The sequence below is a fragment of the Rhinoderma darwinii genome, chromosome 8 (genome assembly GCF_050947455.1).
Source record: "Rhinoderma darwinii isolate aRhiDar2 chromosome 8, aRhiDar2.hap1, whole genome shotgun sequence".
Lineage (NCBI taxonomy): Eukaryota > Metazoa > Chordata > Amphibia > Anura > Rhinodermatidae > Rhinoderma > Rhinoderma darwinii.
Window position 1 is genome coordinate 17273347 of NC_134694.1, and position 288358 is coordinate 17561704.

At 42.5% G+C, this 288358-nt stretch overlaps 3 protein-coding genes across 8 annotated transcripts; 2 read left to right on the forward strand and 1 right to left on the reverse strand.

Annotated features, from left to right (window-relative positions):
• The first annotated feature begins 28761 nt into the window (after positions 1-28761).
• ATP2B3 (ATPase plasma membrane Ca2+ transporting 3) lies at positions 28762-200800 on the forward strand. 5 transcript variants are annotated; one of them, XM_075835358.1, is made up of 23 exons: positions 28762-28957; positions 80920-81139; positions 83757-84092; positions 120842-121039; positions 127934-128191; positions 128471-128596; positions 131202-131327; positions 134797-134838; positions 140325-140489; positions 146207-146421; positions 147723-147965; positions 149027-149268; positions 151533-151767; positions 162226-162405; positions 162737-162824; positions 164191-164297; positions 166300-166491; positions 182581-182794; positions 182880-183091; positions 183814-183921; positions 184983-185165; positions 190464-190577; positions 198423-200800. In XM_075835358.1, exons 3-23 carry the CDS (start codon positions 83891-83893, stop codon positions 198741-198743), a joined length of 3771 nt encoding a protein of 1256 aa, XP_075691473.1. In that variant the 5' UTR covers positions 28762-28957; positions 80920-81139; positions 83757-83890; the 3' UTR covers positions 198744-200800. The 5 variants fall into 5 exon arrangements, with proteins under 5 accessions (XP_075691473.1, XP_075691471.1, XP_075691469.1 ...); XM_075835356.1 differs by having other exon boundaries at positions 28763-28957; positions 190464-190617; positions 198423-198549; XM_075835354.1 differs by lacking the exon at positions 190464-190577 and having other exon boundaries at positions 28763-28957.
• A 10747-nt stretch (positions 200801-211547) lies between these two features.
• On the reverse strand, positions 211548-219739 carry CCNQ (cyclin Q). 2 transcript variants are annotated; one of them, XM_075835359.1, is made up of 6 exons: positions 219660-219739; positions 218889-218986; positions 218083-218266; positions 215130-215262; positions 214042-214269; positions 211548-212129 (listed from the first exon to the last, which is right to left on the reverse strand). In XM_075835359.1, exons 2-6 carry the CDS (start codon positions 218974-218976, stop codon positions 212040-212042), a joined length of 723 nt encoding a protein of 240 aa, XP_075691474.1. In that variant the 5' UTR covers positions 218977-218986; positions 219660-219739; the 3' UTR covers positions 211548-212039. The 2 variants fall into 2 exon arrangements, with proteins under 2 accessions (XP_075691474.1, XP_075691475.1); XM_075835360.1 differs by lacking the exon at positions 219660-219739 and adding an exon at positions 219458-219631.
• A 22591-nt stretch (positions 219740-242330) lies between these two features.
• DUSP9 (dual specificity phosphatase 9) lies at positions 242331-272205 on the forward strand. Its single transcript, XM_075835362.1, has 5 exons — positions 242331-242692; positions 254735-255292; positions 263135-263646; positions 267528-267971; positions 269649-272205. Exons 3-5 carry the CDS (start codon positions 263289-263291, stop codon positions 269951-269953), a joined length of 1107 nt encoding a protein of 368 aa, XP_075691477.1. The 5' UTR covers positions 242331-242692; positions 254735-255292; positions 263135-263288; the 3' UTR covers positions 269954-272205.
• Positions 272206-288358: the final 16153 nt, after the last annotated feature.

Genomic DNA, 288358 nt, shown 5'->3' on the forward strand with positions numbered 1-288358 from the left:
ATCAACCCCAATGTCATGTCAAATCCAATGAGAAAGCGTTCTGATATTTTTTCGGAAATATTTGCCCATTTTATACTGGAAAAGACTCAATAGCTTCAGGCTTCTGACAGTACAAAGACAAGTATTGTCTGCCACTTAGTAGTGTTCAAAGCCTTCAAACCTCAGCCTCGGGCTAACCTCGTATATTCTCTAAATATAGAAGGTATATTATACTACTACATACAAACTATGTTACTGCGGCCAACATTTTCTTTTTCCCGTGCAGGTCTGTTACGGATGAGTGAACTGCTACTCTGAAACAATAAAAAGAGAGATGTTTATGTACTTGGACCAATAAAAAGTAATGGAGTCTCCTCTTGTGCTGCACATAGGCATTAGGTAGTGCCCTACAATGCAACACTGTGTGTGTTTGTACCGTTCCAAAAATAAGCTCAGGAGTGTAGCCGCAGGCGTAATGTATGACAAGGGGAGGTATAGGAGCTAGACAGTTAGGAGAAGTTAGCAGCTAGTGGCCGGTTCAGATGGAGTGAAGAGCAGTTGATAAAAGGCAGGGGAAAATTGAGGAAGGGCCTTTTTCTTACAGGAGCTGTGGAAGACAAGTTAGTAAATACTTGTATACCCCATGAAAAAACTATTCTGTTACATATTTTCTTAGAACTCTGCATTGTGTTGCCCCTCTGTTATTCCTCCTAGAAATGTATGACTAAATTGATTATTGGGTATCAAAGGAGTGTGATGTACACAGTCTCACTCTGTCAGCACTGATTGGACAGTGTCAGACTGTGTAGGGACACACCCCCAACTGGTAACACCCAGTTGTCAATTTATTCATATATTCTGTTGGAGGAATGACAGAGGAACAGTATAACGTAAAGTTCTAAGGAAAGATGCTCCCAAATTATTATTTTACGTGGAATATAATTACTAAAACAGGCATGTCATGACAGGTGACCGGTGATCTTTCAATTGACAAAAGTTTCTGAATTAGGTCTTAACATTGAGAGTAAAAGGGTCTTTAAAGGCAGGTGGTGCCTTTGGTTTATGGTAATTTATGGGCTTGGGTGGTTTCCCAGCCTCATTGTTTAATTTCCTGATGGGCAGGGTCCCCAGGAATGGTAACAGGTCTGAAAGAAGTTTGTATCATCAGGTCAGGTGCAGCTCGGCTGGGGCCAAGGTTGTAGACCTGTTGATATAACAGATGAGGCAAGTGTATATTGGAATGTCTTTAAAGACCCTCCTCCTTTTACAGGGAAATGCCTCTATTAGGGTCTCAGTTTACAGGATTATTCATGAAAATGTTTGTAATCTTCAAAGGTTATATTTTTATTTGGTAGTGTGTAATTCTTAACGTGTTCATTTAATAAAAGGGCTGCTGTGGCCTTTCCACCAATCCTTGGTGTTCATGTGTTTATTTAAGGGGTTGCTTGGTGGGAGAGGGTTCCTCTATCAACTATCCCTAAAGGCCCTTATACAAGGGACAATGATCAGTACGAGCGCTCCTTTCCAATAATCGCCCTGTGTAAGTAGTGCAGGGATCAGCCAATCAATGAGCAAATATTGTATTGATCGGTGTTCGTTTTCACGGCCAGTATCGGCCCATCTATAAGGACCTTTAGTCAGGAGAGAAGCATAAGCCGGGCATGTGCCTTGTCCAGATTTGACCTTCAGATTCTGAATAATTTCTAATTACTGTGTGCTTTAACCCACTCCAGCAGACACTTGGCATTGAGTATCATTATCTATCTCAGGCTTGTGTGCAGATGCCTGGCAATAAAAATCTATTTTATGATGTTCATGGTGAACAGGTCTTGTCTTGGCATTGCTTCCAGAGACAATCTGGAATTTGGTAGTCAATATTTTTATGCGCTAGTGTGGGAATAATCACTTGGTGGTCTTCTTTGGTGAGGTTGTGTGACATCTTATGACAGGGTTCTGAGCTCTTTCAGTTTGACCCACGCTGCCAATGTTTGATTATGGAAATTTCATGGTGAAATCCACTAATTCAAAGAGGCGTTCACATATTTTGGGCATGTTTTTCTATACATATACACTAAGCATGCACATAGTCACACTAATAGGATTAGATATGTAACTGACTTTGGAGTCTTACATCAAAAACAGTTACAACTAGGAGATAAATGAGGAAAACCACATGCACATAACACAATATTTCTGCATTAGTGGGAAGCAGATAAAGTGATATTTAGAAGAAAGGAACTAGAATATCCTATGCCAGTTGTAGTCACGTATAATTGGTCTTCCAGAAAACCAGAGGCCTTGTGACTTGTCTCTGTCGTCTACAAAAGTCGAGATTTGAAAAGTCAATATTCCATGCACAGAAATTTAGGATTCCAGTAAAACGCCCGATAATGACATTTTATTACTCTGTTTAACCATTAAACCCCTGAAGAAAATGAGCTAGGAGGAGAAAAAGGAATGAAAGACTGAAAGTGTCTATAGACATGACTGAAAACATACTTAAAGTGGATATATTTACCTCTATTACATGTCACCCAGCTTTCCCAGATACCTGAGTGGCAAATCTGACGGGCAGGAAGCAGGGGATGTATTACCACATATCTGGGCAGATTGCTGGGAAAGTAATGGAAATTTGCTGTGAAGTTGTGGAGGGCAATACATTGTAGTAGTTCATGCCAGTCATTCATGCTTTTGGTTAGTGCCTCTCCACTTTGGCTAATAGAGGGGGATCCAAGCTGGGGGCTCCCCTTTATGACATTCATATGCCTTAGGCCTCATGCACACGACCGTAATGGTTTTTACTGTAGGCAAATACGGATCGGGACACACATCCGTAAATATATTGAAAGGTGTCCGTGACCAATATAAATGAATGGGCTCGCAATTGCATCCGTAGTTACGGATGAAAACTACGGTCGTATGCTTGGGGCCTTAAAGGATACCTGTCACCTATCCTGACATGTCTATTTTAGTAAATACTTGTATTCCCCATGAAATAACAATTCTGGAACAAAGTTTCTTAGAACCCTGCATTGTGACATTCCTCTATTATTCCTCCTAGAAATGTATAAATAAATTGACAACTGGGTGTTACCATTCCTCTTTTCAAAGCGGCGTGTCCCTACACATCCTCACACTGATTGGACATTGTCAGGACACGCCTCCAACTGATAACACCCACTTGTCAATTTATTTATACATTTCTAGGAGGAATAACAGAGGAACGGCCCCACGTACAGTTCTAACAAAAGATGCCCTAGAATTTAAAGCAGAATTAAATTATTTACTAAAAAAAAAAGACCAGTCAGGAGAGGTGAAATGTCCCTTTTAAAGAGGTTGTGTCATGTAGACAATCCCTTTCTATAAAAAGTCAGAAAAGCAATTTAAGGCATTAATGAGCCAACTAGATCCACCACTCAATCACAGCAGGACACATTTATTCACTCAAAGTACTAGAGACATGTAATAAGAATGGCAGGTCAGTCAACAGCAGCCTGCTGACGGTTTCTATGTACCTACAGGATAATTATATTGAAGCCGTCCCCCCGTCCCCTTCTTGTGACGTCTTCCTGCAGTTATGAATGCTCTGAGACCACATTGATGCCTCCTGGGAAAAAGACATACTGACTAAGAGAAAGAAAATATGTTTTGGACCTCCAGTCCCTCCACAATTATTGGTTTCTTATTATATTATCACCTGGTAAATTATGTATAAAGCAGTTTAACATCCAATGAAATATTCAGCACGAGCGACAAATACAATGTACTTATGTTCTTTTCATGGGCGGTATTTCTTTATCTGCTGTATGTGTTCAGAGCATATTGAAAATGTACTTTGTTGGCGAGACACTCGCATTATCTCTCGCTATGACACAGGATTGTGCAGATAAAACTGAATGAATCCCTAACTTCATTTGCTCGGATAAATATAACGCAGCAGGTATCTAAAATTAGATCCTGAACTGTATCAAGCATATAATTACTTCCACTTTTTTAGCTGGGTAACTTAATCAAAAGAGATGAATACTCAGTGTGTTCCTATACTGGGTGGCAAGCCTTTGCTCAATGCCCCAAAGATCACCCATCAACGTGTGAAGCACCCAAACAATATTATTCTACTCTTATGTGAACCCCAAGTCATTCATAAAGATAGAGCAAATGGTGTAAATTACTAATACAGAGAGGTTATAGCCACGTTATTTATTAAAGGGGTAGTACAGAATTAGAAAAACATGGTTACTCGCTTGCAAACAGTGCCACAACTGTTGACAGGTTATGTGGGGTATTGCAGCTAAACCTTATTCACATCAATGGATGTCATATTGCACACAACCCATAGACAGGGGCTGTTTCTGGACAATACAAGTTTATTCCAGAAAACACTTTGTCAAACAGAAATGTCCTATAAGTAAAATCTATAGGGGTCAAGCAGCTGGGATGATCCGGTCACATAAATGTAGTAACACAATGCCCATTAACAAGAATGGCTGACTATGTAATATATAGCTGACCGAGTCCGTGAGAGTGGGATTTGCTCTTTGTTGGCATATCTCCATTTTGGCTAATGTGGACTCCTATCTATGACTTCCATTTGCCATAATAAGACATATGGACAGGTGATTATTTTTCCGAGTCAACCCTTTTAAGTGGAGAGACTCATATGGCAGGTTCCTCTCTTGATGGAGAGTGATCTCCCATGTGCTACCATCTTTCCATCTAAACCTTGTCAAGACCTGGAGATATAAGCCACTGAGATGTCCTCTTATATGAAGTCTTTAAATATTCTGTGCAGCCATCTCCTAGTTATCTTGGTCTAACAGATACTAGATGACCACTAATAGTTCGGCTTTCCTTCATGCAGAGAAAAGATTCAGTTCGCTGCCCTAGCCCTGTATTTAAATACCTAGGACAAGGTAGCGTGGCTTGTTTCCACCCCCAGTACCAAGGTTACGTGCACCACAACCCCCCCCATCTACACCTCTGATGGTTGTCATATATCCTTCCGCAGACAGATAAATAAATTTACCTTATTAAATGTAATTACTGTCCACCTTTTTCTTACTGCCCTACCTGCTAAAGTGAGGCCTTTGTACTAGAACTAATGTAGCTCCAGCTTATCATAGACCATGAAGTTCGGGATGAACATTGCTGTAGTGGATTACTGCACCTAATCTGGTGGTAGTACACAGATGAAATTAGCATCAGTAAGCAATGCTACATCTACAGCTCCAATGTCTAGGGCTCTTTTCGAGTAGCTCTTTAACATTGTCTATCTGAGCATCCTGGATGAAAGATTGCATTCATTTACTTAGGTGGCGGTGAAAGGGAGATGCTGCTCTAGACTGAAGTTTTTATATATTTTTTTTTTATGTAGTACTTCCATCTGGGTGACCACCAATGAAAACTCACATTAGGATGCACTTCTCTGTGCAATCTCGAACTGGGTGGATGATTTGATTAAGCTTTCACTGTCTGCTGTAGTCTATACTATGAATGTGATGTGGAAATTGGATGTAGTATACGAATCTAAGAGCTGTATTGTACTGCAGATGACAGCAAATGATCTAGCAGCAGTGAAGAAATACAATATAGACACTTGGTAGAGTAAGAATGAAAGATTTAGAATTGGTAGAGTAAGGATGAAAGATCTAGAATTGGTAGAGCTAGGATGAAAGATCTAGAATTGGTAGAGTAAGGATGAAAGATCTAGAATTGGTAGAGAAAGGATGAAAGATCTAGAATTGGTAGAGTAAGGATGAAAGATCTAGAATTGTTAGAGCAAGGATGAAAGATCTAGAATTGGTAGCGTAAGGATGAAAGATCTAGAGTTGGTAGAGTAAGGATGAAAGATCTAGAATTGGTAGAGCTAGGATGAAAGATCTAGAATTGTTAGAGCAAGGATGAAAGATCTAGAATTGGTAGAGAAAGGATGAAAAATCTAGAATTGGTAAAGTAAGGATGAAAGATCTAGAATTGGTAGAGTAAGGATGAAAGATCTAGAATTGGTAGAGAAAGGATGAAAAATCTAGAATTGGTAAAGTAAGGATGAAAGATCTAGAATTGGTAGAGTAAGGGCATGACCACACATGGCGGAATTCCTCCGCAACTGTCCGCATCAATGCCGCACAGAATCTGCGTTGCAGATTCTGCAGCGGATCTGCACAAAATGTGCAGAAAATTGATGCGGACTGGCCGCTGCGGACTGCAGGAAAAGTGCTTCTCTTCTCCCTATTCAGTGCAGGATAGAGAGAAGGGACAGCACTTTCCCTAGTGAAAGTCAAAGAAATTCATACTTACCGCCCGTTGTCTTGGTGACGCGTCCTTCTTTCGGCATCCGGCCCGACCTCCCTGGATGACGCTCCAGTCCATGTGACCGCTGCAGCCTGTGCTTGGCCTGTGATTGGCTGCAGCTGTCACTTACACTGAAACGTCATCCTGGGAGGCCGGACTGGAGACAGACGCAGGGAGTTCTCGGTAAGTATGAACTTATATGTTTTTTTACAGATACATGTATATTGAGATCGGTAGTCACTGTCCCGGGTGCAGAAACAGTTACTGCCGATCGCGTAACTCTTTCAGCACCCTGGACAGTGACTATTTACAGACGTCTCCTAGCAACGCTCCCGTCATTACGGGAGCCCCATTGACTTCCTCAGTCTGGCTGTAGACCTAGAAATACATAGGTCCAGCCAGAATGAAGAAATGTCATGGTAGTAAAAACAATACGCTCCGCAGCACACATAAGATCTGCGGACTTCATTGCGGAATTTTGACTCTCCATTGAAGTCAATGGAGAAATTCCGCCATGAGTCCGCAACCAGTCCGCCACTGCTCCGCAACAGACAGAGCATGCTGCGGACAACAAATTCCGCTCCGCAGCCTATGCTCCGCAGCGGAATTGTACGCATCGTGTAAACGAACACTGCTAAATTAAAGTGAAAGTCAATGGAGAAACGGCTCCGCTGCGGATTAACGCTGCGGAGTGTCCGCAGCGGAATTTAAGTGAAATTCCGCTATGTGTGAACCCGCCCTAAGGATGAAAGATCTAGAATTGGTAGAGTTAGGATGAAAGATCTAGAATTGGTACAGTAGGGATGAAAGATACAGAAATGGTAAAGGATGAAAGACCTAGAAAAGATCTTCACGTAGGTTTGTTATATACCTAGGCTTGCCTGGTTTTTATGCAAACTGGTAGAAGTTTGCATAAAAACCAGGCAAGCCTAGGTATATAACAAACCTACAAAGAAATTGATGCAACAACAGGTAGAAAAAATCAGAATACACAATTATTAAAACAAAGAATCTAGAACCCACAGATGGAAACAGGACCGGTCGCTGAGTGACACAGTAAGGTGAGTAAATATAAGTATATAAGACAGAACAAATGGTAATGGTAATTCAGAGATGCATAACTCCTCTTGTTGAGATCAATGTGAATATGCAGAGTACAAAATTCAGAAGTCATAAAAGTAACAGGGGACACAACATACCCATATTAGAGTTTACTTGAAATAACACCACAGCGAGCGTCCACCCCAATGCGTGTTTTGGCGCTTAATGCCTTCGTCTGGGGGTGGCGTTGGTAATGTGCTGAAGATATTTAAATGAACGCTAGCCGAAGACCATACAGCCTTACAAGGTGGGTAAATTGCCCAATAAATATTTTGAAACTACTCACTGCTTGCGTATACTCTGGATACTATCATAGGACTCCGAAAACGATGACCCCGAGGTGCCGAGGCCGGAGACACACAAGCCTAGCTATATGTCACCACTCACTGAGATTTTGCGGCCTACAGCGGTCTGTATGAACATGTTCTGCACTTCTCAAAACAAGCGAGGGGTAGACAATGGGCCCACATATACCTGAACCCGGCCTGATGTCTACCCTCAAAGAACAGAAAGTGATGTTGAGGACTTGGTATTTTCTGTGTCTCTCTATCGATGTGGAAGTTGGAGAAAAAAGGAATAGAACATGAGCATTGATGTCTGTGACCATTTTGGTCGGTGATACTTTTGAGAATACCATGTGGTTTCTTGACTTGATGAGCCGTAACCTTCCAATAGAAACACATATGACCAGACTTAAGCTTTATCATATCTTCAAGTTATAATTATAAGATGATCCAACTCAATAGAAAAGAACATTATGTTCATAAATGCTGAGGAGAAAACAGGAAACGGATGACCAACGACAAGACGCATGGATTCATGGTTGGATTCATGGATTGATGGTTACAATCCCACCATTACAGCCTGAGGCCTCAAACAGAAGATAAGACATTCCTGAGAAAGACGATCCATTTAGTTATCACGTCCTCTATGTCTTGTTACAACATGCTGAGCCAGGGGTGTAACTAGTGGGTGTTTTTTTTTGGGGGGGGGGGGCATTTGCCCTAGGTACTTGTATGGTTCTGGTAACCCTTTTTAATATGTCCTATTATGAGATACTGAGCCAGGGGTGTAGGGGTGAAGCTCCGACCTGTGGGTCTCCAATGAAAACTGGCAGATAGATAGTCCTGCTAGAGCAGTCAGACCTGATGCCCTTTCCCCAGGTAAAAGAGTGCCTAGGTTACGGGGACCATGATCAGAACCCCAATGTATTAGCTGAACCTGAGTGCTACAGCACAGGCACCCAAATAAATCAATGGCACTAAAATAGGGGCGTTAGCAGTGCCGTATGTCAGAGATATATAAATACTTAGTAACATATATATATATAAAAGCAATAGCAAACTACTAAATGAGCACCGATCATATTACAATACACATAATAATCCTTAGATGTAACTGCTACATTTACAGCCATCAGAGCTACTATATGCCGCATTTACCGTCTGATTATAAAGGAATATTTTCCGCACGCTAGATGCTCTTTGTAGTTGTTTCACCCTTTAACAGACATTCACATTTGCAAAAGCATTATACTAAAAATACACCGTACGTTGAGATGTCTTCGCTACATCCCCTCCCCCGCTGATATACATACTGCACTATTACTTACCCGAACTCCATTCCCTTTACAAACCAGTTACATGACATTAAAGTATATTTTTCGCCTTTCTGCCATCAGTTCGGAAAGTTTAGTTTCCATAACAACCAATCGCAACTTTTTTCTAGTGGACTCCATTTGTAAGAAAGCTTTAAATATAGCAATGTTGCTTTTATGATCTTTCGCACTTTTAGGAGTCGTAGGGAACCGATAAAAAACACAAAATAGAAAGTGAAAGTGCTGTGAAAAATATGCCACCCTATGGAGCTTACATGAAATGGTTTAAGATGATGGGAATAGTAGTCCCTTTTATATCCAGATTAGGTAAATAGGAAACCCGTTTTCTGCTTTTATAGCATTGCTTAAAAGGTTTGTCCACTTTTGACAATTTCTTTTTGTTAGAGAGATACATTAAAAATAAGCCGATCACTGGTGCTGGTACCTCCAGCGATCATCTGATCTAAAGGGGAATCGGACAGCAAGTGTTCAGTTTCCCTGCAGCACCACCACAGGAGAAATGAAGCATTACATGGTACTTATTGAAATCAATGTCCTGTCTTTGTAATGCATGGACATGTTGGGTCCTCCAGAGTAAGTGATTCTCTTATTAGCTGCTCCCCACTCCATCTGGAGATACCCAATGAGGGGCTCCCCTTTAGGAACGCAGAATGCCCAAAATAGGGTATCAACAAATGTGTTTTCTAAACCAGACAACCCCTTTAACTAGCAATTCCCCTATATATAGTAACAATATAGTATTCATACCGTAAAATTCCTTTAATCTGACATCAAGGGATTATTGGAAAGTTTTAGAAAATTAAAGAAAATTTACTTGTAAGGGTTAAGAGCCTTGAAGAAGAAGGACCAAAATAAAATGCTAATGCAAAATGTGTGACAATCTTCTCATTCTGGTCATGCAAGATTCAAGATTATTATGCAGTTCTGTGTGGATTATTGGATGTCGGATTAAAGGAATTTTTCTGTAATATCAATGACATTTAGGGCTGCAGAGAATTATATTTCCTGTTTGGATATACAATATGTTTGGTGAATTTTCTGGGGTCACCAGTTCAGGACCACCCTTTTTAACCAGAGTAGAGAGTCTGTCAATAGTGTTTCTCATTTTGGAGGACCCAACACATTTGTTCATTACATGGACAGTCCATTGGTTTCAATCGCAACTGTGTAATGTTTCGTTTCCCCTGTGGTGGCGCTGCAGGAAAATGTAACACACTGATTGCTGGGACACTCTTTGATCAGCTTATGGTTAAGGGATCATTCTAACAAAAAGGCACTCTCCAAAATTGACACCCCTTTAAGCAAATTGAATCTACACTAAGATATAGAACATGACTCCAAACCATAATCGGATGCATATAAAGAGTTACAATTGTAGACTCAGATCCCTGGTGTTTGTGAAGTGCTGTCCATTTGAACAGGACATGTGGGCGGCGTTCCTCCAGTCAATGTTGGGCATCTGAGGCCATGAGTTTTATGGGCAATGATTGACCTATCCTACTCCATTCATTCCTTCGTAGCCAGCTTGTAGGACTTCCTAGTGCTCACTTCTCCATTGAATGTTATCGAGCAGGAGCTTTTAGTTTTGGCCTCCTGTATTCTACTTTTGCCACAGATCAATGTTCTATTCCCAGAGCAATCTCTCAGCCAGCTACTATTAAAGAGAAGAAGAAAGATGCAGTTCTCCATTGTAATATCTTATTAGGAGACCTTCTTCAAGCCCTGAGCTTGTGAGGCAGTCACCGAATGTGCTTGGGTGGCCGCCTACCAAGCCGGTCCAGCCACCAGAATTGACCATGTTGGATCTTGACCCTCTAATGGGGACTATCATGGTCACCTCCTGTAGTACAGAAGTACTTTCAGAGCATTTGGCTGACATTCCGCCAGCACTAGTGTCCCCCGAATTTTGAATTAGAGGGCTGCCAGTTCCCAACACTGGATCTGTGAGTATAAAGAAAGAATTTGTTGCCATAGGTTTTCTCTAATAGCAAAAAACATTGAGATAGTAGCGGGTGTCTATAAAATACAGGTGTGGAACTAGAGATGAAAAAATTCTATATTCTAATAGATAATTCTACACTGGGTGGCATTTTCAGAAAGACAGGTCAGGCTACATAACAACTTCATAGGATGCAGAGTTCATGTTTGTTTCTTCTCTCCTGTTGAGTTAAAAGGGTCATATCGGTGCGTAGATATAGGGGGTGCAGTTTCTCCCGGTCTTTTTACCACATGAGAAGACACCAGTATCATAAATGGCACATGGTAGGTGGGCGGCCTATCACAGATTTTGCTTGGTGGGTCATTCCACCATCTGGACAGCCTCCTTTCTAAATGCTGCATCCCCGATAGGGTTGGGGAAAGTTGTAGGTGGCCACACGTTTGTAGTATGAATGAACGCACCAAGATCACCATTCTTCTTTGTAATGCCTCTCTTCTTTGTTAATATTAACTAAGAACCTCAGGGTTTGTCTTTAAAAGAGGAGTCCCATGGTAGACATATTGACCCTATCCATAAAGAAAATAATATAAATGCCTTTCATGGTCCAAAAATTGAGAACCATGATGCAAGTTGAGACATTAAAACTTCTCCTAGTCATGCCTTCTGTCTGAGTGAGATAACATGGGGACAATCTGAATAGCCCAGGGGGCCAATCATATGATGTGACTCTTCTGTTAAGGTGGAATTGCACTTAAAGGTATACCGTGACAATAATTTTTTAAGGTGGAACTGATTAATTAGGTAATAAAGCAGAAATGAGGACAGGGCCACCGTTACACATCAGGGGTAAAAACTTTTTAAAGGGATATCTTAATGTTGGTTGCTTTTCCTCTGCCATTCTTAAACTATTAAATTCTACAGCAAGAATTTACTAAGCATCAACTGAACTCCCAAAAGTGCACTCAGGGGTTATTTACTTTTGCAAAACAGCATTTATTTCAGAGTAAGCCTGAGCGCTATAGCATTCAATTCATCCATAACACTTTAGTGGAAATGTCTGCCTCACTTCAGTCGATCCCTAGACATGTATTGCCATAAGTGTCTTTGCTGGGAAAGCATATTTGTGCAAGCAAGACAGATAGATGCTGCATAGGATGCTGGCTTTAAGAAAATACCAAAGCCCTAAAGAAATTAGAAAGGTAGAAGGCAATGATATTAAATCAGATTTTTTTCTACAGATTGAACTGTTGGCAGTTCTTATGACCTGAAACAAGAAGTTTTCTAATAGGAGCTTCTAAAAAGGGTTAAAATTAGTTGCCTTCTAATATATAAGCTTTTTCTAATGTTAGAACAGTAAGTTTTACGTGTATACACAACTAATCTGAAGAAGCAGAACTGCAGTTTAAAGCATGGTGGAGAAAAAAGAGCAATATTAACTATGAACTAATAGAAAGAAGCTAAAAAGCTGCCACCTGCAAAGAAAATTGTATTACCCCAAGAGAGTGGCTTACATATTAAAATCTGGACATCCACTTTAAGAACAGATCTACTCACATTATATTGAATTGGATCCTAAGAACAAACCTAATAGATGTATTAATGGGATTGTCTCGTGAAAACAACCTCTGTCCATAAGACCTATTTGGGCATATGGGCATTATAAAGACCCCCCTCTATTAGCAAGAGTGAAGAGCCACTATGCAAGTACTACTTCCACCATGGCAGAGCCCAGCCATGAATTGCTGAAGGCAATCAGTGATCATGGGAGCGGATGTTTTAAGGGAAGGGTTCTCATGGTGAAACAAAGAATGTTTTATGGTGTAATTGGATAACTTACCTCCACCCCCAGGACTTTTTGACCCCTTTAAAGGGAACCTGCCATGATAAACTTATAAGACACCCTAAAAGAATTTACTGAACCAACGGGAAGTGGTGGTGGTGGTGGGGGGTTCATGCAAATGATGTATCTCAATAGCCAGTGTTCCTGAACATACATATATTGTGGTTAAGGTTCAATTAAATCAATAAAGTCCTGAACGCAAATACTGTGGCAGAATGATGCAAAAAACATGAAACCGGTCGCCGTCATGAGATCTGGAGAGTGTATATTTGTAGCAGTCAATATATAAGGACAATCTTGGACCTCAATGCCCTTTTCGTAATTGTGTTTTTCTCAGGGGAACGTATAGACTAGCAATACTGTCATTTTATTGATGACCTTCTATGTACGTTACAGGCTTTGATGGGTTTAGTACGTTCGACCTTGGATATATGCAGCATCTACAGTATACATGCCACAGAATATTTTTCCATTATGGTCCTTAGCTTATAAAAAGTTAAGATGTCCAATAGGGACTGAGCAGGATGAGTGTAACTCCATTATTTTACAATCTGTATGTATGTATACTAAAAATACACAGTGTGGCCCTGGGCAAAGTTAAAAGTGGGGCCCCAAATGCTGAATTACTGTGTCAATAATGTAGTCAATTAAATCCCGATACTGTTAGGGTATGTTCACACGATAGCGTCCATAACGGCTGAAATTACGGGGATGTTTTCAGGAGAAAACATCCCCGTAATTTCAGCCGTAACGGCATGTGCAGGCGCTTGAACGCCGCGTCCATTACGGACGTAATTGGCGCTGCTTTTCATTGGAGTCAATGAATAACGGCTCCAATTACGCCCAAAGAAGTGACAGGTCACTTCTTTCACGCGGGCGTCTATTTACTCGCGGTCATTTGACAGCGGCGGGTAAATATACGCCTCGTGTGAACAGACAAACGTCAGCCCATTGCTTTCAATGGGCAGATGTTTGTCAACGCTATCGAGGCGCATTTTTCGTATGTAATTCGGGGCAAAAACGCCCGAATTACGTCCGTAATTAGTGTGTGTGAACATACCCTTATTACTGAATAATACCGCCACACCATAACCACATAGTGACTGAATAATATCCCCATACTGTTACTGAATAATACCGCCACACCATAACCACATAGTGACTGAATAATACCCCCATACTGTTACTGAATAATACCACCACACCATAACCACATAGTGACTGAATAATATCCCCATACTGTTACTGAATAATACCGCCATACTGTTACTGAAAAATACCATCACACCATAACCACATAGTGACTGAATAATACCCCCATACTGTTACTGAATAATACCTACACACCATAACCACATTGTGACTGAATAATACCCCCATACTATTACTGAATAATACCTCCACACTATAACCACATAGTAACTAAATAATACCCCACACCATAACCACATAGTGACTGAATAATACCCCCGTACTATTACTGAATAATACGACCACACCATAACCACAGAGTGACTGAATAATTCTCCCATACTGTTACTGAATAATACCACCACACCATAACCACATAGTGACTGAATAATACCCCCGTACTATTACTGAATAATACGACCACACCATAACCATATAGTGACTGAGTAATACCCCCATACTGTTACTGAATAATACCAATACACCATAACCACATAGGGACTGAATAATACCCCCATACTGATACTGAATTATAATACCACCACACCATAACCACATAGTGACTGAAAAATACCCCCATACTGTTACTGAATAATACCACCACACCATAACCACATAGTATACTGAATAATACGACCACACCATAACCATAACCATATAGTGACTGAGTAATACCCCCATACTGTTACTGAATAATACCAATACACCATAACCACATAGGGACTGAATAATACCCCCATACTGATACTGAATTATAATACCACCACACCATAACCACATAGTGACTGAAAAATACCCCCATACTGTTACTGAATAATACCACCACACCATAACCACATAGTGACTGAATAATGCCCCCGTACTATTACTGAATAATACGACCACACCATAACCATATAGTGACTGAATAATACCCCCGTACTATTACTGAATAATACTACCACACCATAACCACAAAGTGACTAAATAGTACCCCTGTACTGTTACTGAATAATACCACCACACCATTACCACAGTGACTGAATAATACCCCCATACTGTTACTAAATAATACCAATAAACCTTAACCACATTGTGACTGAAAAATACCCCCATACTGTTACTGAATAATACCACCACACCATAACCACATAGTGACTGAATAATACCCCCATACTGTTACTGAATAATACCTCCACACCATAACCACATAGTGACTGAATAATACCCCCATACACTTACTGAATAATACCACCACACCATCACCACAAAGTGACTGAATTAAACCTGCATACTATTACTGAATAATAGCGCCACACCATAACCACATAGTGACTGAAAAATACCCCATACTGTTACTGAATAATACCACCACACTATAACCACAAAGTGACTGAATTAAACCCCCATACTGTTACTGAATAATACCACCACACCATAACCCCATAGTGACTGAATAATACCCCCATACACTTATTGAATAATACCACCACACCATAACCACATAGTGACTGAATAATACCCCTATACACTTACTGAATAATACCGTCACACCATAACCACATAGTGAGTGAATAATACCCACATATTGTTTGTGAATAAAAAACACTATACAAAGACCAATATTACCACCATATAGTGACAGATGGCAGTTATACACAGGAGCTCTGCAGACCATATAAGTGATTACAGCATATTTACAGTATATCTAGTGACTCACAGGTGATGTTTCCTCTGATTAGAGTCGTTCACTTTCCCTTTTCTTCTCCATCTGGCCCAGACAACTGTGACGACTTATTCCAGCCATGACTTGTCCCTGCAGAATTTGACACACAGACATGTTGGTTTCCGCTTTTCCAGCATCCCCCCAACCAATACCCCATCCTCTAAACAAACTGGTAAACCACAGTGCCCCAGATGGTAATAATGATCCCTCAGTGCTTGAGACAATAAAATTGCCCCATCAGTAACCGTGCCCCCTTTGTGCCCCCACAGTAATAATACCCTCTTTGTGCCCCCCTTGTATATAGCGCAAAAGCATCCTCTTTCGATAGCGCCACACAGCCCTCCCCCTTGTATGTTGTGCCATATTGCGCCCCCCTTTTGTATATAGTGCCACCCAGCCCTCCTTGTATATAGTGCCACACAGCCCCACTTTGTATATAGTGGCACACAACTCCCCCCTTTCATATAGTGACACACAGCTCCCCCTCCCCTTGTATATAGTGTTACACTGCTCCCGCCTTGTGTATAGTGCCACACAGCTCCCCCTCCCCTTGTATATAGTGCCACACAGCTCCCCCTCCCCTTGTACAGTCCCCCACAGCTCCCCTTTCCCCTTGTATATAGTGCCACACATCTCCCCCTTCCCTTTGTATATAGTGCCCACAGCTCCCCTCCCCTTGTATATAGTGCCCCACAGCTCCCCCTCCCCTTTTATATAGTGCCACACGGCTCCCCATCCCATTGTATATAGTGTCACACAGCTCCCTGCCCCTCTTTTACATAGTGCCACACAGCGATACCCCCCCCCTGTTTCAGGTAGTGCCACACAGCTTCTCCCCCTCCCCTTGTAAAAAAAAATAATTCTATTTACTTTGCCCCTTTCCCGCGACCGTCGGAGCGCTGCATAGACTTCGGGAGGGACGCTTGCACAGTCCAGCGTGATGCAGTGATGTCATCACGCCGGCCTGCGCAAGTAGTCTTCCCAGTGCCTTATAGGCTGCAGGCCTAACGTGGCCTGTAGCCTAAAGTATTCAATTGTAACTCCGTCCTGAGGAGGCAGATACAAGTGAATGTGGCTGTCGCTTGCACCTGGGCCCCCTCCGGCACTAGCGACACCACCTGGCATGAGGGGGCCCGTGCTTCCCGGCCCATAAATGTTATATGACGGGCGGCGCAAGCCTCCTTATTCCTCTGACATGGGGGCCCAGAGAGGAAGGGGGCCCTGTGCCAATCTATGCGCACAGCGTTTAGAGCAGCTGAGCGGGCCCCTGTGCAGCCGAACCGTCTATCTGTCTATTGTCTATAAATCTCATATCTAATCTATCTATCTATCTATCTATCTATCTATCTATCTATCTATCTATCTATCTATCTATCTATCTATCTATCAATCTATCTTTATCCAAATCAATATATCTATTTCTGGCCTTTTGCTCAGGAATTCCCTTTAAAGGAAAGCATCTCAGTGATTTGCATTGATGGAGTAAAGTATTATACATTTAGCAAATGCTTTCTTCCTCGTTCGTAAATCAATGTTTGCAGATATATAGGCCATTAGCTTTATGTTTAAAAGCTCCATTAAAGAGTCTAGGACGTCTCGAATCCTTCACAGTCACCTTTATTACTCCAGTGGAAATTCTAAGAGCAGGAAACACACCTATTACTTAACAAAGCAACACAGCGCAGATTCTCTTCCTTAAATCTGCAATTCTACTATCTCTCCCTTTCTCCAATATGGCTAAAGGGCTAAAGTGGTGTCCGTCCAGCGGTGATCAGGATGCTTCAATATCAATCATGGAGCTGAGTCCCTCCAGGGCCATAATGAGTCCAATGATCAGAGCTCGGCCACTAACTAAGCCTTATATACGCAAGCACAGGCTCCATGTATCCGCCCCGGGGATGATCCTGGAGTCTGTGTTCATTAAGCATCTTCCTTATCTTACATTTCAAGGTGATTGGCGCCTTTTACTCCAATAAGATATGACATGAAGGAATCATGGACATCAGCGGGGGCTATATACAGCAGGAAATCCTCTGCTATATACTGTACATGACGATGTGTATACTAATGATTATAGAGGCTTGTAAAAAGGATATACAGGAGAATATACCTGCACAGCTGATATTATATATTAAAAGCATGTCCGGCGTCACCGGAGTGAGACCTGATGAAGAAGGCGTCATGGATGGCCTGGGACAATACACCAAGCTGGTGACCACCATGAATTTTAATATTATTTATATTGCAGTATATTTAGACATTGTATAACACTATTATTAAATTACTTTATGTATGGAGCTGTAATGAGGTCACTGTATGGGGGTATTATTTGAGCACTATATGGCAGTATTTACTTATTACTTTATCTATCTATCCATCTATCTATCTATCTATCTATCTAATATCTATCTATCTCATATCTATCTATTTATCTATCTAATATCTTCATACCTATCTATCTATCTATCTATCTATCTATCTATCTATCTATCTATCTATCTATCTATCTATCTATCATCTATCTATCTCAAATCTGACTTCATAATACCCCCATTCCGTTACTGAATAATACCACCCCACCATAACCACATAGAGACTGAATAATACCCCCAATACGGTTACTGAATAACACCGCCACACCATAACCACATAGTGACTAAATAATCCCCCATACTGTTACTGAATAATACCAATACACCATAACCACATAGTGACTGAATAATCCCCCATACTGTTACTGAATAATACTAATACACCATAACCACATAGTGACTGAATAATACCGCCACACCATAACCACATAGTGACTGAATAATACCCCCATACTGTTACTGAATAATACCAATACACCATAACCACATAGTGACTGAATAATACCCCCATACACTTACTGAAAAATACCACCACACCATAACCACATAGTGACTGAATAATCCCCCATACTGTTACTGAATAATACCATCACACCATAACCACATAGTGACTGAATAATACCCTCATACTGTTACTGAATAATACTGCCACACCATAACCACATAGTGACTGAATAATACCCCCATAATGTTACTGAATAATATCACCACACGATAACCACATAGTGACTGAATAATACCCCATACGCTTACTGAATAATACCGCCACACCATAACCACAGTGACTGAATAATACCCCCATACTGTTATTGGAAAAATACCTTAACACCATAACCACATAGTGACTGAATAATATTTCCATAAACTTACTGAATAATACCGCCACACCATAACCACATAGAGACTGAATAATACCCCCATACTGTTACTGAATAATACCTCCACACCATAACCACATAGTGACTGAATAATACCCCCATACTGTTACTGAATAATACCGCCACACCATAACCACATAGTGACAGAATAAAACCCCCATACTGTTACTGAATAATACTACCACACCATAACCATATAGTGACTGAATAAAACCCCTATATTGTTACTGAATAATACCCCCACATCATAACTACATAGCGACTGAATAATACCCCATACTGTTACTGAATAATACCACCACACCATAACCACATAGTGACTGAATAATACCCCCATACTGTTACTGAATAATACTGCCACACCATAACCACAGTGACTGAAAAATACCCCAATACTGTTACTGAATTATACCGCCACACCATAACCATAGTGACTGAATAATACCCCCATACTGTTACTGAATAATACCACTACACCATAACCATATAGTGACAGAATAAAACCCTTATATTGTTACTGAATAATACCACCACACCATAACCAAAAAGTGACTGAATAATACCCCCATACTGTTACTGAATAATACCACCACACCATAACCACATAGTGACTGAATAATACCCCCGTACTATTACTGAATAATACCACCACACCATAACCACATAGTGACTGAATAATACCCCCATACTGTTACTGAATAATACCACTACACCATAACCGCATAGTGACTGTACAATACCCCATACTGTTATTGAATAATACCATCACACCATAACCACATAGTGAATGAATAATACCCCCATACTGTTACTAAATAATACCGCCACACCATAACCACATAGTGACAGAATAATGCCCCCATAATGTTACTGAATAATATCACCACACGATAACCACATAGTGACTGAATAATACCCCATACGCTTACTGAATAATACCGCCACACCATAACCACAGTGACTGAATAATATCCCCATACTGTTATTGGAAAAATACCTTCACACCATAACCACATAGTGACTGAATAATATCTCCATAAACTTACTGAATAATACCGCCACACCATAACCACATAGAGACTGAATAATACCCCCATACTGTTACTGAATAATACCTCCACACCATAACCATATAGTGACTGAATAATACCCCGATACTGTTACTGAATAATACCGCCACACCATAACCACAAAGGGACTGAATAATACCCCTGTACGGTTATTGAATAATACCTCCACACTACAACCACATAGTGACTGAATAATACCCCCATACTTTTACTGAATAATACTACCACACCATAACCACATAGTGACTGAATAATACCCCATACTGATACTGAATAATGCCACCAGACCATAACCACACAGTGACTGAATAATGCCCCCATACTGTTACTGAATATTACCGCCACACCATAACCACATAGTGACTGAATAATACCCCCATAATGTTACTGAATAATACTGCCACACCATAACCATATAGTGACTGAATAATACCCCCATACTGTTACTGAATACCACCACATCATAACCACATAGTGACTGAATAATACCCCCAAAAACAACCTAGAAGCACTGAAGCACAGGGGACAAAAGCACCATAACCATATAGTGACTGAATAATACCCCCATACTGTTACTGAATAATACCACTACACCATAACCGCATAGTGACTGAACAATACCCCCCATACTGTTACTGAATAATACCATCACACCATAACCACATAGTGAATGAATAATACCCCCCATACTGTTTCTGAATAATACCGCCACACCATAACCACATAGTGACTGAATAATACCCCCATAATGTTACTGAATAATATCACCACACCATAACCACATAGTGACTGAATAATACCCCATACTGTTACTGAATAATACCAATACACCATAACCACATAGTGACTGAATAATACCCCATACCATTACTGAATAATACCGCCACACCATAACCACAGTGACTGAATAATACCCCCACACTGTTATTGGAAAAATACCTTCACACCATAACCACATAGTGACTGAATAATACCTCCACAAACTTACTGAATAATACCGCCACACCATAACCACAGTGACTGAATAATACCCCCATACTGTTACTGAATAATACCTCCACACCATAACCACATAGAGACTGAATAATACCCCCATACTGTTACTGAATAATTCTTCCACACCGTAACCAAATAGTGACTGAATAATACACCCATACAGTTACTGAATCATACCGCCACACCATAACCACATAGTGACTGAATAATACCACCATACTGTTACTGAATAATATCGCCACACCATAACCATAGTGACTGAATAATACCTACTGTGCTGGTTTACTTCCATAGGCTTTCTTATATATGTCCAGTGTTTTGCCCTATATACATTATGCAGTTTCTGTAGCGTTCTCTTTGGCATATTTACCTTTGTAACTTATACTTTATTATCTATTTATTCCATATTTGGTGGTATCTGATATTGGACGTCAGACTCTGAGATGGGTCAGGTCTGTTAACCTTTTGGTATACTTATCGGTATACAAGTAAAATGTATAATTTTTATTTCATAGCTATCTAAAAACAGGGGTACAATCACCACTGGCAATTCCAGGCAATTGAATTGGTACGTCCTCCAAAACGGGGAGGGGATTGGGACAACCTCATTTTGCGTAAAGAGGCCCAATGGATTTACAGACTGGCTTGCGTACAGCCTGAAGGTTTAAACGAGCAAACAAATTATACCTGTTTTATTTAAATTACTATCCGGACTAAGGTACAGGGTTTTGTTGGTCCTCCAGGTAGGGGTATCCCTTTCCAGGTACAGTCACTTGTAGTATACCATTTAATAGTAACAGGCATGCAAATATAGTCCAGAAGTGTTTCAAATGTCCTAAGTGTGGCTGACATTAATATCGTCTTTCCATCCATAAAATATGTATTTTTAGGGTAGGTGCTTTTATCATGGCAGTCCAATTGCGGTCTTGAGCTGATCCGCAATATATATCCAACTCAACATTGTTATACTCCATCCTTGAAGAGTAGGAGGCTCTGTGCAGCAAGTAGATACTTTTATAGCCTCCCATTTAGTCTGCACGTGGTATGTCTTCCGGGTATGTCAGCTGACGGCCGGGAGTCGCGTTGTTGAGCGTCACGGATGCGGTGGACTGGTGTGATTGGCTGTTTCGTAGTATGCCGCCGAGGCCAGTGGGAGGAGTATACAGTTCATAGTAACTCAGAGTCCCGTAGTGAAGCATGCCGCTGACATCTATGCGTGCATGCTTCCGTGTTGTGCAGTAGAATATCTGCTGCTGAAGAAATATCGCTGGCATCCTGGCCAGACTGATAGACCCCTGATGATAATTATTGAAACGCGTAGGGTCGGGTGTAGTGAGGGAATCTTGCGTAGGGGGCAGTGGCATTGTTGTGTATCCATACATCGTGAGATCTGGATGCGGTTAACGCAGGCTCCGGTGTGCATTAGGGCCATAACCACTGTTATACCAATGTTCAAACGCTGATTCCATATTTTGATATCTTTGTATATATACCCAGTCATAGAGGGTTCGCAAACGAATTAGGACTTGGAGTATCTTGTTTAATACATTTTTAAATACACGGTTGGGCTTTTCACAGTGGTGATTGTACCCCTGTTTTTAGATAGCTATAAAATAAAAATTATACATTTTACTCATTTATCACTTCAGTGAATTTACAACCTTTCATATTTGTGGGAGCACAATATATATAGTTAAAATACAGTGAATTATACCTATCGGTATACCTTTGCTATTGCTCTCCATGTGTCTATTTGTATGTTTATTACATTTTATGTGATACCATGTATTGTTGTTTATAAATAAAGATATATATATTATTTTACAATGCGTGGCTGCTATATGTGCTATACTATTTATTAGGGTGCTTTTGTCCCCTGTGCTTCAGTGCTTCTAGGTTGTTTCTATAGTTGTTGGGGACCCCCTGTTTCTTCCCCTTTGAGGTTTTTTGTAGGTTTACTATGAATAATACCCCCATACTGTTACTGAATAATACTGCCACACCATAGCCACATAGAGACTGAATAATACCCCCATACTGTTACTGAATAATACCCCCATACTGATACTGAATAATACCACCAGACCATAACCACATAGTGACTGAATAATACCCCCATACTGATACTGAATAATACCCCCATACTGATACTGAATAATACCACCAGACCATAACCACATAGTGACTGAATAATACCCCCATACTGATACTGAATAATACCACCAGACCATAACCGCATAGTGACTGAATAATACCCCCATACTGTTACTGAATAATACCACCACACCATAACCACATTGTGACTGAATAATACCCCCATACTGTTACTGAATAATACCACCACATCATAACCACATAGGGACTGAATAATACCCCCATACTGTTACTGAATAATACCACCACACCATAACCACATAGTGACTGAATAATACCCCCATACTGTTACTGAATAGTACAGCCACACCATAACCACATAGTGACTGAATAATACCCCCATAATGTTACTGAATAATACCACCACATCATAACCACATAGGGACTGAATAATACCCCCATACTGTTACTGAATACCACCACATCATAACCATATAGTGACTGAATAATATCCCCATACTGTTACTGAATAATACTGCCACACCATAACCACATAGTGACTGAATAATACCCCCATACTGTTACTGAATAATACTGCCACACCATAGCCACATAGAGACTCAATAACACCCCCATAATGTTACTGAATAATACCGCCATACTGATACTGAATAATACCCCCATACTGTTACTGAATAATACCACCAGACCATAACCACATAGTGACTGAATAATACTCCCATACTGTTACTGATTGATACTAATAATGATGTGTATACTAATAATTATAGAGGCTTGTAAAAGAGGATATACAGGAGAATATACCTGCACAGCTGATATTATATCTATCTATCTATCTATCTATTATCTATCTATCCATCTATCTATCTATCTATCTATCTATCTATCTATCTATCTAATATCTATCTATCTATCTATCTATCTATCTATCTATCTATCTATCTATCTATCTATCTATCTATCTATCTCATATCTATCTATCTATCTATCTATCTATCTATCTATCTATCTATCTATCTATCTATCTATCTATCTATCTATCTATCTATCTGTCTATTATCTATCTATCCATCTATCTATCTATCTATCTAATATCTATCTCTATCTATCTATCTATCTATCTATCTATCTATCTATCTATCTATCTATCTCATATCTATCTATCTATCTATCTATCTATCTATCTATCTATCTATCTATCTATCTATCTATCTATCTATCTATCTATCTATCTATCTATCTATCATTAGAACTGTGAATACATCTATCATTTCATTAGACTTTTGATCCAGATCATAGCAGCTCTCTTGGCCAAGAAAAATAAATAAATCAATGCTCTGTATATCAATATACATTAACAGCTGGTATAAACATTCCCACGCACATAGCATGTTTATTATATAGCTGTCTTTATAAATGGCGTTCAGGTGGGTACTGATGACTACACGCGCCATGCAGTAAGATGTAATATTACTGGATGGTGCCACAACCTCCTGGTGAGAAGCAGAATTGCATCCATTGACCAGAACCAATGCTACTGCTGGAGCCTCAACTGCCCCTGGAGCTTAGTTTGTCCAATATCTATCTCCCCTGACTCCACCACAAATTTATCTGAGGTCTTTATACTTATTAGATCATGAGCCGATCTTACAATTGGTTTGCTTAAAGGTTCCCATATATATTAATTGAAAATCGACTGACTATCTAATGTGTATGGGGATGCACTGACTCTCCCCTGATGGTTGATGTCTGGGGAAAGAAGGATTGGGCATGTTGGATTTCTAGAGGGGGCTTTCACCTCTACCCGTTGAAAACACATGTACACATGGATGTGCATGTATATATGGGAGAGAGGAGGAATATCTGTCGGCTGAACGAGTCAGTATAATCAGCTTCAAACTGACCATAGACATAAGATATTTGTTGGTTCCAGGCAATATTGATAGGATCTGGCAGAAAAGTTGTGCCCCATAGACCATTAGATTGTCTTCAGATCCCACCAAAGTTGTTTGGCACACAAATATCTTATGTCTATGGCCAACTTTAAGGTGCCCATACACTTTATATAGCTGCCTCCGGCACCGGGAGTTATGCAGTTCTCGGAGCCGGAAGCAGAAGTATAGTGGCCATGCTGGGTTACTGCAGCACTGCTCCTATTTACTTGAATAGGAGAGGACCTGCAGTACTGCAACACGGCCACTATACTGTGACCAGAGCCTTCTGCTTCCGGCTCCGAGCACTGCATAACTCCCGATGCTGGAGGCAGCCGGAACAGCTGATCAGTGCAGGGTTCAGGTGTCGGACCCCCACGAATCATATACTGATAACCTATCCTGTGGATAAGTCATCACTATAAAAAACCGCCCCATGACCAGAGAACCATGAGCACTGGAGATCATAATTGTCCCTAAAGAGGGCCATTGAATCCACACTTAAGTAGCGTAGTACCCATCAAACGATGGTGAAGACAGGTCCCCTTTAAATGCGCCATTCTTTACTCACCACTTTTCCTTGAAGACTGACAGACTAATCACTTTGTGAGTGGTAAAAGGGCCATTGAATACTGAATGTCTCAAACATATACATGTAAGAAATTATACAGTGCCCCACAGTGACCCCTTTATTGTTTCCATGGGTGTCTAGAAATAGCAAAATAAATCAACTCCAGTCATCCCTAACAGGGTGATGGCGGTTTTTATCTGTATAGTCAGTAGAGGGCGCTAGAGAGCGTTTTCCATGTGTCAATATGTCTAGGCTGTTGAAGCAATGCTTCTAGCGGAGAATACCTCCATAATACGACCTCCGATGGAGCAGGCCAACATGTTTGTTTAGAGCCACACGGAGGTATAATATGGGCCCATAGCAGGATATTATAGATCCTTTCAACTTCGATCTGTGGACATTATTCTGCGGCCCACATTATACCCAGCAGCCATGGGATGGCGTGGTCATATGACCCTAAAAACATACCAATAGGGAATTTAGATTGTGAGCCCTGATGGGGACAGTAAGTGAGGACCTCTGTACAGTGCTGTGGAATATGTTGGTGCTATATAAGTAACAGAAATAAATAATATGTCGTTACATCACTATTAACACAACACCGCTGCAGGCCGCCTAGGAACACATGGAGCCACACAGTATACAGAAGGGCAGGGTCAGCAAACTTTGGCACTCCAGCTGTTGTGAAACTACAATTCCCGCATGTTCACACAGACTTTTGCTGGAATAATAAAGCCATCGGTAGTCAGGGGATGCTGGGAGTTATAGTTTCAAAATAGCTAGAGTGCCGAAGATTGCTGACCCCTGCAGTATCGGATTGATATCTCAGGAGCCTGTAGGCATAGATTATCTGGCTCATTAGACTCCGCCCATCAAGTAGGCCACGCCTTAAGTCATGTAAGGCTTCAAAATGTTTGTATTCTCTTACAAAACAAAGCAGAACATTGTGGTATGCCTCCTACAACATCTAGCGCCCTCTGCAGGCTTCCCTCTTCCTCTCCCTAAGTGTACTCCTCTCATTCCCACAGGACTGTGATCACCTAATTAACATAAACATCTACATATAATTGACATATTAATACACACTGTACAGTATATTCATGTATTATAAATTTTCGCTTTAGCAGGTGCCCTCCCCCAGGGCTGTCTATAGGCACAAGCCTACTGTGCCTGAAGGGAAATCCAGCCCTGCCAGTGTATTACAGTGACCAGTATCTCACAATTTTTTAACAACGCCCCAATTTTTTTTAAAAGAGTTTTATAAAAAAAAAAATATATGAAAAAAGAGGTCCATCTTGTCAGAGAAGGTATATATTCTGCTTTCTTTTTGCCTTTCTGCTTTGTACCGTCTGTATCCGTTACACCTCTGCAACCAAGTAAAGGTGTAACTTGAAGCTCCGGGGCCACAATATAATGGGGCCCACGTCTATGACATGTCAGTGACAGCGCTGGTGTCCTCTTATAGGCCGAATAAGCAGAGGAACCAGGGTCCAGGTGCGACCGCAACCTCTGCACCCCCTATAGTTAGGCCCCTGCAACCAAGGTGTTTTATCTGTATCTGGCAAAGCTGGGTGACAAGCAATATGGTCCCTATTACAGCTCCAACTTTTCTAACGTTTTGAGATGCAGGGCAAATCTCACATAGCACATCCATTCAGATACCCGGGAAAGCGGCGTGACAACCAGAGGTGACTCAAGGATGTACGTTCTCTGGGGGGAGTAATATATAACTCTGAATATTGCTCGGATTTCATGCTATTTGGGGGGTTAGATGTTGGACCCCATTTTCTATGGGCCTCGAGCTGTGATTATATCTGACTCTTTATTAATCTTGACCTGTTACTATGGAAACGAGCTGCTAGTAATTTGTCAAGATTTAATCGCCCCCCATTATTAAATCCATATGTATAAAACATATTATATCATACGTATTAATGCAGTGTGAACGCGCCTGGGAAACCGCCCGCATATGACATAATTTGTGTAGATTCAACCCTAATAAAAACCCACATGACGCTGCCATCTGCTCCACGTAACAGGCGTTTCGGCACATCAATTGTTAGGCAAATGAGTGGCCTGACACCGCATCACACATGTAAGGTAATGAAGGACGTCTTGGGCGCAGTGTATATATTATGTCGGCCTGTTCTACTACTTGTGTCAGCTGTAATCCTGCAATTCTCTTTATGAATGAATCCCGTGTTCACGTATAGTACGGCTGAAAATTTTGAAGGACATTGTCAAGGGCATTACTGCAGGTTCTGATAAGGTACTTTCGTACACATCATCTGGAATAAGAGATATGCCATTAATAGGTGTTGGGTAAAAAGTCGACTCAATTTAAAAAAAATAAAAAAGACATTAAAAAAAATTCAAAAATACAGATTTGATTTTGAAATGAACACATGGACGGACGGGAATCCATGTAGTGTAGGAGGAGGTGGCGGAGAGGCGATGACCTGGGCAAGGTTACGTAGCTTCTGGTAATGACATAAATGTCTTACGTGACATCGACATGACATCTTTGTGTCTCCCGTAAACTGCCCTGTTGTCCTTATGGCATGGTAGGGTCTTCTTCCACTCCTAAGCCCTGCCTGAATTTCTCCAGGTTCCAGCGGTGGGAGGGTTAATTTGTCCTTCTAAGTCACCTTCCGCTAAGATGTCTCATTTATCACAATAAGGAGCCTCCCGTCATGCCCTCTTTAGATGAAACCCTCCAAGTTGCATGGTGATGCCCTCCTTTTTGGTCCTTCATCGCTTGTTATTTTTTTTGCTTATTTTATAATGGTCGTGATAGAGGGGATTAAAGGGGGGCTGCTGGAGGGGGACGTAGTCTGGGGGATGCTAATGCTATCAGCGTGAGCTTTGCAGAACACAGAAAAGCTATTGCAGGTAGAATCAGTGATAACACTGTGCCATCACCAATGAAGTGGGCTTGGATTGTACCATTAACCCATATAGGGGGTGACAAAAACAAAAATATTTTTTTTTCCTTACCGCAAACAAATAATATTTTTTTCCTTGCTGCCGTGCTCGGTGTTAACCCTTCACGTCCCCCGTGGTGATCTTGAATGGTGTTTATCTAGCGTAACCTCCTGTTTTGCTTTTAATAGCCCTCCTTGGACCTCCCCCCATCCCTCTCGCTTTCTGCTCTCCTGGGATGCTGAAGTCTGCAGATGGACTACAGCACAGAGTTCTGGCTCCATCCATGAGGCATGTAGTTCTCCAGTATCAGCTGCTGGAACCAATTTTACATCATTTTCCAGCTTTTTCATTTTCTTCCTTTGATTCAGACAAAAGAATAATAAGAAAAGCCTACCCTGGATTCCGGTCTTCCCTCCCTCCTCCTATCATGGCCTGGTAAGATGTTCTATTTATTTATTTTTATTTATTTATTATTATGATTTATTTTTGGATACATTGTTGCCTGTGAGTGTCAATAGAATTACAATGTATCATTTGTGGTAAGCAATGGGGATAGACAAAGTATCTGCTACCTATGAAGGTGCTGGGAGATGTCATTGCTGATGGTTCGCCACTTCTGCATGGTAAATGGCATCTATTACGTAGGCATTATGGAAAGGGCACAAGGGGTATGAGGGTTTCCCAGGTTTGGAGGGTTCTCCACCTGTCTTGGTCACTATAAGGTTTCATTTTCCAGTCCTGACAGAGGTTTCCAGGAGGAGGGAGGGAGGGAGGTTGTGAGAACATGAAACACTTCATCTGCAATGGAGAGAAGAACTTGCAGTCACCAGAGAAGATCATTGTGAGATCTTGTAGTAAGGATGGATGTGTGAGGGAAGAGGGACAATGTGAAGAGTCTCGTACCTGCAGTGCCCTCTCCTCCTGACTCAATAAAGGATGGAGAGGAGGTCACACAACACCCATCCCAATGCAGGGACTGAGGGATGATGATGATGATGCCACACTACTGGCTCACTGCAGATGAACATGGGCTGGAGGAGGCAATGAAGTGTTGGGTGCAGAGAAGAAGGGCACAGGGTACTATATGGAATTGGTGGATTTACCAGGTCCGTGCCCCCCACTCCATGTACCACAGATGATCTATAGCTGCATTGCAATGTCGTGTTTTTTTGTTTTTTTTTCCTTTTTATTCAACTGCAGGGTAGGGGGAGGGATCCTGCTCCAACACTGAAAGCTGCCTGTCCCTAATCCTGATTGGACGGATTGCCCGGAGTGACAGAGGGGTATCTCAGGAAGATGGTGGGAGGGGGCACATGTCTTATTGCACTGATCCAAGGCCTGGTGATTGGGCAGGGCTGGATGTTCTCCTCGCTTCTGGAGACAGGTTGGGATTTGGGGATGTCAACCTGATGTCTGATCCCTTTGACTTTAAAATCTCCTCTATGATATGAGGCCTTATATTTAGTAGGGTCAGCGGCAGATACGCCTGGTCGAGGTCTGTCATAATCTGAAGTCGTCTCCTCTATGGAGATTCACCCCAGAATGACCTTCCCCAGAAACGGATAAGTCCTAGTAAACAACATGAAGGGGCACAGGTGGTGCTGATCTGAACTCTGCATTGCTGGGTTATGGAATCTGCGCCATCTGCATCATCCACCTTTTCACCTTTTTCATGTTCCTTATGAGAGGGGGTGTGACATAGTAGGGTGAAGCTGCCTCTTTATACCACCAGTACCTGTGTGCCAACTTATATATATATTATGCTGTGCCCTATCGTGGCATCATTTGCATGAACACCCTATTGATACATGTACCCCAGTATTTTTAGATTCTCAATGAGTATACAATAATGCCCCCCAAAATACTGGTAGTAGCCTGTCAAGCCCACCGGTTAAGGGACTGGCACATGTATGGAATATACTGTGTAACTTGAAGCATCAGGGTGCCAATGCAGAACCAGGGTCCTCCCCAACCATTGTGTGCTATTTATAATACTGGTGTCCTCCTATGTGGTATGGAGGCATTGGGCCCCATCAGGCACCAGAGCCGGGTGTGACCTCCGCACCCCGTATATTTATGTCCCTGTCCATGTATGTGTGAGAAATTGAATGATTTTGATAAAGATGAAAATTTACTGAGTGGTGCCAGTTTCTATGGTCCATCCTTCTATGGTGCCAGCCCTCTTATGTGCCCTTTCTGCTGATGTGTGGGCATCCATGCATGCTGATTTACAAAGGTATCTAATGGAGTGGCATTGTATCTAATGAAGATCTCTTATAAATAAAGCGGTTTAGACTTTTTGTCCATTAGTTCCATCCGTTAATCCTAATATAAATCCTTATTCTCTTCTGTCAAGGAGCTGAAAATTCTATTTGGTCATTTCTTTGTTGTATCTGTTTCTGGGAAAGCTGGGTGACAACCAATATAGCCATGTTATAGGGCCCACAGGGAATGTCACCCAGCTTTCCTAGACTCATAAATTTGCAATGAATTCCCAACAGGCTTTAGGACCCTAAGAAAGTTTTGTTAGAACCTCATCGGAGCTGCCATGGTGGCCACATTGGTTATCACCCAGCTTTCCTAGAAACAGATTTTACTCAGAAATTGGGATTTTGACATAAGGGCGAACTCATAGCTGTAATTTATTGGCATTTTATGGTGAAATGCTTTGTTAGTACTTCCTTCCATGACATAAAGGGGCAGTCTGTGCCAAAATTGCTGTAGAACTACAGAACCCAGCATGGTCAGATGACTTGTTGGAAGAATAGATTGTATTTGGGTAAAGCTGTTGCCTGTACTGGCCCTAAAAAAATCAATCATTTTCAATTATTAGAAGCCCTTTAATAGTTTTCTGAGAGGCTGTGGACCTGAACTTACTAGAGCTCACAACCACTGGGAGACTCCATTTCTTGCACTGTGGAGGGTGGGGGTGGGGTAGGGGGGTATTAATGAGCGCACTGATGCAGCTTCTATTTGGTGCTGTAAAAATACCTAATTTCTATTATTCACCATCTGGACCATCACTTGCATTCCGTTCATTAATAATGTATAGTTTAGCTACAGAAAAGGACATAGCTAATTTGATCTATCTATCTATCTATCTATCTATTATCTATCTATCTATCTATCTATCTATCTATCTATCTATCTATCTATCTATCTATCTATCTATCTATCTATCTATCTGTCTATCTATCTCTATCTATCTATCTATCTATCTATCTATCTATCTATCTATCTATCTATCTATCTATCTATCTATCTATCTATCTATCTATCTATCTCATATCTATCTATCTATCTCATATCTATCTATCTCATATCTATCTATCTCATATCTATCTATCTATCTATCTATCTATCTATCTATCTATCTATCTATCTATCTATCTATCTATCTATCTATCTATCTATCTATCTATCTATCTATCTATCTATCTATCTATCTATCTCATATCTATCTATCTAATATCTATCTATCTATCTCATATCTATCTATCTATCTATCTATCTATCTATCTATCTATCTATCTATCTATCTATCTATCTATCTATCTATCTATCTATCTAATATCTATCTATCTATCTCATATCTATCTATCTATCTATCTATCTATCTATCTATCTATCTATCTATCTATCTATCTATCTATCTATCTATCTATCTATCTATCTCATATCTATCTATCTCATATCTATCTATCTATCTATCTATCTATCTATCTATCTATCTATCTATCTATCTATCTATCTATCTATCTATCTATCTATCTATCTATCTATCTATCTATCTATCTATCTATCTATCTATCTCATATCTATCCATCTCATATCTATCTATCTCATATCTATCTATCTATCTATCTATCTATCTATCTATCTATCTATCTATCTATCTATCTATCTATCTATCTATCTATCTATCTATCTATCTATCTATCTATCTCATATCTATCCATCTCATATCTATCTATCTATCTATCTATCTATCTATCTATCTATCTATCTATCTATCTATCTATCTATCTATCTATCTATCTATCTATCTATCTATCTATCTATCTATCTATCTACTAACATAGATATCCATAAATGCTGTGGGTCCATACTTTTAACCCATGTGCCTCTGGTTCTATACAAAGCCACACAGAGGTTTCATTGCATGGAGATATTTCCACTAGGAGAATACGGTGCTTCACAAAGGCATCATACAGCGGCACACAGAATGCCTACATCTCTGTACAGGGTCAAAGCACCTTCAAACTTGAAAAACATGCAGTTTTCTATATTACAGTGGACATCATTGCGATTATAAATCTGCCTGAGATAAAAAATAGTAATAAATAAATATATATATATATATATATATATATATATATATATATATATATATATATATATCCTACAAATCTTGCCAGAGGTGGAGATATAGTAAATGTATAAATAATAGTAAAAGAAAACATAAGACACAACAAAAAACACATACTATAGAGAAAAATATAACACAAAACACATAAAACAGGAGAAAATATAAAGTAAAGCAAAACACAAAACGAATAAGTCACACCAGATATCTTACACTTTAGAGAAAAACATTTAAAAAAACAACAAAAAACGCAACAAATACTATAGAGAAACACAAAACACTACAAAAAGCACACAACAAAAAATAGATAAAACACAACAAAATAACTTAGGCCTCATGCATACCACCGTAGCCATGTGCACATGGCCGCGTGCATTATTTTCTATGAGCCTGGACCGCAGAACACGGCCGTAATAAGACATGTCCGTTCTTTTTGCCGTCCAGGCTCCTGGGCCATGCACGGAACGTGGAAACCACGGTCGTGCGCATGGACCCATAGAAATGAATTAGCAGATTTGCGGGTGAATTGCGGCCGCAAAAATACGTTCGTGTGCATGGGGCCTTATAGAGAAAAACGTAACAAAAAGTTGAAGACCACATGGACCTATCGATCTTTTTATGCCATTAATATTCCACGTTTCTATGAGCATGATTGCCACCACGATACCATGCTGCGACTATAGAAATGTAAATGACTATTCAGAAATTCCCATTGACTAACATTAAACATTCGGCTACTGCGGTAACAGTAATGCGTAAAAATGACCCGTGCTTACGTGAACAGATGGCGGCTGCTCGGACTTATGGCCATGATGAAGGCCTCACTGCTGTAAGTTTGTTAACGCTCAGTCTATGGGTAGCCGCGCAGTGACCTGTAGTGAACAGTAAGTGGGCAGTGAGATATTACGTCTCGGCCTGCACTGACTAACAACCGGCTGTCAGCCATGTGTATTTTTTCTTATTATTGACCTTTGACTTTTAACTTCATTTAATTTAACCACAATTGATTACTACTGTCTGATTCTCACTACTGGGAAGGTTCTGTACATACAGTAAAAGTCCTTTAATCCAGCACCAATGGGAATTCATAGCTGCCGGATTATCAAATATTTGGGATTATTGTCCTAAACTACTGATTTTGTGAAATGCCACATTATATGTCAATTTTATACTAGAAACAAATGCCTGATTATCAGACTTTTTGGATTATCGCATGCTGGATAATTGGAATTGTACTCTATATGTCCTTGAGCTGTCCTCTACCCAATAAAAAGTGTATTCAGATGTCTTTAGGTTATATCTGTTTTTCAACACATTACTGCTAATGGCGGCTATTACAGATTGTATTATATTACTAATACTGGTCATTATAGCGATAGGGTTGTCACACGGCTTTCCCAGACTCCTGAATGGCAAATGTACCTAGTTATGAAGGAATAATGGAGCAGGGGATGCAATGTATTATAACGAAGCAAATGTTTACATTCAGGAGTCTGGAAAAGCTGTGTGACTAACCCTATAGGTGCTGTATTAAAGGCCATATTGGATGCCATCCAGACAAGTTAATTAGGGTGAGCTGCAATACCAGACACAGCCTATGGACAGGGGTGGCAGCGCTTCCGGAAGAAAGCAGCCATGTCTTTCTAATCTCATTCGACCCCTGAATGATTTTTGATCTGCAATACCCGATACAGCCTGTGCACAAGAGTGGCGCTGTTTCTGGACAGAAAGCAAGATACATGGTTTATACTCAATTCTCTTGCAGTAAAACTATTGTTTTCTTCATAGGCTATTGTTTTTCAAAAGCGTCTCAGGTATTATGGAGGAGGGGTCATAATACTTGTTTTGCTTAATATACTTAATGAATGGGAGTATTTTCCCCCATATATAACGTATTTAGTTACAGTTATGTATTAGAGTTGAACTATTGGTGGAGGCAATTCATTTTTATGACACAAAAAACTCTAAGCTTTATATATATATATATATATATATATATAAAGGTTGGGGGATAATACTGGGAGAGGAAACTATAGGTCAGGCTCACGTGGGTTCTTATGACTGTAAATTACAATGATATAAAGGGGAAATATCATCAATGTTCATATATCTATGAGCTCAGGGGAAATCGACACTATAGGGGGCGATCACTCATCAACTGAGCCCTCATAGGGCTATTAAGGGAATCATCTATAGAAGACGATTTTAAATAAAGTTTTTGAAGGCAGAACCGGGCTATTTACAGTTATCAGTTCAAATCATTTTAACTTTTTATTGTTTCAAGTTTTTGACTAAATATTAAATACATTTTTATTTGTGTTTTTGATGGCATCAATTGTTAATGATGAAGTGGTGATCTGGATTCTCAATAATAGTCGGTTTTCCGTACAATTAGATTCATAAATTCCATTACTCTTCTTAAAGAAACAGTACACAAAAAAATGTTACAGCTTCTAAATGTGACCCTAAAAGGAGCTTATCATATCATGCCCCTGGATGTCCCCTGGCGTAGTTGAGCATGCATGTGTATGGGGAGTATTCGGGAGATATAGCTGTCGGCCGAATGAGTGTTCAGCCGACAGCTATCTAAGGTGTGTGGCCGCCTTAAAACATGATTTATAGGAAATAAATAACCTTATTAACCTTAGTGTTATCTGCCCTGCCCCTGCTTATTATGGAGGTGTTACCTGTCATTGTAACTCCACCCTCTGATTATAATGAGGTGATTGCTGCCCCTGCCTACAATGCACATAGAACAAGCTGAAAAGTGATCTCTAGAGAACAGGAAGTGTCAGTGCTTAGTGGCCAGTGTGAAAACTACAATATAACTACATTATAAGTACAATATTTCAAGATATTGTTAAATATGGATAGTGATATGGAAGATTGAAAAAACACCACCAAATTGATATTTTATTTTTTTTAAAGTTGATTTAAAGCGATATTCCCACCTTAGACATTTAAAGCATATCCACTGGATATGCCACAGTTTTCTGATATATGTTGGTTCCAGCTCTTAGACCCATACCTATCCTCAGAACGGGGTTAACCTGAGGTGCAGAACGAATAGAGAGATATACAAATGAACAAACCTGGAGTAGATTTATTTTATTTTTGCTGTATTCATTATTTAGCCAAAATGTCTGTCATCACTAAGCTTTGTAATGTGGAACAAGTGACTTGTACTCTATCATTGGGAGACGGTGGTTTACAATAAGGTTTTGGGACTAAAGAAGTTAACGCACTAGTCGCAAACTAGGTTTCAGAAACCCCTGGCGATCATCTATCTCTGGGGAAAGCTCCCTCTGGCCGTTCATTTCCCTTGCACTGGCCATTCAAATAAATGGGCCAGGTATAAATTCTGCAAAATGCATGAGTCAAAAATAAATTCTTTGATTCTGCAAAGCCACTAGATTGTTAAGGAAAGAATCTCATCAGTGATCACCTTCTTTCCACTATGTCATAATCAGGTACAAGTAGATTTGAACACTACTTTTTTTTTGTTTATTTGCTTCCCAAATGCGAAACTAAACAACTTTTATTAAAAATGTCCAACTTATTTTGCTGCTGTACAGTCTGTGTAACTCCTGTACACAGCTGGAGGTACTGATGATTCTGACATATCTGACAGCACACTGCTCATGGCTATGTGGCTCTCTCTGCTCTTCCCCTCCCTTCTCTTAGTGTTAGAGATATTAGCAGGCAGGGGAGGAGGTTGTACATGGCAGATCAGAGTGTGGAGAGTGGGAAAGCATCCAAATGTTCAGTATCAGTGTAGATTGGGAGGAAAGCACACAGGGGGTGAATCACACAGGCTGTGTATCAAAAGAGGAGAGCATCCATGGCAGAATGTTCAGAGATGGAGAATACGTACACTTCTCAGCTTCAGTGTCTGTCAGCACAAGTAATTAGAGATCCCTCATGGGCAGTAGAAGAAGAAAGCAGTACAGGGATGTAGCTGTGCTGATTAATGAGAGATAGTAAAGGCAGCAGCATCCTGGACACACAGACCTCACATCTAGCATGTATTGTTGGGAGGGACACGCCCACATGAGAAAATTCTGAAACTAGGAGCAGGCTGCAAACTGCATATCAGCGGCTCTGAAAATGAATAGAGGAATATAAATTGTAGCCTGAAACCTAGTGCAACTTTTTTTAAATTAAATTCACTCCTTACATATGTAAAAAAAACAAACATTTTTCCATGTCAAAGGTGTCCATAGCCTTTCATTAAGCTATTTAATATGAGAACCCCCAGTTCCCATTTCTATACCCCCGTGAGTGTGACATTGGTGTTCACTGCAGTCAGTGGAGTTGTATGAAGTTAAAAAAGGGTCTGCTTGTTATCCGGAAACAGTGCCACTCTTGTCTGGTATTGCAGCCCAGGCCCTGTCACTTAAACTGACCTATTTTTCAATACATCCCTTTTAATATATTTAATGCCTTTTATGTTTTTTTTCCCCATATGGGTTGTACCATATAGGCTATATGTACCATAGAGGTAGTCTGTAGCCCTTCCCCTTTGGAGGTATTTACCTGCGCAGACCATCCCTCTCTACAGACAGGATTGTAATGGACTAACTTGAGTCCAACATAGGAAATGATGCTGAGAGCCTGCCATCCATCTATACAGTCCTGGTGTCTGCCCCTTTAATTGCATCCTAATCTCTGCTGGACCTCAAAGACCCTGTTGTAGCTAAGGCTTATTACCATGTCCAAGCCAGAGCCTACCAGAGTATCTTCCTGTCATCTGATGGGCCATCTTGATCCTGTCCATAGGCATTGTAGAGCCAAAGGGTCATGTTAACCCTCTCTCTCCTACAAGTGCTGGGAATTGAGACATAATGTACTCATGTGGTGTGTCTATGGAGTATGGTGATATCAACCATCACCAGCAGGGGAGCTATTTTGATTTTCTCCAGGAAGACCTCTCTCCCTCTCCTTTATGAATACCGGCAATATTTTTTATGTACATTCAGGCCCTGGATATGTCTGCTCAGCCCTCTTTTGCATTCTTCTAGCAACTGCAGTAAAGGGAATCATTAACACCAAGTACAATAGGGACAAATGAGAAAGAAAAGGTTCTTTAACAGATATATATTTGAGAAGTGATGACATTGATCAATACACGATGACATCAATGACATTGTACCAAGAGAAGATACGCTGGAAAGCAGAGGATGCAGGTATCAAGTCTTACAAGACCAAAGAGAACATGTTATATCACATCCCAGTAGGATATTACTAAAAGGAAGCAAGCCTCACAAGAATAAGGGTCTAATTCAGACATATCGGAGCGGGCAACGCTCAAATTAGACCTTGTCTGTAGACTCCATTTCCTTTTAGAGGTAGTCTATTGGGATGCTATTTAATCAATGTCTATGTGACTGTGTTATAAGATGATTTAATTATTAAACCTCCCAATGACTTGTCCCTGACACAGAATATCTCAGCTACTAAGTATAATGTAACCACAAAAGCTTTATCGGGGTCACAACAGTCGCACAAAGTGACACTGCAGAGCCCAATGTGTCTAGAGACAGTACATCAAGATTGGTGATCTGAAGGTTTGGCACGGAGCTCTCTTCTCCTCTCAGATTAAGTTGAAATTCCACCTTGAAATTACTTTAACGCTTTGACCAGTACCCACCTGCAATTTTTACTAAATAATAAATTGCCTTGAAGGGATATACCAAAGAAAATTAAAACTTTTTAATCAGCTTTGAACATCAGGGGTGGACACAGATAGCAGACGTTTCTTGTGTAAGAACAGTATATTGGCCCCTTGGTCCTTAAAGGAATTTTCCAACGAGGGACATTTATGACATATCCACAGGATATGTCAAAGATGTCAGATAGATGCAGGTCCCACCTCTGGGATCCCACCTATCTCTAGAACGGGGCCCCCTAAACCCCGTTCTAGCTTTGTCTGCTATCACTGACTCCTTGCCACTTCCTGACTTTATGGTCGGGAGTTAGGAAAACAGCGTAGCTCTCATAGTAGTGAATAGCAGTTATGGAAGCAGCGTTGGATGCGAGCTACACTGTTTCCGTAACTACCATTCAGTTCTATCGGGCTTACGAAGACAGCGTAGCTCTGCGAGCTTATCACCTTCATGGTCGGAAATCAGCCGACACACAAAGAGGTAGAACGGAGGTTTAGGGGATTCTGTTCTAGAGATAGGTGGGATCTCAGAGATGGGGCCCACATCTATCTGACATTTATGACATATCCTGTGGATTTGTCATAAATGTCCCTCGTGGGAAAACCCCTTTAACAGTTCAGCATAGAGCACCCCCCCTATATTTCTCCAACAATCCCCCATTAGTTGTGAGCTATGGAAGTCATGACGCTCGAGCCCTTAAATGAAATCCAATAGATAGTATGAAACTGCTACCTGTTTTTAAAGTGGTAGTGGGCCCCTTACCTACTGGGCCCTTGTTCAGCTGCATAGGTCTTCCCCTGGTTAACATACAGTATTATTTGGGAATATTTTCATATATTTGTCTATAACCATTGTCTACCAGGACATGCTGGAAATTGTAGTTTTGCAATGGCTGGAGAGCCACAGTTTGGAGACCACTGTTCTAATGCAAAATACACAATATTAGTAGATGCTACTAGTTGCACTGTCATGTACAAATCACTTTTCACTCAACGTGGTGGCTGTATATGGGTTTTCCAGGAAAATAACTTTGTTCACTTCCCATACTCTAAAGCCGCTGCCGCCGTGCCCAGGACTAAGCACAGCCCAGTGTATGCATTGACAAGCTGCCAATGGTTGGGGGATAATCCCTCAGTGTCATGATTACTGCAAATGTGTCCTTGCTTATAACTGAGGCTATGAGACTTGGGATTAATCCACGGCTTAGATCATGTGGCTTCTTAGCTCAGCTAGTTATTCACTTATTTAGAGGAAAATAACATTTCCTATATAGCTATATATCGTACTGACAACATTGCCAGTGGCGTACACAGAGAGGGGCCTTATAGCAATGATCAAAATGGGCCCCGCATTAGGGTTTTGTCACCCAGGACAGAAGGGCTTTGTATTCCCCCTTCACAACCTTTCCATGATCCTTGGGCCAAATCCCGACACCCCATTGCTTCAAAACAACACTGTTCCTCTGGGGATGGGAGTCCTGTGTAAGTTCTCACCCAATGGGGCTGATGCAAACCAGAACTGGCCCCTTTCTTCAGGGGCCCCATAGCAGCCACATGGTCTTCCCCTATGGTATGTACAGTCTTACTAATAGAACTCAGAAATACAGGTCCGGATTATATGTAGTGGGCACTGTTACCTTATAGCAATGGGGTCCTGGGTACGAATTCAACCATGGGCAACTTCTACATTTCTATGTTCTCGCTGTGTTTAGGTGGCTTTTCTGATTTCCTGCCATACTCTAGACCAGACATGGGCAAACTACGGCCCGCGGGCCACATACGGCCCGTTAGGCTTTTTAATCCGGCCCGCCGAACTTGTCCAAATCATAGTAAAAGCCTCCTTTTTTTTCCCCTTTCCCTGCAATGCCCACGTTTTCCCAATAGATGGCGCACTCAAAACACATTGACCGTTGTTAACTCCTTAACGCCGAAGGACGGATATATCCGTCCTCAGCAGCTGCTAGTTCGCGCAGGAGGACGGATATATCCGTCCTGTGATGGTGCGGGTACTGCCAGTGTACCCACGCGATCAGCGGCAGGAGCACGGCTGTTATACACAGCCTGGCTCCTGCTGCAACTGCCGGAATCGAAGCGCGCTCCGATTCCGGCAGTTTAACCCATTAAATGCCGCTGTCAATAGTGACAGCGGCATCTAATGTGTTTGACAGAGGGAGGGAGCTCCCTCTGTCACCCGATCGGCGCCCCCGCAAACAAATCGCGGGTCGCCGTCGGGTTTCCATGACAGCCGGGGGTCTAACAAAGACCCCCAGGTCTGTCTTCCGCAACTGCCTGTTTGGCGATGCCGGAGGCATGACCTAACAGGTTGCCTGTCAGTTTTACACTGACAGGCAATAATGCTTTGGTATACTAAGTATACCAAAGCATTATATATGCGATCGGCACATCGCATAGTGAAGTCCCCTGGTGGGACTTAAAAAAAAAATGTCAATCAGTTAAATAAAGTTTGTTGAAAAAAAATAAAATAATTACAGTCAAAATCAAATAAAACTACTTTTTTTGCCCAAAAAGTGGTTTTATTCAGTAAAAGTGTCAAAACAAATAACACATACACATATATGGTATCCCCGCGATCATAACAACTTGACCAATAAAATGAACACATTAATGAAACCGCCGGATGTACGGCGTCCAAAAAACCCGCAAAAAACAACGGCAAAATTCTCTCTTTTCTCCCATTCCCCCCATAAAAAATAAAATAAAAGTTAATCTATAAGTCCTATGTACCCCAAAATAGTACTAATGAAAAGTACGCATTGGCCCGCAAAAATCAAGCCCACATACGGTCACATCGACGGAAAAATAAAAAAATGACGGCTCTTGGAACGCGGCGATGCAAAAACAAGTAATTTTTTTCTAAAAGGCTTTTTATTGTGCAAACGTAGGAAAACATATAAAACCTTTACATATTTGGTATCCTCGTAATCGTGCCGACCCATAGAATAAAGGTAACATGTTATTTATGCTGCATAGTAAAGGGCATAAATTTATAACGTGAAAATTAATGCTGGAATAGCTGCTTATTTTCAATTCTCTCCTAAAATAAAGTTAATAAAAGTTAATCAATATATTGTAAGCATCTAAAAATGGTACAATTACAAAATACAACTTGTCCCGCAAAAAACAAGCCCTTATACGGCTATGTCGACGTAATAAAAAAAAAGTTACGACTCTTGGAATGCGACCATGAAAAAACAAAAAATAATCCTTGGTCATTAACGTGCAAAATGGCCCGGTCATTAAGGGGTTAATGTGGCGCGTATTTCTCTTTATTTCACTTTAATTTTCACTTCGTTTCACGTCACCATTAAGCCCTTCGGTTTTCAAAGAGTACAATATCAGCCGTCACTTTGCCACGAAGCATGCAAACTATGCTAGCAAGCAGTCAACACAAGAACGGGCGGCTACTGCTCAGAGGTTGGCAGCTAATTTACAGAGTCAACAGAACTTTTTTCTTGATAAATCACAGTGCGTATGTTATTTTAATCTATTTACATTTCCTCCTCCCAGTATCTGCGAAATAGTATGTAAATGCCATATCTTGCATATTCCTTGAGACAAATTTATTAACTGATAAGGGCTATTTTTCACATTTGAAAGACAGTTAATAAATTGGGTTGTAGTGTTCTTACTGTGCTATGAGGTTTGCACACACTACATTTAATACTTTAGTATATCCGGCCCAAACACTCCCTCCAAATGCTCCTGGCCCGACCCCTCTGTCAAATTTTAGAACCCATTGTGGCCCGCGAGTCAAAAAGTTTGCCCACCCCTGCTCTAGACACAAACTGACTGCGTAATCGGCCTCATAAGATATTGTCCCTCATTTCTACGTGATATACAGAAATTAAATTGTGAGCCCCACTAGGTACAGGGACTTATGTTAGTGGTTTATACCGGTGTAGAAAACTGTGTAATATGTTGAGTAAATACATATCATAGGGCATTTTATACCTCAATACACAATGTTTCTTATATAGCGCCAAAATATTCCGCGGCACTGTGCAAAGATTGGTATTACTCCATGTCCCTAATTTCCTTATCTCATACGGTAGGGCCAATATAGCTATTAGTTTGTTTTTGGAGTGTAAGAGAAACCAGAGCACCCAGAGTAGGAATATACAAACACCATGAAGATTGTGCTCTTGGATGGATTTGAACCTATGATAACAGTGCCAACCACTGAACCATCCTGCTACCCCAAGCTTTAGGTATGTGTATGTTTCGCACTTCCTGTGTGTAATTGGGATCAAGAATATACAATCATAGTCAGACATATTGTAACGCTGTGGATAGTTATTTTGGTCACCCGGACACCAAACCTGTATGCAAATATACACAGACACTTGCTCATGCCTACTCCTCTCTTCATGCCTATCAATCTTCTGAGCCTTCATAGATCACTAGGCACTTGTATACAGAGTTATTAATGTGATGGTCCACATCTCTAGGTGGTAGGAAATCCAACATCTCCGGTAAGACAATTTTTTATCAAAAATTAACATCTCTGTGGGCGTATTTATCATAGAAGCCCATGAGGCTCCTGGCTACATTCTCTTATTTAGTGGGTGTTAAGTACCTGTGCAGGGAGCCCCGTCATAAAACATTAGCAAGCAAAGAAGTGGGGAGTCAACCCAAGTATCATGGTGCTTGTTCACACCAAATTCTTCACTGCCAAGTGGTTATGGGTCTGGTGATATTAACCAGCACCTGAAAGGGACAACATTTTTGCTCTGCCCCCCCCCCCCCCCCCCCTCATCTCAATGTAATTTTGGAGAAACACCTAGAAATATGCTTTCAATGCCCATAAATATCAATAAAAGGAAAAAAGAAATGGCAGCGCCATATAAGCACCTCTTCGGGAATGGACCCCAATGGTTAAATATTGAAATTCCTCTAAAAAGATGAGTCGTCGTGCCTCACAGAAGTAATATATGCTAATAATTTGTACATATATCTGTACATGGCTTGAGATTGTGAAAAGCACTTCTAGCCAGTAAACCAAATTTACTTCTTGCTTCCACTGTTACCATAGTGAGGCGTACTCGGTGTTGCCATATCAACGCTTTAATAGGGGGATGCTTATAAAAAAAAGTGCATAGTTGAAGCCTGCATTGGTTAAAATGCAGTCCTGCAGTGAGTCTTTTACATAAGTCTACTCATACGTGTAGAAATCTCCTAGGAGATGTGAATTGGAGTGGAACATTAGCCAGCAACAATAATAAATGCCAGTGAGACGGCTCGAATACTCCATGTACTGGCTACGGAGCCTCACAGACCTTCTTGAGTTGAAGAACCCTCTTGTGTGGTCTAGAACTTCATGACTTGCATCATCTAGAACATAATTGTAACTTCTTTCCTTGTATCATTTTAATCTTCTGGATTATGTCTCTCATCATTTCAGAGTTCTTACCTAGTAGACCAGGGAATTCTGCCCAATTAAAATGACTCACATTTAGTCTTAAATATACTAATATATCTACTGGCAATCAGGATTTGCTAGGGTTAGACAACAACTTGTAAAATTACCTTTTAAAGGGACAGTACGAGACGAAAAAATTGCTGCTTTCTTCCAGAAATAGCGCCACTTTTGTCCATGGGCTGTGTCTGGTATTGCAGCTCAGCCCCTGAATGAGCATGAGCTGTAATACCAGACACAGTCAATGGACTATTTTTGAAATCCTATACAATCCCTTTAAGGTACAGTATTTTACAACAATGGAGGGGTCCCTATAGGTCAGGACAAGCTCTGTTGGTGCCCAAGTTGGTCTCCAGTAGGCCCCCCTTCCCCCACTTGGTCTTTGAAGTTCATCATGATAGTTATCATATGTACAATTATTCATTTAACTGTCCTGTTTTGCATCTTTCCCCACCAGTCCCTAGGTTTTTTTTTATACTTACAAAATCACTAATTGGTAAAAAAATATTATTAATTGTTTTTATACATAAATTGCGCCCTCCACTCCTTAATGGAGCCCTAGGCAACTACCTACTCTGCCTGCCTCTCGTCCCGCCCTGGGTCCCACAACTTATGTGCATTGAAATCAATAATGTAATTCTTCACTTTCCCCGTAGTGACATTTCGTGAAAAGTTAGCAGTCAAGGATTGTCAGGGGTCCCAGCATCGACTTTACATAGGGGAACCCCCAATCTGATGCTGTGTTGTCTGAACCAGACTATGTGTTATGTTATCTATGCCGTATCTATGTTGTCTATGCCGTGTCTATGTTGTCTATGCCGTGTCTATGTTGTCTATGACGTGTCTATGTTGTCTATGACGTGTCTATGCTGTCTATGCCATGTCTATGCTGTCTATGCCGTGTCTTTGTTGTCTATGACGTGTCTATGCTGTCTATGACGTGTCTATGTTGTCTATGACGTGTCTATGACGTGTCTATGACGTGTCTATGTTGTCTATGTTGTCTGTGCCGTGTCTATGTTGTCTATGCCGTGTCTATGTTGTCTATGCCGTGTCTATGTTGTCTATGCCGTGTCTATGTTGTCTATGCCGTGTCTATGTTGTCTATCCGTGTCTATGTTGTCTATGACGTGTCTATGTTGTCTATACCGTGACTATGTTGTCTATGAATTGTCCATGTTGTCTATGCCGTGTCTATGTTGTCTATGCCGCATCTATGTTGTCTATGCTGTGTCTATGTTGTCTATTCTCTGTCTATGTTGTCTATGCCGTGTCTATGTTGTCTGTGACGTGTCTATGTTGTCTATGCCGTGTCTATGTTGTCTATGCCGTGTCTATGTTGTCTATGTTGTCAATGCCGTGTCAATGTTGTCAATGCCGTGTCAATGTTGTCAATGCCGTGTCTATGTTGTCTATGCCGTGTCTATGTTGTCTATGCAGTGTCTATGTTGTCAATGCCGTGTCTATGTTGTCTATGCCGTGTCAATGTTGTCAATGCCGTGTCTATGTTGTCTATGCCGTGTCTATGTTGTCTATGCCGTGTCTATGTTGTCTATGCCGTGTCTATGTTGTCTATGCCGTGTCTATGTTGTCAATGCCGTGTCTATGTTGTCAATGCCGTGTCTACGTTGTCTATAATAATAATAATCTTTATTTTTATAGCGCCAACATATTACGCAGCACTTTACAATTTAGAGGGGACATGAAACAAACAATATCAGACATTACATAGTGACAAAGTTCATTTACAATTCAAACCTGGGGAGTGAGGACCCTGCTCGCAAGAGCTTACAATCTATGATGACATAAGGGAGACACAAAGTGTAACAGTGTTTGTTCTGTACAATGGTCCGGCCATTTTTATACACATGCGGTGGTAACATAAAGCTGCATGAGCCGGTCACCAGCCAGTATCCGTGTATGACGGACATGAAGAGAATGAGTGTGAGGGAATCTTATTCTGATGACTAATCTAAAAGGAGGGCCATGGAAAGGAGTCAGATTAGGGAATGTTATAGGCCTGTCTAAATAGATGTGTTTTCAGGGCACGTTTAAAACTGTGGATATTGGGAATTAATCTGATTGTCTGGGGTAGCACATTCCAGAGGACGGGTGCAGTACGAGAGAAATCCTGGAGACGGTAGTGGGAGGTTCGGATTATGGAGGATTTTAATCTAAGGTCGTTGGCAGAACGTAGAGCCCGAGTAGGGTGGTAAACAGAGATGAGGGAGGAGATGTAAGGAGGTGCAGCACTGTGGAGAGCTTTATGGGTGAGAGTAATAAGTTTGAATTTTATTCGGAAGGGGATGGGCAACCAGTGCAGTGACTGGCACAGATTAGAGGCGTTGGTGTAGCGGTTGGTCATAAAGATGAGCCTGGCTGCTGTATTGAGGATGGATTGGAGAGGGGAGAGTTTAGTGAGGGGAAGACCGACTAGTAATGAGTTACAGTAGTCAAGACGAGAGTGAATCAGAGCAACAATGAGAGTTTTGGCGGTTTCCTCCGTAAGAAAAGGGCGGATTCTGGAGATGTTTTTGAGGTGAAAATGACAGGAGCGTGAAAGTGATTGTATGTGAGGAGTAAAGGAAAGATCTGAGTCAAAAATAACCCAGAGACAGCGGGCGTTCTGCTTAGGAGTGATGGTAGTGCCCCACACAGAGATGGAGACATCAGGTTTAGGGAGGTTAGTAGATGGTGGGAACACAAGGAGCTCAGTTTTAGAAAGTTTCAGATAGAGAGAGGACATGATGTTGTCTATGCCGTGTCTATGTTGTCTATGACGCGTCTATGTTGTCTATGACGTGTCTATGTTGTCTATGCCGTGTCTATGTTGTCTATGCAGGGGGGGGGGGGGGGCTTCAGACTATTATATGGATATGTCCCTCGACCTCCACATAAACATGCATGGTTGGCTCAGATGAGCATGCATGTTTTTATTTCATATTCAAAGTTTTTTATTTTTTTTTTTTTTTTTGAAAAACATTTTTTATTGAATATCATATAAACATTTTACAAACAATACAAAACTTTGTATTAACAGAAAGACAGTTACATTTTTCCACTCTCGCAGGAGCATTTATAATGTTACATTTGAGATAATTTCACATATTATCCTTGCAATATTTTGCATATTTTGTCCATCTGCCATGGCCATACTGTGAACGTTGTCAGCCACACCGGTTACATATTTGTTACAGTTCTCCTTTACCCCTGACAAGAGCACAGTGTCCTTTAGCTATGTCTATACACAATTACTACCATCACATCATCATCCAACTTCTATTCTTCTAGTCTGGTCCCCTTCGTTTTTTATTGGTTTTAATACAAACAGCTACAAACACAGTTAGGGAAAATGTGTCCCCACAATAGAGAGAACATGACAAATGAGGGCACCGCCCAAACATGAGGGTGAACATCACATCCTATAGAAAGCGCAAAGCAAAGTACCATAGTAGTCTAAGGAAGCATAAGAGAAAGGAGCATTGCTTAAGAAAGAAAATAAAAGTACAACAGTTCAGCTTCTCATACGTCCTAAAATCCAATGGCAATAGTGGGCGAGCGCAATCACAGGAAGCCGATGACCACATAAGACAGACACAAGAAGGGAAGAAGAAGAAAGAATGGGAAACAAACAAGGGCAAGGGGGAGGGAGGGGTTCATGGTGAACCTGGACTCCGGTTCCGGATTATCATGAGTAAATAAGAAGCAGCTATGCACCTTGCAGAGACATGATTGGAGTAAGCAAATCCCTACACATCTGTATGTAGTCCCCACCCCGAGGAAGTCCCATGGGGGAGGATATGCAGTCTAGCTCAAGTCACCGCATTCGGGTAGGTGGAGGAAGAAAGGAACATAAGCCATGGAGACCAAGTGTCCCTGTATCTGGTAGAAGCAGCCGCAGAATGGGCCAGAAGGTGCTCCATTCGCTGCAATAAGGCAACCTCCTGGAACCACTCATCCAGCAGTGGAGGGACCGCCATTCGCCACCTAAGGGGAATAACTGATTTGGCAGCTTGGAGGGGGTGTCTAAGTAGAGAGCGTTTGTAAATGGGTAATGGCATAGGGAACATGAACAGAAGGATCGCCTCGGGTGAGCTAGGGACCGAGACCCCAGTGACATCTAATATAATTTGTACAAAAACCGCCTCCCAGAAACTCTGTAAGGAGGGACAACTCCACCAAATATGAGACATGTTTCCCCCCCGTTGCCCCACAGCGCCAGCACGTGTCGGGTACAGACGGGTACCATTTATGCTGGGCAGTAGGAACCTAATACCACCTAGAAATATTTTATAGCTAGTTTCCTGAGCTCGTATGGCTATCGAAGCTTTCTGGGAAAGGGAAAAACATTGTCTCCATTGTGCATCGGAGAATGTTGCATTCAATTCTGTCTCCCAAGCCCTGCAGAAGGATGGGAGATGAGGGGATCACTGGGAGAGGAGTATTTTATAGAGCATGGAAATGGCTTGCGCAGGGGACAGGGTGGAGACACATAAGCATTCTAAGTCAGTAAGCGGCCGGTGAAGGTGAGCCTGGCGATTAACAACACTATAGAAATGGGCGTATTCGAATATGTGACGTGGTGAAGGCGTATCAGCTGGGCAGATAGTGGCTAAGGGGAGTAGAGAGGAATCGGAGAGGACCTGAGTGAATTATATGGGATTGGTGGGAGACCTACCCAGGAAGGAAAGACGCACCTCCCCAGCAGGAAAGGCAGGGTTTTCAGTAATAGGGGTCAGTGGACCCAGTGGGTCAACCATTGAGCCCCCCACGCATGTTTTTATTTCAACGGGAAGAGGAAGACAAGCTGCTGCTGGACACTTCTGGTAGTGGTTATCTCCTTGCAGAATAAAGAATACAACATGCCCGATTCTCGTTTCCCCTCAAATCTGCCATCAGGGGGCATTAGAGAGGCCACCATACACATTAACTGATGTGTCTGATATTGGTGGGATTGACCCACATAAATCTAATGAGTATGGGCAGCATTAGATACGCCACAAGTTTTAATATGTGCCATTTGTCAGTGCAGCAGAGCTGAGTTTGTCATCTGGTGCAATATGCTGTACTGGGCTTCCATAGGACTGTGTTTTAAAGAACTGTCCTCATTATTACTATCATTTGCATCTACTCTGACATGATATTGACATGTGGGAAATATAATTCTTCTCCGCTATGTGTTTTTGGATTCCTCGTTATGAATGACTAATTCACTCACTCATGAGTAATAGAAGTCATTTACAGTGAGCATTTGGCCTTGGGAGATAGCACACTACATGCACAAGACATCACCGGATAAATGCTCTATTCCTGGATTCTGTGCATAATACTGAATGTGGAGGATAAAAATGTACGTGAAGCCCGTGATACCCTGAAAAAGACAACTGTCCCCCTATATTACATTCTTGTGAATAGTCGATTTCCTTATTATCTCTCTGTTCATATGGTATTAGGATGAGGGTTTATGTTGTACATACTCAGTGCCTGTAGACAGTGGTTAAAGTATATTAAAGGAGATACACCTTTAAATGAAAGCGTCTCTGACATAGCCTACTATAGGTAAGATAGTGGGAGCATCCCTCCCCCGCCATCAAAATGTCAAACGAGGTGTCAAAATGAGGTGCAATGACACACGCCTCCTCACGGTTCTCCTAGAGGTGCCAAAACGGCTCATGTGAGATCCAAATTTCAGATTGATGCATGTCCTCCTTAGGTCTAGGTAAAGGAGTAACATAAAGTGACCAAGAGAGGTCACTGAAAGGCAGGAGGCATGATTTATACATAGTACTACAGCGGGATATGCATTGAGTTCAAATGCACCTAATAGCCTATTTTTATTACGGTATTTATAGGTACAGTAATAAAAAAAAGGGGGTATCTCACACTGTACAGATAGTTGAAAGAATACATTTCTTTAATTTAAACGGACCAGTTTAGACAATTCCTTTTTATTACAAAGTTCCCATAAATCTTATATGATCACAGTGATCATCTGTGAGCCTGGGAATAAATGTTTTATTTCCCTGCAGTGCCACCACAGGGGAAATTAAGAACTACATGGTACCTAATTGAATTATTGTTGTCTGTGTAATGCAGGACGGTTCTCCAGAGTGAGAGACAATCTTTGTAACCGCTCTCCATTCTGATGATCCTGAACAGCGGATCCCTTTCTATTAATTTAGAGTAAGTATAGGTTTTCTAAATTAGGCAAACCATTTAAATATCATATTTTCCTTCTTGTTACCTCTGATAGTGTCCACAGTTGCCCATCAAATGTACATAATGTATTACCAGATGGCTGGAGGATGGAAGATGTAGGATATAGCCCAGGGGGCCCTGACCATTTTACTGTATCGGGGCCAGATATTTTAATTTGTGGCCTTGATGGCTATATAACTGCTTGTCCACATGGTCAAATCTCGCTACTTATCCACCTTGGTTCCACAATGGACAACAACTGCTATTCCTGTATATCTATGACGTATATTATACCTACATTTATTGGTGTATAGAGACGTGTGCGTGTTTCTCAACTCATCAAAGTTACAATATGAGTCATATGAAATATATGCACAGAACACATAAGCCACGTGAAAATGAGAATAAAGAACAAAATCGCAACAAAGGTCCACAATAAAGTTCTTCACACACAGCCATGCCTCTAATAAGAATAAGCAATTACACAGTAAAAGATTCAAAGACTTCCGCCCACACAACAATTCATTTATATATATAAAAATAGAGGGTGAAAGGACGGAAACGGCATTCGTCTAGTCTCTACACATCTCCACCAAGGAAACCAGGGCCATGAGTGACAATGTTCTGCAGGTACTATGGTGCCTTATACAGCAACGGTGCCTAAAGCTACAATAATCATATTGGGAATCAACTAATAAGCAAACTCCCCAATATTACCTTCATTATTTTAGACATTCCAAGAGGGAATTTATAATAATCATACAGGCTGAGGGTTATTCTGCGAATGCAATGCCGAGATGGGAGCATCATGTTTTTCTTAAATTATGGTTATATTATAGACAGTGGTTTATATTAAAACATATTAAAACTTTTTCTTTACAAATTTTTTGTTTTGGCATGATAGTAATACAGCTTTCAAACACCAGGAGCGGCTGCTAGGGATGAGCAATGTGTGTCCTGTGTGCAGTGAGTGTCCGGATACCTCACAACTTTCAAGTATCGCGAAGAGGGAGAGCCGATGCGGCACGTGTAGCCATGCCTCTAATCCCGCCCAATCACCGCCCATACACACCCGGTTTAGCCCACACAGTATCATGCTCCCATAGTGCCTCCCACACAGCATAATGCCAAATAGCTGCCCCCACGCAGTATAATGCCCTCTAGCTGCCACCATACAGTATAATGCCCCCATAGCTGCCACCATAATGTATAATGCCCCCATAGCTGCCCCCATACAGTATAATGCCCCCATAGCTGCCCCCATACAGTATAATGCCCGTTTAGCTGCCACCATACAGTATTATGCCCCCACAGTTGCCCCAAACAGTATAATGCCCCCATACAGTATAATGCCCCATAGCTGCCCCCATACACTATAATGCCACCTTAGCTGCCCCTATACACTATAATGCCACCTTAGCTGCCACCATACACTATAATGCCCCCTTAGCTGTCACCATACAGTATTATGCCCCTATAGCTGCCCCATACAGCATAATTCCCCTATAGTTTCCCTCATACAGTATAATGCCCCCACTGCTGCCCCATACCAAAGAATGCCCCTATAGCTTCCCCCATACAGTATAATGCCCCCACAGTTGCCCCATACAGAATAATGCCCCTATAGCTTTCCCATACAGTATAATGCCCTCATAGCTGCCACCATACAGTATAATGCACCCTTAGCTGCCCCCATACATTATAATGCCCCACAGCTGCCCCCATACAATATGCCGCCTTAGCTGTCCCTTGTAATGACGGGGTAGGGAGACAGACAGGTGAGCCCTAATCTACCCGCCACTCAGTCCCTGTCTACTTGCAACGACCCGTCCTAGGCGACGGGGTACAACTTGGCGACGGTCCCTACGCTCAGTAAGTGCACGACAGACAAACAGACAAGGGTACACAGAAGCTAGGGAAACGGGGCAGCTGCCTACGGAGACACCGTGAGCAACGAGAGTAGTGAACGAGCCGAGTCAAACCAAGAGTGTACGAGGTACCAAACGCTGAGCAGGAGAGTGGTCAGTAAGCCAAGGTCAATAACAAGCAGAGGATCAGTAGTTCAAGCAGCAGCAGAGCCAGGAAACAAGCAGAGCAGAAAAGAAAACAAAAAGGCAGGTATAAATAGACAGTGGGCGGGAGCTAGCTCCGTCTGGCCAGGCTGTGATAGGCTCTCCCACTCCTAAGCCTGCCATCCTGAGTGGTGGAAGATGGAGTCAGTCTCACAGACATAGGAGCAGGTGCACACTGATTACCCACGGGTGTCGACACAGAAGCTGTGTCTGGCAGATCCTTTACATCCCTAGTGCCAGTGCCCACATATAAAGTGCGAGTGCATACATAGAAAGTGCCACAGTGCCCAAGTATATAGTGCCACACACAGTGCCAATGTACATGGCGCCACAGTCTCCACTGTAGATAGTGCCACAGTGCCCATGTAGATAGTGCCACACACCCCTTGAAGTTAGTGCCACACCCCCCTTGAAGTTAGCACCATTCGGACTCCCTCTAAGGGGTGGCACTCCAGACGGAAACCCTAACGTCACTGTCCATATATGGACAATGATGTCAGGGATTCCCTCTGGGAGCGGAATCCCCGGCCAGAGCATTGCCGACGTGTGCAGAGAGAGTGCAGTGTGACATCAGCATATGAGCAGTTTGAGTGACATATGCAGTGTGACATCACCGAGTGAAGTGTTTGATATGTGTGCAGTGTGAGTGAAAGTGTCATCAGTGTGCGTACAATGTGAGTGACGTGCAGTGAGATTGCACTATGACATCAGTATGTGCAGTGTGAGTGATATGTGAGCAGTTTTAGGCTATGTTCACACAGAGTATTTTGGGGGAGGAATATCTGCCTCAAAATTCCGTTTGGAACTTTGAGGCAGATATTCCTCTCCCTGCACGCCGATTTTCGCGGCAATTATCGCGCCGTTTTTCACCCGCGGCCATTGAGCGCTGCGGGCATAAAACAGCGAGAAATACGCTTTCTCCTGCCTCCCATTGAAGTCAATGGGAGGTCGGAGGCGGAAGCGCCCGAAGATAGGGCATGTCGCTTCTTTTTCCCGCGAGGCAGTTTTACTGCTCGTGGGAAAAAGACGCCGACGCCTCCCATTGAAATCAATGGGAGGCGTTCTCGGGCCGTTTCTGCCGAGTTTTGCGACGCGGTTTCCGCGGCAAAAAACTCGGCAAAATACCCCGTGTGAACATAGCCCAATTGTGACATCAATGTGTGTTAATTGTGAGTGACATGCGCAGCGCGATTGCACTGTGACATCAGTGTGTGCAGTGTAAATGACATAAGTACCGTGTGAGTGACATCAGTGTTATTACAGCTCAGTCATTTGAAACGGAATAGACCGTTTTTTGCTTTAGAACTTGTGTCTAATTATATTTAGTACCGAACGAGTGATTTATTTTAGATGGGTGGTGGTCAATGACCATGGCCTGTCCACCCCATCTCACCACTATCTCCACTGTTCATCTATGTGTTAAAGGGGCTTGTAATAGAATATGAACCTGTAAATGATAAGGTTTAGAAACATGTTGCTGCCACTGCACCGGGACCTCTGGAATTAATTCTAACAAAATAAGTGTTGTAATAATGAGAAAATAAGCAGTGTAGTATGTGACTACAGGAACACGTGTCTCACAACCCTGTTTATCCAGCTCCCCTGGCAGACATCTATAATCTGTTACTTGATAATTAGGGACTAATGATTAGTTATTGTGCTATGATTAGTTTATGCATAATTGCATACATGATGTACCCACTTTTTTCCTCCCACGTATCTTAATTGTTTTACCGTCATGTCTTTGGCAGTTGTGTAAAATTCAAGAACAAATAGTTAAATCTCTCCCCAGATACAAACACCGTCAACACCATGTGACCCCTCTGGGCTCTGCTGAATGGTTGAGAAAGTTCACAGAGGACATTTGGAATCCCCTTTTTTCAAAACTCTAATCTAGTGAGAGGCTGCGGTACCTTCGGCCCACCAGAGCAAATGACTACAAGGGGCCGTCCATCTATATAGAACATGTGCTCATTCACTTGTATTGTATTGTTAAATCACATTTCATCAATAGGGAGCTATGAGTTATTTTCTAAAACAACTATAAAAATAGATCCTAGGGGCAATGACTTGGCTTCATTGTCCGCTTCAATCTGAGTTGACCTTTTCTGGACCTTTTCCTTCTGTTATACAGTATTAGGATTCTATTTTTTGTATCAGCAGGGGCATTACTATAGAGGATGCAGAGGTTGCAGTCACACCAAGACCTTGGAGCTTGGGGCCCATAGTGCTCCTCTTCCCCATATGAGATGACCATTACTTTAAAATAGACATTATAGTTGGGGGCCCTATTACAGATTTTGCATTGGAGCCTAGGAGGTTCAAGTTGAGAAGATCCCCTAGTACGCTGGTGGGCGCATTCAATCCTTCCCTAATTCCCACTCTGGGGAGTGTTTAGTGGGTGCAATTAAGAGCATCTTTAAGACGAAAGAAAAGGGAACAGGTTCACTTTAATTACAATTCTGGAAAAATTTTGACATTATTAATGATTACAGAAGAAAATCAAAAACAAGTTGAAGACTTGGATCTTCAAAGCTCAGTTGCAAAGGATAATTAAAAACTTTTTTGTACTCAAATATGTGTTTTGGAGAGAGCATCAGCATCACAATATACAATAAGTGAACATTAAAAAATCAAGCAACATGGTTAACTAAAGGCCCTATTACACCGGTGCAACGATCGCCGATCAACGAGACAGCTCGTTGATTGGCGCTCCTTTGCTCCTGTCCCAAGAAGCTATGTATGGGGACGAGCGGTCGTTACTCCTTTAGTCTATGAACAGGGAAAAGGGGCAAATGCCCAGGAGCCTTCAACATCCCAGCATCTTGGGCCTTCCACCAAATTCCTACCAGTCTCTGATGATTGGCTTGATAACCCAAGTTCATGTATTAACTCCAGCATGGTTTTCCTGAGCTAGTCCCCCTTCCCTACTTTAAAAAAAAGAAAGTGTTTTCCACACAATGTTTTACACAAGGGCCTCGACAGTCTTTAATCTGGCTCTGGCTGGATTTGTTCCCATTACAGCCCCTCTTTTAATTTTATAAAGTGTCAATCAGACAGGTCAAAAAGTAAGGCTGTCAATTTATATTAGATAACTGTCGCCCGAACGAAAGCTGTTCCTGCCAATCCCCCCAAATGCATATACGTTCAGCTTGTATTCTGAATGGGGAGGAGGCCTAAGAACAAAATAATTGGGCAGTTAGATTTCAACATCTGCAATCTGGGGAGAGTCGGGAGGCCATCATCGGAGGGTTGACTGATCCTGACAAAACTGGCAGATTCGGCCGACATTAATCTAATGTGTTTGGCCACCATTAAGGTGGAGAGAAGGATCGGGCAGTTGGATTTCAACATGTCTGATCTTTTTGTTTTTAGGGAACATAAGCTGCCGCAGAGCTGTCTGGCAGCGGCTTGCTCTCCTCAGCTGAGCGTGTATGGGAGAAACGGGAGGAAAAGCTGATGGCTGAACGAGCGCTCCGCTGACAGTATATAATGTGTATGGCTAGCGTAAATTACACGATGGTCAGACCTCTGTCACCCCCACCATTGGGAAGAACAAAGGGCTCCAAATCTCTGTTCTCAGCTCATCTTTGTTCTCTAGAGAGAAGATAGGGAGCGTTAGGGTAGCTCCTATTCACTGCGAACGGAATCATCGGAAATAGAAAATCAAGGGGGCGGCTGTTTCCGACTGCCATATTTTGACAGCGAAAGGACATGTTTGACCTGCTCTTGGATAAGTCCCCTCTTTTTTTAGCAGTGATGCGGGTCAGGATGCCTAGCAACAATCACTTGAATTCCTTTCTACGATAGCAAATTTTGATTACATGTAACTACATCTACAGAAGTGACCAATGTCAGTTCTGTCTTCTATACAATAGAATGCCTTTCCCTGTTACACAGACTTGTTTTAGGTTCCTCCCCCACAGGCAACAGGAATCATGCAGCCTTCTGAGGATATAAAACTTGCAAGGCAAGGTTAAGGAAAGAGGATCGGGAAAGATTGTAAATGAAATACAGCCAAATCCTCCTTCCTGTCTAGAAGGGTTAATAGCGCAATTGTAATCCAGCCACTTAAGCTTGTGTTAAAAAAAAAAAAAGTATTTTTCTGTGAAGGTACCTGTAAGAGGAAAGTACGAAAAATCAATTTGGTGGGTGGGGACCTCATGCAGGCAATCTTGGATCTAGCAATAGGGTTTGAATAAACCTAGCAAAACATCTCGTTATTTTTTTTTCGCCCACTACTGTTCAGGAGCGGCGCAGGGAACACGCTCTTCTTATCACGCTGCTTCCCGTGTTACCATTACTGCCGCACATGTCCCCAGATGAGTCTGAAAGAGAATGGGAGAAGGATCCTAAAAGTAATCTCTACTCTTCATTGTCTTACCAAGATTCGGCGAAAGCGACTTTAGAACCTAATGGAAGTTATTGTGATACTGATTTAGATGGAAGACGCAAGACTCGGACTATGTTGTCTGTGATTACCGGGGCAGTAGTCTTCTCATGTCTCAGTGGGTGTCTATAGATTGAGTAGTAACTGTTCGCTTATATGGTAGAGCAGTGATCTCCAACCTGTGGCTCTCTAGCAGTTGCAAAACCACAACCCTTAGCATACCCTGACAGCCTGCGGCTACTTGCAGTTGTAGTTTCGCAACAACTGGAAAGCAACAGTGGCTCCGTGGTTCTTACTGCTGCCTGTATTGAGAAGGACATCCAAAAAATCTAGTGAAACCACATATCAAAAATGTTTTCCCACTATATCCCAGTAAGGATGAATTCCCATAAAAAAATAAATAGGGACCAAAACGTGCACTGCTGTTGACGGATCTGTAATGCATTCAAATGAATGGGGTGACCATGTAGAACATGGCCAAGCTGAGTCCAACTGAGCGGTAACCGCTCTTTCTTCAGCTCTCCCCCCTCTATGACTTTCATGTGTCCTAGTAGGGTATATAGACAGGGGTTGTCTTGTTGACACAGCCCCAAAATATTTGTGTAGCCTCTTTTAGACTGGAGCTACTGCAGGCATAGGGAACAATTAGTATTACATGGCAGCCATTCACATGAATGGCTGCCATTTAATACACGGATGGCTGGAGTCCATCTGAGTCGGTTCCCTGCTCTAGCACAAAGATCAGGGTCCCGAACAGGTAACCCCCCCCCCCCTCTATGATGTCTAAATGCTCATTAAAGATATATGAATAGGGTTTGTCTTCATGCAAGGTATAGATATTCATAAGGTAATCAGACTGTTCAGATCACGTGTTCTAGAAACAGCACCACTGTTGCATATAGGCTGTGTCTGGTATTACGGCTCAGGCACATTCAAGTAAAGGAGGTTGTGCTGCAATACCAGGCACAATCCCATTAATGATAAGCTGGAGGACAAACTAGACTTTGTAGCCATAGTTAGAATACAGAATCAGATCCATCAACTGCTTGTTGATGGTTTTCAAGTAGCAACAATTGTTATCTACACTACAAAGAGTGAAAATGTACAGAGAAATAAATGAGAACAGAAAAAAGTTAATGAAGATCTATTACAAATGCTAGAATTTACATGTGCTGAAAATAGAGGTTAACGGAGGATCTTTCCTTTAAGTACAGGATAAATGGGGCATCCTTTCATTTTTTATGAAAGAGGTTGTGTGAGTTTAGAAAAAAAGTTGTGCGTTTTCTTCCCAGAAACTGTGCAACTCTTGCACATGGGCTGTGCCCAGTTTTAGAGCTCAGCCTTAACTGCAATACCGGACACAGCCATAAAGAAGAGTGGCGCTGTTTCTGGGGGGAAAAAAACAGGACCTTTTCCAATATGCCAGCCCCTCCTATATGACAGGTTCCATGATTTCCACAGTACTGCTTTGTATTTTAGGACTTTATTACTTAGGGCCTGTTCACATCAGCGTTGCCCTTCCGTTGATGGGTTCCATCTGAGGGTTCCGTCTGAGGTTTCCGTCGGGTTAACCCCTCAACGAAAAGGCAAACGGAAACCATAGCTTCCGTTTGCATCACCATTGATCTCAATGGTGACGGAAACTTTGCTAAAGGTTTCCGTTTGTCACCGTTGTGAACGGGTTCCGTTGTTTTGACGGAATTAATAGCGCAGTCGACTACGCTATTGATTCGTCAAAACAACGGAACCCTGTCACAAAGCTTGACAAACGAAAACCTTTAGCAACGTTTTAGTTACCATGGAGATCAATGGTGAGGGAAACGGAAGCTGAGGTTTCAGTTTCCCTTTCCGTTGGGGGGTTAACCCGACGGAAACCTCAGACGGAAGGGCAGCGGTGATGTGAACAGGCCCTTACTCTGGTTTTTTTTGTGTTTGTCTGTTTTTTTAAAGGTTCGGCCGTTGGACTACGTCAGATTCGAGGACTGCTTCGATGACGGCTTTTTTTTTATCAATAAAATGGTTAATGAGGGTTGTGTGGGGGGTTTTCTATTTCAATAAACCTGTTTTTTCAGTCCTTGTATTTTTTTTAAACTTTATTACCACCACCTTATTAGTAGTTGCTGGCTGATTGACAACGTCCATTACTAAGGTGGGGCTTAGTGTGAACCGGTGCAGAGGCAAACTCTAACCCCCGTTATTACCCCGGTACCCACCGCCACCAGGAGTGCCGAGAAGAGCCAGGTACGATCCGATACCCGACCATCTGTAGTGATGGCCGGGCACTGGGGCGGCCGCGGGCTTGTATTATTAGGCTGGGAAACCCCAAAAACAGTGGCCCTTCCCACCCTGATAATCCTAGCTTGCTGCTGCTATGTTGTATCTGGCTGGTTATAAAAAATGGGGGGGACCCCACGTAATTTAAAAAAATAAATAAATGGAATGAACGATGTGGGGTTCCCCCATTTTTATAACCAGCCAGATACAACATAGCAGCAGCAGGCTAGCATTACCAGGGTGGGAAGGGCCACTGTTTTTGGTCTTTCCCAGCCTAATGCTACAAGCCCGCAGCCATGCCAGTGCCCAAACATCACTACAGATGGTCGGGTACTGGATTGTACCCAGCTCTTCCCAGTGCCCCTGGTGGCGGTGGGTCTCGGGGTAATAATGGGGGTTAGTGTTAGCCTCTTCATGTCTAACATTATGCCTCACCTTAGTAATGGACGTTGTCAATCAGCCAGCATCTATTAATAAGGTGGTAGTAATAAAGATTAGAAAAATACAAGCACATCGAAAAAATATTTTATTGAAATAAAAATCCCACACAACCCTCGTTAACAATTTTATTGAGAATAAAAAAAACGCTGTCATCGAAGTAGTCCTCGAATCCGAAGTAGACCAACAACCTAACCTATAAAAAATCCCAAACACAGAAATAATTAGTAACATAAAAAAGCAAAACAATTATTATTCTTACCTTTCCTGGGTCCAACGCTGGAGCCGCAAAGTCAGCGAGCTGGGCCCTATATCTAATCCAATCATGTGTGATACTGTCTGCTAAGCCACTGTATCTAATCCCATCATGTGTGATACTCTTATGCTGTGCCACTGTATCTAATCCTATCATGTGTGATACTGTCTGCTGAGCCACTGTATCTAATCCCATCATGTGTGATACTGTCTGCTGAGCCAATGTATCTAATCCTATCATGTGTGATACTGTCTGCTGAGCCACTGTATCTAATCCCATCATGTGTGATACTGTCTGCTGAGCCAATGTATCTAATCCTATCATGTGTGATACTGTCTGCTGAGCCACAGTATCTAATCCCATCATGTGTGATACTCTTCTGCTGAGCCACTGTATCTAATCATATCATGTGTGATACTGTCTGCTGAGCCACTGTATCTAATCCCATCATGTGTGATACTGTCTGCTGAGCCACTGTATCTAATCCTATAATGTGTGATACTGTCTGCTGAGCGGCCACTGTATCTAATCCCATCATGTGTGATACTCTTATGCTGAGCCACTGTATCTAATCCTATCATGTGTGATACTGTCTGCTGAGCCACTGTATCTAATCCTATCATGTGTGATACTGTCTGCTGAGACACTGTATATAATCCTACCCATAGCTAATGGGTCATAGTGCTATAGATATGCTGTCTCCTATATACATATATACATACACCCACACACATTTTTTTGGGGGATATGTATTGGGGTTATTTCCCCTGATGTTTCAAGACCTTCGTGACGCCCCTGTCTACTAGGGCTGCATTATTGGGTCACTTAGGAGACTCAGCGATGCAGCTAAAAGCTGCGGGCCGTCGGCCATGAGAAGTTTGGTGGGGGGCCCAAGAAGAACTTTTGCATCGGGGCCCATGAGCCTTTAGCTACGCCCCTGGTTGAGGGGTTAACCCGACGGAACCCCTCAACGGAAGGGCAACGCTGATGTGAACAGGGCCTTACGGAATAATCATGGATACAGATCCAAATGTTGAGGCTCAGGCAAATACATGTCAAATGTTGCTGAGGTTTGCCTGATGCAATTTGATAAATTATTCTTGTCATTTGTACTAGTAAATTCCGTGTCAGCAGATTCTTATCTGAATGTAAATAGTCATAAGTGGGTGAATTTTATGCAGTATTAAATGTCGCTCGTCTCTATGTTTATTTATAGGAGCCGCATATATTTTCCAGCTTATTATACTCAGGCTACTTGAAGGATTATTTTGTGTCAACTGGAACGAGGTGTCTAGAAAGTAGAACATACATCATGGGCCATTAACCAAAAATTCTTGCATAGGTAACCTCTTTAGGACTAAGAAATATAAGGGATTTACTTGAAAATTTTCTTAGGAATATTTAAAGGAGAACTGGATTTCATGAATCATTCAAGGGGTTCTCCATTTTGGATAATCCCTTTTAGTTAGAAGGTCCCAACAACAATAAGTGGTACACAAGTTCTCCTGCTGCTGGGACCCCCAGCAATCAGCTGCAATCTATGGGGGAACGCGGCAGGAAGTCTTTAATTCCACTACAGCACCACCACAGGGGAAATAAGGCATTACACAGTTCCCAGTGAAGTCAGTGGACTCTGTGAAATGCAAAAACATACGGAGTCCTTCAGAGCGTGACATGGTTTGTGTAGCCACTCTGGTTAATAGATTAATCTCCAGACAGAGTGGATATTTAGGATCCATTATGATCAGTATAATTGATCCATTATGGTCCTTTGGGATTCGTTCTCTTAGTTGCTTATGTTGGTATAAGAAGTGGGGGGACCTCCACACATATGGCATTTATTTGTTTATTCGTATGCATATGTGTGTGTATATATATATATATATATATATATATATATATATATATATATTACATACGTATATGAATGAACATATATTATATATATATATATATATATATATGCATACGAATTAACAAATAAATGGCATATGTATGGAGGTCCCCCACTTCTTATACCCACATAAGCAACTAAGAGAACGGATCCCAAAGGATCATAATGGATCAAATATATATATATATATATATATATATATATATATATATACACTGCATGTACAGTAAAATTCCCTTAAAGGGAACTTGTCAGTAGTTTTGAGGCCTCAAAGCTGCTGACAGGGGGAGGGCATTGTGGACCTTTTGTCTTTTTTTCTCGGTCATGGAAGTTGCATGACTGAGAAACCGACGCATGATTTCCCCGATACAGCGGTCGCAAGTGACACTCTCTGCTCTGAGTGACGGCTCTAGCGGTCAATCAGGAGATCGCTAGAGCCATCATTTAGAGCAGAGGGGTGGGGCTGTGCAGAAGCTCTTGCACATCAAGTGCCCGCCTTAATGGCACTTGCTATTGGCGCACTGGGGAATTAAACATAATTTTGTCATTCATGCAGCTTGCATGACCAAGACAAAAGGTTTGAAAATGTTTAAAAGGTCCTTCCCCCTCCTCTATATCTCTCCCTTTAAACCAATGTCCGATAATCCAGAAAATGTAGAAAATCTGATAATCCAGTATAGAAAGCTAATATAATAAGTATAAAGAACCAATTAGGAAACAAAATCTGTTTTATTTTTGTGTTGGGCTTTTTATTATCACCGTACAAGCATAATTGATATACTTTTCTATGACCGTCTGATAATCCGGCATCTCACACGGACCATTAATGGCGGATTACATTTGTATTGTATATATTTATATACGTATACTGCTTTTATATATATATAAATATATATATATATAGTTCTGACACAAGAGATATAATAATCAGTATAATTCAGCATAACAATATTATTTCCCATTTAGAAACAAATGGATCAGACATAAGTTCATAAACTGGCAATGGCCTCATGGTCTTTACACAGGAGTGACAAATGATCTCCATGCCCGATGCTGAAGGACTTGTTACAGGCATCTCCCGCGGGTTCTGTTTGATTTGATCAGCCATAAGGTCAAGCAGAGAGAGTCATCTTCTATCCAGATCCCAGTCGTTTTCTGGCTAGCGGAATTTTCTCCATGGGAAAGTCATTGTTTAGCAATCTGCTGCGATATTCTCTGTTCGTCTTTTTTTTTTCCGTATCCCCTTGCCATGCTTCTAATTCTGGAAGGATATGAAGGTGGCAGCAAGGGAAATGGGGTTATAAAATCAATATATTGATATTTCTACGGCAAGTACAACAATACACATATCCACACCCTGACTCGCTTTTTATGCTCAGCTCCATTGACGCTTCACATTCATTTTTAGGTTCTTTTCATGGAGATGGTTCCTGCAGTCACATGTATTTGGGCAATTAATTTATTAAGACTTCCTTGCTGTTATGGCATGTCGAACACATAGGCCCACCTTTGGTGAAAGTGAACTGCATGTACAGCTATTCCCAAATAAACTCCTATTAGAAGCGGGGGGCAAAGTATTAGAGCAGACCAACAGGAGTCCCCGCAATTGTCCTTCAGCAGAATACAGACTGCTGTTCACGACATCTTGCCTTTTACCTATGGTTATCATTATTCATCCTATTTTTCCTGACAGGCTGAATATATCTAACTCCGTTATATAGGAAGAGGTAAATCTACACTTTTAAGATCACTGCAGGCAAACGGATAGACTATGTAATGCTTAGTGCAGGGTCAGAGGGGGCGGAGCATGACACAGGGGTTCTCTCTTTGGTGCTTTTTGAATCCCTGTGTCATGCACCGCCCCCTCAGGCCCTGCACTAAGCCTGCCTTTGGCTCTACGGTCATTTTTTAATTACAAAATCTAGCTGGCCCTGATATCTAGGGGCCATCAGAGCATAATGGATAGGGGTGTAAGTACCATACAGCCGCTATGGGGCCTTTGAAGAGAGTGGACCAATAGTGGACGGTAGGTCCCATCCTCTTTGCTATTGGGTAGTGAGATACTTTGTAAGATTTCCTTTTACTGAGGAACTCCATTTCTAGCAAATAAGTTGGTGCGGAATTGGTCAAAGTGTAATGGAAAGGCCATGGACACTGAAACAAACACCAGGTCCTTCTGTCGTAGGTGGCCAAACCTGCCACCGTAATCGGGATCCAGTAGCTTCAAGTTATGTTTTCTGTGACCAGGTCACTGTCACCACTGAGGGACGCCTCTACTAGTCAATTTTTATTGAATTATTATCCAAGTAATATGTTTGTAGACCTTCATCCACTAGACTGATGCTAAGAAGGTATTGATTGGCCATAAAACGATGACAGAATTACTGCCGGCCTTGAAACGAATCTCATTGTGAAATCTTTCTGACCTTGCATTAAACATTCCTTCTTTTTTTAATAGCCTAGATTGTGAGCTCATCTGTACAACGCAACAGAGGATTTATATCTGGTGGGAAATGTCATGCCAAGTCATATGTTTTATATGGAAAATAGTACATAAGATGAAGGTCAACACCTGGCTATAAAATGTTTTTGTTTTTTCGAAATCCGTATAGTCCATGGACCTGATGTATCAACATAAAAAAGGCCCAGGTTGCCCAGAGTAACTAAACTTCACTACAAATGGTGGTCAGCTATTGGTTTTTATGGGCAACAAGGCCACTCTTTCTCTGAGACACTTTTGATACATCAGGTCCATTGTCCATCATTTTTGAAGGGAGGACACCAAGCGCATGGGACATGTAGCAGACCTACTTAAGTCTGGATATTTCAGTAGAGAATCTGGATTTTTTCATAGGCTTTAAACTCATTTAATCTGTATTCTGGTCTTCATAATATAAGGAGGAACCAGCACCGCCTTCCTATTATTACGTTTGAAGCCTTATCTAAGGGGCTATTATTCCGTTCCATAAAATGTACATTGGTTAATTATCTTGTCTGCTGGTGTCTGGTGGAAGTAACCCCTCCATCATGAATTCCCAGATGCTGCATGTTTATCCATCATGAGCTCCATGAGTGTTGAAAATATATTCAATATATTGTGTTTCTAGCTGGAAATAATATGTAATGCATAATAAATACATCACATGTCTAGGATTACGATTTATGATGTCTATTTATTTATGGACTAAAGTAGTCACTTTCTTAAATGCAGTAAATGATTTCACTTTAATATCGCAAACAGAAGTTCTTACTGTGTTTTAGTCCTTGGAGACATCTCCAGAGCTTGTAGGAGATTGCAGCTAGCAGGCAGCTGCTCCTGGAGTTAGGGTGAGACAAATGTTCTCCCACTAGTACCAATTAAAGGGGTGGCCTGGTTTAGAAAAAACATTTTCAAATACCCTATTAGAGAATTCTAAGAGGGGTATCCCAGGTTCAGGACCTTCATCTATTAGCCAGAGCGGAGACTGGCTACACAAAGAGGATCTCTCCTTCTGGAGGACCTGGCCAGCTTATGGATTACAGCGATAGACCATTCATTTATATGTAAATTGTGTAATACTTAATTTCCCCAGCGGTGGTGCTGCAGGAAAAGTGAACACTTAGGGTATGTTCACACGCTGAGTCAAAAACATCTGAAAATACGGAGCTGTTTTCAAGGGAAAACAGCTCCTGGTTTTCAGACTTTTTTAAGCCACTTGCGATTTTCCCCATGTGTTTTTTACGGCCGTTTTTGGAGCTGTTTTCTATAGAGTCAATGAAAAACGGCTCCAAAAAAGTCCCAAGAAGTGACCTGCACTTCTTTTTCGTGGCGGTTTTTTTACACGGCCGTTTTTCAAAACGGTTGCGTAAAAAAACGGCCCGTCGGAACAGAACGCCATTTTTTCCATTGAAATCAATGGGCAGATGTTTGGAGGCGTTCTGCTTCCAATTTTTCGCCCATTTTTCGGGCATTTACGGCCCGAAAAACGGCCGAAAATAGGCCATGTGGACATACCCGTACTGTCAAGTTCCCCCACAGTTTACAGATAATTACTGGGAGTCACATCAGCAGGAGCCTTCTAACAAAATTAGATTGTCCATAGTGGACAACCCATTAAGGGTCTGAAAATATAGCATTTGTGTGAACTACCCTACATGACTCAAAGGGCAGGGAAGCCTGTCATACTATCCCATCCCCTCTTCAACTGGACCTACAGAATACATTAGTTCTTCTGTTCCATTACTCACCCTTTTCTTGAATATGGTCATAAGTCGGCCTACAGTCTTGACTCCCCAGACAGTTACCATGTTTGTCCCTTCTGCTCATCGTTGACTATGACTTCATACATATGTTAAAGAATGATTATTAAAAAGCTTATATAATACTGGAATATGTAATTCAGGTTTACAAAAAAAGAGACACAAATATGCTCCCCAATGTTGGGAGCACAATCTACTCCCCAAGGTGGGTAGCGGAGCTTAGAGGGGTTGTCACTTCTACATAGACCTGAATGGAAGGTGAGCCCAGGCTAGAACAAGCTTAAATTTTGCTTATTGGGAAAATACTGCCCCAAAAAATATTTGAGGTCAAAGTAATTTTTACAGAAATTCTCCCTAATGCTTCCCTTATATACTAAAGCTGATTGCATCTGTATATGAATATCTAGTGGCCGAATTGCTCTTTAAGAGAGTGCTAGCATATGTTATCAACCGAAGGCCAAGCATATCCTATTTCCATCGACAAACCCGTGAAGGGAGTTTCAAATCGTAGCCTTGGCCACTGACCAAAAAATTCTGTTCTTATTTAATTATAGATTTATTCTTAATGCTTCAATCAGCCAATCGGTGGCCGCGGCTTCTCCGTTATCTCCCAGTGCATTCTCATAAGTGTTCTTTTGGAACAATGATTTCTGCTGATGCTTTTCCCAGTTAAAAATAAATCATTTATTGCCCATCAAGAGCTGAGCGCACTGTGACAGGACATTTCTCTTATCAGTCCCTATCAAAATGGGAACGTCTGTCAAAGATGGCTGCGGGGAGTCATGGCTGGAGGTCACATCTCCTTAATAAAAATTAATTCTGATAAGGGGAAATAGTGGATATATCAAAGGGTTGAGTTTAGTAGAGCCTATATATTCCTTTGGGCTTATGTGGTCCCATGTCTGAATGGCTTATGTCCCATGAAATGAGCAATAAACATGCATACTGTGGCCTATGGTGAAGAGAATCCAATATGCTCTACAGGGTTGTCAATCCTAGAAAACTTAGAAGGACAATGTCTCTTCATATGGATATCTGTTCTTCAGTGACAAGGAAATATTAGCTCCTGCTACTAAAAACAACTCAACGATAAAATCTCCAGATCTTCTGGAGCCCGATATACATTCTGGATACAGATCTGGATATATTAAATCCAGGTCCACCCCAGTTTTGAGAACTTCCTTTAGTGCTAAATGGGTTGTCCAGTTAAGAAAATCTAAGGTAATAGTGGGGATTTAGGACCGCCAGCTAGGGTGGAGAAGGGCTACAAAGAGCTTTTTTCTGACTGGAGGACCCAGCACATTTGTTGAATTACTTGGATAGCACATTGATTTCTATGGACACTGTGCAATACTTTATTTCCCCTGTGGAGGTGCTGCAGTGGAATTGAATGCTTTCTGCTGGGTTTACCTACAGATTACAGCTGATCACAGGGAGTCTCTGCAGCAGGGCAATCTGTGATCAATTTATCATCAGTGGACCTTTCTTAAAGAAAAAAAAAAAAGAATAAAAAAAGTGGAGAACCCCTTTAAATCGAGAAGAGAGACTTCGATAGAGAGTTGTTCTGTGACAAATTTACTTCCTCCAGCTACTGTTGTGGGTTTGTTATAGGTAGTGACACAACAGACGGCAAAGAGCGCGCATATGCCATTACATGGAACCTTATTGCAAAAAAAAGGGTAAGGAATGCCACAACCGGTCCTGCAGAGAACACAAGGTGCAATAGACCAACAAGCAGGCACTTACAAAGCATCAGGGGCCCCCTGACTATATGACGGGTAACACTGCCTGGGAAAGATCTATTTCTAACAAAGGTCTTGTAATTAACCTGTGATTGCCTGTTTAGATTTAGCTTCTTTTTGTGGAACCATAAAGGAGTTTAGGTTGAACACTGGGACACCAGGTCCGGAGTACAAGTCCACAAGGATACACACCAGGGACAAGGCATTGTACCACTAGCACTGGTCACCAGCCAACTGGACTACCAGTGATGCATGCACACAGGTCAAGGTTTAGACTCTATTTAGAATGCTACTAGTCACCAGACATTGGCCATTAGGCTACTAAGACACCATCACCTGTTCAAGATGCATACACACATCACCTATGAGTATCCCACATCTACTTTCTTCCATTTTCATAGGGGTGGGAATGTAATGTGGTCGAGTTATACAGTGCTGTTGTTCAGTATCATTTGGTCATGACTAGTAATTCAACCCAAGAACCTTGATACTAAATTTAGAGGAACCGAACAGTTGCATAGTGCGTGTCCATTGTGGCAGGTATAAGGGTAAAATATGAAATTATCCCATGTCAGGAACATTAGTGAAGCTCAACTTTTATGGATCTTCTCAAGATAAATAGATCCTAAACTTAGTACAAAGCGCTCCAGCGAAGCCCTTCTTGTCCACTAGGGCTATAGCACTTTTTGACCGTATCCAGTCCGTCTGGCAACACATTCATATTGATAGTCCAGCCTTTACAATGCAGAAAAGATAAAGATAAGGTATTCTTAGACAAGCTGAGGACTATTGTAACCCAAAAATACTTGGAAATTCTAGCCTGTTCCTCAACGAAGGCTACTCCATTATCTCTTAGGTCCTCATTATTTCTCCTATCATTTTAGGGACTGGCATCTGCTGTTCGATCACCTTTCGATCCTCTCTCTTGCATTGTGAATACCGATCTATGAAGCCAGGTTCTTTTTTTATATTGTTTATAACTAAGACAAATAATGTAGGTCAATGTTACCATTACGTCTTTTTTTTATGTTTGTTTTTGCTTTTAGTCCTTTTCTAGCACCAGATTTGCAGGACATAAGGGTTTACAATAAACCCATGTATATTACCATTGCAAACATATCAGGGTAGTTGAAACAGGGCGATGTTCTGCCAAATTCTGGAGATCTGGAGATCAACAGTCTGTGAATTTTTGGCATCAGGCTAGAGGACAGATTCAGAACTTTGAGGAGCCTTATTCTAATGAGCTACTTGACTCTGGACTGACGACTTTTACGAGCTATTATCTGTAAATGCATTGTAGTCATGCTGGAAGTCTTATATAAACAACATATGAAATAAATAAAATAGCAGTGTATAGCTTCTGTACCATGAACAGAAAAGAGGCACATCAATTGTCATTCTGCTATCCTCTAATGACCCTAAGGTTGCCTACATATAGACATCACATTTTATCGGTGGGACCTGTGGACTTTTTAATGTCTCTGGGGCTTGCCGGAGAACTCCTGATTTGGGGAACATAAGCCAGACAGGGTGTATTGTGTTCCTGTTTGCTCCTTTATTTCTCCTGTAGATATGTGGCATCACTAATTTCTAGTGCACTATTAAAACTACATATGACCCATGTGTGCATGATATTGGGGCATTAGGATTTATATCTACTAGCCCAAATCATCCAAATATTAATATATGGTTTTCTTAAAGCACCCAACCCATCAACAACCATATCTCAAAATTCTACTTTAATGTTTGTCCTTGTGACCCAAATAGGTGTCTGCCTAGCACCATATACTAGCCACCTTCCCTTAGGAGCCACAACATGGGGCAACAGGGAAGAAAATGCACAGCATAACAGGATAGACAAGTGGGAGAAGGAGCCACTCTATAAGTCATACTCCTGACCGGCACTGTCCCTTTTTTCTCCACTTGCTGCGCCCCCCTCTTCTTATCCTCATTCTTGCCACCAGTCCTAGGTACAGATGTAGCCATCTTTATCTTGACTTTTAACACATTAAATACACAGTGGAAAGATCCTTTATCTTGAGTTTTCATTGACTTTTCAATGGCTTTTGTTGTGTGATATCAAGCTGCAGCAAGTTATCAGAGTCAAGATAAAGATGGCTACATCCGTAGGTACTTTATGGGGCTAGTACAGAGAGGAACTTGCAATGCACGTGGAGAACCTTCCATCTGTCATACATTCTTAACCATAGCCCGTATGTTACTCTGATACATTTCAGAACACAACATTTTCAGTGCTTGCTACAAAAATTCCGATTTTGGAATCAGTGGAATGTTGTAATTGGCATTCAAGCAAAATGTGCCATGATCATGCAAGCAGAACTCGTGCATATGCAACCTCAAAGTCCATTTTGTAAAAAAATAAAAGTCTTTGAGATATCTTCTAACCCTACCCTTACCCACAGGGCTTAAGATCTTCAGCTATGTTCTTACCCTACCTTACCCACAGGGGTTAATCCTTAAAATATCTTCTCACCCTACCCTTATTCACAGGGGTTAAGTTCTTTAGATATCTTCTTACCCTACCCTTATGCACAGAGTTTAAGTCCATGAGCTATCTTCTTACCCTACCCTTACCCACAGGAATTAATCCTTGACATACCTTCTCATCGTACCCTTACAGGGTTTAAGTTCTTGAGATATCTTCTTACCCTACCCTTATGCACAGGGGTTAAGTCCATAAACTATCTTCTTACCCTACCCTTACCCACAGGAGTTAATCCTTGAGATATCTTTTGACCCTATCCTTACCCACAGGTTTGAGTCCTTGAGATATGTTCGTACCCTACCCTTAACCATAGGGGTTAAGTCCTTGTGATATTTCCTTACCCACCGGAGTTTTCGACCAGATTCCTGATTGACAAACAAACCTAAAAATAATCTGATACATACCCTAATACTGCAGAACTATTCAGGGCTGTTGGGAAACTAGGTGACAAATCATGTGGGAAGTATGATGGCAGCCATCTAGGTAGTCACCCAGCTTTCCCCAAACACAGGTCTGACAAATCCTTGAATAGAATGTCAGAAGAAGACAAATCAAGGACTTATATCTACTGGTGTTTTTATATTTTAGAATGAAATGTTCCTCAAAACATGTCTTGGTGTTATGAGCAATGCAAATGCTTGAGAACCGCTCAATCTCTTTAAGTAAAAATGTAAGTCGCCCGATTCTTAGTTTACATTAGACCTTATTTCGCGGAAATAGACTAAGGACTCCGTACATTTACATGAGATGGCCATGGCCTCATGAATTGGCCAAGAAAATGTCGCCATGTTCTGCACTCCTTCTCCTTTCTGATTAAATGATTTAGACCGCGACCGGGGGGGGGGGGGGATCAGAAATATATTTTCTGTTTCTCTGTATACAAAAAAAACAACAGCAGATCGTCACTGCAGCAGAACCCTTTCTTGTCGCCATGGCAACTGAAATTCAAGCATTCCTTCCCTTCATCCTACCTCCCTCTTCTTCTGCTCCCCTCTCCCCACCGCCTCTCTCCACGGACATGATTCAGCCACAGAGTCATCGTCCATGACTACCACATGCTCAGAGAACTTTCCCCTCATGTAAGTTTTGTAACGCTAGAGCATGGCAAGGGAGCTGCAAAAGGATGGCACATACTGGCCAAAAAATTACTTGTGGAGAATACCTCTTTAAGAGGCCATTCCAACCACCGTTTTTTTATTTTTTATTTTTAGTGATTGTCCCATAACTGGAAGAAGTGTTCTTGGACTTTCTGAGGCTAATTCATGTAAATGTCTTAGCTTTGCTTACAAAATTGGAATATTTTAGACTTTTCTATATTTTTCTATATTTTACATCCTATCTGTCCTGGCTTTTTACTTCTCCATGGTCCATATTTAGGTTGGAATAATGGCTACTTTAATTGTTAGTGTCATCGGCCTTGAAGGAAACCTATCACCTCTCCTGACAGGTCTATTTTAGTAAATACTTGCATTCCCCAGGAAATAACAATTTTGGAACATATTTTCTTAGGACTCAGCGTTGTATCGTTCCCCTGTTATTCCTCCTAGAAATGTATCATGGATTGACAACAGGGTGTTAACATACCGGGTGTGTCCCTAGACAGTCTCACTCTATCAGCACTGATTGGACAGTGTCAGTCTGTGTAGGGACACACCCCCAACTGGTAACACCGAGTTGGCGATTTATAAATTTCTAGGAGGAATAACAGAGGATCAGCACTAGATAGAGTTCCAAAAAAATATACGTTTCAGGATGTGTATTTTATGGGGAATATATGTATTTACTAAAATAGACATGTCAGGAGAGATTACAGGTAACAAGCCTACTTTGGGATGGCTCCAGTCCAGAACAGCTTAGACCTCTGGGATTTGGCTACAATATGATGTTATGTCTACATTGAATAGTCAGTTCTAGGATGGTGTTTCCTTCCATACAATACGTCATGTTACGTTAATTTATATAGATGATTGACATATCGATAACCCAAAAATTATTCCCATTGTACACAAAGCTGAGGAGTTTTACAATGATGAATTATGGGGAAACCTGTTTTATTTCAGTACACAAAAATTTTAATAGTATCAAAGGTTGCCATGTATACAACCATCCTGGGTACACCTAGGTTAAGAGACGCCAAGATCCAAATTACTAACAGAAGAAGAGTTACTAAAGATGCCAGGGACTGCTTGAAGGGGTTAAAAATATTTTTTTTTAAAGTCTATGGATGAGGGATGGTATGAGGTGGGTTAATCTGAAGCAGTAGTCTTCATTAGCTAAGGCTCCATGCACACGGTCATACAAAATATGGGAGCACGGTCAAAGAAAAGCAAAATAGAGGTCATGTCCTATCTTTTGCAGAGGCTTTCTACGGCCCGGACACCTTCCCGCAAAAATACGGGAAAGTGTCCGTGGTCAATAGAAATGAATGGGTCCGTAATTCTGGACCGTATTTACGGTCCGCAATTACGGACTAATTCTACGGTTGTGTGCATGGGGCCTTACCCAGCACTCTCTTTACTTTCTTTCCATGATAGTACCAAATGGCATGGAACAAGTATTTCTGGGCCAAGATGCTAGTGATGCTCTCGTTTCCTTAGGATAACCCCACCTTTTCCATTCATGATGATTAACTAATTAATATAGAGCAATTATATTTGTTATTGATGGTATACCTAAGACTGGCCAGAGGGTAATTTCAGAAAATGGTTGTAAAAGTGGCAACTGCACGTGCAATCTTTTTCCAACAGAAAAATTGTCATCTCTATTACCCCCTAAAAGTAAAGGGGGAAGGCAGGGGTGTACTGCAAAATTGAAACTGGGTCCAGCTGCATCACGACCACCTTCGGCAACAAAGGGGGTTGCGTACATAACAAAAATTATGATTTATGTGTCCACGTAGTCCCCTACGTCTTTTCCTCCTTTCCTTGATTTCCACAGGGCCCTTTATCCTTCCATTATCCACAGTGACCACTAACAGCACTTCATCCATGAGACAGGCCCTCTTGCTTGCTGGGCCCCATAGTAGAATGGAAGGAAGGAAGGAAGAAGAAGGAAGGAAGAAGAAGGAGGAAGGAGGAAGAAGGAAGGAGGAGGATGAAGAAGAAGAAGAAGGAGGAGGATAAAGAAGGAAAAAGGAGGAAAAAGAAGAAGGAAGGAAGAAGAAGAAGGAAAGAGGAGGATAAAGAAGGAAAAAGAAGGAGAAGAAGAAGGACGAAGAAGATGAGGAAGGAAGAAGAAGGAAGAAGATGAAGAAGGAAGCAAAAGAAGAAGGAGGAAGAAGAAGGAAGAAAGAAAAAGAAGAAGAATCTTGAATCTGTGAGCTTGCTGCAAAGTTTCTCTATCCTGTTTCAAAAATCTCCTTTAGCTAATACTTGCCATCAAATTGACCCTTGTAAATATATGTGTCTATCAGGAGTGTTGGTAGACTCTGAAGATACCTGGGGCACCATGGGGCACTGGTGTAGGAGGAGGAAGCAGATAAAATTGAATGTGACTATCTCTCGTACTGGGGGATTTGGGGCACTGGGCAAAAGACTAGGGGCACCCCTGGTGCTAGCAATGTTGTCTATTTTGATTGGCATCTAATATCTAAACGGGAATAAGTTACAGATGTAGCCATCTTTAACTTGATTCTGATAAATTGCTGCAGCGTGATATCACACAACAAAAGCCATTGAAAAGTCATTGAAAAAGCCAAGATAAGGGATCTAGCCACTGTTTATTTAATGCGTTAAAATTCAAGGTAAAGAAGGCTACATCTGTAATTTTCTGTATATTTTTGTGGAATACGTCAATGCTACATGAATTATGGATGACGACTCAAATAAATATGTCATTTCAGTAGATACGCAGAGTGGCATAGTAACAACACACTGTATGGATATCCTATGGGGATGGGAAGTTGCTTCAGAAGGACGTGTTAATAATAAATGCTAATTTTTGTGTTTCTTTTTCTTGCCACGAGAGAATCCAAAAAGTAATTGATTGTATAATGTGAACCATTAGAGCTGGCTGACTGTTACGCAGATCTCATACAGTAAATGCCCTTTCAGGGAGGTTGCGGATGTACGACTCCCCTTTTCTTGCTGCTGCTCTGCCTGAAATATGGAGCAATTGGACAGCTGGAGCTTCTTGGCTCTGCTAACGCGTTTCTTTGGAGAACGCTGAGTGTTTGGTGGAAGCATCATATAAACAGTCAGATCTCAAAAACAGCGAAGCTGCAGTGATGCTGTCACTAAAATATTAATAAGCTTCACTCTGTTGCTATTTCTCGGAGAGCATCAAACGTCCTTGTTGTGGAAGCTCTTGATGGACACAGGCTGGGGTGAAAATGCACAATACATGAGAGTAACATTATTAAGACTAATGTCAGGAAGTTATTATTCATTGATGGTTAGAGTTGGAATTGGGAGGGTGCAGATGTCCGTTTACATCTCTTCTGCCAACTTGGTTTTATATTAATGACCCTGAGAACCCGATGTTACGTCTTAGATACATCCGTTACAACAATGCGCCTCCTCTCAAACTGGTTTCCTGCTTAGTTGGCATTTGTGAGGGTATGGTTTCCCCGACCCACATGTTTGGCAGCAGAGGTCATTAGTCTGACACCGGTAATTATTCCAGAGCTCTAGAAAGGACAAGACCCTGTAACTGGATAATTGTGGTGACGTTATTGCTTTCGGAGACAGTGATTCTGTAGACCATCCCAGTGCGAATTCATGGCAGGACACATTGATTATCTCTTATTTATCAGATGTCAGGGTTTATCTGGTTGCAGCTCATCTATATTGTCCTCGCTTCCCTTGGAACCCTTAAGGATCATCTACTGTAGATGACAAGAATTAGATTTCACCCGTGGTCCCATGGCTAGTTAAAAAAGCCATTGAGATCCAGACTAGAGAACGATTGATCTCCATATCAACAGGTTACCCCTCAGTTTTGGTATTAATGTTGATCTATTGGGAGTGAGAGAAACCTTCTACTATGCTGATCAGAACACACAAAATAGTACACCCCATATGCTTACAATGAACATAAGTGGAGGTTTACCGATAAAGATCTGTGGTGGCCAATCAGCAAAATACCTGTAGGGCCATCTCCAATTTTGGGAAATGGATAGTCATACTAACGTTGATAAATCTACCAAACTAATACTGCCATACATGGCTAAAATGTCACCATAAAGTGCTATATATATATAATACTATACACACATAACAATGTTATATAGTATCTAAATAATATTGCTCTATACAGTACAGAAATACTAGACCACAGAGTCAGACTGGCCCACAGGAGTACCAGAGAATTCCCTGGTGGGCCCGGTGCCCTGACATTATAATGGGGCCCACCAATAGCAGGGGGTTTATCACCTTTCTAATGTACAAATTATCTATTAATCCTTATTACTGATATGTGTGCAATGATAGCAGAATAGTATATAGTATAAATAAAAGGGGACATGCACTTCTTTTGTTGAGCTGGATGGTGGGTCTACAGAAGGATTTTATCTGGTGGACACAAAGTACTTAAATCCAACATTAGAGAAGGCGCTATGATGTACGTCGGTAACGAGTTACCATAGAGGAATTTTAATATAGACCATAAATGATGGGGACATAGTTGTGGAGATCCTTCAAAGGTGGAGGCCCAATAAGCCTTTTTGGCCACAGCTACTGAGCGTCACCAAGAGGGCTCATATGTCATATCTCATCTCCTGATTCTTCCCTTCTCCACGCAGAAGTGATAAGGGAGAAAATCCTTTTAAGTATGAAAGGATCCAAGCCAAGGTTAAGATGACTCCTAATAAGAAAGTTGTCCTTGCCACTTGGGAGTGTATAAAATATACAAAGAAAAATGGTTATTAAATATGCATCTAATTCTCAGCATAGTAAGTACTTTGGGAGTTGGCGACTTAACATAACGATCCTGTATATAGTGCAGTCTTAATGTACACTAGATTATATATAAGTGGGAGGTTTGAAATAATAATGAAGAGCAATAAAGCTAAATAATTGAATTTAATTGATGTACGATAATTACCAGTTTGGCTCGTCGCATACACTGAGTGCGGTAAAATCATCAAATGGATAAAAATAGATTTAACTTTTCTTGTATTTTGTAATTTTATGTATTTTTATTTGTATCTTAATACATGTATTATTAATAAAAACATCTCTAAATAGGATGAAATAGAAGAATATGTGTAGTCTAATACGTTCCACTATGTTTTTATAGGAAAGACACAAGATGATGGGAGTTATACATAGAGCAACTAAGAATGGGCCCCACTCCCTACTGTATAATTCTGTATGCAGTGGGCTCCCCTAGTGGCGGGTGTAAGTAGCCACTATGACACTATCAGGGGAAGCTATTCATTGCTGAGCTCCCTCCCACCATAGCAGTTTTGCCCCCTATCTCAATGGTAGATAGGCCACTGAATACGGCTTAATATGTCTCTCTGCCTGAATAATAAGTCTTTAAGGCCTATATAATAGTGCCAGCCACAGTGCTCAAATAATAGTGCCGGCCACAGTGCTAAAATAATAGTCCCAGACACAGGGCCTATATAATAATGCCAGCCACAGTGCTAAAATAATAGTCCCGGACACAAGACCTATATAATAGTGCCAGCCACAGTGCTCAAATTATAGTGCCAGCCATAGTGCTCAAATAATAGTGCCAGCCACAGGGCCTATATAATAGTGCCAGACACTGTGCTCAAATAATAATGCCGGCCACAGTGCTAAAATAATAGTCCCAGAGACAGGGCCTATATAATAGTGCCAGCCACAGTACTAAAATAATAGTCCCAGACACAGGGCCTATATAATAGTGCCAGCCACAGTGCTCAAATTATAGTGCCAGCCACAGGGCCTATATAATAGTGCCAGCCACTGTGCTCAAATGATAGTGCCAGCCATAGTACTCAAATAATAGTGCCAGCCACAGGGCCTATATAATAGTGCCAGCCACTGTGCTCAAATAATATTGCCGGCCACAGTGCTAAAATAATAGTCCCAGACACAGGGCCTATATAATAGTGCCAGCCACAGTGCTAAAATAATAGTCCCAGACACAAGACCTATATAATAGTGCCAGCCACAGTGCTCAAATGATAGTGCCAGCCATAGTGCTCAAATAATAGTGCCAGCCACAGGGCCTATATAATAGTGCCAGCCACTATGCTCAAATGATAGTGCCAGCCATAGTACTCAAATAATAGTGCCAGCCACAGGGCCTATATAATAGTGCCAGACACTGTGCTCAAATAATAATGCCGGCCACAGTGCTAAAATAACAGTCCCAGACACAGGGCCTATATAATAGTGCCAGCCACAGTGCTAAAATAATAGTCCCAGACACAGGGCCTATATAATAATGCCAGCCACAGTGCTCAAATATTAGTGCCAGCCACAGGGCCTATATAATAGTGCCAGCCACAGTGCTCAATTAATAGTGCCAGCCAAAGTGCTCAAATAATAGTGCCAGACACAGGGCCTATATATTAGTGCCAGACACAGGGCCTATATAATAGTGCCAGCTACTGTGCTCAAATGATAGTGCCAACCATAGTGCTCAAATAATAGTGCCAGCCACAGGGCCTATATAATAGTGCCAGCCACTGTGCTCAAATAATAGTGCCGGCCACAGTGCTAAAATAATAGTCACAGACGCAGGGCCTATATAATAGTGCCAGCCACAGTGCTAAAATAATAGTCCCAGACACAGGGCCTATATAATAGTGCCAGCCGCAGTGCTCAAATAATAGTGCCAGACACAGGGCCCATATAATAGTGCCAGACACAGGGCCCATATAATAGTGCCAGCCGCAGTGCTCAAATAATAGTCCCAGACACAGGGCCTATATAATAGTGCCAGCTGCAGTGCTCAAATAATAGTGCCAGACACAGGGCCTATATAATAATGCCAGACACATGGCCTATATAATAGTGCCAGACACAGGGCCTATATAAAAGTGGCAGACACAGGGCCTATGTAATAGTGCCAGCCACAGTGCTCAAATAATAGTGCCAGACACAGGGCCTATATAATAGTGCCAGCCACAGTGCTCAAATAATAGTGCCAGACACAGGGCCTATATAATAGTGCCAGACACAGGGCCTATATAAAAGTGCCAGACACAGGGCCTATGTAATAGTGCCAGACACAGGGCCTATATAATAGTGACAGCCACAGTGCTCAAATAATAGTGCCAGACACAGGGCCTATATAATAGTGCCAGACACATGGCCTATATAATAGTGCCAGACACAGGGCCTATATAAAAGTGGCAGACACAGGGCCTATGTAATAGTGCCAGACACAGGGCCTATATAATAGTGCCAGCCACAGTGCTCAAATAATAGTGCCAGACACAGGGCCTATATAATAGTGCCAGCCACAGTGCTCAAATAATAGTGCCAGACACAGGGCCTATATAATAGTGCCAGACACAGGGCCTATGTAATAGTGCCAGACACAGGGCCTATATAAAAGTGCCAGACACAGGGCCTATGTAATAGTGCCAGACACAGGGCCTATATAATAGTGCCAGCCACAATGCTCAAATAATAGTGCCAGACACAGGGCCTATATAATAGTGCCAGACACAGGGCCTATATAATAGTGCCAGACACAGGGCCTATATAATAGTGCCAGACACAGGGCCCATATAATAGTGCCTGACACAGGGTCCATATAATAGTGCCAGACACAGGGCCCATATAATAGTCCCAGACACAGGGCCTATATAATAGTGCCAGCCACAGTGCTCAAATATTAGTGCCAGCCACAGGGCCTATATAATAGTGCCAGCCACAGTGCTCAATTAATAGTGCCAGCCAAAGTGCTCAAATAATAGTGCCAGACACAGGGCCTATATAATAGTGCCAGCCACTGTGCTCAAATAATAGTGCCAACCATAGTGCTCAAATAATAGTGCCAGCCACAGGGCCTATATAATAGTGCCAGCCACTGTGCTCAAATAATAGTGCCGGCCACAGTGCTAAAATAATAGTCCCAGACACAGGGCCTATATAATAGTGCCAGCCGCAGTGCTCAAATAATAGTGCCAGACACGGGGCCCATATAATAGTGCCAGACACAGGGCCCATATAATAGTGCCAGCCGCAGTGCTTAAAAAATAGTCCCAGACACAGGGCCTATATAATAGTGCCAGCTGCAGTGCTCAAATAATAGTTCCAGACACAGGGCCTATATAATAGTGCCAGACACATGGCCTATATAATAGTGCCAGACACAGGGCCTATATAAAAGTGGCAGACACAGGGCCTATGTAATAGTGCCAGACACAGGGCCTATATAATAGTGCCAGCCACAGTGCTCAAATAATAGTGCCAGACACAGGGCCTATATAATAGTGCCAGCCACAGTGCTCAAATAATAGTGCCAGACACAGGGCCTATATAATAGTGCCAGACACAGGGCCCATATAATAGTGCCAGACACAGGGCCCATATAATAGTGCCGGACACAGGGTCCATATAATAGTGCCAGACACAGGGCCCATATAATAGTGCCAGACACAGGGCCTATATAATAGTTCCAGACACAGGGCCTATATAATAGTGCCAGCCACAGTGCTCAAATAATAGTGCCAGACACAGGGCCTATATAATAGTGCCAGACACAGGGCCTGTATAATAGTGCCAGACACAGGGTCCATATAATAGTGCCAGACATAGGGCCCATATAATAGTGCCAGACACAGGGCCCATATAATAGTGCCAGACACAGGGCCCATATAATAGTGCCAGACACAGGGTCTATATAATAGTGCCAGCCACAGTGCTCAAATAATAGTGCCAGACACAGGGCCTATATAATAGCGCCAGCCACAGTGCTCAAATAATAGTGCCAGACACAGGGCCTATATAATAGTGCCAGACACAGGGCCTATATAATAGTGCCAGACACAGGGCCTATATAATAGTGCCAGACACACGGCCTATATAATAGTGCCAGACACAGAGCCTATATAATAGTGCCAGACACAGGGCCTATATAATAGTGCCAGCCACTGTGCTCAAATAATAGTGCCAGACACAGGGCCTATATAATAGCGCCAGACACAGGGCCTACATAATAGTACCAGGCACAGTGCTCAAATAATAGTGCCAGCCACATGGCAGGTGGAGAGACGGTTGCCTTCTTGAGACAAACAATTTAAGCTCAGGGCTCTGTATATCTTTAAAGCCGGTTTTCAGGGAAACTGCATAGCATGATTCATTTTAGAATGGCACAGAGAGGCCACCTGGGGAAGTCGCTGAAGCTGTAACTGGGGCAAAGCCACTAAAGTTGGACCTGAGGCTGAAGTACTAAAGGGGGAACCTGGGGCAGAAGTACTTAAAGAGGACCGGTCCACTCCCCTGACACGTCTTTTTTTGTAAATACTTGCATTCCCCATGAAATAACAATTTTGAAACTCTGCGTTGTGCCGTTCCTCTGTTATTCCTTCTCATAATGTATGAAAAGTTGACAAATGGCTGTTACCAGATAAGGGTGTGTCCCTACACAGACTTTCACTGTCCAATCAGTGCTTACAGTGCCAGGCTGTGTAGGGACACACCTCTTTAACAAGGTAATATCCAGTTGTCAATTTATTCATACATTTCTAGGAGGAGCAATAGAGGAATGGCACAACAAAGTTCTAAGAAAAGAGGCCCCAGAATTGTTATTTCAGTGGGAATACAAGTATTTACTAAAACAGGCATATCAGGAGAGGTGACTCGTCCTCTTTAAAGGGGCGCCTGGAGGAGAGGCACTGGGGGGGTACCAAGTGTACATTTTCTGATGTTGGAGTTTATGCCAGTACTGAGATAGTTTGAGGTGTTTGACAAGTAACTGCACTGGTCCCTAGGACATTAATGCTGACGTGCCTTATGTTCCTCTCCGCAGGTTTTCTCAGTGCAGCGGAGATACGAGGTGTGCTTGCCCCTGACTGGGTCACAACAGCAGTTTGCAACTGAAACTGGAAACAACAACGTCCATGGATTGGCCCCCTCACTCAGCTCGGACTCGCAGTGGTGCCTGTGACTGTTAGATTTGGCTGCATTCATGAATGAAATCCCCAGTGAACGTTGTGTAATGATGCCGTCTACAACAAGAACCTAAACAGGTAAGATCCCTGTCAGAGGAAGAACTTGAAGCTCCTGGACCCCAATGTAAAATGTGTAACAGGCCCCGCACCTATCATGTGCCATTTATAATACTGGAAGAGGGACCTTTAGACCTCCTCAGGAACCAGGGTCCAGGTGCAACTTCTACCTCTGGACCCCCTATAGTTATACCCTTATTCTCTGTGCTGAACACATCATGTTCTTGAGTTGTCCTCTTCCTTCATGTTGGGGTTGTCCAGTATAACATGTATGGAAAATGTTCTTTTCTGGCATATTATAATAAAATAACGAGAAAAAAAAAAAGGCTTATTCTGGACTGGCCACTGCTGTATTTCCTGCATTGTGTACAATGTAAGGACCTGGATGTGGGTAGAGATGTGGCGGTAGGATTGATAGCTCTGCTCTATGGTCCTGTGACACTGTCCTGTGCTGGGAGATCACTGGGAATTATTAAACATCATTTACACACATACACAAATTGTATATGTGTAATACATGGACAGACCCGTTCAGCCAGGGCGAGATCAAGGAGGGAGATCCCCAGCAAGACCCTCCCTTCCATGACGTTCATATGCCCTAATGGGATATATGATCAGGGGTTGTCTGATAAACTTCTTCAGTACAACGTGGACAACACCATTTGTTATTTAGTAATATCTGTTCCAGAGAAAGTTGAGTGACACCCATAATAAGCGTCATCACAGCTACCACAGGGGTTGTCACTCAGTTGTCTTAGATTCTGGGCTGGCAAATATGTAGTAATACAATGCCCAGGCTGCTGCATATCACGGAAAGATGGTGGACGCTGGCAACTTCTGAAGAAGCTTTTTTGGCTGCCACATTGGGAAAAAAATCTATGGCCAGTCCTTAAATCTTTTACTTAGACTGATACATTGGACCAAACCTTCAACTTTGAGCCGAAGTAGGTCAGTCAAGTGAAATCTAAAGAGGACCTGTAAACTCTCCTGACATGTCTGTTTAGTAAATACTTGTATTCCCCATGAAATAACAATTCTGGAGCACATTTTACTCTACATTTTGCCATTCCTCTGTTATTCCTCCAAAAAAGGTCTGAATAAATTGACAACTGGGTGTTATCAGTTGGGGGTGTGTCCCTGCATAGATAGACAATGTCCAATCCGAGCTGACAGAGTGAGACTGTGTAGGGACACGCCCCTTTTGACAAGGGGAACAGTAACACCCAGTTGTCAATTTATTCATGTTCCTCCTGGAATTGTATGAATAAATTGACAACTGGGTGTTATAGAGGAATGATGCAATGAATAGTCTCTAGTCTCTTTAAGGCAAGTGATACGTTCTGCCACTAGAATACAAACATCAGCGCTCATGTCAGCAAGACCGATCTGTATTTGTTTATCTTTTGGGAAATTAAGTATAGACGACAGTCATTAAGATAAGGGGAAATTATCATCCACAATTAACTATGATTGTACGAAATCCGGGTAAAGTGTTTGCTATTTATGGATCTCACCGGTGCGCTTGCCACCAATCACCCTGCATCTGCTACTCTGCTCTGTCAACATGTAAGCTGCTGGGGTGTAGTGAAGAATCATCAGCTGTTCGCGAGCTCCGTGCAAATGTTGTCGATCAGCTCTGCTATTCTTTAGTTTTACACATAGGTCACAATTACTGGATAAAGAATACATTGTAGTTCCCTGTTCACATAGCATGGGCTGTTGAAGCCACCTGAGACTTGTAAGAGCTTGAGAGACAAAGAATGCCTAAGTATACATACGAATGATGCAAAATTATAACTGGAAACCATCAACAAGCTGCCATTGACGGATCTATTACTTCTTATTATGTAACCCTGTTTAGTTCTTCTAGTGCACATTGGTGTACTGTACTAAATGGACTGTGGCTCATTACTGATTTTGGATTCCCCACCATTTATCTATAGTATATGCCATCAGTGTCTCATCAGTGGGGATCCCTCAACCATTCAGACAACTTGACTGTTTTTCTGTCACAGATCTCCTCCTGACCAGGCACTGTGAAGAGAATTGCACCACAACCCCATTCAAGTGAATAAGGTTATGTTGTAGTTCCTCTCCAGCGCCTGGTCTGGGAGTGGTTTCAGGACAAAAGATTTGTTGCGGTAGAGGCGTTTCTAGCACCGGGAACAAGAGGCATGTGTCTGGGGGTGGTTCATTGCCCGCCGCCCTACATCTTACCAGGGCCAGAAAACGCCACATTCAATTGTATCTGCATCCTTCTCCTCTGCCTGTGCCCCAGGTATCCTCAAAGTCTTGGTTTACATAGCACTGCAGCCCCTTTGTTCTTAGGATGTGCCATCATTGAGATGCCACCATTACCTCTGGTGGCACTTAACACCCCCTACAGTCTATGAGTGCATGTCTAGCAAGCAAGAGGCATTTTTAACCCCCATGTGTTCTGGGAAGATGGAGCCGGTTTATATTGGCCCAAAAATGCCGTTATCGGAGATGATTTAACTCTTACCAGGTCAAAATTATCTTCGCCACTCTAGGCTCGTATTGGATTAATGGGTTGTAAGATGTTAATATGCATTTGAGTGTGTGTATATATTGGGGGGCTTTAATAATACTAAATCTACATATTCCTTTGTTTTCCTAGGCCGTTCATCTATCTGGCACACCCACTGATACCAAGCCTGCAGACTGTGGTCGCTAGTTTTGGAAATCGAAATTTGCACACACTCACGCTGATACCTACGCTCCTTGGCCAGGAAATAACAACAGTGAATCAAGATGGGAGATCTGAACAGCTCAGTGGATTTTTACCCAAAGAACCAGCGGAGAGAACAGAACCATGCCGGAGGTTTTGGCTGCACTTTGCAGGAGCTGCGCTCCCTTATGGAGTTGCGAGGAGCTGAGGCCATTCAAAAAATACAAGATAGTTACAGTGATGTCCATGGCCTGTGTAGGAGACTGAAGACTTCCCCCATTGAAGGTAACGCCTGTACCACATGACTGTGCATATCCAATAGTGACCAGGATTGATTTGCAAATGTTAGTGGGTTGACAGGGACTTAAAAAAAAAAGAAAAAAAAAAGGAGGGCTGTTGTACTCCCGGGCATGTACAGTGCAGTGATGTGTACTCCCCGGGCATGTACAGTGCAGCGATGTGTACTCCCCGGGCATGTACAGTGCAGTGATGTGTACTCCCCGGGCATGTACAGTGCAGCGATGTGTACTCCCCGGGCATGTACAGTGCAGCAATGTGTACTCCCCGGGCATGTGCAGCGCAGCGATGTGTACTCCCCGGGCATGTGAGGTGCAGCGATGTGTACTCCCCGGGCATGTACAGTGCAGCGATGTGTACTCCCCGGGCATGTACAGTGCAGCAATGTGTACTCTCCGGGCATGTACAGTGCAGCAATGTGTACTCCCCGGGCATGTGCAGTGCAGCAATGTGTACTCTCCGGGCATGTGCAGTGCAGCGATGTGTACTCTCCAGGCATGTACAGTGCAGCGATGTGTACTCTCCAGGCATGTACAGTGCAGCGATGTGTGCTCTCTGGGCATGTGCAGTGGAGCGATGTGTACTCCCCGAGCATGTGCAGTGCAGCGATGTGTACCCCCGGGCATGTGCAGTGCAGCGATGTGTACTCCCATGGCATGTGCAGTGCAGCGATGTGTACTCCCAGGGCATGTGCAGTGCAGCGATGTGTACTCTCAGAGCATGCGCAGTGCAGCGATGTGTACCCCCCGGGCATGTGCAGTGCAGCAATGTGAACCCCCCCCCCGGCATGTGCAGTGCAGTGCAGCGATGTGTACTCCCCAAGCATGTGCAGTGCAGTTATGTGTACCCTCCGGGCATGTGTAGTGCAGCGATGTCTACTCCCAGGGCATGTGCAGTGCAGCAATGTGTACTCTCAGAGCATGGGCAGTGCAGCGATGTGTACCCCCCCGGGCATGTGCAGTGCAGTGTACCCCCGGGCATGTGCAGTGCAGCGATGTGAACACCCCCGGTCATGTGCAGTGCAGCGATGTGTACCCCCCGGGCATGTGCAGTGCAGCGATGTGTACTCTCAGAGCATGTGCAGTGCAGTGATGTGCACCCACCGGGCATGTGCAGTGCAGTTATGTGTACCCCCCGGGCATGTGTAGTGCAGCGATGTCTACTCCCAGGGCATGTGCAGTGCAGCAATGTGTACTCTCAGAGCATGGGCAGTGCAGCGATGTGTACCCCCCGGGCATGTGCAGTGCAGTGCAGTGTACCCCCGGGCATGTGCAGTGCAGCGATGTGAACACCCCCGGTCATGTGCAGTGCAGCGATGTGTACCCCCCGGGCATGTGCAGTGCAGCGATGTGTGCTCTCAGAGCATGTGCAGTGCAGTGATGTGCACCCACCGGGCATGTGCAGTGCAGTGATGTTTACCCCCTGGGCATGTTCAGTGCAGTGATGTGTATTCCCGGGCATGTTCAGTGCAGTGATGTGTACTCCCGGGCATGTGCAGTGCAGTGATGTGTACTCTCAGAGCATGTGCAGTGCAGCGATGTGTACCCCCTGGACATGTGCAGAGCAGCGGTGTACCCCCGAGAATGCGCAGTGCAGCGATGTGTACCCCCCGGGCATGTGCAGTGCAGCGATGTGTACTCTCAGAACATGTGCAGTGCAGTGATATTTACCCCCTGGGCATGTTCAGTGCAGTGATGTGTACTCCCGGGCATGTGCAGTGCAGTGATGTGTACTCCCCGGGCATGTGCAGTGCAGCGATGTGTACTCCCCGGGCATGTACAGTGCAGCGATGTGTACTCCCCGGGCATGTACAGTGCAGCGATGTGTACTCCCCGAGCATGTGCAGTGCAGCGATGTGTACTCCCTGGGCATGTGAAGTGCAGTGCAGTGATGTGTACTCCCCGGGCATGTACAGTGCAGCGATGTGTACTCCCCGAGCATGTGCAGTGCAGCGATGTGTACTCCCCGGGCATGTGAAGTGCTGTGCAGTGATGTGTACTCTCCGGGCATTTGAAATGCAGCGATGTGTACTCCTCGGGCATGTGCAGTGCAGTGATGTGTACTCTCCGGGCATGTGCAGTGCAGCGATGTGTACTCCCCGGGGCATGTACAGTGCAGCGATGTGTACTCCCCGGGCATGTGAAGTGCAGCGATGTGTACTCCCCGGGCATGTGAAGTGCAGCGATGTGTACTCCCCGGGCATGTGAAGTGCAGCGATGTGTACTCCCCGGGCATGTGAGGTGCAGCGATGTGTACTCCCCGGGCATGTGAAGTGCAGCGATGTGTACTCCCCGGGCATGTGAGGTGCAGCGATGTGTACTCCCCGGGCATGTGAAGTGCAGCGATGTGTACTCTCCGGGCATGTACAGTGCAGCAATGTGTACTCTCCGGGCATGTACAGTGCAGCAATGTGTACTCCCCGGGCATGTGCAGTGCAGCAATGTGTACTCTCCGGGCATGTGCAGTGCAGCGATGTGTACTCTCCAGGCATGTACAGTGCAGCGATGTGTACTCTCCGGGCATGTACAGTGCAGCGATGTGTGCTCTCTGGGCATGTGCAGTGGAGCGATGTGTACTCCCCGAGCATGTGCAGTGCAGTGATGTGTACTCCCAGGGCATGTGCAGTGCAGCGATGTGTACTCTCAGAGCATGCGCAGTGCAGCAATGTGTACCCCCCGGGCATGTGCAGTGCAGTGATGTGTACCCCCCGGGCATGTGCAGTGCAGCGATGTGAAACCCCCCCCGGCATGTGCAGTGCAGCGATGTGTACTCCCCAAGCATGTGCAGTGCAGTTATGTGTACCCCCCGGGCATGTGTAGTGCAGCGATGTCTACTCCCAGGGCATGTGCAGTGCAGCAATGTGTACTCTCAGAGCATGGGCAGTGCAGCGATGTGTACCCCCCCCCCCGGGCATGTGCAGTGCAGTGTACCCCCGGGCATGTGCAGTGCAGCGATGTGAACACACCCGGTCATGTGCAGTGCAGCGATGTGTACCCCCCGGGCATGTGCAGTGCAGCGATGTGTACTCTCAGAGCATGTGCAGTGCAGTGATGTGCACCCACCGGGCATGTGCAGTGCAGTTATGTGTACCCCCCGGGCATGTGTAGTGCAGCGATGTCTACTCCCAGGGCATGTGCAGTGCAGCAATGTGTACTCTCAGAGCATGGGCAGTGCAGCGATGTGTACCCCCCCGGCATGTGCAGTGCAGTGTACCCCCAGGCATGTGCAGTGCAGCGATGTGAACACCCCCGGTCATGTGCAGTGCAGCGATGTGTACCCCCCGGGCATGTGCAGTGCAGCGATGTGTACTCTCAGAGCATGTGCAGTGCAGTGATGTGCACCCACCGGGCATGTGCAGTGCAGTGATGTTTACCCCCTGGGCATGTTCAGTGCAGTGATGTGTACTCCCGGGCATGTGCAGTGCAGTGATGTGTACTCTCAGAGCATGTGCAGTGCAGCGATGTGTACCCCCTGGACATGTGCAGAGCAGCGGTGTACCCCCGAGAATGCGCAGTGCAGCGATGTGTACCCCCCGGGCATGTGCAGTGCAGCGATGTGTACTCTCAGAGCATGTGCAGTGCAGTGATATTTACCCCCTGGGCATGTTCAGTGCAGTGATGTGTACTCCCGGGCATGTGCAGTGCAGTGCAGTGATGTGTACTCCCGGGCATGTGCAGTGCAGTGATGTGTACTCCCGGGCATGTGCAGTGCAGCCGTGCAGAGTGTACACCTCGCTGCAATGGGAATTCCCGGGAAGTACAAGTCAACATCGCATCCATGACAGTAGGATGAGTCTTGTAATGACTTAGAGCGGTCAAGGGGGATGTCTATCAAGCCTGGAATGGCTGGTTTGGAGAACGGACTGCGTGACTCTACAGGGTAGCATCACCGCCCACTTGACTCCTCATGGCTAATTAGCATACAGCGCGCCATTTTAATTTTCTAACTTTTCGGCATCAGAAAAAACATACTGGGGAATATTTGGAAACATTCTCAGCTCATGTATTGCGGCGTGGTGGCTAAAACAACCTGACCGTTTCCCTTTAAGTTATATGGATCTAATAGAATGAGTGGAAATCTACTGCAAAGATCAACTCTCCCTCTAAAGGACTCATGTTGTCCACGAATTACATGGACAGTCCCATATTTATAATGTGCGATAATCTAATGCGTAATTTCCCCTGCAGCACAGGCTTTCCCCGCCAATAATAGCTGATCTGCGGGGATCCTGACAGTCTCACCCACGACCAGCTCCACGACAGGGAAATTGTCTTACAGGAAAGGGATATCCAATTTGGTTTAAAAAATGTGATCAATAATAGTGTTTTATTATGTGAGCCTCATTTATTTAAAGGTACAGGATCTCATTAATATGCTGATTTGTCAGGAATCCATGCAATATGTCAGCTATAGCAGGCTTTTTTTCTAAATGATTGAGGGTGACCATCCTTGGCCTTTGACCTGGAGAGCATAAACCACTAATAGCAATTAAACCAATGTACCATCTTGCCAGGAACTGTATTGCAATCCATCATTTTACGCTGATACTTAATGACAGTATGTATTATGCCCCTGGGAAAGGCTGTGACTATAGCAGAAGACTCATAGACAAAGTAGGTTTAGAACTAAGAGTAATCCGGCTCAGCTACATCACCGATATGCAGTAACATTGTGCAATAAATGACTTGTATGGACAAAAGAGACAATTCATTCGCCTGGGACCGTCTTTAAGGGACATGCGCTCTCCATATAATTCAATGAGAACATGAGCAGAACTGAGGGGAGCTCGAGTAACAATAAACGGGAAAGTGAAGTAAACAGGTCCCTAACGTGTCATGAAACTAGTGTCTTGATGCACTTGCTCTCACCTCCAATATAATATTATGGCTGGAACTGAGCAATAGGTAACAGAATGACCCCCCCCCCCCCACTGACTGCTCCCCATAAATTAGTGTCCAATATTTCATTTCATAATATACTTTATCTTTATAGACATAGCAGCATTTTTACACATAAAATTACAAACCCCTGCTTCCCTCCACACAGCCATAGAGTTAGATGATAAAATTGTGACTGCCTGCAGTCACCACTAGGGGGAGCTTAGTGCATATGGATGTGTACAGGTAGTATTAAAGGGGTATTCCCAGAATCAACCACAGGGTAGGGGATAAATTTTTGATCGCTGAGGCTCCTACTGCTGGTCTCCTATAGATCCCTAAAATGCGGGTCCCAAGCCCCCCATTTTTCATTACTGCACCCCTTGCTGTGTGGAGGCGTATAAATGGACAACCGGTCAAGCATACAAGGTGCCGCTCCATTCAATGTCTATGGGTCTTACAAACGAGCACTGTTTCCGTCAGTCCCATAGACTTTGAGTGGAGCGGCATTGTGCATCCTAGTCTGTCGCTGCATTCAAAGTACTCTACATTTTATTTTGTGCAGTGAGGAGGAGCGGTGTGCTCGAGACCCCAGTTCTAGTGAACAGTGGAGGTCCCAGAAATGGGGCGCCTAGCAATCAGACGCTTATCAATCTGTCCTACCACACTCCAGCATATCCGACCACCTTCCAGTCTGTCTTACAACCCCCCAGTCTGTCTTACCACCCCCAGTCTGTCTTACCACCCCCCAGTCTGTCTTACCACCACCCAGTATGTCTTACCACCCTCCAGTCTGTCTTACCACCCTCCAGTCTGTCTTACAACCCTCCAGTCTGTCTTACAACCCTCCAGTCTGTCTTACAACCCTCCAGTCTGTCTTACAACCCTCCAGTCTGTCTTACCACCCCCCCAGTATGTCTTACCACCCCACCCCCCCAGTCTGTCTTACCACCCCCCCCCCCAGTCTGTCTTACCACCCCCCCAGTCTGTCTTACCACCCCCCCAGTCTGTCTTACCACCCCCCCGGTATGTCTTACCTCCCCCCCAGTCTCTTACCACCCTCCAGTCTGCCCGACTACACTCTAGTCTGCCCGTCCACCCTCTAACCTACCTGACCACACTCTAGCCTGCCCAACCACCCTCCAGTCTGTCTTACCACGCTCCAGTCTGCCCGACTACCCTCCAGATTGCCCCACGAAACTCCAGTAAGCCCCACAACCCTCCAGTCTGTCCTAACACCCTCCAGTCTGCCCACAAAATGCTTCTCCTCATCATTAACAGCTGGAATACAGATTTTGTTACCAGGCTATATGAAGTCTTTAAAATTGTTCTCTTAATACTGTTACCTTCCAATTACGGATGAGGAATGTTTTGTTTGTTTAGCAGATCCCTTTGATATATAGAAACTGGCAGAGCTGTATTGTCGAGAGCCTCAATTCATTGGACCAAAAATAAGTATATTCTTTGAAGTAACACATTTATTACACTGACCTACTTACTGTCTCTAATTCCTGGGGGTAGACTCAGGTTTTGAACATTTTCCTCTGAAATAACTGCTGTGTTTTAATAATGATCCAGAGCATAATTTTAATTCTCTGAAGGTTGGCCGTAGATATGCCAAAAATGTAACTGAGCCAACCGATAATGAATGGCCAGAGCCAAAATTGGTGCGTCTATGTTGACAGAATGATCAATGAAAATTTATTTCATCCTTCTAAGATTTTATTGGACTGTTTTTGAATCTATCCTCATTTGTCACTATAGCCACTGTTTAAAGGGAATGTGTCATTAGAAAAATAATTAGTAAAAAAACAATCCTAAAATCCTGCAGTTTTCCCTCTGGCCACTCACAATAGACTGACCCTTCCTGTTCTGTAGAGATCACTTCTCAGTAGTCATCTCATTATCATCACAGGCAGGATTACACTGACAGGTAACACCTCTACATAGATAACACAGGATCCATCTTTGACAATAGCTGATGGACACAGCTCACCTCCTAACCCTCCCTGCACAATGACCTTTTCACAAGTCACAGAGCATGCCTAGAAAACTCCATAGAAGTAACTGCTCCATTGTTAAGGCACTGCTCAGTTGTCATGACCAGCTCAGCTTATTAGAGGATCCCCAGAATGACCCCATTTAGGTACATTAAACTTTGCAGCCAAGTAAAGCTCCATATATCCGGCCAAAAGGTGACTTTTCATTTTATTTGCCGGAAGTAAAATTATAGAGGATCAGCAATCTAAAGTAGTCTTTCCATCTGTACAACTTCTTTCTACATAGGACATATGAAATTCATAGAAATAGTGGGGATCTAGCGTAGGGCAGAACGGAAAGAGTCATTTGAATGGGCACCATGTAATATGACAGCAGTCCCTACAGGGGAATTGAATGGCCACATGAAGCATCTCCCAGTTATTAAAAAAGATCACCAGGTTAGAAAACTTCATATTTGTCATGATCAGCTGATCATTGGGGTGACTTCATTCTAAAAAAAACAAACATTGTCTAGATGGGCCAACCCCCTTATTTAATAAATTAGAATGGTTGTCCAAAATGGTTTTTTCAGAAACAGCGCCACTCTAGTCCATGGATAATGTCAGGTATTGCAGCTAAAACCTTAGTCACTTAAATGGCGTTGAACTGCAATAACAGACACAGCCAGTGGACAAGTATGGAGCTGTTTCTAGAAGAAATCAGCCACGTTTTTCAAATCTCATGATACCCTTTTGGGTTTAAAAAAATATAAGTGGTTCTCTATCGATGTCTTGAAGGTCTATTTTGTTGATTTCCTGGGCAGTATGTAAATGACAAACTCTTACCTTGGTCTAGTCCCGTCAGACATTTCCTTCACCGTGTCTGCACTGGCAATGGTCAACAGTTAGACTATGTCCTTTACCCAAAACTGGAACAAGATCTTCCACGTCACGGTGCGACATATATTATTGATTTAACAAAAATTGTCTCTTTTTATTACCAGTCGGGCGAGAATATTTATTAGAATGATTTGGCAAATTTTTCCGATAGTAGCCATGACCTTTTGCTTTAAATGTATGTGCCATTCTCACTATATATTCACATTCGCTGGGACATATTTAATGAACTGAATTTTATAAAAGGCAGAGATGGCATTACGACTAGAATGGGTGTACCCATGTCGACTGGTCTTGTAACATAGAAGATCTTAGAACTGTGAGTGATGTGCTTAATTGCATTGTTCAGCTCCACAGTGTCTTTCATGTCGGGAACGTCCAGTTTGCAGTTCTTACATTTCCCGGATAATCTGCTGTGTCTGGCAGTATTAGCGTTCTCATCTCAGTTCTCAAACCTTCATGAAGTTGTACGCTTAGTCTTACTGATCTTGAAGTAGTAGTCCTGCTATACAGTCAGTTAGTACATGGCGGCTAGTAATGGATCCTAGTTCTGTATATCAGGACTCAAATGGACAGTGTGAAAACTGTCTTTACCTCAACGGCCTAGGGACTATGTGGGACATTTTTGGATTATCCCTGGTCTCCTATCTGAATCAAGCATGAGTCACCAATTTAAGGCTACACTATACACACAGAAGTGGGCAGTACAGTTAGAGGAACATATCTCAACCCATGATTTTGCAGGATGGACTGAGTACATAGCAATTTGTTAGGAATTCAATCAAAATCCTAAATTGTAGCTAATTGATCACTTTTTTTTTTCTTGGACTTGGTTAAAGGAACACTCCAGGCAAACAGATATGCTGTGTTAAGCCTAGTGCAGGGCCTGAGGGGGTGGAGCATGACCCAGGTTGTGGCTGTGCCTGGTACTGCAGCTCAAGGGAATGGGACTGAGCTGCAGTACCAGGGCCAGCCGCAACTAAATGTACGGTGCTGCTGCTCCTTCAAAAAAGCTGATCGGGGGGGGGCTGGGAGACGGGTAATGAATATTACCACAAAACCCCTTTAATTATCTTTGCTGCACATATATAGAATCATTAAGCAGTGTAATGTTTCCATGTCAAACAATGAGGTTCCTATATGGATCATGTAATTTTCTATACAATCTTCCTAGAGTTTTATGTGTAATGGTCAACAGCTAGAGAAATGGATAAAAAAAAATAATATGGAATTCATGAAGCAAATTTGAAGGGATGTCAATATTCGGGGAAAAAGTACACCAAAAATAATTTCATAAAATCATAATACCAGTCCTGCAGAGCTTCTTCCAGTTGTTAAAAAATAGTCGGAGGTATTGTAAAGTTTTGCCTGAATTGCTGAAGGTACGTGAAGCATAGCATAGCCTAGTTTATGAGCGCCCATACTGGCACAGGAAGATGACTCTCACATCTGCTGCTGGCAGAGCTCCTGGGCTGTCATCCATTCCTCCCAACTGTTCCTTAGTTGGAGCCAATTTCCCCGTCCTATGTCCAGGCTCCCTTGTGTAGATATGTATAAAGGTTAACTCCTACACTAGCTCCCAGAACATTTTTGTCTCCAAATCTCTTTACACATTATACTACTAATTTGTAGCACAACGTGTCTAAGATACATGATCTTCTGAATTCTCCATGAATGGATAATCCTCGTTTCACATTTACTCTAATCTGACTGTCTAGAATGGCCTGGGGTGGTGTCATATTTGGTAAGAATCAGGGCTTGGGATCATGTACATATGTGAAGACTGGCGTCTTTGACAACAGGATGTTCACCAACGATGGAGATAGCTGTAGGATGTCCACCAACACCATCTAACACAGACATTCACCTAAACTCATTATTAGATTTTGTACTGTTTTTTGAGAAACTTGTCCTTCAGATGTTCTCAGAATTTATAAACATTGTACAATCATAACCACAAATGCAAAGGTGTCTACTGACATGACCATGACAGGTTCTAGAGGTTGATCACATCTGGTTTAGTGGACTCCTACCAAAGGAAAATAAACAACATGGCTTTGTTGTCCATGACTGAGGCTTCATAATTGAGAAAATCCCAGAAATGTTATGGTTACATAAGATAATATATTGCTGTGCTTTGAAGACCATGTAGTGCAGAGGGACAGGTATGTCTCCATGTACCTCCTGAAAAGAAAAGAGATTCTGCTCCCGGTCTACATACTTGGCTACCTGTGGACATCTGGAAAGTTGTTTCTAGACTCTCAGGTTTCTTTGTCTTGCAGAACAAGGGAAACAGCATGAAAAATATTTCTGAAATCCCTGTACTGACATTGAATGACAATGTAGGTTGACTTTAAGACGCTTTTCTTCAGGAAAATGTGGCAATTCTTGCTTTGTATATCACCCGCTGGGGATTTTTGAAACCTGAGATGATAGTACATACGAATCAGAATGCAATTGATCTATTCTTTCCGTTGACCTCTTTCTTTATTCAGAAGACAAAACATTAGCGAGATCTAAGTAGTTTGCAGTACTTCCCATTGATAAATATATGTTTTGTCCATATCTGTACCTTATCTAACCCTTCCTGGATTCGAGGGATAGACAATTATTACGTTGGTTGAAGCTTTAGTTGCTTCCTCCATTTATGTACTTACCTGAGATCAGAAGAATGTAGACCATAACTTCAAGTTTTGACTCAAGCATGGGTGCTAGATACCGTTTCCATTGCAGAGTATACACCAGCCATCCAAATGAATGGTTGACAATGTAATACATGGACGAGCCAGGTCCACAGATACGAGAGTCACTCTTTGTTTCTCCACTCTGTCTACCTAGAGTCCAAAGTGGTGGACCGCTTACTATTTAACCCAGGTGTCATTGGTCTTGGACTTCAAATGTCAATACGACATTGTCCTAGGATCTCAGAAGTCAGAGTAATATTTCTCTACAACCCCAAGCATCAGTTGTCATTGTTTAGGACCTCAAGAGTCAGCGTGGAATTGTTCTAAGACCCCATGTATAAGTTCAGTGTTCAAGTACCAGTGTATTATCATTCAGCCGACAGCTATTGCTCCTGAATCCCCCATGAATGCTCGGCTCGGCTGAGGGTGCTTTCAATAGGGAGAAGAGAGAAAGACGCTGCCGGACTCTTCTGGCAACAGCTTATCAAATAAGGAACAAAAGGATCGGTATGTTGAAATTCAACATGACCGACCCTTCTCTACCTGCTGTCGGGGAAGAGTTGGAATACCATCATACACATAAGATGGTCATCAAGTCCCGCCAAAATCGGTAGGGTCGGCCTACATTCATCTATTGTGTATGGCCAGCTTTACACACTCCTACCTATTCGATGTTTGGTAAATCCAATTAGAATCTAAAGGCCCAGGAAAAATGTAATGTGTATGATAAGCTTTAGACACAAATTGTGAGTGTGCCATTGGTCTAGAACTTAAGTGTCAATCCATCAATATTCCTAAGTTCTAAGAAAAGAACATCCTACCATAATGTATGGAATATCTGAGAAATATGGAGCACCAAAACCCAGATACTAAGACCTAAGTTGTAATGTATAGACGTTGGAGTCTTCCAGAGCAAGAGCCGCTTTACTAAAAGGGAGGCATCTTGCTAGGGGGGTCCCCAGTAGAACATTCACATGCTCTAATAGTGAATATGGAAAGGGGCTGTCTGAAGTCAAGTATATCTTTAAACTAACATTGCTTCATGAAGAGGTTAACACTACCCTCTGTTACTTAAGATAACTAAACCCTACAACTTCATGAGGATCATATAAATTTTTTTGTGTCAAATCCCCACCTTTTAAAATCGACCTTCCTCTGGGATTTTCCATGTGTGTACTTCCCTACTCACTTTCCCATGTCCATAACCCATACAATCTAGGGGGACCATTAGTGACTACATTGTAAGTTATGACCACCAGAACGCAAAGAGGTCAAGTAAAAAAAAAATGTCCTTTAGTCCTTAAGGCCCACCCAAAAAAACCCTTCAGTTCATAGAGGTGGTGGTGTTCCTCAATGATCTATTAGCAAGAGTGGAGAGCGGCTTCAAAGAGTGTTTCTCCCTCTGGAGGACCTGGCTCGTCCTTGCATTACATGGATAGGCCATTAATTTTTACTGAGAACTGTGCAATGCTTCATTTTTCCTGTGGTGGAGCTGCAGGGAAATTGAACACTTGCTGCCGGATTCCCTCACAGATTACCGCTGATCGCTGAGGGTCTCAGCAGGACATCTTGTGATCAGCTCATCGTCAGGTGATCCTTCTAACAAAAATGTAATGTCCATGCGAACAAGCCCTATAAGGGGTTACAGTATGAGTGTCGCTTTAAATTTCAAGCTCATAAGCAAATCTGTTTCTGGATTAAAATATGAAATTGTCTTGAAAGCTTCCACTTGTTCTCGGCATCATCTCCTTCATCCAGTGAAATCATAGATGTGTGAATAGACTATTACTGCTACAGTGGTGTCTAACATAAAAGCACAGTTGTAGTCTTATCTCCTCGCTCAGTATCTGCTTCAAAATAAATTCTGCACTAAGAAATATGTGTCGAGTTTCACCAGCGAAAGCAGAAGTCTGCTGCAGTCTCAAGGACAATCCAAGGTGAACGTGGAGAGCGATGCATAGGCATAGCGCAGAATTACTGGCTCATAGGGATCTGCTCAATACATGGATTTAGTCTATACTGCGGTTGTTGGGATAAAGTATTTGCACCCCAACCTCTATATCAGGGGTCTCAAACTCGGCCGGGTAAGTGGGCCGCATATAGAAAAATTGGGAAGTTGACGGGCCGCATTACTTTCAAATTTGATACAATACAAAATTATTGTTAATCAATTAGTTATTTGAACTACTATAACACTATATTACTAGAATAATAATACTACATTACTATAATAATAGCGCTAGGTTTAAAATTTTAGATATTTCTCCACGTGCTTATTTCAACAATCCAGCGTTCCAGTTTAAGTGTCGCTAAATGCAGTCCGGCGGTTCAGTTAGCACACGTCAAAATTGGGCAGCCCCTTTTTAGATAGTGCCGCAGTGCCCTCTGTGGATGCTGCCGCAGTGCCCTCTGTGGATGCTGTCGCAGTGCCCTCTGTGGATGCTGCCGCAGTGCCCTCTGTGGATAATGCAACACACTCCTAGATAAGGCCACAGTGCCCTCTGTTGATAAGGCCACAGTGCCCTCTGTAGATAAGGCCACAGTGCTCTCTGTAGATAAGGCCACAGTGCCCTCTGTAGATAAGGCCACAGTGCCCTCTGTAGATAATGCAACACACCCCTAGATAATGCCAGTGTCCTCTTCAGATACTGTCACACACCCACTTGTAAATAACGCCACAGTGCCCTCTGTAGAGGCTGCCACAGTGCCCTCTGTAGAGGCTGCCACAGTGCCCTCTGTAGAGGCTGCCACAGTGCCCTCTGTAGAGGCTGCCACAGTGCCCTCTGTAAAGGCTGCCACAGTGCCCTCTGTAGAGGCTGCCCCAGTGCCCTCTGTAGAGGCTGCCCCAGTAATGTCAGGGGCTTGCCCAGAGCTGGAGTCCCAGGCAGAGCGCTAGTAGGCTCTTCCTGGGACTCCAGCTGCGCTCCTGACATCACTGGGACTCCTGCTCTGGGGAAGCCCATGACATTATTGTCGATGTATGGACAGCGATGTCTGAGGCTTCCCTAGAGTCCCGGAGCAGAGCCGATAATAGCGCTCTGCCCGGGACTCCGCTCTGGGGAAGACCCTGACACACTGTCCATATATGGGCAGCGATGTCAGGGAATTCCAGAGTCCCGGAGCAGAGCCGACACCAGCGCTCTGCTCGGGACTCCGGCTCTGGGGAAGCCCCAGACATCGCTGTTCATATGTGGACAGCGATGTCAGGGAATTCCACAGAGTCCAGGAGCAGAGCCGACACCAGCGCTCTGCTCCGCTCTGGGCAAGACCCTGACACACTGTCCATATATGGGCAGCGATGTCAGGGAATTCCACAGAGTCCCGGAGCAGAGCCTGACTAGCACTCTGCCCGGGACTCCGACTCTGGGGAAGCCCCAGACATCGCTGTTCATATGTGGACAGCGATGTCAGGGAATTCCACAGAGTCCCGGAGCAGAGCCGACACCAGCGCTCTGTTCGGGACTCCGGCTCTGGGGAAGCCCCAGACATCGCTGTTCATATGTGGACAGCGATGTCAGGGAATTCCACAGAGTCCCGGAGCAGAGCCGACACCAGCGCTCTGCTCCGCTCTGGGCAAGACCCTGACACACTGTCCATATATGGGCAGCGATGTCAGGGAATTCCACAGAGTCCCGGAGCAGAGCCGACACCAGCGCTCTGCTCGGGACTCCGGCTCTGGGGAAGCCCCAGACATCGCTGTTCATATGTGGACAGCGATGTCAGGGAATTCCAGAGTCTCGGAGCAGAGCCGATATTAGCGGCTCTGTGTCCCGCGGGCCGCAGATGACAGCCCCAGGGGCCGCATGCGGCCCGCGGGCCGCGTGCTTGAGACCCCTGCTCTATATTATCCCCATTGGGTAAAATCTTGTAAAATTAGCTTCAGAATTATATTTCTATATATATTATGTACATATTACCTTTATGTTGCATTAAAAACATTATTATATACAATATGTAGCATTGCTATATCATGTATGATAAAAGATAATGAAATGAACACTGTGGCAAAAGAAATTGCGTAGATCGTAATTACCTAAGGTTATTAAATACTGAGAGATTTCCCATTGGTCGGAGTAGCATTCCAATAAACAGGGGTTAATATAGAGGTGAGGGGTCCCCAAAAATAAAAATGAGGCACTTTCTGTTGCTGGTTAATACTACTGCACTCCAAACTCCTTGGGGGATTATTTTTTTGCCCTTTTTTTTCCTTCCACTGGTTCTCACCACCCAAAATAAAATAAGGCCTCATTCAGACGAACGTGTAAATCATGCGTTTTTTGTTTTTTTTAATGGCCGTCACGCTGCTGCATGTATTTCTATGGGGCTGTTGACAAGGCCGTTGTTTTAACGGACCGTTGGAAGGTCCCATAATAAAAATAGGACGTGTCCTATTTTTGTATATTTTCATGGATCCCTCCATAGACTCAAGTCTATGAGGGATCCATGAAAACGCGTCCAGCAAGGGTACAAATCGTTTGTTTTTCATTGCCGATTTCACACACCTTCGTCCGAATAAAGCCTTAGGCATGCAGCAACATGGTCTGGGCCCCTTAATCCTGGGGCCCCATAACAGCTGCGTAATCTGCCGCAATGGTACATATAATATTCAAGGAATTTCCAATGCCCTGTGGTAGACCTAAGATCGCAAAATGGCAAGTCTACTGACAGGTTAGCATAAAACACCTAGAGCAATAAAAAAAAAAACAAAAAAAAAAAAAACAATCTGTCATATGTGTCGAATGACACCGATGTGTCCTATAAGCAACACTTATATACGTGACCTCCTATATTATAGGTGACCGATCGATAGAGCAACTGTAGGGAATATGAAACTCACCACAGCCATGAGGGTTGTAGATGAATTCCATTAATAAGAGAAGCAATGTTGACATTTTATGTATTTATTGCTTTAGTTGTCAAGAATTATTTGGTCAGCTTGCAGTTTGGCTGCCCAATTGCTCAGTGGCTTACCTACAAGGAGCACCCAAAGTCCACTCTGCCACATAAGAGGACACACGACGGGTGAGGGCCATGTGGGTCGTGGTACTTACGGTATATTGCATCCGACTCTAGGAGCTTCCGGCTATGCATCTGGTCCATCTACTCATGACGTCCACTTCTATTTTATTAGTTATATTATATGATATGAATTAATACTTTATTTATGTTTTGACAAATGTATTGTTAAAAAAACACCAGTGTATAGACTATTGTGAGTGTACACCAGAGTATAGACTATTGTGAGTGTACACCAGAGTATAGACTATTGTGAGTGTACACCAGAGTATAGAGTATTGTGAGTGTACACCAGAGTATAGACTATTGTGAGTGTACACCAGAGTATAGACTATTGTGAGTGTACACCAGAGTATAGACTATTGTGAGTGTACACCAGAGTATAGACTATTGTGAGTGTACACCAGAGTATAGACTATTGTGAGTGTACACCAGAGTATAGAGTGTTGTGAGTGTACACCAGAGTATAGACTATTGTGAGTGTACACCAGAGTATAGACTATTGTGAGTGTACACCAGAGTATAGAGTATTGTGAGTGTACACCAGAGTATAGACTATTGTGAGTGTACACCAGTGTATAGACTATTGTGAGTGTACACCAGTGTATAGACTATTGTGAGTGCACACCAGTGTATAGACTATTGTGAGTGTACACCAGTGTATAGACTATTGTGAGTGTACACCAGTGTATAGACTATTGTGAGTGTACACCAGTGTATAGACTATTATGAGTGTACACCAGTGTATAGACTATTGTGAGTGTACACCAGTGTATAGACTATTATGAGTGTACACCAGTGTATAGACTATTGTGAGTGTACACCAGTGCATAGACTATTGTGAGTGTACACCAGTGTATAGAGTATTATGAGTGTACACCAGAGTATAGATTATTGTGAGTGTACACCAGTGTATAGACTATTATAAGTGTACACCAGTGTATAGACTATTGTGAGTGTACACCAGTTCATAGACTATTGTGAGTGTACACCAGAGTATAGATTATTGTGAGTGTACACCAGAGTATAGACTATTGTGAGCATACACCAGTGTATAGACCATTAACCCGCTAGTGACCACCCCATAGTGTTTTTACGGCGCTGCATCGGAATAAATAAACAGAGCAGGGAGCCGTTAAATCTCCCTGCTCTCAGCTACCAGAGGTAGCTGAGGGCTGGGGGCATCCCTGCTCAAATGGGTGAGATCGATATTAGTATCGATCTCACCCGTTTAACCCCTCAGATGTGGCGCTCAATAGCGTGCGCCGCATCTGAGTGGTTTTGGAGAGAGGGAGGGAGCTCCCTCTCATCCCACCGGCACCCGGCGATAAGATCGCCGAGTGTCTGTGTCTCCGATGGCAGCCGGGGGCCTAATAAAGGCCCCCAGGTCTGGCTGTAGTGAATGCCTGCTAGGTCATGCCTCTGGCATGACATAGCAGATGCCTGTCCATTTTACACGGACAGGCATAATACACTGCAATACAGAAGTATTGCAGTGTATTATAAATGCGATCGGATAATGGCATAGTAAAGTCCCCTAGTGGGATTAGTAAAAAAGTTTAAAAAAAGTTTAAGTAAAAGTGAAAAAAAATAAAAAAAAGTGAAAAAAAAAAGGAAAAACTTACTTTTCCCCCTTATAAACTACTTTATTATTAACAAACAAAATAAAGTAAAACAGTTACACATATTTGGTATCGCCGCGTCCGTAACGACCGCAACTATAAACTTATTACATCATTTAACCCGCATGGTGAATGTCTAAAAAATAAAATAAAAAAACATGCAAAAATGTCTGTTTTCTTTGAATCCAGCCTTAAAAAAAATTTGATAAAAAGTCTCATGTACTCCAAAATGGTACCGATAAAATCTAAAAGTCATCCCGCATTAAAAAAAAGCCCTCATACAACTTCATCGGCGAAAAAATATGGAGACACAAGAACAAATAATTTTGAAACAAAAGTGTTTTCACTGAGTAAAAGTAGTAAAACATACAAAATCTATATAAATTTGATATCGTTGCAATCGCAACAACCCACTGAATAAAGTTATTGTGTTATTTATACCACACGGTAAACGGCGTAAATTTAGGATGCAAAAAAGTGTGGCGAAATTGCAGGTTTTTTTCTATCCTCCCCCCAAAAAAGTTAATAAAAGTTAATCAATAAATTCTATGTACCCCAAAATGGTGCTATTAAAAATTACAACTTGTCCCTCAAAAAACAAGACCTTATACAGCTATGTCGACGCAAAAATAAAAAAAAGTTATAGGTCTTGGAATGCGACGATGGAAAACGTAAAAAATAGCTTGGTCATTAAGGTCTAAAATAGGCTGGTCATTAAGGGGTTAAGGGACAATTGCAAAACATAAATAAATAAATAAATAAATAACTTCCGAATAATTTGGGCCATATCTAATATGTGATACGTTTTTATTTAATCTCTAGTATATACTGTATATCTTCACTTCAATGTATACAAGTCATGGCTGAGACATCAACTCAAGCAATTCCATATCTACCACATCTAATTCAGAATCCTCACTGTCACATCCAAATCCCTTAATCCCGGGGCCTCGTGTTTCATCACAGATTCGCTGAGATCACAGGACGAACAGAGGATCTCAGGTTAATAGATACTTAACCCGCAGACTGATCGACCCGATGTGGAGAATACAACTTTCTGGCCCATCCCGTCATATATCTGGTACAATGGATTCCCGTGCAATGAAATGTCTCACTGTCGTCAGGAAATGCGATATGGAGGATTTTGAGAAATCAATTCCCCATTATGGGAATGAGCTGATACCTAAAAGTAGTAATGGGACATAGCAAGAATCTGAGGTCCTTAGTCTTATGTATGATGTGTCGGCCAGAAGGTCACTGACAACATGAAAAAACAGCAGCTACACGCGTTCCTCAAAAAGGGTGCAGATGCCATAGAGATGGAGACGGAGATTTGTTTGTGTGCATGGAGGAGGCAAGTATGTGGGATTTTTGTTCTGGCTCATGCCATTTTTATCGGGGAACCATTACTGTCACTATGAGGACCTGTTTGGCACTACTAGAGCTCTGTGGTTATTGTTATGAGGGCTCTGGGGCTGTACTTGGGGTTGAATTATAGATGATATTATTGTGGCACTGTTGCTGTCTTTATGGAGGAACTGTGGATGCCGCTATTGGGGTACAGTGGGTGTCATTATGGGGATCTCTTTATGGAGCACTGTAAGTATTAATGTGTAGGCATTTTGTCTACTTCTATGGGACCATTCTGGCTGTTGTAGCTGTGATTATGACTATGCTAGCACTGTGGCTCTATTATGGGGCTATGCTGGCATTACTGGGCATTGTGGTTGGCTCTGTTATGGGGGTGCTGTAGTTGCACTTTTATGGGGGCTCTATGGTTGACATAAGGGGCAATGTGGCTGGCTCTGTTTTGGGGGCCCTATGGTTGAGTTTGTGGAGACAATGTAGGTCGCTCGATTATGGGGTTTCTGTTGTTGCACAGCTATGGGATCTCTATGGGTGAATTATGAGGCTTTGTTATGGGGATCTGAAGTTGCCCTATTATGGGGGCTCTATAGTTTACATTAGGGGCAATGTGACTGGTTCTGTTATGCGGGCTCTGTGTTTGACATTATAGAAGCAATGTGAATGGCCCGGTTTTGGTGCTCTGTTGTTGCACTGTTATGGGAGCCCTATGGATGACATTATGGGGAATTGTGGTTGGTCCTGTTATGGAGGCACTGTGGTTGCACTGTTAAGTTATCAATGTAACTGCCATTTAGGGGGGCTTAATTATTTTTAATAGTTAATACATTACTTTCCCGCTTTCATAGAAACTCTAGAAGATCTTAAAATAAGACGGACACTAGACATAGACATAGGAAATAATTACATTTGGCATATCACTTGACAGCAGAGCGCTGACCCTGTGATAACTCTCCTGGGACTTAGTTGTGCCATATATAAGTGCATTCATTTCATTTTTAAGTGCTTCTCTAAATATGAATATATTCCTATGTCTCAGAGGAGGACAATTTAGACGAGTGCTAATTGAGTGAAAATGTAGATCTTAGCTTCAGGGTGAATCGCTATTCCCTCTTTTTGTGTCTCTTATGTCTCTTGTTTTCTCTGAGCTTCAACAAAATGTCAGCCAGATCCACTTATAAATGTTTATATCTCCGGTTGCTGCTAGTAGGCAGCCGGTGGCAATGATAGTGCCAGCATCTCCTGGGAATTTGTTTCTAGCAGAAGTATATCATACTAATTGTCATTATCAAGGTCGATCTGCCGTCTGTGTTCAAGGTGATTAATGGTTCGTCTTTGAGGTGACAATACTTGTTGTAGAGGTGAATAGTCACCTTGCAGGGGAAATGCAGCTTTACCTCCCGGCCACTCAAATGAATGACCAACCATAATGCATGGGCATTCAGGCTGCCAATATGGAAGCTGTTCTTACAGATCAGTTCTCGGTTCTGGCTCATAGAGACGCAAAATGGAGACCTGAACCTCCTCGTTCTCATGATCAGGGGATGTGTCTAAAAAAACCTCCACTGATAACGCATTTATGACATGTCAAAAATAAAAATATTTTAACAAAAATAACGCTGTAAGTGTGAAAAATAATTAAAGGGGTTGTACACGATTAGAAATACATGGGGGCTTTCTAACTAAAACTGTGCCACACCTGTCTACAGGTTGTGTGTGGTATTGCAGCCCAGCCCTGTTTACTTCAAAGGTAATACCAGAAGTACTCCACCACTACCATTCATTTTCTATAGGTCTGACGTAGATAACTATGCACTTTACTCGACTATCTCCGACAGTCCAATAGAAAATGGATGGAGCGGCAGTGCGTACACGTCACCCCTGCTCTATTCAATTGGGAGACACAGGGCCCCTTATGCTTGTCATCACTGAGGGTCCTAGCAATCATACGTTTATCGCCTATGGTGATGATAAATGTTTTTGGTGCTACAACGACTTTGAGGTGGGTTCACGTTTTGAACGTAAGGAGCCTATATATACTGTTCTTGCATATGTCTGCCTCAGAAATTGGCACAAGAGTCAAAGAAAGCGGATGGGGGGGTCTAACAGGCACCATGTCCTTCTAGTATTAACAATGGGGGATGGGGCATTTGGTCCCCTTTCCTTTCTGCATACCTCTGCATTAAGGGTTAGGGCTTGTCCACACGTAACGGAATTACTGCAGAAAATTTCTGCAGCAATTCCGCAGAAACTAGCAGGATTTCCGCTGTGGAAAAACCGCACCATTTCTTGAGTTTTTGACTGCAGAAACTGGTGCGGATTTTGTTGCGTTTTTCACAACGTTGGCAGATGGTGACATCTCCTGAAAAACGCATAAATTCTGTCCGCTATCCGCAGCAGGAACTGACATGATGCCATACAAAAAATACGCACCGCAGGTCAATTTCTGCTGGGAATATTTACGCAGCGTGTAGATGATATTTGTGAAATCTCACTCGCTTTGCTGCGATTGTATTCTGATGCTTTTTTTCCTTCCGCAATTCCGCTACGTGTGGACGAGCCCTTAGTCATGGTTAAAACTTTTAAACAGCAGGTCCTAACCGAACGGTCAATCCACAAAATGTGATCTTCTGACATGTCAAAGATATACGGTACGTCAGAAGATCACATCCATCGAACCTGTGAACTTAGTTCTCCACCGATTTCCAAAACTAGAGCCAAGTCCATTCAGCATTGCTCTGAAATTCTTATCACCGGAAATCTCGGACACAACATCGATGCACGGCTATTGAAATCAATGACATAAAAAACCAAGGATAGCTTTAAAAACTATGTCAGAACATACATCTGATGGAGGTTTTAGTGTTCCGAATCTGAAGTTGTATCACCATGCTGCCATACTAGACCAACTCAAAGAATGGTGGCTCCCCCATTCTGATAAGAAGTGGGTAGACAGAGAAAAAGCTTCTCTAGGAGTAAATAACTTAAAAAATATATTGTACTCAAAAGCCATTAAATATAGGCCAGAAGAAGGCTCCACATCTACAGTACATGCTACTTTACAAATTTGGAACAATTTTACTAAATATAAACCTCTTAATATGCCACCAAAATAGAGAAAATCCCTTTGCAAATCCTGAACGACTTTCTTCCAGATGTAGACATAAACAGCTGGATAAACGCAGGCTTAACATATATGGATGATCTATATGTGGAAAAGAATTTTTGTTGCTTCTCTGACTTATCATTCAGATACAAACGAGATAAAACTAAATTCTACAAATTGCTACAAATAAGAACTATTATGAGGGAGATTCCATATCCATTACTCTCCCTACCTATGCCGGCTTCTACATACTTAAATAACCAATTAAAAACAATTAAAGGTATTAACACGTTTTATCAGATTGGTTTCCAATCGCTTACTTTTGAAAATCAAACACATAAATCTAAATGGTAGAGATCTGAACGGCCAATTTTCAAGGGACCAGTGGTTAAGAGCATTCTCCATCTTCCTGTACTAGTCATGAAGAATTATATTATAAAATATTCTATAGATGGTATCTCACTCCATATAAACTTTGCAGAATATATAGTGATGCTTCCCCCCAATGTTGGAGAGGTTGTAACCATTTGGGATCCATAGTTCACATATTTTGGGAATGTCCTTTATTATTAACCCCTTGGCAATCAATTAGCGCCCTATTAAATGAGATTACAACTCAAAATATGAACCGCACGCCGGAACTTGGGTGACTACGGCTTGGGATTGATGTTATTCCCAAACAATTCCAAATTGTAATATGTCGTATTTTAATATCTGCCACATCAGCTATAGCGTTCAGATGGAAAACATGTAACATCCCGACCATCACAGACATCATTAAAGAAGTCAATACAAACTATCAATATGAATATATTTATGCCTGTAGTATACAGAGACATGACCGGTTCTGTAAAGATCGGAGGTGCTGGAATAACTCTGTATTTGCCGTACCTCTCCCTTTCTAGCGGGAGTTCATACATTGTCCAGAGTATACATCTTTTTTCTTTATGACCTCTATATGTTCTTCACAACTTTTATTTTATGTATCTTTCTTTTATTATCCATATTATTTTGAATTGCATTTTCTCAAAATGTTAAAATTCATAGGAATTAACTATGTAATTATTATTTGAGACTTTAACTATTTACTTCTACCTGTGAGTAGAACTTTTAGAGAAAGTATTCGGCACACTGAGTCGTGAGTTTCAATTTCTTGAAGTTTATTATATTCGATGCCAAGGGTTTGGTGCGTGCAACGTTTCGGTCAAAGGACCTTCGTCAGGCACTCGTTTCCCCTGGTTACTGGTATATCCAGATGATCGGCGCTGTCCTCAGAATGGCGCTGCAGCGCCAAAAGAAGCGGAAACCCGCCATTCTGAGGACAGCGCCGATCATCTGGATATACCAGTAACCAGGGGAAACAAGCACCAAATCCTTGGCATCGAATATAATAAACTTCAAGAAATTGAAACTCACAGTGTGCCGAATACTTTCTCTAAAATACGATTGGGTTGGGACCCTATTCGTGCACCTTCTCTGATCTAGTGCATTCCGAACAAATCTCTACCTGTGAGTAGAACTGTTCATAGATACTTTCTGATGTTTCGACTGTTTACTAAAGACGTATTGAAACAGAAATCAATGGCATAGAATATTAATTCAGAAACAAGGGGTTTGGGGCCCTCGGCCTGGAGATCACTGTTGGTCTGAACTCACCAATTCCAACAATGTGATCTTCTGACATATATTTTATGTATGACATCACCAGTTCGATGACATCACCAGATCATTTATAGCGGGGTTTCCCCTTTAAAAAGATCTCCAGCCACTACCTCATTTTACATTGATGGAGTCTTGGTTGGATGTAAGGCCTAATACTTCTCACAGCAGAGTTTGCTACAATTGCATCCCGTCTAGGCAATTCCACAAGTGTCTCTTCTGCCATGATAGTTTGCTACAATGCATCAGTATCAGTGTAGATAACATATTTTATTTCTATACATTAACTAATTGTTGCCCAAACGTAAACATACACTTTCATAATTGTATAATAAAAAAATCCTGCAACTTTCCAATATACTTTATGATTTAATTCCTCACTTTTATCAAGATCTCTGTTTGCTGTCAGTGATTGGAAACATTCTTGTTTACAGCCAAGGCAGAAAACCTGTCCTAACTGAATATTTCTCACATAGCGAAGAGTCAGTTACTATATATCGGTGTGAGCTGGCACAAATCTCTTACCTGACTTACACTGATACATTGTTCCAAACTTTCAATGGTTTCCATTCACTGACATCAGATAGAGAAATGGGGAGGAATTGAGAAAGGTACAAATCAGAAAGTGGCATAATAATCATCATATAATGTTTAGGCTTTAACTACGTACGTCTCCTATACAAGGAATAATATATTAAGCTCCAGGAACCCCCACCCCCTTAAAGATCAATTCCTATTGGAAGAGTAGTGGGTATATTGCATTGTGGGTAGAGAAACACACGTTAAAATGGTAGTTGTACCTGACACACCTTATGTGGAAAATATAAGTAATATTTCAAAGTGCAACCGATCAACCCCCTCCCCCACTGGGACAATCATTGATTGCCGATCCTTAGAAAAGGCCATTAATGTTTGATTGGTGGGGGTCCCAAAGAACCCCCTTAGAGACTATTGTCTTCATCATGATAGTGAGGGGATGTTGGTTAGTCTGCTTGGTATTGAGCTCTCAATTCTAAAGTTGCTGAACGTGGTGAACGTGGTGAATGTAAAGGGAGAGCGATAATAATTGGGCCCCTGTAGTATCTCGGGTTCAGGTAAACCATGGGAAAGGGATTTTTGGTTATTCACAGGAATAGAATCAATCCATAGAAAGCTCTTACTGTAAGTGACCCTGTATTTCTAGTAGAAAACACATCTGTCGGCAGTACCGCTGTGCACTGTGGATCCTCCTAATAAGATTTATTGACATGATCCGCACGACTCGGTCTAATATTGTTTAGTGTTGTAAAAATGTTGCCGGTAAATATAAACCTCCTCATTGATTGTTTTAATAAGGGCATGTGGACCGTCATGTGGACGTTTCTACATCAGTATAGGACGGCCTTCCATGCATGCGAAGAACACAGACAAGACTGACAGACATGGAAAGAGACCATGGGAAAGACAAAGGGGAGATCAGGGCAGTGCCGTGTACACTTATATACTGATATGGTGACAACATGAGATTCATTCCAGCCCCCCCCCCCCCCCCCCAGGGTGTCACCCACCGTTACCATACTCCTCTATGGTAAATCAGCAGCATTTTGCAGTAGAACAGCCCCTATTTCCAGCGCCAGACCGGCATTCCTTGGAACCGCCAGATGAAACGATTGTCAGGTCCCATCCTCCATCTAAACAATATTCTATATATTGTAGTCCTTGTTATCATTTCACACACCGGACAGATCATCAATACGGTCTACCAGGTTATTTGTGAACCAATCCATAAGAAATAGACCCTAGAGGTACGAAGTCCGCTACAAATGGTGTTGTCCTCTGCTGGACCTTCAGCGTCTATTATTGTGTTAGAGCCTGGGCCCATCGGAGGATCCTCTGGTTCTCTTTTGGGCCAGTCTGAATCATATGGCAGATTTGGCAAACCTGATTTTAGGGAAACCCTGGTGCTTCCACCAACCTCCCTCACTAGTGCCTATTTGGTCTACTATTCAGAAAGAGTTCGTCATTTCTGCTGGTTGATAATTTGTATCTACAAATAGTTATTTATTTGTTATTTTTGATGGAGGGGATAGATAGATTGGATAGATGTTGCTGCAATTGGAGGTCAAGTAGGGTCCTGGTTCCAAAGGTGGGATGGGGCCCACACTTACCTAAAAAGGGCTATTCCCAAGGATAAGCCATAAATGTGTGATAGCTGCGTGTCCCAGCTCTTGTGTGGAGAAAAGGCATTCCTTGACCCTTGTCCAACCTGGCATCCAGGCGGAGAATGAATGGAGAGATGGCAGAGCGCCGCTTGACTGTTTCCGTGATTCCCAAAGAACAGAATGGAGAGAGATGGTTGACCACTTCGTCACTTAGGCCCCATGTACACGACCGTAGATTTTGTTAGTAATTGCGGACTGCAATTACGGACCCATACATTTCTATTGACCACGGACACCTTCCCATATATTTGCGGGAAGGTGGCCGGGCCATAGGAAGCCTCCGCAAAAGATAGGACATGTCCTATCTTTTGCTTTTTATGGACCGTGCTCCCATACTTTATGTGGAAGCACGGGCCGAAAATGTGGGTGGCTGTCTGCAGTGGCCAGACGTGCCCGCAATCACGTACCAGGATTACGGGCACGGCCGTGTGCATGAGGCCTTATCCTGCACCTGGAATCAGCGGCCAGCTTACCAGTCTGGATGTGGGTTAGGTGACCCCCATTCTCGATATACACTACCGTTCAAAAGTTTGGGGTCACCCAGACAATTTTGTGTTTTCCATGAAAACTCACACTTATATTTATCAAATGAGTTGCAAAATGACTAGAAAATATAGTCAAGACATTGACAAGGTTAGAAATAATGATTTTTATTTGAAATAATAATTTTCTCCTTCAAACTTTGCTTTGGTCTTGGAATGCTCCATTTGCAGCAATTACAGCATTGCAGACCTTTGGCATTCTAGCTGTTAATTTGCTGAGGTAATCGGGAGAAATTTCACCCCATGCTTCCAGAAGGCCCTCCCACAAGTTGGATTGGCTTGATGGGCACTTCTTGCGTACCATACGGTCAAGCTGCTCCCACAACAGCTCTATGGGGTTGAGATCTGGTGACTGCGCTGGCCACTCCATTACAGATAGAATACCAGCTGCCGGCTTCTTCCCTAAATAGTTCTTGCATAATTTGGAGGTGTGCTTTGGGTCATTGTCCTGTTGTAGGATGAAATTGGCTCCAATCAAGCGCGGTCCACAGGGTATGGCATGGCGTTGCAAATTGGAGTGATAGCCTTCCTTATTCAAAATCCCTTTTACCTTGTACAAATCTCCCACTTTACCAGCACCAAAGCAACCCCAGACCATCACATTACCTCCACCATGCTTGACAGATGGCGTCAGGCACTCTTCCAGCAACTTTTCAGTTGTTCTGCGTCTCACAAATGTTCTTCTGTGTGATCCAAACACCTCAAACTTCGATTCGTCTGTCCATAACACTTTTTTCCAATCTTCCTCTGTCCAATGTCTGTGTGCTTTTGCCCATATTAATCTTTTCCTTTTATTAGCCAGTCTCAGATATGGCTTTTTCTTTGCCACTCTGCCCTGAAGGCCAGCATCCCGGAGTCGCCTCTTCACTGTAGACGTTGACACTGGCGTTTTGTGGGTACTATTTAATGAAGCTGCCAGTTGAGGACCTGTGAGGCATCTATTTCTCAAACTAGAGACTCTAATGTACTTGTCTTGTTGCTCAGTTGTGCAGCGGGGCCTCCCACTTCTCTTTCTACTCTGGTTAGAGCCTGTGAGTGCTGTCCTCTGAAGGGAGTAGTACACACCGTTTTAGGAAATCTTCAGTTTCTTGGCAATTTCTCGCATGGAATAGCCTTCATTTCCAAGAACAAGAATAGACTGTCGAGTTTCACATGAAAGCTTTTTTTTTTCTAGCCATTTTGAGAGTTTAATCGAACCCACAAATGTAATGCTCCAGATTCCCTACTAGCTCAAAGGAAGGTCAGTTTTATAGCTCCTCTAAACAGCAAAACTGTTTACAGCGGTGCTAACATAATTGCACAAGGGTTTTCAAGTGTTTTCTAATCATCCATTAGCCTTCTAACACAGTTAGCAAACACAATGTACCATTAGAACACTGGAGTGATGGTTGCTGGAAATGGGCCTCTATACACCTATGTGTATTTCTGATTAATTTAATGTTATCTTCATTGAAAAAAACTGTGCTTTGCTTTAAAAAATAAGGACATTTCTAAGTGATCCTAAACTTTTGAACGGTAGTGTAGGTGCGGGTCTCAGAGCTGGTACCCGCATCTATTAAACATTTATGCCATATCTAAGATGGAAAAACCCAGTTTATCTGTCCATGCCAGGAAACTAGTGTCACAACCCCTGTCAGAGCTGTAGTACTATTAGTATATTGGTTGTCGCTCTGCTTTCCGAGAAACAGATAAAACTAAGAAAAGGCTAAATAAAATGTCTAATATTAGAAATGTTGGTGAGGTTGGACGTTTGGTGCTTTGTGCAGCACGCAACAATAGACAGAAGAAGTATTATCTGTGGATAAAGAGATCACAGGACTTGTACTGACATTGTCCACTTGGAAAGCCAGCGCTAAATGCTCAACCTTCGTTCTGTATTACAGGATAAAATCTTTATCCTTTCCACATAAACCCATTAATCCTTCTTGGTAGAAATGAGAGGTTGTGGGTGTAGCGGGGCACAGTAGTTAGTTTAATTGTAGGTCTGTATTCACTCAGTCACACGGTAGGTGAGTTGTTCGTTATGTGTCACATATGTAGGAAGGACGCAATCCTTAAAAGCGTATAATTCCAGCTGTCCAGCGAGGTCCGGAAAGTGCATTTATATTTTTGTACTGGAATGCTCAATCCATAGTTTTCTTCAGGGATTATACTCTGGTCATTACAGCGCTGAACTGCCATTATTGGCGAGTTTTTTGCTCTGCTCCAGTCATATCTACCTGTGCGCCTGATCACATTTTGAATGCTGTCCATTTATATCTAAATTCAGTTGTGGGCTTCAGAAGACTGACCATTTGGATTGTCGAGGGTCCATCTTCAGAAACCCCTCTTGATCAGTGGTCTTGAAAGCTGCTGCTAACCATACATTTACCCTGCAGCGGCCACTGCAGGAGAAATGTAGTATTACATGCCAGTCATTCAAATGAATGGCTGACCAATACATAGACAGGCCGGGTCAGCCAGAGCGAGAACCACTCGTTGTTCGCGTTCTTATGCTCAAATAACGCACAACATCATTTTACAGTTTACATGTGGAATTAATCTACATAAAAATCTGAATTACTTTGTAAATACATGACGTTACCTTATCTTGTACTGATCTTGAGTTAAAGCCCGTATTATACTTCAGAGCTGCATTCACAATTCTGCATAGCTGAAATCTCCCAGCATTACTTACTGGATCAGTTTCTGCACAGAGTTTGCTCTTGTGATTTGCACTTTGTGAAATGTCAATTTGATGCTGCTAGAAACCTATGAGCCATAACTATAACTCTGTGTGCCTTCATACATCTATATTACGGTCAAGTGCTTATGTCCTTCAGGAGGTGCTTTTCAAACATAAGGTATAGCGATGTATGACAGAGTGCGAGTCTATTATTATATTCCATATTGTCGAGTGGGCTATTGTAACGGCTAAGGGTCCTCTTACACAGCCCGACATGGACCATGTAAGCGAGCGCCGATCAACAAGACAGCTCGTTGATCGGCGCTCGTTTGCTGCTTTCAAAATGAGCTCTTTTTGGAATATATTGGAATATATTTTATATATATTTTATATTTTTGAATATATTTTTGGAATATATTTTGGAGCTATTTTTGGAGTAATAGTTACTGCGATCGCTCGTCCCCATACATTTTTATTATGTGGGCAGCATGTCCCCCTGTTTACACAGTGAGATGTGCTGCGACGAACGATAAAATTTTCTGCTGCATAAACTATACAATCAGCCGATGAACGAGCATTTGATCGTTGATCGGCTGATCGTTGCCCTGTTTGCACACGATCGGGAACGAGCATTCACATGAATGCTCGTTTGCCCGATAATTGGCCCGTGTAAGAGTGCCTTTAGATTATGGGACTGATGGTATCTCTAGGAGATCCTTCATACAATCCCCGTATCTTTACACATGTGGCCAATCCAGATGTTTGATCTTGGCTTAATTGAATCATTGGAAGGATGGAATAATAGTATGCTTCCCATATAATTAAATCCCCTTCCCTTTATGGCAAGTATAGAATCCGAGAGCTTTACACAGATTATTGTTAAAGACACACCACATATTAGACATTATCCTATTACAGTAATCTCCTGAGGAATCATAAGATTATCCAGATAGTGTCATTATGTGCTCCCCCCTGGTTACTGGTGTGAATGTTTGTTCTTGTGGGTACTAAGAAGTGATTACGCGCTTGTGGTGCATCGTCATGATGGTGGTATAACGGTATTTAATACTCCAGCACCATATGTCCTCTTCACTTATCTGTTTATACTGTGAAAGTAATGATCAGATACTGAGAACCAAGAGAGTCAACCACTACTGATGCTATCGAAGGGGATGAGGATCCATCTACCTTTACCATCGGTAGTGTAAACCTGCCCAAAGTTCACCATCTCCACAAAATCATCAGTAAATAATCGCCTTCAAAAGGCGGCAAATAATTGATGCCTCTCTTTCCTGGATGAGGGTGGAATGTGTCGATTTTCAATGGGCCTCTCTCCTCTATGTAGGCACCTGCTAAGAACCAGGTAATGACTAGATATACCTGTTAGTGTATTAGCCCATTCTAATTCTCAACTGGACAAAATAACCCATTATTCATTGTGCCAAAGACAAGACATTTCTGTTGGCGCAATCCAATGTACATCTTCTCCACCTTTAGCTCCAAAAATGAACCCATGGACCCCTAACATCTGAGCGCTGACTAATATACTACGTTACTATTGATTGAATCAGCAAGTGTACAGCCATGGTCCCTCCCCAACATCCATGAGAATCCACATTAATAATAATAATAGTTAACCATTAAATAACCCTAGACCTCCAAGCCTATTAGATACTAACCCATAATCATCCTAGACCATCACAATGAATCCCTTAGTCACCCTAGACCACCAGAGATACTAGGTATTACCTTTTAAGACACTCAAGACCCCCAGGGATATTACAGGAATACTATCACTAACCACTAAACCACCCTAAGTAAAAATGTATGATGTAGTACTAAAGGTAGTCAAAACTAGAGGGGGAAGTTTTGCCATCTATGTCGTGAGCACAACACACTTGGAAACACCCCTTTAAAATTCCTTAATTTGCTCGTGACGTCATCAGGAGAGAGAATCTCGTACTCTGTCATTGACATTCCTACCCACAGTCTGATGTGGTGAGTTACGAAACCCACCAGCGATAAGAAGGATTGGGTGACCAATATTAAATATAGCTGGGTGCTAGAAACAATTTAGCAGAGAGATAGAGTGTGACAGGTTATTGCGGAAGGTGGAAGAATTATATTTCCATTGCCCATTCCAGTCCTTTTCACGGCGAGAAAGAAAATTTGAGGCTTTGACTGCGCAGCTATTTACGAGAACAGTCAATTCTGACCTTACTAAATGCTTCCATTAGTCACACTTCCCAGTGCTGAAAAGGTCTGCACTGTATTAAAGGGCTTTGACATTAAATCGTTATTATAGTATCGTCTGAAAATGTACCTTTCATTGCCACAAGTCACATTCAAAAGTTTTACTAGATTGGATAGAAGGGGATATATATGCTAAGAAAGAAGCCAAAGTAGATGCTAATAGAGCAAGCGCTCAGCAGAAGTCTTTGTACTTGTGGACTAATCTGGTTTGCTGCACCCTAGTGATCCCATGAGACGGGTTTCAGGGGTTGGGTAGACATTGGCATTTGATGTCACTTGATCAAAGGAGTTACACATCTTGGTAATGGATTGTGATAAGATGTTGAGTGCGGGCAGAAGGAGGCATCGGTGTCATCCTACATATAAACTGAACTTTGGTTAAAGAATTAAGATAGATACATAGATAGATAGATAGATAAATAGATAGATAGATAGATAGATAGATAGATAGATAGATAGATAGATAGATAGATAGATAGATAGATAGATAGATAGATAGATAGATATGAGCTAGATAGATAGATATATATGAGATAGACAGACAGACAGACAGACAGACAGACAGACAGACAGATAGATAGATAGATAGATAGATAGATAGATAGATAGATAGATAGATAGATAGATAGATAGATAGATGATAGATAGATAGATAGATAGATAGATAGATAGATAGATATGAGATAGATAGATAGATAGATAGATAGATAGATAGATAGATAGATAGATAGATAGATAGATAGATAGATAGATAGATAGATAGATAGATAGATAGATAGATAGATAGATAGATAGATAGATAGATAGATAGATATGAGAGAGAGATAGATAGATAGATAGATAGATAGATAGATAGATAGATAGATAGATAGATAGATAGATAGATAGATAGATAGATAGATAGATAGATAGATAGATAGATAGATAGATAGATAGATAGATAGATAGGGATGACTAGTTTGTTCTTAAAGGTTGCACTTTACTTATTTTTGCAGTTCAGAACAAAGAGGATTTATTAACCTTTCTGGTACAAATGAAATGTCACATTTGGCTAATGAGTCACGCAGCCTTTGTGTAAAGGAATGGTGGCATGGCATGGATAATATGACATTGTCAGGCAGGGTGATTGGCAGCATGAATAACACTTTGTAGGAAAGTGTCCTATTGTATAAAAAGCATTGTAAATCTTTATGTCATGACGGCAGCCGGTCAGTGACGCTCCGTATTATATGTCACTGTTTGGTTTGTCTATAATCAAACACTACAACCATCGCAAAAAGTGTTCGCCATTTCTGTTGGTTGATAATTAGATAGATAGATAGATAGATAGATAGATAGATAGATAGATAGATAGATAGATAGATAGATAGATAGATAGATAGATAGATATGGATGCCTCTTTCCATACACCCTATTAGGACACGGATGGATAGATCGATCGATCGATCGATCGATAGATAGATAGATAGATAGATAGATAGATATAGACATAGACATGGATAGATAGATAGATAGATAGATAGATAGATAGATAGATAGATAGATAGATAGATAGATAGAGAGAGAGAGAGAGAGAGAGAGAGAGAGAGAGAGAGAGAGATAGATAGATAGATAGATAGATAGATAGATAGATAGATAGATAGATAGATAGATAGATATGGATGCCTCTTTCCATACACCCTATTAGGACACGGTACGCTAATAGATAGATATGTGATGCATACACTATTGTGGGCATACACCAAAAAGAGTGTGCTTTGTTTGCATTTCAATTGAATGGACTGAGCTGCAATAACACACACAGCCCATAGACAGGTGTGGCGCTGTTTCTGTAAAACAATAAGCAGACCCTTTTTTGTAATCCTGGATTTATTTTTCTTCATCATATAATTTAGCCCTTAAATGTGGACTTTGGTAAAGCAAAAAATTCACCTATATGTCTATTTCCAGTGCTGCAGTCAAAAAATGTAACTGTGCAATACCAGAAGATGTATTTTTGTGTTGAAGTGATAGTCTTTCCAGAAAGATGCTTTGTTTGAGACATTTAAAATGTAGGTTGTATTTGTATTTCATTATTGCCGAAAAAATTCCCAAAATAAATCTCTTTTCATAACAGTGGGAAAAAAAAGGTATTTATGTAATAGGGGCTGAGACCCCGACATTTCAAGCATTAGGATAATGTATGACAATGATTACAGGATACAGAGGCTGATTATCCCCCGCTAATGACCGAGCTGCTAATTGGTCTTTTCTCCCCTTTTCAAATTGCACAATTGTCAGGAATTATTATTATTATTACACCTTATTGGACCTCACAGGGGCGCTAACTAACCTCCCTGTCATACTACAGACAGAACAGTAAATTCCCTAACAATTCTCCTCCTCTTTATCCATATTCTCCTCATCTCCTTCATTGTCCTGGTTCTCCTACTCCTGCCTTCTCATTCACCCTCTCCTCCTTATTCTCCTTTTTTTCTTCTTTTTCTTGTTTTCCTCCTTATTCACTTCTCTTCTTCTTCTTCCTCCTCCTTTAAATCCATCTCTTTTTTTCATGGTCTCCACTTCCTTCTCCGCCTCTTTCTTCCCTTTTCTTCTCCCTAACCTTCTTTTCCTGCTTCCTTCTCCCTCACCTTCTCCTCCTTTACAATCTCCACTTCCTTCCCTTCCTTCTCCCTCGCCTTCTTTTCCTGCGTTCTTCTCCCTCACCTTCTCCTCCTTTACAATTTCCACTTCCTTCTCTGCCTTTCTTCCCTTTTCTTCTCCCTAACCTTCTTTTCCTGCTTCCTTTTCCCTCACCTTCTTTTCCTGCTTCCTTCTCCCTCACCTTCTCCTCATTTACAATCTCCACATCCTTCCCCTTCACCTTCTTTTCCTGCATTCTTCTCCCTCACCTTCTCCTCCTTTACAATCTCGACTTCCATCTCCTCTTTCTTCCCCTTCCTTCTCCCTCACCTTCTTTTACTGCTTCCTTCTCCCTCACCTTCTTTTCCTGCTTCCTTCTCCCTCACCTTCTCCTTCTTTACAATCTCCACTTCCTTCTCCTCCTCTTTCTTCCCCTTCCTTCTCCCTCACCTTCTTTTCCTGCTTCCTTCTCCCTCACCTTCTTTTCCTGTTTCCTTCTCCCTCACCTTCTCCCTCTTTACAATCTCCACTTCCTTACCTTCCTCTTTCTTTCCCTTCCTTCTCCCTCACCTTCTTTTCCTGCTTCCTTCTCCCTCACCTTCTCCTCCTTTACAATCTCCACTTCCTTCCCCTTCCTTCTCCCTCACCTTCTTTTCCTGCATTCTTCTCCCTCACCTTCTACTCCTTTACAATCTCCACTTCCTTCCCCTTCCTTCTCCCTCACCTTCTTTTCCTGCATTCTTCTCCCTCGCATTCTCCTCCTTTACAATCTCCACTTCCTTCTCTGCCTCTTTCTTCCCTTTTCTTCTCCCTAGCCTTCTTTTCCTGCTTCCTTCTCCCTCACCTTCCTTTCCTGCTTCCTTCTCCCTCACCTTCTCCTCATTTACAATCTCCACATCCTTCCCCTTCACCTTCTTTTCCTGCATTCTTCTCCCTCACCTTCTCCTCCTTTACAATCTCGACTTCCATCTCCTCTTTCTTCCCCTTCCTTCTCCCTCACCTTCTTTTACTGCTTCCTTCTCCCTCACCTTCTTTTCCTGCTTCCTTCTCCCTCACCTTCTCCTTCTTTACAATCTCCACTTCCTTCTCCTCCTCTTTCTTCCCCTTCCTTCTCCCTCACCTTCTTTTCCTGCTTCCTTCTCCCTCACCTTCTTTTCCTGTTTCCTTCTCCCTCACCTTCTCCATCTTTACAATCTCCACTTCCTTACCTTCCTCTTTCTTTCCCTTCCTTCTCCCTCACCTTCTTTTCCTGCTTCCTTCTCCCTCACCTTCTCCTCCTTTACAATCTCCACTTCCTTCCCCTTCCTTCTCCCTCACCTTCTTTTCCTGCATTCTTCTCCCTCACCTTCTACTCCTTTACAATCTCCACTTCCTTCCCCTTCCTTCTCCCTCACCTTCTTTTCCTGCATTCTTCTCCCTCGCATTCTCCTCCTTTACAATCTCCACTTCCTTCTCTGCCTCTTTCTTCCCTTTTCTTCTCCCTAGCCTTCTTTTCCTGCTTCCTTCTCCCTCACCTTCCTTTCCTGCTTCCTTCTCCCTCACCTTCTCCTCCTTTACAATCTCCACTTCCTTCTCCTCCTCTTTCTTCCCCTTCCTTCTCCCTCACCTTCTTTTCTTGCTTCCTTCTGCCCTACCTTCTTTTCCTGCTTCCTTCTCCCTCACCTTCTCCTCCTTTAAAATCTCCACTTCCTTCTCCTCCTCTTTCTTCCCCTTCCTTCTCCCTCACCTTCTTTTCCTGCTTCCTTCTCCCTCACCTTCTTTTCCTGCTTCCTTCACCCTCACCTTCTCCTCCTTTACAATCTAAACTTCCTTCCCCCTCACCTTATTTTCCTGCATTCTTCTCCCTCACCTTCTCCTCTCCTTTACAATCTTCACTTCCTTCTCTTTCTCTTTCTTCCCCTTCCTTCTGCCTCACCTTCTTTTCCTGCTTCCTTCTCTCTCACCTTCTTTTCCTGCTTCCTTCTGCCTCACAATCTCCTCCTTTACAATCTCCACTTCCTTATCTTCCTCTTTCTTTCCCTTCCTTCACACTCACCTTCCCCTCCTTTACAATCTCCACTTCCTTATCTTCCTCCTCCATCACATTCTTTTCCTGCTTCCTTCTCCTCCTTCCTTCACCTTTTCCTCCTTATTCTCCGTTACCTTTTTATTTTTATTTTTTCCGGCAGCAACGCCTTAGAATCAAGACAATCATTATAGATACAAACAAAATCACACAACAAACATTAAAAACTGAAAAATATTAGCTAAACGAAATGGGATGAGATAAGAAATGCTTATTAGCAGAATGGATGGAGGAGAAGAAGAAGACAATAGTATGACAGACTTCCCAGGACCTTGGAATGGAAGGGTAAAGCCAAGAACAAGGCTTGTCATTTAAAGATTGGACAGGCCTTCATATTTTTGTGGAGGGCCGTCCAATAATTCAAAAGCTCCATCACTGGATAAGATTAGAAATATGAAGACTTTGTCAATGATGGACTTCCTTATCTTCTGTACCTTTATACTGTTGTGTTTTCATACCGTTGTCACGGTAAACTAGACAATGTTAAAGAACAGAAACAGGATATACCCGTAAAGTCTAGTGTAAGGTCAGAATGGTGTTATGATGTTGTCTCCTGAAATGATCAAGTTCTAATTTGGAAACATATTGGAATGTGTTTCATGGACATGTAGGATGCTGTGGACCTTGATTTCAACATGATTCCCATTACTCTGTGGTAAAGTAGAAATTCAGCCCCCTCCCTTACTAAGGGTCATTTAGTTTCGCTCGCTCGGGGCCCCCTTTTTCAAGCCAGAATGGAGACTCTGGCGGACGAGCCCTCAATGTATTACATGGACGGTCATTTATTTGTATGGCTGCCATTCTGCATTTCCCCTGCATCGGCCATGGCTTCCTCCAGGCACTATCAGCTCCTATCTGAAAGAGGTTCTCTCTGATGAGACAAGCCCTTGAACCTAATACACGTCTGACTGGTATTGTAGTTGCTTGTGGTTTATCTTCATGCACTGACTTTCTGGTGCTCTTGTGCAGGGCTTGTGCTCATTCACAGCAGCCAATCTGAGCACACAGATCTTCAGTGTAAAACAGGTAGAAGGGATAGAGCAGCAGCCTGAGTGGTTTGAATATACACTTTTTTCAGAGCTCCACTGAAATTACTCCTTAAAGAATGTTATTTTATTACTTTGCCCATTTACTGTAGACTCAATCTTCTAATTATCCCTTTCTGTTTGCCTCTTAACTTTCAGGTTTGTCTGAGAATGTAGCAGACTTTGAGAAGAGAAGACAAATATATGGTGTGAACTTCATACCTCCCAAAAAAGCCAAAACCTTCCTGCAATTAGTCTGGGAAGCCCTCCAGGACGTGACTCTCATTATCTTAGAAATTGCTGCCATCGTCTCCCTGGGCCTTTCATTCTATGCACCACCAGGAGAACAGAGTGAAAGTAAGTGAACTAGTTTTTCAATTATTATACTTGGCCTAGGGTTTATCTCATGCTGAACGTTATGTGTGTTGTGTATATGAGTTTTTGAAAGGTAATTCCGCCCAGATTACATCTTGGTGCAGACATTCTCCAATATTTCACCTATTGATTGTATTGACCACCGGGTGATGTCTTTTTCTCTCTATTCTTATGTTGATTCTCTGTATATCTGTCTATCTGATGGTGAAGAAGAAACAACCCATACAGCTGCCCTTGGAGAGAGGGGGCTTACCCATGGTTGGTCCCATACACCTTTGGGTGGCGAGGATTTATGTAGGAGGAATAGAATTGTTCGCCGTCAAGAGAGCAAGGAATTGGCCCAAAAGTCATTGAAAGGTTCGACAGGGGGAAACCAACACCAGGCCCTAAAGGGTAGTGTATTCTGATTTTTACCATCAGGCCCCCTCTTTTCTATGTATGCCAGTGAGCTGAGAAATGGGTGTAGAGAAGTTATCAATAATTCATCATTAGTTCATAGAATAAAAGGGTCTTAAACATATACAGATACCACAACTCATGTGGATTAGTGTGACTTGACTTGAACCGCTTATACTATAACCATTACCCTGCCCTCTCATCAACTAAGTTCTCAGATCCATAGTAAAGTCAACTCATGAAAAGCTTAGTAAGTAGTGGCATACATAGAAGAGAGGAGGGCCAATAGCAAAGACCAAAAACGGCCTGGTATTTGTTTTCCTCTCCATGACCCTTGGGCCAACTCCACACCCTCTTATTTGCTTACAAAGCAGTTCTTCTGTAGAGGGTAGTCCTGTGCAGGTTCTTGCCACCCAATACCAAGTGATGGGAACAACCTGGCCGAAGACCCTTTCTTAAGCACTCTCATCATCTCCATGTCCTTCTACAACGGAAGAGATAATAGTACTGACTAATATCATGAAGATGCTCTGACTTTAAAATTACCAAATGCCCATGGTCCAACCAGCTAACCACAGATATGTGTATCCTCCAGAAGTGAGATAAGGAGAAATGGTAATTTTGTTATAATATTTGATGCTTTTAGGATTTAGGATGCTCTCTTGGTTTTAAGTATTAATGTGTGCTCCTCAAGTGCGTTCGATACTTCTGAGCTGTAGAACATTCTGTTTTTCTGGTGTAGTCCTCTCCTTCGGAAAGGTATGAATACCTGGAGCAGGGATTTATTATTTAGAGCTGCTGTACTATAGATTCACAACTTCATCCCTGATATATCAGATGTCACTTGTCAGGCACCGCTCAGAAGATGTGTCTCAAGCTGTCCATACACATGACAAGAATCTCACAAGTCTTGTATATGAACTTAATACTAGTCAGTGTATGGGCACCTGCCCACAAAAATGTCTAGAACACAACCCCTATTACTACCCTTTGAAGCATGTGTCCTACTACCCTAGCCCAAGGTTGGGAGCCATCTTCCATAACTGCTTCTCTGTTCATATTTGGGTCCTCCCTGCCCCGTTCTCTCCCAGCCCCCTATATGCATTATTGTTTGTGACCACAACAGTTAGGTCTACTTAGAGAAGAGACTCTATGTTCACTGAGATAGGAAGTAATGACATTTGATAGACAAATTTAGACAAGGAGACATCATTTGGAGCAGATTGAGACCTAACAAGCAGGGGTGTGACTTGCAGCTCTTAGGCCCCAATCTATATTAGACCCCCCCCCCCCCATCTACGGCGTTATATTGGAAAAAAAGAAAAAACTCACAAAGCGCACATATCAACTGATATATAAGGTGGCAATATTCAGGTGATCAGTTATGCTGACCTGGTAGTGTTGGGCTGGGAACACAACATACAAAAATACATCTCAAAGGAGCTGCAGCCTAAGCCTGCGCACCACTTTTTGGTAACCCCAGAATTCATTGTAAACCTAAAGGGCCTCCAAGTCATGTGATACTATTAATAACTTTCTAAAGATTCACACGTGCAACCTCAGGACTCCCGTATCCCTTTATCACCATTAGAGCTCTTATTATTACAATACCAGTATATCTATCTCTATGTGAAACATACAAACATATCTATCTCTATGAAACATACAAGCAAACAAGACTAAACAATACATACAAAATAAAAAAATATAAAACTGAGTACATCATTTTAATTGTTTTCGTCTAAGATCAAGTTTACACTTATATTTATTATGACTTTTAGTGTATTGAATTTTACTATAGAGGAAATCTTATTTATATATAACTCTTATACAAATTACCATGTTCCATGTTATTTTAACTTTTTAATGATTCAGACAACCTTTAACCTATGACATCATGTATGACACTTTGCATGATGTAATCTAGTTTTGGCGTTTTTTTTCCTTTGATATAATCAGCTCCTTGGAGGTATCTCACCACTTGTGTTTTGCCAGATGAAGAAGTTGGTCTGGCTTTGAATCCCGTTGCTTTTAAAGACAATAAATCAAATTATTTATTATTAAGATCGTATCCAGCTATATTAAAAGCCAATGCAACGGTAGCAGCACCTGCGGACAATCCGAATATTTCTCCTTGGATTTCTTCCTCGGTAATAGATCAAGGAATTCTTTCCTCGGACTTCTCTCCATTGCCCACCTACTGTGTGTCATTTCTAAAACTGTGCTAAAAGGGCCTTTGGGCCACCTCAGGCACTAGGGACCGGGTGTGACTGCTACCTCTGCATCACCTATAGCTATGCCACTGATCACATGGGAAAATAACTGTCATCTACTATTATTCTTCAGTATATGCAGCACTCAAATTACTTTTCTATTGTTCCCATGGATAATGTGGCTGGCTGTTGCCATATTATTTAGGGAACATTTCTAAGGATGGCCAATTCTACACATAACTGCCCTTTACGAACAAGTAGGTGGATGTATATGTATATTTTGTAACCTGTAGCCCCAATGTTTCTTTCTTGGTTCCGTAATAGAGGGTGCCCAATGACAAAATAGGTCTTCATTACACATTGGTGTGAGATCTCAGAGGACATAAGACATGAGATGGGACATGCCAGTCTTTTGTCCATCCACCTTCATTTATGCCCATTGCGCCACAAGAATAAGTTGTCTATGTATGTGAATAAAACCGCTCCCTATATTTCTTGCAAATAGCTTCCATTCTCTAATTGTCCATGTCTATCTACCGGCATCATGAAAAGTCATTACTACAACAAGCATGATATGTGTTTAGGTGTTTAGGTAATGTCCAATTACCATTATCATTAGAATCTCTTAACTTAGGTATGGTAGATATGTCACAAGGGTAATATAACCACAAACACTGACTTTATCTACTACTACCTGGGGATAGGAGGCAATTGATATAGTAATTATTATTGACCCCTTGAGTCCTCTTTTGTCTAGATCCAACATTCGATCTCCTTGAAGAAGTTTATTGTAGTGCTCTCTTGGGGTCATTAACTAATCCCCTCTGTTCCCATAACTAGTAAATGCCAAACTGACTGTCTTCTTCAGAGTTGTCCTGTGGAATCTAGATGAGACTGAACAGTCATATATAAATCTTAAAACACTTAAGAACATGTTTGGAAGCGAACACATAAGGAGATGGATATTTCAAGGGGAAGTGGAGGTCAGGTTCAGCTTTATTAAAAACAAAGAGACACTTGCCTTCAAACAAAAATTAATGCTAAAACCTAAACCATAAGTTCTCTCGAATATTGGCCCAGTGTCCAGAGCGGACATGCCCATGATCGAGGACGACCTTCATTCACAGCAAGGTTCTCCATCCCACTATGTTGTGACATCTGTATTGGACAACTTTCTTTAAAAAAAATTTTTTTAAAAAACCCCACAAAAAAACCCCCGCAACTTTAAGAAGATAAAAATATTAAGCCTTAGTTTCATGGTACATTACATACAACACTATCAACAGCAAACCTTATCACATGAAGAAAAGATTATATCTTTATACGACCACACATTTTCAGAACTAGAATTATCATATCACCAAATACAACACTGTTAGGGCATTCTGGGGTAATAGAACAGAGAACAGCTACAAATAGTGTCCTTTCTATCTGGAGAATCCAGTTTGTCCGTACATTTCTGTTGATTTCTATGGGCACCATGTAATACTTCATATCTCCTGTGGAGGCACTGTAGGGAAAATGAACGTTTGCTGCCATGAATTCCTGCAGATTTCAGCTGATCGCTGGGGTTCCAGAATTTTCATGAAGTCTGTCTAGCAAAAAGGGTTTTTCCAAAGTGCATAAAGCCTGGAAAGGCTTTTTTTAATGGAATTATTTCTAGCCCTAATCAAAGGGTTATTCCAATAACAGAAACTTATGGCATATCGCTAGTCTAAGCCATCACTTTCTGACTGGGGTGTGTCCAACTGCCGGTAGCTCCCCGGATTCTGATAATGAATGGGCCACAGTACTGCTTTAGTGCTGCGTCACCTTCAAAGTCTTCCATGCACAGCGGCACTCCTAGTCACCGGCTGTTCAGGGGCTGCAGCACTAAACCTTCTGAACTCTCATTCTCAGGGTCAGGGGGTCTTCTTATGTGTCAGAGGGGCCTAGGTACATTCATGATACATATGAACCCTAAAGCCAATATTTCAATATTGTAATTTGTCAATGTAGAATTTCACATCAGGGTCATTACATTGTGAAGCAGGGAGATGCCTCTTTTTTGCTGTTACTATGTGTGGGGTTCTGGAATTTGGATTCTCATTAAATATTAAAGAATAATATGAAATAGAACAAGCAACTGAAAGCTCAGCAAGAAATGCACTGCTCCATAAGAAAGTGTTAAATTCTCAGCGTGTTTTAGAACTTATTATTTTGCTTGACCTACAAACCTACATACAGTGTGCCATGCTACATCAATAAAACAAGCACAGCTGCTCACGCCAACGTGCATTGGGGAATCTCTAACCTGTGCTGAAGTTCCAGTTCTAACATTGTTCAGTATACAGATCACACAGGCTTGGTTTATGGAACTGTATTTTAGGATTGTGTGGTTGTCTAGCAGGTCGAATGGTGACATTGCCAATGGTGAAGGACACTTTTCGATCTCTATGCTCCTGTGGACATCTGGTGGTGTCACTAGTAGTTATTAGTAGTGAAGGGATGTTGTTGGCACACATTGGTATACTCCACCCGTTTCGGCAGATGCCAATATGGATGACCTCTGTATAAGTGAAGACTACCTCCCTTGCAACCCAAGACTCTCAGATTCACTCTTGGCAACAAAGTGGTTATACAGTGCATATTCAAGCTTGTGAGCTTAAAGGGGTTATCCGGGTTTTTAATATTGATGGCCCATCCTTAGGATAAGCCATCAATATTAGATCATTTGGGTCCGACTCCCGGCATCCCCGCCAATCTGCTGTTTGAAGGGGCCGTAGCCTCTTTATTGTTTACATGGTTATCCTTTATGTTTGTACTTGCACGCGCCGTTACATTCACTTGAATGAGACAGTGGTACAATACTTTGCACAGCCACTACAAATGTAACGACGTGTGCAAGTATGAGCAAAAAGAAAACCATGTAAACTAAGAGGCAGTATGAGCGCTGCGGCCCCTTCAAACAGCTGATCAGTGGGGGTGCCTAGAGTCGGACCCCCAATGATCTAATATTGATGGCCTATCCTAAGAAAAAGCCAGCAATTTTTAGAAACCTGGATAACTCCTTTAATGGGCATTCAAACCCTATTTATTTTAAACAAAAAGGGAATTTCTAGTTTAGAAAACCTGGTATGTCCAGCCTATATAATACTTAATTTCCCCTGTATGGGCACTGACGGCTCCCCCTACAGATTACAGCTGAGTAGGATACCCTTATTTTCAGGGGACCCTTTCAACATAAAAAGATTTTACAAAGCAGACAACCCTTAGGCTTCGTTTACATCTGCGTCAGGGCTCCGTTCAGGTGTTCCATCAGGGGAACCCATGAACGGAACCCTGACTGAAACAAACGGAAACCATAGGTTTTGATTTCAATGGTGACGGATTCAGTCCAAATGGTTTACGTTTGTCTCCGTTGTGCAAGGGTTCCGTCATTTTGACAGAAACGATACCGTAGTTGACTACGCTATTGCTTCCGTCAAAACGACGGAACCCTTGCACAACGGAGACACAATGACGGAACCCTTGCTTGACGGAAACCATTTGAAATCAATGGTGATACAAACGGAAACCTACGGTTTCTGTTTGATTCAGTCAGGGTTCCGTTCATGGGTTCCCCTGACGGAAAGCTCAGACGGAACCCATGAACGGAGCCCTGACGCAGATGTGAACAAAGCCATAGCTAGTTGATGAATGCAAGTAGATATAATTTATACATGTGGGTGAATAGGGCTTTTGTTTCCAACACCTCCTAAATACATGCGAGAAATAAACCTTGAAAGCTCCACAAGCATTCGCCCATGAAGGGATGGTCTCCAAGTTTGTTGAGTCAGCTTCCTTCTTTGCTAAAAATATTTATGCGGGAATGATGTGTCTTATTAACATCTAATGGTATCCACAATCTGCTGACTGTACGGTTCTTTTCAATGATCTAAACAGATCAGTTTGCAGCACATAAAGCAAACATGACATTTAGACATAGAATATAAACTAGAATTACTGCAACGTATCAGTTATGAGTAGAAACCGGTAATAAAAACAGCATCATATACAAAAGGATTGTCATCGGTGATGTCCACTCATTTTCGACCTTTGATGATCTATGAGAGAATGCTGATTCCAGATGAGATCTAGATCAACCAGTATTGGGTTCAATAAACGTCAGAATCATCTTTAAAATGGAGGGTATAAATGATCGTAGAGTTGGGACAACACTTCTCTAGGGCGGACATTGGAGAAACATTGTATGACTATATATATTTTATTTTATTTTCTCTCTCAGACTGTGGAAATGTGCAAACTGGAGGCCATGATGATGGAGAGTCAGAAGCCGGGTGGATAGAAGGAGCTGCTATATTGTTATCTGTTATATGCGTGGTGTGGGTGACGGCCTTCAATGACTGGAGTAAGGAGAAGCAGTTCCGGGGATTGCAGAGTCGCATAGAACAAGAGCAGAGATTCTCCGTCATCAGAAATGCCCAAGTCATTCAGATTCCCGTGGCTGAGCTCATTGTGGGAGACATCGCCCAGATCAAATATGGTGATTATATTGTAGGAGGACGAATTCTCCTATATGTTTTTACTCATTTATTACTAATATTTTTTAGCTCTAGCTCAGAAAATTGCTTTCCTATATCTGGTATTCCCGATCCTCTTATCTCGCACTTGGTGGAAAAGTCACTCTACCAGCAACTTTGTAATTGTAGTAATTCCAAGGGGGGCATTTTGCCCTCTGCCACATTGTGCTCTCCCACAGTAGGGACTCACACCTGTATACGATGAACTTCATTCATTTCTTTAATATTCTTTGATATTGCAGGCGACCTGCTGCCCTCAGATGGAGTTCTGATCCAGGGAAATGATCTTAAAATTGACGAAAGCTCGTTGACAGGAGAATCAGACCACGTGCGCAAGTCTGTAGAAAAAGACCCAATGCTGCTTTCTGGTGAGGACGTGACACCTTATGTAATATACTAGACATGACTTGTTTGTTTTGAGGACTATCATAAATTTTCTACAGTTTTCCTTAAAGTAAGGGAAATCTGTGTACAGCTATGTATAACTTCCAAGTTGTTCCTTCAAAAGTTTCTCTAACTTAATTCACCTTAAGAAAAATCTGTTTAAAAACACAGGTTTGGATGGGAAAGGGCAAGGACGTACATACCGTAGTGGCTGCTATGGGACCCTTGAAAAGAGGAGGCCCATCGCTGGTTGGTTCCATCCTCGTTGCTACTGGGTGACGAGAAGCTTTACTGCACTCCTCCAAGAGACTGCATTGTTAGCAAGCAAGGGGTTTGGGCCTTGGCCCAAGGGTCGTGGAAAGGGTGTGGATGGGGGAAACAAACACCATGCCCTTTTTTCCTGAGTGGAAAAATAGAATAATAGAAGGCCCTTTTTTATTTTTGCTATTGGGTCCCTATCTTCTATGTATGCCATTGGGGAAGGGTATAACACAACTGCTTCCATTACCAATCCCGTTTTTAGCTGACCAGCTGGGTTATCCAGGACAGCCTGGTTGATAAGGATGTACTTAGTCTTTCCATTGTCCCTAGCAACCGTCTTTCTCAGACTTTTTAGGCCAAGTATTAATTCAAATGTCAATGTGAGTCTTGTCACTTCTTAAACCCCTCTTACTGCCATACTAATCAGATTTTTAAGTGGTTGTCTACCTAGGACAACAACCTTTCCTGAAGCAGCTCCACCAAGGCTAGAACCCTTGGTAGAAGACCCCCATCTATTACATCCATGTGCTTCAATAGTGCATATGGACAAGGGTAGTCCACTCCTTAAAACATTTTCTTTAGAAAACTTGATAATATATTAAAAATTAAAAGGAAAGGAGAAAAGGGATAACAATTGTAATAAAAAATAGTACAGAATTTAGCAACACAAATCCTAAAAATGTTTTAGGCGGACTAGGCTAGAGAGGGTTCCTTTCATGGGAAGTGGATAGAAGCTATTATGATATTCTACTAAAGAGCAGACACCATAGGAATGGTAGTAGGAAATATCTACAGTACTATATTCCCCCATATAGGTATGTGTGTACCTGTATAAGATGGTTTATGTAGAGGTAGCCCCAAGACCAGGTGACACCAAATAAATAAGACCTTAATAGATGAAAAACAGTAGGGTTGCAACAAATTGTATCAGACATTACCTATCAGAAAATCACAATACCACAACCACTGAAGAGCAGAATACATGTGGTTCTTGAGCATATAAAGAGTTTCGCAGCGATCTTACCACTTTACAGGAAAGAAGAAAAGCTGCAGTCCCAGAAGAAACCTCCCTTAATTGGGGGCCACCTAACCCATTAATGGAGATCAAATCTACCCACCAACCACCAGGGCCTTCCATATTAACCACTAGTGGGGCTGACAGCTTGACAAACCAGTTTATCATTAGCTTTGTAGGTGAAGGTGAAGAACCCGTTTAAGTATCTCTCTTGTATCCTTTTTCTAATAAACAGAACTGATGTGGCAACTAAAAAATTAAAGGGGTTTTCCCATCAGGGATATTTGTGGCATAACCACATATGCCATAAATGTCAGATAGATATCTCTAGAACCGGGCTCTCTAAAACCCGTTCTGCTCCGGCTCATGCGTGTGATTCCCGATCATGAAGAAGAAAACAGCTTAACTTGCTGAGCTACGCTGTTTCCATAAGTCCCATAGTAGTGAATCGCAGTTATGAAAACAGCGTAGCATGCGAGCTATGCTGTTTCTGCAACTACCATTCTCTTCTATGGGACTTACGGAGACAGCGTAGGGCCAATGTGGGCCAATGTGTTTACAGGTATCATGACAAACCTTATGTTCCCTCCTTCCATAGAATACAATATCTGCACAGGTCCCCAGTTATAATCTGAGGGGGGAACCTTGCAGAAAGTTTTCATTACCCTTGCAGCGCCACCACAAGCGAAATGAAGCATCACATAGTGCCGATATGTCTTAGATGGAAAGACGCTCTATGTACTCGCTATCCACTCAATAGATGAAGGTCCTGGATCAGCCCCTATTTACTCAAATTTCCTAAATGGGTATACGAAAATAGGCTTTCAGCACCCGACAGCCCCTAGTGTTTATAGGGAATTGTATAATTGTCGTATTAACATGGTGGATCTACTGCACAGGTGACGCAAGGATAAAATAGTGAATCCACAGAGGAATAATGGTTTTGGCTGAATTATAAGAGCAGGATGACAATGTTAGATCTTGGCCGTAACCTTCTCTTATTCAATAAGCTTGAGTAGGTTATTAACATGGCTTAATTTTATAGACAATGGCAATAAGTAGACCAAAACAGCAGGTGGAAACAGCAGGAACCTCCACAACTGGCTCCTGTTCTCTTCTTTCTTCCTCCCGTTTAACAGCCCATGCATATGAAGCATAATTGTACTGCAGACACTTTGGCAAATCTCGTAATGTGATCTGTGCTGTAATTCATAACATCAAGACCTCACTTGAACCAGGCGGGAGGAGGAGAGGGATGAAAATCTGTCCCTGCTGTCTAGTTGAGGTACTCATCATGAGTCATGTGTTGGCAGGTACCCATGTCATGGAGGGGTCTGGCAGGATGGTGGTGACAGCTGTTGGTGTAAACTCACAGACCGGGATCATTTTCACCTTGCTCGGAGCTGGTGGAGAGGAGGAAGAGAAGAAAGACAAGAAAGGTAAATATCATGGTTTGCTTTACCTTCTTAGTTATCATATATCCATGTATAAAACAAGATGTTGACATCTCCATGCTTCAGTGCTGGCCTGGGCTTCTAGTGCTAGTGAAAATCTATGTGGACATGACTTTTTGCTGAATGCTTCATTGAATGAATGTGATCGAAAACTATGATGTATTGATGAATGTAATGTAACAAAATTGATTCACATTTAGAACATTTCAACCAGTTTATCGTAGGTAGAGGGAGATCACATGAAGGAATCCAAAAAGGAATGGTCTACAACCTGCGGCTCTAAGGCTGTGGTCTGCAATCTGCGGCTCAGGGCATGCTGGGAATTGTAATTTCTCAACAGCTGGAGAGCCACAAGTTGGGACTACTGCACTCGAGAAATGAGGTTCCACCTATTGTGGCTGTGTATCTACATATTGGAGGTGACCATTTTGGGTCTTCCACTACCAAAGTCCCCATGGGTAAAGTAGTCTAGCATTCTGTAATTTCTCCATGGATCATTGAGGCCTATAAGGATGACCTCTATAAATTTACTTGTGCTGGACACCACATGGTTGTCTGATGACCAGACACACATTACATTGTAGTCATCTGGTTTATCAGAGTGACTAAAACTAATAATAGTGGCTCCAGAGAGATTTGAGAGTCTGATATCTTCCCATTTTCCTGTTTTGTTGGATGTTTTTATCTTTCTCATTGAAATTATGGAGGTAAACAACAAAATAGAAGAAAAACTATTACTGTAAATGTATTTTTAAGAGGTTTTTTGTGACAAAGTAAGAGGGCCTTCTGGGAAGATCTTTCAATTTGGCTATGGGATGATTCTATGTATCTTTTTGACTCTTCTAAAAATCACAAAATATTGAAATACAGAAATGGGTATTAGTAGAAGTAAATAAATGGGATATAGCAGCACAATACACAGTAAGTTATGTTGTATTGTAATGCAGTCCACAGGGTCAGGTCCACAAATCCTCAGAATACATCTAAGAGAGGAAAACCGGGCACTGTAGAAGATATATGTATCCACCAAATACTGATGATGTGTCAGCTCTGTATGAACCTTCCTCAACACAAGCTATCCAGACAATGCGTACATGGGTGGGCTATGCATACAGAGAGATATTTAGTGTTAATCCGGGCAAGAATTAAAGACTTATTCACTGAAGTTGAGCTAGATATCCTGCCCACCAAAACTGGGTCATACTTAGCACCTGTAGACCACACCATCATTTCATTTTTTGGATAAGTGGGGGTCGGCCACAGCTTTATTACAAAAAAGGCAAAAAGGGGTTTGAGGACCGTGCATAAGCACAACAATGTTATATAACTGTTCCTGTAATGGGTATGTCCCAATTGTTCCACCAGATGGATCTTCTCCACGTGCAAGGCTCTCCTTCACGCCAGCTGGGACATCTAAAACAATGTGCAAATATACAAATTACAATCTGCACATGGCATAACATTTACAACCATTATAATAGAAACAATGAGAGGGAAAGATCAACAAATCAAATACAAATTTCTCAAGAAAAACTTTACCAAAAGAGAAATGGGATAAGGGGGAGTGGTGGCAACAACCAGAACACGTTGGTTGAGGAGGGGCATTTGACACTTGGTTTTATAATTTATGCCCCTGCCTCGCCCTGACCTGAACTGCCAATCACACAATGGTATAAACAGCCCGACATAGCACAATTTTTTATGCCTTGGTTACAGGTTACCTGCATTATACATTATGTTGCCTGTACTATGTTATCTATATAGGGTCCCATGTTCTCCTTCTTTTTGCATGACAACCCAGATGCCTGCACTGATTGGCATCAAGAACGACTCTGTTCCCGTGGAGCTTTTCTTTACCTGGGGCAATGATCCAGTTCACTGCCCTAAACCTGTATCTAAATACCCTTGTCAAGGCAGAGTGGCCTACTCCATGCAGTAGGGCTGAAACTCTGCATTTGAGGGAATAAAAGGGGCCTTTAGTTTTTCACTATAATTGGAGTGCTGCCTTTTATTTCGATTTTTTGCTATTACTAAGTCAAATTAGTCGGGTTGCCGGAGAGAATTCTCACCCAACACTATATCAGGTAGTGCCTCTTTATATATAGATAGAAAGATAAATACACATTCTGATATAACATATTTATTATTTTTATATATATTTTATTTAAAAAATTTTTTGCTAGTAAAGATCATTTAAGATTTAAGATAACTGAAAAATAATACATTTGAGGAAGATGCGTAATAGGGGGCAGTGGGATCTAAGAGAGTAGCCTTGGATTGTGACTGTTCATTGTATATGTTTAGGCAAGACATTTTTGTGCAACATAATACAAAAAATTTGCTGTAATATTATATGTTTCTGAGAGGTTTTATTGTGTAGAAAGAGTGGCGGTTGTCGCCCATGACTTGTCATATTTCTTTTGTCACTTAAGTCCATTCCCATAATCCATACAGATTTGGCCATTGTGGCTGCATTTTACCCCATAGCTGTACATATAATCTTCACATGACTATACTACTGTATTCTATTAAAACTCAAGAAGTCAAAAAAGTTTGTCACTTCGAGATAGGAAATGAGTAGAGTGGCAGGTGCAACATCTACGTGGAGCTCTTATATTATCCCAGTGTTTGTGTGGGTTGTCCCCGAGTACTCTAAGTTCCTCATAGGCTTCAAAGGACAGTAAAAGTCCAGGCTAAACTGAATTTTTACAAAAATTGGTCAACTTGGGTCAATTAACAAACCTCGGTCCTCCTCTTTTATAGTATCTGACCCAGAGGTTTTAGATGTATAAGGGTCCAGAAAAAGTAACCTCTGCTGCTCAATTCAGAGGTGGCTGCAGTGGTTGTCAAAACCACGCCCCCTTAGTTAATGCTCTCCAGCTATTGGCTGTAGCTACAAAGCACTGCCCCCTGCCCACTCCAGCTCTTTTACATCTCCTACCCCCGGTAGACACCAGCTATCTGGATGCAGTGGCCAGTTTTGGCTTGGGGGCTTAAACAACATATTTCTTTCTAGCTACTTTTAGGTTTCCAGGAAGACACCCTGAAATAAAATGTATATAAAATATCCTACTATAGCTTTATATTTCATATGATGGGTCTTCTATTTGGTTATATCTGCTCTGTGTTCTATTTTTGCTGCAGCGACATTCCAGAATATCTCAACGTTCTGTGCAGTACTGAATTTTCAGATTGTTCTGTAGCATTTTTGGAATACTGGATGCCGGAGTAAAGGAATTTTATTATATATCTCTTAGCCTGAAATCACTTAATTTACTGCTCATTCAAAGGGATTGATCCCATTCTTAGAAGCTGAAGTCCTTCCTCCGTCCATCAGTCCCTCACAGCTCCACTTTCAGCCCGCCACCCATGCTGCACTTGTCTTTTTGTGTTTTTGTAGTGTACTGTCTTGTTTGTTTTTAAGTGTTGTGTTTGTCACCCTTTTTTGTTGTAGGAAAACAGCAGGATGGGGCAGTGGAGAATATTCAAAATAAAGGTAATGTGTCAACCGTGAATGCGACAAAACCTCAACATACAGTGCTTTGTGGCGAAACACGGAAGTTAACTTTATTACAATGTCATATCTTCTATAAAGAATAGATCTGATAGAAACTATAATGGGGCACCTTGGCTGTGTTGCGTTGCCCGTTTATCATATGAGCAACAGTGTCTTGTATCAGGCACCACACACATTACCATCTGGAGCATGGGCAGATTTATCTAGCTGCAAAAAGATGGCATACAACATTTGAGGACAACTACTGCAGGAGTTATGAAGCACCCGGAAAGATTGTCACTACCGTACTTAACCGATCATTCCAGATTTTTATCGCCTTCCCGACATCCATCATAGTCCCAGATTGGGTTCACCACTGCATATTAGACATAGCTTGTACCCTACAGAGTATCTTGGTTGGTTAGGAGCAAAGTTCACATGTCTGTACACAATCTTGGGATAGGAAGATGCCAAGGACTTTATTGATTCCGATTTAGAGTTGAACTTGAAGAAAACCAATGTGGTTAAAGAAAACTAAGAGAAGCAATGAGTAACAAATAGCTTTGAAATTATTAAAACAAGAAGTTAGTGATGATGCATTAGAGGGATCATGTCCAGGACAGCCCCCTTTAAGAAAGACCATCGACTAGATGCTCTTTCTAAATCACATTAGCACCTCTCCTGTTCAGGGTGGCGATGTAAAGCATGCACTTCATGCAAATTAATGTGACTTTTTCCCTTATTGGCCACATGGTCGTAACTCCTTTTAGCACTCTTTTATGCTGTGCCTCTCATTATCATTTACAATTATATCAAAGGCCAATAATTGTCTTTTCATACCTCAGACAAGATCTCTCTCTTCTGAAAGGCAACTTGCTGCAGCAGGAGCCCTCCCCCTCTGCTCTGTCTACTACAGTAGACCAATACACATTAATCAGGGAAGACTGATTCTCTCAACTGCGCTAGAAGAAAAGAATAGATGGCGCATCATAGGGAAAGTATATTCTGGTAAATGTTGTATCGAGTAGGAAAAAGGAGGCTCACCATTATGAGGTGTGCTAAATGATAGGCACAACTCTATAGAACAATTTATTGATCTCCCACAAATGGGGAAACAATGCAGCCAGTGGTAAAGAGCCCAGGTAATGGTGCTGGGGGATAGCCACGTAGGCGTGGGCAGAGCTTATTTATAAAGCTAACAGAAATAAGGATGTATACATATATATACAATCCATAGGATGAAAGGAAGTAATCAAACACTGTATAGCCATGATCCTCATTCAGGGACCAATGTTTCGCCCATGTTTAAGGTTGGAGAATCCCTTTAACTTCCACATGTGTGTCAATAATATTTGTCATTACTGCTAATATGCGCACAAATTTTCAGTGTTATATTATTTTAATGTAAGCTACTATTGATCAGTCCTGCTCAGTGGAAGAGTGGACTTACGGCTAGGTTTTTTCTCCCTTTTAAATGCACAATGGTTTGAGCACAGCATGGAGGCCCTCAGCCAATCAGGTTACTCATTCTTCCCTGCCCACTTCATAACTGAGGAACGAGACACAACAGGGTGTGTTCTGTTACAGCGAGAAGGCTTGACAGGGCTTCTATTGTGGGTCTGCATTTAAACGCCTCATGTGCGTTGTTTTGGTTGAGGTCTGATGGTCGAATAGCTGCCTCCATCAAGCAACATAATTATGTGAAAACAATGCCATCTCGGTAGGGCACAATGGCAGCTTAAAAATGGATATGAAGAATTGAAAATATTCACACTTCCCGGTGGAACACTTGCAATTACAGCTTAAAAATATTAACAAAGTTTAAAAAAGATTGAGGTTGGACCCACAGTCCTTGACGTACATTCCTACGGTGAATAATCCATTGTGAACCATTGACAAAATGTCTCTAATTAGTTGGTGGACCCTGATAACACCTATTTGATTTTCAGGTGCTGGGATCATTACAATTGGTTTATGGTATTCACAAAACGTTTAAGCCCCTTTTAATTGCTACAAGTTCATTTTTTTAGGGGACACTTTATACTACGATTCTTTACTACAAAGTGTTGAATTTCTCTGCAGCCCCTTCGCAGGGGGAATGAGGCATTACACAATTCCAAGGTAAATCAATGGGCTGTTAGGGTAATGCAAGGACATGCCTTGGTCCTCCAGAGTGAGTGATGCTGTCATGAAGACAACACCTGCCCGTATCCAGAATGGAGAGCTGCTCTTTAAGAGCGGCTCCTGCTCTGGTGGATTCAAGACATCCAGGAGCCAAGCACGTGGAGATCCACTGATCCAATCTGAAAGGGGTCGTCTTTGATGAGGCAACCACTTTTAGGACTAGGAATGAATTCTAGAGAGGGAGGAAAGATTAAGGTTTCAAATGTAAAGCTATGTTCTTGTCTCCTCCCGGAGATCGGTTCCATCCATTAAAACACAACACGTGAACCCAGCCATACTGCCACTCGTTTTGTGATCAAAGCTACAGTATTTGGCCATTTATTGGTGTCCTTGAGATCTCAGCTCAGGAACCAAATTTGGATATAATGTAGATTGCTATGGGATGAAGTCACGTTTGCTCTTCTTTTTATTGTGTTATGTTGGAGCAGTGTGTGCAAGTGGGTAAATAACTGGCATAAAGATAGAGAACAGAGGATGATTATTAATAAAAACACATGCAGATTGGGTTCCCGATAATAGTAGGGTAGTACAGGAGGTAAACATTTGGCCTCCTCTCTTTAATATATTTATTATAGAGAGCCTGTTGAGTAAAATATCATTTTTTGCACATGATACTAAACTGTGTAACGTAATAACATACAGTAGAGGACAGTATTATGTTACAAATGGATTTGGATGAATTAGAGGCTTGGGCAGAGAGATGGCAAATGAGGTTTAACACTGATAAATGTAAGGTTATTCACTTGAGTAGGGAAAATACATGTCACCATTATATACTAAATGGGAAAACACTGGATAAAACTGAAATGGAAAAGGACTTTGGGATATTGGTAGACAAACAAAACTGTAGAAACCAGGCTCAGGTAGCTGCTGCCAAGGCAAGTAAATCATAAAAAGGGCATAGTTCTAACACTTTACAAATCACTAGCCCGACCGTAGATGGAATATTGTTAACAGTTTTAGACACCAGTGTACAAGAACCACATAGCAGATCTAAAGTGGGTTCAAAAGCGGAAAACCAAAGCAAATAAATGGAATAGGTTGACTGCAGTAACCAGAAATATTTTAAAAATTATGGTTATTTAGTTTTGAAAAAAGACGGTTTAGGGGGTCACCTGATAACTATATATGACATGCAGAGCTATGTCTGATGATCTATATATACCCAGGACTGTAATGATAGCAAGTGGGCATCTGCTACATCTAGACAAAAGAAGGCATCTATACCAACATAAAAAGGGTTCTTTACTGTAAGAGCAGTGAGACTACAGAACTCCTTGCCAGAGGAAGTTGTCATGGCTAAATTATTGTATATTTCTTGTAAGATATAATATTACAAGTTATATTTACTAGATTACTGGAGATGGGTTGTTGATCCAGGGATTTATGCAGTCGGGAAGGAGTTTTTCCCCTATAATGAGATCATTTGGCTTCTATCTCATCCGGGTTTTTGCCTTCCTCTTGATTAACATTGCAGGATAATAGGTTGATCTTGATTAATATAATTTTTTTTTAATCGTAGGAACTATATTACTGTCTCTTCAGGCTTTCAACTGAACTCTATAAGTATATGGGATTATAAAGTGGTGTGAACAGGCATACTACAATTTGTATTCCTTGACCTCTTACATTCTGCAACTAATAGTCAGTGACAAGAATCAGATCCATATTTGTATTGTAAAATGACATCATTCCTCAAATACCGTATAGCCTTTAGTCCGTGTAGATTTCTTAGTGCGGTTTATAGCATTAGTTTGGTTGCTGAAATCTTATTCTAATTGACCTCTTCCCTTCATGTATTAAGACACCCTTTCTGAGGTTGGAAATAAACACACAAGCTTCATTGTCTGTCTGGAAATTGAAAAAAAATAATCCTCTTAATAGCTCTAAAGTGGCAAACACATTCATCGTAACTTCCTAAAGTACGAGTTACAGAGATGGTTCATGTATCGCTATGTAACAGGCTCAAGTCAGTCCCTAAGGCAAGATGATCCATTAAGGAATATGTAATAGATTTCTATGCAGATAGTGTACATCCATGGTCAGTACAAAAACTGCCCAGGGCAAGATCAAGGTCTGTAGAGGCCCTGGGGCTAATCATAAAAAATGTTGTGACGAGACACTACATCAGAAAAAACAGACAACATATGAAAGATGAAAAGCATACAGAAAGAATATCTAAAAATATTAAAAATTATGTCACAATCACAAAAATAGTCTTCCAAAAAGTTCTATAAAGTGCACAAATAAGAGTACCATGCAGTGTCCAAAGAATACCACTACACAGTGACCAAATAATAATCGTCCTAAGAAGAGTGGTGGAGGCCCCTAAAGGTTGCCCCTTCCTATAAGCCAGCCCTGCCTGCGCCACTGTCAACTTCCCAAATGACAGCGCTTGGGGACTGAATCTGAATATTTAGGATGTTGTTATCTTAAAGTGGTTGTCTCATGAAGACAAACACTGTCCACACACCCTTTCAAAGAATATGGATGTCATAGAAGAGGGTTCCCCGATCAGGACCCCCCCCCCCCCCCCACCATAAGCCAGAGTGGAGGGTCTCTCTTTAAGAGCAGCTTCCATTCTGGTGGACTTGAGCCATCCATGTCTTACATAGACTGCCATTCATTAGAATGGCCACCATGTAATACTAAACATCTGGCCGGACAAATCAGCTGTTTGTCGGGGGTTCCAGAAGCCAGACCCCTGGTGATCAGTTGATTGCCGTCGCGGCTGCATTATGAAAGGTGTGTTTTCTGATGATACAATCCCCTTAACCAAGTTTATCTCTTTCTATAGAACCCGTTTAACACATAATAATCTCTCTAACATACAGGATATAATGTACAATAGAATTCCTACAAGCAGATGTTTAGACATCTTCATTAGACCTCTTTCCCCGTACGGTCATATTGTATAGCCCATAAGTTAGTCCAGTGTGGTGCATTCATGGGTTTACTGAGTAGGTCTAAGCATGGCGTCGGTCTCATCACCCCTCCCCCTATGTGTCATGCGATCCGTAACATAGGACATGTCCTGAATCAATACACAAGACTCTTCAATAGGCTAGCTGCATAGGATTAGACAAAGCAACATTTGTGACCTCCACGTGTCAAGGGACCCAAAAAGCATCCTATGTTGGTTAACCGTTTGTTGAATGGTGAATTTGGTGATGTTGATCAGTTCTCCCGCTATGTTGCTCGGAACCTTTTTCGGATACTGTTGAGGGATTTTTTTTCCACTTCTATGTTACCCTGTGAAAGAACAGGATTTTGACAGGTTTTTCTGATTTATTTTTTTGTAGCTAAAAAGCAGGATGGTGCCGTTGCCATGGAGATGCAGCCGCTGAAAAGTGCAGAAGGTGGAGAAATGGAGGAGAGAGAGAAGAAAAAAGCCAGTGTTCCCAAAAAGGAGAAGTCCGTGTTACAGGGGAAACTCACCAAGCTGGCAGTACAAATAGGAAAAGCAGGTAAAACGGAGTATTGCGGTTATGGATGAAATGGACATATTTATAAGCGCCATTATGGTAAATTTGACTCCTCAGGCTCTAGTACATACAAGAGAAGTAGCAGACATTTTGCTAAGTCTAAGTTAATTTATCAGAAGTTTTAGGAACTAAGGGTGCGAAATACAATATAAGCTGACACTAATACCAAGGCTTTATACTGTTAAAAACGGTGGCCTTAAGTGTGAGCCAATGGCGCCTCATGCACATGACCGTGTGCGCCGTCCGAGTCCCGTCAGTGATCCGGGGAAAGATTGGACATGTTCGTTCTTTCCTCGGATCGGAGGCTCAGACCTTTTTTCACAGACCCGATTCACCCGCTAAAGTGAATGAGTCCGTGAATACTATCGGGTGCCACTCGGATGCCGTCAAAAACGGCCCGAGTGGCACAACGGTCGTTTGCAAGACACCTTATAGATTCACTTCAAAGTCAATCTCCAGGCAGATAATTCAGGGTGGGCCATGAAAAACAGACCCCTGTTTCCCTTGTGTTGTTTGTACAGGGTAATGCTTATCGGTCCTCATTCATCAAAGCTGTCTTACAATAAAACTGTCCTTGTTGCCCATAGCTACCAATCAGAGGTCAACTTTCATTTTACCACAGCAGTTTAAAAAAATTAATGCGGCCCATCGTATTCTTCCCCACCGGTCAAGTGGTACTCTTTGCGGAGGGCAGTAGTGTTGTGCGTCAGTGTGTCCAATTATTCGAGTTAAAGAGGCTCTGTCACCAGATTTTGCAACCCCTATCTCCTATTGCAGCAGATCGGCGCTGCAATGTAGATAAGAGTAACGTTTTTTGTTTTTTTTAAACGAGCATTTTTGGCCAAGTTATGACCATTTTTATATTTATGCAAATGAGGCTTGCAAAAGTACAACTGGGCGTGTTTAAAGTGAAAGTACAGCTGGGCGTGTATTGTGTGTGTACATCGGGGCGTTTTTACTTCTTTTACTAGCTGGGCGTTGTGAATGGGAGTGTATGATGCTGACGAATCAGCATCATCCACTTCTCTTCGTTAACACCCAGCTTCTGGCAGTGCAGACACACAGCGTGTTCTCGAGAGATCACGCTGTGACGTCACTTCCCCAGGTCCTGCATCGTGTCGGACGAGCGAGGACAAATCGGCACCAGAGGCTACCTTTGATTCTGCAGCAGCATCGGCGTTTTCAGGTAAGTCGATGTAGCTACTTACCTGCAAACGCTGATGCTGCTGCTGAATTAACTGTAGCCTCTGGTGCCGATGTGTCCTCGCTCGTCCGACACGATGCAGGACCTGGGGCAGGAAGTGAGTGACGTCACACGCTGTGTGTCTGTGCACTGCCAGAAGCTGGGCGTTGTGAAGAGAAGTGGATGATGCCGATTCGTCAGCATCATACACTTCTAGTCACAACGCCCAGCTAGTAAAAGAAGTAAACACGCCCAGTTGTACATAACTTTAAACACGCCCAGTTGTACTTTAGAAAGCCTCATTTGCATAAATATAAAAATGGTCATAACTTGGCCAAAAATGCTCGTTTAAAAAAAAAAAAACGTTACTCTTATCTACATTGCAGCGCCGATCTGCTGCAATAGGAGATAGGGGTTACAAAATCTGGTGACAGAGCCTCTTTAACAAAGAATTGCGATAGTTGGGGCCTATGTATGCACAGGCTCATTCAAAGAAACACAGGACTGTTTTGCTGGCCATTTTCCAGACCTTCCCATTCCAGCAAAAAGCAGTAAACATGGTTTGGTTTGGTGCCGTAAGTGGCGTAACACAAGATCATTGGCCATTGCCCAAAAATGAAACAACCACGTTTTCAGATACCCGTTGTCATTGCAGACATCCAAGAGAGGATTATGAGAAGCCTGAGGAAATAGTCACAAAAATTATCCCAGCAGGCGCATGTCAGCAGAATAACATGTCGACGTCTACTGCAATCGCTTCATCTGAAGCCATTACAAGTGTCAGTTATGAATTAAAGGAAGATAAACAAATGCGTGGGGCATATTGCAATTGGCTACTGGATTTGATCGTAGACGGTCATTTGGACCCGTTGCAATACATCATGTATTATGAAGGGTGGTTACATCTAACCAAGTGTGTTAGTTCACAGGACAATAGGTACTGGCACACAAAAAATTCACATGAGCTGCACCAACAGCCACCTACTGTTCCTAAAATCATAGTTTTGCGCGTAGCTATTAGTGTTCGGATTGTGGGTCCAATATTGTTTGATGAAAATGTGAACGCAGTCGTGTGTATGGACATATATGCACTTTTATCTGTGGGGTTACCTGAAGGGCAGGCTTTATGAAACCAATACCAGACAGTGCCCGAACTGAAACAGCAAATTGAAATTCATGTCTGGAATATGGAACGCGTGGTGCTGCAGAGGGTGTTCCTGAACGTGATAAGACGGGCACAACTTTGCATAGCCGCTAGAGGAAACTACTTCCAGAGTCTCCTGCAATGGTTAAGTACGTAATTCTTCCAATACCCTGTACAAAACACATAAGGGAAACAGTTCTATTTTTTGTAGACCATCCTGTACAAAAAGTATTGTTTTTATCATCATAATTCTTTATGTGGTCTGGGTGAGTTAAATAAGAAGTCGGGTTTCTGGTTCATGGGAGAGTTGGGGAAGGAGTGGTTTAGGACATATAAGAGCTAGGTTTATAGATTTCTGGCACATGGTAGAGATCGAGAAGGAACGGTCTGGCAAATGGAAGAGCTGGCGAAGGAGTGGTCTGGCACATGTTAGAGCTGGGAAAAGAGGAGTCTGGCATATGGGGGAGCCCAGGAAAGGAGTGATCTGACATATGGGGGAGTCCAGGAAATGAGTGATCTGGATAATAGTAGAGGTGGGTAAGGAGTGATCTGGCACAGGGTAGAGCTCAAGATGGAGTGGTTTATCACATGGTAGAGCTTAGGAATTGGTCTGGCACATGGAAGAGCTGGGGAAAAAGTAGTCTGGTATATAGGGGAGCCCAGGAAAGCAAGGGTTTGGCACATGTTAGCTGGGTAAGGGGTGGTCTGGAACATATTAGAGCTGGGAAAGGAGAGGTCTGGCATATGGGGGAGCCCAGGAAAGTAGTGATCTTGAAAATTGTAAAGTTGGGTAAGGAGCAATATGGCACATGGTACGTTGGGTAAAGAGTGATCTGGTACATGATCAAGTTGTGTGAGGAGTGATCCGGCACATGGTAGAGTTGGGTAAGGAGTTATCTGGTACATGGTAGATTTACATAAGGAGTGATCTGGCAAATGGAAGAGTTGGGTAAGGAGTTATATGGTATTTGGTAAATTTACGTAAGGAGTGATCTGGCACAGGTAGAGTTGGGTAAGGCGTGATTAGGCACATGGTAGAGTTGGGTAAGGAGTGATTAGGCACATGGTAGAGTTGGGTAAGGAGTGATCTGGTACATGGTAGATTTACTTAAGGAGTTATCTGGTACATGGTAGAGTTGGGTAAGGAGTGATCAGGCACATGGTAGAGTTGGGTAAGGAGTTATCTGGTACATGGTAGATTTATGTAAGGAGTGATCTGGCATATGGTAGAGTTGGGTAAGGAGTGATCAGGCCCATGGTAGAGTTGGGTAAGGAGTTATCTGGTACATGGTAGAGTTGGGTAAGGAGTGATCTGGCACATGGTAGAGTTGGTTAAGAAGTGATCTGGCACATGGTAGAGTTGGGTAAGAAGTGATCTGGCACATGGTAGAGTTGGGTAAGAAGTGATCTGGCACATGGTAGAGTTGGGTAAAGAGTGATCTGGCACATGGTAGAGTTGGGTAAGGAGTGATCTGGCACATGGTAGAGTTGGGTAAGGAGTGATCTGGCACATGGTAAAGTTGGCTTAGGAGTAATCTGGGACATGGTAGAGCTGGCGAAGCTGCACTTAAACTTTAATAAGTGCTCTAACGCCTATGTTCTCAACCTCTGCTACATCTACCCCAGGGAATACATGCCATATCTCTAATGGGTACTAGCATTGTACTCATTCTATGCTTTTAATAGTCAGCACAGTGTATGATCATAACCTTGGGGGTACTTTGATATAATTTGTTTGAGTAGGAGGTACATGGCTTAGGAACGTTGAATAACCCTGCTCTTTAAGCTCATAAGTAGATGCCCACTCCCCAGATTTACAAATTACCATGCAAAACTGTTCCCTCTAGTAATGGGGCCAGAGGCCTGATATTTTGGAATCACTTCTCAAGTAAAGACTTTGTTAATGTATTAATGAATTCTGTTCCCATAATAAAATGCCTGTGTATACAGTATTTTGTTTAATTTAAAGACACGGTAACACGCAGGCACGGAAGCTGAATATTGCTTAAGTCTAGGAATGGTGTCTTCAGCTGTATGTAGGTGACCTGAATGTATTCCATTCTTTTGAAGTACTGCTTTGATGAATAAGTGAAGTCCACGGGCAGTTTACTTTGGGAACTTCATGTCTTCTATAGACGCATCCTGTCAGATTTTTCAATTGACCTCTCAATTGTCTGCAATCTATTGCTATTTTGTTCCCAAAATAAAATGTCTCCCAGGTTGTTGGATTTAATATAATGCGTTTTCTGTGAGTTCTGGAAATAGAGTGAGAAGAAAGAACAGAGACCAGGGAAAATGAGAGTATAAGTTTTATTACTTTTTTTCTATAGAGGCGAGAAGTTGAAATGTATTTTCTCCTCCCTGTAGAGGCCTAACAAAGAAAAACGCTTTTCATTGTCAAGCTAACATAGATTTGACTGTTGCAATTTTTATGTGAATTATATTTCCAAAGAAAACTGTTCTAACCATGGTTTAACAATGATTACTATATAGCAGAGCATATAAAGTATATGGGCAACAGCTGTTGATAATATACAATGTGCCAGGTAAATGCTGGCGGTTGACAGCCAACACTAAAGGGAGCTTACACAATTTATAAATGTATACAATAAACTCCCCCTAGTGGTGACTACAGGCAGCCAAAATTCTATCTTTTAACTCTATTGTTATGCAGGGGATTTGGCGCTCTGTATGCTTCAGGGAAAAAGAAGCTCAGGCCGATATACAAATATATTACGAAATTGATCAGGAAATTATTTTTTACCTAAAAACAACATTTCCCTCCAGGTCACCTATTGAAATTAAAAGACATCCTTGGTTTTCAATGGATGCCGACAGTTCTCCAAAGTAAAGAAACTGCTCTGAGCTTTGGCTTATTTTTTAATTGTTTAAATCCAAAGTTATGGCCAAACCCCAGGGGCTGCAACATGTGGCTGTGGCAAACAACACTCAGTAGACTGTCAAGGTATGCTGGGAGTTGTAGTTTTTGCAGCACCCGGAGAGCCAGAGACTACAGCAGTTGTATTTTAATAACAGCCCCATGCCAATAATTGAGTTTTTATTTGTAATATAATGGTCCCATATACTCAATAAAAACTGTAGGTGGTGAGTATCTGGCTCTTGTTGAACTGCAACCTTTAGTATAATCAGCCAGCTACTGGGAGTTGTAGTCCAGCAGTATCTAAAGAAATATTGCATGCAAATTCATGTTCCAGGGTAAAACTTGCAACAGAACTCAGTGTGCTGCCATATTCTGTCTCTCTGTCCCTTATTAACCTGGTTTGTTGTCCTTTCTGACTTACCTCCTCCCCTTCTTCCCTTCTACTCCTTTCCTTTCTCCTGTCCTTTAACACCCCCTACCTCCTCCACCAGGTCTGGTGATGTCGGCAATTACAGTTATCATCTTGGTGCTCTACTTTGTGATTGAAACCTTTGTGGTGGAGGGCAAAGTGTGGCTAGCGGAGTGTACCCCTGTCTACGTGCAGTACTTTGTCAAATTCTTCATCATTGGAGTTACTGTCCTAGTGGTGGCTGTGCCAGAAGGCCTGCCCTTAGCCGTTACCATCTCTCTAGCCTATTCTGTCAAGGTAAGCAGTAGCGGCTTTGAAAACCTCCCCAAAGAGACCTTATATCTGTCCATATTACAGTAGTATGTATTTATTTGTTTAGAAATAAAGCATTTCATCAAGGCTATGTCAACCTTTGCAGCCAAATTTATTTTGTATTGCTTTAATGCATCTAAAATATAAAAGTAAGCAACTTTGCAAATAGATTTTATTAAAAAAATATCCTGCTAGTTTGTGTATACAGCTCCCATTCATATCAATATGTCTCCATGGTTACAGACTACAAACAAAACCCTGTGTAGTCGGATCCAGCAGTCATACTCCCTTGTTTCTGTACCCTACTTCTTGCTAACGTACGTTAGCAAGATGTAAAGGACAGAAGGAAAGGAGTCTGTTACCATGGAGACACATAGGTCTGCATAGGAACTATGAACATAAAACAGTATGAGATTTTTAATCAAGACCATTTGTAAAGTTGCTTCATTTTTTTTATCATTGATAATGCAATAATTAAAAAAAATGGTTGCATAGGTGGACAAACCCCTTAAAGAGAAGTGAGGTCCCATCAGGGACAAATATGGGGCTCACACGAGGTTGAACATTGGAGCAATAATGTTTGCATGATGATAGTCATATCTACAATATATTAAAGGAAAGCATTTTCAGTTATATTTTAGAAATGGTGTTGGGCTATGGTGGATAGAGGCGTCAGGCACTTCTGGCGCCACTTATCTCGAGTTGCAGTAAAATCAACCACAACACACAGTTTTCCCATCAATTTAGTCATTTGTTTTAATGTCCATGAGATCTGCGCGCTGTATATAATAGTAAAACCTGACATGGGGTGCACAAACTTTTGCAGACAAGTAAACAAGCACAGTGCTGAAGCAGTTTAACCAAATATTGTGTTTCATAACCTGGAGCTCCCATTGGAGATTCTGATTGGTTGGGCAATAATTTGCATTAGTGACTTTCAATGCATTAGGCCAAAGCATCGGGCACTTATTTTTTTGTGTGTCTTCCTACATTTCTGTATAACAGATAGGAGACTTCATATCTCAACATATATTGACGGATGGAATTCGATTTCTTTAAAATATTTTTACCAAATCTGAAAACTTCTCAGGTTTCCCAGTGTAGGACACACAACACTAACATTCTTAGTACTGATATGAATGTCGATAGGGTAGATTCTTCTGCCCTCCTGCCCTTGTATGGTGGAAACCTCAGGTTTGTTACGAGTTCTTTGAGTCTGTTCCAGCTTTCCATCCATTCCCCCTCAAGATATGAGTAATATTCAGACGGATGTTTTTGCATTGCAGAAAATGATGAAGGACAACAACCTAGTGCGACACTTGGATGCTTGTGAGACAATGGGCAATGCAACTGCCATCTGCTCTGACAAAACGGGAACTCTGACAACAAACCGGATGACAGTTGTGCAGTCTTACCTTGGAGATATCCATTTTAAAGAGAAGCCAGATCCCAGCAGCCTCAATTCCAAAATCTTAGATCTGCTTGTCAATGCCATTGCCATTAATTGTGCCTACACCACCAAGATACTAGTAAGTTCCACCACCCATTGTATATATTGTCAGGTGTATGACATACAATTAACGTCAAGTCTAGCCTGAGGGAAACCTAAATTAATTACTTCAACCCTTCCTGAGATTTGTGTGCAGTCTCCATGACATTATCAGAGACCCAGCCATCTGATCAAGGAGGATATCAGCAAGGGTTTCCTTCGGAGAAAGGCAGTTCCTCATCTCCTGCTGGCCTACACAAAAATATCAAATCTGAGGATGAAAATGTATGGAAAGAAGCTTGCAAGCTAACCATTGTATGAGACCTTTCTGGTGGTCCATACTGGATATTTAGATGAACAGATGTCTCACTACCCATTGGCATGGCATCTACCAATTTATGGCTAACATTAGATACATAACCAGAATTTCCAGCCCACTTGGTTTATAGGAAACACTATAATGATTTCTGTATATATTTATTGAGATATCATTTATCTACCTACTTATATGTGTTGGAACTATGTGGAGGAACAACCAGATCCTGTTTTAGAGGGCCACTCTCTAGAGATTAAAGATGGCCATTTCCTTGTCATTCATGGTTGTTCCAGACAACAATGACATAAGTTAAAACAAATTGATTATTGATTTCTGTCTTGATGTTTGGCCTGGTCTAGGCTTCTATTTATGGTTTGGCACAAACTACTTTTTAAGTATTTCCAACGACTGCACCCAACAACGTTTGGAAAAACCCAACATAGCAGATGGACTTTTCCACAAATATCTACCTTAGGTCGGTGTCTGTCATGCCATTTGTGTCACCAAAAAGGCACAAGAGTCTGTAGAAAATGGGCTAAATTGACCTTTTTGGCCATCTGAAATTTTTAGTGTGTCAAGCCACATTGTAACTGGACTTGACCATTCCAGGCATGGCTGATACTTCTTAATTTTGTTTGATCACCATGAAATAACCTGAATTGTAACCACTACACTTATATATACAATATATATATATATATTTCATGTTTGACTTCCGGTATTAACATGTAGCGGTGATCAGCTTAGACCACATCTTCATTATTATATCTTATTTAATTTTCTAGCCTCCAGATAAAGAAGGAGCGCTTCCCCAGCAAATAGGCAATAAAACTGAGTGCGCCCTGCTTGGATTTGTTCTGGATTTACAACGGGACTACCAGCTGGTGCGAGACCAGATTCCTGAGGAGACGCTCTATAAAGTGTACACCTTCAACTCTGTTCGTAAGTCTATGAGCACCGTCGTGTGCCTTCCTAATGGAGGATTCCGACTGTACAGCAAGGGAGCTTCAGAGATTATCCTGAAAAAGTGAGTATTCACAGAAATATTTGGATGAAATCTGATTATAGTTTTTTAATCTCCTCAATATTATATTTTTATGGTACCAGTTAAGGAATTGTTTCCATCTATATTACAAGGACAACCAATTGATTTTCAAGATTAGCCAGACACATCCACTGGATCAAGGAAGGGGGTCCCTTAGCCATCTCATTGTCGGTGGACTTTCATGTGAGAAGGGGTTGGCCAAACTAGAAAGCTGAGCTCGGATTTGTTGCTATGGGGAACAAGGTCAATTTTTCTGTTGGAAAGTGTTGATAATTAGTGCTTGTGTGCCCATGTTATACTTGCTGGTACATACCATTGAAAATAATGTAATGGTCTGGTAGCTATCTGATTGCTACTTCCTGTCAGCCATACTAGCTCTAATGTGGTCAATTTTTTTAATTAACTAGTTATCCAGTAAGTCTAACGCCCTAATTTTCTCAGTGCTTCCCCTGCCTGACATTCTGTTTTTACAAGCTGGAAAACAAGCAATACAGGGAAGTGCAGTTTAATTGGGATATCAGTGAGGGAGGAAGTAGCTAACTTCTCCTCCGAATTGGGTTTTAATATAAATTAATATACCTGGCACATAACATGCAACTTGTAACCAAACAAATGTTGCAGATTAAGGGTTCATGAATATGGAAGCATTGTGAGTCTGTGTTGTAGGGATTCATAATACATCACCCATAAAAACTATGGGCCCATAATGATCTTATATGGAGGCGTACAGAGTTTTTTCTCATAAATTTGTACAGAATGTTGTGAGACAAATGATCATGGCATGTTATATCGCAGAGGTATTTTTTCTAGGAGAGAATAAAGAGGTGTATGGAGGCACCACATGGCGGCACACGGAGTGCCTACGGCCTTGTAATTAGGAATGTGCATAGATTTGATGCATGCTATGATAATTGCCTGTTAACTAGCAACAGCGACATTTGGTACTGTGCCTCATTGCATTTCGTTGATCCGATTTCTTTTTGATGAATCAGCACAAACAGTTGACTTTCTGTCCCACGACTCCGAACCTAAGAATCTGTAAGATCTTCACAAGTGTGTGGTATCTGACCCACACAGTTAAAGATCATTCAGCTCCAGAGATTGGACAGTAGGAAATCAAAGACGTGCCAGTGGATTATCATAGTCACAGTCACATACCATATGTTACTTGCATCCGCTCCTCAGAAAACAAAGTTCCATTTCTTAAACCGATCCACCCTGATGGTTACGTTTCCTACAAAGGCTTAATTAAAGACAGCGGGGAGAACGAGCGGTACAATGTGTCACATGCACAGCAAGAAACTTCCGCCTAACTGCATTGTGAAAACTGATCTGCATTATTGGGGAAAATCTTCTGTAGCCTTAGTCAGATCAGGCAATAAGAGGCATTAATATGGCCAGGATTAGTTTGTGACACTAAACAACAGATCCCGGTCGTAAGGTTCCCACAATGGCCAAGAATTCAACAAGATATGCCGGTACTGTCTGTCTGAATGAAGAAATAAAATAGAGGGGAAGCAATAAAAAATGTAGGGAACAAGTCGATAGATTATACGGTATGGGCAAGCATGTGCACTGTGTTGGGCTTTGAGTTTTGTGTAGCGGGACAAGCCCACCGTCCAGCTATACAGAATAAGTGCATGGTCCCTTTTAATTGTATTGTACTTTATGCTGTTATCACCTGGCTATATCAGTAACAAGGATTAATCGGTTATTTTTGCTTCCCCCCCCCCACCCTCAATGAAAAGTAATAAATATTTTGCTCTTGGTGGGACACATTCTAATATCAAGACCTGAGCCCACCTGAGGATCTTCTTGTCCTGTAGTGGGCCGATCCAACCCTGCATAAGCACAAATCCTAAATACACAAATCCTTAAAATCCCCTGCTGGGAACCCCTGTGATCAGTTGTAATTTGTAGGAGAGCCCAGCAGCAAGTGTTCCATTTCCCTGCAGCGCCGCCACAGGTGAAATGAAGTATTATAAACATTATAATGCAAGGATATGTCTGGTCCTCCAGAGAAAGAGAGAGATGCTCTTTGTAGCCATTCTCCACTCTGGCCAATAGATGAGGATTCTAAACGCGGGACTCTCTTCTTCTTAACTAAATTTTCCAAAACAGACAACCACCAAAGATTCACAGATCCACCAAAATTACTTCATGGAAATGGCAATGGGGCAACGGTGGTAACCTCAATATAAGAGGTGTTTTTGGTTACGTTTACTCTTATTACTCTACATTTCTAGGTGTTCCAACATCCTTAATGGCGCTGGTGAACTCCGAACTTTTCGCCCTCGTGACCGGGATGAAATGGTTAAAAAAGTCATTGAGCCCATGGCCTGTGATGGACTGCGTACTATTTGTATCGCCTACCGAGATTTTCAAGGAGTTCCGGAACCAGAGTGGGAAAATGAGAATGAGATAGTGGGAGACCTGACGTGTATTACTGTGGTAGGAATAGAAGATCCCGTCAGGCCTGAGGTCAGTATTTTGATCATAAGAAAAGGTCATGTATAAAAACTAGTGGGGGAGACTTATCAGAACTAGTGCAAAGTAAAAATGGAGCAAATTCCCATACGAACCAATCAGAAGGACCTCTGAAAAATTAGATCAGGAATCGGTCTGGTTGCTATGTGCAACGGCTCCACTTTTCCTTTGTACTCGTTTTTATAATCCTGCCTAAATGATTTTGCCCATATCGGGGAAGGGCTTGGCCTTGGGCATGCAGGTTAACCAACACTAGGTATTAAGATAACCGAAAAGCACAGCATGGATCTGATCAGCCCAAAAAGAAGTACACTGCGGCTGTCAGCAAGCAAGTAATCAGGTGTGAGCTAGATCCTGGGGCGTGTACCCACAAAAGCATCCAAAGTATGAATATATAACTGCAGCAACCACGAGGAAGAGCTTCCCAGGAGGATGGGAGCAGTAGTGAAGTGCACGGTGTATGGCCTGAGGTATCTGTAGGAATCTCTACCTCTCCTCCCTCGCTCCTTCTCGGGCTGGCACAGTGACAGGGGGGGGCTGCACTATGGATGATGGTGGTGATAGTCTTTTCCCCCGTAGCAACTCCCGTGATGGTGGTAGTAGTATGTGTGCGCCTGGCAAGGTGGTATGTGGGGTGCCCTTGATGTTATGCAGTGCAGGGACCAGACGACACAGGGGATTTGAATAACTCACGTTTACTGAAGAACTTTATACAGTCTTCCAAAATGGAGGCACGTTATCTTCTGTCCACTTCAACAGTTGAGGGGAAGAAGGGACCAGTGGGTGACCAATGAGGGTTTCAATTGTCCAGCTATATCTAGAAATCATTCACTTTTCCAGCAGCGTGTGTAATAAATGAACTCACTTTTCTCAGTGATGAGGGTTGTAGTTGAGTGACTTGATAGACACTTCTTATATTAATTGTGGCGTGCGGCAGAACCGGTAACAGCGCCAGCAGGAGTTCTGAGGCCCAATATTATATAGACTTCTCCTCAGAAACAGACAGACAGCTTTTCAGCTAAATAATACTTGCTGTGGTGATGATAGAGATGATATGCTGGTTACAATCTCCTTACTGTTCCTCCTCTTGCATTGGGCTGCAGGTGCTGAGACCTGTTGCCAGTTGAAAGGATTGTATTAATCTGCTGTGTCAGAGCAGCTAGCAGACATGTCTGTCTCCTCACAGACACGACCCGACTCCTCTGTGCAGACTGTGAGACAGAGTCAGAGTGAGGCTCTCGGGCTGTAGCCAGGCTCCACCCCCTTTTCAAACAATGCTAGATGTACAATGCACCCTCTAGTGGCTCCCCACTGATACCTTCATCCTTCTCTTCAGCTGGTGAACAGCACACTGTGTGAAAAATAATAAAGACATGTAAAACACATCGAATGCATGACATACAAATAACAGGGAACCAGAAGGGTATCTTCTGGGATGCTGCATACTCCCGGACTTAAGACAAGACGTCCTCGTCGTTTTCTTGGATATGAACAGCCTAAAAGATGTAAAAAGGGTTAACATGAAATGCAAACATCTTAATAACATTGTATTCCTGTATTCTTGACTCTCGAAGGGGGAATAGGGGCGAAGATTTCTTCTGTAACAGTTGGAAGATGAGGGGCAGAAGTCTCAAGTCAAGATGAGCGGCAGTGTCCAACAGTTTATGGCACTTAGGATATGAGGGGCTCTGGTACGTCAGAGTCTATGGGGATATTCCCTCTTGAACGTAACAAGGGTTGGTAGGCTTCGGCCTAACTTGGATAGGAATAAATGAAGAAATGAAGAAGGGGCTCTAGAACATAAGAGTCTTTCTTGTTCCCTACTTGCAATTATATTCAATCCCTATAGCGAACTGGTTTCACGCCTTTAGTGGTTCTCTCTGATCTCCTGACAGGTTCAGGTACAACAACAGCAGGTACATGATGTGATCTGTCCTCTGTGTGAGTTGTAGACACTGTAGGTGTAGGATCAGGTGCAAGGAATGACAAAATTGGGGTAAACCACCAACTCAGTGGGTTCTTTATGTCCAAGTGTTGCTCTTGAGTTGAGGACTCAGTAGTTGTTGCTTCAATAGCTTCAGTTACTTCTGGTAGATCAATTGCAACTGGTTCTTCAATTGATATTTCCTGTTCAATGGTAGGCAACTGTTGATCTTGTAGGCACAGTTTAAGCCTGTTACGGTGGACAATTTGCGGTTGTTTACCATCTCTTTGGATCTCATAGATATCTGTTCCTTGGTATGGGACAGCCTTGATGGTATAAGGGATTCTTTCCCACTTAGTGTCCAATTTGCTGGTTCTTTGAAAGTTTTTCAACCAGACAAGGTCTCCAACTTGAAAGGGTTTAGCATTAGCATGTTGGTCATAATCATGTTGTTGCTTCTTTCTCGCTTCTTCCATCCTAGCTTCAACAATTTCATTTGCATCAGCCATGCGTCTTTGGTGTTCACTCACCCACTCTGTGGTTGGTAGAGGGTTCAAGTCATCTGGAACGGACACATTCAATGAAATGTCTGAAGGCAGCTTTCCTTGTCTTCCGAACAATAGGAAGTATGGGGTGTAACCTGTGGAGGCTTGCATAGTGTTGTTGTAGATGTACACCAACTCAGGCAAATGATTTGGCCAGACAGCTCTCTGATGAGGCGGTAAAGTTCTGAGCATCTCAATCAGAATCTGGTTCATCTTCTCACACAACCCATTTCCTTGGGGATGGTAAGCGGTTGTTCTTAGTTTCTTACAGTTGTACAGCTGACAAAGTTCCTGAAATAGTTGGGATTCAAATGCAGAACCTCTATCTGTCAAGATCTTCTCAGGACAGCCATAGGGTAGAAGGAAAGTTTTTAGGAAGACTGCAGCGGTGGTCTTTGCTGTCAAGTCCTTTACGGGTACTGCGACTGTGAATTTGGTGTAATGGTCGATGATGGTCATGGCATAGGTGTATCCTGTTCTACTTGGCTCCATTTTCACATGGTCGATGGCCACGATCTCCAGCGGTCGATGACTCACGATAGGATGCAGAGGGGCCTTTTGGTTTGGCTTCTCTCCTCTTGCTAAGGCACAAGCAGTACATTCTTGACACCATTTCTCGACATCACCTCTAATTCCGATCCAATAGAATCTTCTGCGAATTGTAGCTTCTGTCTTTTGAACTCCAAAGTGTCCAGACTTGTTGTGGTATGCCTCAAGGACAACTTTGGCATCTCTCCTTGGGATGACAATTTGGTGCAGCCGATTACTGGTGATGGGATCCAGCACTCTCCTCAGCAGCAGACCATTCTCTTCAAAGAGACGTTTCCTTTGTCTCCAAAGGCGAAGTAGTTCTGGGTCTGTGTTGCCTCGGCGGATTCTAATGGGTATTTTTTTGGTATCCAGGTAGTCTAGGATATCTCCAATCACTCTGCTCTCAGCTTGCAACAGGGCCCATTGTTCTTGTTCTGGTGACTGCTTCTTGGCCTGTTGGGAAGAACAATGTACCTGGGTTTTGTTGTTGATAGCATCAGGATCTGCAAAGCGGTTGTAGAATGCAGGCATCTCTACTTCCTCTTTGTGGTTGTCATCATCAGGATTCTCCGGGTCTTCTCCTGTAGGCAGGCGGGACAAGGCATCCGCATTGATGTTGGACTTGCCTGTTCTGTATTTGACCACGAAGTTGTAATTTGCTAATCGTGAAGCCCATCTCTGTTCTAAGGCTCCCAGCCTTGCGGTGTTCAGGTGTGCTAGCGGGTTGTTATCTGTGAAGACAGTGAAGGAAGAAGCGGCAAGGTAGTCCTTAAACTTCTCTGTGACGGCCCAGACCAATGCAAGGAACTCCAGCTTGAAGGAACTATAGTTCTGATCGTTTCTTTCAGCTCCTTTGAGTGCTCTACTTGCATAGGCGATCACTCTTTCTTTGTCTCCTTGTTGTTGGGCCAGCACTGCACCAAGTCCTTGGTTGCTTGCATCTGTGTAAAGATGGAAGGGCAGGCTGTAATCTGGGTAGCCCAGAATGGGTGGTTCAGTCAATAATCTTTTTAGTAACTGGAAGGCAATTTCTTGTTCTTCTTTCCAGTTAATGGGAATTCTCCTCTTCAAGTGTTCTTTAGGGTGCCCCCTCAAGAGTTCTTGTAGCGGTTCAGCGATGCGGGCAAAATGAGGAATGAATCTCCGGTAGTACCCGGCAAATCCGAGAAAGCTTCTTACTTCCTTCACAGTGGTAGGTGTAGGCCAACTGTGGACAGCAGCTATCTTCTCAGGATCTGGCTTTATGCCTTCTGCGCTCACTATATGTCCCAAGTACTGGACTTGAGGTTGGAGGAGGTGACACTTGGAGGGTTTGATTTTTAAGCCATTTTTGATTAGGACCTGGAACACTTCAGCTAGATGCTTGAGATGATCTTCATAGGACTTGGAGTAGACTATGACGTCATCCAGGTATAGGAGCACAGTCTCAAAGTTCCTGTGACCTAGGCATCTTTCCATCAGCCTTTGGAATGTTCCAGGAGCATTGCACAGTCCGAAGGGCATGCAATTGAACTCGAATAAGCCCATTGGGGTGGTGAAGGCTGTCTTCTCCCTATCAGCTGGAGACATTGGTACTTGCCAGTAACCACTTGTGAGATCCAGTGTAGAGAAGTAGGCAGCTGATCTCAGGGCTGTCAGAGATTCTTCAATCCTTGGAAGAGGATAGGCATCCTTGTGGGTAATGTTATTAATTTTTCTGTAATCCACACAGAAGCGAAGGTTGCCATCTTTCTTCCTGACAAGAACTAGTGGTGCAGCCCAGGGGCTGTGACTTTCTTGGATGACTTTAGACTCTTTCATGTCGTGGACCATCTGCTTCACGTCTTGGTATAGGGCAGGTGGTATAGGCCTGTGTCTTTCCTTAATGGGAGGATGAGTACCAGTGGGAATAGTGTGCTCAATGTCTTTTGCTCTCCCATGGTCCAGAGGATGCTTACTGAAGGCTTCATGGTTATCCTGAGCCACTTCAAGTACTCCTTGGATCTGGTAGGCAGGTGTTGTTGCAGTTCCCACATGGATTTCTCCCCACCAGGGTGTTACTGGTGCTTCTTCTGACGTCTTTAGTTGCTGTGCAGCCTGTTTAGCGGTGACAGTTGGAATGTCCACCAGGTCTTGCACACTGAGTTGGGACAGCTGTGCTACAGGGTAGTACTTCCTCAGGGTTACTGAATGGTCTCCTAAGTTGAGAAGACGGATGGGTACTTTCCCTTCGACCACAGTCACTAAACTTCGGGCAGCCATAACCATTGGATGTTCATCTAGTGGTATTGGTTCCACTAGGGCTTGGTAGTCAAGTCCTTGTAGGCCTGAACGGGCCCGACACCATAGCAGTGTTTCTGTGCCAGGTTTTAGGGTTACTGGATGGTGGTCCTTGATGCGAGCTCTGCAGATCTCTCCTCTGGCGTTGGTGAATCGCTGTTGGGCAGCCAGTACACGGATGGTCTTGTGTATTACCTTCTGGGCAGCCTGGGAAGCCGTGGGGACGGATTGTCGTAGGGCCTCTAGCATTTCTCCATAGCAGTGCTTTAGGATGTTCATTCCCAGAATTACTGTGGGTTGTCCTTGATCTTTAACTTTGATCACGAGGACTCCTTGCTGAGGTAAGTGCACTCCTCCCACTTGGACAGTAGGCTCCCAGTACCCGTGCAGAGGTAGGGACTGGCCGTTGGTAGCGATGACGTCTAACCAGGCTTCTGGAGGTTGCATCAGGATCTCGCTACTCCAGTGTTGTTCAAAGGCGGCCTGCTGGATGGTTGTCACTTGGGATCCCGTATCCAGGAGGGCAGCAAATGGTACTCCATTGATGCGGATGGTAACTTCTGGACGAGGTCCGACAAACCGTGGCAGCCATTTTGGATCTTTGGGACCTATTATTTCTCCTCCCGAGGAATGGTCCTCTGCCTCGGGAGACGTCCGTTTAACGCCCAGCATTGACGTTCTTGGTGACCTATCTTATGGCAGTGTCTGCAGGCAGGTCTCCCATGTTCATCAAAGCGATCTGTCGACGTTTTGTTGGGACTATTGCGGTAGCCCTTGCTAGGACTATTTGGATAACTGTCTCTAGATGTTGGCAGCTCACATTTTACTGGAGAGCTGGCTTCTAGATTCTCCAGTCGTTGGCAGACTTGCTCCAGGCTTTTGGCAATGAGTTTCAGTTGATCTTGGTACTGATCTCCTCCAGCTGTGATTTGAGCCTGCGTAGTCTGGTAGGTGATGGGCTTGCAAGGTGTTGGATGTGGTGCTACTGGGGCAGGTTCCTCTTCTGCCTCTTTAAGAGGGGTGGTAGCCCTGACTGTTCTTCTTCTGGGCCTTCTTTCTAGTACCTCTATGGCCAGTTCTTTAAACTCATGGAAGGTGCTGTCAGGGTTCTGGACGGACATCATTTGTAGTTGATGACTCATGGAATCTGAGGCGACTCCTTCAATGAACTGCTCCCTCAGGATTCTGTCTGCTTTTTCAGCCTCATGGGGGTCGGCTTGTATCATGGCCCTCATGGTCTCCTGTAAGGAAAGAGCAAAATTTCGGAGTGTCTCACCTGGTTGCTGAACTCTGTCCATGAACCTCATCCTGAGCTCAGAGATGGATTTGGGCTCAAAGGTGGTACGTAGCTGGACCAGGATCTGATCCACAGCCTTCTTTTGGATACGTGGCCAGGACTCCACTTCTTTTAGGGCCACATCTTGTAGTTGTCCCATTAAGATCTCTACCTTCTGTTCTTCTGGAATGGGGTAGAGGCGGAACATGGCAAGCATTTTTTTTCTAAAGTCTTTTAAGGTGTGTGGTTCACCTTTGTAGTGGGGCAGCCATGGGGCCCCTGCATAGTAGGGCATGGACAGAGGCATGATGCAGGGTGCTGCAGCAGGTGTTGTTCTTTCTGTCATGGCCGGTGTAGTGACCGTGCTGAGACCGGGCTCTTCCGTGTCACTTGAGTCCGACATTGTTACTGTCCCTTTAAGTTTTTCCAATGTCTATTATTGGCGCTCCCGGACTTTTAACTGAGTCGGGGGTCTTGTTAAAGGTGCTCCCGGACTTTTTATTGGGTCCGGAGTAATGTCCAGGATGCTCCCGGGCTTTTTATTGGGCACCGGTGGTGGTACAGCAGGGGTTAACTTGATGGCCAATTGAATCGGGACTCACCGCTGGTATGCTGTTGCTTCCCTCTGGGCTGTACTTTGTTACCGGGCTGTTCCGTTGCTCTCCTGTGATGTTTTTGGGAGAGTTGCTGGTTGCAGGGGATCCGCGGTGGAGGTGCCGTGCAGAGGCTTCACTCCTCCAAGATGGCGGCGCCTAGCAGTTTTCGGCCGTTCCCTCTTGCCTGTGCTGGATATTGTGAGTTCCTATAATCATCCAGATGGTGGCGCTAGACTGGCGCCGCAGGTTAACCTGTCTGGAGCGGGTAAATGGAACTGTGACGCAGCAGTTTGTGAGGTAAAATGGCGGATTAACCCCTTTTGGGCTGGAACTGCCGGGAAACAGTGATTTTAACCCCTTTTGGGGCTGAAATAGTCTCTTGCAGCTGCGGTTGCAGCTTTGTACGGTGGGGACCAGGGCTTTGGGACAAAGTCTCTCTGGTTTGGGGCCCACATGAGATTTAAACGTATCCTGTTCGTGACGCCAAAGTTCATATGCAGCAACCACGAGGAAGAGCTTCCCAGGAGGATGGGAGCAGTAGTGAAGTGCACGGTGTATGGCCTGAGGTATCTGTAGGAATCTCTACCTCTCCTCCCTCGCTCCTTCTCGGGCTGGCACAGTGACAGGGGGGGGCTGCACTATGGATGATGGTGGTGATAGTCTTTTCCCCCGTAGCAACTCCCGTGATGGTGGTAGTAGTATGTGTGCGCCTGGCAAGGTGGTATGTGGGGTGCCCTTGATGTTATGCAGTGCAGGGACCAGACGACACAGGGGATTTGAATAACTCACGTTTACTGAAGAACTTTATACAGTCTTCCAAAATGGAGGCACGTTATCTTCTGTCCACTTCAACAGTTGAGGGGAAGAAGGGACCAGTGGGTGACCAATGAGGGTTTCAATTGTCCAGCTATATCTAGAAATCATTCACTTTTCCAGCAGCGTGTGTAATAAATGAACTCACTTTTCTCAGTGATGAGGGTTGTAGTTGAGTGACTTGATAGACACTTCTTATATTAATTGTGGCGTGCGGCAGAACCGGTAACAGCGCCAGCAGGAGTTCTGAGGCCCAATATTATATAGACTTCTCCTCAGAAACAGACAGACAGCTTTTCAGCTAAATAATACTTGCTGTGGTGATGATAGAGATGATATGCTGGTTACAATCTCCTTACTGTTCCTCCTCTTGCATTGGGCTGCAGGTGCTGAGACCTGTTGCCAGTTGAAAGGATTGTATTAATCTGCTGTGTCAGAGCAGCTAGCAGACATGTCTGTCTCCTCACAGACACGACCCGACTCCTCTGTGCAGACTGTGAGACAGAGTCAGAGTGAGGCTCTCGGGCTGTAGCCAGGCTCCACCCCCTTTTCAAACAATGCTAGATGTACAATGCACCCTCTAGTGGCTCCCCACTGATACCTTCATCCTTCTCTTCAGCTGGTGAACAGCACACTGTGTGAAAAATAATAAAGACATGTAAAACACATCGAATGCATGACATACAAATAACAGGGAACCAGAAGGGTATCTTCTGGGATGCTGCATAACCTAAAAAAGAAGATGCCAATAGACTAGAAGTATAAGAAATTGAAAAAGTACTTTATTGAAAATGCCTGGTTGTATAGACTATCACCATGAGTGTTAACACACTACCCCCAGACGAAGGCATTTGCGCCGAAACGCGCGTTGGGGTGGACATCTTGCTGTGCATCTAGTCCTGGACTTACCATGGGTATGTTTAACTATCGCAATTTGTTCCAATATTGTTTCACTTGTTAGCAATGTTTATTTCCTGCCATCTTCATACATATTTGTTACTTTAACTACTCTATATGGCATATGTCCATTTAATGTTGCTTCAAACTGTTGTGGGCAGGACTTAGCGTGTTAACACTCATGGTGATAGTCTATACAACCAGGCATTTTTTACTCACTTATTCCTTAAACTTATACTACCTGTTTACTTCATGAGCTGCATGGCTTGTATGTCCTTTTAACCTGTTGGTTTATGGATTCGCTTTTTATCATAGTACATCTATATGTTATTTTCAATAAAGTACTTTTTCAATTTCTTATACTTCTAGTCTATTGGCATCTTCTTTTTTAGGTTATATACTAGGTATTAAGAGTTCAGGTTGCTTAGCAACCATTTAACTAACCATCTCGGTGACTACCATTTGAGTTCATGTAGCTACATGCAGAGTAGTGGTCACAGACAGTTCTATCTGCTATACAATGCACTGCCTCTCTATATTACCTAGACTTGTTTTAGGTCCACCTAACTTAAAGGAACAGTGTCACCAACAAAAAAAAAATTATATCAGTTTGATGTTAGTGATTTATTCAAAACGTTTGTATTTATTTGTGTGCTTGTGTGTTACTTTTTTTTATTTTTACACTTTTTCTTCCCTATGGGGGCTGCCATTTTTTTTTCCATTTCTGTATGTGTCGATTAACGACACATACAGACATGGAATACGGCAGCTCCAGTCCCACAGGGACTGCGAACGGGGCCCGTTTCATCCACTATGGTGTACGCCGTCTGTGTGGGAACGGCGCATGCGCCGCTCCCACACAGTCCAATTTGAAATGCGCGCCGTCCGGCGCCATTTTCCTGTGGACCGGAAGTCGCGGCCGGACAGTAAGATTACTACTTCCGGACTTGTGCACATGGAGCAGCGGCAGCAGACGGAGTGGACGGACCGGAGGGAGCGGCGGCGACTGGAGCAGGTAAGTGATTTCTATGTATGTTCGTGTTTTACTGTGTGTTTACTAGTGTATGTTAACCTACTACACTGTGTGTTAGCTCAAAAAATGGCGACACACAGTGTAGGAGGTTAGACCGTTCAATCCCCTCGTTTCTTCCGGCACTAGCCAGGATAAAGGAGGGGGGGATTCTGAGAGCTCACTAGAGCGAGGGATTTTTTCCCAATTTTGCAGCATAAAGTAATGTGGTTGCTTTACCACATGCAATGCTGCAATTTTGGGAATTGCTCCATCTAGTGACCAGCACTGGGAAATATTATAAATTAGAATCCAATTTATAATATTTCCTGACTCGTGAAAAAAATAAAAAAAATTAGAACAATGTTTAATCACCCACACACTAATTGTTTAACTAAAAAAAAAAAAACATTTTTTGCTAACAACACATTCCCTTTAAGCAACTGAAAGCATAAGTAGACAGCAAAGCTTCAGAATAACGACAAACAAAAAAAAGGGGAAGGAATAAAATTGAAGGATGAGAGGGGGGGCTTTTGTGTCATATTTTACTACAATGGGTTGTGGGTTCTTGAGTTACATGTGTGTTACCATTTACTGTACAGGTCCCTGAAGCAATCCGTAAATGTCAACGTGCCGGGATCACAGTCCGTATGGTCACTGGGGATAACATCAACACAGCACGTGCCATTGCTGCAAAGTGTGGCATTATACAACCTGGGGAAGACTTCCTGTGCCTGGAAGGGAAAGAGTTCAACCGGCGTATCAGGAACGAGAAGGGAGAGGTTTGTGTTCTATCATTTTAAAGGATAATTTCACATGTCTGCTATATACTACAGGACCAGATCATTTATTATAAAACCGGTACGCATAGTCTTCTTAGCTATGACTGGCACGGTATAATAACACACAAGTGGAGTCGGAGGACTTCTTTTGTGCCCCCCCCCCTCTTTGTACATTCAAATAATAGAATAGTGATTTTTTTTATTCTCTTTGCAGAACACCATATATTCGCCATTACTCTATCCATAATTAACATGTAATTGAAGGGACTGCATAGAATAATGTGGAAACCTATGTGATTCTTTATTCTTACTTATGGTTTGCTTTTCTTAGATAGAACAGGAACGCCTGGATAAAATCTGGCCAAAGTTACGGGTCCTTGCCCGGTCTTCACCGACGGATAAACACACTCTGGTAAAAGGTATTTAGACAGACATTTTATTTTTTCTATCTTAAAAAAGATTCTACCCTCTTAAAGGAGTTGTATGAAATTAGGAAAATGGGTCTTCTTTTTCCAGAAACAGCGCCACTCTTGTCTGGACTGTGACTGGTATTGCAGCTCATTCTCATTGAAGTAAATGGTGTTCAGCTGCAATACCATATGCTGCCCATGGACAAGAGTGGCACTGTTGTCTGAATTTTGTCTTAAACCTTTATTTTTATCTCATAACAAACTTTTTGAGTGCTATTGATATTCCTTGAGAACTTCTATAAACATGGCAGATATAGTTTTACCATATGCATAAAAGCAATTTGAGACATATATTTTTCTGACACTTTCTAAGGCGTGTCTGTCATTGTTTGTTATATTCATAAGATAATATTTTCAAGTAGACTAAAGTGTCTGTCCATGTACAGTACATAACTGCTATAAATGCTGGGCTGAAAAATGTTGAAGGGCTTTATTAATAAGTATTACTCACATCATCTATGCCGCTCACTACGATCCTTGATTTGGGGTTATGTCTGTACAGAAGTTTAGCAACAACGACATCTAGTGGTAGTAGGAAGGTACTACAAATACTTACTAAATCAGCTGCTAACAAGGAGTCTGTGACAAACAATGCAAACCAACAGTCCTTATACAAAAAGCCCAAAAATTAGTTGGGCTCGCAACGCTTGGAACTCCCATCATCCCTGCAAGAGGGTTAAGGCTTGAGAAAGGTTCAGGTGTGAACCGAAACGTTGCTCACTCTTCCACCTGGTGGTGAATGAACCAACATCTCCCCAACGCTGAAGTCCTGGTGCTGTTACTTGCTCTTTTGTCTTTTGGTATTCTAATCCAAGGAATTGATTCGTCCTTCTACTGGTAACGTGCACATGGCCTGATGTTCAGTTTGCATTGAGTGCTGTGTTTTCCTCTACTTTATATATATATATATATATATATATATATATATATATATATATATATATATATACAAAAGTGCTGTGTTTTCCTCTACTTTATATATATATATATATATATATATATATATATATATATACAAAAGAGAAGACAGCAGCACTCACAGAATAAATGTGAATCGGGTGCCAGCAAAAAACGTCCCGATCCTCGGACGTGGTGTATATAGAAGAAAGAAAAACTTTGCGGCACTCCAATTTGAGAAAGATCCTAATGTAGGATTGAAACGTTGCTGTTATATTTGGATTGAATAAACCACCATTTTTTCAAATTGGAGTGCCGCAAAGTTTTTCTTTCTTCTATATATATATATATATATATATATATATATATATATGTATATATATATGTATATATATTTATTCGTGTATCTCACTTTCAGGCATAATTGACAGCACGATTGGTGAACAACGTCAAGTGGTGGCAGTGACAGGAGACGGCACCAATGATGGCCCGGCTCTTAAAAAAGCAGATGTTGGCTTTGCAATGGTAACCCCCATATATATTATTTCTTCTCAAGAGCTTATATAATGAATACTACCCAGATTTGTTGACAGAAAATATTTCCTACCAAGTAATTGAAAGTTAATATTCCTTAAAAAGACCAAAATAGTGAAAAAGAATAGACAAGAAAATAAAGATTCCAATTTATATAGTAAAAAAAAATGGTGTCAACGGAGACATTGGTTTTTCTCCCTTCTAATGTGAAATAGTTACATTACAAAAGAGGGTGGAACTTTGGCTGCTTGTCTCCGGCTGGGAGGCAGCTTGCTTTTGCAGAAAGCTTCTCCCACTGCCCTGTCTGCAATGTAGACCAGGCAAAGTAAGCTCTGCCCCTTTATGGTTCAATATTTGTATTAGTGATTTCAGACAAAACAAAAAGAACATGATCAATAACCAAATATCGTCATATGTACAAAGCGAAAGTACACAATACATTTTCCCAGCTTTGTGTAAATACAAATTGCTAACCCGGAATGTGGAAATTGATCAGAAGAACAAATACCAATCAGGTATAATCGGGACAGCTCTGCCCCTTTAAATAAAACCGGCACCACTGCTGTTCTCCCACTAAAGATAGGGAATACAGAAAAAAATAGACCCCTGATTTTTTTTTCCTACAAAGCTCAAAAAGGCGTCGCTGTATTTTTTCCTCATTCATTTCTAGACTTCGTGTCTTTTTAAAAAATTCCTCTGTGTACAAAAATAGCAATGTCTCCTTAAGTCAAAAACATTCCAAGAATGGTTGATACAGGAAAGGTCAAGACTCTGTAATAAGCTCATTGTGCTCAGTTTAGACTTTGAGCCATGAAGAGTTTATATGGTTCAGTTTATTTTCTGCCGCCCTGTTCACAAAATGTGCTGAGTAAAAAATTGGAGCTGGGTCATACCATCCCCATAGACATGTATAAGAAGATCCCATGAACTATATCAGGGCATTAGTGACCATGCAGACCCTTAGGCCTTATTCAGACGAACGTTGAATACGTCTATGTGATGGCTGTTAAAACAATGGCCGTCACACGGACGCATGTATTTCAATGGGGGAGTCCACACGGCCGTTATTTCAACAGACCGTGTGAAGGGTCCGTTGAGAGATAGAACATGTCCTATTTTCTTCAGTTTTCACAGATCCCTCCATAGACTCAAGTCTATGGGGATCCGTGAAAACTATGGGGATCCGTGAAAACTGGTCCCACATGGGTGAAACTCGGACGTGAAAAATGGCCGTTTTTCACGTTTGAGTTTCCCCACGTTTATGTGAATAAGCCCTTAGTCTGTCCAGACAAATGCTGGTATTGTCTGCGCAGATTACACTATTATGCTTGAAAAGATTGAAGGGAAAGAATGAAGAGGACAACAAGTAGCACGTGGAACCACGAGAACCACCATCAAGAAGCCTAACACAACCAAGAGGTGGGATATGCTGAAGAACCACAAGCTTTATGGCCTGCAAAAGTTGAAGCTGACATAATGGCAAATAATTATCATCATCATCACGTCTATAAGGCGATATTCAGACGAACGTGTGCAAAATCAGCCGTGAAAAACTGCAGTTTTTCACATCCGATACGCACCCGTGGGGGACCTGTTTTCACTAATCCCTCATAGACTTGAGTCTATTGATGGATCCGTGAAAACGGACAAAAATAGGACATGTCCTATTTTTTCATGGGCCCGTTAAAACAGCGGCCATGTGAACAGCCCCATAGAAATACATGCAGCCGTTTGACGGCCGTTAAAAAATGGCCGTCACAAGATCTATTTATACTTTCATCTGAATAAGCCCTAAGTCTGTATAGAAGTCCATGTCAATTAGAAATATTGCCCAGGAAGGTCTCCATGTGTTCTGGAGATAAACGGTAAATCACAACTAACCAGTGCCTACATTATAGAGGCTAGGTTCTGCCCATATTTTAGAATCTGTCCTAGATTTTTCAAGTCCCTCAATCATTTACGTTCTGTTTTTGTGCATTTTCTTATCTCCTAGGGATTGGCCGGCACAGATGTGGCCAAGGAAGCTTCAGATATCATCTTAACGGACGACAACTTCTCCAGCATAGTCAAAGCCGTTATGTGGGGCCGCAACGTGTACGACAGCATTTCCAAATTTCTTCAGTTCCAACTGACGGTCAATGTGGTGGCAGTGATTGTGGCATTTACTGGGGCCTGTATCACTCAGGTTAGTATGTCCTGCTTTAGAATAATGGTAACGGGCATGGCTATATGGGAATGCAGAGGTAGCAGTCACACCCGGGCCCTGGTGTCTGAGGAGGTCTAAAGGTCCCTCTTCCACATAAGACACCTGTATTATAAATGGCACGTGATACGCCGATGACCCTTTCAGCAGACAGATGGTCGGATGAAGGTCAGTTTGACCGAAAACATTTACTAAAGCAAGTGAGCAGAACTTTTTGTAAATTATACAATAACTGGGTTGGGAACCTAAATTTTGCACTTCCTACCTATCCATCGGAGTGCCGTGTTCTACCACAAAGTGTTCAAAAATAATGGACAAGCTTAGTAATAAGGAATTCTGGCACCACAGGAACTAGATCAAGTCTAATGCCAAGGCTGTATGAACATTGGTTACTTGTACATACTGGCATAGCTATAGGGGTTGTAAGGCTGGAACCACACGAGCATGTTACGTCCGTAATGGACGAAACGTATTTCGGCCTCTAATCCAAGACCGAACACCCTGCAGGGAGCCGGGCTCCTAGCATCATAGTTATGTACGATGCTAGGAGTCCCTGCCTCTCCGTGGAACTACTGTCCCGTACTGAAAACATGATTACAGTACGGGACAGTTGTCCTGCAGCGAGGCAGGGACTCCTAGCATCGTACATAACTATGATGCTAGGAGCCCGGCTCCCTGCAGTGTGTTCGGTCCGGGACTTGCGGTCGAAATACGTTCCGTCCATTACGGATGTAATGTGCTCGTGTGAATCCAGCCTAAGGGTAGCAATAGCAACCACATTCAAGACGCTTGAGGTCCCATAGACCTCCCTGCCACATGATCTGTGCTGCCACAAGTAGGCAGGGCAGAGGCATGATGCCCTATTATACTAATTACCCAATGTGTTTACATAGATGGAGGCATCTTGGTTTATAAGGCAATATATCATTATTATATGTGTATATGGCGGAGGTGGGGGAAGGGAAGTCTTGCCGCACTGTATATGTAATTCGTTTTTTGGCTCTCCTGTATAACATTTGGTATACCCATTGTTCCTGAATCCTAATTTTAAATATGTATTTGGGAATGCAGAGGCTTCCAGGCGGCAGCAGCTGAACCTTTAGCGGCTTTTACAATATAAATAATTGCAGCCTTTTGTGCCTTTGTATTACATGGGCTTCTGAATAGACCAGAATACATTTTTGGGCCGCGTGGGAGAGATGGCCAGCTTTGAGACGATTTCTTGCTAAGCAGGACTTCCTAAAATATTCACAGTGCTCTCTCCAGGGACCACAGCAAGGATGATGAGATTTGCCAAATGCACTTAGATTCAGAGGACTATTCTGATACGGGAAATCGTTCCCTCCAATTCTAGTGTTGTAGTGAATGCTACGCAGCGTAATGCTTTAATACGTTTAACATTAGGATTAATTATAAAAAAGGTCATTTTTTTCCAAAAACAGTGCCACCCTTGTCCATTGGCTATGTGAGGTATTGCAGTTCAACCTAATACACTTGAAGGGGGATAAGCTGCAATGCCAGACACCGCCCATGGACATGGGTGACACGATTTCAGGATAAAATAAATACAAAATAAGACCTTTATTAGTTGTTTTCGGTTTTATATCTAAGACAACCTCTAAGTATCGCAGTATCTAAGCAAGCAAACGTTATGCATTCAGCGCACGCTTGGTTACTTCCATCATTGACAGTGAATCAAACGCTACTCCATTCAAGCTTCTCCTCGCTGCTTGGCGACTATTATAACCTATTCTATGCGTAGGTGATCATTTATGATTTTGGAAAACTTTGTTGAAAAAAACACATAACAAGGCAATGTGGCATAGTTGGCATTGATAACAGGCAAACACCAGTGCTTGGAACAGCTATGATTCTTATAGGGGTAACTCCTCCCCCCCCCTCTTACTCCTGCCCCCACTATTGTCCAATGAGCAGTCAGCACATCACGGTGACATCACTAAGCATCATTATGTAGGATCAGCTGTGTGGGCGTGGGGAGCTCCGCCTCTGTGTTTTCATAGGAACGTGTCAACACGGTTTTAGTGTCGTTGGCGAGTACTGTCCGGTCACATACGTATATCTCCATAACCGAGAACATGGCTGTATTGTCCTCATCACTGGCCCCTCACTATTTAGTTCAGACAGCTACTTCCTAAGGGCTCATTCAGACGAGTGTAAAACTTGTCCATGTGTTGTGCATGGAAATAACGCACAGCACACGGACCCCTTCATTTCAATGGGGCCGTTCACACATGCGAGAGTCCGCTGCATGATACTCACTGCATGTCCTGTATTGGTGCGTTTTCACGCACCTACTCGTCCATTGAAGTCAATGGGTGAATGAAAACCACGCAGCGCACACGGATGCACATTCCTTTGCTGTGCGTAATTTGCGCATCAATTCCATAAAAAAAAAAAAGTGCTTTACGAGTGTGTGAAATACACATGCCACTCATAAAGCACAGACGCAATAACGCAACACATACCGGCCAGATTTATGCGTGTTTTTTACGAGCGTAAATCTGTCACGCTCGTGTGAATGTAGCCTAAGGTGCGCGTAAATCTGTCCGTGTGCGTTGCGTTTTTGCATCAGTGTGCTTTGTGTGTGGCATGTGTTTTTCACGCTCTTGCAAGCACTTGTTTTTTTTTCGTTTTTTTTTCAATGTAATTAATGTGTGAATCATGGACAGCACAAGGATGTGCGTCCGTGTGCTGTCCGTGGTTTTAATACGGCAATTGACTTCAATGGGCGACTAGGTGCGTGAAAACGCACTAATATAGGACATGCAGTGAGTTCCACGCAACAGACACTCGCTGAGTGAAAACGCACGCATGTGTGAATAGCCCCATTGAAATCAATGGGTCCATGTGAAGTACATTGTTTCACCACACAGCACACGGACGAGAATCACGCTCGTGTGAATGAACCCTAAGGGTATGTTCACATGGGCTATTTTCGGCCGTTTTTCGGGGCGTAAAAGCCCAAAAAACTGCTGAAAAATCGGAAGCAGACCGCCTCCAAACATCTGCCCATTGGTTTCAATGGGAAAAACAGCGTACTGTTCCGATGGGGCGTTCTTTTACGCGGCCGTTTTGAAAAACGGTCGCATAAAAAAACGGCCGCGAAAAAGAAGTGCATGTCACTTCTTCAGCTGTTGTTGGAGCCGTTTTTTAATTGACTCTATAGAAAAACAGCTCCAAAAACGGGCGTGCAAAACGCGAGTGGCTTAAAAAACTTCTGAAAATAAGGAGATGTTTTCCCTTGAAAACAGCTCTGTATTTTCAGACGTTTTTGAGTTTGGATATGTTCACACGCACTAATTACGGACGTAATTCGGGCGTTTTTGCCCCGAATTACGTCCAAAAAAAGCGCCTCGATAGCGCTGACAAACATCTGCCCATTAAAAGCAATGGGCTGACGTTTGTTTGTTCACACGAGGCGTATATTTACGTGCCGCTGTCAAATGACGGCGCGTAAATAGACGCCCGCGTCAAAGAAGTGACCTGTCACTTCTTTGGGCGTAATTGGAGCCGTTATTCATTGACTCCAATGAAAAGCAGCGCCAATTACGTCCGTAATGGATGCGGCGTTCAAGCGCCTGCACATGCCGTTACGGCTGAAATTACGGGGATGTTTCCTCCTGAAAACCGTAATTTCAGCCGTTACGGACGCTGTCGTGTGAACATATCCTCTGTGTGTGAACATACCCTTAGAGAGACAGAACTCCTCTCTTCCTTCTCACTTGGGGACATTTACTCATCAGTTTACACTGCATTTACATAGGAAGGTGTATACAGATTGTGTCCCATCCTATACAACTACCCGCATAGATAAGTATATAGTTTCTAACCTCAGATCCTCCTGAAGTACTGTAAGTGTATGTTCAGACCACTTATTTTCAGCCGTTTTTCACGCCGAAAAATCGGAAGCAGAACGCCTCCAAACATCTACTCATTGATTTCAATGCGAAACACGGCATTCTGCTCCGATGAGGCGTATTTTTACACGGACGTTTTTAAAAAACGGCCGTGTAAAAATACGCCCCGTTGGAGCAGAACACGCCCGTGAAAAAACGCCCGCGAAAAAGAAGTGCATGTCTTCTTGAGTCGTTTTTGGAGCCATTTTTCATTGGCTCTATAGAAAAACAGCTCCAAAAATGGGCGTAAAAAACGCAGCTGAAAACGCGAGTTGCTAAAAAAAAAATGCCTGAAAATCAGGAGCTGTTTTCCCTTGAATTTAGATTTTTTGTGTGCACATACCCTAAGGCCTCATGCACACTTCTGTCGGCCGTTGAACGGCTGCTTATGACCGGTTCCGTGAATCACGGACCGCACACGGATGGCTTTGTAGTGTCCCACAGGAGCACTACTATGAAAACTATGTTTGTCTTCATGTGTTGTGTTATGCTGCCATCTACAGGTCCAGAAATGTTATGACATTGTGTTTCAGCCTATGCGGAGTGGTTTTCTATAATGTAACAGAAGCTGGGAGGAGTTAATTAGGGAGTGGTTAGAGTGAGTGAGGGCAGTGGTGAGCTAGGAGTGGATGCAGCAGGAAGCACAGTGAAGGTGCTCCTGAGTTCAGCCATTTGCGGATTACAGAGAAAGACAGGCCTAAAGAGATTTATTGGAATAACAGCTCAAGGAGCCAGAAGAGTCCAGAAAGAGAGACTGTGAGTAGAGAGATAATAGCACTCCGGCATTTAGCATTGGGCTACACTGATTGAGCTGAATTTGGATGACATATTTGTATTGTACTATCTCCATCTTGAAAAGTAAAAGTGTGCTGCAAGCTCTCCTGATTAACTGCCACCACCGTCTCCTGTCTTCTATTTGCACTCTACACCAAGGGCACCCCAAATAACACCAGACAGGAGTCAGCCACCAAGGGAGTGCCCCGGGGGAAACAACAGTCATCATCATCATCTTGTGCAACCCCCTCATCACTGTGTGTGTGCGTCCCTGGGAGGTGGGAAGGCCTGCAAGGCAAAATACCACCGTGACACAAGACAGAGAGCCCAGTATCCACCATTTTGGGTTCCTGCATTCCCCGCCACCCACGGGCCACCACATATAATTTTGGCGTCACGAACAGGATATCTATGGCCTCTGTGCCTTATGAACTAAGTCAGCGCTGATGCGCCACAGCCGGAGCCAGATTATCGCAGCCGGAGCAGAGTTACAGACATTTCGCTACAGCCGGAATAAAAGTTTCCCGCCAAGTCACCGCCATATTGGAAGTGGCAAGGAGCTGCGCAACAGAACCCGCGAAAACAGCGGAGCAGCTAAGAGAAAGCTGGTGAGTGCCTGAATAGGCCGGTAAATGAGATTTAAAGTAAAAAGTGGCAGTTAACAGTGTAGAGACACCGGAAAAGATATCCGGAAAAGAGGCTTAGTGCATAGCCTGAAATTGAACACCCGTTGCTAGGGGTTACTGTAGGACTTATTGCAGAAAATGTCTGACGACGGAGATAACGGCTCTCCAAGCCCCAGTGGGTCACCTCCAACAGCGCAAGTGATGCCACTCACTATGCCCTATTACTTTGGAGCACCATGGCTTCCTCGCTACAAAGGCGAAGTTCATTCCCTGAGGGAATTCAAAGAGAAGATGCTGTCCATGTTCCGTTTGTATCCTGTCTCAACAGACCAGAGGGTTGAGATATTGATAGGACAACTAGAGGGCGCAGCATTAAGAGAAGTGAAATCCTGGCCCAGAACAGAGAAAAAAACAGTGGAACAGATACTGGACCGATTGCGTGCCACATTTGAAGTAAGGACTGTGTCAGAGCTCAAGATGAGATTCTTTGGAAAGAAGCAGCAGCCCGGTGAGTCATTGAGAGACTTTGCTTTATCCCTGCAGGAGGCCCAGCGGGCAATTATGCAAGTAGAACCCTTAGAGGCTGCAGAGGCTGACAAGGCCTTAAGGGAGCAGTTTGTTGAAGGAGCTGCATCTGAAGCTCTTAAAAGTCAGCTCAGAATGTTGGCCTCCCAGAACCCAAGCTGTATCTTCTTGGACTTTAAAGAGCTCGCAATTAGAATCCTGGGGACTGAAGCCGCAGCGGTTCAAGCCAAAGTTTTCCCCTATTCCATAGAGACTCCTACGGAGTCGCAAGTAGATCCTCCTACAGCAGCGGGAAGTCAAGTTGCACTAGCTCAGTGTGCTCACATGCAAGCTCAAGATCCAGTTGGTGAACTGAGGGACCAAATTGCTGTCCTCACCAAGAGCCTCAGTAAAATGTGCCAGAAAATGGAAGATATGGAGCAACGCCAGAAAGAAAGCCGCCGCTACTCCAGTAACAGGTTCAGTAACCGATCAGAAGGGGGAAGTTACCGGAATTGGGGTAGACGCTCTTCTGACAGATTTGATACCACCGGAAGACCCATTTGTCGTAGGTGTCAAAGAGCTGGCCATATTGAAAGAGAATGTCGTCAGTTAAACGACAATCCCCTGAGGCAGAGGACCGCCCCTCGGGAGGAAGACCAATAGGTCCCACAACACCAGAATGGATTCCCCGGTACATTGGGCAGTGTCCAGTGATTACGATCCACCTAAATGGGATCCCACTGTCGGCCTTACTGGACACTGGCTCTCAAGTCACCACTCTGCAGAGAAGTTGGTTTGAGAAGTACTGGGACCTCGACCAGCTGATACAACCCCCAGACACGTGGCTTAACATTGTAGCCAGTAATGGACAATCGATACCCCATCGGGGCTACTGGGAACCCACGATCCAGATGGGAGAAACTGAACTGCCCCAGCAAGGCGTAATTGTAGTGAACGTCTGGGATGATGACTTTCCACCAGTGGTGCTGGGCATGAATGTTCTTAGGAATTGCTATGAAGAGATGCTAGATGCCCTACACCGAGCACTTTCTACAGTCCCTGTCTCCAATCAAAATGCAATTCAGCATGCTATCCGTCTCTTGAATGCCCAACAGAGGTTCACGAATGAAAAGGGTGAGATCTGCCGTGCCCGCATCATGGACTCACAACCAGTGACTCTGGAACCAGAGACGGAAACCATTCTGTGGTGTCGAGCTCGTCCAGGTTTGCAAGGTCAAGATTACCAGGCCCTTGTGGAACCTCTTCTTCTGGAAGATCATCCGACCGTGCTAGCAGCCAGAAGTCTAGTGACTGTTTCTAATGGGAGGGTACCTATTCGCCTCCTGAACATTGGTGATACGGCTGTGGTACTGAGTAAATACTGTCCAGTTGCTAAGCTCTCACAGGTCTTCTTCCAAGATGTCTGGAGCCCTGAGACTACAGTGTTCCAGCAAGCTACCCAGAATCAAGTTACCCCTGAGATGACAACAAAACCCTGGTGGACCGAGATCCATGTTGGCGATGCTAATACTACCGAAGAGGAGATCGAAGGAGCCCTGATGGTGGCCAAAGACAATCAACAAGCCTTCAGTAAACATCCTATGGATTTTGGGAAGGCTACTATCATTGAGCACACCATCCCTACAGGCGTCCATCCACCCATCAAAGAAAGGTACCGTCCCCTTCCACCAGCCATGTACCAGCCAGTGAAGAAAATGATTCGGGAGATGAAGGACGCAGATGTGATTCGGGAGAGCTACAGTCCATGGGCTGCACCCCTAGTCCTGGTGAAAAAGAAGGATGGCAACATTAGATTCTGCGTGGACTACCGCAAAATCAATAATATCACTCACAAGGATGCGTATCCCCTGCCACGCATTGAAGAATCCCTGACTGCTTTGGGGTCTGCTGCCTACTTCTCAACTCTGGATTTGACCAGCGGGTATTGGCAGGTACCTATGGCTCCCGAAGATAGGGAAAAGACTGCTTTCACTACTCCCATGGGGTTGTTCGAGTTTAATTGTATGCCCTTTGGGCTATGCAATGCCCCGGGAACCTTCCAGAGGCTGATGGAACGCTGCCTGGGTCACCAAAACTTCGAGACCGTCCTCTTGTACCTGGACGACGTAATCATCTACTCAAAGACTTATGAGGAACACCTACAGCACCTGGCAGAAGTCCTCAAAACCCTCATCAAATATGGCCTGAAAGTGAAACCCTCCAAGTGTCATCTCCTGAAGCCGGAAGTCCATTACTTAGGCCATGTCGTGAGTGCAGAAGGAGTGGTTCCTGATCCAGGCAAAGTAGCAGCAGTAAAGAGCTGGCCAGCCCCTACCACAGTCAAGGAGGTGAGAAGTTTCTTGGGATTTGCAGGGTATTATAGACGGTTCATCCCACACTTTGCCCAGATTGCAGAACCCCTCCAGGGATTGTTAAGAGGTCACTCCAAGGAAGCTATGAAGAGAAGGATCCCGATTGAGTGGGCTGAAGCCCATGAAGCCGCTTTCCAGAAGCTGAAGCAGCTGTTAACCGAACCACCTATCCTGGGATATCCTGACTACAACCAACCCTTTAGGCTGTATACTGATGCCAGCCAGAAGGGATTGGGGGCCGTCCTGTCGCAGGTACAGGACCAGAAAGAGAGAGTCATCGCTTATGCCAGCAGAGGTCTTCGAGGCGCTGAACGGAACGACCAGAATTATAGTTCCTTTAAGCTGGAATTCCTGGCCCTTGTGTGGGCAGTGACCGAAAAATTTAAAGATTACCTGGCTGCAACACCCTTCATCGTCTTCACGGATAATAATCCGCTGGCCCACTTGGATACAGCGCAACTGGGAGCTCTTGAACAGCGATGGGCATCCAGACTGGCGAATTATCAGTTTGTGATCAAGTACCGGACTGGTGCGTCCAACGTGAATGCCGATGCCTTATCCCGTTTGCCTGTGGGTGAAGAACTGGTCCGATGTAATGATGAATGGGAAGAGGTAGAGATGCCTACATTCTATGCTCAGTTTGCAACCCAGAATTCGGTGATCGCTCAGAGGAAGCGAAACGAACATCCGCAACCAAATGTTCCTGACTGCTCCCAAGATTCCAGACAGTGGGCTAGATTCCAACGGGAGAGTAGAAACCTACAGGAATTGCAGACTTCCCTTCTTCAGAAGAGGACTCCGGACCGAATACGTAGAGGTCAAGCTGATCAGGAATTAATTTGTCTATGGAGACTGAGGAATCGACTTTTCGTGTCCAGAGGTCTACTACAGAGGACTGCCCTGGATCCAGTAACGGGTGAGCGTCTACATCAAATTGTGGTACCCCGGCGAGATTCCAAATCCATCTTGGAAGCCTACCATGACAGATCGGGACACTTTGGGGTTCATAAAACGGAAGATACCATACGCCGACGATTTTACTGGATTGGCATGAGAGACGACATAGAGAAGTGGTGCCGAGAATGTCCCACCTGTGCTCAGAGCCGAGGAGAGCGTCATGACCAGAGAGCCCCACTTCACCCCATCATCAGTCATAGACCGCTGGAACTGGTAGCCATTGACCATGTCAAGTTTGAACCAAGCCGCACTGGGTATACTTATGCTATAACTATAATTGACCACTATACGAAGTTCGTGGTAGCTATGCCAGTGAAAGACCTGACTGCCAAGACCACCGCTGCCATCTTTTGGAAGAATTTCGTACTCCCCTATGGCTGTCCGGACAAGATCCTGACTGATCGTGGTTCCGCATTTGAGTCTCAACTGTTCCACGAGTTGTGTTCCCTCTATGGCTGTCAGAAGCTGAGAACTACCGCTTATCATCCACAAGGTAATGGCTTATGTGAAAAGATGAACCAGACTCTTATTGGGATGTTAAGAACTGTTCCGTCCCAGAAGAGGGCTGATTGGCCGACTCTCCTGCCAGAATTGGTGTACCTGTATAACAACACTGTGCACTGCTCCACAGGGTACACTCCTTACTATCTCCTGTTTGGCCGTCAGGGCAAATTGCCTTCGGACTTGGCCATGGATGTCGAAGTTCCAGATACTATCAACCCCCTGCCAAACACAGAGTGGGTGAGTGATCACCAGCGTCGCCTGGCTGAAGCCAACGAGATTGTGGAAAGACGGATGGAAGATGCTCGTCAAAGGCAACAAGCAGGTTTTGATCAAAAGGCCGAAGCAGAACCCTTCCAAATTGGAGACCGTGTGTGGCTGAAAAACAACCATCGTTCAAGTAAGTTGGACAGCAAGTGGCAGAAAGAACCATACACAATTAAGTCCATCCCGCACCCTGGGACTGATGTCTATGAGATTGTGCGCGAAGGCCGAGATTCCCAAGTCGTCCACCGTAATCGTCTCAAGCTCTGCCTAAAGGAAGAGGTACCAGCAGAACCACAGACAACTGAGAAATCTCCTGCAGCTGAACCGCTACCGCCAACAACTAGTATGTCCCCTCTTGATTGGCTGTTCCAACCTTGGCTGTCTATTTTTGTTCCAAGAACTGTTCTTGATCCCGGCGAAGACCAAGTGACCTCGTCATCCGAGTTCCGGCCTGGTCCAGAGGAATCCAGGGACCCTGAAATTGTTATAGAGGAGCCCCTGAGGAGATCTGATAGAGCTACCCGAGGTAAGATGCCAGCTCGATATCAAGATTGAACTGTTGAATCTGAGACTTCATTTTTGGATTATCCTTCACCAGAGACATTGTATTGTTTGCATCCCAATTGGGTAACAAGCCCTTCATTTTCCCCAGTTCATATGACAAGGACTCTTGGACATTTTCCCTGTTCAGCATTATATCCTCATATTCCTCAGAGACTGTATGGACTCTTAGTTTATTATTGCAATTGTGATTAACCTTTGTTTTAGGTTAACCTGCCGCCTGGAGAGTCGGACGCCGAGGACGGCTTTATTTAAAGAGGGGGTGTATGTAGTGTCCCACAGGAGCACTACTATGAAAACTAGGTTTGTCTTCATGTGTTGTGTTATGCTGCCATCTACAGGTTCAGAAATGTTAGGACATTGTGTTTCAGCCTATGCGGAGTGTTTTTCTATAATGTAACAGAAGCTGGGAGGAGTTAATTAGGGAGTGGTTAGAGTGAGTGAGGGCTGTGGTGAGCTAGGAGGGGATGCAGCAGGAAGCACAGTGAAGGTGCTCCTGAGTTCAGCCATTTGCGGATTACAGAGAAAGACAGGCCTAAAGAGATTTATTGGAATAACAGCTCAAGGAGCCAGAAGAGTCCAGAAAGAGAGACTGTGAGTAGAGAGATAATAGCACTCCTGCATTTAGCATTGGGCTACACTGATTGAGCTGAATTTGGATGACATATTTGTATTGTACTATCTCCATCTTGAAAAGTAAAAGTGTGCTGCAAGCTCTCCAGATTAACTGCCACCACCGTCTCCTGTCTTCTATTTGCACTCTACACCAAGGGCACCCCAAATAACACCAGACAGGAGTCAGCCACCAAGGGAGTGCCCCGGGGGAAACAACAGTCATCATCATCATCTTGTGCAACCCCCTCATCACTGTGTGTGTGCGTCCCTGGGAGGTGGGAAGGCCTGCAAGGCAAAATACCACCGTGACACAAGACAGAGAGCCCAGTATCCACCATTTTGGGTTCCTGCATTCCCCGCCACCCACGGGCCACCACAGCTTCCGTGTGCAGTTCGTTGTTTCACGGACCAAATCAATGCAAAGGCCGAGACTGTTTCGTCAAAAACGGGCAGGAGTAGGACCTGCCCTATTTTTGACGGAATGTCCGCACGGTTCCATTAAAACAACAGAAGTGTGCATGGACCCATGGAAATGAATGTGTCAGGGTGCTATCCGTTAAAAGAACGGATAGCACTCTGACGAAAAAAACTGAAATGGGCATGAGGCCTAAGTGTATTCCAGAAGATAGTGGTGTAACAGATATTGAAGGGAATATATCAACTCCTGTACCCCATATTTCTGGCGTAAAAAATGTACAAATGCATCAAAAGTTGGAACTTGCGCCAGAAAGGGAAATCTGTGCCAGCAACGAGCTGGTATTTCCGCTGTATTTTACGCCAGTTTCAGGTGTTGGTTGCTTCAAATGTGTCGGACAGTGACAGGCCGTACCCCCGTCTGCAAAGCCACGCCCACTTTTTTTGTAAAAGCAGCGTAAATGCATGGAGGGTCACAAATCTTTGCGAAAGTTCCACTTTTTTATGCATTTGCGACTTTTCTACGCCCAAATATGGCATAGAGGAGTTGATATATTCCCCTCAACATCTGTTACACTATGTTCTGAAATACACTTACTTCTGGAAGATCTGAAGTTAGAAAATATATACTTATCTATGTGGGTAGTAGTATAGGATGAAATTTATGGATGCCCGTTGTCAGGTCTTTTACAAGACACAATCCGCATGCTCCTTCCTATGTAAACCCCGTGTAAACGGACAAGGAAATTTCCCCCTGTGAGAAGGAAGAGTGGAGTTCAGTCTCACTAGGGAAGTAGATGTCTGAGCGTACGAATACTCAACAGTGAGGAGCCGGTGATGAAGACAATACAGCCAGTGATGGAGATATATGTGACAAGAGAGTACATAGGTGCTAAAACGCTGTTGATACGTTCCCATGGAAACACAGAGGCGGAGCTCCCCACGCACACACAGCTGATCCTACATAATGATGCTTAGTGATGTCACAGAGATGTGCTGACTGCTCATTGGACAATAGTGGGGGCAGGAGTAAGAGAGGGAGGAGTTACCCCTATAAGAACCATGATGTTCCAAGCACTGGTGTTTGACTGTTATCAATGCCAAATATGCCACATTGCCTTGTTATGTCTCTGGCACATTGGTGGTTACTCTGCCCCACTGACCCCTGAAGATTTGGGCAGATGAAACGTGTCGGGTCAACATAATGATTAAGTAGAGAGATAGTCGCCTCGACAGATTGCATAGTGTGTCCGAATCAGGTTGTCCGGCTATATCTTTATTCTATCCACAAAACTGTCTGACACCCGAAGTTTGACAGATTCAGACCAACGCCACTCCTTTCTGATCTATCAGCGTTATTGTCAGGGTTAATTACTAGGTTTTTAAAGCAGATCAATTAAAAGTTTAAGTTCTAATATACTTTATTTAGAAAGTTCCCCAGATATTCAGTGATGTAGTATTACAAGGTGAGCTAAATAAGGAAACTATTTATTTCAGTGAAGCGTAATAAACCCTTCGCCGCCATACTGTCCTTATAGGAAGCCATACTGTGGGAATGAGGACTCCGAATCCCCCATTTTCCGGCTGGTCTGGTATTTAAGATCTAAAATTTCACATCCGATCAAATCCCTCTTGAGAAGCCAGCTTTAGGCACCGTGCACACAGCAGAGCCGCACACTATGGAGTCATAAGCTTTCCATGTTATCTCTGTATGGCACTGCATTAAAGAAATATTCTCCTCTGTAATACTGCGTCTGATGGAGTAGGCCACCACTCTTTCTTCTGTTTGACTAAGACAAAAAAATAACCTCAATACACCTCTGTGTGAAATCAGAGGCTTATAGGGGTACAGTATGGCCTATATAGAATTCTATAAGTGTTGTGTTACGGCTCTGTACTACTCATAGGCGGTGTGCATAATCCTTTATGGGTCACAATGCAGTCAGTATTTGAAGGTCCTAACTGCCAGGGTGAAGATGGCAGCCAAGATCCAAGGGTCATTTGTGTACAATGAGAAATAAGATCAGGAAGCCAGTGAATTGGTCTGAGCTGCAATACCAAACACAGGCCACCAGGGTGAATTGGACTGTGCTGCAATGTATCGATGCGCCGATCACGGACGTTTAACCCCCTAAATGCGTTGGTTAATAGCGTCTGTGGCATCTGTACCCCATCGGCCCCCGCGAGCAATCGTAGGGTGTCGATATGCAATGATGCAAAATGATGGCCATGACTAATTTATAGGTTGTAATTTTTTAACAAAAAACCTACATCATTTGCTAGACCCCACAGGTGGATCTGGTAGATGCAGCCACGATGAGGATGTTTTAGGGCTTGTGCTGCATATGGGGCTAATGAAGAAGTCCAAGATTAGGCAATACTGGAGCGCGTATATATTTTGTACAATACCCGGGATTTACCATATACAGTAGCCATGTCCCGTAGTACAAAAATCTTGCCGTGCACATCTTACAGATGGTTATCAAGTTCCTAATATTTGGGAGCCAGGAAGGGGAGGACCAGAGTACATCTTCCCCAAAACATCATCATTTCCGCTGAGAGGAAGCAGTCTGTATTGTACCAGGGCCACACTATTCCAGCAAAGTTCCCCACACTGAAAACAAGGGAAGGACCCAAAAAAGGTACAGAGTGTGTTTCAAAAGGGGGATAAGAGAGGACACCATTTATAAGCGCGATACCTGCTGCAAAAAGCTGACCTGAGCATAAAGGATTGCTTCAAAGTGTGCCACAACATCCATGGAATATTAGTTTTATTATTTATTTACCCCATTGTACCACCTTATTATGCCCTGATGTACTCTGCCCAGCCTACATATGCCCCCAGATTATAAACTGAAATATCAGTAAAACCCCAAACCTCTTTGAGATTTCTTATTTTATTTAACCTCAGAGCCTTTGCACTTGTGGGTAATACTGTGTAGGCCTCACATGGACATGGTACACTTTCACTCCTGAGCCCTGTCGTATGTCCAGGAAAAAGATTAGGGCCACGATTTTAAAAATCAGAAAACACTTAAAAATAATCTTAGAGCTGTCTTTTCAAAGTGGCACAAACTGGGTACAACATACGTGGCACTGAAATGGCATATCTATGGAAAATTTTCACTCTACAACATCCATAGTGTAATCATTTCTGCAAAACAGTCAAAATGCTCACTACACCCCTAGATTAATTCCTTAAGGGGTGTAGTTTCAAAAATGGATTCACTTCTCAGGGGTTTCCACAGTACTGGATAGGTCCACTGAATACGTCATCACTACATGATCTGTTGGTGTCTGACACCGTTAAGCCACTCCGGCTGCCTCCGGTCACCAGACGTACATGCCGGAAGCAGTTGGCTTCAGCCATGGAATAGCGGCCGAGCTGCAGTACTGAAGCTCTGCTCCTATTCAAGTGAATAGGAGCAGAGCTGCAGTTCGGCAGCACGGCCGCTATGCAATGTTCCGAGCCAACTGCTTCCGGCTCGTACATTGCATAATGGGCAATAACATCCGGTGCCTGCAGGCCACCGAAGCAGCTGAACGGTGCAGGGTCCGGGTGTTGGACCCGCACCGATAATATACTGATGACCTATCCGGTGGATAGGTCATCAGTTGTCCTGTAGTGGACAACCCCTTTAAGTGGTACCTAAAAAAATGTTTTGCAAATTTTGTTGAATATTTCAAAAACTGCTAGTAAACTTATAAGCTTTGTAACGTCCTAAAAATTTTTTATTAAATTAAAAAAAATATGCCTACATAAAGAAGACATAGGGTAAGCCTTATTTATTTACCAATTTGTGTGGTATCTATCAATTTTAGAAGCAGAGGATTTCAAATGTAGGAAAATGCACATTTTTCTAAATTTACTTTACATTTTAGTTTTTGTTTTAATAAATAAATAGTAAACATGTGGAACAAAATTTACCACTAAGAGAGTACAATGTGCCACGGAAAAAAAAATCTCAATCACTTGGATAAGTAAAAGCATTCCAGAGTTATAACCACATAAAGTGACACGTCAGATTTCATAAATGGAGCTGGTCCTGAAGGCTAAAAAAAAGACTCGGTCCTGTAGGACATAAAGGGGTTATCCAGTTTAGTTATCACTAAAAATTGATGGCTGAATCTCAGGATAGGCCAAAAAATAGCTGATAGGTCGGGGTCCGACTCCCGAGACCCCTGCCGATCAGATGTTTTGAAGGGGGTGTAACGCTCGTATGAGCGCTTCTTCACCTTCATATCTACTTGCCCACTGTGAATCTCCAACACGCCTTTAGTGGTGAATCACAGGTATTGCAGCCTTTTCTCCTATTGAAATAAATTGAAGAAGAAGGCTGCAATACCTGTGAATTGCCACTAAATACGTGTCGGAGATTCACAGTGGGCAAGTAGAAAGCTCGTATAATCGCTGCACCCCAACCCTTCAGCTATTGATGGCCTATCCTGAGGATGGGCCAAAAATTTTCAGCGACTGGACAATCCCTTTAAAATAAATTTTTGAATGTTTTGAATGCTGTCATGTTATTCAATATTATACTTATCTATATACAAATGTAGGACTCACCATTAAAAGCAGTACAGATGCTCTGGGTCAACCTTATTATGGACACCTTCGCTTCACTGGCTCTAGCAACAGAACCCCCTACAGAATCATTGCTTCTACGCAAACCTTACGGAAGAAACAAGCCCCTTATATCTCGCACTATGATGAAAAATATTCTGGGCCATGCAGTCTACCAGCTCATAATCATCTTTACGTTATTATTCGCTGGTAGGTATTTCTAGAGCTTCATCCAATAACTGGGGTATGACAAAAAAGTTTGGGAGTTGACGGTCATTTTTTGTTTCTTCTCCAGGTGAAATCTTCTTTGACATCGACAGCGGCAGAAATGCCCCTCTGCACTCGCCACCTTCTGAACATTACACCATCATTTTTAACACCTTTGTCTTGATGCAGTTGTTTAATGAAATTAACGCCCGTAAAATCCATGGAGAGAGGAATGTTTTTGACGGTATTTTTGCAAATCCAATTTTCTGTAGCATTGTGCTGGGCACGTTTGCAGTCCAGGTGAGTAAAGGAGGAATTCAGAGCAAATTTCAGAATTGTTGATGAATCTATAGTAAAATTTGAACTTTACTTATCTTACAAGTTATAGAAAAATTGGTGGGCTTCTGTCCGCTGGGACCACCACAAATTCCTTCAAAAAAAGGGCAGTGATATAATTTGCAGAAACCCCTTTGGTTACGGTTGAAGATTATCAGTCATAGCTAGGCTTTCTGTCAGGTCAAAGGTTGAGATGATGCCCCAACCCTGTATTTAAATATCCTGACAAAGTCGAAGTGGCTTTTTGGCACCCCCGCCACCTAACATCCAGCACCTGGGCACGAGCTCCCCCCCACCCCCCCCCCGCTATGCCCCTGATGTTATTACAAATGTTTAATATTGGTCACATCAGCCGAGTTATCTGCTTTGCTAGATAAGAGTTCAAGAACAGATGTGTAGATGTTTTTGGACCACATATATCCTGAAAATCCAATTTTCCTCTTCACTATACTTCAACGTTACAGCATAGGGCATGGTTGAGCAGATTTGCATAAAAGGAGCATTTCTGGGCAGCTTTGGAAATGAGGAGCAGGGCTTAAACAGCCCTTGGTTATTATTGAAATATTGGGCGATATGCCACATCAAACCAGTTCATAACCAAAATGAGAGACAAAATAATTATTCTATTTCCCTTCTATTATAAGCAAAGTTTAACAACACTTTTTAATGTTCCTGTCTTGTTTTAGATTTTGATCGTCCAGTTCGGAGGGAAGCCCTTCAGCTGTTCACCATTAAACACTCAGCAGTGGCTCTGGTGTCTCTTTGTGGGAGTGGGAGAACTTGTTTGGGGGCAGGTGAGAGAGACATTTTTGATTGCCATTCTCTCCTATTGCTTTTTTATGCACTTGATTCATACTGTAGCCATAGGCCTTAGATAGCTGTCGAAAGCCCAACTTTCCCAGTGACATGTATTCTAGATTGCATATTGTTTTAACAGAGCAGTTGAGAGGAGCAGCTGTCAAACACCTCTGGCACCACTGATCTCTCAGGGAAACAATGGGATTGAACGGGTTGCCTAAACCATATTTTCCCTGAAGGCAACAGTTGGACCAGGGTATCCCATGAATGATGGATACCGGCTAAATCGGAAAAAAAAACCTTCATAAACTTCATCATGCTAATTTTTCTGGGTTGATCCATTATGATATTTTAGTCTATGAATTCACTAGGGATCAGTGGCACCATATTTCTTATAGATCTCGCAGCCTCATAATCTATTAGGGCCACATGTATTAAAAACGTTCTTGGTTTTCTGGGTAGAATTTTTTGGATAATATCAGAAATAAGAGATATATGACTTAATAAAGTGAAAGACCATTTTTCCTCTGAGATATAAAAGCTATGTTAGATTGGAGTACCTTGGTCCCACCACAGTAAATTATTCTGAGGACCCATCCTACAGCTATACAGTGGCGGTGTCATCATTAAACACACATGATATCAGTTCTTTTTGACCCAATAAGTTCCAGACCCTGGCAGCAAACGAGCTGCTCCAAAGTGATCTTCAGGAGGTATGGTCTCCGACTGGGACTCTCAGGCCCTATAAAGGTGATGCCCCATCCTTTTGCTAGAACAAAGGTCACCAGGACCAAATAAACCCTGTACAGATGGCCTTTTTTTTATCTAGACCTTGACTAACTGTTAATAACCCTTGAATGTGTGCACTCTAAGAGTATTTTTATATAACATTTCGGTTTGTGTCAGACACCCAATTTTATCCATTTCTCCAAGTGTAAAGGAGAGCAAAAACAGCTCACAGCCACTATAAAAATTTTACTTTGGGTCACAAACGACAGAGGTGTTCATGACCTGCTTACATAAAAGAATGACACCTGGATGGCCTTCCCTCTTCTAGGTCATTTCCACCGTTCCCACCAGCCATTTGAAGTGTTTGAAGGAAGCAGGGCATGGGCCTGGCAAAGACGAAATAACAGATGAGGAGATGGCTGAGGACGAAGATGAAATTGACCATGCAGAACGAGAGCTTAGAAGAGGTCAGATCCTCTGGTTCCGTGGACTGAACCGAATCCAAACACAGGTACGGCTTCCTATAAAATGCGTCTGTAGGCCGATGATGATCACCAGCTAGAGAGAGAGCTCTCAAGGGACTGTGGTAGTGCATGCCTTTCTAATGATCTGTGACCACGCATGATGGACAACTCTGTGCATGCATTAATAATCTTAATGTCTTGTTTCGATAACATTTTTCTTCCATCCAGAATGACCGGCAAGGAGACAGACAGTGATTAGATAACTGAAAACCAAACTCTTCCCAAATATATTATTCCAAGGGAATCTATCATGGTTTCAATGTTACTCCTGTTGTTACATAATTACAGGAACCTGAAATAATTCATCATCTCATATCCCTAAGTAGAAATGGTGACATCCGCTTAGTATAGAGAAAATGGTACAGCTTAGATACCGCTGGATGATGTTAGGAGCAATTTCCCACATCCCAAAATCAGGGTCCCATGATGTGGAGGCATAGGGTTTATTCTGGAGTTCAGTGGGACAATTCTGTAATAATAGGGACCAGCCCCTTATTTAAAATAAAAAATGTATTAATTTTCCAAAAAATATAGTCCAATACTACTAGGAAATCATGTCTGTATCCGCTGGGAGGTTCCCCTATGGAGTAGGGGGTTTTATGTAAACCAGCATATGCTGATAAGGAGAAAATCAAAGGTCTGTAAGCCAGTAAGTCTTTAGGGGGGGACTATCTATAATGGTGGTGGGGTTGTAAATAAAATCAGAGGCATAACTTGAAGCTCCTGGACTCCAATGTAAAATCTATAACAGGGCACCCACCTTCAATGTGCTATTCATAATACTGACGGCTTCTTATGTGGAGAGGGGCCTTTGGGCCCCCTCAGGTATCAGGACCTAGGTGTGTCTGCTATCTCTGCACCACATATGGCTACATGTCTGTATAAAATGACTATGTAGGGGAGGAACCTATACAAGTGATCCAAGGGCTCCATGTTTGGGTACATTTACACAATGGGACAATTATTCCTGTCTATATACAGTATTTTGTCTGTTTTGGTAATCTAGTTAGAGATTGTAGGTACAGTAGTGTTCAAAAAAATAGCAGTTTAAAAAAGCAAATAAAGCGCAAAATCATTATAATAACTTTTATTTGCCTGAATGCAAATGTACTGGAAATATTACACATTCAATTCCAAATCAAAACAAAAACAATTTATCCAGGTTGTGTTAATCCTTTACAGAAAGTAAAGAAAAAGGAATATTCGGCTGTTCAAAAAAAATAGCAGTGTCAGCATTTTTCTTTAAAAACTCAAAAATGTTATGTATAAACGGAAAAAATGTTTCAGATTTCACTTTACTGCACTAATATTTGGTGGCAGAATTATTGTTTCTGAGAACTGCTTGATATCTGCGTTGCATGGAGTTGACCAACTTCTGGCCCCTCTGAACAGGTATCCAGTCCAGGAAGATTGGACGACGTTCCACAGTTCTTCTGCATTTTTGGGTTTTGCCTCATAAACCGCATTTTTTATGTCAACCCACAAGTTCTCTATGGGATTGAGATCGGGGGATTGGCTGCCACTCCATTACCTCAATCCTGTTTGTCTGTAACAGAGATGTCGTTCGCTTACTGGTGTGTTTTGGGTCATTGTCGTGTTGAAACACCCATTTCAACGGCATTTCTTCTTCGGCATAGGGCAACATGATCTCCTCAAGTATTTTGATATATTCAAACTGATCCATAATCCCTTGTATGTGGTAAATAGGCCCAGCACCTGGCTATGAGAAACCTCCCCATATCATGATTTTCGCAGCACCATGCTTTACGGTCTTCAGTGTACTGTGGCTTGAATTCAGTGCTCGGCGGTCGTCTGACATACGGTCTGCGGCCACTAGACCCTAAAAGAACAATTTTGCTTTCATCAGTCCACAAAACGTTGCGCTATTTCACTTTGTGCCAGTCAATGTGTTTCTTGACAAATTTGAACCTATTCAGGGCATGTCTTTTTTTCAATAACAGGACTTTACGGGGAGTTCTTGCTGGTAACTTGGCTTCACTTAATAGTCTTCTGATTGTAGCAGTACTCGCTGGTAATTTGGCTTCACTTCGTCTTCTGTTGTAGCAGTACTCACTGGTAACTTCAGATCTTCTTTGATCTTTCTGGGTGATCATTGGCTGAGCCTTTGCCATTTTGGCTGTTCTTCGATCCATTCGAACAGTAGGTCCCTGCTTCCCTCTGCGTCTTTCAGGTTTTAGTTGCCACTTCAAGGCATTTGAGATCATTCTAACTGAGCAGTCTATAATTTGATGCACTTCTCTATATGTTTTAACCTCCCCAATCAACTTTTTAATCAATGTCCGTTTTTTATCAGAAAAATGTCTGAACGACACATTTCCCCCAGTATTTCAGAAAGAAACGCGCTATAACCAACATGTGCAACATTTGTCACCCTCCTGCCTTCAATAAGGGCCAAAATTGACCCCTCTTATTCCACAGAATGAAGGACTTCACCAATTTGCCTCCTCACTGCTATTATTTTGAACAAGCCCCTTTCAATGAATGATTCAATTCCTCAGAATGAGCGGCATGCAAGTCCTAATTGTTGGAACTGTTTGTTTTCTACTACTCTACTACACTTATAAGTAAAATATTTGCTATGTAGAGATATCAGTTCTACCAAAAACATTGATTTATCAGGTTAATGATGTTGGACTGCTATTTTTTTGAACACTACTGTATATAAGGACCTTTTACAGGGACCCATGATCGGGGGAACGGTATGATCGTTCCCGATCATTGGCCCGAGTAAAAGGGCCCAGCGATCAGCTGATCGCATCTTGTATGTGGCAATAAAAATCATCGTTGTCGGCAGCACATTTCCCATGTAAACGGGGGAGGTGCTGCCGACAATTATGCAAATTGTATGGTGATGAACGATCTCATTTGTCGCCATACAGTACGATGATTACTCCATGTAAATGGAACTAAACGAGAGCCAATCTACATGCTACGTCGTCGATCAGCGCTCATTTACCAGTATACATCTGCTGGTGTAAGAGGATCCATAGGAGGTCTTCCATTTAGATAAGACTAAGAGTATACTAGCATCTAGTAGTTTAAAGTCTAGGGCCACAATCCCGCTTTAGATAGATTTCATGTAAACGCAGAGCAATTTACTGAAATAAGTAGCCATTGGAGATGGCACAATCAATTCAACGGCTTAGAGATTCACAGCAAGTTGAAATGATTTGCATTTTTTAGAAGAGAATTTTTAACGGTTCACTCACCTAAAATTTTATAATGTAAAACTCAAATCAGGTCAAGAGACCAAACTAATCATGTCCTGAATGCCCATGCTACGGAGGGTGGTCGTGATGGACTGAGGTTACAAGTTCTTGTTATCTCCCTGCCCACTCTAGTTGGAGTACTAACACCTTGTGTTAGATTCCCCATCATTCCCAAACTTTTTTGTGCAAAGAGACCAATTCATTTTTGTATTTTTGTCCTTTACCTAGAGAAGTAACATGTTAAAGAGATGGAAGCTTCTGGTGGATCACCCAAACCCGTGTCATCGGGAAAACTTAATGGAAATCTAAGGTCATACATTGTATTCAATGGATCTGTGGTCCTTCAATCAGGCAATACCTACCCTATCAACCCGACAAATGGACAACCTTTTGAAGTCCTTTGTGTCACCTAGAAGTCCTAAATTTCATGTGTTTCACATGTACTCCATAAAATCAAGTCCTGCTGCCCCAACAAGGAATATGTCATGAATATATAGTTATATATCACTTTCTAATGCATGTATGACAAAAATACTGGTTTTATTGTAGTTGAAAACTCTAGTGTTTAGTCATAATATCAACATTTGTGTGGTCAATTAGATAATGAGATGAAAACTTGAGGCGAAGGTCAATGATATCCCGTAACATCAAAAATGTCCCTAAATTACTGTTACCGGTTTCGGCTATGAGTTTTGTAACACAAGTATATTCTGTAGCGACAAGAGACCAATAACATTCTTCTGGAAAGCGCTTACAACATTTGCTAGGCCAAAACAATGGCAAAAGGTACAAGAAGTGGCTCCATGTTCTTAAAGAAGAAGACTTAAAGTTGAGTGATAAGTTTCTTTTTGAACATATGGGCATCTCATTTTTGTCTCCCAAAATACTGTGATATTACTTTGCTGTATAGAGTTGAAGATGCCATACAATTCTAATTGAAATATGTTATCCCACATTTGATCATTTATTGTTATTTTATATTTTTTATAATATTGTATAGCAAAAAAATATATATATTAAAGTCAATCTTTGGGCAAATACCGAAAATGTAGTTTTGTCTTAATATGGGACATTCCCGCACCCCCAAATACTTAATTACCTAGGGTATTGGTCATAGGGGTCTGAATAATTTCTTGGTTAGAGATAAAAGGATCCAGTAGAGGGAGTATAATTGGGTGGTTCATTATACAGGTAAGATTTTGGGGGAATGGTTAGGGATTAACCCATCTTTGGGTTTTGCCTGGAGATTCACTTTAAAGTTTGATATGGACAGTTCAGCTAAGAAAAAGATTGTAGTCAGACTATTCAGCCAAGCACCAGTTTCGCGATCTAAGTAGGTTTCCGAAACTGAGAAAAAATAACATTGTTACCCATGACAACCAATTGGTGGCTTTCGTTCATTGTGTAACATTTAGGTGCAAAATGAAGGTTACCGTGGGTAATTGTAATTGTTCCAATTTGCATTGGTTTTGTATACATGACCTCAATTATAAACTTTGTTGTAAGTAGTAGGGAATATGCCACACAGGCAAGTCATATACCCACTGTGTTTCCTATGCACAGACCAAGCTCATTCGTGTTGGGGCAGCTAAAATGTTTCAACCAGAACGACCCAAACAGACCTCATAAGAGACAGCCGCAGCCCCTCCATAACAATGAACGTAACAGTGCCCCATAACGGTAAACAGTTAAAAGGCCCCCAGAAAGAGACAGCCACAGACATAACGCTCGAAACTACGTTGAGCAGGAATCTACTGTGAGAGTCCAATCATCAAGTCATGTATAAAAACTATTGCAACCAGGAACGGTGGTGTTGCCCCTAACAACCAATGAGATTCCCGCTTACATTGTGAAATGAAGTTGCCATGGGCAACACGAGTCTTAGTACAATTTTTTTCAAAATCGTCAATGTGCTCAGCCTTAACAAGCACAGTTCACATCCTACATTGCATACATTGTTAATAGTGTTCTTCTTTTCTCAACTGTGCCCAAAGAAGGAAGATTTCATATGAAAAATGAAAGAAAAAAGAAACACTCTCATTTTCTCTCCCACAGATGGAGGTAGTGAGTACCTTCAAGAGAAGCGGTTCATTTCAGGGTGCTGTGCGTCGGCGTTCCTCGGTCCTCAGCCAGCTCCATGATGTAACAAACATTTCTACTCCCACTCACGTAATTCTCTCTGCTGCCAATACCACCAGCACTGCTGGGAGTGAGTGCGATTTCCTTACTGCTCATCAGTAACTTTTATTACACCCACCCTTATACAACATTATTTTATCTTCTTTTTTGCAGTCTTGCATTTTCTGCTCACCGTGATTTTCCTTTATTTATTGCTTTGTATGGTCTTTTCCAGTTCAGATGGTGTATAATTTCCAAAGCCATATTCTCCTTTATTCTTTAAGAGGTTGTCCGGGATTACAAAAAAGAGGGGTCTGCTTTTTTTTTTTTTTTTTATGAAACAGCGCCACTCTTGTCCATGGACTGTGTCTGGTATTGCAGCTCATCTCCATTGAAGTTAATAAGGCTGAGCTGTAATACCAGACACAGTCCATGGACAAGAGCGGCGCTGTTTCTGGAAAAAAAGCAGACCTTTTTTTCTAATCCTGGACGAACCCCTTTACATATTTGGTGTGCGTGCAGTGCCATGCTTCTATTTGATACTGAGTTCAGCTTTGTTTATGCGCAACCGTTTTTCTTTTCTTTTTGTCCAAGTTTGCTATTTGCAAAATAACTGCTGCTGTCGCTTCTGTAATTCTTTCCCATCTATGTTTTAGTTTCAATCTGCACATTAAACCTGTAGTACCAGATAACAAACACCAAATTCCGTAAACTGGTTTGTTCACATCAAACGAATATTCTAATAAAATCAGCATTTTACAAGAGTATATACTGCAGGGCTAGAGAAATGTTTGCTTTATAGAACTATAACAAGAATTATATATATATATATATATATATATGTATTTATTTATTTATATATATTTATATTTATTTTGTTTTGTTTTTTTACATTGGAATTTGGCCCATGTACATTGAACATTTTTAGATAAAAATACGTTAAAATCTTATACCAAAATACACAGACTAAAAATCAAAAAATATATTCAGAAACAATAGCCTAGATTAAAAAAAATAGAGATTTTTAGAAGTATTTTTATATTTTGTACCGAAATAATATTTTTTTTTTAGAAATAATTGAATAATAAATTCTATATTAAAATACGAACCTAAAAATAAATGTAATATTAAAATCTTGTTTTTGTTGTTATTATTTATTAAATGTATTTTATTTTGAAGTAATAGTCTAAAAATCAATGTAACGTAAAAATATAATTCTGATTATTATTTATATTTTGTACAAAAATAATAACATTTTTTTCGAAATAATTGAATAAATAAATTCTATATTAAAGTACGAATCTAAAAATAAATGTAATATTAATCTTGTTATTTATTTAATAAATGTATTCTATTTTGAAGTAATAGTCTAAGTATAAATATAATGTAAAAGTAGAATTATTTGTGTTGTTTTTTGCTATAATTGATTAAATAAATTACATATTTAACTAATAATCTAAAAATAAATGTAATATCATTGGAATAATTAATATTTATGCACTTATTTCCAGGTCAATTTAAATGTAATGCTATAATTCTCATCTTTATATTGTAATTTGAGTGCAAAACATTTAATATTGAAATGACGACTGTAAAGTATTGAAATAGGCAGAACGATACATTGTCCTCAGTTATCTGTAAGGGTATGTTCACACACAAACTCAAAAACGTCTGAAAATACGGAGCTGTTTTCAAGGGAAAACAGCTCCTGATTTTCAGCCGTTTTTTAATCAAACTCACGTTTTTCGCTGCGTTTTTTACGGCCGTTTTTGGAGCTGTTTTTGTATAGAGTCTATGAAAAACGGCTGAAGAAGTGACTTGCACTTCTTTTTCGGTGCCTTTTTTATCACAAAAATACAGAACGCCGTATTTCCCATTGAAATCAACGGGCAGAAGTTTGGAGGCGTTCTGCTTCCGATTTTTCAGCAGTTTTTCGGGATGTTTACAGCCTGAAAAATGGCTGAAAACACTGCGTGTGCACATACCCTTAGTGTAATATTGTGCAATGTCAAATTTAAATACATTATGCTAACAAATAGAATATCAATATCAATTAAAGGAGTTGTCTCATCCCAACAACACTTTTTTTTTTATATCGGAGGAAGCTCAAGATGGCCTACAGGTGAAATGCAGTATTACATGCTGACCATTGAAATGAAAGGCCGACCATGTAATACATGGATGGGCCAGGTCCTCCAGAGAAGTCCTGGCCCGCCCATGTTCTATTGGCAAAGACCAAGTAATAACAGATATTTGACAAATATATTGATTTATATACTAATAAGCTTTTATCTTGTACTGCAGATTTAATAGCTTATTTTTTTTTTATTTTTTTTTAAAAACAACATTGCAAACCATTCAATGTAAACTAGAAATTGGAATAAAAAAATGCTATCAAATTGAATGTTTGCTTTTCACGACTTCAGTAGAAAAAAAAAAAGACTCAATATAAGTCAAATGGTTGCAACCCATCCAATAACTTGTCTTTCCTGCATGACACTATGATCTAAGCACATACAAAATTGGTGTTTTTTTTACTCTGGGAATCTCATTTTTAAAATCCAAAATAAAAATTCTACTTATAGAATGGTAAGACAAATATACCGTGGTTCTGTCATGACTTCTGTAAGAGCTTTAATAATTCCAAACTATGTAAAAAAAAAAAAAAGAGAATATGGCAAAAAGTGTGACAACTCCTGGCAAACACCTGAAAGAGTAAACCTTCGAGTATGGGCCCAAAGTGACAGCTGATATATGAACATTACTCCATTTTTTTTCTTGCTTTTGCAGCTTGGGATTCATTCTGTATCTCCTACTTGCCGTTAACAGCTCTGAAAGTTCGCCTTGTCAAAAGCCATTAACAACTTTTCTTTCCCATCAGGATTCCTTGGAAAGCCATCATGTGCAAAAAGAGCCCTTGTAATTGACGTGTCATTTCAGGCATATACCGACAGTAAATACTTAACTTTTCAAGTATTTTACGAAGAGAAAAGAGGATATGAATAGTTTCACCATAGTTGAGAATAGTGAAAATAAAGAAATTTTTTATTTAGAAATTGACATTAAAGAACATAAAAATATCCATTATTTTATGTTTATTAAAATTCAAATTTTTTTTTATTATTTTTTTTTATTTTAAAAAAAATACATATTTAATACAAAAAATGATTCAATATAAATGCAAATATTATTTTTAAATTAATATTATAATAAACATAATTGCATTCAAGTGTAAAATCTATTAAAAATAAATGTCAAATAGGACTTGAAACCTAAGCAGTTCTAACTATTTCTTGGTTGTTACTTATATCTGAAAATATAAAATAGTTTAAAAAAATATATACGGTATATAATTTGTTAATTCTGTGTTATATATCTCTTAAAACTTTAACCAAAGTGGAATACACCTCTACCTGTCCTGGGTACATTGTAGCGGAAATATTGATACCATTTTTAAAATAACAATATTGACAGTTCACTCATTTTACAAACTTTTTGGAAACCTTTTACCGGATACTTTTGTATTATTTTATTTTTTTACATATTTTATATGATATTTGAAACGGTTAGTGACAGATTTTAAAAAAAATTGAATTATAACCATTTGGCTTAGGTGATATAGCGTTAGATTACAAAAAAAATTATATATATTTAAACCTGAAATGAAATCTTGACCAAGGGCTCTGAGAATTTTATGCATTTCATTATCAAATTTTACTGCCCAATTGCAAGCTTTTCCTCCTTCAGAATTGCAGTTACCAAATGGATTGGTGGACTCTGCTCTTCCTTTGCTGGAGCTTATTCTTCAAGAACTGCTTTTCCCTCCTATGTTTTTTATTTCTTTTTATTTCTTTTTTATTTTATGCCATTCTGTATTCACCATTAAGCACATTCTACTTTCCGCTTATATGCCTATTTCTGTCATCATAGATTTTTAAGGCCTCCATAGTCTAAAATGTATCATCTTTTTACTTCTTTAATAAGATCTATTTTTATAAGAGGCTTCTAAAATGATATTGAACAATATATTGGAAACCATAAATTATTAATTTATATTGTATTCATTACAAAGTAACATAGATATTACGATTTGCTCAATTAGCCCAGAAATCTTTTTATTTTATTTTTAATTTTTTTTTTTTAAATTTTAATTACTGATAAATCGAAGATGAAATCAATTCAGTTTTTAAATTGATATTTTGAATTTTCTGTATAAAAAAAAAACAGAACACCAGAGCAATGCACGATTCGTCAATTTTTTTGTCAAACAATTTAGAAATGACTAAGCCTCAACAACCAGTCTGGGGTCGCGTGTAAATTAGCAATCCCAGTCACAAAATTTACAGGAAAAATTTACAAAATTGTTTTCTGAAAGACATACATTCACACACAAAAAAATAAAAATTGAAAAACCATGCTTGTAGCCTCACATTTTTTTCATAGTCACTTGGCAAATTTAGATGTGTTACACTCAGTGTTTCATCAGCTTTTCTCCCTTAACCCCTCACCTCCTCCATTTCTTCCCACCCTGGGCATGGAAGAACACAAAATATCCTTGCATGCTACAATCCTTGCTCCACAAAAGGCTGGTCAATCAAAGCTAGTCCCTTTATACAGCAATGATGGGCTTTAATACTCGAATGTTTACTGTGCCTAAAATGCATGATTGGATTGGAGCTCCGTCTCCAGGCAGTCAAGGCTGTGTCACTGTGTGGGCTGAATCTCCTTTTGTCGTTTCATTTTACAAGTCACGCCGAACACAGTCATGATAAATATTTTGATCTTTTTTCCCTCCTTTCGTTCCCTTTCCTTTGGGTCTAAAGTGCAGCATGATTGCATTTCCATCATTCAAAAAAGCTTGAGATTTTTATTTAATTTTTATTGTTTTTTTTTTTTAAAGTATCCATTGGCTCTCCATGCTGTGCACAGCTACTTTTAATTCACATCAATTTATTTTCTATAGCATGTTATTTTTTTTTACAACCATTCCTGATCATCCTCATTAAAAAAAAATAAAAAGGTTTATCCATTGCCGATAAGATTATGATTCAAAAATAGTTATCAATGCGAAATACAACTTTTTGTACCACACCTGTTCTTCAGACCTACGCTTCTTTGTCTCTGAGAAACAGGTGATTGTTAAAAGTTGTCTAGAACTTTTTATCTTGAGCATATGAAGATATTTGTCTATTTAAGTATCCCATGGGAAATCCTGAATTTATTAAGATTTTAATATCTGTAGAATTAGGTAATAAAAAAAAAATATAAAAAAAATCAAGAAGAATAATATACAGAAAATAAAAATAAAAAAAGATAGAAGTGATACATTTATATTTTTTGACATAAAAGAATATATATATATTTTTTTTTTAATTCAAAATCATTGGAAATTAGTTTGAAATCAAATAATTAAGGCTTCTGTGATCTGATACGGTTACCTCGGGTGACCGGCGGCTGCTACACAAATGCTTGAATGCATCTGACTAAGGCCCCATGTACACGACCGTAAAAATCGTCCATTCACTACTATTGACCACAGACACCTTCCCGTATATTTGCGGGAAGGTGTCCGGGCCGTAGAAGTGTATCGCAAAAGATAGGACATGTCCTTTCTTTTGCTTTTTACGGGCCGTGCTCGCAAATGCGGGTGGCAGTCCGTGGCCGGCCGTGCCTGCAATTGCGGGCCGTGATTACGGGCACGGCCATGTGCATGGGGCCTTAGATCATAATGTGTTTGGATTATGTTGGGGGCTACATGAGGATGATTTGTAGCTCAACTTTCCAATGTTATCAAACTACAGTTGCAGTCCAGAGAAACACAGATTTGCTAATAAGTAGACCACAGCTTTAGCTCGAAAATTGGAAAGTTGAGCTACAAATAGTCTCCATGTAGACCCAGGCTTGTAACTCATTACCCATATTGAGAATTATTTTTAATACAGTGTTAAAATAATAGGTCCTGTACAGTTTTTAATAAAAAAGAATATTCACTATATCTTCAAAAATAACAAAATTAATTTTGGTACAATATCAAGATTTTGCTTGTCAAATCTAGATTCAAATAATATTACTATAAAAATCAATGGACAAAAATAGCATTAATAATCCAGGAAGTATCTCTTCCCAAACTTTCATTTTAATTTAATGGAAATAAGTAAAAAAAAATACATACATAGAGAGAGAGAGGAGAGAGAGGAGAGAGAGAGAGAGAGAGAGAGAGAGAGAGGAAGAGAGAAAGAGAGAGAGGAGAGAGAGAGAGGAAGAGAGAAAGAGAGAGAGGAGAGAGAGAGAGGAGAGAGAGAGAGAGAGAGAGAGAGAGGGGAGAGAGAGAGAGAGAGTGTGTGTCTTAGTGTCTTAGTATTTGTGGGGTTATTACTGTTGGCCTCCATATAAGAGAATCAGATAAAAAAATGGCACAAAATTTTTTTCATATAAAATTAGCGGCATATGGAGGTATAGTATGACCCCATAGACTTCAAGTGGTGATGTATTACGGCCCTGAGTTGTAATATGGCCGTGTGCATAAAGCCTTACCATATATATATATATATATATTACATAGACTGGACCACTAAAAGGATCTGCAGGATCAAATGGGCTAGACTAAATAGACAAAATTATTACATATTGTCAATTTCAACAAATTATTTTAACCTTTTTTGTAACTAAAATTAAAATCAATGTAGCGGAGTACGGGCTCAATAGAAAGTCTACGAGCCCGTACTCCGATACATCGGCTTTCCCGAAAAAGCTTAACAGAAAACGAAGCAGCTGAACGCTCACACGAGCATTTCTGCGGCTTCGTTTTAGCGATTTGTGGGGTTCTCCGTGCTCGGACCCCCACCAATCAAAACTTCTGACATTTCACTATGACATGTCAGAAGTTTGTTGAACGTGTAGTTACCCTTTAATATTCATAGACAAAGGGCAAAGCAATGGAGAAAATTTTCAATTTTTTTGTATGACGTTTACTATACATTTTACGTTTTGTTTTGTTTTTTGCACTTTAAGTTTGCCTGTAATAAATCACATTAATTTCACTGCCTTTGCATCTGTCAGGTGTCACATAGTGAATGTATGTTTTAATGAGTAGCCTATTAGTAGAGCATTACTGTACATGTTATGGTCTGTTTGTCTTGTCTGACATGAAACGTCTATCCCATCTTTTTCTTTTACATTTCCGTTTATGTACATTCTACTTTGACATACATACTTGTCATAGACATATTTTATTAACATCTGCAAATATTCAGTCTAAATGTAATTTTCTATAAAACGTCAGTCCATGGTAATGTGCTATGTTGCCATTAAAAATAATAAAAATAATTATATTGTATTACTCCTATATATTACAATGTTATAATGAAAGATATTGTAAAATTATAATGTAATATTTATTAAAGGGGTTCTCCGTTATTTTAAGTTTCTGGGCTATCCTTACAATAGGCCATTAATGTATGATCAGTGGGGATTTCCCTGCTGTGACTCCCACCAATTGGCAAAACAATTGCTGTACGCGTATCGGCATGACTGAAATTCAGGCCATTGAAGTGAACAGTCTGAGCGGCTGTGGTCCCGTGGGTTGAACATACATTGATAACTTATCCTAAGTATAGGCCAAGAATGTTAAATCCCGAAAAAACCCTTTAAATATTAGATTGTATTTTAAGATGGTTTTTATCTTTATGGATCAACATATATAAAAAATTAATGTGGACTGAGGTTCTAAAAAATGTTGACAGCTAAAATTATTTTGTTTTTTAATACTTTTTCTTTTTTTTTTTCTTTACTTTCCCTTCAATTTATTTCCCCTTCCATTTATTTCCATCCATCTTGTTACCCCACGTTTTATCATTGGGTTTTCCCCTTTGCATCCACCTAACGTAATCCTTTTAGATCCGGGTGGTGAGAGCATTCCGTAGTTCCCTCTACGAAGGCCTAGAGAAACCTGACTCCAAGACCTCCATTCACAATTTCATGACTACCCCTGAGTTTCTTATCAACGATTATATCCATAACATCCCCCTAATTGATGATACAGATGCGGAAGATAGTGAGGAGCCTCCGGGAAAGGTGCTGTGGTCCATTCCACCCCCATCTCCCAACAAGAACAACAATGCTATTGATAGTGGCATTTTTCTGACCACAGACACTAGCAAGTCGGCTGCCTCTTCCAATCCCGAAAGTCCTTTGCACAGTGTGGAGACTTCTCTCTAACAGAATACCAAACTAGTCTTCAGAACACCATGAGAATGACCAGATAATAGAACTTTTTTTGCCTCTGTTGATGTGTCGGCAAAGCCAACATTTACAGCTGAAATGTACTCTATATAACAACACCACCAAGGTTAACGAAGACCAAAATGTATTACTAGCCCTTGTAATTGTTTTCATTTTTACATGCAAGGAACAAAAAGGTAAAATAGTCAACGGGGAAATTCAGAAGAATTCAAGGTAATCGGCAGCCGGAATAAAAATCTCCAGTCCTGAAAAAAGCCTTCAAAGAAAATAAAGGTGTCATCACTGAGTTGGTTTTACCACCATTTTGAATTAATGTCTTGCCCTTCCTATTAAAAATGGCCATAAATAATAAAAAATCTCTATGCTGGCCTATTAAGTGATGTGTAAACATGGTGTGTGGCAAGGCTCCACAGTTAAACTAGGAAAAGTTCAACTATATATATATATATATATATATATGATCTTATATAGCAATCATTCAAGCATTGATTATTTTCTGATAACACAAGCCCATTTTTATTTACATTGCACAGAACGCTGGTTTAGAAAACCGTATAAATTACGCTATTATGAAATTCTGATTGAATACAAGGTTTTCGGCATCCAGTACCGTAATCTATTAGCAAGGGTGAAGGGTGGCTACAAAGAATGTTTCTCGCTCTGAAGGATCTGGCATGTCCATGCATTCCACGGAGAGCCCATTGATTTCAACGGGAACTGTGTAATACTTCATTTCACCTGTGGTGGCACTGCAGGAGAAAAGAACACCTGCTGCTGTGTTCTCCCAGTAACTACAGTTTTTCATCAGGGGACTCTTTAAACAAAAAAGGATTGTCCAAAACGGACAACCTACACAAAAACTGATTATGGTCAAGCAGTCCAATAAAAGAGGGAAGTGCTGATCCACGATGTTTAGATTCTCGAAAAACAATAGCTTTAGTTATCATTTTATATAAAATATGAATGGCAGATCCCAGAAAGTTACCATCTGATCAATTAGAAGAGAAAAAAAAAAAGTTCTTCATTAGAAAGTAATAAAGGAAATATAACAAATATAATTTTTAAAAAATTATGCAAATGCCAACATTTAGCAGAAAAAAAAAAATTATTTTGTATAATAATTTTTAAATAGCATGACATAGCAAAAATTGCCGTAAATAATACTGAATAGCAGAGTGATTTATCAGAAAGTATGACGTATATTAGAACATACAGTTATATTGCATGGAATTAAACATCTCTGCTACTCGTTTTTTTTAGGAACGAAAATAAACATGACATTTTTCCCTGGTACCGTATGGATTTTTCTCATTCACATCCTCTAGCCATCTTGCGCTACTCAGTCCTAATTTTCTGCATGAATAACCTGCAATGATTTGCTAAGAGAAATGTTCCTTTGGAGCGATAGACACCCCTTGTACAACTTGAAAATACCAGATTGTCCCCCTAGGAGCCACGTCTATGCATTACAATGTTGCCATTTCTGTTTATTTTTGTTAAATTGTAAAACTTTTTGAAAAACAAGAGTAAAAAAAATTCCTCAAGATAAAAAGTTACAGTAAGAAGGTGAAAAGTACTGGTGATATAGAGAAAATAAGGTCCTCCAACTGGAAAAGATACATAGAATATCGGCCTGCCTTGTATACTGGTCTACTACCACCAATCTCCGTGGAATCTCCGATGACCCACCAGTCAAAAACTGAGCTTTCAAATGAAAAAGAACTCGTACTGATTGCAAGCTAGCCCAAATAAGGTGACGCCTCCAGCCCCTGTGTTTTTTGGATGCCGCCTAGAACTATATAGAAAAAAAAGAATCACGTTTTCATTAAATATAAGCCATGGGAATTCCTGCATTTTGAATTTGAAATGCCTGCTTTCTTTTTACCACGCTCCAAGGGTATTGCACAAAAACTAGGCATTTACGTCACAGTTGCTGGTTCTTGCAAGGTGAATAAAAGTCGGTTTCTGTAACCTCGTAGGAGCGATATATTATAATACATTCAAAGCGTTACGAGCAAAAACAAAAACAACAATGGTGACAAGGTCATTTTCCATTTTTTTAAGCATCTGTGTAATACCCATGGTGACACTCAGAACTACCAGCTCTAGATGGTATAAGCCATTTCTTTATGTTGAAAGACCGCAACGAAGTAGCTGCTTAAAAATATTCACCGGAAGAAAAATCTGGAAAAAAAAAAAGAAAAATCAAAAACAAAGTAAAAAAGATGCAACTTTGTTTCTTTCAGCATATGAGTGTAATGATATATAAAAATCAAAAAAAGAAAGTGGTGTTTAATTTGAAAATGATAAAATGTGTAATATTACTGTTCATTTGCAGGCTTCTTTTCATTATATATTGTAGATATATTGATAGAACAAATGATACAAAGAATTATATATTTAAAAACCAAAAAAAGAAAAAAAAATACAAAAAAAATATATAACAAAAAGCCACTACTGCTGTATAAATCTGCCAAATGTAAGCGTGCTTTGCTTATTATTTTATGGGATGGGGAGGTAGGTGGGGGTTGGGAGCAGTGCAATATGTCCATGCCGTCTTCTTTTTTTCTTTTTTTTTATAAAGAGAAACGCTTGTACATTTATCAGGGTGGAGCTTAAAAACTCATATTGGGAGGCCTCCCTGAAGCATAATACTGTATTGAATGGCTGATTTTGTTTAAATTGCTACACAATGTTAAAATTTTACCTGCCTGTTATAAAACAAAAAGTTATATATGAAAGAACACCCTGTATAGTATATACAAGTCTGTATTGGAATTTCAAATTTAAATAGGCAAAAACTTTGTCTGTATAAAAAATATTGAAACTATTCTACAAGCTCAGTTTTGATAACGTGTGTTTTGTTGGATGCGTCCCTTTATACTGATATTATATGACACTTTTTGTGGTAATGATCTTTAACCGGTAGCGGGTTCTCATCTCAAAAGTCTGTAGGCCCTTTGGTGAACATTTTACAAATTCTGGCGCCCTAGGCAGAGGCGTAACTTGAAGCTCCTGGGCCATAGTGCGAAATGTGTAAATGAGCCCGTTCTTCCCCTACTACGTGCCAGATAAAATACCGGTGCCTTCTTATGTGCCATAGGGGGGTTTGGCCCCCTAAGGTGCCATATAAAAAACCGGTACCTTCTTATGTGGCATAGGGGGGTTTGGCCCCCTAAGGTGCCATATAAAATACTGGTGCGTTCTTATGTGGCAAAGGGGGATTTGGCCCCCTAAGGTACAAGGGCTGAGGTGTGACTTCTTTTCCCTATTCTCCTCTGAAACCAATAGCCCCGTTCTCAGCTAATTTACGTATAAATACACATATACTGTATTTATAAATTTTTTGCCCCTTGTTTTTTTTTTTCGAAAAACTGATATAAAGTGATTGAGAATTTTTACATTAGGACTCTTAGGCGGGATTCACACGACAGGGTTTCCCGGCCGGGTGCCGGCCGTTCATAAATCGGCCGGCACCCGGCTGCATTAGGAATAATAGACCCCTAATGGGGCTATTCACACAACCGATTTTTTGACGGCCGGGAAAACCGGCCGTCAAAAAATAGGACATGCTCTATTTTCGGCCGGGTGCCCGGCCGCCCGGCTCCCATAGAAGTCTATGGGGCCGGGTAATACCCGGCCATCACCGGAATGTGTCCCGAGTGATGGCCGGGTCTACCGTCGCTCGCGCACTCTCTCTCCTCCTCCTCAGAGTGCAGAGTGCATGTGAGGAGGAGGAGGAGGGTCTTTTATTGCTCGCTGTAGGAGTCGGAATCCCCAATCCCCGGTCGGGGATTGGGGATTCCGCTACAGGAGAAGTGCGTGACTACACTGTCCAGATATGGACACAGCGAAGTCACTCACTTCTGCAGCGGAATCCCCGACTCTATGGCCGGGCATGCCGCTACAGGAGAAGTGCGTGACTACACTGTCCAGATATGGACACAGCGAAGTCCCTCACTTCTGCAGCGGAATCCCCGAGTCTATTGCCGGGGATGCCGCTACAGGAGAAGTGCGTGACTACACTGTCCATATATGGACAAAGCGAAGTCACGCACTTCTGCAGCGGAATCCCCAACTCTATGGCCGGGGATGCCGCTACAGGAGAAGTGCATGACTACACTGTCCATATATGGACACAGCAAAGTCACGTACTTCTGCAGCGGAATCCCCGACTCTATGGCCGGGGATTCCGCTACAGGAGAAGTGCATGACTACACTGTCCATATATGGACACAGCAAAGTCACGTACTTCTGCAGCGGAATCCCCGACTCTATGGCCGGGGATGCCGCTACAGGAGAAGTGCATGACTACACTGTCCATATATGGACACAGCAAAGTCACGTACTTCTGCAGCGGAATCCCCGACTCTATGGCCGGGGATTCCGCTACAGGAGAAGTGAGTGACTACACTGTCCATATATGGACACAGTGACGTCACTCACTTCTGAAGCGAATTCCCGACCTGTGGCAGGGAATTCCTCTTCAGGAGAATTCAGTGACTACACTGTCCATATATGGACATTGAAGTCAGTGACTTCTCCTGGAAGGGGGGCGGGGGATGGGTGCAACCTACAGGGGGCTGTGTGGGGATCACCTACAGGGGACTTGGTGGCATCACCTACAGGGGGCAGGGTGGCATCACCTACAGGGGGCAGGGTGGCATCACCTACAGGGGGCAGGGTGGGTGGCATCACCTACAGGGGGCAGGGTGGGTGGCATCACCTACAGGGGGCAGGGTGGGTGGCATCACCTACAGGGGGCAGGGTAAGTGGCATCACCTACAGGGGGCAGGGTAGATGGCATCACCTACAGGGGGCAGGGTGGGTGGCATCACCTACAGGGGACTGGTGGGTGGCATCGCCTACAGGGGGCTGGTGGGTGGCATCGCCTACAGGGGGCAGGGTGGGTGGCATCACCTACAGGGGGCAGGGTGGGTGGCATCACCTACAGGGGGCAGGGTAAGTGGCATCGCCTACAGGGGGCAGGGTGGGTGGCATCGCCTACAGGGGGCTGGTGGGTGGCATCGCCTACAGGGGGCTGGTGGGTGGCATCGCCTACAGGGGGCAGGGTGGGTGGCATCACCTACAGGGGGCAGGGTGGGTGGCATCACCTACAGGGGGCAGGGTAAGTGGCATCACCTACAGGGGGCAGGGTGGGTGGCATCACCTACAGGGGGCAGGGTGGGTGGCATCACCTACAGGGGGCTGGTGGGTGGCATCGCCTACAGGGGGCTGGTGGGTGGCATCGCCTACAGGGGGCTGGTGGGTGGCATTACCTACAGGGGGCTGGGTGGCATTACCTACAGGGGGCTGTGTGGCATTACCTGCAGGAGGCTGGGTGGCATTACCTACAAGGGGCTGGGTGGCATTACCTACAAGGGGCTGGGTGGCATCCCCTACAGGGGGCTGGGTGGCATTACCTACCAGGGGGGCTGTGGCATTATCTACAAAGGGCTGTGTGTGGCAACAAATTTAAATGAAATTCATCCGATTTTAAAACGGACAGGGAAAAAAACGGATGCAAATCAGGTCCAAATCGGCCGGTAAAAACGGCAACTCGGCCCGGAACCGGAACGGATGCAAATCGGATGCAAACCGGCCGGGAAAATCGGCCAAAAACCGCCGATTTTCCCGGCCGACACTCGGACCCTGTCGTGTGAATGAGGCCTTAGGATTTTTTATTCTGCCAAGAAAAAACTAGACACTGCAGAACTTAACACAAAGGCGCATGCTGTATGAAAAATGTGGCATCTCTTGCTTGACATGTTACACACTTTTCCCTTCCTTACGCCACCTAATGGCTGGCATACTTTACATCAATATTTTGCACCATACAATGGCGCACACTGTTAATAGATCTGACTCTTCAGCCACTGTTGAGGAAGGTGCAAATTGGCTAAGAATTCGTTCACATCTGCATTGTGGCACCTGTTTTATCGGATCCGTTTAAAGAGGCTCTGTCACCAGATTTTGCAACCCCTATCTGCTATTGCAGCAGATAGGCGCTGCAATGTAGATTACAGTAACGTTTTTATTTTTAAAAAATGAGCATTTTTGGCCAAGTTATGACCATTTTTGTATTTATGCAAATGAGGCTTGCAAAAGTACAAGTGGGCGTGTTGAAAAGTAAAAGTACAAGTGGGCGTGTATTATGTTCGTACATCGGGGCGTGTTTACTACTTTTACTAGCTGGGCGTTGTGAATAGAAGTATCATCCACTTCTCTTCAGAACGCCCAGCTTCTGGCAGTGCACAGACACACAGCGTGTTCTCGAGAGATCACGCTGTGACGTCACTCACAGGTCCTGCATCGTGTCGGACGAGCGAGGACACATCGGCACCAGAGGCTACAGTTGATTCTGCAGCAGCATCGGCGTTAGCAGGTAAGTCGATGTAGCTACTTACCTGCAAACGCCGATGCTGCTGCAGAATCATCTGTAGCCTCTGGTGCCGATGTGTCCTCGCTCGTCCGACACGATGCAGGACCTGTGAGTGACATCACAGCGTGATCTGGCAGAAGCTGGGCGTTCTGAAGAGAAGTGGATGATACTTCTCGTCAGAACGCCCAGCTAGTAAAAGTAGTAAAAACGCCCCGATGTACGCACATAATACACGCCCACTTGTACTTTTAAACACGCCCAGTTGTACTTTTGCAAGCCTCATTTGCATAAATACAAAAATGGTCATAACTTGGCCAAAAATGCTCGTTTTTTAAGAATAAAAACGTTACTGTAATCTACATTGCAGCGCCGATCTGCTGCAATAGGAGATAGGGGTTGCAAAATCTGGTGACAGAGCCTCTTGAAATGAAATAAAAAACAACTGACAGACTTACTGATGCCAGACTGAATGCAATGGAAGGTAAAATATGTTTGTTTTTGACGGATCAGTTTACCGGATTCGTCAAAAAACTGACTCTTTTCTTTCAGTTTGTCATCAGTTATACTCCGTTTTTATCTTTGCATCTTTCTTGCTTTCATTTTTAGCCTTCGCACGGGCACAAAAAAAACAGATCCATTAAACGTAATACATAAGGCTCTGTTCACATCTGCGTTGGGGTCCCGTTCTGATGTTCCGTCTGAGGTTTTCGTCAGAACGGGACCCTAAACAGACACAAACTGACATCGACGGAAACCAGAGGTTTCTGTTTCCATTACCATTGATTTCAATGGTGACGGAGCCGGTGCCCGTGGTTTCCGTTTGTCCCTTTTGTGTACCGGACCCGTCATTTTGCCGGAAGCAATAGCGTAGTCGACAGACACAAACGTAAACCACGGGCACCGGCTCCGTCACCATTGAAATCAATGTGTTTTTTTACGGAAACGTTAACTTCCGTTTTTTTGATCCTCTGACGGATACGCTAGAATGGAAGCCACAACGCAGATGCGAACGCAGCCTAAAACACATAATAAATTTGGTGCATGCCAAATAATTTCTTTGGGACTAAAGTGGATGGGTGAAGAGATTTGATGGAATTTTTTTTCATTAGATTAAATTAACCTAATGGGAAAAAAACACTCCAGTGTAAACGCAGACATTCTATGTATTTGGATCCTGAAAGTGTACCTCTAATTCCGATTTGACATTGGGCATGGAGAGACACCTGGTGGTAGAGTTGCCAAGGCAACCGCACAACGCCCTGAAAGTATTCTAATTAATAGAACTCGTGCACCATATACAGTTGCCTTGGCAACTATATCGCCCAGCATACACTAGCGTCTGTCCATGTCTGATGTCAGATCGGTCAAGAGATCGGAATTGGATGGACACTTTTTTGAAAAATGGATCCTTTCTCGTCTGATGCAAACAGATATTTTTATTGCATCATTTTTTATCTCATAGCAATGAATAGGATCCATCAAAAGATAAGAAAAAAGGCAAACACCAGTGTGAAGCTAGCCTTAATGTAAAACCGCTATAAGAAACACTCCAGGTAAAACAGATACTGGTTAGTGCAGGGCCTGAGGGGGTGGAGCTCGACTTCTCTATTTAGTGTTCTTGGAATCTGTGTCAAGCTCCACCCCTCAGGGTTATGCACTAGACATAACAAGTTTTGCCGGAGTTTTCCGATAAAAACAATAAAGTTAGCCTGTGTCCTCCACCTTTATCACATACTCGGTTTTTCACCCTTATTAATGTATAAGTGATTGCAAATCATAATGTAGATATGCAAAAAAAAGTAAAAACAAATGCAAAAAAAGGAGGCAGGACAATGGAGCAGATTTTACTAATGAAATTGCGCCTAGACCTGGTCATAAAAAAATAAATCTCAAAAATGTGGCATTTCTGACGCACATTAACATTTAGACCTAATTAAGAAGCAAATGCGTAAAAAAGAATAGATGTTTGGCTCAAAAAGAATCCTTGTAAACTAAACCAACCAACAGGTGGTATAAGGAAAAGTGTCTAGCAAGATTCTCAAAATAGATCATACAGGGAGCGCCACTTCGAAAAATGTGGCGTTTCTTCTGACTGCCTGGTCTAAATCTTACAGTATTAGTAAATCTGCCCCAATCACTTTTTTCTTTATAAGTTGCACTTATGTTACTATTGTTTTTGTATTTGGGATAAATTCACTGCAAGAAATATAAATGTCTAATAATATTTTTATACGTTCAAGGAATACAAAATGTTTTTGGTGGAAGTCATGTGGAAGGATTATTTTTGAAGGGGACTTCATGCTGGGACCCCCATTCAATTTGGCATCTCTAACCCGCTGGCACTTGTCCTTGTGGGATCAGTACTCTGGTGGGCATGTGGTCTGGGTGCTGGGGGTAAGACGTCACTTTGCCTTGTTAGGCTGGATTCACACGAGCAGGTACGGTCCGTAAAGGACGGTACGTATTTCAGCCGCAAGTCCCGGACGGAACACACTGCAGGGAGCCGGGCTCCTAGCATCATAGTTATGTATGACGCTAGGAGTCCCTGCCTCTCCGTGGAACTACTGTCCCGTACTGAGAACATGATTACAGTACGGGACAATTGTCCCGCAGCGAGGCAGGGACTTCTAGCGTCGTACATAACTATGATGCTAGGAGCCCGGCTCCCTGCAGTATGTTCGGTCCTGGACTTGCGGCCGAAATACGTTCCGTTCTTTACAGACCAAACATGCTCGTGTGAATCCAGCCTACAAGAGGATCTGTCACCACATTATAAGTTCCCTATCTTGTACATGATGTGATCGGCGCTGTAATGTAGATTACACCAGTGTTTTTTATTTAGAAAAACGATCATTTTTGAGTTATGAGCTATATTAGCTTTATGCTAATGACTTTCTTAATGAACAACTGGGCGTGTTTTACTTTTTGGCCAAGTGGACGTTGTGGAGATTAGTTGTCTGGTCCAACTTTGCTCTGAAATCCACCTACTGCCTCATCCGAAGTTCAGGCTGCCGTTCTTACTCCCCCGTACTGCAATTCTTTTCCTTTACATTGGGTGCTGCGTATAAGCACGGGCTCATCAGCATAAAGATTCATTTTATTACAGCAAGGAAGGAATGATTAGAATCTATAAGCAACTGAACCACCTGTGGGAAAATAAAGATTATTTCAATTTATTTGCAAACAACACAGAACACGTAGCAAAGGCAGAGAGTGATACAGAACATGCAGTACAGGTAGAGAGCAGTACAGTCCATGTAGTACGGGAAGAGAGAAGTACAGTCCATGTAGTACGGGAAGAGAGAAGTACAGTCCATGTAGTACGGGAAGAGAGAAGTACAGTCCATGTAGTACAGGTAGAGAGCAGGACAGTCCATGTAGTACAGGAAGAGAGCAGTACAGTCCATGTATTGCAGGAAGAGAGCAGTACAGTCCATGTAGTGCAGGTAGAGAGCAGTACAGTCCATGTAGTGCAGGTATAGAGCAGTACAGTCCATGTAGTACAGGAAGAAAGCAGTACAGTCCATGTAGTGATGGTAGAGAGCAGTACAGTCCACGTTGTACGGGTAGAGAGCAGTACAGTCCACGTAGTACGGGTAGAGAGCAGTACAGTCCACGTAGTACGGGTAGAGAGCAGTACAGTCCACGTAGCACGGGTAGAAAGCAGTACAGTCCACGTAGTACAGGAAGAGAGCAGTACAGTCCACTTAGTACAGGAAGAGAGCAGTACAGTCCACGTAGTGCAGGTAGAGCGCAGTACAGTCCATGTAGTGCAGGTAGAGAGCAGTACAGTCTACGTAGTACGGGTAGAGAGCAGTACAGTCCACGTAGTACAGGAAGAGAGCAGTACAGTCCACGTAGTGCAGGAAGAGAGAAGTACAGTCCACGTAGTGCAGGTAGAGGAGTACAGTCCACGTAGTGCAGGTAGAGAGCAGTACAGTCCATGTAGTACAGGTAGAGAGCAGTACAGGTAGAGAGCAGTACAGGACATGTAGCACAGGTAGATAGCAGTACAGGACGTGTAGCACAGGTAGATAGCAGTACAGGACATGTAGCACAGGTGGAGAGCAGTACAGGCCATGTAGCACAGGTAGAGAGCAGTACAGTACAAGTAGTACAGGTAAAGAGCAGTACAGTACATGTAGAGAGCAATACAGTACATGTAGCACAGGTAGAGAGCAATACAGTACATGTAGCACAGGTGTAGAGCAGTACAGGACATGTAGCACAGGTGGAGAGCAGTACAGGACATGTAGCACAGGTGGAGAGCAGTGCAGTACGTGTAGTACAGGTGGAGAGCAGTACAGGACATGTAGCACAGGTGGAGAGCAGTACAGGACATGTAGCACAGGTGGAGAGCAGTACAGGACATGTAGTACAGGTAGAGAGCAGTACATGTAGCACAGGTGGAAAGCAGCCCAGTACAGGTAGCGTAGCTGGAGAGCAGTACAGTACACATTAAATTTAAACGGTACAGTACATGTAGCGCAGGTGGATAGCAGTGCAGTACAACCCCTTTAAATTATGATGACATAGGAGGCAAATGTAAGTATATTCAGCGGCCAACACAGCCATGTAATCTCCACAGACGAAAACATTGGCATTGGTAGTATGGGATGTATTGAAGAGTTCAGTGACTTTACATGTGGCACTGTCATAGGATGCAACCTTTCTGAAATATCTGATGTTAGTTCTGCCCTGGTCACCTGTAAGTGTTTTCATTGTGAAGTGGAAGCATCTAGGAGTTAGGCTGGGTTCACACGACCATGTTACGTCCATAATGTACGGAACGTATTTCAGCCGGAAGACCCGGACCGAAGACAGTGCAGGGAGCCGGGCTCCTAGCATTATAGTGATGTACGACGCTAGGAGTCCCTGCCTCTGCGTGGAACTACTGTCCCGTACTGAAAACATGATTACAGTACGGGACAGTTGTACTGCAGCGAGGCAGGGACTCCTAGCGTCGTACATCACTATGATGCTAGGAGCCCGGCTCCCTGCACTGTCTTCGGTCCGGGTCTTCCGGCTGAAATACGTTCCGTACATTACGGACGTAACATGGTCGTGTGAACCCAGCCTTAGGCTGGGTTCACACAACCTATTTTCAGACGTAAACGAGGCGTATTATGCCTCGTTTTACGTCTGAAAATAGGGCTACAATACGTCGGCAAACATCTGCCCATTCATTTGAATGGGTTTGCCAACGTACTGTGCAGACAACCTGTCATTTACGCGTCCTCGTTTGACAGCTGTCAAACGACGACGCGTAAAAATACAGCCTCGTCAAAAGAAGTGCAGGACACTTCTTTCAGACGTAATTTGAGCCGTTCTTCATTGAACTCAATGAAGCACAGCTCAAAATTTACGGCTGTCAGAGACGCCTCGCAAAATGTGAGGAGCATTTACGTCTGAAACGAGGCAGCTGTTTTCTCCTGAAAACAGTCTGTCTTTTCAGACGTAAAAGCCTGCTACCGTGTGCACATACCCTAACAATAGCTCAACAACCACGTGGTAGACCACGCAAACTTAGAGCCAAGCCACCGACTGCTGAAGCGCGTGGTGCATAAAAATTGCCTCTCCTCTTTTGTATTCCTCACTAGAGATCCACACCGCCTCCGGACGTGACAGCAGCACAAGAACTCTGTGTCGGGAGCTTCATGATATGAGCTTCCATGGCCGTTGTACACAAGTCTACGATCACTGTGCACAATGCCATATGTCGGCTGGAGTGCTGTAAAGCACGCCGCCACCGGACTGAACCAGTGGAAACGTGTTCCCTGGAGTGACTAATCACGTCTCACTATCTGGTGGTTTGGTGGATGCCAGGAATGCAGTGTGCCTACTAGAACATTTGGTGGAGAAGGAATAATGGTCTGGGACTGTTTTCAGGGTTTGGCCTCTTAGTTCCAGTGAAGGGTAATGTTAATTCTTCAGCATACCAAGACATTTTATACAATTGTCCAACTGTGTGGTAACAGTTTGGGGTTCGGCCCTTTCCTGTTCCTCATGACTGTGCCCCTCTGCACACAGCAAGCTCCACATAGTCATGGTGTGAGGAGTTTGGTGCGGAGAACCTCAGGTGGCGACACTGAGCCCTGACCTCAACCCATCCAACACTTTTAGGATGAATTGTAAATCCGATCGTGACCTAGGCCCTCTCCTCCAACATCAGTTTCGGACCTCACAAATGCTCTTTTGGCAGAATGTCCGACAAACACACTCCAAAATCTTGTGGAAAGACTTCCCAGAAGGGTGGAGGCTGCTATAGCTGCAGAAGGGGTCAAACCCCACATGTTCCATAACACCCATGGTTTTGGAACAATGAGCTCATATAGGTGTGATGGTGAGGTGTCCTCATACTTTTGGCCAGATAGTGTATTTTCTGCTAAGAAGAAATGAATTAATGGGGTTATCCGGAACCCCTTTATTTATAAATGAAGACAAGAAATCTAACCTGGAAATGATTACGATTCTCTTTAAAAAAAAAAGAATTTGGTGTTGCCGCAGGCGTCATCCCTATAAAACAATGGAGCTCGTACAGTAATACGGTCACATGGACGGGCTTTAAGGCAACGTAAAACAACGTGTGGAACATATTCGTCTCATGATAAACGTCTCTACATGGTTATGTACACGCGTTCCGGAAAAATGTCTCCGCAGCATCAGATGTGGAGTATTCTTGACCCGCCGATGCCAGAGGTAAAGCTGTAACCGGGCCCCAGCGTCTTCCATGTTATCGCTCAGTCCTCTAGTCATACGTAGCAGACGCTTTAGTAACAAATTCGATGCATTACAAAGAAGACGTCCAGGACCCATGACAAGAGGCCGACAGTTGTGGTAAGGAAGATCCCTTAAAGCAATGGAGGTGGCCTGAGAAATAACCCCAGAGGTCAAGGTATCTCTGTATCCATAGTATATATGTGGGTCAGCTCAGATATTATGCTGTCTATGATCTCCCTGCTAATGTCTTCGCTAAACACCTGCAAGAAAACAAAATTACATTTTAAGGTTAGTACAATTTGGAAATTAAAGGAACACTCCAGACAAATCTGATACTGTGTTATGTCTAGTGCGGGGCAAAAGGGGGCGGAGCATGACAGGGATTTTCTCTTTAGTTTCTATAATTCTGTGTCATGCTCCGCCCCCTCAGGCCCTGAACTAGTCATCACACAGTATCAGTTTTCTCTGGAGCGTTTCTTTAAGGCTCTGTTCACACGGCATGTATTTGATGTGTATTTTGGTGCCTTTAACGCGCCGGTCAAAAACCGCCTCATTAAGCTTCTAATACAAATCAATTGGGAAAGCGCTCAGTTAATACATACAACACGTTTTTGAGTCCTAATTGAGCGTCAAAAAACACATGGAAAATGCGTCAAACACTTGTATTTTAAAAAGCGCTTCACAAGGAACGCTGGCGTATTTGACACGTTTACACGCTGCTTTTTTGGGCGCCGTGTGAACATGCCCTAAGAATCACATTAATGATTTTATTCTGCATTCAAAATTAATTTTACTAGCACATCTGGGCCTTATTCACACGAGCGAGACATGCATCAATGTCTAGTGATTATCTGTTCCTGGGAAAGCTGGGTGAAAGCCAATATACCTGGAACGAGAACCTAGCTTTTCAAAACTCCTGACTGACAACTCTAAGTATAGGAATGAAGGCGTTTACAAAAATGGCCGCCATTAAAGCTACCACAAGGGTGACCAAACTGCCTAATCATGGGAAGGTGGGTGTTATGGCTACTATTACAATGGCCACCCTGCTTTCCAAACGCCTGAATGGTAAAGCTGCCCAAGTCTGGGAAGGAGTGTGTTTACAGATATCATCACCATTGCTACAAGGGTGGGCACACAGCTTTCCCAAACTCCGGAATGATGAATCTGCTTAGTTTTGGAAGTGGCGGTGGTTCCACTAAATAACTAGCCAGATGAACCATACAGGAGTCTAGGAAAGCCGAGTGACCATTATGTAGGAACCGTATTGGCAGCGCCAGATCATACAACTTTCCCAGGAACAGATCGGTAGAACTTTTATCCACCTTCACATTGATGAGCCCCTAGAGATGCTTGTCACAACCAATATCCCAACACCACCTTATATACGACATACAAGCTAGTGCAGATAACAGAGAACACAAGAGACGTCTTCCTGTCACACAATAGCCAGCAATGACCTTCTCTGCGCATCGCACTTGTTTCTGTCACACAATAATAATAATAATGTTTTAAAATGGCAACGTAACCGTAAAACGAAGACTCGCTATTTACTACAGTAATTGGAAGAGAAATCTGGGGCAGTATAACCTCGCTGTCTAACCGAGAAAACAAGCGCCATCAGTCCGCCCCATCTGAATATATGACCGCTCAGACAAACCACAAACCTTTCCACAATTCAAATGACTTAAAGGGGCTCTCCGAAATCACACAAAGGGTTACTTTTTTTCCCCCAGAAACAGAACGACTCTTGTCCATGGTCTGTGTCTGATATTGCTGCTCATCCTGATTCAAGTGAATGAGCTGCAATACCAGACACGGCCCATGTACAAGACTCATACGTCCTGCAAAGGCGCTGCAGTTTATCTGTACACTTGTTGCGGGGTTCCCCTGCAGATTACAGCTCTTAGAAGTGGATAACCAGTGATCAGCTGATTTTTGGAAAACCTTTCTAACAAAAAAAAAAAAATAGACGTCCAAAGTGGACAATTCCTTTAAGCTACCTATGCTTGGCTGTTTCCGATATGGTCACCATTGAAGATTTTACAGATGTGAGCGCCCTGCTTTTCTACAGTGGGTGAGCTGGGAGAAAACCTGTGGGAGCTGTAATGGCTCTTACACTCTCCTGTGTTTGGTGGTGCCACCTAAGCGTAACACCTATAGCGTCCTCACCTTCCACCACGGAGTTTCTGCATTTTCATTGCCTGGAACGTCCACCCCATAGCACTGCAGAGCAAAGTATAACATGGCTACAGCTATATGCTGGGCCTCGTAGCGGAGGCAGATGTCCCCATGGTAGCTGTCCCGGAGAAGAGCCCAGGAAGCGGTGGCAATGGGTGTGCGATCCCAGCTGTGCCGGTTCAACCAGTTCTTTAAAGATACAAGGTAATGCAGCAGGTACTACAAAGAAAAAAACTGAAGATGGTAAGCACCCCAGAATTAGGCCTTCACCTACATTGTAATGAATGGAAACCCTGCAGTGTGCGGTCATGTCGAGCTTTCTCTTTGTAGAATAGTCCAGGTTGGCAGGAGAGTAAACAATACTGGAAGATATGGAAAGAGGAGATGAGGAAGTTGAAAAGTGTCTGTGTATACAGGTGGGTGACCCTGTGACTAAATAAAGCTCTACATAGCCTCTAAGATGGTGGACCAGGGTTGGAACTTCCTGTCCCCAGTAGAAAGTAGGAAAAGCAGCTCTGGAGCACAAACAGCTGCTCTAACAAGTGGAAGACAGTGCAGACTAAGAATAAAGAAATATATATGAGGACATGGATTTTTTTTATTTGGCTGCGTTCACATCATGTTTTGGACGTACGTCAGGAAAGATAAATGTGTCAATAGGACCCCATTAGCCGGATGGAGTAAAAAAAAAAAAAAAGTATTTTTGGCCTCTGTCGGGCTGGTATAGGTCAGTATATATATTTTTTGTTGTTGGTTAAAGTATGGAATAGCATAGTAGGCTACACCATTCCGTACAACGGGATCCCGCAAAAAAAAGTATGATATACGTTTTTTTGAACATGGGAGCCGATGGGTGACGTATGCTACTGCATGGGATGTGTCACAGGCCTCCGTTTAACAGATACCATCATAGCCTATGGGTGACAGATGCCACAGTAAGGTTTACGTAAACGTTTGAAGCTGCGTTTAACGTAATGTGAACAGGGCCTTACTTGGATGTTGATGCCAACGTGATCTTAGACGTAAAAAAGACAAGAAGTAAAAACACTAAATTAAATCTGGAGATTGTTCAGAATCACCTTGTGAGGATGGATGAAAGAGACGCGGAAGTGTAAGAGGCGGAGCATCAATAATTCACACTGTACAATGCTATCCCGCAGCTCCCAGAACTTGCCATCCACTTCAAGGGGGTCACTTCCCGGGTTCAGATACCTGCCGAAAGAAAATAGCAAAACATATCAGACAGAATTCTCTTTATGTCTTTCTGAGGCTTCGAGATTATGAGGCTACATTCACACGACAGTGAAAAACGGCCATATGACGGACTTTTTTTTAGTGGCCGTCACGCAGCCGTTTTCATGGGTATTCATGAAGTTCTATGGGTATATTCACATGGCCGTTTTTTTAACGGCCCGTGAATACCAGGCGTAAGAAAATAGAACATGTCCTATTTTTGGCCGTTTTCACGGCTAGACGACTCCCACAGAAGTCAATGGATCAGTTTTTAATGGCCGTTTTTCAGGATTCAATTCTTGTAACTGTCGGTACAAACTGATCCTGGCCGAGGATTCCCCGCACACAGCGCTACTTTGAGCGGTGAGCCAAGGAAGCCCTTGACATTACCGTTAAAATATGGACAGTGAAGTCAGGGCTTTCAACTATGGAGTCCCCGGCCAGAGCATTGTAAGATCTCTGGCCAGGGACTCCAGTCATGTAGATAGCACCCCGACTGAAGATCGCAACCCCCCTGTAGATAGCGCCACTGTAGCTCCCTCTAGGAGCGGAATCCCCGTCGGTCAGACCCCGCTCTGGCAGGGGATTCCGCTCCTGGAGAAGCCCCCAGCGTCACTATCCATATATGGATAGTGACGTCAATGGGTTACTCCTGGAGCTGAATCCCCGGCCCGCTCTGGCAGGGGATTCCACTCCCCTGACGTCACTGTCCATATATGGACAGAGACGTCAGCGGCTCAGTCTATGAGGAATACCCGGCCAGAGGGATTCTTCTCCTACAGTGAGCTACAGTGGCGCTATCTATAGGGGAGGGGGTGGCATCTACAAGGGTAGTGCTATGTGGGCTCTGTGGCACTATCTACAATGGGCACTGTGGCACTATCTATAGTAGGCACTGTGGCACTTTATATGTGGGCACTGATCCTATGTGGGAAATATCTACAGTGGGCACTGTGGCACTATCTACAGGAACATATAAAGTACCAGAGCCCCACATAGTGCCACAGTGCACGTGTGGATAGTGCCACAACTTCCCATAGTGCCCATGTAGATATTGCCACTGTAACTCCCTGAAGGAGCGGAATCCCTCTGGCCGGGGATTACACTCATAGACGGAGCACTTGACGTCTGTCCATATATGGATAGTGACGCCGGGGGATCTCCACGAGCAGAATCCCCAGCCAAAGCGGGGTCTGGCTGCCGGGGATTCTGCTCCTACAGGAAGCTACAGTTGCACTCTTTTCAAGGGGGGGTTTTAACTACAGGCAGCGGGTGCTGTCATCAACAGCTTTCCCAAGACAGGAGTCCCCGGCCAGAGATCTTGCGTTTCTCTGGCCGGGGACTCCATAGTTGAAAGCCCTGACTTCACTGTACATATATGGACAGCGCTGTCGAGGGCCTCCCGGGCTCAGCGCTCAAAGTAGCGCTGTGTGCGGGGAGTCCTCGGCCAGGATCAGTTTTTACCAAACTGCAATATTATTTGCTGTGATTTGTTGGTACGGTAATGTGAGGGTCATAGACATTAATAGACTAAACAAGATTGTCAAGAAGGCGAGTAGAATTATTGGAGGTGCGATTTAGCCGGTTAGTGCGGTGGCGGGAAAAACGATTTTGCGGAAATTTGATAGAATTGTTGCTTGCCCTCAACATCCCCTATATGATTATGTTAATTCTCAAAGGAGTTAATTTAGTAAACCCCTTCTGCAATTAAAGTGCACCAAAGACGGGTCATTTTACTACTGCTATATCCTTATTTAATACAGTGATGACCTAAATCGTTTTTTTTCCCTTTTTTTGACTGCTATTTTTATATATTATTGTTACTACTTAATCGATGTGATTTTAGGTATTAGTTTTAGTGTAAATTAACTATATATGTATTGTTGATGTCTTTTTTTACGTGGCAAACTGTCTGACTATTAATTTCCCTTTTGGGATCAATAAAGTCTTTCTTATTCTTATGACGTCGTGTGAATGGAGCCTTAGTTCTTTCATCAAGGGACCAGAAAAAAGTTGGCAAAAAGAGCACCCGCTGATATTAGCCGCTACCAGTTATACCAGCGCAGGGTGAGGAGGGCACAACACCAGTGTAAACTGAGCCTTCAAGGTGAAATCCAGGCAAAATGATCTTCAGATTGGTGCAGAGCTCAATAGTAGCCAACACTGGAAAACAAATCGTGCGTAAGCGTCACCTATCGTTTAGGGTATGTTCACAAAGAGTTTTTCCGCAGGAAGAAAAATCTGCCGCAAAAATCCTTCAGGGATTTTGAGGCAGATTTTGACCTGCCTGCACTTTCTTTGCCGTGTTTTTTGGCCGAGACCTTGGATCGCAGCGGGCATAAAACTGTCACAGACAGAAACGCAGGAAGAAAGAGCATGACTCAATGGGAGGCCATTTCGGCCGTTTTTTGGCGCTGTTTCCGATACGGTTTCTGCATCAAAACAGCGCCAAAAAAACTGTGTAAACTAGCCCTAAGGGTATGTTCATAATGAATTTTTTTGGCGCTGTTTTTGTCGTGGAAACCGCATCGCATTGATTTCAATGGGAGCTAGAGGCGTTTTTTCCCGCGAACAGAAAAAAACGCTTGTGGGAAAAAGTCATGCCGTTTCTGTCTCTGACCTCCCGTTGACATAAATGGGAGGCAGAGAAAGAGGTTTTCGCGGCAAAGAAAGTGTTGGTCAGCCTGCAAAAACCTCAGTGTGAACAGGGCCTTATAGTGAAGTGGCATCTCATCCAGGGAGATGTACAGACTGCACAGCTCCCAAATACGAGGTCACGATATTACTGACGGTTCTTACCTGTGACAAACATTTATGATGTCTCTTGTTCGGAGATGTTGCTCCTCCACCTTTCCAGCCAGGTAAATCGCAGACATAGCCACTAGGTGTGGGTCATAGGCATCTAACGTGGTCTCATGGAAGAACTTGTGATACACAGTACAAGCCGTGGCTATAGGGATGGACTGCAACCCGAGCTTCACCCCTGCAAAAGACGACATGACAGTGAGAAGTAGGACGCTGGATGATAGATTTCATCCGGTCACCACTGATGAGCACCTCATAACCAGGGGGAATTCATAGTACTGGATAGACAAATAGTGGTCAACCTGACTCTGCCCTCGTACCAGAGCCAGCCAAAGTTCTTCCTGAGTGGCAACAAAGGTCACAGCTCTCTCCGACAGCGCCAGCCCCAGCTCTCGCCCAGCGCCGGCCCCAGCGGCTGCTGCTGTGCCCCCTAGTGGCAGCGACGGCCCCAGCTGCTGCTGTGCCCCCTAGTGGCAGCGACGGCCCCAGCTGCTGCTGTGCCCCCTAGTGGCAGCGACGGCCCCAGCAGTTGTCCCCCCTAGTGGCAGCGACGGCCCCAGCTGCTGTGCCCCCTAGTGGCAGCGACGGCCCCAGCTATTGTCCCCCCTAGTGGCAGCGACGGCCCCAGCTGTTGTCCCCCCTAGTGGCAGCGACGGCCCCAGCTACTGCTGTGCCCCCTAGTGGCAGCGACGGCCCCAGCTGTTGTCCCCTAGTGGCAGCGACGGCCCCAACTACTGCTGTGCCCCCTAGTGGCAGCGACGGCCCCAGCTCTCCCCCTTCCTCACAGAATCGCTGCTTACCAGACTCCATAATAAATCTTATAATCTTGAAGTGGGTTTTCGCTGCTTTGTCTTTATCCGGCGTTTCTGTACTGGGTGAATCCTCCATCTCTACAGCGCTAGAATAAGGAAGAAGTCAGTGAAGTAAAGACGCCACGTCCATTTATTCATAACACAGAGGACGTTACTGCAGTATATAATAGTGTACGATACAGAAAAGAAAGGGCCCCCCCCCAACCCAGGTCATGGTCATTTGAGAACATATCCGTCATGTGAACAGAGCCTGACCGCCATAAAGGGGGAGTCCTATGAGATATATAGATCTCCATCTATCTATAGTGTGTGGGGGTGTGTATGTATATATATCTCATAACATGGGGTGACTGCAGTGTAATCATATATCCCATTATACACGGCCGCCATGCCGCTCCATAGCGTTTCAGTCCCCCTGATTGGCTTAGTTATTGGGAATCTGGGCACTACAACTCCCATAGTTGTCACCCGGCCGTCTTGTGACACTGTAATAAAAGGTATTGCTGCAGAACCAGACAGATTTGCTGTTCAGGAGGCGAGAAGAGCTGGGTGACTACCTCTATGGGAGTAATAACGACAGCAGCGCTGGTTGTCACCCAACTGTCCCAGAAAGAGATGTAATAGAAAGTCACAGAATTATATGTAATCATTAGGAGTCCCGGAACTACACGTCCCAGCATGCACTGCTATTCAGCACACTGGCATAGGATGATGGGATTGATAGTTAGCGGCTGGTAGAGATGAGCAGGGTCCATATACCTGATGTACAGGCGGTGCGGGCCGGTCCAATCACCCACACGCAGGCTACAGGACCTTTGATGACGTCACGATCATGTGATCAGTCACATGACTGGAAGAAGTCCGGCTGGGGGGGGGGTTTGGTTAGAATGAGCGGTGCAGGGGGAGGACGCGTGTTTGATGCAGCAGAGCTGTGTGTGTCTGATATGTATGCAGCAGAGCTGTGTGTGTCTAATGTGTATGCAGCAGAGCTGTGTGTGTCTAATATGCAACCAGCAGAGCTGTGTGTGTTTCTAATATGCATGCAGCAGAGCTGTGTGTGTCTGATATGCATGCAGCAGAGCTGTGTGTGTCTGATATGTATGCAGCAGAGCTGTGTGTGTCTAAAATGCATGCAGCAGAGCTGTGTGTTTCTAATATGCATGCAGCAGAGCTGTGTGTGTCTAATATGCATGCAGCAGAGCTGTGTGTGTTTCTAATATGCATGCAGCAGAGCTGTGTGTGTCTGATATGCATGCAGCAGAGCTGTGTGTGTCTAATATGCAACCAGCAGAGCTGTGTGTGTCTGATATGCATGCAGCAGAGCTGTGTGTGTCTGATATGCAACCAGCAGAGCTATGTGTGTGTCTAATATGCAACCAGCAGAGCTGTGTGTGTCTGATATGCATGCAGCAGAGCTGTGTGTGTCTGATATGCAACCAGCAGAGCTGTGTGTGTTCATTTATCTGTGTTTCATGCGCTTCCAAGAACCCTGTGAGTAATGTGCGCACAGTATAATTGTGTAGTAGAGCTGTGTGTGTGTCTGCACATAAAGAGCGCACAGTAGATTGTAACAGGGTCAGTTTTTAGTGTGTGCCCCTTGACCCCACTTGAGGATGGCGCAGTAGTTGGAGGCAGAAACCGCACAGTTCAAAGAAACAAAACCCCAAGCAAAACCGGAAGCAGTCAGCAGGATACACAGGGTTCACTGAATTATCGACGGCGAACCCTGGCAGGGCGCGCTCCTCTCAAAACATTGAATATAAAAATTATCAAAAAGTCGCAAAAAAGCAAGCCCTCACAAAGCTTCTTCGTTGGAAAATTAAAACCGTTATGGCCCTTAGAATATGTTTTTTGTTTTTTTTAAAAAGTGATTTTATTGCGCAAAAGCTGTGTAACGTCAAGAAAACTATATATATATGGTATCTCCATAATCGTACTGACCCGGAGAATAAATTTAACATGTCATTTACTGTATACCGCACGGTAAACGCCAGGAACAAAACAACTGAAAAACTGCCAAAATTTCTGTTTTTTTGGTCATCTTGCCTTCCAAAAATTAAAATAAAAAGTTATGAAAAAGTCACATGTATCCCAAAATTGTACCAATAAAAGCTACGGATTATCCCACACAAAAAAACAAGCACTTGCACAGCTCCGCCGACGGATGAATTAAAAGTTCTGGCTCTTGTAAGGCGCGGACGAAAATACTGATGTGCAGACCAGAAGGGAACATTCCTTCAGTTTCAAGAATTGGTTATCGAGACCCTAATATTTGGGAACCAGGAAGGTGAGCGCCTGGGCACGTCTGCTGGAAGCGAGGGCACCCGTATTATGCCAGGGCCACACGTTGCCAGTGCAGTTCCTTAAACTGCAAAGAAGGGAAGTTTCCAAAAAAGGTGTAGACACTGGTCTGTGCATAAAGAATTGTTTCATAACATACCACAAATCTATGGATTCTTTTTGATTTACCGCATTTTTATGCCCTGATATACTCCACACAGATTATATATACCCAGATATACTCCACACAGATTATATATACCCTGATGTACTCTGCCCAGATTATATATACCCTGATGTACTCTGCCCAGATTATATATACCCTGATGTACTCTGCACAGATTATATATACCCAGATATACTCCACACAGATTATATATACCCAGATATACTCCACACAGATTATATATACCCTGATGTACTCTGCCCAGATTATATATACCCTGATGTACTCTGCACAGATTATATATACCCTGATGTACTCTGCTCAGATTATATATCCCTGATGTACTCCTCACAGATTATATATACCCTGATGTACTCTGCCCAGATTATATATACCCAGATATACTCCACACAGATTATATATACCCTGATGTACTCTGCCCAGATTATATATACCCTGATGTACTCTGCACAGATTATATATACCCTGATGTACTCTGCTCAGATTATATATACCCTGATGTACTCTGCTCAGATTATATATACCCTGATGTACTCCTCACAGATTATATATACCCTGATGTACTCTGCCCAGATTATATATACCCAGATATACTCCACACAGATTATATATACCCTGATGTACTCTGCACAGATTATATATACCCTAATGTACTCCGCACAGATTATATATACCCTGATGTACTCCGCACAGATTATATATACCCTGATGTACTCCGCACAGATTACATATACCCTGATGTACTCCGCACAGATTATATATACCCTGATGTACTCCGCACAGATTACATATGCCCCCACATTATAAACTCAAATACCAGTAAAACTCCAAACAAATCTACTACCAAGCAAAATCCATGCTCCAATGGCGCTCCTTCCCTTCTGAGCTAGGAAAGTGTGCCCAAACAGCAGTTTACGACCACATATACTGAATGGCATTGCCATACCTGGGAGGACCCGCTTAACAATTTTTGGGGTATGTGTCTCCAGTGGAACAAGCTGGGCAAGACATATTTAGCACTGACATGGCAAATCAGTGGAAACAGTTTCACTTTGTACCATCCGCTGCGCATTAATTTCCGTAACACCTGTGGGGTCAAAATGGTCACTACATGCCTTGATAAATGCCTTGAGGGTTGTAGTTTCCAAAATGGGGTCACTACTGTACTGGTACCTCAAGGCAATGCGACGGCACATTTTTCATTTTCACAACCCAATTCTAATAAAATCTATGAACACCTGGGGGCGAAAATTCTCACTACACCCCTAGATTAATGCCTTAAGGGGTGTAGTTTCTCAAATTAAGTCACTTCTCAGGGTTTTTTACTGTACTAATACCTCATGGGTCTGCAAATGAGGCATGGCGCCAAGAAAACAAATCCAGCAAAATCTGCGCTCCAAAAGCAAAGTGGCGCTCCTTCCCTTCTGAGCCCTGCCGTGTGCCCCAACAGCAGTTTACAACCACATGCAGCATTTTTCCGTATGTTCGAGAAGTTGCAGATTACGGGTGTTTTTACTTCTGTATTCCTTGTGAAAATGAAAAATGTAGAGATAAAACTACATATTGTTGGAAAAAATATACTTTTCTATTTGTACGGCCCAATTCCAATAAAATCTCACCTCAAGTCCTTCAAACCTGAAATGGTGCCTGGAAAACATCCAAAATCTACTAGGTGGTCCTCCATTTTTAAAGGCCTGCGTTTTAGTCAAGTTGCACACTAGGGCCACATATGGGATATTTCTAAATACTGCAAAATCAGGGTAATAAATATTGAGTTGTGTTTCTCTGTTAACACTTGGTGTGTTACAGAAATAAATGGCTTAAAATTAAATTTTTGCAAAAAAGTACAATTTTTACATTTTACCTCCACTTTGTATTAAATCCTATGAAACACCTAAGGGTTAAAACATTTTCTAAATATTGTTTTGATTTTTTTGAGGGTATGTAATGTATAGGCTCCTCAAAGCCACATCAGAATTGAAGTGGTCCCTAAAAAAAATAGGTTTTGGAAATTGTCTTGAAAATGTATTGCTAAACTGATAAGCCTCCTAAGATCCTAAAAAAATAAAAGAACATTTAACAAATGATGCCAACATAAAGGTAGATAAATGGGAAATGCTAATTATTAACTATTTTGTGCGGTATCATTATCTGTCTGACAAACAGTGATATTAGAACTTTGAAAAATGCAATTTTTACAAAATTCTTCAATACATTTTTTTAAAATAACTAAACACAGAATGTATCGACCAATATTTACCACTAACATAAAGTACAATGTGGCACAACAAAACAGTCGCTTGGATAAGTAAAAGCATTAAAAAGTTATTCTTACATTAAGTGACACATCAAGTTTCTGTCAGAAAGGCCAAACCTTTCTTTAGATGCCATCGATGATACTCACTTTACCATGTGAGCTGGTCAGGCTTGTACTATTCTCTTAAAAAAACTAGGCCTTGGACACCCCTTTATAGCCAGAATAATGGCCCTCTGTCATAACCCTTCTGCCCACTTAAAGATTTATGGCACCTTGTTTGCTCCAATCCCTGTTTCAATGGCACTAGGCAGGGCTGCCCCTATCCCCCATTTATATGTCTTAGTGATAAAAAAACCTTTGCGCCTCCATCCTAAAAAATCCTGATATGAAAGTGATTACTATAGGCCCAAGAGAAAATAAGCGCTTGGCGATCGCTGATGACTTGTTACTTTATTTTACACAATGACATGCTTCCCTCCCTAATGGCTGAACTGGCCAATGACAGCCTTTCCAGCTAGCAGCTATTTTCACCACTTGCATGGCCTGCCAATGGTATCGAATACTTGGGCATATACGTGTTCATGCCGATTTAACTCAAGTGTAAACTCCTCTGGTTACAGATCGCTCACAACTTGGAATCCCGGCAGAAAGGGGCATTTTTATGGTTTGGCTGCGTTAATATTAAAATAAACACTCTCCCTAGACTTCTATATCTCCTTCAAACTGTCCCGACTGTTATATCCCCAGCCGTCTTGATGTCGTTGAGTTGCCACTTCTGCATTTTTATCGGGTTGAATGGTCTAAAGAAAAATGTGGGATGGGCCACCCGGATTGTAGAAAATACTATTTGGCGGCGGTCGATGCTAGGGAACTAGACTTCCTTCATGCAACTCAGGAGAAACTCTGGATATGGTTTGCTCAGTCAATCTGTCTGAGTGCACTATCCGTTCTTTCTTGGATATGGAAGAGATCTCGCCTAGCTGAACCTGTCCTCTCATATAGTACACACCAAACTCTGCTAGCTTTGCTCTCTGTTGGTAAGTCAGGCTCCTCGATTGATTCTAAAGTCCGGTTGATATCAATTATTGATAACCCCCTATTTCCTCCAGGAGCTAAAAAAAAACAAAAAGGTTATTATGTTGGACTTAACATAACCCTCTCCACTTCACCCAGGTGCTAAGAAATGAGACTTTGTCTCCATTGCAGATTTATTCCCTTCGGACAAATTACTTCCTAGGGCACCATATGATTATTCGCAACTCTCCTATTTTTATGAGTCTTAAGAAAGTCTCATAATTGCACAGGGAACTTTTCACCTTAAGAAAGATGTGCTTGTCCTCCTCTCCTCCCCAGAACTACCTTAAAGAGGCTCTGTCACCAGATTTTGCAACCCCTATCTGCTATTGCAGCAGATCGGCGCTGCAATGTAGATTACAGTAACGTTTTTATTTTTAAAAAACGAGCATTTTTGGCCAAGTTATGACCATTTTTGTATTTATGCAAATGAGGCTTGCAAAAGTACAACTGGGCGTGTTTAAAAGTAAAAGTACAACTGGGCGTGTATTATGTGCGTACATCGGGGCGTGTTTACTACTTTTACTAGCTGGGCGTTCTGACGAGAAGTATCATCCACTTCTCTTCACAACGCCCAGCTTCTGGCAGTGCAGCACTGTGACGTCACTCACAGGTCCTGCATCGTGTCGGACGAGCGAGGACACATCGGCACCAGAGGCTACAGTTGATTCTGCAGCAGCATCGGCGTTTGCAGGTAAGTCGATATAGCTACTTACCTGCAAACGCTGATGCTGCTGCAGAATCAACTGTAGCCTCTGGTGCCGATGTGGCCAACACGATGCAGGACCTGGGGCAGGAAGTGACGTCACAGCGTGATCTCTCGAGAACACGCTGTGTGTCTGTGCACTGCCAGAAGCTGGGTGTTAACGAACAGAAGTGGATGATGCTGATTCGTCAGCATCATACACTCCCATTCCTAACGCCCAGCTAGTAAAAGAAGTAAAAACGCCCCGATGTACGCACATAATACACGCCCAGTTGTACTTTTGCAAGCCTCATTTGCATAAATACAAAAATGGTCATAACTTGGCCAAAAATGCTCGTTTTTAAAAAATAAAAACGTTACTGTAATCTACATTGCAGCGCCGATCTGCTGCAATAGCAGATAGGGGTTGCAAAATCTGGTGACAGAGCCTCTTTAAGAAAGATGTGCTTGTCCTCCTCTCCTCCCCAGCACTACCTTAAGAAAGATGTGCTTGTCTTCCTCTCCTCCCCAGCACTACCTTAAGAAAGATGTGCTTGTCCTTCTCTCCTCCCTGGCACTGCCTTAAGAAAGATGTGCTTGTCCTTCTCTCCTCCCTGGCACTACCTTAAGAAAGATGTGCTTGTCCTTCTCTCCTCCCCGGCACTGCCTTAAGAAAGATGTGCTTCTCCTCCTCTCCTCCCCGGCACTACCTTAAGAAAGATGTGCTTGTCCTCCTCCCTGGCACTCCATCGCGCAGATTTATGGAACCCTCCTTGAAATTGCCCCCTTGCCCTTCCTTCCTTTTGCGCTGCATGGGAACGGGAGCTGGGTGAGATGTCTACCAATGGTCGAAGTTTTTCACTTTCAACTACAAATCCATTATTGCTGTAAAGGCACAGGAGAAATTCTTTAAAATAGTTTTGCATTGGTATAGAGTGCCCACCCCACTTCACTTCTAGTACCCCTCAGTTTCGGTTGCTGAAGGTGCGGTGCAGAGAGGGGTGCAATGTCACACATATGGTGGAACTGCTCCTTCATTCATGGATTCTGGACCCATGTCATCAAATTGACAAAGGAAATGACCTCCATATCCATTCCTAATACGCCCGAAGCACTTCTCTTCATGTCTCCTACCGATTTTCTTAATATACAATCTGTCGCTAGCTCCTTCAGTTGGCAAATAATGTTCTACTCCGACATTGGAAAAGTCGGGACCCCTACACGGGAGGAGGGGTTCACGGAAATCTCTCTCCTACATAGAATGGAGGAATTCATTGCTGATACCCCTGAGGTTGTGACATGTTATACCTACGTGCCCTCTACCCTTTTCTATTTCCCTACTTTTGTCATGTAGTCTTTCTCTTATATGTTTTTGTCTTTAGGACTCTCTTGGAGCAAAGGGTTCCTTTTTATTTTGCGTCGTATGCTATTGGAATATGTAAAACGTGAATTTAAAAAACTGAGGACTGTAATGAAGGCCATATAGGTTGTCCCTCGTTTTTTTCCAGTAACAGTCCAGACAAAACCCTGAGGGGGCGGAGCATGACACAGGGACTCTCTCTTTGGTGTTCTCTGAATCCCTGTGTCATGCTCCGCCCCCTCACAAGGCATAATACAGCTCTTTGCCTGGAGTGTTCCTTTAATTATTGGCCCTTATTTTGCAATATCATAAACTGCCACGAGATGGAGCTGCTGTCTCCTCATGATACACAAAACCAAAAGCAATGTAGTGAGCCTGCAGCAGTGACTTGGCATTAGAATTGTCATGCCAGGGTGCCCTGCACAAAAGGATTTTTTTCCAACTTTATCAATACACATGGTAACAAACCGTCAACCAGATCCATGAGCTGCAATGCCTCCCCCTATATCTCTGGTCCCGTGCCTCTCGGCTAAGTGCCGGCACTAGGTAGCACTGTCTTCCCTAAATATTCTCTCCTTTCCTCCGGTTGCCATGGTGGTACAGATGCTGCATGGTTACAGAGCACGAAGCATTGCTCATCCAGTCTTCCCTGCTTGCTTGGCTGTGAATTGAAACTTTTTTTTTGTGTAAAGCCTGCTGGGTGATTCTAAACTTAGCTCTCGATGTCACTGCCAGAAAGGTGGGCTGGTGAAAACGTCCCCATCTGCCCACAAATGGCAGGAACATTGGTAAATTAGTTATAGGAGAAACCTCGAGCTGCGAACTAACAAGGTCACCGAGTAACTTCATGTTCTGTACAGCAAATGCTTTATATTTTATATTCAGAGGAGGTGATGTCATAATCGTGACATCACAAAGCCGTATATTATGTCATTCATGCCGACAATTATCACCCTCGTATGAAGGGTCCCAAGACATACATGATGGCGGAGGGGAGACAACCTTGACAGCTCACCTTTCCTTCAATATACATCAGATGTGGCTTCTCCAACCAAAGGCTGTCAGGGTATATTGAGAGTTGTAGTTTTGCAACAGCTGGAGATGAGCTTGGCAATAGATCCAAACTAAAATTATGGGATCCATCAAGCTAAGTGATAAACTTCTGGGATTCTCTGAAGGTATTGAGTGATATGTTGGTTCTTCCATTGAAGGACTACCTCTGAATACTTCTAAGTGGAGGATGTTCCTTATTACAAGGATCTACAGTCGGAAACCAGGCAGTCCCAGAACCTAGTTGGAGCTATCATTACTGGTCCATAGAGGGGCATACATAAACTAGATGGGGTCTCATATCAGAATGCACCAAAGTCCAAAATCTGTGCAGATTAATTCTTAATATGTCTATCTCCATGGGGACTTTTCCAATACAGGGCTCCAAATCTAATTGAGAGCCATAGTTAAAGAGGACCTGTCACCTCTCCTGACATCTGTTTTAGTAAGTACTTGTATTCCCACTAAAATAACAATTGTGGAGCATCTTTACTTAGAACCCGGAATCGTGCCATTCCTCTGTTATTCCTCTTAGAAATGTCTGAATAAAATGACAACTGGGTGTCACCAGTTGGGGGTGTGTCCCTACACATAGTGTCCAATCAGTCCTGCCAGAGTGACAATATGTAGGGACACGCCCAGACAAGGATAATGGTTACACCCAGTTGTCAATTTATTTGTACATTTTCATGAGCAATAACAATGGAGCAGTGCAGAGGTCTAAGAACAGATGTTCTAGAATTGTTATTTTTTGGGGGCATACAAGTATTTACTAAATCAGGAGAGATGATAGGTGCTCTTTAAATGAAAAAAGTCTTCTTACCAGCAGCCACCACTAGAGGCAGCTTAGCAGCTTACTGCATACAAACGTATTGGTAAAACAGTATGCAGTAAGCTCCCCCTAGTGGTGGCTGCAGACAGACTGCTTGTTGTCATTTAATTCTATGTCTATCCAGGGAATTTGGATCTCTGTATCAGGAGAATAGAGCTTTTATTGTTATAATGATAAATTGTGTTTGACATTGAATTTGATGGAAGCCCTAAGAGGAAGTGATAGAATTTTTATTTCCCAATGAGTAATGTGGGATATCCGGTGGATGTTCCTACCCCTGTATAGGCGGGCCGCCTTATTTTTCAAGAGGCATAACTAGGGGAGTAACATATTAGGATGGTAAAAGGGAGGAAAGAATGGGGTAGTGGCTGTGTATAATACATGTATACATGGGTGACTGGTTGACCAAGGACAGATTTTCTTAACCTACAAAATGGCTGACAATGGTTGTAACCACTTTTCCCAATGTGGAATGAGCCATGTTGAAGTTAGTTTATGAAAAAAATTATGTCACTTTATACTTCATGATGTCATTGGCTCCATGAGAACTGAAAAATGCTGTGAAAAAGTATTTGCCCCCTTTTACATTATTGCGCCACCCTAAGCATTAATCATTTCAACCAGTAACCAATCATTAACCTTCAGATAATTTGACATCAGTAACACACTAGGCTGAGTGGATCCTGCTATAAGTAAGTGACCCCCTGTATGTAGTGTTATCTCCGTCAAGCAGACCATTGTTGTTGTAGTAGTCGCCCACAAGTTCTGCCAGCGCTTGCAGCGAGCTGTCTGAGCGCTGCCCCAATGAATCAGGTTGGCGTGTTCTGCGGAGACAATGGTGCTGTTGTGAATGCAAACCGATATAGGAACTGCCCAGGGCATCGCTAGGAACACAATACCCTCAGTCAGTAATATAAGCGTGTGTACATGTAGGCAGCCTAAAGAGCATTTCCCCCTAAAAATACATAAATATCTCATTGAAAAATCCTCCTCAAGTTGTTAAACATTCCATCCAGCTGTATCTGTGTCTGGGAAAGTTGTGTGATAACTACAATGGCCGTCAGTACACTTTCACTCATGAATGACAGATCTGCCCAGTTATGTAGAAAATGAGAGAGCGGGATGTATCATTCTAAGAAAGCTGAGGGGGAGCGGTCATGGCGGCCATATTGGCATACTTGCTAACTCTCCCGGAATGTCCTGGAAAAAAGGAGACCTCCGTGACTCCTGGAAGAGGGTCCTGTATTACTTAGTCTGGGGATCTGATCCAGGGGTCTGGTCTGGGTCAGTATTTAGGGGGTCTGAGGTCTATATTTGTTTATGGGGTCAGGTCTGTATTTGTTAAGCGGGTCTGTATTACTTTTGGGGGTCTCTGTTTATTTAGGGCTCTGAGGTCTGTATTAGTGGGTCTATATTTAGGGGGTCTGGTCTGGGTTCTGTATTACTTTACGGGTTCCAGTCTGGGTTCTGTAATACTTTAGGGTTACTGGTTTGGGGGTCTGTGTTTAGTGGGTCTGTATATAGGCGTTACCTATAGGGGGGTTTAGGGCTGTATGGCGTTATCCACAGGGGGAGGGCTGTATGGCGTTATCTACAGGAGGAGGGCTGTATGGCGTTATCTACAGGGGGCTGTATGGCGTTATCTACAGGGGAGGGCTGTATGGCATTATCTACAGGGGGAGGGCTGTATGGCGCTATCTACGGAGGGCTGTATGGCGTTATCTACAGGGGGAGGGCTGTATGACGTTATCTACAGGCGGGCTGTATGGTGTTATCTATAGGGGGCGCTGTGTGCCGGAATCTATAGGGACTGACTATCTACAAGGGGGGTTGTGTGATACCCTGGGGAGGGGGCCCCCAGTTAAAAGTTTGCTATGGGGCCCAGTCTTTCCTAGTTACGCCCCTGTTTATTTGTAAAGGGGCTCTGGTCTGGATCTGTATTCAGGGAGTCTGGTTTCTTGTCTGGGCTCTATATTTGTTTAGGGGTTCTGGTCTGGGGTCTGTATTTAGGTGGTCTTGGGTCTATATTTGTTTAGGGGTTCTGGTCTGGGGTCTATATTTAAGTGGTCTTGGGTCTATATTTATTTAGGGGTTCTGGTCTTGGGTCTGTATTTTTTAAAGGGATTCTGGTCTGGGGGTCTGTATTAGTTTAGGAGTTCTGGTCTGGGGTCTGTATTTAGGTGGTCTGTATTTATTAAGCGGTTCTATATTCAATTTGGATGTGATGTAGGGGGTCATTTCTGATTCAATTGCCGTAGGTTGGGGGTAAATTCTATATAATCTGTTAAAGCATAAGATAAAAATGCTTCATATATATCGCTTTTAAGAACCTCCCTGATGTTCCTTCTCAAAAGTTGGCAAGTTTTCATGTTGGTAGTCACCGAGCTTTCCCAGAAACAGATATAACAAATAAAATGGCTGAATTTAATTCAGAATACCTCAGTTGTGTCAGGGCTGGTGTGTGTGTGTGTGTGTGTGTGTGTGTGTGTGTGTAAACAGGGCCATTAAAGGCAGGAGTGTAACTATAGTGGGGGCAGAGGTTGGAGTTGCACCCGGGCACTGAAGCCTGAGGGGGGCACAAAAGGTCTCTGCCCATATGATGCCTGATAGTTGGAGGTTACTGTAACAGATTTTGCATTGGGGCCTAGGAGCTGTTAGACATTACAAGTCACATTTCCAGCTTTGCAGTCAATCGATGCGCTTCATGAGTGTCAGGTGACCTTGAGACGTCCTTCGAGGTCAGGTATCAGAAGAGCCGGGAAGAGACCCACAGTCAGCAGAATCTTGTCAGGTCTCAGAGGACGCAGCACCATGACTTTATGATAAAACATGCAGAGCATCTCAGCGAGGGCCAGCAGGGCTCCCTCCACACAAATTATTATGTGCGACATTTTCTGGGGCTACCGAGGACCTGAGGAAAATGGAATAATGTGCAAAAATAGTAACCTGAGTCATCGTCCTCAATATAATGTAGACATGGATCTAACAGATGACATATGATATGGGAAGAAATATGTATCCTGATTGTTCTAGCAGGTTTTCCGAACCAGATGTGCAGCATAAGTCTCCTCCAAGATGGATTTATGTAACACCTGCAGTATCAGCTGACTGAAGACAGGGGGCAGTGTTGTTGCTGGTGCTTGGTTTTTCTTCTTCTTCACTGATTGGTTTAAATAGTAGAAGTCAGCAAAGTGTTTAGTGAAGCATGCTCCTGCAATAGAACTAAGAAGTTGGTAAAAAATTTATGGATACAGCGTTGCTTACTGATGAGCACATTTGTAGCTGAAAAATATATGTATTCTTATTATTTAAAGCGAGTCTGTCACCTTCCCTGACATGTTTTATTAAAAACTTGTATTCCCTATGAAATAACAATTCTGGAACATCTTTTCTTAGAACTCTGGATTGTGCCGTTCCTCTGTTATTCCTACTGGAAATGTATGAATAATTTGACAACTGGGTGTTACCATTGACCTTGTTAAAGAGCTGTATCCCTACACAGTCTGACATGGTCAGCACTGATTTGTATTGCTGCGGGAAGTTTCGTCTGGCCATTCATGAAATGTACATGTATACATGGGTGGGCCGAGTCTGTCAGAGAGGGAGCTGCTCTTAAGGTGGCTATATATTTAGATGGCTCTCGGCCTAACACCCATTCAGCCCACAGCTATTCCTCCCGCCCCCACCGTCATACACATGCACACTCGGACGAGCATGTATGTGTCATCAACGGGGAGATGGGAATAAGCTGCTGCCAAAAACTATGTTGAAATCGAGCAAGCCCGATCCTTCTTTTCCCAGACATCTGCCATTGGGGTAAAGTTGGAACACCCCCATACACATTACTGGTCCTTCTCAATGAATTAGAATATCATGAAAAAAATTATTTATTTCAGTAATTCAATTCAAAAAGTGAAACTCATATATTCTATAGATTCATTACACAGAGTGATCTATTTCCAGCATATATTCTTTTAATGTTGAAGATTGTGACTAACAGTTAATGAAAAACTAAAATTAGAATATTGGGTAAAGGTTGAAGATTGTAGACTCTTGGTGTGACACTCTAATCAGCTAATCAACGCAAAACACCTGCAAAGGTTTCCTAAGCCTTTAAATGGTCCAGCAGTCTGGTTCAGTAGGTTACACAATCATGGGGAAGATGCTGACATGCCAGTTGTCCAGAAGACAGTCATTGACACCTCCACAAGGAGGGGAAGCCACAAAAGGACATTGCTAAAGAAGCCGGCTGTCCACAGTGCTGTATCCAAGCATATTAATGGAAAGTTCAAAGGAAGGAAGAAGTGTGGAAGAAAAAGGTGCACAAGCAACAGGGATAACTGCAGCCTTGAAAGGATAGTCAAGAAAAGGCGATTCAGGAATCTGGGGGAGATTCACAAGGAGTGGACTGCGGCTGGAGTCAGTGCTTCAACAGCCACCACACATAGACGTATCCAGGACATGGGCTACAACTGTCGCATTCCTTGTGTCAAGCCACTCATGACCCAGAGACAACGTCAGAAGCATCTTACCTGGGCTAAGGAGAAAAAGGACTGGTCTGTTGCTCAGTGGTCCAAAGTCCTGTTTTATGAAAGTAAATTTTGCATTTCATTTGGAAATCTCAGTCCCAGAGTCTGGAGGAAGAGGGGAGAGGCGTCAATCCAAGTTACTTGCAGTCCAGTGTGAAGTTTCCACAGTCAGTGATGGTTTGGGGGCCGTGTCATCTGCTGGTGTTGGTCCACTGTGTTATATAAAGTCCAGAGTCAACACAGCCACCTACCAGGACATTTTAGAGCACTTCATGCTTCCCTCTGCTGACAAGCTTTATGGAGATGCTGATTTCATTTTCCAGCAGGACTTGGCACCTGCCCACACTGCCAAGAGTGCCAGTACCTGGTGTAATAACCACAGTATCACTGCGCTTGATTGGCCAGCAAACTCACCTGACCTAAACCCCATAGAGAATCTATGTAATATTGTCAAGAGGAAGATCAGAGACACCAGACCCAACTATGCAGACTAGCTCAAACCAACCTGGGCTTCCATAACAGCTCAGCAGTGCCACAGGCTGATCGCCTCCATGCCACGCCGCATTGATAACCCCTCAGCAGTGCCACAGGCTGATCGCCTCCATGCCATGCCAATTTTTGAAATTGGACTTATATAATATTACAGTTTTCTGAGACACTATATTTTGGGTTTTCATTAACTGTTACCATAATTTTCAACATTAGAAGAAAAAAATGCTGGAAATAGATCACTCTGTGTAATGACTCTATATAATATATGAGTTTTACTTTTTGAATTGAATTACTGAAATAAATTAACTTTTTGATGATATTCTAATTCATTGAGAAGGACCTGTAGATGGTCGGCCGGTCCAGCCGAATTCGGACGCCGTTCATCTAATGTGTATGGCCACCTATACTTCGGGGCTGTTGGCTCAGGCTAATAGAAGGGGGTCCCAAGCAGGTACACATGCCCTCAGCCTCGTGATCATATAGTCAAGGAATTTGTCAGTTATAATTTACGGTAGCAGACAATATGTTATATTTATTATAGTGTTTTATCTTATGACATATTATGTTTGATTCTTTTTTATCTATTTTATGACAACTTTTGGTCACCAGTCTGTTTTTCGTCATGCCTAGAAAATATTGTGTGCCCGCCATTGTCTTTAGCTTGTGCCAGGCATGTCTTTGTCTATTGTCCCATGGTCAGTCCTGCTGAGATTTCAGACAACTTCAACTTGTCCTGTTTGTCTCCTTTATCCTTGAACTCTGTTTTGAAAACATCCCATTCTTTGCGTCTTCCCCCTCTCCTCCGCCCTCTTATCTGTCCTCGCTGGAGGAAGGGGATTATAACCGAAGTGCACTTGGCCGGACGCAGGGCTGATAATACCAGGAAGCTCTTAATGGCTCCAGAACAAAAGCTTGTCTTTACTGTCCTGAATCAGCGCAGCAGATGGCTGCTGATATGAAATAGTCTTAGCGGGTGCCCGAGCGCTGCACACAAGTTGTGACACTACTAACTCTGTTGCGCAACGCAGCAAGATTGCGGACCTTGGAGCTTGAAGGACCTTCTCACTTTTAACCATGAGGTTGTTCTTTCTGTGGTGATCACGACTTACTATATATGTGATGATTGAGAGCGTTTCCACCAAGAGGTCCTTGAGTTGGTCTCTTCTGTCAAGTTGTTAGAAGTTCAAGTCTTCCAAATTCTATCTACTTCGGGGAAAGATGGTTGACAACCAACATAGTCTCTCACCAAGATTGTCAGCTGTGGTGTACATAACGGACCGGGGGGCCTATAGCAAAGATAAAAATTAGGCCCCTTTCAGATTCTGCTTGACACCGCCAGACTTCTAACCACCTGTGACAGGGGTCCTGGTGCCCCATCTTGTTTTCAGCAACTGTGGAGACCACATCCTTACGCCGCTTCTGACCATCCACTAAAAAGGGTGTGTGACGAATCTAGAATGGGCCCCTTTCCAGGGTCCCCATAGCAGCCACATGGGCTGCTGCTTGTATGGTACGTACAATATCGCCATTAGTGAATGACAATCTCTCATTCATTTTAATGGTTTTGTAGAATGGCCAAGAGGGCTTATAGGAGAGAAGAGACATCCATTCCAATGCCTGCCCAATAAGCACTTAGTGGACACAGTTTTGCCCACTTCATCATTAGGTATAAATGCAGTTCAGTATTATTAGGGAAGACAATTGAGATGGAGTTAGGGTAATGGGGCTCGAAGAACGTTATATAAAAATGTAGCATTTTGGATGGTGTTACCTTTGGAAGTGCTTTATAGCATTGTTGGCCTTACTCATGTCAGAGGCTTAGCTAGAGAGTGGCTCGTGAGGCATGTGTTCTGAGTGCTGAGTACCAGGGGGGCACCAACAAGCCACTCTGCTGTGACTATGGTATTAAGATACAGGGCTAGAGTAGGAAACTGAATTTTGGCTTTGGATGAAGGAAAGTCTAGCTACAGCTTTACTCATATTAACACTAACCTGGGTATTATTCACAGTCTGTGACCAGAACAGCGCCAATTATTAGTCACATTTCAGTTTTGGGCCATGCCACCTGTATGTTTCAGCTATGAAGGAGTTATCCCATTGGAGACGTATCAAGTCTTCTGACATGTCTGTTTTAGTAAGTAATTGTATTCTAGAGCATCTTTACTTAGAACTCTGTTGTGCCGATCCTCTGTTATTCCTCCTCGAAATGTATAAATTAATTGATAACTGGGTGTTAGCAGTTGGGGGGGGTGTCCCTACACCGACTGACCTTGTCCAATCAGTGCTGACAGAGTGAGGCTGTGGAGGGACACGGCCCTTTGACAAGGGTAATTGTAACACCCTGTTATCAATTTCTAGGAGGAATAATAGAGGAATGGCACAATGCAGAATTGTAAGAAAATGTGATTCAGAATTGTTATTTCATGGGGAATACAAGTATTTACTAAAATGACAGGTCTACTTTAACTTTATCTGTTACTTTTGTTGCAATGACATACGGGGACACAAGGGTTATTTTTGCTTACCACAGCTCCGGGCCTGTGGGTTCTAATTCAGACAGTTAGTATGTACTTCCATGTAGGTTTTCTCTGGGTGCTTCCGTTTCCACCCACACAAACATACTGGCAGGTTAATTACCATCTGACAAAATTGGCCTTAATGTGTATGTTTGTGACCGTGGTAGGAAAATTACAAAGCAAGCTGTACTCAGGCAAGAATAGAAGTAAATGAATGAACATTCTCTGTAGAGCGCTATGTGATATGCCTGTGATTTTCGATGTAGGATAATAATGGTTATTATTGTCAGCAAATTCTTCCCTATGGGCCGCCAGCTGCCATAGTTCAGACCAATACGTAACATGAGTATAACTGAAGATCTCGTTCGTCATAGTGCTAGTCATGTATGGGACTGCGGTTCCCTGGGCCCACCAGACCAGAGAAATTGGTTTTAAGGGTACACCCTCCATTCAGAACATGACAGATTATTGATAAGGTCTAATAGGTTATTTGTGAATCAACCCTTAAGAAATAGACCCGAGTGGCTCAGAAGTCAGCTCCATGTCAGTTTGTCTTGGGAAGGACCCCTGGCTCCCATTATTGTGTCAGAGTCTGGGCCCACTGGAGGGTCCGCTTTTCTCTAGTGGGCCAGTCCTACCCCATCTACCAGCAGCCTTTCAGTCATTCTTTTATAGGTTAGTAGATTAGGAACCTCAACTTCATTAGTTTAATAATAAAAGTGGCCTATTATCTGTAGATTTAAGGTGTAACTAAATCTTGGACCTACCAAAAAAAAACCCATCATGATCCAAGTTCTTTAGCCATTCATTGAACACCCAACACTTGTTTTCTCTTTTGATGACCAAGTTCAAAGACCTCCCTTTATTAGAGATATAGGAACATTAAAGAGCCAAATGTGGACAATCCTTTCTTGTTAGAAGGATCCCTGATGGTGAGCTGATAAGTGTCCTACAATCAGCAATAAAATACACGGGAACCTGGCAGCAAATATTTGATTCCGTTGCATTGCCACTGCAGGTAAAATGAAGAATTACACGGTTCCTGTTGAGATCAATGGGCTATCATGTTATGCATGGGCACGTCAGGTCCTCCAGATTGAGAGATGCTCTATGTAGCCGTTCTGGCTAATAGATGAGGCTCCTAAATGGGTTCTGAGATCACAATTCCCTTATAGGGTATTTAAAAGAGGGTTTTCAAAACCAGACAACCCCTTTAATGTTGAACTTTAATGATAGAGTCACTGCCAGACCTACTATTGCCTTCTGCCCCCGGACCCCCCCCCCCCCGAGTTTCTACACTTCCATCCTAAAGACAAACACTTGGTCTACATTGGATTGGATCCATCACGCACAGGTATGTCTGTACCTACATAGGGAAGAAACAGCAGTGCAGGAATGGAGTAGACCAAGTGGTGGAAGCAGGTAAGGTCTAGTAAGACCCCTTTAAATGCTAAATAGTGGCCCCTTGTTAATATTACTATAGTTATCTCCATCTTTTTGTAAAGGGGTTTAAACCCCACAGGATAAGCGATAAATGTGTGATCGCTGGGTCCTCCACCGATCACTAGTTCCTCCATGAGATCTTAGAATGGAGCGGTGGTCAATCATGTACTGTGCTGCTCCCTCCATAGTCTATGGGACTGAAGAAGACAGCCAAGTTCATCGCTCAACTGTTTCCGTCAGTCTCATAGACATCGAATGGAGCGACAGGTTGTATGCTTGACCACCGCTTAATTCAAGCTCATCCTCAAAGTGATTGTGCAGGGTGGAAAAACGGGGCCCCCATCTGTTCTAGTGGTCAATGGGGTCCCGGCGATCAGAGATCTGTTACCTATCCTGTGGATAAAGGTCAATTGTGGAAAATCCCCTTTAATGAAGTCTTGCTCAGTATACTGAAAGGGGTCTATGGGAGCTTGATCGAGCAGGAAACTATAACTTTAATATGTAATAGCCCCTTATGTGACTTCAAAATTATTTTCATATTCTAACCCAGGACCCCAGTGCTGCAAGCAGCAGCGCCAACCACTGGTCCTTGGTGATATTCCATCAATGTCTTTGAGGTAACCCCTTTAAGCCCCAGCAACAAGGCATGCTTGTCCTGATCTGTTGTGTTTGGTGATTTCATTGTGCAAGCATTATATGATTACAGGCCCGGTCATATTCACCTTTAAAGGTTGCCTGGGGACGCATTTTATCAAGTCACAGGAAATTGCAGGTTCTTAAGATACGGCTGGCCTCCGCACCTGGTGTGTCATGTGTATGAATTGCTTGTATTACGTCTTCAGGGTAGTGATGCCAATATTATGTTAGTGGACAAGTTATATTAGTTGTATGTCCGACCTACCTTTCCTATTTAAGCCCCACAAATATCATGCCCTTCTTCTAATCCTTAAAAAATTTCCTATTTGGCCGAAAACCGGTTCGACTTCCTCAAATTGTCCTGCAAAATCTTTGTCATTTCTCAGAATTTATAGAAACCGGCTCGCTACTACTCCTTTCATCAAGGCTGGCAAGAGGCCAATAATAAGGAATTAGCTCCTGACGCTTTTCAAAAGCCGTTTTCTTTTTTTCAGTCCTAAGATTAGAAAAGAAAATATCAAGATCTGTGTAAATAATTGTCTGGATCAGATACTGAAATTATTACTCAATACTCACTCAGTATTGTAAAGACTTTATTGTGTGATTCTATTTAGTGACTTTATTGTGGGAGACACATTGAGACAAAGGTACACCAGCTCACACATGTATTGCTTTTTTCCATTGCTGTAGTGTACAGAGGGAACCTTAAAGTGAATGTCTACAGTTAAACACCATGTTGTTGTTTTTTCCACCACTAGAGGGTGCTTACTGCACACTGTTTTATTGTTGTCTGCAGTGAGCTCCTAAGCTCCCCCTAATGGTAGCTGTAGGCATCAATAATTTTATAATGTTACTCTAAGGCTGTGTGAAGGGAAACAGGGGAATTGGAGCTTTGTAACAAAATAGAATAGATATTTGCCAAGTGAATATGTCATTAGACTATTAATAGACTCCAGAATACCGGGCAGGGGCGAGATGATGAGTAGGCAGTTACATAGGGCGCCTTTACGGGAGGCACAACTTGTGGATTATTTGGAAAAAAAAAATTCTGCTATTAAATGTCGTACCAATCAGTGTTTCTCTGTATAAATAAGAACTCTAGGGATCCTTAGGTCCCTGTGTGCAAGCAAAAACTGGAGGCATCCGATTGGCTGCAAATAACATCAACTTCATTTTTTCTAGGGTGGGTATGATAGGTATAATGACTATTAGTATCCGACTTTTCACTGCTGGAACACATATTAGTCCATATAAACAATATAACCTTATAAATCTCAGTTGTTTCCATGCATGAAATATAATGGTGTTTTCTAACAAATGTCTGACACATCATAAAAGCCAAATTGGTACCCCTGCTATGGGCCACTTTGTGTTAGAAGGCTGGCGCTCCACTTCTTCCTCTGCTTGCCCTAACATTATTAAAGCAGATACCTACATCCGCCACCTGGGGCAGCTCACTGCATTTAAACTTATACAGCACCCATTGTGGTTAGTTGTAGTATTCCATGCAATTAGCTCCCTCTAGTGGTGGCTACAGAATCTTAACATTTACCAAGTCAGAAAACTGAGCTGTTCTACACAGATGTATTAAGAAATTAATCAGAACAGGAATGGTGGATATTAAATTTATTAAAGGCCTAGTACATTTGACGGAGCTGACAGTAGGGCGTGCAGATCTTTCCGAGCTTTGCTATACTGCCTTGTAACTTTTTGTGTACCTCTAGCTGGGAATCCACACATGTCATCCATACTGGTTCTTTTTCTCTCTAATATGGCATATGATTTTCCCACAATGCTCTGCTTTATTTTTCAGTTAAATACTAGAGGAACCTATTATTTTTCCTTTTCATTTGCGTGCTATGTTTGTTTTTCATATGTTTTTTTGCAGTGCCGCATAGAGACCTTCCTTTGTTTTAGGATAATTCTGCCTTTTATCATTTAAATAGAATATTTCTAGTGCTGATGTGTAATCTGATTCAGAGAGCGTTGTACACACTGAGGTTACAATTGCCATTAACCCGGACAAAGTATTTTTGGAGGCAGACGGTGTGTAATTACTTGTTGGATCTGGATAGTTTAGATGACTTTAGTGGTCTTTACATCTGTGAATAATCTAGTGATTTGCTGCATGAAACAATACAAGGAGATGGATCTTCCTGGTTCAAGCTAAGGCTGAAGTCAATTTTAGACTTTTTATTGCTGAGGCGGTGGTGGTGGTGGGGGTTGTAGTCCTTTTGAGAATATATTTGTTAATTCAAAATTATCATCAAGATACTTGTCATAGAACTAAATATATTTATATGTAAAAGGGGCATGGGAAATTGAATGGGGCCCTTATAGCTGCTTGTTGTGCCCTTGCTGTATGCAACTTCAGTCTACCTAAGCATCACTTTTTGCATTATTTCTGTGCTGTGACATCACAATAAGCATTATCACTGTACTGTGACATCATTAGGTGTTTTTATTCCTGCATATGATGTCACTGTGTGCTTAGTAACATTGTTATGTGTGTTATTCCTGTGCTATATTATAGTATGAATTATTCTTGTGCTGTGACATTACTTTTTGCATTATCAGTGTACTGTTACATCACTATTTGTTGCACAATTCCTGTGTTATAACTTCACTGAAAATATTGTCCTTGTGACATCACTGTGTGAATTATCTCTGTACTGTGACATTTTTGTGTACATTACCCACTAATGTGATATCAGTGTGCGCATATTCTAACTGCTGTTACATCACTATGCTTATTATCCCACTACTGTGACATCACTGTGCACATTATCCCACTACTGTGGCATCACTGTGCACATTATTCCACTACTGTGACATCACTGTGCACATTATCCCTGTACTGTGACATCACTGTGCACATTATTCCACTACTGTGACATCACTGTGCACATTATTCCACTACTGTGACATCACTGTGCACATTATCCCACTACTGTGACATCACTGTGCACATTATTCCACCACTGCGACATCACTGTGCACATTATCCCACCACTGTGACATCACTGTGCACATTATCCCTGTACTGTGACATCACTGTGCTTATTATCCAACTACTGTGACATCACTGTGTACATTATCCCTGTACTGTGACATCACTGTGCTTATTATTCCACTACTATGACATCACTGTGCACATTCTCCCACTACTGTGACCATCACTGTGCACATTATCCCACCACTGTGACATCACTGTGCACATTATCCCACTACTGTGACATCACTGTGCACATTATCACTGTACTGTGACATCACTGTGCACATTATCACTGTATTGTGACATCACTGTGCACATTATCACTGTACTGTGACATCACTGTGTACATTATCCCACTACTGTGACATCTCTGTGCACATTATCCCTGTACTGTGACATCAGTGTGCACATTATCCCTGTAGGGTGACATCACTGTGCACATTATCCCTGTAATGTGACATCACTGTGCACATTATCCCTGAACTGTGACATCACTGTGCACATTATCCCTGTAATGTGACATCACTGTGTACATTATCCTTGTACTGACATCACTGTGCACATTATCCCACTACTGTGACATCACTGTGCACATTATCCTATTATTCTGTGTATTATCTCTATGTTGTGACATCACTGTGTGGATTATCCCTGTGCATTAGGGAAAGACACAATGCACAGACTAGAATGCAAAATAATTATAGGCTTTACATGGTAGACTATGGTCACATGTTAACAACCAAACACGGCCAATTGTCTCCTTCTTCTTCCAAAAATGAATAACCAATAGGGTCCACCAGAATCCACAAACACCAGATTACTGTCAGATGCTGCTGACAATGAGGAAAGTGCAGGTTCATTCTCTATAGAAAAACCTAATTTTGTAATGGAATCACTCAATGCGCTATATATATTATTTTTTTTAACTGCAAAAGCTTGATTGGCACATATATCCTGCCTACCCAGAAGGCCCCAGCAGGAATGCATGAGTTAATTCTGTCTCATTCCTGAAGATGATCATTACACAGGCTCAGTCGTGAAAATGACTCAGAAATCCCCAGGCCCCCACTTTCCTGCGTAACCTGACATCAACCCAGGCCTCTGGTACTATCAAACCCCTCCCCGAATCCCTGATCAGCCAGTATGGAGCAGCAGGCCGGGCTTCAGGTTGTACACAGCTTGCACGTGTACTGGGAGGAGGATACTGGGGACTGATGGAAGGAAAAGCGGAGGGAGGGACAGGGGCTTGCTTCTTTTTTTTTTTTTTGTAAGAGGAAACACAGCAGCCAAGCTGTGCTGGAAATCATTAAAAGTCTTGCTTGCCTGCCAGCGTGCAAAGACAAGAGGGGAAAGACCAAGGCAGGTTCTCTCTCCCTTTTCTGGTCATCCTAAACCTTCCTTGCATGTACCAGGACAACCGGAATCAAGAGTGGACTTTATCGCCCCAGCCTGCCAGGTAAGACATTGCCATACTGGGGCTCACTGTCTGCATCTGGAGTGGGCGGTAGGGCTCAGGGGAACTGTAAGGAAGTCCTCCTTCGCTGGAAGGGTGGAGGATTTGTGGAAACAGCACGGCTAGGGGGAGGCGAGCGCAGCAAAGGAATGGAGAAGGATGTACAGATGTAGCCTGGTTTACTAAAGCGATGGATGGAAGTATACAAAAAATCAAGAAAATCCTAAGACACTCAACGACTAAAAGTCCCTACGTACCCATTCATATATTCTGATGGGGGGGTGTTAGTAGATTGGAGTTCTAGAAGAGAAGTAGCTTTGACCATCACGCCATAAGTTATTACAGTAGGTATTGAGAACGTGCCACCCAAAACCTGGTGCCATGGGACGTAACACAGATAAATTGCCACAATACCCGTTAAGGATATGGCATGAATATTTTCCACTCTTCGGCCGACCGAAACTTGTTCTTTAATATTTTTCCAGTTAATTCATAGCAGACACGGTATGACAGAACAAGAGGCAGGGGTTTTATTGGGCAATGTTTGTCAACAGTACATTTCGTAGTACCAAATGGGTTTTGTAAGCACAAAATACATGAACTGAATCGGGTTATACACAGTGTAGGAGTTCTTGGCTGCTCTTAGTCCCTCTACCGGCATCCAGGAACCCTCAATAAACCTTAAAGCACAACATGGAAGACTTAATTAGGGTTATTTTTTTGGCCAGGAAGGATTGTCGGAGACCTCATAGAAATTAGTTGTTATTTGTCAATGTGGGTGTTTGGGAAAACATAATGTTGTTCAGGGTAAATAATTAAAATTAGTAGAGGAATCCAAAGGAAATGATGATAATATGTATGAAGGACAGACTCAATATTTCCCCGCGATTGCCATGAGGTTAAAATTAGTTCCATAAATGCTGTGGTGATTATACGTTCCCGGATCTGTCATATGCCTGGAAATGTTTACCATAAAAGTCGAAGGATAATAAGGCTTTTCTATGACGGGTATCAAGAGCTTTCAGCAGAATTAATCTCTTTGGTAAAATGATTTTGCCTTCATAGCTATTCTATTTCCAGTGTTGTAGTTTCCCTATTCAACGTCAGAACTTATCCTAGGAGCCGGGTGGTCAATGATTACTGGAAACCAACTTTTTTGGAGTCATCATAATTGATGGCAATGGATACACATCTCTCGAATGTGACTACCAGTTATTTTTGAGGTATACAAAGGTCGACACTAAATATATTGACTATAGTTATGGCCATAGAGCGGAAGGGTTGGAAGCCCCACACTTACCCTTTCTCCTTTCTTTCCCCTTATTCTTTCCCATCTCTCTCCTGCTTCCCTCTGCTTTTCCCCCCTCTCCCCAGTACGGAGGCGATCAGCACATTTTCCATGCTCTGTAAAGCTTTTGATTCACAAGTAGGGATGTAACAGCTTCACGCAGATTCCTGCCCAGTCTCTGCTTCCAGGCTGATGTTATAAAGGAGACTTTGTGCCGGGATGTGATGCCGTGGTGAAACCACTAAATGGAATTTTAGGGGGGATAGCCCGGAGGGTGATTGACTTCAGAGAATTCCATAGAGGGAGCCACATTATAGACTAGACCCCTATAAATAGGATATGTTATCATATTTTTAAGACCAAGATCACAGGCCATGCTCTGTTACAAAAGACGAATGTAACCTCATTGGAGTACGGGTTGGTTTGTCCTTCCCTCATTCTTAAATGTCTCGTGAATTCTTCAATGTCTCTTCTTGTTATGGTGGCGTTTTAAAGACATATTACACACTGCAAGTATTGTGCTGTCTACCAGAACTTCCTCTTATTCTCCGGGAATTCCCAGTCCAAATAATTTGGATGGGTCTTGTTTCCAGTTTACTAAGTGGTTACCAAAGCAACTCTTTGCTAAAAAATAATACTCTTCATACATAGTGAATATGCTAAAAGAGTGTTTCCACTTTTGGAAAACGTCCTCCCTGAAATTACTTTCCCATACGTTTAATTCATATGGGAGGTGTGGGGGAGGAAGTTGCTGTGAAAGAAATATCTATGGTTGGTGGCTGGCTTCACGAATGGTACTGATTCCTGATTCTATTTAAGGAGACCCAGCAAGTAGGGAGGCTTAAAGGCAATGCTCCTTTGGAAAAGTATGCAAAATAGCTCTACTCCAGAAGCAGAAGAACTTTAAATTGGTGGCTATAGAAAACGAATGGGGGTATTTCAGTGTATTGGCTATGAATGAAGGCATTTTAACTTAGAATAGGGTGGTCAAGCCCCTTAAATGGCTTCTCCGCTTTGGACAATCTCTACTTGTTATGCCTTGACAATAAGCTGATCACAAATTGTCCTCCTGCCTGGACCCTCATTGATCAGCTGTAATCTGTCTGGAAACCTGGCAGTAAGTGTTCAATTTCCCTACAGCACCACCACAGGGGAAATTAAGCATTACACAGTGCCTATATATATCAATGAGTTGTCTGTGTAATGCAGAACAGGACAGGTCCTCCAGAGCGAGAGACGCTCTTTGTAACTGCTCTCCGTTCTGGCCTAGAGATGAGGATCCTGACAGAAGGCCACCTACTATTAACTTAGAATTCCCTCATTAGGGATATAAACCTGGGGTTTCTAAACTGGAAAACCCCTTTAAGTAGTCTATGACATAACATAAACCTACTTCCCATACATATATCACTATACAAAATTAAACCTGTTCATAAACTGTTCCCTCCCTTACCATAGGGGTCCCTTGTTTGTCTTTATAGTCCACTATAACTTATATTATACAGAACATATTCTTCCAAGAATCGCTATCAAGTCCTTGATTTGTCTTCTTCTTTCAACCATTAGGGCTGCCCACCATTACAGCTCCTACAGATCTTATGGTGATAATTTCTCAGTTCCCATATTTCTGCATGATTAGATAGATTTGCCATTCAGACATTTAGAAAATCTGGGTAACACCCCTGTGTGAGCTGTAATGACGCCCATATTAGTTGCCATCCAGCTTTTCGAGAAGCCAATACCTTCGAAACGTTCTTAAAGTTAAAAAAAAAGTTGCCTACTAAATTAGTTATACTCCACCAAGAGCAGTAAAGTATAGCCACGGGCAAAATTAAATTATGGCCTGCAAGACAGTGGATGTCATTTTCTTGTTTCTCTTTGTATTCATCTTCAGTGACAACCGGAAATGTTTTTGTGAATGCCACCCAGATGTTTCTCATTAATTAGGACTAGTACTAGTAATGCCAAGTGTGGCGGTCCCAGTCCTAAATTATTGCATGATCTTTCTTTTGGACAATCACCCATGAAAGTTATCTCCGATCTATTTGGGCTAGAATCACCCAAGCATATCTACAATTCTTGACTTGTATTTTAGTAAACTGGGGAAAATGAGACCTCCTCTTGATGACTAGAAGGCTTTATAATCATGGGCAGTAGTTTCACCAGCTATTAAAATGGTTGTCTACTCAATACCTTACTCAGAACTCTACTTTATAAGGGTCTATTCAAACTGGACTCAAAGTGGACGTCAGAGGATTTCCCGACATATACCTCTGATGGAAGCCTTTGACGAATGCCAATGTATAGGTATACAGAGGCTTACATCGCCGCCAATAGGCTTCCATGTTACAAAAAAAAGCATCCTACACAATTAAAGGGGTTTCCTCATGATGAAAACCCTTTTTCAGATTAAAGCCAACTGATCACCATAGGTCCAGCTTCAGAGACCTCCGTGATCAGCTGTTATTGATAGGGATAGCTATGGCCAGCCGCACTTTGTATGTAGTGTTACATGACTGCCATTAAAATAAATGGCTGGCCGACATGGATGGACTGAGTCCGCTAGATCAACAGCTGCTCGTTGTTAGTTGCCCTCCGCTCTGGCTCATAGAAGAGGTTCACAAGTGGGGGACCCCAATCTGTCATGTCCTTATGCTCTGATAGGGCATATGGAAAAGAGTTGTCTTCATGAGACAACACCCTTACAGAGGACCTGTCATCTCTCCTGACATGTCTATTTTAGTAAATATTTGTATTCCCCATGAAATGACAATCCTGGTACAATTTTTCTTAGAACTCTGTGTTGTGCCGTTCCTCTGTTATTCCTCCTAGAAATTTATAAATAAATTAACAACTGGGTGTTACCATTCCACTAGTCGAAGGGGCGTGTCTCTACAGTCTCACTCTGTCAGCACTGATAGGACATCATCAGTCTCTGCAGGGACACACCCCCAAATGGTAACACCCAGTTGTCAATTTATTCATACATTTCTATGAGTAATAACAGAGGAACAGCAGCAGAACATAGCGTTCTATTAATTGTTATTTAATGGGGAATACAGGTATTTAATAAAAAATACATGTCAGGAGAGGTGACAGGTCCTCTTTAAAGTAAATAAGGATTTCACCATGGTAAAAAGTTTTGAAATTAATACTAGAAGTTAATATGAAGGGATGTGTCTAGATGTCCAACCCTTTTACGTTCCTGTAATAACTTTGATTTATTTACTGGAGAGTCCAAAGGAACTTATTCAGGTGCAGGAAGAATGTACAGATGTTATCCGAATGGTGCCCTAGCTGGAATCAAACCCATGACCTCTGGCTACAGGGATGACTCTGGTTCCTTGCAACCCATATACACACATTTGCTTTAGGTGAATCTATTGCTCACCTTTAAGGGGAAATACCATTAGCAAAGAAACTGTACTATAAATTCTAATAAGCAGTTTTATGGAATATCACCCCAAAAAAATATAAAAAATATCAAAAAAGCTAAAATATAATAAGAATTGTTCAAAACGATAATTTAGCAAAAAGAGAAATCAACCCCTCAATGGTTAAAGAAATACATCTGTTTACTATAGAAATTGGAACCTGGTCTGTGTTTCCGCAACTGTGTCTTCATGAGGCTCTCAGCTGCTTGAGGAATCAGGGACATCCCTAAAACAAACATCACATACAGGGGCTGAGATTTACTTTTCACTGGCAACTCTAACTGTAAACAGGAGAATTTTTTAGAAGTCGTCTAAAATGTAAGTCAGTTGAAATTACTGCTGGTTTAATGTCACTTCAGCATTTTTATCTCATACATTTTTTAAGTTTCCTTAAAACGAATCTCCAGAAAAGAAAAACTGGACTGTGCTGTCCGAGCTACCATTGTCAGCCATATTAGCTCTCCTGCGATTGCTTTTTCTGTCAGCTGGTCACCCATAGGATCCTTCTTCTGAGGCTTGCACTGTATGAGGGTTCTGTGAATGGCACTCAATGAAGATTCTGTAGTTGGCACTGTATGGATGTTCTGTGGTTGGCATTATATCAGAGTTTTATGTTTGGCAGTGTATGGAGGTTCTGTGGCTGGCACTGTATGGAGGTTCTGTGGTTGGCACTGTAGGGGGGGGGTCTGTGGTTGGCACTAAATGAGGGGTCTGTGGTTGGCACTGCATGGAGGTTCTGTGGTTGGCACTGTATGGAGAGTCTGTGGTTTGCACTGTATGGAGGTTCCGTGGTTGGCCCTGTATGGATGTTCTCTGGTTGGCATTATATCAGTGTTTTGTGGTTGTCAGTGTGTTGGGGTTCTGTGGTTGGCACTGTTTGAAGGTTCTGTGATTGGCACTGTTTGAAGGTTCTGTTGTTGGCACTGTATGGACTTTCTGTGGTTGGCACTGTATGGAGGTTCTGTGGTTGGCACTGTATGGAGGTTCTGTGGTTGGCACTGTATGGAGGTTCTGTGGTTGGCACTGTATGGAGGTTCTGTGGTTGGCACTGTATGGAGGTTCTGTGGTTGGCACTGTATGAGGGTTCTGAGGTTTACACTTTATAGCAGCTCTGTTACTGGCACTATATGGGTTTTTTCTGACTGCCACGCTATGGGGCACTGCAAATCATTACTTTTTGCCCCTGTGGCCAAATAATCTTCCAGGACCGGTGGTATATAGCACAGTAAAGTTGATCCTGAAATGAGGACAAAACCTCTTGCTTTAGGCAATTGTAAAGAAGGGAAGGGAAGGCAATACTGTACTTTTTCGACTTTTAATGGAGGAATTTTGAATATTTTCCTTTCACCAATTAATGGGATCACTAAAATTACACAAAATGTAATGTATTAAAAAATATCATACACCCAGACAGGACCCTTTTGCTTTAAACCTTTGCACATACACATGTATTTTTGACTGTCTTTCCAGCACTCGTACGTTGTTTATGAGTACGTTATTGCTCTCTGTTTTCATCCAATTAAAAACAAAAATCCCCTGCATGAACATGACATAACATTCTGTCTGCCTACAAATATGACTATGAGGAGCTTACTGTATACTGTTTTACTATGGAGTTCTAGGTATAAACAGTCTGCAGTAAGCTCCTAAGGTCCCCCTAGTGGTGGCTGCAGGCAGAACTAATTATATCACTTTAATAACAGGAGAAAGATAATGTGACGTCCAACAAATGCTACATATGGTGGATTTGCTGTTCAGGACATCAGTTTTGACCAACTTACTCACTTTTCTCAAGTATTTTTTCCCAAAGAACATAATGAGGGATTTTTGGCAGTGGGTTGTAAACAGTTTTTACCCAAATAGAATTTATATATATAATTTCCCCCGCTGACCTTCCTCTGCAACTTATCCTGCCTTATAGCATCTTATTAACACCCTTCAGACTTGCCAAAATTCACCTCATTTATATAATCCGTTACCTCCCTCCCTCAATCCCAAAAATTTAATTGCGGAGCAAATATAAAAAATTCCACTATAAAGAAAAATTATGTAAATGAATAATACCATAGTGGATATAAATAATAGTGCCATCCAGTGCCTAAAATAAGTCTACAAACTGTCACAGCCACGGGAGCATTTCTCAGAAGTAAATGAGACATCTCGGACCCTTCTCATCCCCGATCTATGTGCCGTTGGCACATAGGGGTCCATTGGCTCCTTTTTCTTTAAGAGAAGTGAGGAGTTGATGTGATGTACGGAAGGTTCGAAATTCTTCCTACACAAAAAGTTGGCCAATTGTTGAGCTTTGCTATAAATATCCCATGGTCTGATCATGCTGGAACACTTTTCTAAATCTTATTGTGCTCATAGTTTCCTTCAGGCACCGGGATAATTGATACTGCTCTCACAGCATTAAGGCGTAGCGTCATCACAGCGCTGCACAGGCATTAAATGTAATTGTTTCCCGTCTTACCCGGGCATGGTATCTGTTTTTTTTGCAGTTGTGGCCTGGGGCATCACATCTGTCTTTATATCTTGAGTTCCTTGTTTTCTCTGGCATCATGGGAGTTAACTGAACATGGGGCTGGTGGGTAGCCGTGTGCCCAGCATGTTCTGGCATGCTCAGGTAGTAAACTCCTGCCTCACCTCAAACCATCTCAGCACCCGAAACGAGCCACTACACGTTTTCCCTGCCAATTCCTTTTTTTTTAAGGCCAACTCTTGGAAACGAGACACGGACTGTTCCAGGAACCTGCAATTACACATCCAGGAAAGAGAGGAGTGATGGCGGGCATGTTCCAGGGCTTCTTCCCTTGGAGCAATACACATGAGCTCCATTAACCCCATCGCTGCCATGATTGAGCGTCAATGCTTATGCCAGGGATGTACTTCAGCTTGATTTTCTAGAATGGTTTTAACCATTGCTTGCACAGATATTTCTAACGGGGTAGCGGTGGAGAAGCAGTTAATGCCCCCAACTGGAGGACCCCTGATAGAAGTGCCATTGTTGGTAAAAAAAAAGAGGCTTGCAGCTGCAGGCACAGTGTGGCGCTGGGTCACGAGTTGGTATGGGTACGAACAGAGAAAACTCACAAGATTAGCAACACGCAATGATGTGATTCTGCTGCTAATGTCGATGCCATCCAGTACCAGCCTTGGCAGAGTTTTAAACTCTTCGTATTAAATGAGCACGTTTTATACATAGATCTTCTGATCCTAAACAAACATATGTATATACTGTAGATGTAGCAGAGCTGAGATCCTGATATACATACGTGTGGATTATAGTAAAGTGCTGTATTGATTTCTTAATTGTAAGTAACTTGTAAATGTTTTCTCCGGCCCATCAGAATGTGGCCCCTGGGACCGCGGGATTAGTGGCGTTTTGTAGCTTCTGTTAAACCGTAAGGATCACTGCTGCATTAAAACATCTTGTTTGTGATCCCTGGAGTGAATGGTGTGAGCTACGTAATGTACTATCTCCGTTCCGGGTGATACAGATATGATCGTCTCTCAGGGGGACATCATTCACTAATGTCCATAGTGTCCAACATTAAGGGGAAGACTCCAGTCAGGTCAGTAATGGTCTAAATGGCTTTTTAGGAGCCGTCAATTTTTCCAGGTTTAGAAAACTCAACTCAAATATATATAATAAGCCTGAGGCCCCAGTATGCAAATAAGGAGCGAGCGGAATACGGAATATTGACACCTTTCATCAAAGCCACCATGTTAATCATATTAGTCCGTATGAAGGTGGACGGTAAAGTGGCTTCTGGACACCTTAGTTTGACGCTTATCTCCAACCAACATATTCAATTGAACTGCTTCTTGAAAGCAGAAGCTTGAGGGTGTCTAAAATCCCTTCTTATGCATTAAATCACCAACCGATCCTATTGAAAGTTTGTATGGGCAATGTAACTCAAGCCGCAGTATCTAATGCTATTTAGATAATACTTTCTCAGAACAGGCAAGTCCCCCGCACGGGGAAGCTAGATGCATATGTATTTTTAATGCTCTCATTGACTTTAAAGGGAACTTATATATATATACAGGTATATATATATATATATATATATATATATATATATATATATACACAGTGAGCACCCCCTAGGGGGTGGCAGCCTTAAAGAGGACCTGTAACCTCTCCAGACATGTCTGTTTTAGTAAATAGTTGTATTCCATATGAAAGAACAATTCTGGAGCATATTTTTTTTAGAACTCTATGTTGTGTTGTTCCTCTGTTATTCCTCCTAGAAATGTATGAATAAATTGACAACTGAGTGATACCAGTTGGGGGTGTTTCCCTTCACAGACTGACGATGTCCAATCAGTAAGACCCAGTTGTCAATTTATGCATACATTTCTCTGAGAAATAACAGAGGAATCATATAACACAGAGCTATAAGAAAATATGTCCCAGAATTGTTATTTCATGGTGAATATATGTATTAACTAAAATAGACATGTCAGGAGAGGTGACAGGTCCACTTTAAATGGAGACACTTTGGCTGTGTTTAAAGGGGCATACCCTGTACTTTTTAGGCAAGCCACTTTTTAAGTCTCCCTGAAAATGATTCTCAAAAGTGTTGCCCCAAATAAAAAGACGAGTATCCACTGAAAGGAGCAGCGCCAAAGCTTAAAGGGGTATTCCATCCTTTAGCATTTTACACTGATCCACTGTATAGGTGAAAAATGCTGGATTGGTAGGAGTCCTCTCGCTGGGACCCCTTCTGGTCATCAGTATGGGGGACCTTGGTCTCCTGTTTGCCCTGCCACAAGACGGCAGCTAGGCGTTGGAATGGAGTGGAGGCTGGTCCATTCAAAGTCTATGAGGCTGACATAAACAGCCGAGGGGTGGGACTCCCACCAATCTAGCATTAAGCAACTCCTTTAAGATGTCCCCCACCATCTGCTGAATGTCGCCCCTGACTCTAGCAGTAAAGGTTTTTAGTATTTATTAATAGATCTTTGCATAGGATTGGCTTCTGGAAAACTATTAATGAATTATGAGTGTTTTTGGTGGATGATCAAGCACTTGTGGATTAAGCAACATTAATCCGTTACTGCTGGAATCACTGGGTGTGCGGCATCGATGCAACAATATCGCCTTGTAAGACTGGGAAGATACCTTGTCATGAATATGCCCTACCAAATCATCCAGATGACGATGAATGACATCTGAACAAGAGAGTAGGTTTGGAAGAAATTTGGGAGACAATTACAGGGAATTTCAATTTAAATCGATTTAATATCCTAGCGTTTTGCGTATACAGCTCCAATGCAGATCTATGTGTATCCATGATTATACATTACAAACCAACCCTGTGTAATCCGAAACTGCAGTTATACTCCCTTCCATCTGTCCCCTACTTCTTGGTAACCTATATTGTTAGTAGGGGATAGATGGAACGATACGGCAGGATCAGACTACACACATATGGTTTGTTTGTAGTCTGTAACCAGGGAGACACATAGGTTTGCGTAGAAGCTGCAGACACAAAATGGTGGATGCAGAGTCGTACATAGATTAGGAAATCATCAGTGACAAACATTCAGTGACGGGACACCTGGAAGGGGAAAATGCTATTTTCCACCCTGTATATCTTGCAGTATAGAAAGGAAGACCAGCGATACAATTCACCCTATCAGGGTGTATTCTTCTTACCTACAAGTGATGGGGCAGTTTGGCCATTAGTTTCCTATATGTGCATCTACTCTGGCATTTAGGACCAGGAGAGATCGAATTTCTTCATTATATAGATGCAAATAAGATATTTACCAGTCCTGTACGTTTCCTGGAAAGTCCTTATGTCCCTATTCATAGAAATATAATAGAGCCCTCGTACATTACCTACTCCATGGGCCCTCGTGTAAATCAATATTCTTTTATGTAGCGCATCTCGCCTACTCTACTGCTACTATTTTTGGTATTTAAAGAGCCTAGTCCCCCTGAAAGCCGAACACAAAAATATAATGCTACATTCACATCTGGAGAATAGGTATACTATAATAAAATGGTTCTATACAAATGATAAAAGTTTTTCCACAGTAACCTGTGGATTTATTTTCATGTAGACAGATTTTTTTTCTTTCAGCCCTCTAGGAAAGCTGGGTTACAAACTTTGTCAGAGCTTAAAGGAATATATGTCATTATTACCTGATAGGCAGGGGACCGTGTCGGGAGAAAAAGGTTCCACTTGTTGCACAGGCTTCAATTGAGAGGTGTCAGCGATTGTGTGTGGCTTTCTCCATTGCAGCTACATGCTTGGTTTTTCCCTTTCCCCCATAGATTTTCATGGAGAGAGCCAAGTGTTACGCTTTACTGACTGCAAGCAGGGATCTTGAAAATGGAGGAGTTGAAACACAAAGCATTTCAGAAAGTTGCATAAGGAGAGAATGACTTCTTTGAATTTTTTCGATTTTGAAGGAAATTCTCCTTAAGACGTTTTAATGCCACAATTTTTGATGAGAGAAAACATAAACAGAAAAGGATTCACACGTTTCATGCTGCGGAATAAGTGATAATAAAACCAGAATCGACATGTAAAGGAAACTAAAAATACATCATAGTTATAAATAGCTCAGTGTAATAGTCAACGCCAGGCGTGCAGCACATTTATCCGGTACTTTCTGGTTGTTTGCTGGTTGACGGTGCAAAAATTTATGGGATTTTTAGGTTTTAAGGTAGGTCATGATGGGACAAGTAGATGCTAGCGCTCTATAGTGATCACCAAGTGGGTACAAGGAGTGCGTAGGCCTAGTACCTGATGGGGTCTATTGGCCGAATACCACACAGGAGAACACCAGTACGATAAATGGCACATAATGGTTGGACGACTCTTGTACATGTTTTGCACTGGGGCACAGGAGCTTCAAGTTATTCCTCTGAGTGGGTAGATACCATTGAGACAACACATGCGAGACCTGTAAACTTTTCCTTACGGGTGAACTTGCCCTCCTTCTCTATGAAGCCTGTGACATTAGAAGAAGCCTAACAGTAATGTCTGCCATGTATAAGATAGTAAGAGGGAGGATGTAAACAAGCGGTGGACCCTCCGGCCCTGGGGTAAGAGAGAAGCCTGATTTTGATTTTGGCAGTGAGGTCTTCTCCTCTATGGTTAGCCCTGATGAAGGAGCTTTCTCAGCACATGGAACGATTGAGTCACTTCCTCTAAAAGCATGTAAACATGCCCAGGGCACCGGAGGAAATTAGGGGGATGGATGAATTTCCAGGAAAATGGTCAGTAGATCCTCTCCGTTTGGTTTTCAAAAATTCCTCACAGTCTTACCAACTCACTCTGCCCATTTCTGTTTTTGCAGATCTCAAAAAACTTCAACGTGTGGCCCTGTGAAGTGACAGATTGGACCATTCAACACTGGACTCAAGAGGAACAAGAGGAAAAGACGTGTTATCTGACGTTCCACACTGGAAGACACCTGGATGCCTTCTCGCCAAAGACGCATGATAAAGAGGAAGGCCGCTGTGGTATCCGAGTTGCAGCTTGGCATGTCTTGTGGCTTTGGATAGCCTGCAGAAGACACCTGTCGACCATTCCTTTTGGGAGGACACATCCAGAATTTATTCCATGAGGGAAATGCCTGGTACTACTGACCACGCAAAAAGAAATAGGACAGAAAGAGAAACCAGAGCTCTATTTTATGAATGAGGAGAAGGGGCATTGATCGTAAAGAATCCCATAGATGGGCTTTCAGTTGGCATATTGACATTAATGAGCTGGATTAATAATCTGCCACAATTACTTGGATACTCTTAATCTCATAATGATTGCCTGGAGGCCTTTGACCTTTTTCTTGTTTTGCATTGTAAGAATAATTCTTCCTTGAAGAACCTCAAAACAAGGGGAATACATGAGAAAGGTGAGTGTGAACCTTCACACTGTGGAGATATGGAGGTGCCAAGTAAGCAGACTTCCTACTAAAGGGGTTGTACTAGATTACAGAGAAGGGTCACATTTTTTGCCCACTAATAGCGCCACTCTTGTCTATAGGTTCTCTCTGGTACTGCAGTTTAGCTTTATTCAAGTAAATGAAATACCAGGCACAGCCCTTGGACAGGAGGGGCTCTGTTTCTGGGGGAAATAGAACCATGAGATAACTCTTTCACTCCTATGTTTTTGGCCGTTTCAGATGGGTGTAATACGGCTGCTTTTTATGCAACCGTATTATGGGCACGGCACCCGGACTTCCTGCAGGTCATGAGATCCGGAGTAGAGCCCCATAGGCTTCTATTGTGGTCTAACTCTGGTCTGAAAGCAGATTAGAGATCAGGGATGATGGATTAAAATTATGCTTGTAGACTGTGAAATGTGATTTGGTATCAGTGACCAAACGTTTATTTACCAACCTAGGGCAAAGATTTAGATTGCTGCCATAGCCCTATATCTAAATACCCAGACCAAAGCAGATGGGCTGCTTGGGCCCCCTCTGAAACTCAGCACCCCAGGTGAATACCCGTCTCTCCTCATAGATACGCTACACCCCTGTACCAGCTAAGTATGTGCCAGATGTACCTACAACGGACTGTCATCCATGGACAAACAACCAACCAAAGGTCCATTTTTGTGGAATGAATTACTGACTACGACAACTTTACGTCTTCATTTCAATAAACTTTATTTATACAATACCAGAAAGCCCCATTAAATAGTGGCTTCTCCTACGGGCTGCGAGCATAGGCCTTGGGTGCTGAGTGCCAGGGGAAGCGCCAACAAACCACTCTGCCTTGCACAGGGTATTTCGATACAGGGCAACGGCAGAACTGAATCTATGTAAGGAATATCTAAGCTTTCATCTCTACTGAAATTTTCTGCCCATCTGACAGACGTGCGATAAATTTATTTTCCATGACTATAGAGTATAAAACCTGATGCTGACATAAAGTGTAGGAGTTGCCGTAGGTAAAAAATGACAACTGAACTCTAATTGATATTGCTTGCACGAGTTTTCATAGATGAGACCCAATTTGAATGATAGCTGCCATGCTGTAGTCTCAGTCTAGTGACATAAATCTATGGATCTTAATGATGTTTTATTTAAAGGGAATTTTCACCCAAAATGTAAAAATGGCCATAAATGAGTAAATCAGAAGTTAAAGCAATAGACAAAGTTTGGAAAAGATGACACGACCGGGTCGTTCCCGAGCCCGAGTGTCGGCTGGTAAAATCGGCCATTTTGCCCGGCCGGTTTGCATAAAGTTATGCATCCGGGCCGGGCAGATCCGGACAGTGACATCAGCGGCAGCTCCTGAAGGGGAATCCCCATGTGTTCGGGGATTCCGCTTCAGGAGTTTCCCCTGATGTCACTGCCCAGATATGGACAGAGACATCAAGCGCTCTGTCCAAGAGCGGAATCCCCGAAAACACGGGGATTCCGCTCCTTCAAGGAGCTAAAGTGCGGCTAGCACATAGCAGAGCGGGGAGATACCTCCCTGCTCTGCTAAAGTGGCGTCGCTACAGTACTAGCAGCCGCAGCAGCTGCTGCTGCTACTACTACTAGCGGCGCCATCGAAGGTGTCGCCGAGCCAGGGTGCTTTTAACAAGCAGGGGAAGGGAGCCAGCGCAGCGCTCCCTCCACCTGCTGTACACCCCGGCCCTGCCACACCGTGTACAGCGATGCCATTCGTCAGAATGGCATCAACTCCTCCTCCTCACATGCACTCTGCGCTGTGAGGAGGAGGAGATAGAGCGCAAGCGCCGGGAAACCCGGCCATCACTCGGAACACATTCCGGTGATGGCCGTGTAATACCCGGCCCCATAGACTTGTATGGGAGCCGGGCGGCCGGGTGCCCGGGCAAAGATAGAGCATGTCCTATTTTTTGACGGCCGGATTTTCCGGCCGTCAAAAAATCGGTCGTGTGAATAGCCCCATTAGGGGTCTATCATTCCTAATGCAGCCGGGTGCCGGCCGATTTATGAACGGCCGGCACCCGGACGGGAAACCCTGCCGTGTGAATGAGGCCTTACTGAGATATTGACATTTTTCTATTCACTTGTGTCGGCCATTTTTTGGTAAAGTGACAACAGGAAGTTCAGCCATATTAATTGACATTTTTTAATAAACTTCTAAGAAACATTTGGTAAAACTTCTGAGAAGTTAATTCAATAGTGATAACCAATATGGATGCACAGTGCATCATGCACTTCCTGTTACCACTTGACAAAATGTCCGCCAAAACAGCACAGAAATATGCCAATACCACTGGTAATTAAAGCAAAATTTACCAGAATTTGTTTCTTTATTTTGTCTAGCTGCATTATTTACATATATTTTATAGTCCAATATTAAAAATATCTGTCTCCATATAGACCCTATAAATGGGTTGAATCAACAAGGCGACCCCTGTTCATATGCCCTAATGGACGTCATAGAGGGGGATCCCAGCTCGGAACCCCCTCTATGAGCCAGAACAAGGAGCCGCCCTGCGGGATCAGGCCCGTCACTCATTATAAGGACGGACATTAATTTAAGTGGACATCATGTAATGCTAAATTTCACCTGCATCGGCAGACGCATCTTCCCCAAGTGATAGAAACTGTTCATCAGGGGTTAGGGAACCCGTACCCGCAGCGATCGTGTGATCGCCATGCCACCTCACATTTAAAAAAGGATTGACTTCCTGAGACAACCCCTAAAATGTTAGGGCAGTTATAAGGTGGCATCTGCATCCACTTAATGGCCCACGTTTCTTTATGTGCTATGGTAATGAGGAGCCCTCTTGGCCAATTAGAAGTGCCAAGATGGCTCACGTGTTCTGCGCTGTTTATTGTATAACACAGTATATTAAAAATGAAAAAGTCTCCGGATGGTAACAACATTTTGACTCTTTCATTAGAAGAACACATGAATAATCAGAGCATACTGGGAGGGCGGGGGTTTTGTTGGTACTCGTGCGCCCACTAATATCTCTTTGTTAGGGTATATTATGGATGCTCTAATGTTATAAGCCCTGTACAAAAATGGATACCGAACAGCAAGAAAAAGAACTGGACCTAGGACTTATAAAGCGACCTCTCCAGATTATTAATGGGTTTGCACTGTGATTTATTCTTTTATATTTATAGTGTTTTCTACTTCACCACTTTTTACAGTCCTGAAGGCCGCAGAATGTTTTTTTCTCGCTGGGTGTTTTATGAGAATTTGTCGCCTTATCAATTGGTTCCTTTATTTCCGGTGGTGATTTATTAGACGCTTGTTAAATCTGGTGACTGATGATAATAAATGTGTTTACCCAGGTTTTTTCTATAGCAATTAGATACACATTCATAAAGCTATAGTGCATGTATTGGGCAGCGTCTTGATGTATCAGGTCAATAATAAAATAGTAATATTAATTATGTAATTGCTGGGGCAAAATTGGTGTAAATTGAAGAAACGGAAGGATTGTCCTATGGACTATTTTTATTTATTAGGTCAAAGCCTATAGTAGGTGTTTTTTTGGGGGCTGTTAAGCAAAGCTTCAACATCGCATCCACTTTCTACAATCCCTTTTGTTAGAAGAGTCTCCAAAAAATAAGCTGCTCACTGGATGTTCTTCTGGGACAACCAGCGATTAGCTGTCATTTGTGAGGAAAAATGGCTGACAGCAAGTGTTCAGTTTTCCTGCAGCGCCACCACAGGAGAAATTAAGCATGACATTGCGCCCATTCAAATAAAAGGGCTGTCCATGTAATTCAAGGACGTGTCTGGTCCTCCAGAATGAGGGATGTTATTTGTTGCTTCTTCCATGGAGGTCACGAATGAGCGATTCCCTTTAATGATTTAGAATTTCCTAATAGTTTATTTGGAATGGGTTTTCCAAACCAGACAATCTTTTAAAATTTTCTCAAAATACTATTATTTAATGCAGAAATAGTGGGGTTAAAAAAATCCCCTTACACAATTTGACACTGCTGTATACATGTGTAGTTGCTCTTAGCCAAGCACAATGTGGTGGCGTCACTAGGCCATGTGACCACATTACATGATAACACAAGGGTTGCACGTCATATCACGCTATTTAATTTACCTAAATTCCTGCAAAAAAGTAACAATTATAAACACAGCAAACCCCTTTATTAGCAATTCCCTTTTAAATGTTGTCTGCATCGCTCCCTTTATTTCAACAAGAGCATTTCAGTATAAGTTCCAACTGCAAAAGGGGCAGAAATTTATATGAAAGGGGCAAAAATCTGCAGAAAATTAGTCAATCTGGGGCAAAGGGGTGTTGGAAAAATAATGAGTAGATCTCCGCTCCATACTGGTTCCCACATATATAATATTAAGGAATTTAGGTAAATCTTTGCTTATATCCAATCAAACCTCTTCCAGATCCACCTGAGGCCCCTACATTTTTGAACGACCGTCTATATTTACCTATAGGTGGTGAGGTCCAAGAATTAGAACAGTTATTAATACTTCACAATCAGAATTATCATCTGTTAAATGGGGTTTCCCGGAAAAGCCGAGACATGTAGGTGGGAGTCCGTTATCTGATATCCCCAATGTTTTTGAGTAATGTTCCTTGTTTTTATTGGAGAAGTGTATAGTTTAGTTATAGTTAAAAATCAATGAAAGTTACAAAAAACCTTTGGTAGGTGTAAAAGTCTCATTATCTCCTGCAGCTACCGTACATTGAGGTGCGTGGTTCACATACTTCTCAGTCGTGACTGTCAGTGTATCAAGGACATCGTGCATACATTTCCCGTGTGATCATTGTGCTGTAGAAATGGTAATTATACCATTCAGATTTTCACCCTATACTATGCTATTCATTAATATTATGGACAAGTACTGCTGCTGTCACCAGATCACACTCTTCAACATTTCTGAATTGGCTCATAAGAAAACCTGTCCCGAGGCTGTCAATGTTCTTTTTTTTAATACATAAAGTAGTGTGTACTCTGTATGAAGCAAAAGATTTAAAGCTTAGTGGTGTACTATGTAAAGGGACAGTAACCTTAAAAAACGGTTCCTTGCATAAATGGGTTGCTCACCTTCGGCTCCTACACCCACAAAGTTTAGGTTAACTAATTGGATTTTCTAGGATATATCAGGACCAGTCAAAGAGATTGGAGAGAAGACTATTGGACAAGAATAGTATTGAAGTCCATTGCTGAGAGCTTGTCCTTGTAACGTCCGTGGTCGCTGACCACGAACTCCTTCCATCCAGTCGATGCCCTTCTCTCAAGAGATGTCTGCACATACGGCCATCCTGCTCCACAGTGACCACCAGGGTGCGCTCATGAGCTCTGTCCAGACTTAAGAAGCCAGAGAGCACGCATGTTTGTGATTGAGCTAATTGCTCCAGAGCACCCTGGGCTATAAGAAGCTCCCAGCCCCATCCTCCCATGCCTGAGCTTTGTTGTTGTATTCCAAGTCTGTCTTGCAAATGGTCCCCTAGTGTTTCCTGCTCCCAGTGTTCCCTGTTCCTGTATCCTGTAACCTGTATCCTGATCTAGTGCCCAGCTTAGCTGTAGCCGTGCTGTGCTGTATACCATGCCTGTCCTGCTTCTCCACGCCTGACGTCTACTTGCTGCCTAGTTCCTGCCAAGCCTGCCTTGCTACTGTCCGAGCTGCCACAGGTACCCTATATAAACTATAGACTCTGAACTGCGCCCTGTTGGCCAGCTGCCATACCGCCAAGGCGGTACGGCCCCGTGGGTCCACAAACCCTACGTGACAGTCCTTGTCTTATAGAACCATCTTCATCACTCTCTCATTGGAGTGTCAATTATTATGGGAGTTATCAGTCCGCCAGTAATTGTGCACCATGAGAATCATTAATACAGTCCCTTATATATAAACTAGCAGATAGAAAGAAACTGTATTATTTTCCTTTTAAGGTGGCACTAGGACCCCCTTACATACAAGCCCTCTGTGCAGTTGCACAGACTGCATATATGGTATGTCCAACTGTGTTAATGTGGGTACCTGCAAAGGGGAATACAGCAAACTGGAAGTAAACCCACTGAGCGTTGCGATGTCCCTCTATGATGGCACCCATACTATCATGGCTTGCTGTTCTAGGTAGACCAGTTAGTTCACCATGTGGGTGGTCAGGCTTATAGTAAATATCCCCCTAAATTTTGTCTGCTGAAGAATCCCCAAAAGTATTCTATAAACAGTTTTGTTTTATCTATCTGAGTTTATAGGTTCATGAGCAAACTTGGGATTTGTCTGCCTCCTTTTACTCTGCTCCCATCCACGTTGAATGCCTTTGATGATCCTGGCCACCACCACAAAAAGCCCCCTGCTAGACTCCACATTCAGTCCCAAAAAGTGCTTTATTAAGAAAAATAAATATATACTTACATAAATATATGCTTGCTTGACACGAGCACTGAGGACTGGCAGCCATTTTCCTCTCACAGGCAGTGGGCACATCGTCAATGTACCGAAAGACCGTTTGATATCACCAGTTTCCATGGGAGATGGGCTACCCAGAATCATCAGCTGCATACTGCAATGCCATCTGCAAAGCAATAATATTCTGGAGAATTAGCTAATACATTCAATAAATTCGCATATAACCATTAACATTAGTGAGAATCAAAGATTCTGACAATACAGTCAGGAATGGACAGGCCCACCAGAGAACCAAAGGATTCTTCGGTAGGCCCAGGTTCTGACACAGTACAGGGGCCATGCCTCGAGGGACCATAAGATCAAGCAACAGACAACAAGTCTAGGCATATATTTTTATTTTTGGTCCTACAACTGTACAAGATCCAGCGGCACCGTTTCTTTGTAGAAGAAATGGGATTTTGTAATCAATATAGGAGGAATTTTCTAGACTAAGATTGATTCAACCATAATCTGTGGAATGTTCTACCTCAAGAAAAAGCAATGACAAAATCAATAGCCAAGCTTAAAAAATCACTGAACAGTTTTCAAAAAGTTTCCACATTAACAGTTACTAACGGGTACATAAACATGGTAGAGCGTTGTCTGTATGGCGGCACGCGGTATCTCTTTGGCTCTGTACAACACAGCCACATGTAATCTGTGTGTCTCCATATGGTGCCTACATATGGAACCGTATTATGAAAATATTCTCCCATAGAAGCAAATCTTCATATATAATCCCGGGCTCAATTCAAGAAATGTATTTACATCTGTATACATGTGTTATGTACATGGATCTTTATTGATAAATCATCTCCACCACTTGCAGAGTGAATTTTATCATTGAGTACCAATATATCATAAAGTTGGAGAATTTTGTATCCCCATATAGTCACTGTAGTAATCTAGTAAAATGGACAACCTAACATAATGTTGGGTGGTTATATTGCAGGCTGCCAAAGCCACTGTAGCCCATTTTGATGGGGTTGTCTGCTTTGGACAATCCCATTTTGTTAAAAGGTTCTCTTGACAATTAATTGATCACTGCTTAGACCATCAGCGATCAGCTGTAATATGTGTGTGTTCATTTCCCCTGCAACGCCGCCACAGGGTGACTTAAGTATTGCACAGTTCTCATTTAAATCAATGGGCTAACAGTGTAATGTACGGATGTGGCGGATCCTGCAGAGCAAGGGACACTCTGTGTAGCCACTCTCTGCTGTGGCTAATAGAGGAGAATCTTGAATGAAGACCACCCTTTGTTAACTCAGGAACCCCTTCTATTAACTCAAGATTTCCTAATACGATATTTGAAAATGTGCATCCTAAACCAGACAATATCTTGTCTTACTTGTTTTTTTTTTCTTGTTCTCTAGGAAATGCCCTGAAACACTTAATAAAGGCGATAGGATTATTGGCAACAACCATATTTTGCACAAGAATCCTTAAACTGTTTTATTCCAGTGTATTAAGTGTATGGACCGTCCTCTCTATCTAATTCCCATGGTTCTTCCCATGTGAGTGGAACAGATGGAGTCCCTGTGTAAATCCACAACATGGCTGCGGGATGAGCTGGACTCTCCTGCTCAAAATGTTCGTATCTTAGACTGTCGTACCAGGGAGCTCTATGACTCTTCACATGTGGAGAAGGCCTTGCATGTAGCTCTGCCTGGGCTAATGTTACGACGATTACGCAAAGGCAACCTCTCTGCCCATTCCCTCCTTCCTGGATCCCCTCCTGCTATAAGGGAAGTGGCCCTTTTGTATGATGAGTGCACCGCCAGCCTCCCAGGGCGAATAGGTGTCCAGTTGGAGGAACAAGAACCAGTTCTGGTGACCCTTCTCCATAAGCTTAAGAAGGAAGGATGTCAAGCCTACTACTTACAAGGTAAGAAACACCTTTTTGGGGGCAAGCATCATGATGAATGCACCCATGTCTCTGTCCATCACCATTGTGTCAATCTGCAGTCCAATACAACTCTCATCTCCAAAAAAACTTAAAGCAGAGTTCTGAGGGTCAGTGGGCATAGTAAAGAGAGTAGATGGCTTTGAGGGCTAGTCTTTTAGCTGACCCAGGATGTTGTTCCTCTTCGCATCTAAGCAGATTATTCTATAGCTGACCTGAATAACATAAAACTGGTAATCTAGTAAATATTATGTCCTAACATGCCACTGTCCACATAGCTTTAAGAAAAGATATACCAAGACACAACAAAAAACAGGCTTAGGCCTCATGCACACGACCGTGCTCGTAATTACGACTCGTAATTACGAGCACGGCCGGCCACGGGCAGCCGGCCGCTTTTCCGAGCCGTGCTCCCATTATAAAGTATAGCAGCACATGTTCTATTTTTTTAACGGCACGGGCACCTTCCCGTGAGAAAACGGGAAGGTACCCGTGGCTAACAGAAGTCTATGGGCCCGTTATTTCGGGTCGTAATTACGACCCGCAATAACGGGTGTTTTTACGGTCGTGTGCATGAGGCCTTAGGCTGGTTTCACACGACTGCAACACCCAGACCCCACCCCTGAGGTTCCTCTGAACTGAAATTAGATCACTTTAGGAATTTACAGTGATCTAAGTTCGGATCCACTGTGTGACACTAGCTATAGGTTGATTGGCTACCTATGAAAATTAGCCTTTAAGTAATATCTACTGTATATGTGTATGTAAAAGGCATGAATACATCAGATTGTTAGCCCCATTATGGACAGGGCTACATTCTTTGTACAGCACTGTATAATCTGTTTATATTATAACTATAAATCTGGCATCATATGTAATAAGAAGGTGCACTATATAGATACCCACGTAACAATTGGTACTTTGCATTTTCTGTAGAAGATATACTACTGTGCAGATTGCCACAAGAGATGTGGCACTGTGCAAATAGACACAAGAGACGTGGCATAGTGTATATAGTCATGCAGGAAGAGTCATGTTTCAGAGATGTGGCACAGGGCAGATAGCAAGTGTTACATGCATGAGGCATTTTTAAAGAAATGTATAAAGGGAAAGTCTTTACATTTTGATTTATTACTTGGAACTGAGCGACAACAGGAACTGCCGGGGATTTTACTATTATTATTCAAACTGCAAAGCTCTTACCTCGAATTCCGTCCTTCACTTTTCCTGTCAAGTAAGTGACATCCACATAAGATAATTGCAGTATAAAGCAACCCCAAAGCATTTATAGAACATGCATGCCAGTATCGAGACCTTCACAGGAGACCACCACTATTTATAGCAGATCTCAAAGTCATCGGTCAATAGTCCACTTCTTGCCTTAGTTCTCTGGATGAAGATGTGTTATGTGCAATTTATTTTTTTACAGTCTTCCAGTTACCGGGAATATCTCAGTATAGGGGATAGTGACTAGTGACCCTGCTATCATTAAGGAGGCCCTACGAGGCATAGGTCTATGTACAGGGCGGATAAGGTCCGCCTGTTAGTAATGGTGTTGTCTGCATTGCAGTTAGTAGGACTTAAAGGCGAAATCCTCATAAATGTTTTCTGCCCTGTCATAATGACGTATTAGGAGATGCCATGGGAGAGGTTCTGTGGGCCAAGGAACCAACTGTTGCTTAAATCAAAGGGCTAAATCAGAACGGCTAAACCCCTTTAAAGATTGTCACAGATTTACATTAATGGAAGTCTCAATCACAGTACTTGAGTTATTGATCTTATTGACCCCCATGGATTACATCTTCTGAGTTGTGGTGACATTAAAGAAGATGTTTTTAACGTAAAGTTTCCCGCTAGATAATGGCATTATCTTTTTGTATATTTTCTGAATTTATCAAGGCTCTACTTAACATTGAGGTCGGCCATGCATTTGTCATGGGACCGATGAAGAAGGGAAGCCCCAGTTCAGGTGTTCCACATTCTTGGTGTGAATGATGGGGCTCTTCTTCTACACAGACACTGCAACATTGGCTAACAAAGAGGTGGAAACTAACATGAGGTTCCGATCATCCTTGTGTTCAACAAGGTGAAGTGTAAACAAGTGGAGTGTCCTCTTGTTAAGTGGTATGGAGTCATGTGCTGGCATGAAACGGAACAAGTTCAGGGTCATATTTTTTCTGCTATACTGAAGCTTCTCTACCCTATAGTTCTTCCTGGTTCGGACTTATCAAAATCGGTTCCAAAGGTTCGAACATTTGGTGGACGAGCCACAAATTTTTCCACAGTCAATAGTCATTCAAGAGATTGTCTCAGTAAGACCACCCCCTTCCATGGGCCCTATAGGGTATATAGATGTGATAGAGAGGGTCCCTGCTCAGGACCACTCCTGTAATAGCCAGAGTGGAGAGTCACTAATGAAGAGGCAGACTCAACCCATCCATATACTACATTCTTAGCCATTCATTTAAATGGCCATATTAAATGTAATAATATATTTCCCCTGCAGTGGCCGCCACAGCTTCCCCCGGCGCTAGCAGCTTTCTAAAGCTGATCAGCTGATCGCTGGGTCGGCTTCAATTTAAAGAGACAACGCCTTTAACATGACTGTTGTACTGCTTATACCTACACATCTTTGGCTGGCTTTACAGATTTTTTAAGTTTACTTAAGCTACAAGATAAAGAAACTAAATAAATGTAGACGTTCCAATTACAACCCATTCATGCTCAGTGCGTGATGCTTTTTTGAATATGGTAAGTGCTACTTCCAGTTACCAGGAAACGGGCCAGTCTGGGGAGCTGAGAGGGATGGGGAAAGCAGAAATATAAGCAATTAGACCTAATTATAGACTATGGACATGTGTTCTAGCAATGGATCCCATATGAAAAATAAATCCAATTAACCCCGTAACTGATTATGGCAGTTTATAATATAACAGTAAATGCTTAGTTGTTTTATTTAGAAGACAGAAGTCTGAGGACCAGCAATATAAAGGGAAGTTCAAATATTTCATCACTGACAGTGCACCCTCCTTTACCAGCAGGTATATTCGCAATCTTAAAGGGGCTACATAAAAGCTGAAATCGCTAAACACTAGACAGACTCCAGTTTCCTTATTTGGTCCCTGTTACCATCTGCTCCACGAGTAAAGAAGAAGACTACACATATAGATTTCTATGGAAATACCCCACAGACAAGCTGTTCAAATGCAACAAAGGGAAATTTGGCATATTGTGTTATCCGTGATTTTGCATAGGACTTCTTCAGAAATGTTGCATTGTAGTGAATGGGATTTAAAAAAAATCCCGTTTCCTTAATACAGGCAAAAAACTGACCCAGTTTACACCATGTTGCGTACATTTATACGTAAAAGATCAAAGATTTGTCCCTGAGGGTCAGGGCATGTTGGGAGTTGTAGTTTTTTATCAGCTGGAGAGCCACAGATTGGAGACGAGTGATTTACATAATGTAGACAATGTATGATATTACGATATGGCACAGCATGGTCTTTGTTGCCTAAAAAAGATTGAATCCCTACAGAGGGAAAAAGGAAAACTTCTCCCAAACGAACCTTCAATCTGCATGACCACATTGTCATGGGATGGGAAAAAAACTTCCCAAAGACATCATGCCCTGCCAAAATGTCTCAATCAGGAGATCCCAGCTATGGTCAGAGTACATTGGAATACCAAATAGCATGGTTGTCGCTCTTCATTGGCAACCAACCACCAATAAAAATGTGCACCAAATGCATCTTTTAAGTTATATTTACTGGTAGAGTAGCCGTAGTCTTCAATTGTCATCTGTAGAAGTTTGATATTGGTTAACTGAATGACTTATCTATTGTTCTGCTTCCAATTCACAGGTGGCTTCTGTAAGTTTCAGGCCGAATTTCCTCACCATTGTGAAACCAACCTAGACTCTACCAGTTGTGCCAGTAGTTCACCTTTGCCACCAACTCCAGTGCTAGGACTAGGAGGCCTGTGCATTGCTTCTGACTGCTCTGATGTTGAATCTGACCTTGACCGAGAGCCATTGAGTGGGATAGACTCTGAAGGCATGAGTCCACGCAACCAGCCCCCGTCCTTCCCTGTGCAAATTCTTCCACATTTGTATCTTGGCAGTGCTAGAGATTCTGGGAACATGGACACTCTGGCCAAGCTTGGTATTCGCTATATCTTGAATGTCACCCCAAATCTACCCAATATTTTTGAGAAGGACGGAGACTTCCATTACAAGCAAATTCCCATATCTGATCACTGGAGTCAAAACTTGTCACAGTTTTTCCCAGAAGCCATTGAGTTTATTGGTGAGTATGAGGTTTGTTTGTTAATATTCTTGTAACTGCAAAAGATATTTCATTATCTTTTGAGAAGGTTTCATTCTACCGCCATTTACACCCCTTTAAAATTTATGGGATCCATTAATGGATCATTTCCTTTACATTTTCTTTATTAAATATTATTGAAAGAGACCTAGAGGACAATGAGGACTTACATTTGGAAAAAAAAAGTCATCATATGTTATCATCACTATCAACCAAAAGAGGCAGTGATTGCAGTGTGGGTCTGGAACAGCCTTCCGAGTAGTTCTCATGATGTCCTCACAGTACGGGATTACTGTTTCTTGTTGGACATCTCAAGACATTTTATAGAATTGGGTGAAGGAGTTTCGTTTTCAAACCCAAAACCAAGAAAATAATTACTCTTTATTTTACCGTAAGGAAGGGTATTAAAGGAATAGGTTCCCAGACATTCATTTCAATATATCCTTCACTTTAAAGGGGCTGTATGGTTTCGAAAACCCATTTTCAAATAACCTATTAGGGACTTCTAAGTAAATAAAGGGGGTACACTGTTCAGGACCCTTGCGTCTTCACTAGAGTGGAAAGCGGTTACTCTAGAGGACCTGTCGTGTCCTGCATTACACAAATTGTCCATTGATCTGAATGGGCATCGTGTAATACTTCATTTCTCCTGTGGTGGCGCTGCAGGGAAATCGAACACTTCCATTTAATACTGTCAGGTTTCTTCATAGATTACAGCTAATCGCTGGGGGTCCCAGCAGGTGGACACTTTGTAATCAGTTTATTGTCAAGGGACCTTTCTAACATGTAGGGATTATCCAAAGCGGACAACTGATTTAATAAGCTGTTCATCGTTTTTTATATGATACAATGATATTTTAATATATTGAGTAAAGCATTGATCACATAACAGTGGCAGTAAATATTACGCTTGAAAATATCCCTAGTGTGTGCCCATCTGGGTATCTTAAGGACATGTTTGTCTGTGCATGTTCTTGAGACTGACCTTCAGTCTGGCTTCTCGCTGCCTCCCGGATAGGGTTACCTTAATGGATGTCCCTCCTCCCATTTTCTCCACCACTTATTGCTTTTGTCTTCGAGCTATTTTTACATCAACTCTCTCTGAGCTGTTATTTGGAGTGTTGTTCGATGAAGATATACAGATTGATTGATCATGATGTTCTGGTGGCAACTACTCAAACAACTCAATCCGTATATATTCTCTTTTCTCCTTTAAATAAAGTATTATCATGGTATTGTCTAAGAACATATACACTATATATGCTAATACTTCCATAACTGTACATTTTGTAGCTTTCTGATTATTTGATAAGGTCAAATAATAGACACAATTACATTGGATGCGAAATGTTCTCCAAACAACAGATCAGAACTTTCTGGTGAACCTTGCTTTATGTCCTACAGTAAATTATGACATGATAATCTAGGAGACTCAATCATCTATTTTCTATGAGGATACAAATGAAAGCAGCAAAATCCAAGCACAGTATTAGATGAAAGGACAATGACAATCATAGTCTTTCTGTATAATTATGGTTCCTAGAACACAACATATGAGCAGGTTCTCAGAGTGGATTAGAAGTCACCTAACAATTACCTACAAAGGAGACTCCTCTTATGTTCCATTTTTAATACTGGTTGTTCCTTTTTATTTTACAGATGAGGCAGCTTCCCACAACTGTGGGGTACTTGTGCATTGTCTGGCAGGTATCAGTCGATCGGTCACTGTCACCGTTGCCTACCTCATGCAGAAGCTCAACCTGTCCTTGAATGATGCCTACGATTTTGTCAAGCGCAAGAAAACCAATATCTCTCCCAATTTCAACTTTATGGGTCAGCTGCTGGATTTCGAGAAAAGCTTGGGACTCAGTAGCCCTGATGATAATCGACCACCTGGCCACTCGTTCTTCACCAGTCCGTCCAACGATGATGTTTTTGAACTGGACTCTTTGGACTCCACGTAGGAACGTTCTTTGAGAGTTTCACTATGACCATTTTAAGCTATTACCTTTTCATTCCTTTATGGGCCTAAGCAGCTCAGATATAGGGGAACATCTGCTGAATTGTTGCAGTAAGGCTGAAGACCAACATGACAATACTTAGTCTATTATCTAATGTTTTTCAGTCTAGATTTCTGTGGATGTACAACTGGAAGGAGATATACATGTATTGGATGAGTATTCCCAAGTCCTACATCTCATATGGTGAGTCCAGGATGATGTGACTGGAGATATGTTCTTCAGTCCTTCAAAGAAGGTGTTGAGATGTTTGACGACAAATGAGAACCAAAGCATACAAACCAGAAGATAACCTTACAGTAGACTCTTGTTGACTTTCCACAGAGGACCAGCATCAGTTAACATGGAGCAGAACATTGTAGCCTTCACCAGAGGATGTCAGCCAGTAGACTTTAAGTACTATACTTTCCCTTCCAGCATCAAATGGGTTAGTATTGTTCTATGAAATGATTCATTTTTTTTAATTGCTGAATTTTAGAGCCGAGGCATCAGATGTTCTAAATGAAGTCTTCTCAGCTGGGAATAGGAGCTCAGATCAGGAACGCACCATGTTCCTTTTTGAAATGGATCACGACAAGGACTGATTCACTTGTTTTGCTTCATTGGAATGATAAATCCTGTGAGCGGAATCGAGTTTACAAAGTGACGGAGCAGGTGGTGAAGATACTCGTTCCATCTGGAACCCACATACGATGATCAAACTCTTCTTCACCGCACAGGAGGATTCCTGGCCAATCTAGGTTGGGCCTAAACATGCAAAGCCATGTGTCACTTTCTCAACTTTTGTACAGTATTTCTATTCTATGTGTTACACCATGGCAGATTGCCATAGGCAACTTTTTTAATGATGCCACTCTTCTCAGGCCCCGGGCTATTATAAGTTAACAAATATAAAAAATATAAGAACTCAGGATTACGTGTGGCATTTAAAGACCTACTCTTGGAACGAGCTGATGTGCGGTTGACAAAGCTTTTTGTTTGCATATTATTACATATGCTCCATAGCCCTGCAGTGCAGGATGGGAATTGTCACTTATGAGTGTCATGGATTTCAATAAGGTCCAAGTGAATTAGCTTTTGAGAGAATTGACCATATCGAACAAAGAATACTCTATGTAGGATGACCAAGGTTATTGATAAGTGTACAACTTTTTGTCATTTCTTTAAAGAAACAGGGACATTTTATTATTTTTTTGCCTTTTTTGCAGAATATTTATACCTTTATGACTTCAGAGGACAGAAAAATTGTCCAGTTCTCTCAGCTGCCTTAACCCAGGGGTGGAAATCTCCGTTGAGTGACTCCTGGCCAGTATGCATTAATATACATTGTATAGTAAATGAGAATGTATTAATGTAACCACACAAGATAAAAAAAAAGAAGATGGATTCTTTAAAGTGAACGTCGACTTTTTAGCACTCGAATGTATTTGGGTTCTGATTATTTTTTATATTTTTATAGTGGTCCGATGAAATTCTGTCCGCCTGCTGCCGCCACTAGGGGGGTTTAAGAACTTACTACATACTGTATTGAAGGTATTACCAGTATGCAGTAAATTCTAAACCCCCTAGTGGTGACTGCAGGTAGACAGAACTTTTAACTCTGTCAATGCAGGGGATTTGGAGCTCTGTGTCAGAAAAACAGAGCTCCGACAACTATAAAGATATGTTGAGAAATGAATCGGCAACAAAATTTGGGACCTGTTTAGGTTGAACAAACAACAAATGGTGGACACTCACTTTAAATGTATATATTTTGTTTACTTCCCTTACGGGAACAGGAATACCTTGTTCAAATACTTTGGTATCCATCAAGCACGTCCAGAATTTAGCACTTCTTAAAGGGGAAATGTCCCTTTGAAAATGAGCGTATATTTTTCTTTCTATTGGTTAAAACAAGAGGCCTTGTATCAAAACTTAAAGAGGACCTGTCGCCTCTCCTGACATGTCTGTTTTAGTAAATAATTGTATTCCCCATTAAATAGCAATTCTGGAGCGTCTTTTCTTAGAACTTTACATTGTGCCATTCCTCTGTTATTCCTCCCAGAAATGTATGAATAAATTGGCAACTGGGTGTTACCACTCCCCTTGTCAAAGGGGCGTGTCCCTACACAGTCTCACTCTGTCAGTACTGATTGGACATCGTCAGTCTGTGTAGGGACACACCCCCATCTGGTAACACCCAGTTGTCAATTTATTCATAAGTTTCTAGGAGGAATCACATAGGAATGGCACAACGGAGAGTTCTAAGAAAAGATGCTCCAGAATGTCATAGGGAATACAATTATTTACTAAACAGACACGTCAGGAGAGGTGACTGGTTCTCTTTAAAGAAAAAGTTCACAGCAACCAATCATTTCACCTTTTACTTTTCTGATCCAGTTTAAAAGATGAACTCTGATTGGTTGCAATGGGTCACACGCTGTTTGTTTCTGAGACCAAAGGATATAAGCAAATCTATAATCTTTCTATATTGTGGGGTGCAAATATGTTCACCTCTCTAGATCTATCACCCTCTATAGTCAGATATTTTTAGTTTTTCCCTCACATTTTAGAAGCAGCATTTAATATTTACAGGGTTTGTTGGAACGGCGGCCACAGTACTCAATATTAAAATAACTGTTAAATTAGCGTTTAGTCATTTAGTAACAGTGAATGTCATCGTCTGGATGTTACATCTGATGCTGTGTTAGCACACGACGTCAGTAAGTAATATTGCCCTATACAATACTTTAATGGCAATAGGAAACTGTAACTTTGTATATGCTACAAAGGATTACATTTAGTGCTACTGTCTAAGGCACATGATGGAGATCTCTTTAAAGGGTTGTCTGGGATTACAAAAATGGTCTGTGTTTTTTTTATTTTTTAGAAACAGCGCCACTCTTGTTCGTGGCTGTGTCAGGTAATGCAGCTCATCTCTATTTAATAGGGCTGAACTGCAATACCATACAATGCCCATGGACAAGAGTGGCGCTGTTTTTCGACAAAAAAAAAAATGGAGACTTTTTTTCAAATTACGGACAACCCCTTTAAGGCGTTGTCTGGTTTAGACAGCTTTTTCTCATATCATGTGTCCACCTGAGAATAGTTGATCTTTCTGCTTGGAGTCCCCACGGTTATGGAAGTGGTTACACCTGAGTAAACGATTGTTTTTTGCTGTAGCAGAGCTGTATTTGTCATGAACTCTGTAAGTTTACCTACAGTCCTACAGAAAAGCACAGATCGCACAATGAATTGCGCCAAATTACACAATCAGCTCTGCTCGCGGCTCTTAGATGTAGCTGATAGAAGGAGTTGTGGGACCGTCTATTATGTCAGCATGCCAAAATAGAGCAGAAAAGGGGTTGTTTAAACCAGACAACCACACGTGTAAGCTATACAGGATTTAGCAGTATTAATATTTTTATTCACAAAGTGCAGACTTATTTTTTGTAGAAAATATTAGCTAAACCAGAGTTCATGTAATAATTCTAGGTTTTCCCAGTTGGGTGTTGTAGGGAATAAGGAGGTTCTAGCTATAGTGTAAAAACCAATCTAGGCCTCATTCAGACAGCCATGTGCAGAGCGAGTATGGCCGCTCCTTAAAGCGGTAGATACTCCGTCTACCACTATATGGTACGGGGCCCCCGTACAGCGCTGTATTATAGAGGTACTCTTCTTCTAGGGGAGAATACCTCCATATTACGTTATCTGACGGAGCGTGCCATAATTAAACTTCCAGATTCTGTTTAAATCCAACAGAAAACAACCTCTGTATATCTTTGTATTGAATCCGAGGCATATGTAGGTAGAGCAGGACCCCATAGACCACTATGTCAACTACACAAACTAGGCTGAAACCATATTTATGTGTACACAGTCATTTTTATTACTTGGAACTAGTGCCATGATTACCGAGGCCTTGATGATGTCATCAGTTCCTAAGTGAAACATTGCGTCACTGTTCATCAAATAGGTATTCCCAAAATTTACATTTATACCTTATTTATTGGGGCCCCACTGCTGGTACCCTCACCTAATACTAAAATGGGGGTCCTAAGCCCACCGTTTCTCCACGACCGCTGTGAGGAGAACTTTGAATGGAGCGGCGGATGAGTATGCACGGTGTCGCTCCATTCAAAGTCTATGGGACTGACGTAGATAGCCGAGTACAGCGCTCGGCTGTTTCCATCAGTCCCATAGACATTAAATGGAGCTGCAGGCACATGATCAACTGCCGCTCCATTCAAGCTCCTCCTCACTGCAGGGGGAACACAGAGGAACAGAAAGCCTCGAAACCCCCATTCTAGTGATCGGTGGGGCTCCCAGTGGTCGGACACTTATCACCTATCCTGTGGGTAGGTGGCAAATGTCCATTCTGGAAATACCCCTTTAATTCCTAAAATGTAAGGTGACAAGTGCCCTTTAAATAATCCCATTACTGAACAACATAGGAAAATAGACTTATATAACTGCAGAAATTGCAACAGCGTCTTCCTTTTAAAGGAACACTCTGGCAAAACTGTTACACTGTGTAAGACCTCGTGAAGGGCTTGGGGGCGGTGCATGACACAGGGATTGAAAGAACACCAAAGACAGAATCTGTGTCATGTAAAGTACCGCCCCCTCAGGCCCTGTACTAGGCATAACACATTGTATCACTTTTGAGTGTTCCTTTAAGCATGTGACTATTCCTTTAAGAACCATTTTTTTTTAAATAAATAAAGCTTTTATTATAAAAAGGTCCATGCTGTGATGTCCATGCTGGCCCATGGACATCACAGATAATTATTGGTTCATTGAATTCCATGTATTTGAGAAATAATAAATCGTAATAAACAGACTCGATGTTCTAACCTCATGCCCAAAAAGTGGGACAGACACAGTCAGTGCTGACACGATGCTGCGGAGTCACCTGACAGTGCTGCACATGTCCTCAAAGAGTCACAACTATTAAACATTCCCTTATTTAAACTTCTGTGCATTGTAGGCAATAACCAAAGATAAAATGTTTAAGATGAATAATCCCATCCCCCCACCTCCCTATCGGATCTTCACAAATCTATCCTTTTAAGCATAGAAGGATTCTCGCTTCCCACTCTTAATCTTAGCAAGTCACTTTGGTGAGGTAAAAGACCGGTCATTATTGAACGTAGTCAACGCGCTACAATAATTACTTGATAAATGAGTTATTTGTGCAGCTATCTTATCTCCAGAGGCTGTGGAGCAAGGACAACCTAGACCAGTTTATGAAGGCAGCCAGGAATTTCGACTTCAGATTTGTACAATGTATGCTAAAGATTTTAAGAAGTTACTTTTTAGCTAATGGAAAAAACTTTAATACCAGCCACATGGGTGGCATATGACCCGATTTTACAACATCGCTGGCTCCAAGTCAAAAAAAGTCATATAAAATTAGGTGGACCTGTAATGGACATGTTTGGAAGATCAGTGATCGATCTCAGGGTGTGTCATAAATAGAAGAAGCTGGCTACTTGCCTTTGGCTACAAATGACTGGACTTCATCTAATTTGGCCAATCTTGCATGGTCGAGTTAAAGAGTTGGTGCTATGTCACTTGGCTATTTGGCCATAGAGCAGGATGGTGGCCTGTATGGTCAATTTAAACATACAGGGAACTGGTTAACAGCTAAGATAGCCATACAAGACATTAGATTCTTCTCGGTAAATCCTGATGTTTGTTGTAGAAACGGCAAAAATCTAAAGAGGGAGGTTGTTTGGCGTCGGCAGACACTTTTGGGTGTCCACTCTTGCAAGGTAGTTAGATAAACCACGTTTGATCTTCTCAATGTATGGTTCAACCACCAAAGTAATTGGTGACATACTATCTATGACATCACCTGGTGTTAGCTGATCTCAGACAGAATCTGGTATAGTTTACCTTGCTGAGTGGTCCATATCCAACATGGTCCAAGAGTGGACACCATCCCCAACCCTTCTGCCTCTAGAAGAATATATATGTATGTTTGGACAATAGGAATGTGAAAACTAATGGTGGACTTGGTAGTGATATCTGCTGGGTAAATCAATTGTCGACAGGAACTCATTCCTACGGCCAGTTTTTGTTATTCTAAATCAGAGTGGCTATGTAGGCCCACCATGACCAACAACCCAATCAACCTGTAACGGCAAATGATCAGATACTGATGGGACTGGTGGACTAGTTGGCAGATGACCAGACCTATGTCATCTGTCTACACAAGTATTAAGCTTCCTTGCACATTGTTGTATTTCAGAATGTTACTTCACCAGTGTTTTTTCCAGCAGTATTGTTGAAGTTGAAATATGATGGACACTTCCAAGGAACCTGAAAGTAGAAAGAGTCTGGTTTATTGTAGGGTTAATGGAATGAGGCCGATTATCTCCCATCCAGGTGGTCTGGTAGGACGAGTTCATCCCACCACCTATTTTCCCAAACAATATCACATGAGAAAGAAACTGAGGATGTCCCTACTTTAACCTGTCACAATAACCATCTAGTGTGGAAGAAGAAAAATGTATTATGCAAGTACGGGGAAATGTCTTTTTAATTAACGACTTGTATATTCATCATTTGTTGTACGATTTTTCAGTAAAATAAATTGCACCTTTTTTCTAACTCTGTGCAGCAGTTTATTAGAACTGATTTTGGACATGTCATGGGTATGGGACGAGCTGCATAGATACTACCATTAGCCTTCACTTCCGATAATAGTAGGGAGTATTGGTAAAATCGACACACATCAACAGCCATTGTGACGTTAGTACATATCATTCTTTCAGTACAGCAGTGCCAGCATGGGTGCAGCTATAGGGTGTGCATCTAGGCCCTAGTGCACTAGTATTATAAATATTATAAATTGCACATCGTAGGTGGTGGGTCCTGTTACCGATTTTGCATAGGGGCACAGAAGCATCAAGTTACGCCTCTAATCGCCAGCCAGCTCCTAAAGTTAATAATCAGCTCAGGCTCATTGAAATTAATGTACATGGCCATGTGCACAGCCCACGATTTGCCGGCAGCCTGCGGATGACATTCCGCGGCCGTCCGAGCCGCAAATCACGGGCCGTGCACACCACTACGGTCGTGTGCATGAGCCCTCAGAATCCAGAAAATCTCTTATTTTTTTCTTTCCAACAATGCCATTTCTACTAGCAAACATTTTCAGTTCTGTTTAATATTTTCCACAGTCCCATCTGTTTCTAATGTAATTCTGATCTTTGGTGATGAAGCACATTAGCATTTTCTTGATTTGGTACCTACTGATGATTAGTAAATCTTCCCTACTCCAAAATAGCCTCAGTAAACAAAAGGAGATTAGTCATCAGAAAGTAGCCAGTTTTGTCACTGCGCAGTGAGGATCCGGGAGGAAGAATAGACTACTGTAGAAGTTTGGAGATTTGGGTTGATATGTCAAGCTACAACCAAATCTGTAGGTTTATGGTTCCATCATTGGATCTTCTCGATTCTCTTGAACGTCAAGACACTATAGTCAACCCATTGTAGACAGACAATTTGGTTTGCGCTGCCTCATCCAAGGGTGGACGTACTGTAAAGACGGACCATGCAGCTGCTATGGGGCCCCTAAAGAGAGGTGGCTATTTTAGGTTGGTCTCATCTTCATTTTAGTGGGTGTTGAGAACCTGCACAACGATGTGGTCCCAACAGGTGCTGCAATGTTAACAAACATGGAAGAAGATATTGTACTCCAGTCATAAAAATGGGATGGGGGCACCAGGACCCCTTGGTAGTTAGCAGTGCAGTGATGTCAAGCAGAACCTGAGAGGGGACTCATTTTTACCTTTGCTATAGGACCCCAGATCCACTATTTACTGTACGCCATACAAGTATTGTTAGCATTGTCACTAGCAAGTTAAAGGGATTGTCATAAAATTCTGATTATGATAGGGTTACCACCAAAATACTCATTAGCAATTGCTCACTATGGCATAGGGTTGTCCAAAGTCAGAGAACCTTTATGGACCATCTCTTGCAGTGGGGTGAGAAAGTTTTAGAGCCACAAAATGGAGCATAAGACCTCAAGCACATGGTAGAGCTGAACTCACAGAGCCCCTATGGTAAAACATTGAGTCCCTGTGGTTCTGCACTATGGGTCTGTACACTCTCTATGTGATGCCATATGGTCCACCATATTACTGAGGGACCCTAGTGTTGCAAGACAACGGTGCTACTCAGTGAGCCATGGATTTGGGGCTACATTGAAAAACCAGTCGCCTAAAGTAAAAATGACAGCATCTTAAATATCTAGTTGTTTTCAGTCGCCCAGCTATGGTATCAGTCATTTGCAATAGCCTTCAGCTGTTACGTCCTGGCCATTTTCTGCCCTTATTGTATGCCACACATTTATGTAAAGGTGCAACACAATGTTAAAGAATTGGGTCAACATAGGATTCAGTGTTATTGTACTGTAGATGTGGAACAAGAAGTTCTGTTTTGCTTTTTTCTGGATCAACACAACAAGGAAATCTAATAAGTAGAGCTTGATCGACCTACGTCTTCATTCCACCCAACTTTTTAAAAGGTTGGTCAATAGGAAATGAAAGCGTAAGCCAACACAGGACTTTATGAAAGAAACTCCACTACGTGTGTCCATAGATCTTACATTACAATACAGGCGTAGTGAAGAGTGATGAGTTCTGTTAAACGGGATAGGATGACCTCATGTCTATCTATATCTGTAAAGACAAGAAACAAAATCACAGCGTTCACACATGGAGCAGAGCTGCAGGCTATTGGGACTTCCGTTCCCATGGACTCCTTTCCCTCAGCCCTCACCGGCATCCTGCAAGCTGCTTCCGGGGCAGGCTTTCCTGCACATAAAGGGGAAATGTCGCTTCCTGATATGGCACTGATAAGTACTGTTAGTTTATTGCCCAACATACAACATGACATATTAACTATTTCCAGGCAACACCGTCTGACAGTAAGACCAGTGGGAATGATTCTGAGGGCCCATCCTCCGTCTATACAGAACATGTGCACGTCCACTTTTAATTGCAATGTAAACTTTGTTGTTATCATGGTTCACACAGAACATATTATCAATACGGTCTAATGGGTTATTTGTGAATCAACCCATAAAAAATGGACCCTAGAGGCAAGTGATTGGCTCCAAAGTCAACTCCAAATTGGGTTGTCTTCTGCTGGACCTTTGAGGCCGTGTTGTATTAGGGACCCATTATTGTGTCAGAGCCTAAAAGGGTTGGACTGGCCCAGCAGAGTACAAGAGGATCCTCCAGTGGGCCAGTCCAATCCCCTACGGTCTACAGGCTGCTGGTAACAGTTTACTGCAACGTCTAGTCAACTAATGTGCCTCTGACTAAAATTGTCAGTAAATTATTAGTACCTCTGGTTGGAGACAATGGGCCGTCCAGAAAGCTTTATTATTGACAGCAGTATATATGAAAATTGTTTTAAAATGTACTAATATATAGCGTACAGTGTGCTCTTTATGCAGTTGGCTAATATAAAAAGTCTCTTCAAGGTGAATTCCCGTGTGGATACCCAAATATCATATCCATATGTGTTTGTTGAACATCTCAACATCTCGAAAACCATGTGCATCAATATGGAGTTTGTCCCCCCGCTACAAGAGCCTCCTCTTTGAAGACTTGCCGTTAGAGTGAAGAACATGGCATCAAGGATTTACTGCCATTCAGCAACAAGACCATTAATGAAGTTGACTTCGGATGTTGGGTGACAAGGGTTCACGTGCGGACCAGTCACGTTATTCTACACAAAAGTCAGCACACCATATTTTCACCAACCTTTCTTTGGCCGTAGGGGCATTTTCATATTGAAGCAGAAGAAGGCTTTCCACAAATTGTTTTCAAAAAGTTAAAAGAACAAAATTCTCTAAATTCTCAGAATTTTAAATGTGAGTATATAACTGAGGCTCAGGGAACTATCTTATTCTTGAAAAACCCATTTGCACTTAGTATGGGTTCTAAGGGATCATGTTGCTTGTTCATCCTGTCTTCAGTGGGACTAAGGGGCTCAGCCTAAACCATCAAATCAGTCTCAGATATCATTCCTCCACCACAAAAATTTATAGTTGGCAGTACACGATCAGACAGGAAGAGTCCAGTGGGTCTCATAACACAAAGGCTTGGCATTGCTCATGGTGATCTCAGGCTAATGTGTGGCTTCTTGAGCATGAAAACCCAATCCATGAAGCCCCAAAAGCCCAATTCTTTTTGTCCCCAATAAGGCGGGTACTATGAAATTAGAAGTGGTCCATGAAGAGATTCTCCACTTATATCGATTGGAAACATCTTATAACTGTACTGCATGCTGAAATGGGGTGGCATGACTTCTGCTAGCCTGCATTTCCCCTTATGTACCGCTTCTTGACCATGAAAACCCAATCCATAAAGTTACAAATGCCCAATTCTTGCGATGATGATGCCCTCAAAAGTAATTTTGGACTCGGCAGTCAGCGCTGCACGCTAGCGCTCAGTAGTTTTCGTTGTTGACCTGCCATTATTCCTGGCACGTGCAGTTTATCAGGATATCTCTAGCAGGGTGGAGATTTGATAAATTGTCTTGTTGGAAGTTGGCTTTCTATGATGGTAACCCTTCATGTCTTCAGTGGGACCCATTCTTCATGGATTATTTGTCTATGGAGATTACATGGTGGTTTTTCTAATTGTAACATATTAGCAATGGGTGTGGCTGAAATGGCTGAAGGTGTCCACATACATTTGTCCATGTGGTTGATTTTTTTCCCCAGATTAAGATGATCAATATTGTAGAAATCCCTGATGATCGTGTATATATATAATCTTTTCTGTCTTGTAAATTATGATTTACTTGTCCTTAAATATACTATAAAGCGGGATAAATGGAAAGGATATTCTCATTTCCTTCCTACAATATATTTTTGCAGTCAAAGCAACAGGATTATCATTCCCCCTCATCACTTGTCGCCATGTGTGCAGATTTCCGGGGTTAGCGATCATTGTTTCCATGTCTAGTATTACTGGCTGACCCTGCCGTACACTGAGCTCTGGGATATCCTCCTGTGGAGCTCTGTGTGATTTGTTTTGCCCTGTAGCTGCCCGCGGTATAGATGGCACAGAACTTGAAGCCTTCCGGCATGAGTTGGACAAGTCCGGCTTCCATCCTGTCCGTCCTGCATTGCCAGAAAGAACTTTGACTTTGTGAAAAGGGAAATGGACAACACTTGTGCACCATGACCTCCACTCAAATAGGAATCTGGGAACTAGTTATTACTATAATAAATCTTCCTTTGGGAAATATGAGACCACACATGAAGAAGACCCCGATAACGCTGCAATTATGAAACTGGTCCATGGGGAGATTCTCCACTTCCATCTATTAGAAAAATGTTATAAGTGTTCTATATGCTGAAATGGGATGGCCTGACTTCTGCCAACCCGAGTTTCCCTTTCACCACCGGATCACAGAATCCAGATCTGGTTCCCCAGCTGTCCTTTACTGATAGCAGTATAGTAACTAGAAATTATTCCCTGGCTCTCTGTTCTGCAATGGAAAGGTATTTGTTTGTGGCATGTACTAATGCATTATGATAATGTCATTGCGCCCGTCTGCCTCAGTTTAGAGGACTGCACATTCAAATGGAATATTATATCGCGTTAAAGTGTACCTAACCTTTCAGGTGACTTTTTAGAATAAGCTGTCATTTGTGTGTACATGAGGAATAACATCTCCCATACACTGCACACATAGAGAAGAGAAGATCCTACTCCCGAATCTCTTCTTAGCACACCCTCAGAAACACCAGCAGAATCATGGAGGACATTATACAGCAGTACTGAGTAGTGTAGCTGTGAATCCAGCACTGGGGTAAGATATAACACTTACTAGGAAACTGCAGCAATGTGTGGGTGTGTCTCTCTCTGCCTCTCTCAGCCACTGCTCCTTCTCCCTTGTCCCCCTCTCCATAGACTTCTATGGGCAGCATGTAATTTTATCCCTCAGTGAGTTGATAATCATTTTGTCTCCTAAAACAGATATTTAACTGGTTCCCGACCACTGGCTGTGTTTTTACGGCCAGCGGTTAGAGTCCTTAAAACCATAGACTTTTTACGGCTCGGGTTTTAACTTGCTGCCCGCGCGTTCGGGCAGCTGAATGTCAGGTCTCCGGCTGTCAGTGGCTGCCGGGGACCCTGAGGAGAAGATAGAAGCAGCTTTCGTTGCTTCTGTCTTCTCCAATCTCTTTTTACACAGCGCTCAATGAACGCTGTGTATAGGAATAGATACAGCAGCAGCGGCGCTGTCTCTATTCCTCCCGGTGATCATGTGACAGGTCACATGATCGCCGGGTGCCGTTACTGACAGACTGCTGCTGGGTCTTACTAGACCCAGCACAGCCCTATTAGTGACAATCGTCACTATGAGAGGGCTGATTTCCCCTGTAACTGGGGCTGCTGTGCAGCTCCAGTTACAGTGGAAAAACATAGTAATAAAAAAATAGTAAAGTCAAGTGCAAAAAAAAATTAAATAACAAATACACATAAAATACCCACCCCAAAAAAAACGTTCCCCCCGCCAATCATTGTTGTAACGCTAGCGCTGACCCAATTATCCTAATATAGACATGTAATATATTAAAATTTACGGTAAACAATGACGATTACAAATAAAAGGTCTATTTTAGGGTAAAAATATGTTATTACAAAAAAAAAATAGCTGAAACGTAAAAAAAAATATTTTTTTACTATTATTTTCAAACTTTATGAATAAAAATTCTAAAATAGCAAAAAAGGTGTGTATAAAAACGATAATAAAAGAAACCTGCATTGTCTACGGAAAAAACATCGCAAAAATCACGTCGTTAGCCCAACAAATAAAAAAGTTATAGCCATTTAACTAACACGTGCTAAAAATGGCTAAACGGTGTCTGGTCCTGAAGGCGCAAAATAGCCCGGTCCTGAACTGGTTAAAGATATAGATGGGTGCACGCCCTTGGAACCCGATCACAGTTTCATATCGAGTAAACATCCAATAATAGGCAGCACTCCAATGTCAAGGTGAAAAAAAAGGTAGCTTTAATAGCCCTCGTGCAACGTTTCGGCTCCTCCTTGCACAGAGGAGTGCTGCCTATTATTGGATGTTTAATAGATAGATAGATAGATAGATAGATAGATAGATAGATAGATAGATAGATAGATAGATAGATAGATAGATAGATAGATAGATAGATAAGATAGATAGATAGATAGATAGATAGAATAGTACTGCAGCTCAGCCGCTATTCTGGAACTGAGCCATCTGTTTCCGGCATGGACATCCGGTGACCCAAGGCAGCCGGAGCAGCTGATCGGTGCGGGGTCCGGGAGTCGGATCTCCGCAGATCATATACTGATGACTTATCCTGTGGATAGGTCATCAGTTGTACGTGCCCAGACATCCCTCTTAACACTAAAAAAGAATCAGCAATACCATTATTCCAAGTCGTCTGCCCTCATTTTCGCAGCAAGGAAAACCCCTATAAAAAGGCTTCTGCTTTCCCATTTCAAAATTCATAGCCAAATGTGATCATTTATTTGTGTCGTCTCCTTTTGGGCACCAATCAATCTGCTAACTGGCAAACATGCACTTATCAAAGCATTAATCTTTCCAAACTTGGCAAGCGAGCGCTTGTCAGCAGAATACGAATGAGGGAGATAAAGCTACAGTGTATTAACTGGCCCCGCTGCCTGTTATCAGAATGTAGACAGATGTAGCAGAGCTGGATTTAGGGCTACATCGTACCTGCATCAAGATCATTTTCTAAGTTGAATACTGGAGTATGTTTACCTGCAGTCCCATGTAAAACCATTGATCGCTCCTTTGTTAAATAGCATTGTTTGTACAGTCATAACTCCCTAAGATAATTTAACAGGCTAACCTTCAAACCACAGATAGCACACATTGCGTACCCACATTACCTGGAGAGTGCCATGCATTGCTCAAACAATGCCATACAGCACCCATTTAGTACCATATTGCAAACATATAGTGTCATACAGTGTCCACATTAATCTATGAAGCCAAACAGTGCAATGACCCTTAGTGCCATCTATACATAAAGTGCAATGTTGTGCCCACATTGCCTCAATCAGTGCCCACAAAGTGCATTGATTTGGCCACATGCACAGTACCAAAAGTGCCCGCATAGTGCTGCTGCCTTAACAGACTAAAAATACGTCTTTCCATCACATCCACCACTCATCTGTCTGCTAAAGTCTCCTAACTGTGCAAGAGAATTACACTGCCCCCTGCGTGCAGCATCTGGTAAAACTAGTAATGTCTCTAAGACATTACTAGTTTAACTGTACTGCAAAATGCCTAATCCCGAGGATCCTCCAAGCTTTTGACACTATTTAGGATTTGAAGAAGACACCCAGGACAACAGGGCAGTGCCTCAAATCCAGCATGCAGGACACGTAGTAGGTAATATGTATCTGGAAGCCCTGCTGCATCTGACAAACTCCGCTATACTACATCTGAACAACTCAACTTGCTTATTTCTGACAATCTCAGCTCTAGTACATCTAGGTCTAAGAAAAGGGGCTTAACTATATGGGGTGTAGAAGTAGCAGTCGCACCCGGCCCTGGTGCCTGAGGGGGTCCAAAGACCCTCTGCCACATAAGAAGACATCAGTATTATAAATGGCACATGTTAGACGGGGGGCCTGTTGTAGATTGTGCATTGGGGCATAGGTTATTCTAAGTTATGCTCTCACACAGCTATCTCACAAACTCAGCTCTGCTACATCTGATGAATGCGGCTCTGCTACAGCTGTAGTTTTCACTGTCAATGGCAGCAATGGGGCTAATGACCCTTTGTAGAGAAGTAATGTCATTTTCTTTATGGATGAAAAGAGATACAGTATGCGGCTGAAACATAACCCTCCTAAATCTGAGTGTTCCTTACAGCAGTTAAAATGTTAAGGATGTGTGAGGGCTGGATTATGCTGCGGCTTCCTTGTGGGTGCAAATACATTGTTAAGTGCTCCTAGCAAGTACCCAGCCCATAACAGCAGGAGCAGCCATGACTGTGCCCGCTGGGGGATTGTTGAGGAGGGGGTGAGTGGGCGTGCGGGGAATGACTGTAAATGCATGTTTCAGATGAGTCCATCCTATGTGTGTTCTGGTGATCTCACCAGCCGGCAACACCCCAGGGAGACGAAAGTGCATGAGGCCTGGTAAACGTTCCTGATTATCATCTGCACACATCAGGCGGAAAATGAGAGTTACACAGACTCGTGCCGTCATGAACCCCTCATGTGTTACCATAACATGTGTGCCCCCAATATGATTATACCCCATTGCCCAATAATCTCTCCATACCCATGTGTCCCCCGTAAAAAATAAATATTAATAATAGATGAAAAATCTTGATCCCAAATTATTGGGTGGTTGACAATCCATCTGCATTAGGTGATTGGAAAATCAACTTACGCCTGAAATATCTGCAGTAACTATATAGAAAATCTGTGCTCTGGCCATGTAATATATATTCCAGCACTGATCTCAGGAAAATCGGGATATTTGTTTATATATATTCTGTCCATAAGGATCTATATATATATATATATATATATATATATATCATCCACAGAGATGTGCGGATGTAAATACACAACGCCCCCTACAGGCGCAGTCCTAGATCAGCGGTCAGGCACTGTATTTTAAGAATATAAATTAAAAAGTTGAGCTAATTTCATACTGTTGCTAATATAGGTATGCCGGAGGAAGTAATGAAAAAAATGTCAGGACCGCCTATCTCTCCAGGTAAGTAAAGCTGCCCACAGACATCCAGTTGTCTCATGGAAAGAAGCATGTGGTGGCACCTATGTAAAACTTCTAGTGGATGGAGGTAATTGGTGAAAAGCTAAAACAAACAAAAAAACTATTAATAAGAGTGACAAATATTTTTTCCACATAATACCGCCATACAGTGTTCAAATAACAGTGCCATACAGTGCCCAAGCAATACCGCCATACAGTGCTCAAATAACAGTGCCATACAGTGCCCAAGCAATACCGCCATACAGTGCTCAAATAACAATTCCATACAGTGCCCAAGCAATACCGCCATACAGTGCTCAAATAACAATGCCATACAGTGCCCAAGCAATACCGCCATACAGTGTTCAAATAACAGTGCCATACAGTGCCCAAGCAATACCGCCATACCGTGCTCAAATAACAGTGCCATACAGTGCCCAAGCAATACCACCATACAGTGCTCAAATAACAGTGCCATACAGTGCCCAAGCAATACCACCATACAGTGCTCAAATAATAGTGCCATACAGTGCCCAAGCAATACCGCCATACAGTGCTCAAATAAGAGTGCCATACAGTGCCCAAGCAATACCGCCATACCGTGCTCAAATAACAGTGCCATACAGTGCCCAAGCAATACCGACATACAGTGATCAAATAACAGTACCATACAGTGCCCAAGCAATACCACCATACAGTGCTCAAATAACAGGGACCAAGCAATACCACCATACAGTGCTCAAATAACAGGGACCAAGCAATACCGCCATACAGTGCTCAAATAACTGCCATACAGTGCCCAAGTAATAGCGCCATAGTCTAAATGTACATCTTCATCAGAGTCCATGTTCTAACAGACTAGAATAAATGCAGTTGGGAGGATGAACATTAGAATCATGTCCTGAAGACAAAGCTGGTGTGGCGGTGTAATATGATTGTGTAACTGAGACGACATTTCTAGAGCTGCCATGGTGAAACTGAGTCCTTAAAGCCATGAATCAGGGGACACAGCATCACAGATAATGACTGAAACATGCTTAGAACCCCCCTGGTGGGAATAGATAGATAGTAATTCAGCCACGAAGTAGAGACCACGTAAAATTACAGAGCGTGTCGCTGAGGCGCATAGTGCATAAAAGTCGTGAACACTTCTGACTCAATGACTGCAGAGCTCCAAACCTCCTCTGGTATTAACATCCACACAAAAACTGCATGCCAGTCTTACATCACCAAGCACAATGCCAAGCGTTGGATGCAGTGGTGTAAAGCCGCCGCCACTGGACTCTGGAGCAGTGGAAACGTGTTCTGTGAGGTGATGGATCACGCTTCTCTATCTGGAAGTCTAATGAACGAGTCTGGGTTTGGTAAATGCCAGGAGAACGTTACCTGCCTGACTGCATTGTGCAACTGTAAAGTTTGGTGGAGGAGGGATAATGCCATGGGGTTGTTTTCCAGGGGTTGGCCTAGGCCCCTTAGTTCCAGTGAAGGAAAATCTTAAAGGGTAACTCATAAAAAATCATAGTGACATGTCAGAAGTTTTGATCGGTGGAGGTCTGAGCACTGAGACCCCCACCCAGGGCCGGCCTTAGGATAGATGGCGCCCGTGCAAAATTATCTTTTGGCACCCCGCCCCATCATAAAAAAATGCCCCATAAAAAAGTTTTATGCCCCCCACAGTATAATGCCACTTTAGTGCACCCATACAGTATAATAATAATATTTAGTAATATATTAGAACACCTTCAAGGACACAGTATATTGTCCTCTAATTGTGCCCACACAGTATTATGCCCCCTAAGTACCACACACATTATATTGCCCCCTGTAGTGACCCTACACAGTATAATGTCCGCTTAGTGGTCCCCACACAGTATAATGCCCCCCTCCCATGTCTGCCACACACAGCCCCCCCTGTAGACTGTGCCCTACAGGCTCCCTGTAGACAGTGCCATAATCCCCCACCTCTTCCTTGTAGACAGTGCCATACAGCCCCCCATGTAGACAGTGCCCCCCAAACAAAAAAAATTGTACTCAACTAGGCCCCATTCCCACAACGAACTGAGCTGCTCCACAACGCCGACGACGGGCTCCTTTTCGTAGGCCGGCGTGATCCTGTAACCTAGTACAGAGTTCCCAACCTTTTCGGACTCAAGGCACCCCTTGATAAAAAAATCATCCCCCACTCACAGTAAAATGACCATCAGCCCCCCACTCACAGTAAAATGACCATCAGCCCCCACTCACAGTAAAATGACCATCAGCCCCCACTCACAGTAAAATTACCATCAGCCCCCACTCACAGTAAAATGACCATCAGCCCGCCACTCACAAATGCCGCCTGTAGATAGTGCCACACAGCCCCTTGTAGGAAGTGCCACACAGCCCCCTGTAGGTAGTGCCACATAGCCCCCTTGTAGGTAGTGCCACATGGCCCCCTTGTAGGTAGTGCCACACGGCCCCCTTGTAGATAGTGCCACACGGCCCCGTTGTAGGTAGTGCCACACGGCTCCGTTGTAGGTAGTGCCACATGGCCCCCTTGTAGGTTGTGCCACACGGCCCCTCTTGTAGGTAGGTAGATAGATAGATTAG

Coding starts and splice junctions, on each gene's coding strand:
- DUSP9 (XM_075835362.1), top strand. CDS start 263,289: ATGGAGTCCCTGTGTAAATCCACAACATGGCTGCGGGATGAGCTGGAC. Junction 263,647..267,527: donor TCAAGCCTACTACTTACAAG/GTAAGAAACACC, acceptor TCCAATTCACAG/GTGGCTTCTGTAAGTTTCAG. Junction 267,972..269,648: donor AGAAGCCATTGAGTTTATTG/GTGAGTATGAGG, acceptor TTTATTTTACAG/ATGAGGCAGCTTCCCACAAC.
- CCNQ (XM_075835359.1), bottom strand. CDS start 218,976: ATGGAGGATTCACCCAGTACAGAAACGCCGGATAAAGACAAAGCAGCG. Junction 215,263..218,082: donor ATCATAAATGTTTGTCACAG/GTAAGAACCGTC, acceptor TTCTTTCGGCAG/GTATCTGAACCCGGGAAGTG. Junction 212,130..214,041: donor CAGAAACTCCGTGGTGGAAG/GTGAGGACGCTA, acceptor GTTTTCTTGCAG/GTGTTTAGCGAAGACATTAG.
- ATP2B3 (XM_075835358.1), top strand. CDS start 83,891: ATGGGAGATCTGAACAGCTCAGTGGATTTTTACCCAAAGAACCAGCGG. Junction 146,422..147,722: donor CTCTAGCCTATTCTGTCAAG/GTAAGCAGTAGC, acceptor TTTGCATTGCAG/AAAATGATGAAGGACAACAA. Junction 185,166..190,463: donor TGAACCGAATCCAAACACAG/GTACGGCTTCCT, acceptor TCTCTCCCACAG/ATGGAGGTAGTGAGTACCTT.